The sequence below is a fragment of the Denticeps clupeoides genome, chromosome 9 (assembly GCF_900700375.1).
Source record: "Denticeps clupeoides chromosome 9, fDenClu1.1, whole genome shotgun sequence".
Lineage (NCBI taxonomy): Eukaryota > Metazoa > Chordata > Actinopteri > Clupeiformes > Denticipitidae > Denticeps > Denticeps clupeoides.
In genome coordinates, this window is record NC_041715.1 from 14867639 (window position 1) to 15150535 (window position 282897).

The following is a 282897-nucleotide window of genomic DNA, read 5'->3' on the forward strand; positions in this document are numbered from 1 at the left end:
TGGACACCTTGAGTGTCCCCAAGGGACTGTCCCTGTAACTGGTTGTAAGTCGCTCTGGATAATGGACGTCTGATAAATGCCAAAAGTCGAATGTAAGAGCTTGCATTAATGTTAATGTGATGTCTGAAAATTATGACGTTAACATGGTTTATTACCACGAGCCTGATAAATCTTCACCACAAACGGGTCTTCATATGTCAATAGTACAATACTCATTCAATGGTTAGTGGCGAACTAACCAAATATCTTTCTTCTTTACACTCAACAGTGGGGGAGCTCGAAAGCCTTAAAACAGGCCTGCAAGAAATAAAAAGATCTTTTCGCCGCTCACACAATGCATAATGGAGTGGTGGGCTATATGGAGAGCTAAATGGTCATGAAAATAAAGAAAACACCTTGAATGAGAAGGTGCGTCCAAGCTTTTTTCGCCTGTACTGTATGTATTAATACTAAATGTGTAAGACGCATCAAGGACGAGTGAGTGGTTGTCTTGCAATTCCCACAAAGCGACGCGGGGAGGAGACGCAGGCGCGTCGGATGGGCGTGTTCTCGGCGCCGCGTGTGTGTGTGTGTGTGTGTGTGAGTGTGTGTGTGTGAGTGTGTGTGTGTGTGTGAGTGAGGAGGTGATTATCGCCGCCAGGACATTTAGCTCCCCGAATCACTGCTGGCCACTCCCCGCGGCCACGCAAGCCCGCACTCCCCGCGCCGCCCCGCCGCTCCATTCATTGCCCCGCCAGGCGCCGCCGGTGCTTCCTGCTCGGATACCGGGAGACCCGCGAGCCTCCCCGAAGGAACGCTGGATCCCGCCGCTCACTGCCGCAGAGGACCGAGAACAGCGGCGTCCGTCTCCGCTTCACTTTGACCGTGTACTTCTCGGCTCTGGCCGAGTTTCCGACTCCCGACGGACCGGCGGACGGATCCATTGTTCCCAAAACCCCGACAAAGATTATTAATCACGTAAAAAAAGGGCTGCAGTTTATTACAAACGTACACGTGGTGAGTAAAATCTGCGTTTTTTTTTTTACTCCCGCCTGCAGCTCAAACTTGTCGTCAGACGTAAAGTTTGCGGCGTTTTATTCTTGTGACGGTCGGTTTACGTGTACTTATTATTTTTATGCTTTTTTTTTTTTTTTGCTTTTCGTGCTCCTCTCGGCCCAGTTATCTTTCTTTTAAAGCCGCGGACTTTTTTCTTGGTGGCCGTGCGACATCCCGTCTCTCTGTTTCTTCCCCCTTTTTAAGGTTAATTTGTTCCTGCGGGGTGGGGTCGCATCTGCTCCCTGGGTGGGTGGGTGGGTGGGTGAATTAGCGGCTCCACGCCCCGCGATGGTTCCTTGGAGAACCGTGAAGTTTCCATAAAGAGAGAGGGAGATGGAAGGGGGGGGTCACCTCACCAGCTGGGGATTTGGTGCCACTTTTAAGCCATTGTAGTGTCCCCATCTTTCTGGTATTGGGTGACGATAGGAGGTTTGCTCTCTGCAGCTCCCACATTATCTGCTGAATGTTCTTCAACGTCGTGATCTGCTGGTTAGGCGGTCAGATCAACCAAATCTCATGAAACAAGCAAAAGTTCGAGAATTCAGTCCGGTCTCGGCTGTTGAGCCCTCCCGAGGTTTAAGCCTTCTAAAGGATATTGTTGAATGGGGCTTATAAACGTTGATATTTTTTAGGTTAGTCTAGCGGTATATTATTTTATTGAAGAGTGCATGTCGTGCAAATCGGTTATTCCTCGTGTACTAGTGACCTGTCACAGATAAATTCACTCAGTCTGGGTACGTACCTGTATAAAATATTTCCCCGTCCAAAAGAACAATTATGTTATGAACTGGATCAAGTTTTTTTTTTTTTTTAATAGGGAATATTTTTCCAATGTAGTCCTGCAGTACAGCACCGCCATTCAAACAAACTGGGTTAGGTTTACATATTTCATGTGTTTCATATGTCTAGACAGCAGTGTCTAGGTACGTTGGGGACGTGGAGGTTTTTTTAAGGGCTTTAAAAAAAAAAAAAAAAAAAAAGATTCTGGTGGGGTCAGCACAAGTTCAGTCAGAGGTCCTTGGGACGTGTTTAAGTCCGCTCCCTCACGAACTGCTTTCGTTTACACGTTTCTGGGGCTTGAGAGAGCCGTAGCCTGTCTGTTTGCAGGCACCATTTTTGGGGGAAAGTCCAGAGCTTCGTGCACACTGTCATCAGACCCCCGCGCTCTCTAATCAGCATGCGCACCATAAAACCCACCAAACGTCGTGTTGCATTAGTTCTGAAAATGCCTGAGCGTGCAACCCGTAACTGTTGTTCTTCAGCGCCTGTGTGCATTCACTCCGCAAGCTAGACACCCTGGTTTCTCCCATTCCAACCAGCATTACTGCCTTGTGGTTGGTTTCCCCCCTTCTTGTTATGGTTGGTTATGGTTAAATTGCACATTTATTGCCCTCTCGTATCGTGGTGATTTTTAAATTGCACCGCGGTTACTGTCTATCTGAATTGCAAAAGTGAACTTTTACTTATGGAACGTGTGCGGCCTTCATACCCCACGTACCGCCATCGGTTTACACAACCCGGCGCGTAAAGTGCAGGTTGGTTTGCGGCGAGCGCTTGCAGATTTCACTTCGCCTGATGTGTGGCCAGCAATACGTTCCTGTGGAAGGTAGAACTAATGGGAGTTGCAGACAGGCATTACGTAGACGGTACGCTCGCCACCTGCTTGAGCGCGGAATTAAGGAGTTTTAAGCAGTGGGAACCTGAAACGCCTTGTTCATATCAGCTTTTAATAAAATATGCACATATTCAGATGGAAATTTGGTTTCGACTTTTGTCGTAACCACCGAATGAAATGCAGGGCAGCTCCATATTCCGGTCAAACCCCATTCAAAGCGTTTATTCGGTGTTGCCGGTGTTTGTTGAGGGCGGGGTGGGGGAGGGAAGCATCATGGTAGCGTGTCGCGGAGCCGGCAGGCTTGGTGCTGTAGTCATGGCTTGCTCTCCACCGTGGAGAGAGAGAGAGAAGTGCATCAGCAAGGTGGGACGCTGGACATCATGGACCACCTCCATCCCACAATTCACAGCTTACCAAACAGCTGCCTGTCAGTTGGCCAAATAGTGCGGTTCTACTTTTTATGGACCTAAACAAGCAGCTTGGCTGGAACCTTTTGAAGTGACACTTTTTTTTTTTTTTTTTTTTTTTTTTTTTTCTTTTCAGCTTGCGACTGGTGACATTTCCAGTCTTTCCATCACTCCACCAAGCCTGTAGTGTGGTGGGTAGAAGGGGCCCATTTGTCAGAGGGTTTATAGACCAAAGCTCAGAATCCAGGAGCTTTTAGGAAGGTGGCTTTTACCCCTTGTGTGTGTGTCTGTGTGTGTGTCTGTGTCTGTGTTTTTTTTTTTTTTTTTTTTCAACCGGGTCCCAGAGAGCGAGGGATCGAAACGAGGGCGTACGGAAACGTTTGCACACTGGTTGCCCCACGCTGATGGGTGTGACTTCAGACCCGGAGCTTTGCATATCGGCCCTGTGGTGATGTTACGAGCACGTTCCGTCCGTGTCCCAGGGCCAAATCCAGAGATTACCGGTGGTTTGTGGACGTGAGGCAGAAAGACATGACGCTCGTGTAATGAGAAACAGGACGAGGGTTCCGTTCTGTAGTTTCAGATGGAAACCTTTTTTTATTTTTTATTTTTTTTATTATATATAAGTGTGCATTTTTTTTTTATCTTGTTTTTGTACCTTAAAGAACAGAGAAGGACATTTTTCAATATATTGGGTATGTCCTGGAAATCAATTGGAAACCAAAGCCATTCTGAACGTCAGACACTTACCTTGATGACGGTGGAAAGGATTTCCATAAAAAGTGCATTAACGTCCTTCGACCAATGAACTGGTTTATCGAACATCTCCCATCCGGCACTGCCGAAAGAGCGGCAAGCATTTTCCAGCGGCCGACCGAGTCGCTGGGAGTGCCTGGAAAGTTTCCCTTCATTTTGGCTCGCCGAGACCCACCGCAGCTCCCACCATCCCACCGCTCCGTTTTCAGAATCGCTTTAACCAGTGTGACTGCCGGCGGCCCACGATCTTGTCGCTCGGTGGCGCATTGGGCGCTTGGCCTTCCGCACTGGGACTCAATTATGCGCTCATAATGCACTCTGCATAATGCAGTGCAACCAGCATGCCACAAGATCATAAGGATGCTTTTTTTATTATTTTTATTTTTGATCAATCCATCCTAATTCCAAGGCTCTCGGGGAAATGTTAAAGATGAGTCTGTTTTTGTGCAAAAAGGTGACACCCCCCCAAGTTTAATCCCTGACGGGATAAGCGAGCTTTGTTTGTAGGGCAGTGCGGGTTCTAAAAATAGTCCGTCTGCGTTTTAATTGATGAATAAGATTATTTGGGTTAAAACACAACATGGGTTTAAGGCATACATAATATGATTTTACTAATTGATGAATAATTGGTTTTGGCAATGATGTGCTGTGCAGGTGCTCGGCCTGTTCCCCTCCCTGTGGCAACGCACATTTTTACACTAGTGCAGTAAAAGAAATAGTATTTTGCACTTTTGTGCAAATGCACGGTGGAACTTTTAAATTTTTATTTTTATTTTTTTTTATTATTATTAGCTTTTAGTAAAGTGTGCACCCAGCGTCTCTAAATAAAGCCACCGCTGGCTCCTCTTCCAGGTCAGGCTGGATAATCCGTCATGATTTTATCTGTGGATATGAACTCATCTCCCTCTAATGGATTTGATATGACAGTCCCGGGGCTTAATGCTGCTGCTAGCAGAGATGAATCTAGGCTATGAATTTGTCAAGCAAGTGACTTTTCAACACTAAATTCTTGTCTGTTCTGTGCAGCGATGATCTCGTGGGCTTCTTTGCCGTCCCTTGGGGGTCCGAATGTGGCGAAATGCATTGTAAAGAGTAAAGAAGAGCATGCTGTTATTAGATAGTGGATGTGCTGGAGGAGCTGATCTCTTAACAGAGCCGTCTATTGTCAGAGCGGGAGAAAGGGTCAGTGGAGGCAGGGAGTGGTGCCGGGACTTTGAAGCGTCTGTCGTGCCCACAGAGAACCCGATTTACTTGCTCGTGATCTAGGGCCCTCTGGGAGACCTGAGGCAGGAGAGACGGTGAAGATGGCAAATGTGCGTAAAAATTACCAAATTACATATATACTGTGGACATCTAGCATGTATACAACAGTATAGTGTCTTGAAATGCTGGTTCACACAGACCACCCATAGTGCAATTAAAATATCTATATAATATCTATAAAAGATATTTAGAGTGGTAGTAGCCTAGTATGTAACACGCTCGCCTATGAACCAGGAGACCCAGGTTCAAATCCCACTTACTACCATTGTGTCCCTGAGCAAGACACTTAACCCTAAGTTGATCCAGGGGGGGACTGTCCCTGTAACTACTGACTGTAAGTCGCTCTGGATAAGGATGTCTGGTAAATGCTGTAAATGTAGAGGCAAATGTAGTGACTGTGAGGCAGTGGTGGCCTAGCGGTTAAGGAAGCGGCCCCGTAATCAGAAGGTTGCCGAGGTGCCACTGAGCAAAGCACCGTCCCCACACACTGCTCCCCGGTCGCCTGTCATGGCTGCCCACTGTTCACTCAGGGTGATGGGTTAAATGCAGAGGACAAATTTCACTGTGTGCACCGTGTGCTGTGCTGCTGTGTATCACAAATAACAATCACTTCACTTTTTGGTGTAATCATGACCCTTCAGCATTGATCTACGTGCAAGAAGCCTTCACACCTGAGCCAGCAAGGAGCTGCTGCTGCTGCTCCTGCTGCGTTAAAGCAGTGTCGGCGGGCCAGAGGAGGTGGAGCTTCTTTGCCGTGCAGCTGTTCACCGCCCGGCACTGCCGGTTCCGTGATAACTCCAGTCCCGACCTACAGATAACACCGTTCGTTCCCCCCCCCCCTGCTGATCCGCCCACTTAATCCCACGTTTACAGGCTTGTGGCAGGCCTGGGAAGGTTTCGTTCTTGAATGCTCGGCAGAAGAGGGTTTAGCCGGATGTGTTTGGTGGTGTTTGCCCGGCGGCCCGGTTGCCATGGAAGCTACGCTTTTCATTTTCATGTTCCTGTTGCGCCATTAAAACGCTTTTCAAATGATTCTGTTGTCTCATTATGGAAAGTAAGTTTAATTTTCTGCTGATTCCGGAGAACTCGCCCCAATGTTTGAACGGGGCAGCGGTGCACCGGGTTCGGTAAAGCCGGGTATCAGGGCTGTGAATGTGGCAGAGGCCTCTTGTTTTTATCCAGAGCTTTAGCGCCAGGATTAGTGGCCACAGGAGGCTGGTGAAGAGGGGGAAAAATTGCCACCCGCAGCAGTGTCTTTATGCCCTCCTGTCTGTCATGTCTGCAGCGCTGACGTTCTGTGTTGTTTAAAGCTCATCGCTGTCCTGTGTTTTTTTTTTTTTTTTTTTTATTATTCCACTCTTCCTTTTTAACAGGTCGAGGTCCCCCGCTACATGAGTTGGACATGCCCGTCCAATCGTGGTGATCTCTGCACGTTTCAGCCACTACAAAGCAAATAGTTTTGCCATTTTTCTTTGGCCCTGCCCACTGAAGGCTGACTGATCTTGCGAGTCTCCATCAGATTGACCTGCTGTGATAGGTCGAGTCGGTATTGCTTCGTTGTAAGACTGATTTTTGTGGTCGGGGGGGAAAAGTCATTTGCCGCAACCAGACATCCAGCATGCTGATTTTGTGTTTGGACTGCTGACCAGCTACTGCCAGTGAGCGCACAGGACTCAGGATGACATAAAGGGGTGGGGACGTCCAACTCTGTTGCTGCCCACACACTGTGCCAGCCAAACTGTGCTAATTTTACAGTCCTCCTGGGGACAATCCAGGTTAAGTGACTTGCTCAGGGACACAATGGTAGTAAGTGGGTTTTGAACCGGTCAGTCGGTGACTGTCTTTCCCACTAGGCAACCCAAAAGGCCAGATCATTCCTTACAACCCAATCACAGGTCATTTTTTTTTTGTAGTGTGAACTTTTATAACTGGGACAGATTGTCTATTGCAATTTCTTTAATCCAATGTTCTTCTTTTCTTGAGCCCAATGATGTCTTCATACCTGCTACTGTGTGACTACTGTTTTTTTTTTTTTTTTTTTCTCTATGCAGGGGGGAATATGTCCAAAATGGAGGTGAAGACGTCACTTCTCGACAACATGATAGGGGTGGGCGACATGGTCCTGCTGGAACCCCTTACGGAGGAGTCTTTCATCGACAACCTGAGGAAACGTTTTGACCACAGTGAGATCTATGTAAGTGTCACTGGGTTTTCCCCAAAGTGTCGTCATCTGCACCCCGAGGGTCAGAGGTCAGAAGTAACTTGTTTGTTTCCTTGTGGCCTTGTTTGTGTTGCACTGTAAGAATGGACTCTGAGGGGAAAGGCATAAATCAGCAAATCTCCTATTGTCCTTTCGCTTTCCTCGCTGTTTTGATTCATTCATCCGAGCCTAGTCTCTGAGCAGCAGCGTGCAGAGGAAGGCGCGGCGAAAACCCGCTCAATAAATCATATCGGCCAGGAATGCAGGAGATGTTTAAAAATGAGCCAGAACATCCAGAGCTCTCAGTGGTGCGAGAAGATGCTGACTCGCTGCCGCCAGACCCGCTCCACTCCTCTCCTACCACCACTGAGTTCTCAGGAAGAACATGACAGCCCTGACTTTGTTTTTGGCACTGGAGCGCAGAGTGTGTTCTTTCTGATTTAGTAGGTAGCTGCCAAATACTGGTCTTCAGAGTGGTGGCTCTGGATCTGCTGTGCTTAGCAGAACAGACTGGAGGGTGATGTCATCACAGAAAGCCACTCCATGCTTTCGTTCTTCGGGTTACAAGCTCTGGATCTTGACCAGCAATTCACACGTTTTCATGAATGGGTGCCGTCATAGGATCTTCTTTCATGCAGCATGGTTTAAGGAAAGCGTTTTTTTTTTTTTTTTTTTTTTTGGTTGAGTTTTAAGATGCTTGCTGAATTTAAAGCTTGAATCTTACACCCAGCCACCCTTCAGCCTTCATCCCTACTCTCATTTTTTGCATGTTTTATTTAGGCAGAAGACATGGCCTAATAAAATCCATTTCATTTCATATCTCATACTTTTATAATAGACAGCCTAATATTTCCATGGATGAATGCATGCTTAATATATGCAGAAGCGGGCTAAATCCGTTTATAAGTTTAAAAACAAATCTGAAATGTACCCTTCAGAAGCTACCATTAACTGGGCGTGACACACAATTATTAGGTCCATGGACCATCTTAGGAAAAACTTGCCCTGAGTGATTTTTTTTTACATTTTTTTTTATATACATATATATATATATATATATATGTGGCCCTCCCATTTGCAACCTGTCATTTATTTGGTGTGGCACTTGATTGTCAGGAGGGTTAAACCTGCTGCTGGTTGTAGGAAAGCAGGTGAAGTTTACATCTGGTCTGTTATTAGGGCCACAGAGATGGCAATTCACGATGCAAACCTTGGGGCTGCAGTTTTCCTGAACTAATTCCAGTACGCTGTTATTATAAGAAATGGTTTTAATAACTGTGATTTGGAACTCATCTACAGGGACTATAGTATGTGCATATGCTACACAATATTTAGAATAGGGTTAGCAGCAGTTTGTAGATAAATTTGTGACAAATTAGTAAAGTTTCAGGTTTCATAATTGTCTTAAATTTGAATGGCACTGAGTAGGACATGGAAATGTTGTGGCTGATGGTTTTTTTCCCTTGGCTTCCATTTTGCTGTCACTGCATCACCAAAAATGCGACAAAAGCAACTCTTCCCTACTTAGATATTGACACTGAAGAATCCAATGGAAGCCTGTCCCTACTGTACCACATTAATATTTTCACACTCCAATGTTAAATGAACCTTAGCTTACTGTACCGTGGTTGGTCACTTATTCCAGCTTGTGTGAGGGAGAGTGATCTCCTGCTCTGCTTTGCACTTTATTTTCTGTATTTAAAAGCCCTTTATTACTGCACCCCCTGCGCAGTTCTGTCGGTGGGATGTGGGCAGTAAAGTGTTGCCACGAAGTGACTGCTGCTTCAGTCGAGAGGCTTATGCAACCGCACACAATAATGGATGATTGAGAGGGTCAGAGACTTATTCTTTTGAAATGTATTAAAATTATTTTAACATGTTTGCTATCTGATCCTGCAACAAAATGAACAAACTCTGTGCAAGGATTTAAAAAAATATTACAAAGAAGATTTAGTTTTATGTGGTTAGTTTAATATCACTTATTTTTATTCAGTTCCTTCCCCAGAGCCCTCCGTTCAGGTCTTTTATTGAAATGCCCGTAGCCAGTTATGTACGTTTTATGAAACGTCGCTTTCATGGCCTGTCTGGATTCTGCACATTTTTCCTTTTGTTTACGTGTCTCCTGATGCTCTCTGGCCCCCGCAAGCCTGAACAAAGCCCCAGGAATGCCCAGCTGGGGAGTACAGAGGGAGCCGGAACATCAGTGGGATCTGTCGCTCGACCACAATTTACAGCTACAGACTCAAAAAGTGATTTGATTAGAGGAATACCAAGCACTTGTATGGAAGATGCCCAACCCTGATCCTGCTTATCTACTACCCCGCTAATCCCACTAATATAACGTAGTTTACGGCCATCATGATTGGTGGCATCATGGGTGTGCTACATCTGCAATATGGAAGTAAGTTAAGTTAGTGAAAGTTTTTGATGAAATATTTTCATTTATCTATCATCATAGCTCTAGGTCTATACTACAAAGCCACCTCATTTTCTAACCAGTGACCTTTTTTTAACCATCATTTCACCAATGTTCAAGGTAAAGTCAAACCAATATGGTCAACAGTGTTTGATGCCACAATCATAGCTACTGAATTTGAACAAATTCCTGCCAGCATCACAACCTTTCATTGTTTGCAACCACACCCTATAAACTGCAAGCGGTAAGTTTTATTTCTTAGCAACCAAGGTTGTCCAGTTCCCATTAAAATGGATCCTTGCACATACCAAAGAGGGAAATTCAGACAACCCAGTCGATGTGGGTGTAACCCTGGTGGGACTTTGGTTTCAAAGGTGTTTGAGACATTTTTTTTTTTTTTTTTTTAACCTTTTCTCTGTCTTCTCCCAACAGACGTACATTGGGAGTGTGGTGATCTCTCTGAACCCTTACAAGTCCCTGCCCATCTTCACAGCAGACAAGGTGGAGGAGTACCGCAACAGGAACTTTTACGAGCTCAGCCCACATATGTGAGTCCCCGGCCTTTGTTTTTGCATTTGGAGCGTAGGGCTTCGTCGTCTCTTTACAGTATTGACTTACCGGGAACAATGACCTCCTGTTTTTGTTCTGTGGATTTGTTGGCTCACAAAACAATTCAGATGAAATGTCCTTGTTGCGCTGGGCCAGTGACACTCATCGGGTTTCTACTGAGAGTTGCCATAACCCACAGGAGAACGCTTAATCTTGCACTGAATTAGTGTTTGAGCTCCTCGCCAAGCAAAAATGACTCTAGGCAACAATCATTGCGTGCGTCTTATGAATACAAGTTTGTCTTTTGACATAGATAAGAGCACGGGTTGTTTCATGGGGCAAACATATGCACTGACACGACCCTCTTCTGGTAAAGGTCACTGCTGACCGTCACGTTGGTTCTAAGGTCTGTATTTGATAAACTCCTCCCACTTAGCCTCCAGGCCTCAAAAGCATCAGGTCCAGCAAAAGTGGGGGAGGGGCTGGGCTCTGAGTGCCCCACTCCAGTAAATGACCATCTGTCTCCCTTCAATGTTGCCAGTGCAAAACACAAAGAGGTCTGCGTTGTTCCAATTAGCCGGCATTCGCCACGGCGATCGCCAGACACTGGCCCTGTGACACCCCAGTGGCCCCGCATAGACGAGGGTTTCATTTCCACAGCCAAGGCCTGCCCTGCTGCTTTTTCTTTTCTTTTCATCACTTAGCATGTATATATTTTGTGCATCTTTAACAACTTTGGTTAAATAATTTCACCAAAGTTTTTTTTTTTTATTTTTTTTTTTTATATGTACTTTGTTCATTACACAAAGTTACATGCTTTAGGCTTACAAAAATGAGAATATTACCTATAATCAATCGAATCAGATTGCACTGCATACTCTTATGTTGCATTTTAATTGTGAAAACGGGGCCTGTCTATTTTCAGCATCTCTATCTTGTTCTCCTCACTGTTGTGCTGATGTCAGGGTCAAGGACCCCCTTCCCCCCCCCGATTCAGGGCCAGATCTGGGCCTAGTCCAGCGCAGCTGCTTTGGCCATCATGCCTGGGAAGTTGAGCATTCGAATGGGGCCGGAATGATAACCAAAGTCCAGGATTTACACGTCTCCTGGGATCTTGCATTCCAGTTCACATGCAGCGTGAACCATCAGGACCCATTAACAGCAAAAGCAGCAGGCTTTATTAAAATCATCGTCTCCGTAAATCCTGTCCGGGCACGTTTGAGCCGAGTGCCTGAGCTCAAAGTATTTGGATATTACAGGACATCAAGTTGTCTCCCCTCTCCTATTTAATGTACCCCATGGCCCCCCTGCGGTCGTATACATCCTTGGAACTGAGTGTCATCGCATAATCGGCTCAGAGTTGTAGAAAGATGGACATCTGTTTAAGGTTTTAATATGGCCTCAACCTAAAACTCTTATTAATTTCTAACTTATGCCAATAATCTGCTGCTGAACGATTATCCTGCTTGTTGTTACAGAGGATTGTGTGGCTCTGTGACTGACGCCATTTCTTAGTCACCAAGAAACTGGGAGATTAGGACCCCTCTTAATTTGTTCCTCTTCCAGAGGTCACAGGATGCTGGGCAATTCAGACCTTCATAAATTATACTTGATTCTTCTGTCACCATCTGGTTGTGCTTTGTCATTTGAATGGTTCGTATGTAAGACTAAACCATTCAAATCGGCAGAACTATATCTGACCGGTCATTACTCATGCTATATTACCCTTCATAAACACACATCAGCACTGTAGGCTCTAGAACCATAGAGTGTGGTAGCCGTTTGGTTTACCTCAGATGTTCCTGATTTGCTGAGGGACTTAAGTGACATTTAACAATAACATTGAGTCCAGAATCCCACCCGGCATCCATGTACATTTAGGAGAAAACTACTCATTATTTGAATGAGTAGCTTGTGAGTTACAACATTTAAGGCATTTATCAGATGCCCTTATCCAAAGCAACTTCCAATCAGTAGTTGCAGAGACAGTCCCCCTCTGCAGACACTTTGGGTTAAGTGTCTTGCTCAGGGACACAATGGGTCTTCTGGTTCATAGCCACTTACCCACAATGCTACTATCAAGAAAGTGCTCCATTTTATTGTTCACCTTGAGAAGATTAGTAGACGTCCAGGTTTTGATTTTAACAAACAGTTCACACAAGTTTGGGTAGGGAGTGGAGTGGAGTGGAGGGCTTGGTACTAAGGTACATCTCTCCTTGGTCAGGTGCATGTAGATAGTAAAAATGTCTAGCAACACCTTTTTCCTGCTGTATCTAACACACTGTCCCTACATAGTCTACTGCATGGAATCAATGTAGTGTGGAAAGAACCTAAAGTAAGAACCCGTTCTGTTTTGACTCCAGGTCCTGTTCATGTGTTTGTATGTATTGATGAGCGAAGACCATTGAACCCAAAATCCATAATCAACGTGATTTTGGGCTAAATAAGAAATAAATGAGTAAAAACATGAACATCCATTCCGGGCTTGCTGTTGCTCTTCACTTGAACCATATGCAAAGATTTGCCTACATGTGTCCAGAATGAAGGACAGAGATGTGCTTTTTTTTCTGACCACCAAATTTTACTTCACATGAAAAATTCAGTCATTCATAATTGGTGATCTCATCCTATTAGATGTAATAAAAGCACCAGTCCTCCCTAAACTGTCCTCAAGACCTCCCCTGACAGAGGAGAGTGCCCGGGCTAGGCCACGTGTTGTAAGCAAAGGGGTGAGAATGTCCAAACAGGAAAAGAGGAAGGAATTAATATGGCTCGCAGGAGATGTGAGTAGAAGGAAAAGCGCTGTTGACCGGGAGTCTTCAGGAATTAAGCGTCTCCTCCGCGCCGGGCTGTTTATTTTACCGCACAAAACTCTGCTTTCAGAGGTCGCCCATGCAGTAAAATGGCCAGATTAAATGAAAGATAAATGTTTACGTAGCTGAGCAAGATAAGTGCACGTGCAGTTTAACCTTCATCTCTCTGTTTAAAACAGATGGCTATAGTCTGGTTGAGTTTTGAGTTTTAAGCTGAACTCTTGATTTCAGCTTTTTTTTTTTCCCAAAATGCTTCTATATACAGAATGTCTTTAAGAGAATATATTATGGTGTAGATGGGGCGGGGCATGGGGAGGTTTAGAACCCCCCCCCCCCAAGACACTCCAGATATTGGTGACTGGGTTGCTGCAAAGAGATCTACCCTGAGCATTAATTAAAGTAACACCAGGGGTCCTCTTAGCTCGCTCGTTCTCCGAGCCTCATTACAGACTTAACACCCTAAAGCCACGCAGGAGGAAGAAAAGAAGAAGAAAAAAAACGCTACTCTTTGCGCTGGTGCAGACGTCAGATGGTTTTTCCTGTCTTCTTTGGATACCGCGCGTGTCCTTGGGACCCGAGAAACAGTTTGACAGCTGAGCCCCTGATGTAGTAAAAGCCAGAATGCTGATCAGAGGTGTAAGCTTCGGGAGGGACTGAGGTTGTCAGGAGTGGGGGCCAGCAGTGAGTCACGTCAGACCACCCCAGGAAAACCTCCTCCTCTGTTGTCTTGTAATGGTTTGGGAGTCGCAGGAGCCGCAACCTTCACTGAACATCTGCCTTTGCTGCACAAGTGGTTCCATAAATCAAGGGTGGTCCGACTGTTTAGTTATATAGATGCAAAGGTGACGGAAAAAACTATTGTTTCATGTTTTAACAATCTGATGTAACAGACAGAGCCATGTGGGTTTCTTGGTCAAGGTTTTAAGATCCTTAAAAATGTACACACGTGATTTTGTACATATAAATAATAGATGTTAGAGTAAATGTCACTTGAAGTAATACAGACTATGAACATACTAATGAATCCTAACGGTCTCATGGTGCAGTGAGCCTCTTAATGCAGAATGCTGCTGTAAGATGTTCTCCATATAGACTTCTCTATGTAGAAGCAGCAGTTCCGGTGTGATCCTCCAGTCTGAGCCCCCGGGGGGGCGGTGCTCCATAGCCTTGATTTACGTGAAACTCTCCAAAGGAGCAAGGACCAAGCAGAAGTTCAGGACTTTTCACTGCTGTGTGGGGTTTAAGGTCAGGAGAGGCAGGCCAAGGCACCACACCAGCGTTCCTCTGGGCAACCGCAGCAGCTGTGCTTTTCTTTTCCCCTCAGGTGGTTTGTTTTGCTTCTCATACGGAATCATGCTGTTGCTGAATAATCCCGTCCAATTCTGGGTATTTTGAAGCTGCTGCTGCTGTTTTTGCAGCAAGCAGAGATTGCAAGGAATGTCTTTCATTGGGTGACCTGGTCATGTATTTGCACCTCTTTGGGTGAAGACAAAATTCCCTGATGACCTTTCATTTGATCAGGAAATTGTACTACATCACTGCATGAGCAGTTCTTTTTCTGCTTTCCAGGAAAAAGTTGCATATTGACTTTCCATCAGTTAATTTCCCCCGGTGATAATTCTAGTTTTAGTGCCTTTTACAGGAACCCTCATTGAAAATGTTCCACTTACCTTCTCATTGAACCACAGGAATTTTTGGTCAATCATGGCGTTCAAACTCATTTTTATTGTAATTGCCCAGAATAATGATATAGGAATTTATTTTCTATTACTTTCTGGAACACTTTCCACTTTTGGAAAGATGTAAAAGGAAGTGCGACAGACTGGATGGCAGCTTTTTCTCTGAGCTCCTGTGTGGGTTGAGGTCACTGCAGCATCCTGGTGTGAATGAGATCACTCAGAGTGAACGCTGGCCCAATGGTGAGGATGGCTCTGCAGCAGGCTCGGCCCTAACAAATTTGGAGCCCTGGGCAAGAATTTAGGTGGCGACCCCAGAACACAGTCACCTTTAAATCTTGGAAATTATTGGCCCGTTTGGTTTGCCATAGTAGAGTGGGAAGGCCAGGTGTTGCGCCGTTACGTTTCATTATTATTATTATTATTATTATTATTACTTTAGTAAATGCATGTGGGCTTGTTCTTTTCTTATTAAGACACACTAATACCAATTTTTTTTTTTTTTTTTTTTTTTTTTTTTTCTTCCCCCGTTTGTAGCGCCCCCCTGGATGGCCATGCCACGCCACATGCTAGCCTTGCTCTCCAGACTGGTTTACCTGCTGCAAATGGGCATCAATAATGCAAACTGAGAATGGGAGTCTTATCGAAATTACTGTTTCTATAGGGACAGAGGCTCAGATTATTTTGTCATCAGGTTACTTTTATCTTTACTCCCATTGCTTCATTATCTCGGGTATTTTATGCACTGATGGTCATGTTAACAATAAATCTTGTTCGTTATTATACTGAAGAAATTGCAGACATTAAGCATAGGATGTCTGAAATAAAATGCTTAGTTTTGTTCTAATATCTAGTAAGACTTGTATGTTTCTTCACTGAAAAGTTGTTTCCAAGCTGACCGTACCTTGCTTAAGGGGACCTCAGTGGCACCTTGGCGGTTCGGAATTTGAACCCATAACCCTTTGGCTACGAGTTCCTGTGAGGAAGCAGACCACCACTGCCCACATTTATAAATGATAAATAATGCGTGTCTGTGTTCATGCTCATTAATGCAGTTAAGCAATGACATGAATGATCGAGTGAGGTTACAAACCCGTGTTCATTTGTCACCAATGTGTCATTGCCAGTGTGTCTTTTAGACCTGATCACACCTCCCGTCCAATACACCAAAGCCCAGAGAGAGGACTGTGAAGGGCTGCAGCTGAGCCCCTCACTATTAACCTAATTGTATGTGGTACAAACAGAGCCCAGTGACAGGCCATTATGAACTGGGTGGCTCTGTGCTCATCCTGTTAAAGTAAAACCCCTCGCCCTCGGTCCCCCCTCCCCTGTCTCATTAAAGTAAGCTTTATTGGCCCGACCAAACAGTAGCATTGCCAAACGTATGAATAAGCTTAGTCAATTCTCTAATTTGACAGTTGTGGCCATTACTGTCACGTGGTAGCTGTACAGATGGGACAGGGCCTTTGTGTGCGCTGGCGATTCGGACCCAGAATGTCCCAGTAGTGGAGGTCTGTTCTTCTCCGGAGGGCTCATGTTACGCCTCGGGGTAATGAGACCCATGTGCACTCTCGGCTCTGCGCTGTCTGCACACCCCCTAAGAGCACTGCGGGGACAGCGTCCACCATGCCGTGCCATCCGGCAGACAGTTGGGAGGAGGGGGACCGAGTGACTGCAGGAGGTGTTTATTTTCAGGATTGGGAGCTGAGGGGAAAAGGCAAGGGACTTCCGTTCCTGCGTTCACATGCTTAATGTGTTTTAGAAATGGGGTGAAACAATGAATTAAAAAAAAAAAAGTAAATAATTAGTCAGTTTGGTGTCAAAATGTTTACTGTAGAAAGTGTGGAATCTCAAGCATGCAGTCTATCTTTTTCTTCTTTCTTCTCTCTCTCTCTCCGCTGCTCCCACCCTCATAGTTTAGTCTCTGTTCCCTGGGCAGATCGACCCGGGAATCCTCTTTTCGCAGAGTTCATGATCTTGCTTTTTGCTGCAGGTTTGTGCTCTTCACCGTTCACTCGTACCCCAGCAGCCCTCTCAGGCAAAGAGCAGGTCCATCAGGCAGAGACATGACCGAGTTTAACATTTTCAGACTCAAGTCACTGTAAAATGTCCTTTTTGTGGGGCCACTTTTTTTTTTTTTTTTTTAAATCATCTTTATTACTGCAAAAAATACAAATGAAGTCGCCGAGCTTGAGCTTTTATTACAACTCATATTACGTGACCTTGCAAGCTCTATCAGTTCAGCGTTATCTATAAAAGACGTCAATGAAGCAGTCAGGGTCTAGGTAACATCTACTGTAGGCCAGAGATCATGTGCAGGGAGGTGAGCAGCTTGCGTGTGCGATTTGATGGATAACATTGTGAGGAATACCGGCTTTAATAATGATGAATGACGTAATGCAACGTACTTCCTCAAACAGGGCGATTTAAACCACCTCCTGTCAAGACAGCACACACACAAGTGAGGTGCAAGCCTCGCTTCTCCTTTTGGTTTGAGGCAGTTCTTTGATACAAACCACAGCTGATACCGGTGAAGTGCGTGAATGGGTCAATCGCTCCGGTATTTGCTTGGAGGCCCGTGGTCCAGATCTGCGTTGTGCATGGCCCAGTCTGCATTTGTCCTCAAAGGATTGGCCCTCCAGCACAGTTCAGCCTTTTTTATTTGTTTGCTGTGTATGAAATAAGGGAATTTGAATCCACCAGTTGTGTGGTCCTGCCCTGTAGGGAGCGCTCCGTAATATGAGCTGAATGTAAGGTATTTGATTTTGGAGTCTCTGTAACATCTCTCACATACGTGCGGTGAAGCCTCCAGCTTTATTTTGTCTGGGAGGCTGTGGGTTAGCTTAAACAAGCTTTTAAAAAAATATATATGGTTGTTTAGTAGGTTCGGTCCGACAACACAAATGCATGCTTTGTTGTTTTATAATTTGGGTTTAAGCTTCAGAAATGACACCCACAGTGGCCCTTTGCAGGCAGTATAAGCTCCATTTACTTTGTTTGTTTTAGCACCAGATGAGTTCAAACTTGGGTGTTGGGTTCCAAAGAGCAGTGTCCTGACTGCAGCCCTTCACACAAGTCACACATTCTTTTCCTCTCTTCGTTCATTCGTCAAGTGTTTTAAATGTATATCATTTTAGATTATATTGTCATTAGCGTGCAGGTTCCTTTTGCCCTCCTTCCCTGGCTGCACCTTGCACCCCGGTCACATTTGCATGCGATGTATGACTGCAGGTGTCCGGTGCATGATGGATTAGTGGCTATGAACAGGTGTGTCAACATCCAGCACATGGTCCTCTGGATTTATAGCCCTGACATGTTTACCTTCCATCAGGGTTTGGGACCAATCGCATTTTATAGAGGCTTTGTTCCCAATTGCACTTTTTTTTTTTTTTTTTTTTTTTTTTTCTCTCTCTCTACCTCTCTACTTCTCACTCAAAGTAAAAGTCAGGCGTCTCTCGTGCAGGTATCTCTCGGTAATGTCTGACTCATCTGGCTGATGGGCTGTGTGGGCTGTTAAAGCGCGGGGAGAAGCGGGAGCGAAGAGGTGCACTCTGGACCTTCTGCGTTGGCACATGTGTGGTGGGCGACCAGGCCAGGGCGGGTGGGGCCGTCCTCCGCCCACCCTCTGCGCACATCAGATGCAAATGAGACGGTCACTGTTCCCGTCAGAACAGCCTGTAATCAGCAGCTGCGCCTGAGTACTCAGGACACCGCCTCCCCTCTCCTGCCTTTTTTACGGGTTCTTATAGGAGCGATGGGAAATCCAGTCTGCAGGTTTTAATTTGCTTTCAATAAAGACTTGTCCCATCTGGACGTAGTCTGTAAAGCAAAACTGTTCCTAAAACGTCTAATTACGGGCTCTTTGTAAATTGCTCTTGAAATTATCTCTGCTGATTTGCTTGTACTCTGTTCTGTTTGCCTGGTGTAAAAACGTGTGTGTGTGTGTGATATATCAATAATTTTTTTTTTTTAATCTTTTTTGTTCTATCTGTGTTCTAGCATAACCATAATATGATCAAAGCATAGTAAGCCCAAACTAAAGACATGAGGAGGAAACTTTTTGTTTTTATCTATGGTAACATATGTTAAGATCATTCTTAATGCAACTTTTTGAGACTTCATTAAAAGCAGCAACAGTAATAGTTGCTGTCTTCATGGAAAGTGAAATGATTGATTTATGAAATGTGTCCTCTGCATTAAGCAATTTTCTTTCAGGATTAAAAAAGTTTTTTCTGATTTCTTATTTAACAATCACCTAGGTAAGCAGTGGGCAGCCATGACAGAGCAGTGTGTGGGGAGTGTATCTTGCTCTGTGGCACCTTGGGGAGTCCCACCTGCAACCTTCTGATTATGGGTCCACCCCCTTACCCGCTAGGTCACCAAAGGCCCAATTTTTATGGCATCTGTTTTCCCCTGTAATCATATCCCTGTTACCAAAGTATGACCAGTATTATCATCATTTATAACCATCACTGTACGGTACTCATTAACCTTAAGCACACTGACGTTTCTCTCTTTTGCATCAGCTTTCAGTTTTTAAAACCAAGACCACATAATGTGCAATAAACCACAGTGCCCTATAAACAATGGCTCTCTTTATCCAAATAGAATTACTTGTGTGGGATTTGGCTTTGTGCTGACAATAGGAATTAGACATGAAAAAAGGACTGGGATTTAGATTGAACAAATCAATCTTTTTTTTTTTTTTTTGTGACCAATGAGAGACCTTTTTATATGATCAGTTTTTTTTTTTTTTCAATAGGTTTACAGTGTCTATTGATAAATAAGATGAGCAGACAATTTTCATAAATTTTTTTTTTTTTTTTTTTTTTGACAGGGAGAACTAATTTACATTTAGAGATTTGCTGTATATGGGATTTCTCTGAAGACCTATTGGGTCTCCCCCGTTGGTCAAATTCTCAAAGTGGGCCTACTTAATCCCTTGAATCCCTTGAATCCCTTGAAAGATGATGTACGTTGTTGGTTTTGTAAAAGAGAGGTGGGACTTTGTGTAGAGCTGATTGGTTTTTCACCATGCAGAGTTACCAGAAACCTGCTTTACTGAAGCTCAGAAGACCCCCCCCCCATCCATCCTCTCATATTGTAGACAAAGCAGTGTACTTCTCTGACATGTCTCTGTGGTGTTTTTGGCTCAAAGATGTAGGGTGATATCCCCTGCACTCAACATAAAACCCAATTTAACCTCCCTCACTTCCTGAACTGGGATTTATATTAAACAGGCATTGCTTGGTCAGGATGAAAGTTGCTCACTTGGCTGCCAGTGTAGTTCAACAGGCCCAGTTACTGTCACTGTTTTTATACAGTTGTCAGAATACTGTTCGGAATTTTATCGTGTGTGTTTCGTGTGTTTTGTGAAAAACGCATCATGCACAGAATGGAAACATGAAGATGCCGCCCATGACCGTTTTAGTGTTATTCATCAGTACAGAGCATAATTTTTCTACAATGTGAGCCAGAGTTAAACAGAATTTTGAAAGGTTTTCTTTTGGGATGGATGAGTGAATGGAAGCGGATGTACTCACCACAGGATGTCAAAACGGGAGAACAGACAACGGCTTGTGCTTGTGCCCAACGCTGCATGGAGTATGAAGGGTTGTCTGTAATAAACAAGAGTCTGTGTGGGTGTTCATGTTATATTTCAATGATTTATTTTAATACCTTGATTCTCGTGAGCGTAGGACTCTCGTGTTGAAACAAAGCCATTTAATGGGGTGGTCCGTGTTACGCCGACGAAGCCCAGGAAAACCAGTAAAGGAGGGTGGGGTCCAGATCTTTTCTTTCTGGTTGTGTCTTTGCATTAAACACTAAATCAAAAATCATTTATGTATATGGTGCTTTGTTTAGTTTTCAGGAAGTATCCTAGCATGCCTTCACCCATCTGGCTTATCTGGGGTCAGAAAAGCTGAGTCAGTGCATAGACTGGAAGAAGTAGTAATGCCATAGGGACCAGCTAAAAACAGCTCGGTTTGGGACTTCTCTCTTCCTCTAAACGAGGTGTGTATTTAGTAGATGGGTATATGTCTAACTTTTTTTTTTATTTTTTTTATATGAATTCTAAAATCTATAATGCATAATAACATTGCAGCAAAACCTTTAAGCGATGCCAGTGCAGTGTCATTTGAATACGATCAGAACGGTTGCATTTGTCACTGCAGAATGCTGAAGGTGTTGCTCTCAGGCCTTGACGCGCTGGTCAATAATGGTCAGCGGTTTCCTGAGGTTGCCCCTTAGGGGGAAATGAAGAAATAAGCCCCTAGCCAGGATGCAGACTTCGCTAAAAGCTCTGACAAATCCGGAGAGTAGATCAATATAGCCCTGGACTGAGACACTTACTTTAGATACATGAGTGACTAATGAAGAGCCATTCTGTGGAATGGTTGTGCAGTTAGTGTACCAGAGATGACAAAATATATCTCACAACGTATAATCTCGCAAGCATGCATTTAAAATAAAAGTTCTACAATGCCAAAACAAAACGCACCATACGCAAAGGAAATTATTCGTAACTGGACCCCTTTGTTGGATTGTTCTTGTGTAATTATTCGCTCTGAGGACTAGAATCTTTCCATAACTGGTTTGTCAGGAGAGAATAATTGAGGATCTTGCAGAAGGCAGTGAAATTAAGCTAAATTTCCAGGATTTTTTTCCGTAAGTAGTATTAGCAGTAGAACCCTTCTTTGTGACTTTCTGCTCCAAAATTCTCAAATATTACAGAACTGTCATTGTATGCTAATATCTTTATGTCTGTCTCTGTTTTAGCGTCGAGCTGGGTTTATTTTCGTGTGACATTTCTCAAGGTCTCGTGACCCGTCATTGCACCCTGCGGCTATTTCCCATGTCTTTTCCGTTAGCATGGTTGCGTTTTTGTTCTTTACAGTAGCACTGCAGGAGCACGAGGCAACGGTTGCCGTTTCTTCTGTTCAGTCGGCTTCTGAGTACCTGCCATCAGGAAGCTCTCTTCCTGTCACATCTCCGACTCCATTGTCTGGTACCATGACGTTGCCGTCACATTGCCACCTGGGCCCAGTCTGCAGGAAGGCTCCATTTCCACTGTGGCTCAATTAGCACAACATGAGGATATCCTTGCGCTGCCAGCACTCTGGTCCGGGTGAGGTCACAGTTTGGCAGAGCTCGCGACGCCTGAGTACCAAACAATGGGCTCATTATTTTCGTATAAAGCAATATTACGGTATTCCCTCCTGCTGTGACCACGAACAGCTGGGCAGCGTTCATTATCTGGTGCACGTGGGAAGCCGTAACTCCCGCCTGGCTTGCCATTTTTAGGCCGTGCTGTGGTTGTGCTACTGTATGATCTCGTTCTGGCGCGATTTCTGTAAGTAGAGGATATAGGTACGCAGGAAGGCACCGGGCGGGCCCGTGTTACGGCGGTAGGTTGCTCCGGTTGGGGGAGGTGGATGTGCCGTCCTTGGTTCATGGCTCAGGCAGAAAATAACCTCCATTCCCTTCTTCTGGTCAATCGCATCATGCTGTGGCTGGGCGCCGCACCACTGCCACGAGGCGGCCGAAATTACAGCTGTGGTTGCCCTGAAGGCTGCCCAACCTGGAAGTGCCCAGCTGGCCACGCCCATCCCAGCCTGGGCCCCACCCCTATCGCAGGCTCCAGTCAGATGTGGTGGCCCCGGGACGTTGGCTCATTGCCTGCTTTGATGAGCTGGTTGTCCCCTTGTGATTTTGCTCTTCCCACTCTGGCATTGGCGGTGGGGTCATATAAATGGGATGTAGTAATTTTTTTTTTTCCTTCTCTTCTGCCCCCTTAATTGTTGCTCTGATTTACAAAGAGGTTTTAGCAGATGTTCCTGCTTTTAAAGGTTGTCTTCCCCCCCTTTGCTTCATGATCTGAAGGGAGAACATGGATTAAAAATGTCCTGGATGATTTTGTTCGCTGTTCAGAGAAGGGCCATAATGAATGCCAAACAGGAATAGTCCTGGGTGAAGATTGTCCCTTTTTGTGCATATGGTCTCACATTTTACTTGACCTAGGACCTCTTGCTAGATCAAGGCTATTCATATTGTGATTTTTCCTTTTCATCATTCATATTCATGGGTGGCACAAAGGAATCCCAGTGCATGCTGGGAGGGTCTGGTGCATCGTGTCGGACCAGCAATAATAATTTGGCAAATTGCCATGCAGCGGGCCACCCCATCCTTTCCCAACGTCGCCCCTCCCCTCTCTCAAAGGGCCTGATATCTTTTTTTTTTGGTCTTTTGTTGGGCTCATGTCGGGCAGCGAAGTTGTTTTCACAAAGAGAAGACATCTGTTCACAGGGTCCTACACATTTCTGCTGTGATGTAATGTCCCATGACACCCCGCCCCCCAACTCTCCCAGACCAACGCCCAGGACCCTGGACTGTCTTTAACATCAGGGGTTCATCTGGGATTTTCTCCTGTGCATTAGGAATTATTTAAATTTGCTGATCTAGACTTGGGGTTGAATCTTTTAATATATTTTTTTTATTTTGTATACTTCTTTATAATTCCTGTTCTGAAGAAATACGTTATGGTTCATTATGGTGAATTTCCGCATTCACCTTTTTTCAGCTTTTTTGTTCATCTGTGGTTTGCTCTTAAATATGACTTTACCCTGTTGGATTTCGTTTTATGAGGGTCTGTCTTTTTTTTTTATCAGTTAATAAAATTATACTCAGAATTGTTGACCCTTTTCTTGAAATGCAAGTTGTACCTTGGGCACATTATCTGTAACTTAATGCAGAATGTGTTTTGTTAAAGGCTTGAATAAAACCTAGTTTAAAAACTGATACAAACTCCCCACCCCCCCCAGTCCATCTACATCCACCTCAACCCCTGGGCAAACGCAAACACAACAGGGATCATTACCGTTACTTAAAGTGTGTATGAAGTTGGGGGGTTTTAGAAGAAGGGGAAACTACATGCAACATTTCCTCTACAATCAGAGCTATTATTAGTGGTGGTTCTGGAAAATTCCTATGTAATGAGTGTACAAAAGTACAGACAGAGAAAAACGGAGCACAAACCAGCCAATTTGCAGTCTCGTGGACTGTGCCGAGGGGCATTGAAAAGAGATCTGCTCATCATGGGAACGTTTTGGTCACATGATCCTGAACCGGGCCACACCTCGCTCCGAAAGGTGTCCATCTGCGACAGATTCTCACGTGCTAGAGATGCCCTTCTTCGTTTGTCCCTGACACAAACACATCACAGTCATGTCATTGTTGTAGAATCCAGACAGTCGGCCTTATCACATGAGCATGTGACCCACTTTTCTACTGTGTCGATGCGCAGGAATTTGTGTACAATGAGATTCATTTTAAAATGCAGGGATCGGGGTCAGTGGCTCCGCCTTGGGCCGCATCACGTTGTAATGGCTGGTTTTTGTAAAATCAGCTAATGCATGTTATAGTGTAGCCTATCTGTGTACTGGTGTAGTGCATTTGCTGTCATTGTTCATTCATCAGTCTCATTATTGGCAGGATGTTAATGCAGCAACAGTTACGAATACTGGACCATAAACAGAATGTTGACTCTCTAAACCTTTCACGATCCTGCCAACAGAAAGTCACCCAAAATGTGCCAAGTAACAAAGCCCCTCCAGCAGTGTAAAATGCAGACTCATGATGTTACCAGCACGCCGTCCAAATCGGATTTTCGAACAGATGCAACCTACTTTCTGTCGGAGGGGCGGGGGGGGGGGGGGGTGATCGGCAAACAAATCCACCATTCGTAGTGCGATTAGTGACCACTGGGAGCTACCCAGTAAAATGTAATGTATGATGCATGCAGAGGCGAAGAGTATTGTCTGCATTTATAATGTAAATTGACTACGTACAGCTACCTGATTTTTTGTCCGGCATCTTTTCCCCGCAGATATGCTCTGGCGGATGAGGCGTACCGCTCACTGAGGGACCAGGACAAAGACCAGTGCATTCTGATCACAGGAGAGAGTGGTGCGGGCAAGACCGGTGAGTGGGTCCCGCTGGGCTAATTTAGGCCATCAGGGTTCCGCCAGGCACATCTGCATCAGCTGCAACGTGGTCCCTGCAGTCACTGTGCTCAATGCTCCATCAGGTGCACCATGGTCCCCGCAGTCACTGTGTCACATGTCTGTGGCTCCATCAGGTGCACCATGGTGCATTTTGGGAGCACTCGATTTCCAGTCAATTTTTATAATTATTTCTTTATCAATATAAAAAAGATTTTAAATGGCACGCCTCCCCCATGCCATGTAAATTGCATTCTGTTGTACATGAAATGTAAAGTGTTTCTAACAGCGAAGATGATTATGATGATAGTAATAAAATAACCGAATCAGCAAGTCAATTCAATGCTTGCCTTTCTGAGACGCTCCCAGTGGGGTTTGAGGATGTGCAAGGATGGAACATAGCAGTCACAGACCCAACATGACGCAGCCACGCCCCGGTGAAATTCTGGGGTCCGGGAGACCTCGAAGCTAGTAAAGTGGGAAGGTCCAGGGTCACAGGAGATGAAATCTCTCATAACAAGATTACGCTGCGCAGTCAGAGAGATGGTTGTTTTGGCTCAGCACTCGAAACATGTTTTGTATATACAGACGTCTGAATGGAATAAAAGCAGCTGAAATTGCTTTTTTTTTTTTTTTTTTTTTTTTTACTTCCACTGTTATGTCCTGTTCCAGTTCTGTAAATGAGAAGTGCCTGCTCTGAATGCCACACGGTCCCTTAGTTTTGCGGTCAAGTTGAATGTGCTTTTTTTTGTGTGTTTGACTTCCCAGGTGATTGCCAGAAGCCCTCTTCAAACTTTTCTCTGGTTTACTGTAAACTGGAGAAAACGGCAGACAGTTGTTCGCTGTATATGTGGCACATGCTCCACTTACTTACCGGCTTCAATTTATTATTATTGCTTTTTTTTTTTTACATTTTTAGAAACAATGCCGCAAATGACTGATTTCTTTGATTATGCTGCCAATTGCACTATTTATTATTAACATCTGGAGAGCAGATCAGTAAAGGAATCGCATGTGTGTGCCATCTGAAATTTGTAGACGAGCAGTGTTAGGAGTTGCTCAGGTCAAGATGCTTTTCCCCTCTAAACAGAGTTTCTTTTGCATACACAATAAAGAAAAATCACATGAGGTTGTGATCGTTGTAATACACACTTCATCCTTGGTATTTGTCTAGGTTGTACATTGGTGTGAAAGTCACTAACAGACATATCAGAATGACGTATAATCAGAGGTGGGTAGTAATGAGTTACAATCACTCCATTACTTTTACTTGAGTAACTTTTTGAAAGAAGGAAAAAAGTTGGCCAACACTCGATTCATTCCATACATTAGATGTGCTTTATTTTTCAGACGTAGCAACAATAATCACATGGCACCGTTTCACCAATCAGACCTAGCCTTGCAGTCACATGGCATCACACAAACTGTGGCTGCATAGCGGCAGCAGAGTAACCTTAAAACTTTTGGCTACTCTACCCACCTCTATAATATGATGCTAATAAAAGAACAGTTTAACACTGAGCTGGACTGTTGTGTTGAGCCCTGTCACATCAACGAAAGGAGAGCCTGATGGCCCACCATTTCTAACAGCATGGAGCAGTGGAGCTCAAATCTAGATTGGAAATAGAGAATTCATTAGAACAGATTAAATTAGTTTATTGCATTTTTTTAAAGTATATTTTGTCTAACCAATACTAATAAGCAACATTTTCTGGTTTAGATGTTTTAATTCTCAAGCAATAGAGCAGTAGAGTATACTATAATTTTCTGTCCTCATTCTCTTGAAAAATATTGGTACTGATTTGTTATTAGTGTAATGTGCTGAAGTAATCTGAAATGAAAGTAATTCTAAACCCATTCATTTGTTTGCGTGTCCCAGCCACATCTAATCAATGAGGTCAAGCACGCAAACCCTGAGATTATTCAGATGATTGAAACACCAGCCAACCCCCCACCACCACTGCCATGCATGAGATACTGTAAAATTAAATCTGCATCTTTCAATCTGAATTTTAAGATTTATTTTTTTCTTTCTCAAAGCAGTTCAGTTAGGGGTCAAAGTTCTGCATTCGGTGTAATGGGGTTTCATGGAGGTGTCGCTTTCTGGAAGTAAACTTTTGTGTGTGTTTAGAGATTACAGCTTTAATTCTCTCGTAAAAGTGCGGTTTCATGTCCATATTAAATGACACTCGGGTCGAATTGTGTGTCGAGCCTTTGAAGCAGAGGTAGAATTGAGAACTTTACAAAAGGTGTTACTGGACACTACACAGGTGCTCCATCCCCCTTGGGGGCTTTGGGAGGGTCTGAGGGCTACTCTGACGTGGACCAAGCCTTTATGCTGCTTTTGGTTTATGTACTTCTTTGTTTTGCCTCATGCGTCACGGAAATTTTCACAACCCATCCCAGTCATCCATAACTAGCTGCTTTTCTTTTCCCCCCCACCTTGTTTCATGGGAAAACACAATACAACCATGGTGTAAGAATTAACCAATATGGATCAGTAATGGCATGATCAATGTCTGCAGCATTCTCTGTCATATTTTTTCCCATAAAGCAATTGCAAGACTGTTCACAGTGATGGTATGATTTGCAGTCTTCACGAGAGTGAAAGATGAACATGTTCCTATATGACAGGGGAATGAAGGTTTGGATACAAGAAAATAGGAATACTAGATAAAATATTTAAATAAATAAAAAAGCAGGACATGACATGAGGAAACATGAGGAGGAGGGGAAAAAAAACTTCCAACCAAAGCTTTGCCTTAACTCTGCCAGAGCCAACAAAATTGCCCCTTTTAATTTTTTAATAGCTCCATTAATTGTATAAGACCTGTGTAAGGTCATATAATTTGGATACTTTTGTGGCATAGAAAATCATATGGAATCAAACCAAATGGTTCCATATTGAAATGGATTCTCCCTGAATCATATTGTGCCACATTGGTGTAGATACGCAAGATATTGTCTTTGATTGTTCACTATACAATATAGGGAATTGTACTGTCATGTTCCTCCTTTTCCAGGAATGTTTTCTTTTTGTTCTTTTGAATGGGTTGGTCAAGGCAAAGACAGTAGACAAGTCCATAGACAACACTGAACTTGATGGTTGACCTTTTTGACCCCTTGTTCTAAAGGCAGCTACTTCATTCCTTCTTTATCAATGTTGAAATGCTCTTCCTCATATCTTCTGATTAGAGGCAAATTGAGGCTGGGATGGGCTTGTTCCTCATACCCATCATTAGTGTAAAACAGGATGATTTGAGTACTCCAGTTAATCCGGAAGGCTGGCGTAGGAAACGTTTCATTGTGCCGCCTCTGCAAGATCAGGGAAGCATTAGCCGTCCCCGGAGCGGACATGGAAAAGTAATTGAGTATCTGTGCAGGGTAAATCCTGCAGTCTGGCTTCATGAAGGTCTGCCCTTGGGCTTGGTTCTTTACCCGTATTCCCCAGTGTTTCAACCATGCAGTTCGGCTCTCACAATTTCAGAAGATGCTTTCATACAGTAACGAACACCATCTCAAAAACTAATTAGTGACATCAGTGAGGGATTGAGGGAGGGTTTGGGCTTTGTTTGGGGACGTCTGCAAACCAGGGTGGGGTGCAGCACTTGCTGGGCTGATGTAAAGGGGATTTTTGGTTGAAAGATTAGGTTGGGGGTGTGTTTTCCATGTTCAGTCTGGAGCTGTGTAACCCTTGACCCCATTTCCAATGTGTACCCTGTTTCAGAGGCCAGCAAGCTGGTGATGTCATACGTGGCGGCTGTGTGTGGCAAGGGCCAGGAGGTGAACAAGGTCAAAGAGCAGCTGCTGCAGTCCAACCCTGTGCTGGAGGGTGAGTCATTCATTCAAATCCAATCGAATTTCTCATGACATTTTCTGTACAGTTAACATTCACAGCCCAGACCACTTTTCAAGCAGGATTGCATGTACGTACCCTTATCTTCCCAAGTTCTTTCAAAAAAAAAAAAAATCCTCATTGGCCCATCGACAGCCGTGTTTCGGGCATGAGGCTTTAGACAGGAAATGGCCATGAGCGGCGAGGTGAAGCAGCGCCCGCTTCTGCTGCTCGGCAGCGCTACGCCCACATCTGTAAGAGTTTAGTCGCTCTCTCTAATGACCCGTACATTTGAGGTAGCGCAGACTTCCTGCCTTGCCCCCCCCCCCCCCCCCCCCCCCAGGCTGCATGTGCACCATGCTAATAGTGCAAAAGTATGCTTAAGTAATTAAATTGAAACCACAAATTATATTTTATATATATATATATTTTTTTTTTTAATTAATTCTAATAATTATTTTATTATTCTTGCCAGTAAAAGAAAATGAAGTGATAAGATTAATTGCAGCATGTCTTTCCCTCACTTTGTTTGCCATACATGTCCAAAAATGTCCAAAAAGCAAGACACGAACGCTTCTGGAATCACCCATTAATCTGCAGCCATCGTGGAATCATTTGTTAAATTTGCGGCGAGTAATCATCCTAAAAGCCATTATGACAAAGGTGTGGTTTGTGTATTTGGACAGCTGAGGCAGATTTGTAGTTCTTATGCGATTGTCGCTTGTTCAGAGGGGAGCAGGTCAGGCAGGGTTTTACACCAACGTTAAGCCTGTTTGCACATCCAGAGGATTCCGAGTTGGTACTTTTTCCCAGCATAGGGATCTCAAACATATTACAATAAAAGAACTGCTGAATATCGTAGTTATTTAAGAGGGATCACAACGCAAAAGTTGGACATTCTCTAGCATAGCTTAAAAAGAAGATTTAAAAAAAAAAAAAAAAAGATTATTTTTAACCCATTTAAAGTTAACCCAGTTCCATTTCTAGAAACTACCCAGGAAGTGAGAACTACAAAAGATCTGCCCAATACCGTTAGGACATCAGAATTGTCTTTTGATCGTTATCTAATGAAGTTTATATGAGTCACATATAAATGAATATATTAGTACATGACAAGTAAAGTTTAACCTGCTATACATTTTCAACGTGTGTTGTGCAATGCTCTTTACAAATTATTGTGGTGAAAAATTACAACCAAATAATTTTTTTTTTTTTTTTTAAATTGCCTCTGAAACTGTGGTACGCTAGTAGTCTCTGAGATTATTCTTATTATTCACAGCTGCTATGTGTTTAAATGCAGTGTAGTTATTATTCTCAGTGTCCTCGCTGATGTTAGTCTGCCTGCATTGTTGACAGTGGGTGATAGTCAATAATAAATAATAATTCACCCAGTAGAAATTAAATCTCTGAAGTTCTGTTCTGACACTTCATTTTTTTTATTTTTTGTTTTCATTTGTCTGTATTTGTTGGTAAGATGGTCTGGTTTTTTATTTTTTTATTTTTTCTCTCCCTCATTTGCAGCATTCGGAAATGCCAAAACTGTGAGGAATGACAACTCATCTCGATTTGTGAGTATCATCTGCTTTCTTTTTTTTTCTACCTCCAACAGTGATGTTTTATGACCATCTCCATATCAACTCTGCCCCAACTGGGCTTTGTTTGCTTAAGATTAAGTGCACATGGACCTTTGATCCAAAGTGTAACGCAGGCAAATGTCAAACGCTGCTCTCTCCCGCCCCCCCGGCCTCTTCCCTTACGCAACGTGGGCTCCTGCTTGGAAAATGTGGCTGAATGAGGCAGTACCAGCATGGAGTCGTTTCAGATTGGTTGTCAGCATCCACCTCTCTCCTTTTTGTCCTGTGTCTTCAACACCGTGCGTTCCCCACTGCACGCTCCCCGACACTGCAGCAGCGGCAATTACCGTTTTCAACACGGATCAGAATTCGCCGCATGCCAGAAGCTGTGCCTTTCTAAGGTGGCTTGTGTCCTCTTGTCCTGTCACGGAAAGACGTAGTGCGCCCATCCGTCCACATGTCAGCACAGACTGAGCTCGTGCACAGAGATACTAGTGAAGTTAAAGGTTACAACAAATGAAAAGCATCCCTGATATCATACAGTGATGAAGCTTCCCGCATTCCACACCCCCTCGGACTTCTGCCCTGTCTAATGCGTACACTGTTTTGGGTGGAGCCCACTCCATAAATGTATTGTTATTACATTGTTAAGCCTGAAAAAGTTATTAAATTATAGAATCTGGTCATGTACATGTATAAATGTATATTAAATAAACTGCCTATTATGTTTTTTATGGTTTTAGATGGTTTTTATGGTTTTCTTTCTTTCATCTCTGTCTAAATGTAAAAATTTGATTTTAAACATATTTATTATGCTCCTAGTATTTGCATAATATATGAGAATTCTTCATATTCATTGTTCATCTAATAAGATATCTCCAAAACAACAAAAAAAATAGATTTATCAAATATTTAAGTGTTTGTTTCTGAGTGTTGATTGAACCATATGGCCAATGAAAAAACTTTTTTTTAACTAGACTCTTACTGTATTTCAGTGCTTTAGGTGCATTTAAGTATTTTTATTGGGAGCATAGGCCAGTAACAGTTATGGCAACTGTGTACAATGTCAACATTTTATTACTGAACTCTCCAGTGATGCATCATTTTAATGATCAGTGTCTGTGACCCCACCCTGTTGATGTAGCTACAGTACAGTCTGCTTCATGAACATGTGAGAACACTGCATTCGCAGCCTGTGCAGATAAGGAGGTGGGGTACTGCTGTGGGCCGGACCTCTCTGCGCTTTCTCACACTCGCTGCATTTTTCTGGGGAGCCAGGGCCCGTTGGCAAAGGCAGCTGGTTCAGATTCCTCCCTGATGTCATCGTGTTACCGCACACTGCTTCATTTAGGTCCAAGACTTCATGTTCAGAGCTGGCACCAAACCCACCAACGCCACTGGATTTGTCTATTTTCTAATTATAATTATGGGTTGAGATTACAATGTAGTACATAAGATTAGCTAAATTAATCTCAAGAAATGTAGTCATAAGACCGTTCCTTCCTTTATGGGGGAGATGCTGTTGAATTTGGAATTTGTGCTTCCAAAAGCCAGCAATTTTGATTATTTTATGACCATGAGTAACATGGGGGTGGGGGGGGGTTCAGACTTTTAGACAGTAAGCCTACTGTGTGTCTCCAAAACTTGAAACAAGGTTAGTGAGAGAAGTATTGCTTTTACTGCCGCACATAGTTGAGGAGGCGTGGAGGGGGACTCGTTTCCTGCACGGTCGCCCATTACTCTCTCGCGAATCTAAGTGCGACTGCCTGCCAGAACTATGACTAGTGCCTGGAAATGGAAACGGGATTTTCTCACTCATCTTCTCTCACGTAAGGCTTGTGTTTTGTTCCACAAGGGCTTTCCCCCTTTCAGAAGCCACCCAAAGAGTTATATATAAAGAATGCTTCTTAGGGACATGCTATTGACATGCTATTCAGAGTCCTAAGGGAGGACACCTATTCATGGGCCTTGTGTTATTCTGAAAGTGCTGCAAAAGAGTTTTTGGTTGGAAAAATGTCCTAAATACTCATTGTTTGACCAGTCTTTGATTCTGTATCGGTTTTGTGTTCTGCAGGGGAAATATATGGACATTGAGTTTGACTTCAAAGGAGACCCCATGGGAGGAGTTATCAGTAACTGTGAGTAGCCTGAGATTTGCTTCGGTCATTCACAGCCAGCGACGAGGGTGACCTCCCTGCCAGACGCAGGTCATCTGCGGAGCGTCGGCCTCTTCAGAGGGACGCCGTGTCCTGGTGTTCCAGCAGTTTGGGTTCAACGGGAGATTTGTCTGCAGTTCTCAAACAGCAGTTAATCACCCACTCCGCACACACTGTAACCAAGAGCCAACGTGGGTTCTGTGAAAGTAGCCGGAGTTGAATCATCCCTGCATCCTTGATTTATGATGACTGAATAATCTTTTATCTGTCACCAGAGTGCAGGGTTCGTAATTTTTTATGTTCAGTGCAGAAACCTGCTGACAAGTAATTGAGGATAAAGCTTTTAGCTTTGGCCTTTTAAAGAAACCTGAATATTTCGTTTTATCAGAACATCCACAATGTATGTATCCGGGCTCTGGGAAGTTGTGTTCAGCTAGGCTGTATTCATTGTGCCCAGAAACCTTATGTATAATATTCCACATGCATGAGCCACATAATCAGTAGTTATGCATGGAGAAATGGGTGGCAATTCTTTTTATATTCCTATCAATATTCTACAGGCCAGAGTTTTTGGGCCACAATATTTCATTTAATTATTTACATATGAATAATGAAGTTCACTAAACATTAGAAACCAATGTAACTGCCTGTTTTTCCATATTTTGTAGTAACATATTAGTAAAAGATTGGTTGTTGAACAAGACTTAGTGCTTAATAAGGTATGTGCTTAGTGCATTGCCGTTCACTTTGCAGGCTTCAAAAGGTGCTGGGTGGGTTACGTCCAAAAATTGCTGGAAATAATACAGTGAATCTGCTGTGATTGCAGTGGTGGCCTATTGGGTGAGGAAACAGACCCGTAATCGGAAGGTTGCGGGTTTGAAATCCGAGCCGCCAAGGTGCCACTGAACTCCACTTGAGCAAGGTATTGTCCCCACACACTGCTCCCCAGGTGCCTGTCATGGCTGCCCACTGCTCATTAAGGATGATGGGTTAAATACAGAGGGAACATTTCGGTATTTCACAATGACAATCACCTTTATAATAGACTGGTTGTTTTATGAAAATTCACAAATTCCATCCATTCAGTTACACTTACAGCGCATGTTACATTGTATAATATTTTATTTTTAAAACATTACAAATTTTGAAACAGTGCTATTTAATGAGCCCCATGCAGAGCCATGCCATGCCCCTGCCATTATTCCACTCGACTGTGGCCATTGTCCTTTTAAGTCAGCCTAATAACGGCGTCCCAGCACTCTCTGATGTAGTGCTGATGCAGAGAGATTGATTTATCTAGTTACCACCACACACGTGTGGCATGTCAGCCTGCTGGAGAGGGACCTGATCAATGGCGGTCCCTCTGATGGAGTTCGTTGACACACTTCTGCACCTCCCTACCACCTTACTACCCACCCACTGTAGACTCTTTTTACCACAGTGCATCTGTAATAACATACAAGATTTAGAAAAAGAGAACCCTGAAAGTCAGCATAGTCATGTCAACAGCATCATCCCTTATTCCAGAAACTTGACAGGAAATGACAAAAACAGTTGTCTGGTTGTCCCTGGAAACTCCTGCATGAGGCAGGATTAAGGAGTTGGGGTTTGCTTTTCCCAAACTTCACCGTTAGGGTTAACATCCATTTTTTTTTTGTGGCAGCAGGGCTAAGGTGGCTCAATACTGAATTATGTCCTCTATCCAAACGTTTAAAGTAGGTTCGGTTCAGTTCAGCGGCTCCTTTAGACCTCCTGTGTTGTAGATGGTGTGTGTGTGTGCGCTCTGAGAGGACCTGCAGCTATAAATTGCAATGAAAATATACTGCAGATATTGTGTGCAGACCCTTAAAATAAACTTTGCGTAACCGCCACAAGCTTTGGGGGAAGTACGTTCACTCTCTCTTCTCCTTACTTCCAAGCGTTGGTAATGAAATGGATGCATCAGTCAGCGGACGCCGGGGGGCTGATATCGATCACAGGTTGATATCACGTGGCGCACGCTCTGCCCGCCATTAAATTTTTCCCCTTTATGGATATTTCCTGTGGGACGTCCTGTCCCAAAACACAACACAACATAACACAGCTTGAACACAATGGACAATGAGAGACCCTTGGCAGTCTTGTCAGATTGTACAGCCAAATACCTTTTACAATTCATTGTCGGAAAAGTGAACATGTAGTTGTAACCAAACTATTGTAACTAAAATATTAGGCCGCTCTGACTTTATTATTTCCTTCTAATTAAACATAGTTATGAAGCATGTTTAATTTATATGACACACTCTGGGTTTTGCTTTTAATTATTTATTTATTGCCCCTCCCCGAGCAACATTGTGCTCCTGAGCAAGATCTTTCAGTGATATAATCAGCTATTGTAATGGCAGTGCCTGAAGTTCCTTGCTTCTTTTTACAACCCAAAGGCTGTGACCGGTCTGTCCTATTTCATGTACAGAGTTTGTAAGATTTTGAGTTGTTGTTCAGAAAATCCCGTACCTGCTTTCACAGACCTGCTGGAGAAGTCCCGTGTTGTTAAGCAGCCCAGAGGAGAGAGAAACTTCCACATATTCTACCAGCTCTTGTCTGGGGCATCAGAAGACCTGCTCAGTAAGTCATAACACAATGTTGTTATTAAATGACTGACCTGTTCCTGGTGCCTTTATTTCATTTATTTAAGGTTCTGTTATCCACCTTACTACACAGTTTAATACCATGTGCCTTTGTGATCCCCATAGAAAAGCTAAAGCTGGACAGAGACTTCAGTAAATACAACTACCTGAGTTTGGACTCGGCAACGGTGAATGGACTGGATGATGCAGCAAATTTCAGGACAGTCAGGGTGAGTTTCACGCTCATAACAACTGTAGTTGAATGAACGAATGAATGAAATTGGCACATTTCCACACTTTTTTTACTATTGTAAGACGCTTGTCTCCTCATGTTCTATCTCCACTTTCTCCAAAAATGAATTTTGTCAGTGTAGAGCATTAAACATAAAAGAACATTGGAAAATTTACTCTTGGTTTTAATGTCAAAGATTTCAGACCTGCGCGCCCCTTCTGTTATGCGTATGCAATGTCCACTTGAGAGGACTCATGAATGAGAACAAGACAAAACTGAACCTATACATACAGCTTCAAGCAGAATGCACAGCTTAGTAATGGGCCTTTCTAATTCGTTTGTGTCTTAACTTGACTTTTGCACACAAACCCTTTTGGCATCTGCCACTGCATGTGTAATGTGCCCTAATGGACATGAGTTTTGTGGGGATGTTACGTCAGTTTAAAGGGAGTGTTTTGGCTGGGAGTTTTTTTTTTTTTTTTTTTTTTTTTTTTTTTTATGCTGTTGCATTATGGGTAGGTATTCTTTTGCCCATCTTATCACTCATGTAATTAACTTGTTTCCAGGGCCTTCCATAAATTTCTTGCCGAGGAGATACAATAAGCTTACCTTTTAACCATAAAAGATGGTTTGCCTCAAGATCATTTGGGTCAGCACTGTACTGAGAGCCTCATCATCATCAACATGTTACTTGGCCAAGCAGAGAATCCTTTTAATTTGCTGTACCAAACATTCCCTGATGTTACCCTGGTGGGCTCCACGGTTTCAAATGGTGAAATGGCCATTTTGACGATGGTGAATGGAGGGAGGTCTACTGCAAGTCTTTCATGCATGAGGTTGGACCTTTTCTGTTCCCTGGACAGGTGGCGGCAGGTCATGCATTTTCTGATGGTCTTTCTGGCAAGCGCATTGGCATGAGTGACTCAAAACCACCCACGAAGCGAGGAGAGAATGTGATTTCTTCCACCATGCCCAACTTTCACATGTACAATGCTGAGAATGAGCTTTGAGATGTTGCTTCTCTTTGGCAATGCAGCTTTGCTTGACCACCTACTCTCAGGATGCCATCAAGCATTTCTGGATCCAGCTTGTTATATATATTTTCAACAATTTTCCCCTTGGTCAGGCTTGAGATTTCTTTGGGAGAGTGTTGCCTTTGCACAAAACCGATGATTGTCTTTTCTTCTTTTTGGAGATCCTCCAATGTGAGAAGTCAAATATTTCTTTTCAACCTTTGGTTTTATTTCTTTCTTTGTCTTTCCATCACACCTTTGCTTAAATGTGTCTTTGATCTTTAAGATCCATGCAACTGGTCTTTTCATGTCCATCCGGTTTCAAAAGTAAGACAGAAGCTTGCTGACTGGACAGGATTCTTCCATGGACTCAGTGGTGCCATAGACTGAAAACTCCCGTTTTACCTCAGGATGATCATCTAGAATCACATCCACATTCTCGGCCACCAAGTGAAACCTTTTAAACCAAGACTGGAACTGGAGAAAAGCTGTGGCAGATAAACACTGTTCTCCTGTGAACAAATGTGCCTCCATTGCTCCACCTTGGACAGAGTTTGAATGATGGAGATGCAATTGGCAACATATGGCAAAATAGATTTGTCTTCTGTCTTGCTCTCTCGGTGTTCCTCTTATCTTTTCCTCACACCGACAACTTTTTGCAAGCGACCAGAGGATGTTTGTTACATTTAAGTTCTTATCCTCCTCTTTTATTTTGTTTTTTTCTGTTTATCCAGTAGAATAAAGGCATTTTTACCTGTGGGTGACACATGTACGGCGATAAATGAAAGGATCGGTTTCAAAATCTCCATCAGCCACCCTCAGAAGAAAAACACGTTTACTCCTGCTGAATCCTTACTATAATTTAAACCTGAGCCCAGTGTAGTTAATGGCTGGCAGCAGTATCAAGGTTATGGGGCAATAGCTACGTGAGGCACTCTCATCAGAGCCCTTCACAAGTCTTCACTTGAACATTTTCCTGCAGCTGTCAGGTTTCTGCAATATCTAATATCCATTTTCTCTTCCATTAAATTTTTCTTATTTTTGCAGACCTTCTGTTTTACAATGTTATGCCATGTTTTGTGAACGATACAGTAATTTGAAATATGGATTCAGCTCAGTATAATGGAGGTGTAATCAAGGATCTCACTAGCGAGTAATATTTATCCCCTCTACAGAATGCCATGCAGATTGTGGGCTTCATGGAAGATGAGGTCCAGTCAGTACTGGAACTGGTAGCCGCTGTACTGAAGTTGGGCAACATAGAGTTCAAGCCCGAGTCCCGAGTTAATGGGTTTGACGAGAGCAGAGTAAAGGACAAGAACGGTACGATGTGATTTTATTTATTTACTTACTTATTTACTTATTTATTTATTGTAAAATGTTTGTATTTCAGACTGTTAGTTCCATTTTGAGTCCTTAGTGTGATTTTTTTTTTTTTTTTTTTTTTTTTCTCTCATTCCAAAGAGATTAACAGAGATTTTAGGGGTTCACTACTGCCACCTATTGACATCTCTAATAAGAATGCCTTTTGACTCCCAACGCTGTAATGGGAGGTTTTTAGTAATTGTAGACAATATCAGATCACTCACTGCTGACTGAATCTATCTGCTGTAAACAGCTTGTTGACATAAATGTGTCGCATAAGCATAACAATGAGACAAAGCTGTCTTTAAACAAATATTTAATCGAGTTATATCGGCGTATAAAAGTCCACATTGAAGCCTAGCGAGATTACGCTGAATCTGTACTGTAAATTAGAAACTTTTTGTTTCCATTGACTTAGACCTGAAAGAGATGTGTGAGCTGTTGGGGATTGAGCAGTCTGTGCTGGAAAGGGCCTTCAGCTTCCGGACTGTTGAGGCCAAGATGGAGAAGGTGTCCACCACTTTGAATGTGGCCCAGGTAAGGCAGAAATTAATGATGATGCTGAAGCATGTACTTGACTCCAAATATGAAAATCACATTTTAAGGATGGCTGAAATGACACTGTTGTCCTAATCAGGAGGTCTGCCGTGTCAGAAGACACATTCTCGCAGTAGCAAACATGGAATACGGGGGGAAAAAAAGGCTGGACTGGTTAATTTTGTGACCATATATGTTTTAATTAACTTTGCCATGGATCTCTTCTGCTTGTAAAACCAAATCAAAGCTCTTGGGGCCAGGACCTAGTCGCAAACATCCGGCAAAATAAAAGAAACAACATGACGAAGACAGACAGAAATCTCAAGACCAATCCCTAAAATGTGGAAAGATTATAACTATATTTGTAACAGCTTTCCTCTTTATAGGCTCTTCATTTTCATTGCAATCAGACATGCGTTTTGCCACCTTTACTCTCGATCATCCTTTATGCCTGTTGACAGTGACGCGCTTGCTGACCATTTATATGATTGAACATGTCAACATATCCGAGAAAATATGACTGAAGTATGTGTTTATTACAGAAGTTCCAGGTTAAGTGACTACTTCACATGACATTTTTTTATTATTATTATAAAGGCCTACTATGCACGAGATGCCCTCGCCAAAAATCTGTACAGCCGACTTTTTAGCTGGCTTGTAAACCGGATCAACGAAAGCATCAAGGTAGAATGGGGTTTATTTATTTGTGTTTGTTAAATTGGTTTGATCAAAGTCAGAGATTGTGTTCAGATCTCACCTTGCTCCTCTCTTGCGCCCTTTCTAGGCCCAGAGCAAAACACGGAAGAAAGTGATGGGTGTGTTGGACATTTATGGTTTCGAGATCTTTGAGGTGAGGAAACATACTGCTGCAGATCACAGTGACCTTTTGGTCATTTTTACCCAAGGATACCTTCTATTTGACTGATTCATAGCTGCCACCTTCCAGTCATAAGCCTTCTGCCTTATTGCTTGGCTGCCATTAAAGTGTCACATAATTCCCACACCATTATGTTCCTGAAAATAAAACTACTAATTATTAAGTGGATGGCTATTATTATTAGTTAATTGTCTAACAATTAACATTGTGTATTTAGTTGCATAAAATGCTTACTTACATATTTAAGATTGAAATTATTAATCCTTTGTGCCGTGCAGTATACACATTTACTACCAAAAGTCTATGGCCATTTAGAAATAATTATTGCTATTATATTTCTATTTTGGATAAAAATAATGGAAAATTAATGCCTAGTTAATTTTGTAAATATTAACTTTAGTCAAAGAATACTGTATTTTGGGCATTCTAGCTATGAATTATAATTACTTATAAAGTGACGGACTTGCATTAGTGAGCACTGCGTTATACTGGAATACTATTTGTTGCAGATAATGGGCGCCTCTACGTTTATCCAGATATTTAATTAGTCTAGTCATTTCCAGGTACCGTAGTCATTTATAGCCTTAACAATGTCTGGACAGGATTTCATATAAACATTTATATGAAAGTATATGTTAATGAGCGAGAAGTTTTGTATGGTTCCAGGTTTAGTTATGAATGAGAAGCCCCAGTATGGCTGTGTTCAGTATTTCCATCCCTTTGGCCGCTAATTTGTAACAGTTAGACCTTAAAGGGAGTCCAGGCCTTCTGGATATCTTAATTGTCAGTGATTCTGATCTCCAACACTATAATGGATAGAATGCGGACAGCATCAGGCCTGTTTAAAACCGGCTCCATGGTGTCTACCCGCGGTGTCTGACTGCTGACGGTGGCTGGTCTGGGGATGCTGGCGCTAGAGGAAGACAGTATGTGCCAGTGAGACTGGCTGCTATTAAGTTAACGTTGAAGCCAGTATGTAGTCTCTCACGCACTTTGCGGAGGTTATGAAAATGCATTGGTACCCTGCTATTAGCACAAATGTCCCGGGGAATTTTTGGTTTGCATTTTGGGGTCTGAGTGACGCCGGTGAGGTAAGTGATTATCCATACCGAAGCGGCCTCTGTGCTCCTGTCTGACTGCTTTCCTCTCTCCTGAATGTTGTTCTGTGTCTGTGTGTTTGTGGCAACAGGATGGAGTAAGTACCTGCCGGAGACGTGGCGTGGCAGAGTGCATGCTACGATTCTAGTTTTTTAATCCTAGTCCTAATTCTGATGTTTATCTCAGCCACATAAGCCGCCAGAGGGATGGCATGCCAGCAGCCCACCCGCTGTAGGTGCAGCGTTGCAGCATTGGCTGCGGTAGCGCTGTAGCTCGGCCGGAAGCCTGCCAGCTTTGCTGAAACAGATGTAGTGCTTTCTGGCATGTGAGGTGCAGAGAGCGGGCCAGTCATTCACCAGTTTACGAGCTGGAATCGGTTTCAGGTGAATTGTCTTTGCCCTCTCTCTCTCGCTCGCTCGCTCATTTGTCCCAAAGTCGTGCAGCTGTTCATGCAGGACTGCCCTCTTAAGTTATGCCAGGAGAAAGCTGGCGTTGTCAGGGAGGAGAAAAGAGAAGGTCTGTTCACTTTCATTGTGGCATGCTCTGCCCCTGTGGAAGTAATTCCTCCTTTATTTTTTAACAGTGGCTTTCATGAGGTTCAGCTGCACACAGAAATCCTCTAGAGAAAGGAAGGACTCAACCAAAACTGCCCTGGTTGTACTGTGACCACTTTTCCACCAACAGAGAACCAGTTCCATGCTGGTTCATGAACCAGTTTAGTGTGGGGAAAAACATGCCAGTGAGGAACTGGACTGCCAGTCTGTTTCAGTACCAACTTTCAAACTATCAAAACCATTAACGAAAAACAGATGGATAGGCCGAAGTTCACCTGGAACTTCAGATAACCGGTTGTCTGTTGGTGGAAAAACCTATCTTCTCATCCTTCCCCCTTACCCCAGATGTGTGGATAGCCCTTAGTGTTTGCCTCTTTTCTCACGCTTTTATAGCTCACCAGCAATCCTAACCTGTGTATCATAAGCCAATGAGTGAGTAACCAGCGCTGTCAATAAAAATGACCAGCCCACAGTCTTCATCCCCATTTAAACCGGGGACGACCTTCACATACCGCCCTGATAAGGAACAGCTGGAAACGTAACAGGGAATTGTGGGGGATAATGCTCTAGATAACACAGCAAGATAAGATTTTATAATCTGATTGTTCTGCAGTACAAGCTTGTGAGCAACCCTTTTCCTACTTTGCTTTTTAATTTATTCATTTAAAAAATATTCCCACAGTTCTAAGTACATGTGTAAAAATCCCCTTGTGTGTAAATGTGACATAACAGGCCATGATTTAGTGGGTAAATAAATTGTTGGTTCAAATGTTCCTCGGAGCAGCACAGGGGAATAGAGACAGCCGAACACAATGGTGACTAACCTCTAAAAGGAAAAAAGAGGGGTGTTGAGAGAAAGAAACAAGACTTTTATCATCAAGATTTACAAGCGTGGTCAGTGAGAGAGCCGACAGGAGTCCATCAGTGACACCAGGGTTGTGTTGTGTTGCTGTGTTTGCAGTGCCATGTGGTGTTTTGCGGTGCTGTGCTCTGCTCCGTGATGCAGCAGGACACAAGCCATACAAATGTACAAATCTGTCTCTGCAGGACAACAGTTTCGAGCAGTTCATCATCAACTACTGCAACGAGAAGCTGCAGCAGATCTTCATCGAGCTCACCTTGCGCGAAGAACAGGAGGAGTACATCCGCGAGGTCAGAGGATCTGTGCCACAAGGACGTTTCATGGCAAATCTCAAAGCAGGGGTCTCTCGTCCAGAAAGTACCAGTGTGTAGGTGGCTAAATTATGGGATCAATTTGCTGAAGTCTTGAAACGTGGATTTGAGCATCTGACCTCGAGTCAGCCCAAAAAACTGGCACACACACTGGCATTTTGTAGACAAGAAATATTGTTACTTAATATCCCCTTAATACACCTTAAGATAGTCATCTCATGTGTTTATGCATTAATGAAAGTGAAGTGATTGTCATTGTGACAGCACACTGTGCACACAACGAAATGTGTCCCCCATCACTGGGGAGCGGTGTATGGGAACGACTCAAGGGGACCTCAGTGGCACCTTGGTGGCTTGGGATTCAAACCCACAAACTTCTGATCATTGGTCTGTTTCCTTACTGCATAATCTTAATAAGAACCGATTCTCTATAGATAAAATATCTGTGTTATCTAAATCTATATAGATGTATCTAGCTTTCTTTCAATGTCCCCCTATCTCCCCCTTTGTTACCGCTGTGTACATTTTTTTGGGGGGGGGGGTCGGGCGGAAGTGATCCCTCACTCCAGTAAGGGTAAACAGTCTTGTCCCCCAGGGTTTGGGAGCCCTGTTTGCTTTCAGAGCTCTGAGTACGAATGTGCGCTGCGGCTCCCTTGACCTCCCATCAGTGATATTCCACTCCCTGGCCCCCATCCAGGAGGGTGCATGGGAAAATACCACGGCTCTGGAGACCTGGGACGGGGAGGCGCAATCCAAAGTCCTTGAACCCTCCTGCTCATGTCGGTCCCACCTTCTCCAGCTGCTCACATCTCTAAATCAGCCAGCAGCGCTTTCCCAGACCCACTCCTGGGCAGCATTCTGATTGGTTCCCATTTGTCACCAAGGCATTTTTTTTGCTCGTGTGTTCTTTTTGTTAATCCTATTCTAAAGGCACTTTCATATTCTATAACTTGAGTCGGTGGGACTTGGGAATGAGGAGAAGCAGCAGTTGTGGGTCTTTTGCAGACAAATGGACCAAACAGTGATGAATACCAACGGCAGCATTGGCCAGAGTTTTGCTAGACCCCTCCCACCTCCCCAAGTACCTTTTTTGTGTCCATTTCTTTACTAAGTCTATACAGATACTATCTAGACCTGAGGGGGATATTTGGTACTGAACCTGTCAAAATGTGTTAGACAGTCAGCAACACAAAAAAAGGAAAGAAATAGTGACGTTCTGGCGTCTATAAGGCTCATCATTTTAAACACTTTGACATTTGCCTGGATGCATTTTGAATGACACACCAGGTATGGAGGAAGCAAGATATTCTGTCTCTTGTGGTGTGGTGATCACATCGCAGGAAGTGGACTCGGGACTAGATCTGGAAAGACGACTGGAAAAAGCAGCCCTCTGACCCTCAGTGTTGTTTATTGCAGGGTATTGAATGGACCAACATTGAATATTTCAACAATGCCATAATCTGTGACCTTATTGAGAATGTGAGTACACACCATTGTTAAACTCCCTCTTCCTTATTCTGGCAGGTTAATGGTTCACTAACAAACACACAGAACATTTCAAAAGATGCAATTACCTATGACAATGTCAACTTTGCCTTAGTTCGGTCTTACTTTGTTTTGGGGATGCTGTCTTGGTCTCAGAACCAAAACGGTATCTTGGCCATGTTGGACGAGGAGTGTCTGAGGCCAGGCAACGTGACCGATGAGACCTTCCTGGAAAAACTGAACACTGTGTGTGCCTATCACCAACACTTTGAGAGCCGGCGCAGCAAGAACTCCAAGTTCCTGACCGACCACAGCCTGCCGCACAACTGCTTCCGCATCCAGCATTACGCCGGCAAGGTGAACCATTCTAACCTTTTGCTAAATGCAAATAATGTTCAATACACTCTATCAAAATAATAAGGTCCTGAGGTTATATGATTGGAGAGAGACCAATCCTTTGTGTTTGAACACTGTAGTGCATTATTTAAAAAAAAAAAAAACTATAACATGTTGTAGGCCCACTCCTTCTTATTGATCTGTTGGTCTTATAAAGCTCAGTATTTAACGCCTTTCAAATCTTATCAAGCATGGGATATTCGTCTTAAAACGTATTGCCTCATGATTAAATACAAGTTTAACCTTCCCATGTGCAGGTACTGTACAGGGTGGAGGGTTTTGTGGACAAAAACAATGACCTGCTGTACCGAGACCTCTCCCAGGCCATGTACAAGGCCAACCACAGCCTCATGAAGCTTCTGTTCCCTGAGGGAAACCCAGCCAAAGTCAACCTGAAGAGGCCGCCCACTGCTGGCTTCCAATTCAAGGCCTCAGTTGGTACCCTCATGAAGAACCTTCAGACCAAGAACCCAAACTACATCAGGTAAGATGTCTGAATGTTCATGCTGATACTACATTACCGCCTTGTCTCCAGTTTTAATGGTACTTATTTCTTCCTTGTGCCTCCTCAGGTGCATCAAGCCCAACGATAAAAAGGCTCCTCACATCTTTACCGAGTCGCTGGTCTGCCACCAGGTCCGGTACCTGGGCCTAATGGAGAACGTGCGAGTCCGGAGAGCTGGCTACGCATTTCGCCAGCCTTATGAGCCATGCTTGGAGAGGTACAAGATGCTCTGCAAGCAAACCTGGCCCCACTGGAAGGGTCCAGCCAGGTAATGTGCTGAGCTTTTCAGTTGAAGTTGTATAACATCTAATGAATGTCTTACTGAATGTCAGCCCGATATTTCAATTCCTTATACATTATATCCAAATACGATTTCTAAAATAAGTGATTCTGATTTTACCAGGGCAACACTCTTTCTTGCTTTTAGTCTATAGTTGGAGTTGACAGGGAAACTTTTTTTTTTTTTTTTTTTTTTTTTTTTTGAAAACACGTTTGAGGAACTGCGTCATTGTCCAGCATATCCAGCTATATAGGACATGTTGGGACATCATGATAAGTCAACATACCTGTGCCTTGAGCAATCTGCTTTTATTTCCCCCTCGTCCATATCTGGTTTATCTGAGCTAAGCCAGTCTTGGCTATTGTTGCATTCATCCACATCTCTTGTTTGTGATTCGTGCCAAGCCGCTGCCTTTTGTGATCTCTGTTTCGTGTTATTGATGCCTATCGCTAGAAAAACTGTGTTCTCCTTTGAAGTCTCTTTATAGGATTTCGATCTAGACACTTATCTTACACTGTGCTGCCAACACGAGACACAACCGGTGCTACTAATGTGCCCAATAACAATTTCTCCTGTGCAGAGAGGGAGTGGAGGTGCTGCTGACAGAACTGCAGGTGTCTCCAGAGGAATTCTCTTATGGCCGCTCCAAGATCTTCATCAGGAACCCCAGAACAGTGAGTAAGCGCTTCCCAGACCTCACATGCGATTAAAAGCCTAATCTGCTTTGGTTATCACACTCAGGATCAGCATCACTCCCTTATCCACCTTTAACCAGCTGAAGCACGAACACCGGCTTCCTTAGCCTTCCAGAAAGCAAAAAAAAAAATCTGATGGCCACGTTAACCAAATACAAACATATTTTCAATTCCATGTCCATTTATTTCTCGAATTTCAACACTAACACTCCTCCTTTGACATTATGAGCAGCTGATTAGATGATCAACCAAAAAGAAAAGGGTTGAGCTTTACAGCTGTAATTTTTGACCAATTTCAGGTAATATTTCTTCCCAGAAAAACGCTCTATGCTTCTAACCCTGTCTTATAATTATCGGAAATTATCAGGGGGGGTGGACTGAGCTGTGCAGAACACATGGTTCCACTTGTGCTTGTGTTGCTCGGTTAGCATGTTAAATGGGCTTTAAGCTAAGCAGTTCCAGAATCCAAGCCGAACACATTTACAGGGCCTCTCCTCTGTCCCGGAGCCTAAACAGCTGGGAAAAACGGCAGCGTTTCATCCTCTCGGCGCGCACATTCCTGAAGGATAATCTGTGTCGATCGGCACAGTATCTGCTCCCGTCTGTCCCGGTTGCTCGCTCTTTGCACGCTGACTTCTCCCGGAGGAAAATGGCTTTTCGAAGCGGAGGATCCATAGGGTGTAGACATGGCAAGAGCAATCAGAGCCATGTGACCCGCCTGAATGTCTACTCTCTGTCTTGTGGTAAAGCATGTGCATTTAGTTATTCGTACACTGCCAGGAGGGATCTTTAGATATAATTCACTTACGACTTAACGTTTACAACGCAGCCGAGGGATTTTCTTTTTGAGATCCACGTTGACCCGCCCCCATTTCTCCCGGCAGTTGTTCTTCTTGGAAGAAAAGAGGAGACAGTGCCTGGAAGACTTGGCAACTCTCATCCAAAAGATCTACCGTGGCTGGAAGTGCCGCACCCATTTCCTCCTGTTGAAGAAGAGCCAGGTGGTGGTGGCTGCCTGGTACCGGAGATATGCGGTAGGCGTCGCTTCCTCAGACCTGACAAAAACCAGATGCTCTTTTAATTTCGTCTTCAAGAACTTTAGGGTGACTCCTCCATCTGAATTTATGGCTTAGTTTTATTTTTGGGGGGGGGGGGGGGGCGTGTCTCTACAGCAACAAAAGAAGTACCAGAAGATCAGAAGCTCCACCATAGTGGTCCAGTCATACATTAGAGGATGGAAGGTAGGGGCCTATTAATCAGTTCACAGCAACGGGTTGCTGAACAGTGAAGATGGGCCATGAAGCCTGAGGATTTTCCACTTTTACTTTCCAGTCCCGGAAGATCCTGCGTGAGCTGAAGTACCAGAAACGATGTGAAGAGGCGGTGACCACCATTTCCGCCTTCTGGCATGGAACACAGGTAAACACTCGGCATTAAAAGCCTGTGGCCTAAGCGGTAGTCACCACCAGGCACTTTCTTGTGTATAATTTGACCAAAAAAAAAAAAAAAGAAACCTGCAGATGATTGGCATCAAGGTTGCGTTAGATTTTCTCTGAGGAGATGCCCAAAGCGTCTAAAGAACATTTTAAGGGGTACTCTTCGATTCCCACGAAAGCAACTCGTGGGCTGTTCCACCTTCTCTTTTTTTTCCATGCCCGTCCTGACTGCTCACTGCTTTTATTTATCTCACCGGCTCTCCCTTCCTCCGCTGTCCCTCCCGTTCATTTTAATCTTGCTCTTTCACCCTCCTTACTGCTTGGACCACATTCGCTAACTCCCCTCAGGCCCGGAGAGAACTGCGACAACTGAAGGAGGAGGCACGGAATAAGCGTGCCGTCACTGTCATTTGGGCGGCCTGGCAGGGAACAAAGGTATTTAACAAGTGTGCCATCTTGTGGTTCCCATCCAGTCATCCATGTTCAACCCTGCCCTGGCATCAGAACAGTGATTGAACCACAAGCCTCTTTTTGATAAATCATCCACTAACCATTTACCACACTGAGACCAAAAAGCATCCCGTAGGTGTCCATACTGGCATAAATTTTGTGGATCTTTCCTTATTAACCCATGCTAACCCAAAGGTGGCGGTGGTGGGGGTTTTGTTGTCATTATTATTGTTGTTGTTGCATGATCATGAACCTGCAATATTCACAGTTCTATGTTGCATATGTATTATGTGGATGAATTGGAAATTGGAAATTGACCATATATTTCCAGTATGTTCTCTGAGCACATCTGAGAAATTATTTAAAGCCCACAACATCCCACTTTAAAGTTCCTGCGACCCCAGTGGCATCTTCTGTTGTCTTTATCTGGAATTTTGAAGGTGCCCTTTGGCTCCTTGCAGCAACATTTTTTATCTGAAGAGTCAGTGACTACTTTCACAAGCTCATTTATGACTCTACTTATCTGAAGGCTGTCAATGGCTTTTGCTCTCCTGCATGTAAGAGCTGTCAGAATTTAAGGAAGCATGTTCTTATGCTGCAATGTAATAAAAATGCTCAGCATATCTGCACTTGATAATAAAGTTTCAAAAGCTGATAAAAGGATGAAAACTATCTGATTTGCTCACCTCTGTTTCAGCAGATTCTCATATCTGCACTTGTCTTCTTTTAAACCCTGTTAATGGTCCAAGGATCTGTAATAATGCTGCCTCTTTCTTTTTTGCTTCACCACGGCTTTTCCTCTAACTGCTGTTCTTCATGCTTCTTTACCTGTTGCTCCCCCTACCCTCCAAAAAAAAAAAAAAAAAAATTCCTACATGAAACAATAAAATGAAACAGGCACGGAGAGAACTGAGGCGTTTAAAGGAGGAGGCACGGAATAAACATGCCGTGTCCGTCATTTGGGCCAGCTGGCAAGGGACAAAGGTATTCACGCTGTTTACGTGCCACATCTCTGAGCCAATCGTGGCTCCTACCCCTGTTTTACTGTAACAGTCTTTTCTGCATGCAAGATAATTCACACTAACACCCATAATCACCGGCTGCATGAAATACAACGAGGGACTGTAGGGTCAACAAAGCAATGGATTTAGGCCTATTGGCACCGATGGGTGATTATAATGCTGAAGTTACACATGGGTGTAGGTGCGTAGAGATCTAGACACTGAAACCTGTTTACCACTGAAGGGTTAAATGTAGTCCATAGTGGGGACCCTAACCAGTGGTAGGCAGTGGTTTACTGCGCTACCTGTAGTTTCACTCTCCATTCTAAAATCTACTTACCCAGTGCACCTTCTCATCCTCCATTTGGGCAGATCATCTCTGGAAAATGAGGGGTGTTCTGCTTTTTTTCCTCTCTCCTTTCCCCATGCATGCCATTTTATTTGTTGAATTGCTGTGGATTTATTTTATTATTAGTCATTTTTTATTATTATTTGTTTTTAATAGATTAAACTGCTCTTACTGACATGACTAAAGCCAAGTTTCAAGTGAATTGTAAACCCTTTTAGTACCGATCTGTACCATGGAATTTTGCTCTAACAGGTTACCAGCAATCAGTTCTTTCTGACAAGTAGCTTGGCTTTCAGTCTCTTGCAGGATGTTTGTTTTCTATCAGGTATCTTAATTAGTTTGATGCGTGACATCCGTGCCACCTCCTCCGTGCTCTTCTTGATATTTCTGCTCTTTTCATTCTCTTTCCTGCTCTCTTTTTTTTTTTTTTTTTCCCTTCCCTCCTTTCCTCACAGGCACGCAGAGAGCTGAGGCGGCTGAAGGAGGAGGCCAGGCGTAAGCACGCCGTTGCGGTCATTTGGGCCTACTGGTTGGGACTCAAGGTACCTGCCAGACACCGCTTTCCAGCCTCCTCTACACACGACTTCGTACGCCAGTCGGTGTGAGAGGGGCGGGAGGAAAGTGTTAGCATGCAACCAGCCTCGCTGTGCCACAGTCGGGGACTCAGAACGCAGCATGCTAATCGGGCAGACCTGTGAGCCACAAACCAGCCATTCAAACCGTACTTCCCGCCATCATTGATAGTGACGCACATTTTGACCTATTCACAGACCGATTGTTTTGAGTAAAGCAGAATCAAAAACTGCTTTTTTTTCCTTCTTCTTCTCTTAATCTTTACAATACCTGGAGAAGTTTCTTTTCAATGGAAAGTGACCCTGACTGACACAGCAAAGGCTGCCTGAATGTCTGTCTGTCTCTCCCTGTATCTGTCAGTCTGTCCTGCCTGCCTGTTCCCACCAGCGCATGCCGAGCAGCATAACCCTCCATGCTTCTTCGTGCCGTCTGTACTGTTTCAGTGCTGAACTGCGTTGCCAGGCGTTCCTGTGAAACGTCCAGCTTTAGTGTCATTTTGTCATATCGGCTGATCCAGGTTTGGGAGGCTTTGCCCTGCTCAGAAATGTTGACCCTACAGTTACTGCAATCACAATTCAGGCTCAGTTCAGTATTACGTTTGGCGCCTAAAAGTTTTTATTTTTTGAACAGTACAGCACTCCATCAGTAAAGTATCGTCCATCTTCCGTATGTGTGTTGTCCATTATGCAAGAGGTCTGTGCTACTAACCACATGTTTGCTTTTTTTTTTTAGTCGGTGTGTAGTTGCCATCGCTACCATCAGCTCATTTGTTTTTCTGTCCCCAATGTCCATGTAGTGATGTTGAGTCCTGCATCGCTAAACTCTTTTTGTTGGTTGGCAGGTTCGGCGGGAGTACAGGAAATTCTTCAGGGCCAATGCCGGCAAAAAGATCTACAACTTTACAATCCAGCGAATCGTAAGATCCTCTTCTTCTGTCCTGTATGCAGTCATGTAAAAGCTTAATTAAGTTGTAATACGAAAAATACAAAGCTACACATTCATTTTCAAATACATTTTTAGCAAATATTCAGCAGTCCGCAAGCTTTTATTCCAAGTACCAGTCGCAGTAGAGATGAGAAATGAACAGTTATTAACCAAAAGTAATTTTCTCTCAGGTGCAGAAGTACTTCCTGGGGTTGAAGAAAACGCTGCCCTCCATGTCACCCATAGATAAAACGTGGCCTGTTAGGCCTTACCTCTTCCTGGACAATACTCACAAGCAACTGCAGCGGATCTTTCATCTCTGGAGGGTACGTTCGAAGATGTCCTCATCGCTTGCTGAAGTGAAGTGATTGCCATTGTGACACACACCACACGGTGCACAAAGTGTCCTCTGCTTTTAACCATCACCCTGAGTGAGCAGTGTGCAGCCATGACAGGCGCCCGGGGAGCAGTGTGTGGGGACGGTGCTTTGCTCAGTTACACCGTGGCGGCTCGGGATTCGAACCAGCAACCTTCTGATTATGGGTCCATTTTATATATTGTAATTGTCACATTTATAGTAAAATGACTTCTTATTATTATATTATTTTTTTAAATTACCCTTCAGTAATTCCTCTGCCCCCTAGGGTGTGTGCCCTCCATTGTGGGTACCTCTGTGCTGCGCTACCATATGAAAATACAGTCTTCTGTAGTGCCTGATGGATGGTCACAGAGATTTACTGTTCTTGTAGTGCAAGAAATACAGGAGCCAGTTCACGGATGAGAAGAAGTCTGTCTATGAAGAGAAACTCGAAGCCAGTCAGCTCTTCAAAGACAAGAAAACCCTGTACCCTAGCAGGTATTGAACCTATTCCACAAAGCACTGTGTTTGGCCCTCGACACCATTTCAGTGTTCTATTAACAGCCATTAAAACAAATCAAATTCCAAAATCATGTAATCATTAACATTTCATGGACCAACGCTAATGACCTTTATTCCTTTAAAGTGTGAGCCAACCTTTCAAAGGTGATTACCTTGACATCAACAAGAACCCCAAGTACCAGAAGCTCAGTAGCGCGGTAGAGGAAAAGGTTCTTCTGGCCGATGTAGTCAACAAGATTAACCGAGCCAACGGCAAGGTTTGTAAGATTCGGAATATCCTGCCTGAGGGAAAAGTTGAAATCACGCTTTTGTAACGTCTGTTCATGCCAACTGTTCATTGATGTAGGGGGCTCCACGGGTCTTCCTGCTGACAAAGAGTAACTTTGTGCTGGCCGACCAGAAGACTGGCCAGGTGAAGGCCAGCGTGCCTCTGCCGGATCTCAGCAGTGTGTCTGTCAGCACACAGAGCGATGGCTTCTTTGCCCTCAAACTCAAAGAGGTAAGATGGGAGGGAGGGGGTCAGTCTCTCAGTCCTGAGAGTATGACCGTATCAACCACGATCCTTCATTAATCTCCAGGAATAGCGTTGAGAAACACTTCAGTATTGCCAGTGGTCTAGGGTCCAGTTTGCGGATTGGGATTTGCAGGAAGGTCTGATCAACTCAGGGTTAATCTAATTGAAGAAGCAACACCATTTACAATGATATTTGGTTTTGGTGTTCACCACCCTGAAGACTAGGAGGATTTTTGTACTGCCATAGTTTAGGCCCATGTGTCCATCACTAACAAAAACAAGATTAGTATCTTGTTTAATCAAGATTAAACATACAGTCCAGGCCAAAATGTTTGGGGACACATTCTCATTCAACGTGTTTTCTTTATTTTCATGACCATTTACGTTGGTAGATTCTCACTGAAGGCATCAAAACTATGAATGAACACATGTGGAGTTATGTACTTAACAAAAAAAGGTGAACTGAAAACATGTTTTATATTCTAGTTTCTTTGCTCTGATTACTGCTTTGCACACTCTTGGCATTCTCTCGATGAGCTTCAAGAGGTCGTCACCTGAAATGGTTCTCCAACAGTCTTGAAGGAGTTCCCAGAGGTGTTTAGCACTTGTTGGCCCCCTTTGCCTTCACTCTATGGTCTATGGTCTTTTTTTTTTTTTTTTTTTTTTTTTTAATGATCTTTACAAGTTGACACATGGGCCTAAACTATGGCAGCATAATTTAAAAATCCTCCTAGTATTTACAGACTGGTTTCTGATTCTGCTACATCACATCAGTTCTGGAGAATTTCCTCCTATGTCCTGTCTTATGTCTGAATGCATTACTAGTATACGATATAACATATGTAGGAAATGGTAATGAACCTCTTGGCATGCAGATCTCTAGTCTCTCAAATTTTCTAGTTATGATCTATGTTCAACCCATCAGCCAGTCAGGTTTTTTTTTTTTTTTTTTTTTTAAACTCACGTGGATGTGCCTCATACTGTAGGGTTCAGCTTCAGCTGCCAAAGGTGACTTCCTGCTAAGCAGCGATCATCTGATCGAGATCATCACCAAACTTCACCGGACAGGAGCGGCCACAACCGATCAGATTGGTGTTGACATCTCCGATGAGTAAGTGTCTAGTCCCCAGTGTTCCAGCAGTGGCCTGCTCTCTGTATAACAGCTTAACTATGAAACGTTTGTTTCTGGCAGGTTCCTGGTTCAGTTCAAGCAAGACAAGGTGTGTGTGAAGTTCGTCCAGGGAACCCTCAAAAACGGTGGCACCGCAGCCTGCAAGCGTAAAAACAACAAGCTGCTGGAAGTTTCCGTGCCATCACCCTAGTGCACATACCCTCCAAGTGCCAGTTCTACCATCAAGCCCCTAAAAGCTCTACCCTTTAATTATTGTGCAATTGTAATTTTTTGTAATATTATTCTATTGTTATTGTGCAAAAATGTTCACTTTGGGTTTTTTTGTTCCCTCTGCGCTGCCACAACAGCAGAGGAAGCTGCAAGCTGTTGTACATGCCGGTGTTGTAATCAGAACCAATGAAAGGACTCAGTTTTACCCCTATAACCCACCCCACTCCTTGTGGGGGGTGTGAGTCAAATGGGTCTAAGGATGGATTCAAGGAATCCATCTCGTACCTCGGAACACTGTGACATGGTCCTCTGTCACAGAAAGCTGGACCAGTGAAGAACTGGCATTGGTACAACAAGCTAATGAGGTCCTGAAGAAAAATAGGCTCTTGTATTAGTTGAAATGCTAATAGGCATTTTTCTTTTTAAAATGATTTGCTGTGAATTCAGCGCCTCCTTTGTGATTATTTAAAACATTTAAATCAAAGAAACCGCATCCCAAAACAATTTTAAACGCAAGCCTTTATGTCCCTGGCAGGAGAAGACCTGTCTTTCCTGGTGTCTTTAGCAGGTTCAGGCAAAAAATTAAATGGGGTTTCATAGGGCCATTTGACAGCACACTCCATGTGTGATCTAATTCTAGCTTCCGTTATTGTTGCACATTATTCACGTCAAATGTTTCCCCACTTTTTTTTTTTTTTTTTTTGACTCTTCCTGCAACGGTTCTGGAAATAACGTAGTCACGTGGACAGGCAGCAGTGTCCAACGACAGGACAACCCTAGGCCCTGTCTTTCCTCTACTCTCCTTGACAACATCCCCATATGCTGCTCCAGCACGGGCTGACGTGGTCAGCAGTCTCTCGGCCACGGGAGAAGGAAATAAGTCTCGCTGTGTCAAAACGTACATCCGCACTTCCGCGGCCTCCTGTACAGAAGAGGCTTCACAGTGTGCAGAACATGCTCTGTATCATACACACTGGCTGTACATACACAATCCATACATGCTGTGTGTGGAGGAAGTGAGTTAAGGGTTCATTATAAGGCTTTTGTTAGTGCTGCAACAAGAAGACAAGGAAACTTTTTTTTTTTCTTTGCCAGTGGAATGTGGAACTTTTGCTCTTGTTCTGTTTTATAAATAAAATAAATTAGCAGTACCATACTATTATACAATATGCACACAATTATAGCATCATGTCTTTGTGAAGCAAACATTCTGACACAATCACTCTGTCTGGCACTTGCAGTAAGTGGTTTCATTGTCCGCTTTCACTGCATGATTTGGTAGATTCATGTTTAAGCACTGTGGTGACAGATCAAGCATTTTCCCATTTAAAAAAAATTAGTATTTTCTTTTCTCTCAAGAAAACACAGAGTGCATTTCAGGGACTGCATGGGGAAGTAGTGCTGGTATTAAAATGCATTTTAGGGGATTTATTTTGTACAGTTTCCATATACAATGCAGTATGCTACAGTTAATCCTCTCTTTCTTGCTCTGTTATGTTCATTTGAGGGCAGGAGAAGATGGAATTGATGTATACATTCTTGTCATGTGCCTAATGTAACCTGTACTCAAAGCCATGGAACATGGAACTGTTTGAATAGTACAAAGTGTAACAAATTTCAGTTAATCTTTTTTTTTTTTTTTTTTTTTTAATTAAAATTAGAAATTTAATTACTTTGGCTCCAGTAATATCCTATTGATCCATAGTCAAATGTAATACAAATGTCATAACATATACACTATTTTTCAAAAGAACACATTTTGAAATGTCCATGATAATTAAAACATGAAATTATTTAGAAGGTATAAAGGATGTCACAAAATGATTACAGAATCACCATTGATAAAGTTACAAATAATGATGAGATCCCATATTTACTGATGCACCAACTTGTTTGAATTTGTCCATTTTTTTCTTCTTTAATCAGCGTTACTGTTCACAACCATATTAAGATCATTGAATATTTTAAAGTGACAGACCTTCTCCATTAGTGAACATAGCATTCCATTGGAATGAAAGACTAATTGTTGCCAGTCTATTTTTGTTCAGACAATCCAACAACCATGTCACATGAAAATGTCTGGTCAATGTCTGATTTTCTTATCGAAAATATTTTTTATTATATCCCTTGTAGCCACCTTGGTCATATTTCTGGTGCGCCTACTTATTTCTGTCCAAAAATGCTGGTCTGTATCAAAAGTCTTCAGGAACTGTTTTGATTCAGCAAAAGTTTTCAATCGAAGCACAGTAACCATGGCACAAGTGTGCTTTTGAAACATGATGTTTAATAGATACTACAATTAGTACTGCTGTCCACAATGGGTGTGTATCATATCCTGTCCATTATTCAGGCAGTTCAGTGAAGTAGAGGCTAATTTCGAAAGGCAGGGTGCCTTTGGCAGCTCCATCCAGATGTTTTCCATCACATCTGGAGAGTTGTCTAGGGTTAAATTCCGCAGCCCGGGGAGGCTGTTGGCGGCGGTTCCCTGGGGATCAGCCCTTGACAGATTGTCCGTGTCAAGTTAAAAATAGTGCCCAATTACAGCCCGGCCTGCACAGATTTCCCACCATCCCGCAGGCTGGGAAAGGAGGGAGGGCCTGACCTCCTGCAGAGAGACTGCCCACCGAGGGAGTGCCAGGGGAGGAGAAGGCCTTTCTCCGCCCCGGTAATTAACACATTGTGTTTGAGACAAAATTCTTAAATCATTTCCAAAGCATCAGCTTCAATACAAAAAAAAATAATCTACTCATAAAGCTGACATGCCATCCTCGTAGTGCATTGTGAAGTGAGGCCAAAGCATCCAGTCCTAAACCAAACCAGCAGAATTTTTGTTAAATGACTCTTAATGGAGAACTAGTATAAGAATCTAGAGAACATTCCCCATCCACTGCACCACAAAAATATCCACAGCCTGTTTTTCACCTTGAGCACACTTTTGTTATTTCACGGGTCCCTCTATTTAATTTCCATTCTCGCACTGTACATGATTATTTTATACGTGTTTTGGCCCCCATCTTCGGTCAAAACTGAAGCACTTGTTGCCAGTGTGACGAAATTTGAGTTTTGTCTCCACCTAGTGGTGAATGAACCCACTGCTTTTACTGCTGACCGTAATACAGCATAACGTGAAATGTCCAGCCATGATGTTCTTATATTAGTTAAATATAACATTTTACCTCTTGTCACATTTTATAACACGCCCTTATCCAGAGTGACTTATAATCAGTAGTGACAGGGACAGTCCCCCTCAGGGTTAAGTGTCCTGCTCAGGGACAACAATGGTAGTAAGTGGGGTTTGAACCTGTGACTCATAGCCAGGTGTGTTACCCACTAGGCTACTACCACCGTCTTCAACGTCATCTGTATCATTTACATTCAAATTTACAGCAGTACCTAAATAGCATTTACATTTACAGCATTTATCAGACGCCCTTATTCAGAGCGACTTACAATCAGTAGTTACAGGGACAGTCCCCCCTGGAGACACTCAGGGTTAAGTGTCTTGCTCAGGGACACAATGGTAATGGTAGCGGGATTTGAACCTGGGTCTTCTGGTTCACTACCTCCCCTAGCGACTTGCAGTCTGTGGTTATGTGCACCAGGCAGTTTCTGAGACACGCCCAACCACAGTCTGGCATTTCATTAAGGGACGTCATTTTTGATACCAATGAGTCACAGCCGCGCAAGTGCTCTGCTCAGCAGAACATGGACCTCGTGACCTCCTTCCTTCTCAGCAAGCGTTCAGTTGCGTAACCTTACACATCACACATTGATGCCTGAAGTAATGATACTTCCAGCCCAGCCGGGGCAAGCAAGGGCAATGCCATGTGAGGTGTGGCAAAACAAAGGTTGCCAACGTATTCCTTTTTCCAGACATTAGAATAGGATGTTCTGTCTTCATTCTCAGTGCATATGAATATCATTCTTTCAATAAATTTTAGTGAGTCAAGTCTCAAGTCCTTTTATTGTCATTGTGCAGTTTCCTGGACAACAACATTTATTTCCGTTTTCCTATGAAGCAATAGGAATAATATGATACACACAAAGTACAAGAAGTAACATGCTGTGATTGTCACAAAAGAACTTGTATTACGATATCACAGGCTCATCCTGCTATTATCATTAGAGGGATCTGATGACAATATTATTTACTTCATTTTCGTCCTTTTGTGAGCTCAGTCGGCCATAATAATCATTTCTACATTTCTTCCTCATCTCCTTCCTTCGGCCTCTCCCTTCCTGACGCAACCTGCCCCATTTACCCGGGCCTGGGACCGACACCAAGAAACACACTGTGGCTGGGTTATTTGTACACTGGCACTAACGTCACTAAACTAAATAAAAGTCAATTCGAGTCAGGCTGATTACCATTTTATTGGTGGAAAGTGCAGATGCTTTCATTAACGTAATGTAATATGAATATGCAATGAACATAACTTAACTGGGGCAGTGGTTGCCTAGGGGGGAAGGAAACAAATCTGTAAAGGTTCGAATCCCGAGCCACCAAAGTGCCACTGAGCAAAGCACCGTCCCCACTCACTGTTCCCCGGGCGCCTGTCATGGCTGCCCACTGCTCACTCAGGGTGATGGTTAAAAGCAGAGGACACATTTACATTTACATTTAAGGCATTTGGCAGACACCTTTATCCAGAGCAACTTACAACATGCTTTCATGTTACCATCGATGAAGTGATAAATTCTGGTTCCCTAGGACCCCCAACTATGAATACAATCTTTTTATTTACTATGTTGTATATTCTATACATAAATCAGACAATATGAAGGTTACAAGTTCATCTAAATATTCTTTAAAGAGGAAGGTCTTGAGCTGTCATTTGAAAATACTCAGTGACTGAGCTGTTCTGACCTCGAGGGGAAGTTCATTCCACCATCGAGGGGCCAAGACGGAGAAGAGTCTAGATGAATGTCTTCTTTTTACCTTCAGAGATGGAGGGACCAGGCGAGCAGTACTGGAGGCTCGGAGTATACGAGGTGCAGTGCGAGGTGTAATAAGGGCTGTGAGGTAGGATGGTGCTACTCCATGTTTGGCTTTGTAGACCAGCATCAGTATTTTGAACCTGATGCGTGCAGCTACTGGGAGCCAGTGGAGGGAACGTAGCAGAGGGGCGGTGTGGGAGAATTTGTGAAGGTTAGAGATCAGTCATGCTGCATTTTGTAAGAGTTGTAGAGGTCGGATGGTACATAGTGGTAGACCAGCTAGAAGGGAGTTACAGTAGTCCAGTCGTGAGATTACTAAGGACTGAACCAGGATCTGGGTGGCCTGTGTGGACAGATAAGGACGGATTCGTCTGATATTGTAGAGAAGGAGTCTACATGAGCGGGAAAGATTGCTGATGTGAGTTGAGAAGGAGAGTTGGTTGTCTATTGTTACAGGTTGCGGGCTGTTATAGAAGGAGAGAGCTGTGAGTTGTCCAGGTAAAAAACAAGATCCTGATGTGGTGAAGAATCTGCTGGAATGAATATTAGTTCAATTTTAGTGGGATTGAGTTTGAGGTGATGCGTTGCCATCCAAGATGAAATGTAATTTACACATGTAGAGATTTTGTAAGCAGCATGTAGATCTGAGTGAGGAAAAGAGAAGATGAGTTGTGTGTTGTCCACATAGCAGTGGTAGGATAATCAAGGTGAGGAAATGACCTCACCAAGTGATCTCGTGTCGAAGGAGAAAAGGAGAGAACCTAGTACTGAGCCTTGAGGGACACCGGTGGAGAGTCTACGTGAGGCAGAGGTGGATCCTTTCCAAGTCACTTGGTAAGATTGCTTATCAAAATAGAAAGAAAACCACTGCCAAACCACTACACATTTCGTTGTGTCACCATGTGCTGAGCTGCAGCTACAATGACAATCACTTCACTTTCACTTTTTCACTTTCAATAACCTTCAATATCAGCGTGGGGACAAAAAAATTCAACAAAGCTGTTAACATGACTTAAAAAGAGGTAAGGAACTTCGGAGCCAATTTGGCAACATGGATTAAAGTGATTCTGCAGTCAGAACCAGGCATTACAGCCAGTGAGAATGAACTGTAAACTTAAAAAAGTAAAATATACATAGTGGCACGTCTGTGTGGTTCTTAAAGACTTTTAACATAAACAACAACCGTTTTTAGCAATCCCAACCAATTATTTTTGGTCAGACATTAACACAGTAGCTGTAACATAGTAAAGGGAACCTTCAAAGTCAACATCAACATTATAATTAACATTTGCCCTTTTAAAAAAAATGCTATTTAACAGTATTATGATTCATACTTAACAATATTACACATGAATAAAGCGGCACTATCATTTATTTCGGGCAAAAGTGAATCAGATGATTGTGGACCACGTTCGTCATAGAGTGTCCCGGTGACGTTTAAATACGTTACGTCATTCGGATGGAACTACCGCATAAGCAAATAAGGGGGTTAATCGAAATAAATTCGTTAACAGAAAGCAGATTTGAAATATAATTTATCTGTCGATATTTTTAAAAACCTATTTCGACATGTGAAATGATTCGTAGTTTTTACAGTTTAGTTTTTTAAAAAATAAGTAAATGCTGCCCCCCCCCCGAAACACGTGGTGTAATCCGAGGTGCGGAACTGTATAAATACCACCTCGAGAAGCCCGTTAGGTACTTCTCACTGTACGCGTGGTTTTATCGTCTGGACGTCCACTTTCAGCAACAGTTTTATTTCGGTGAGTCCATTTACGTTTAGATTCCATGATATGAACATGTCCAGTTTTTCTATGTAACTCGGTGTGTTAGAACGTGGGTCTTTACCGACCACTGAGCGATCTTTGGTGCCGAATCACAAAACTTTTACTCTGTGTGGTCGTGAGTAGCAGAGCTGGTCGCCGTAATGAAGTACGTCTTCACCTTCCAACCCCCTGGCTGAAGTTGTGAAAATGCAGCCTGGTCTGGTCACGTGATGCGTAAATAGCAAGGGAGTTTTCCAGTTGACTCCTCCTAAAACTGGGCCACCAAACTTTTACACATCGTGCTGGTTCTACTACTCGAGAACGATGTGTACTGTCCAGCTAGATAAGAGCCCCGCTGGTCAAACTCCCAGCTTCAGGCTGGCGTGACGTCATTTTCACACTTGCGTAATTGTGCACGGTCCTCCTGTGGTGTAAGTGCAGTGGTTTTTGGAATTTTTTTTTTTTGTAAATGGCCTTAGTCCAGCTGATGTGCTCCTTTTCTTTTCAGTGTCTTTTTATGAATAATCAAAAGCAACAGAAGCCTACGCTTACAGGCCAGCGTTTTAAAACCAGGAAAAGAGGTAATTTATATATATAATATATATATATATATATATATATATATATATATATATAGTGTGTGTGTGTAATTTGTGGAAGTTCATATGATTACTCTCTTATCTGTTCTCTCCTAGATGAGAAGGAGCGCTTCGACCCTACCCAGTTTCAAGAGTGTATCGTCCAAGGCCTGAATCAGAGTGGGACTGACTTGGAAGCCGTCGCTAAGTTCCTAGATTCCTCTGGTGCCAAGCTTAACTACCGTCGCTATGCGGAGACGCTGTTCGACATCCTGGTGGCTGGCGGAATGCTGGGTGAGCTTTTCAAAGTCTTGTCGTTGCATGTGTGGTGTCTTAAGCAGATTGAAGACTGACTTGCCTTCGTTTCAGCCCCAGGAGGGACCTTGTCTGAGGACATGACCCCCACAAAGTTTTGTCTCTTTACTGCCAAAGAAGATTTGGAGACCATGCAAGCACATGCTCAGGTACAAATCATTCCAAGAGTTTAAAAAAAAATTAACTTTTTGTTCTTGGGAGGGAAATAAATTCTTATTTGTTTGTGCAGGTTTTTAACAAGCTTACAAGGCGTTACAAGTACCTGGAAAAAAGTTTAGAAGAGGAGATTAAGAAGGTAGGATGTCTGGATCAGAACGGTTGGAGAATCAGTCCAGCACCAGGGCATGTCAATTGATGTAGGAAGAGAATGGTTTAATTATTAAGGTTTTGTCTGATACATATTTTTATTTATTTTTTTGGTGGGGGCACAGTTGTTGCTGTTCCTAAAGGGCTTTACAGAGTCAGAACGCAACAAGCTGGCCATGCTTACTGGCATCCTTCTTGCCAATGGGAACGTGTCTGCCTCGGTCCTGAGCAGTCTCTTCAATGAGAACCTGGTCAAAGAAGGTGGGTGCACTGCAGCTGTGGTCCTAATTTTAGGGTTGAGCCTTTTGACTGTGAAACTGACCCCGATCCCTTTTTTTTTTTTTTTTTTTTTTTTATTATTTAAAAATTTTTTTATTATTATTTATTTATTTATTTTCCCCTCCTCCTTCTTTCCTCCTCCAGGTGTTTCTGCATCCTTTGCTGTAAAGCTGTTCAGAGCCTGGATTAATGAGAAGGACCTCAACTCGGTGGCTGGCAGCATGCGGAAGGTTGGCATGGACAACCGGTTACTGGTGAGAGTCAGGACGTAGGCCCCTTTTTATCATATGATTGGAGTAGGTGACCGCCTCTCACCCGTTTCTCCTCTTTTCAGGAGTTGTTTCCAGCCAATAAGAGGAGCTGCGAGCACTTCGGCAAGTATTTCACTGATGCCGGCCTGAAGGAGCTGTCCGAATTTGTCCGTAATCAGCAGACTATTGGGGCCCGCAAGGAGATCCAAAAAGAACTTCAGGAGAAGATGTCCCATGCAGAGCCCATCAAAGATGTAAGTGAACATAGATGTTTTGTGGATTGCATACAGCTGGTCTGAGTTTATTTGGTAGAAAAATGTGATTTACTTGTGGGGGGGGAGCATATTTTAAAACCTCCATGTTTTTACTCCCAGATCACTGCTTATGCCCAGGAGGAGATGAGGAGGACCAACATATCTGAGCAGGCTATGATCAGCATGTTGTGGAGCAGTGTGATGAGCTCAGTGGAGTGGAATAAAAAGGAGGAGCTTGTAACTGAACAAGCAATCAAACACTTGAAGGTATCCAGTTTTTATTTTTTAATTTTATTTATTTATTTTTGTTCCCTTCCCATGCAAAAGTTTGCTCTTGCTTTAGCCCTCATTTGCATATTTTCATATCTGTACTGTTAAGTAACATGGCGCATATCTTGTCTCCTAGCAATACAGCCACCTCCTGAAGGCTTTTACTTGCCAGGGCCTGTCTCAGCTCACCCTGCTGCTGAAGATCCAGGAGTATTGCTATGACAACATACACTTCATGAAAACCTTTCAGAAGATTGTGGTGCTTTTCTATAAATGTAGGCTTTCTTTTATTTTTCCTTGTTCTCCCCCACATACTCGTGCGGAAGACTCTTATTTATGTTTTGTGTTCCACAGTGGACGTTCTGAGCGAGGATGCTATTCTAAAGTGGTACAACCAGGCTCACCTTGCCAAAGGGAAGAGCGTGTTCCTTGAACAGATGAAGAAATTTGTTGACTGGCTTAAACATGCAGAAGAAGGTAAAAGTTTAACAGTCTTCTAATTGATATTAGTGTACCGTTTATAGTCTTGATAAGTGGACCCAGTTGAATAACTTTCCAAAACTGGTCAAGGTGTGGCTTTTTATTATGCTGCTATCCACAACCTTTTATAGTGCAAGTTCTCCTCTAGACTTGCACAGTACTGCAGTATATTTGAAGGCTGGTTAATTATGCTGGACGTGACCTGCTTTAAACTGCCTGTTAAGTTGCAGGGTTGTGTGTCACTTTCTTTTTACACCAATTATTATTTTTTATTTTTTTCTTTAAATCTCCAATATGTAAATTGTTTAATTCCTCTAAGTGTTTAACTTATCTCCTTGCAGAGTCTGAAGATGAGGCTGACTGACTGAAGGATGTTTTGTTTACAAATCTGTGGCCCAAAGCTTTTTTTTTTTTTTTTTTTTTTTTTCCCAAAAATGTAGCATAACATTTTAAAGATTTCTATATTTGCCTGTACAGTAATGGTTTTGCTTCGGTTTTAATCGTGCACTATTTTAAAGTCTGCTGCATTCCTCTGAAGCAGAACAGGCTTTAAGCAGTTTTCCCCTCCCCATTTTCTTAAATAAAACACTTTTTGTATAATCATCTGGGTGCAGTTTAGTTTTTCCTTGCTTCTCCTGCTGAGTGAACATGTCACTCCAACCATATGTTCTGAGTGCTGGAAAAGAGCGCTAGATGCAACAGTTATGGAGGGGTGCAGCCTGATTAGGGTTGTGGTTGCTGGAGCCCATCCCAGTATGTGGGGTGCCAGCCCACTGCAGCGAACACACCCCATCCATTCCACTAGGGTACATACCTTAATGAAACCTACTCACACACAAACACCACCTCACAAAGCCAGAGCCCATAGTTGAGCTCATAACCTTGATGTGGGGCCTGCTGATCGTAAACCTTAATTAACTGATCTTTTTCAAAATTATGTCTTGTGAACGCCTCTATGTATATTAAAGAATTTTATTAAAACGATGCAAAAAGAACCATAAAAATTGTTTTTATATACACCAGTGGCTTGATCAGGTTCACATTGTGACTCTCTCCAGGATTTTTATTTCTTCTCCAACTAAACTGAGCTGTCTGGGTCTTTGTGCAGTGTGGGCTTCTCTGAATCTTCAGATTCTGTGCTTAGGTCCTGCATTTCTGGGTTCTGAATCACTATGGCTGCTTGTTTAGATTTAAAATGTTCCTTTTGCATCCACGCCTGTGTTCTCTTTGTTGTCCAGATCCAAGATTGGTTCACGCTCCCCTTTTGCTTTAATGTGATCCTGCGTCAGATCTTGTTCATCACTGTCCTTTTTCTCTGCTGACTGGAAAAAAAAAGTGAGGTTCACCTAATCCAAAGTCCTCTTTATGGTCTTCGTCAGGCTGATTCACATTTATGTTCTCGGTCCTCTGATATTCAGGCAGACCACCTTCTTTCTCTGTGTCGTTATCATGCATTTCCTTCTGTTCAACTTCACCTTTTCCTTCCTGCTCTTCATTGCATTCCTGTTTCTCTTCCAAGTGATCCTCAGCGTTTATCATTTGCTTCAGTTCTTCCTTCAAGTCCCTGTTGTCCGTAACCTGTTTTTCTTTTTGTGATTCCAATTGGTTGTCAGCTCCATCCTGTTCCTCTTTCTCTGCATTTTCATCTGCTGATTTGTCAGTGTTGGCCTTACATTTCACACCCAGGTTACACTCCGTTTTCTGGTCTTTCATCACTTCAGATGATTCACCGGCCTCTACAGTCTGGCCCTGGGACAACTCAGCCATCTGTACCAAGTCTTCCTGCTCACATTCCTTTTCTAGATGTTCCTCATGCCCTCCTTGTGTGTCAGCTGATCCGTTATCGTGGTCATTTTGTCCTTTTAAATGCTTTTCGTTCCCATCTGATGACTGAACCTCTTTGCCATTTTCTTCCTTGGAGTCTTTGTTTTCCTCTGTTGGTTTAAGATTGTTTTTGAATTCTGCAAATTTCTCAGTATCTCCATTTTCCTCTTTCTGGCTTGCTTCAGAGGTTTCCAGGTTCATTCCTGTCACAATGCCCTCGGACTCTTCCTTTTCTTCCACATTGTCACCTGGGTCCATCTGAGCGTTTCGTTCCTGTAGCGTATCTGTCTCTGGATTCTGTAGGTCACTCATCTCTTTTCCCCCAAGATGTTCTCCAACAGCAGTTTCCTCCTGAAGAGTTTCATCCTCGTTCCATCCTTCCTCCTCACCGGGGCTGGTCTGTGGACTGGATGGGTGCCGACATGTATCAACATCTTGCCGTTCCTCGGTCTCAGTTTGCTCCAGTTCCTCTGGGCCCGTATCTTTGTGGGATACAAGTTCTAGAGCATCTGTACATTTCAATGTAGGGGTATCCTCCCTGATAACATTGGATTTGTGGTCTTCACACACTTTGGGCATCACAATTGCACCCTCGTTCACATTCTCCTGACAATGAGCAAAAGATTGTCCTCCCTTGTCTTCTTGGAGAGGAACGCATTTGATGCGTTCTTCAACTAGCGTGCTACCATCTTCCTCCTTTTCTTTAAAATCTTCATCCAAGTCAACGCCATCTGAATTTTCCTCCTCACTGTTTTCTTTTAAGGTCTCAGTTGGGGACTGGGATGGTCCTGTAATATCTTCAGGTCCATCTCTTTGTTGCTGCTCATTGTCTTTTGATTCCACACCCACAAGCTGTTCAGGATCTGTTTCACTGAGATCCTTCTTGTTTACAGGCACTTCAGGTACATCAGTCATCGGTGCCTGGAGTTCAGATGTATCACGACTCGCCACGGTCACTTTGCAGGTCTTTGCTGCTTCTTCTGGACTTCCCTCCTTTTCTGGATCATTTTCGGTCACGTCCGTTTTTGCCTCTGTCTGCTGTCCTGCTTCCTGTGCGCCATTGTCTTGAACACCTGTCTCACTGCAGCCGGTGTCCTCTTCTTTATTCATGCGGACCTGAACACCATCTGTCTTCATTTCCTCAGCATTCCCCTCTAATGAACGTTCTTCATTTTTCACCAGGATATCTCCTCTCTCCTGTCCTGCTCCCACATGCCTCTCACCAATTTCACGCCCATGAACGTGTTCCACATCCTTCTCTTGATTCTCTCCGAGGTCATCAGGCCCGCTTCTGATTCCTGTCTCCTCCTCCACTTCATGCCCCTTGCTGGGTACGGGGGTGACCAGAATCTCCTTGTGCTCACGTGGTGTGATTTCCTCCTCTGCATGATCATGTGACGCATGCTCGACTCCACGTGACCTCGTCTGTAGTAGCTCTTCCTCAGCTGTGTGGTGTTCTCCATCCAGGTGTCCATCTTCTTCTGCTTCCACCACTTGACTCGGGTTTGTCCCCCTGTCCTTTTCGTTCATCGGGACGTGTAATCTTGCATTGCTTGGCAGCGTTGCACGTGTGGAGAACAGCGTGCTCTCATCAGTCGACCTTTTCTGGCGGTCAGACCAGCCCTTCCAGTTCAGACAATCTGTTTGAACGGACAGAGAAAGTTATGCCCCGAAGAGCTAGAGCGGTAAACTGAGGGTGAAGCTGCTTGTGTGAACCGTGCTTAAACACGAGGACACTACAGGTCCCCTCTGCTCACCATGAAACAGCCGACCAGGGTTCATCCTCGTTCTCCCTTCATTTTCAGCTCTTGGTGTCTTCTCGTACTCCGTACTCTGGTTCGCTGTGTAGAATGTCAGATAAAACATCATTTAATGCTTTAATGTCAAAAACTGGTCCTGGTACACGCATCATGTATAAATATATGTCTGGTTTATATTTAAAATCTGAAAGGGATGCCAAATAAAACCAAAATGCTGCCAGATTGTTTGGTTTGTGAAATGACTCCCTGTTTAAAGCACAGATTTTCGTTCTCCACAAATACTCCACTTTTTCTTCACATACACGGCAGCAGCGTTAGTTCAGATCTCTCCCGAGTCACATGACCTTTCTGGCTTGATCTTTTGCCCATAGAGGGCCTGAAGAATGTTGACAGAATTCCTCCTAAATGTCAGCGCAGGAAATGGCGCACGGGTCTTCGGATGTGCGCCTCAACAACGCAGCGCTGTTTTCCCCTCCCTTTCATTTATGAACACAGCTAGTCTAGCAATCATCGACTAGCTCGAGAACTGAGGCTCTGGACCTCCACCAACTGCCCCCGACACGCCTGATGTATGGTCATAGTAGCCTTGCTCATTAAAGATTAATAGGAAGATAAATGAAAGCCCTCCTTCGATTACTCACCCGGATCAAATTCATTTTCAGGCGGCTTTTCAAACAAAAGCTTTTTGTTTTCACCTTTAAGACACAACCAATAGACAAAGCAACATTAGAAATAGAGATTAAAGGCTTTATTGTCATTGCACAATCATACTTAGTACAACAGTACCGTATAAAGATGTAAAGATAATAAAAAGCAAAGCCGTGTATCGCCCGTACCTTTCTCTATGTTGCCCACTTCACTTCTATTAAGGGATTCTGAAAAACACGCGAGCATAAATGAACACGTTTGCATCAAAAAGCATTCGCAACATGATATAACCGGACATGAAGCTGGATCTTATTGGCATCTTATGTCCAAACAGGCCTAAAACCATGCTGTAACATGCGGCGCGTCTTCCTCTCCCAGCTACAGCAGTTTATTTGCCTGCCACTTAAAAAAAAATTCAATATGAACGCTAATAAATGCGCGTTTCCCTGGTATTACCTTTCCTGCGTCTCCGTTTGTAGAGCAACACGGAAATGACGACAAGGATGCACGTAGCCGCCAAGAGAAACAGGACGACCAGGGCGAGAATGCCAGGAGACACCCCACCTGCACAGGGGACGGAAATATTCATTATATTCAACACAACAAGTATTAATGCACAATGCGCAGAGAAGGGCGGAGCGTTGTCCATGCTGTACGTGCATCCGGCGTGAACCCTGAAGGCTACTGACCCTGCCGGCAGTCTTTAGGCGTGAACTGTGCGCTCTTCGCGCTGACCGCGTTCCGCACGTCGCAGGTGAAAACCGACTCCGGATTCTCGTCTTTGCTGATCTGCAGCTCGGACCCGGGCTGGCTGTGGATCTTGGGCCCGGTCCACTGGTACTCGGCGGGGGCGTCGTTGCCTATGGAACAGCGCAGCGCGAAATGCGCGTCGTCTGTGAGTTCGCAGGTCACCGTCGGCTGCGTGACCGCCTCTGCGCAGAAACACACCAGGAATGAACGTGAGGGTTCTGCGGCTGAAGGTTGCATTTCAGCGTACAGAAAGCAGCCTGACGGCCTGGGAGGGGCGAGGCAGCTGATAAGATTATGAATAATGCGGCCGAGCCTGCGGAATGGCGGGATATGTGTCGCTGCACGTTTACCGAGAACCTTGATGTTGTGCATGGACTGCGCTTTCCCGTTAATCTGGGACTCGTACACGCCATCGTCCCCGCTGCTCAGCTGCCGGATGGTGAGCTCTCCCGAGTGGAAGTTGAGGATGGCCCGTTTCTTGAACGGCTCGGACACGATGGTCTGGCTCTGGTCGTACTCCAGCACCTTCACGCCGTTGTGCTTCCAGACGATGTCGTGGATCTCGCCCATGGTTTTGGGGTTCAGCGTTATGTTGCCGCCCCGCTCGCCGTGGGCCACGCCGCTGGCGTCACGTGGAAGCGCTTGGAGTGACAGCAGCGGATCTGCAATTCATGGAGACAGTAGGACATTTAAACCCCACCTGTCCCACGTGGAGCAGGCAAGACGTCACGTGGTGCTTCCTACACGACACACAGCAAGTTTACACGCTGCCCCGTGAAACAGCAGCCAGTAATGTTCGCGGTTTGATTTGAGATTTCACCGTAAAAAAAAAAAAAAAAAAAAAACGACTTACCGAAAGCTCGCATCACGATCGTAAACAACAACACCGCGCCTGAACGCGCCCTCGTCATTGTCTCCCCCGACTTGTTCTGTCGACTTTAAACTTTTTTTTTTCCAAAAGCACGAACGTCAAACGAGGCTCCTCCGGCGCCGTGGGCCTCGAACTCGACGGAACTCGGCCTCACATCGTCGTGTAAGCCGCCGGGGCGACGAAACGCGGCAGAGACGCGTCGTTCCGCCGCTGAATGAGAAGCGGACGGACGGGTTCCGCGCACGGGGGGTGGGGGCGGAGCCTAGCGGCCAGCGCAGCAGCCAATCAGAGGAGGGTCCGAATTCACGCAGTTGTGTCACTCCCTGCAAATGGCGTTTTCATCACATTGGTCAAATGTGTGTTTGAGGTCTTGTTAGCTTCAGCCGCGGTTGAGGTTGTCTATCCCCTTAATGTCAGAGGTGGATATTTCAGGATAAGAGCATAGAAATTCACGACTTTTGTATAAGTTCAAACATGGACCCACAGACGCCTGCTGGTTGGTGGAAAATAAATCTCGGTCTGTATTAAACACTGCTTAACACGTGTATGAAGTACAAAGGGTTTTTCATTATCAAATACATTTCAAGTGGACACTTTTACAGACGTTATGAAAAAGAATAAATACAATTCTCTGTGCAACACACTAATAACACATAATGAAACACATAATAATAAAACAAATACTTGAATGTTTTTTCTTTCTGTATTTACAAGACTTTTTTCATCATTTAGTTATTTTCAGTAGTCCTGCAAAATATATGAAAAAAATTCGAAGTAGAAACTGTCACTTTCACTCACCACTTTCTCCACAAGGTGGCGCATGACTGGACTTCGCGTGAGACCCTAAACCGGTTAGTGCCCCTTGTTAATGTTCAACAGTTTTTTGTCAAAGACAATTATGAATCTCAGAAATGTATAGAACAACAGGGACCGAAAACATACACAACATGTGTCAAAGTAAAACATGTCATCTTGCTGAAACCTTTTTAAAATGGTTGAATTGTAGTAAATAGCAATTAGTGTCTCCTAAACAGCGAATAACCAGTGTCATTGAGATTATATACACCAACACACACAGATTTTATATATATTTACAGTTATTTAAATTATATACTCTTTATCAGTAGGTGAATGGGGGCACGATGCTGTTTCACTTGTGCAAAGGCAGACCCACAGTGTCATGAAACCAAAAACCACAAGTACACAACCCTCCATTCTACAGCTCAAAAACATCATTTTCAAACAGTTTTCGTCAGAGAACAAAGATGACGCATGAAATGATCTTTCCACTCCTTTTCTGCATTTTATTCATCACCATGTGTGTTGCAGGTGAGTGTTCTTTTATGCTTTGTTTTGCCAGTTATTGCTAGCTGTGACTGGAAATTAGACGTTTGCAAAATTCCGGACATAATCTACAGATGCACATTTAAAGGAGAATAATAAATAATCACTGGCAAATTCTGAAATAATGATGTAGTTGAGTCCATATGCACTTGATACTGTATCTGGTCAGTTCTATTGCTTCTTTAATCAGTGCGACTGTTTTAAGTTCTACTGAGATCATTGAAATGGTTTAAGAATCATCAACGGATGTGTTACACGAACACAGGATAATAGTTGCTGATAAAGTTCCTCTCTGCATGTATGCAGAAATTCCATTCTACCAGAGTCAATTACAACATTAATAAATCTCTGTTTTTACCCATTTGATAACTTTTTTTCTATGATAATGTTTATTCCACACTGAGTTATTGAATGTACATAGTTCTTGCTTTTGAGTTTGCAGAAAACTCTGAGGAACTGTCATTTGCCAATCAAGCATATGCCACAATCATTACTATTACTATAATATACTATTATTATTGGTTTTAGTAGTATCAAATTCAAATTTTACTTGTCACATACATAGTCATACACGGTATGATATGCAGTGAAATACTTAAGCAACTGAAACAGACCACAGTATTGCAAATATTGCAAGTATACAATGAACCAATATGCAAATATTGCAAACATAACCAAACATTTTAACATAAAACATAAAATATGTGTAACAGGTAGGGTGAAGGTGTGCAAATGAGTGAAGTCAAAGTAACAAGTAAAAAATGTGTGCAAGAGTAAAAAAGTTTGTGCAAAGATTCTGGGGAGAATGAGTACAGAAGTGATTGAAAGTGAAAGTGCTGGAGTGTATTGGAGTTCTTTGAAGTGTTGTAATTGTTGAGAGCTTGTATAGCCTGCTGGAAGAAGCTCCTCCTCATCCTCTCTGTGTTGGACTTCCCTGATAGCAGCAGAGAGAAGAGTCCATTGTTGGGGTTGGCTGAGGTCCTTCACTATCTTCCTGGCCCTGGTCCAGCACCACTTATTGTAGGTTGATTGAAGGTCAGGGAGCTTGGTACAGATGATGCGTTCAACTGATCGAACCACCCTCTGTAGGGCTCGCCTGTCCTGCATGGTGCTGTTTCCGAACCAGGTTGAGATGTTTCCAGTCAGGATTCTCTCTGCAGGAGTAGGAGTAGAAATTCCTGAGCACCTTGAGGTTGAGGTTGAAGTTTATTGTCATATGTACAAAGTACAGCGTACAGAGCACAACGAAATTCTTACTTGAAAACCTGTTCCACGTAGACAGAACATAGAACATGATATATAGAAGACATAGAAGACAAAGTGCAGCAGCAATAAATAATAAGTCACAGTCTAAGCGTCTAGGCGCAGTCTAGGCGTCTGAGGTATTAGAGAAGCTGCCGGGCCTTTTTCACCACAGTGTTGATGTGACAGGACCATGACAGGTCCTGCGTGATGTAGACTCCGAGGTATCGGAAGCTGTCCACTCTCTCCACTGGGTTCCACAGTGGTAGTCATAGTAAGTGGTAGTCATAGTAAATATGAACTTTACAGATCAGGTCAATAGATTATTTTTCTGCAATGTTACAATAATTATACATTCGAAGAGGAGAACCAACTGTAGCCAACAATTTCTCTACCTATGGTCCATTCTTTAAACTTGGATAACTTTAAATGTCAAATTTGCCATTGGAATGCTTCAGGATATTCATGTTTAACATTTTATTCATTAGAACTGAATCGCATGTTCACCACAGAGAACTTTTCTGTGTACTTCGCTTTTGTAGTTCACACTTGACATAGTTTGAAAATGAGATTTTGCCTTCTGACCCATTTTTTTGCGGTTTTCAACTGCATTGAAATACTTTAAACATCTGCCCATGCAGGTGGTAGAAGTACCATGGAATAGCTTGCTGTTCTCTCACTAGCTTTTATAGATATGCAATCAACTGAAATTACACTATTTGGAAATTATAGAGACTTCTCATCAATGTCAATGTTGTATTTGAGTGTTGAATTTTTCATTCTGTTCACCCTCCAGACCGATGTGACTTGTGGAAGGCGGTGGGAGAGCAGGTAATTGTTCCCCTGAAGAAGAGCGTGCAGGCCACTGACCACATTACCTGGATACACGGCAGTTCGAGAGTGTTCCACAGGAGAGGTGCAAACGTGAAGGAGGAGAGATTTAAAGTGACCAAAAACAGCTCACTCCTGCTGGAAAACATTCAGGCGTCCCTGGCTGGAGACTACACAGTTAAAATATATGATGATGAAGGAAATTTAGTTTTTCACAACAGCCAAAAGCTGTGTGTGATTGGTAAGTCACGCAGCAGAGGTTTATAGGGGACGAGTCCAAGTTATTTTACCTACATTGGTGAGTTTTGCCCATTCCAGAGGCCGTGAGTAATACGTGTGAGGCGGTGTGGCCCACCCTGGGATGCACTGTTGGTGGCCCTGCTGCTGATGCTGCTGATGCTGCCGTGTCTTGGCACCGCAATGGCATTTTATTGCCTGGATTCGAATCCAAAACTCTGCCTTTAAAGCCAAGGATGTTCAACCACGGAGACTGGTACACCTGCACTGTGGAAAATGTCATCAGTAATAAAGTTCAGCCACAACAATGCTCAGGTGCGTGTCAACCATGTGTTGCATAATGTGGTAAACGATGAGGAAAAATGTAGCGTTAAACCCACATATTTCATCACGCACTGCATGTTGCCTGTAAATTGGTGAAAGGAAGTTAGAGTAGATTCAAGATGTTCTATTTTATTACAGGTTAACATTGGATCTGATGAGTACCTTTGAGTCATGTATTATATATTTATCTTTAAGCCTTTTGTTCTAGTACCAATTCAGCCCCTTAATCATGATTTGAATCTGTTTGTAGCTGGTCCTCCTACGACAAACCCGAAGAAGCAGGAGCTGGAGTTGTGGGGCTTGAACAAGTGGCTTATGGTGGGACTTTTATCAGGAGGAGGAGCCCTGGTGCTGGTTTTAATCATCGTCTGCATTATTTGCATCTGTAGCCATTGCAGACGCCGGAAAGAAAGAGACAGCGGTAGGAACCCGGCATAATGCTGTTGTCATGTGTCACGTTCACTGATTACAACATATATAAGGGGGCAGTGCGTTTAAGGAAGAGGCCCCGTAATAAGTAGAAGCTTATCCATGCGTCTTGCTAAAGGACATTGGGTGTATGCACATTTGAGCCAGTGTGTATAATGCTGGCCCTGAGTAGATGCTGCAAAATCCAGAATAATGGTGCATAGATTTTAATGCATTCTGGATTTTCCAAAATCTACACAGGGCCAGCATTATACACAATGGCTCAAATGTATACTTTCTCACTCACAGAACTCTGGGTACGGTGAGCCAGCCCTCAAATATATGCACCCAATGTCCTTTAGCAAGATGCATGGATAATCTTCTACTGGCCTTATCCTGGCTGGATATTTGACTGTTCTTCCTGGCAGAACTGATAGAGTTCATTAAAAATGTGTTTCCTGGCACGAGCCCGGCATGTAAACAGACAAAAAAATGTTCAGTAGGGTTGTGTTCAGGCCTTTCTGGGAGGTTGTTACAAAAACCACTACCACTTTTGGTATGTTTGGTATGTGTGTTTGGGATCATTGTATCGTTGCAACAGCCAACTTGCAACTCTCTCAAGCTGTTGATTTTATTGGAAGTTTGAGGATTTGGAGGTAGTCCTGCTTCATAATTATTCCATCCCCTTTGTGGAAGTACCACTGGCAGCAAAACATGTTTGACAGTTGGTACATTGGTCCTGAGCTTTAAAACCTCTCCTTCACTTCAGTGGTCAACTCAGTCTTAGTCTCATTTGACTATAGACCATTTCTACAGAAGGCAAATGTGGGGAATCTTGACTTTCATTTGAGGTTGAATGTGTAAATTCTGAAACAGCCAGCATCCTCACATTCCATAATGATGGATACCTCACTTGACTATAAACAATAACAGGCCTCAGCCTCTATGTATATATTTGGGTCTGCGTGTGTAAATCCAGTGTAGATTTTAGAAAATCCTTTAAATTCAAATTTCCTTTTTCAAAACTATAAACATTTTTTGTTGTACAATCATCCTGACAGTTCAAATGTATCTCTGACAGCCATAAATTAGTATGACATTCATCAATGAGTGTAGGCAAACTTCTGATCATAACTGTCTTAACTGTTACTTTGTGGATGCTTGTAAGTATTTTACCAACTTAGCAAAACTGATACTCAACACTTCCTTCCATTTCTTATTCTTTTTCTCCGTAGATGAGGAGGAACTGAGACTGGCCAACCTCACACAACCAGACAGTCACACCGGACAGCAAAGACCTCAAATCAAGATACAAAATCTACCCCAGAACCAATTCCAGACTCAAACCCAGAGCCAAACCCAGCCTAGACGCCCTCGCAGAGAAAGAGGTCCACTCCCAGAAATACCCACCCAGAGAGGCCCGGCCCAAGTGAAGCCTTCTCCTAAGCCTGCGAAAGTCAAGCAGATAGAACTGTATGCCCACTTAAAATAAAGAAATACACTTCATCATCACCAGACACCAAAAACATACAAATGGACTCTGGAAGTATTGATATAAGCAGAAAAAAATAATGAAAAAATACTGTACACTATGAATGCTGAGTTCAGATGAGACAGAAATTATGTTGGATGAAGTCTGGCTTTCCAGGTGGGTTTTAAATGTGTGGATTTATGCTTTCTGTGTCATGGTCCCTTAATTGCAATCAGTTTTATTATTGCACACTGACCTTAAACTTACTTAAGAAACACATTTGCATTTATTAATGCAACTTTAAACCAATGTACAACCATATAGTCCTCTATATCAGGAAAAATCATAGAGCGGTAACAAGAAAAAAGCCATTTTTTACAAAGGTTTGTAATTTAATGTCTGGAAAAAAACATTTTCTCTACTTTTATCACTTAAATTAATACATATTTACACTACACTGATTCCCAGCAGTTTTCCTAGCTGCCCACTGCTCACCAAGGGTGATGGTTAAAAGCAGAGGACACATTTCGTTGTGTCACCCTGTGCTGTGCTGCAGTGTTTCACAATGACAATCACTTCACCTTCCTTTGCAAACATTCTGTTATGTTGCCTGCCTCATTCATTTTTGCTGTGCACACAAGGGCATAACTGTTTTCCTGTTTTAGCTAAACCACCAGTAAACCTAAGGTTTGTGGCTTTGAAAGCTGCACTCACCACATGGCAATTGTGAAGACAATGCATGCACCAGATGAAGAGAAAAGAAAATAAATACATCTTCAAATGGATAAAGCATGAGCAAATATGATTAAAACATATATAAAAAGAAAATTAAATTAAGTATAATTTCTAAATTAGAAGAAGAACATACATAAAATCCAATGCATAATTATCTATAAAAAATATATATTTTTTGGAATACCAATTTGTATTAAACTGTTAATAGTGGCATTGCTATTCCCTTTGCTACACATGCTCTTTCTGATCGGCGGTATTGTTGTTGTAACATTTAACCACATTGATTTTTACCTCATATTTAACCAATTTTACCTCATATTTCTCATCTTGGAAACCATCAAAGAATGTGGCAAATTCGAGTCGGTTTGAAGGTTTGGAGGTGTGACATGCTAGGAATGTCTGAAGAGCTGCAATAGCTGGGTTCAGATTAGATGTCATGTGGCAGGCAGTCCTGAGGACAAGCAACATTTTAAACTGACTGAAATTTTTGACAATATTCCTCTTCTTAAACCATAATTCTGGCATCTTCTCTCCATGAGAGGAATTCCAGATGAGTTGCACAAAACGATGGAAGTGGTCCTTATGTTGCATGCTGCTGTACAGGGCTACAATCTCTGGACTATGTGAAAATTTGGAGTGCACAAAGTTATTGCACTCTGGAAACCGGCCGAAAAAAAACCAAAAACCAGCTTGAGATAATGACCATTTTGTTGAATGGTCTGCCTGCATGACGGTGTGTACATGGTTAGTATTAAAACTAGTAATGAGTGTCAAAAAGCATTACCAGCCACCTCCACAATTCCGATTTCTGAGGTGCCTTCCAGCAAATAAACGAGATTCGTCATTTGACACATGATCGCACGCCCACTGTAGCCTTGTTTTTCTGTTCCTAGCATCAAAGTTTGACATACTGTGTGGTCAGAGGTGAATCTTCTGCATGCCTCTGCTCTGAAATGTGGTCACAGCAAGTTTCAATCAGATGCCCTCATTTTTATTTATTTTTTTACTGTACAACAGATGGCTTCATGACTTTTACACCTAAAACAAATGTGGGAGAACACATGACTGCATGGTGAACAGTGTGGGGTGGCAGTAACCTAGTGAATAACCCACTCGACTAAGGACCAGAAGACCACAAAGTCACAGATTCAAACCCCACTTTCTACCGCTGCAAGAAACTTAACCCTGAGTGTCTCCAGGGGGACTGTCCCTTTCACTACTGGTTGTCAGTCACTCTGGACAAGCAACTTACTGCTAAATGCCATAAATGTAATATAAATCTAATGGTGAATGAGGAGATGACTGTGAGTAATTTCTGAAGCATTTCTGATGTATTTCAGAGCTCTATGATGATTGCAGTAAACTCAGTTGAAGTTGAACTTTATTGTCATTTCAGCTACATACACGTTCGACAGAACATATTAACACAAAACAACAATTAAAACAAAGTTACATACTGACATAAAGTGCACATGTGCGAAACAGACAACTGGGGTACGTAAAGTGCAAACAGAGGACACAGGCAGTAACATTTACCAAAAAACATGTAGACAACAATGAGCCAGACAGCGCTAAACAAGTCAAATGAATAATAAATGTGAAAAATAAAAATAGTGCAAATACTCCTGTGCAATGATAGAAAATATTAATCAGTATAACAGAGGTAGTGTGTGTGCGTGTGTGTGTGTGTGTGTGTGTGTGTGTGTGTGTGTTTATGTGTCAGTCCTAAGGTGAAAGTCCCTGAGTGTTCAGTTGTCTGATAGCATTTTAGGGGTGTGTAGTCCTTCAGAATGCTGCATGCTTCCTGTAATAGCGCCCCCTTTTGTTTGTTTGTGAGTATTGTTTTTTTGTATCCATTTTCTAAACAGTTTTTTTTCTAAATAAATAAAGGTGTATTATAAAATGTTGCTATACTATTGCATTTAATACAATTATTTAGTTTATTTATAACTAAAAATACAGTTTTGCTGGTCTATAAACAGAAAAAATTATTTGCATTGTTCAACGACATTATACAGTTTAGAAATTATACAATTTTATTTTGGAATATGTTTGTATATGACTTTCTATTTTTTTCAAATATGTCTCTGTAATGTTTCTTTACCGTCAGTGTCATGGCGCCTGCGCAGTTTGTGCCTTTCGGCTTGCCGTAGTTCAGCCTGCGTTTAGTGGGAAGGGGCGACGAGCCGAGCCGCGTTACTAAACAGCGATAAATACAGAAATCCTCCAGGTTGGTTATTTGCGGCGTCATTTCACTTTTAGCTCCCCAACGTTTGATTATTATGGCGTCATTTCTGCTCCCCTGCCATCAGTTTGGTTTTAAAGCTTTAGTCAACTAGCTGCCCGGCTTCTGAAATCCACCCGGCACCTGCCTGCTAAGCTAACTTCATAATGTTCACGTTCCATTTCTATTACATGAATTTAACTTCTGGGTCGGTGGTTCGACAGGCCAGCTAGCGGTGGCGGTTTAAAATGAGCGCTGATGAGGAGCCGGCACCGAATATTCTACGATCCTCCGTCGTCAGCGAGACGTCGTTCAGACTGTATCCGAGCGTCCGTATTTATTTCCCACGGAGGAACCGCTCGACTGTCATTTAGCTCCGTGGTTCTTGTAACCTGCTGACTGCAGTTTTCTGCGCGTCCCCTGCTGCCGCTGCGGAGGAGGGAACTTCGCGGTGCTAAACTCGGTCCGTCCGAACCGCCGACTGGTAGCGGTGACGGGGTGCATCGCCACGCGTGACTGCACCTTCGTGGACATTATTAGCTGCGTTTTGTGTGCTGGGCAGCTGGAATGCTGAAATTGTGCGTTGGTTAGCGTATCACCCAGAAGCAAATATTCTTCATTAACTGGGGTGGTAGTAGCCTAGTGGGGGAAACACTCGCCTATGAACCAGAAGTCCCAGGTTCAAACCCCACTTACTACCATTGTGTCCCTGAGCAAGACACTAAACCCTGAGTGTCTCCAGGGGGTGACTGTCCCTGGATAAGGGCGTCTGATAAATGCAAATCAACACAATGGTAGTATGTGGGGTCTGAACCTGTGACTTCTGGCCGATGTATAACCCACTAGGCTATATTCTTACTATTTTATCTTATTTTCAATCTTGTGCATTTTTTCTTTTTGGTGTTTAATAGTTCAGTGTGTTAAAATGCAAAGATAATAGAGTAAAAATTCAGTTCTGAGTTGTGTTGTTACTGTAATATGATCCACACAGATCGCAGAGAGTCTTGTTTTTACATTATCAGGGAACTGTAGATATTTCAATATGTACAGTATCACAATATATCACAATATAATCATATCTTGACCCATGTATCATGATGCGTATCGTATTGTGAGTACACACGCCTAGCTACTACCAGCCGTCATTATTTATTGTCTTTGTTAAAAATAATTTCCATGAAAATAACCATTTGCATTTTAAAAACAAAGCTGTTGTTTTAGCAAATATTGTTTTAGTGAAGTGAACAATCTGTAAATTCCAGATGCTCAGACGGGCACCCGGGCGATTTGTCGTTAATTAACAGCTAACAAGGCTGCCCAGCTGTCACTGCTTTCCGCAGGTTATCCCGCGCGAACCCGAATCTGTCGCTTCCTGACACCCTCACAGCTTGACACGCCGTTAAAAATGGTCCGCTTGGTCTCCCCAAATCTCCTCAGCTGACATGTTTATAATGTTTGTACCAACAAGTATAGGTACTGACATTTCTGTGCTTTGAGGTCAAATATTGTCCAAATATATGCTTTTTTTTTTTTTTTTTTTTTTTTCCTCCCCACACACTGTATTAAAAGTTTTCATTTATATATTTTACGTTGTGCGTTGAAAAAGAAATCCAAACCTTATTGAAAATTATAACACATCATAGCATCCAGCTGCCACTAAATGGCATTATGCTGGACTTGAACTGTGCCGAAATATCGTTGATTTGATTTTAGGTCTAAATGATGGGTTTTAGGAACGTCAGATCTTTAAAAAAAACTGATTTGTTTAAAGAAAGTTTTTTTTTTTTTTTTTTTAAGTATTGATGTAAGTATCCAGATACGTATCGTGCAGTCGATGGTGTCGACTATTATCACGTAACGTCTTGTTTTTGCACTTATGGACACTGCAGTTAACCAACCAGATTTATGCATATACTCAGATTTATTTCTATCTGTATAGTCTGTTGTGCTGTACTGTGTTTAAATCTGTAAAATAACCTCTGAGTAATCACTGCATTAGGAGTGCTCTAAATATTGTCCCGCCGAAGAAAAGACTCTGAGACACTTATTAACCTCGGAGACATCAATTGGTGATTCTTAAGTAGTGCAATTAAGACCAATGTCTTGAAGTGGCCCCCTTTTGGCGCTGAAAGGGTCAGGTGCTGTGGGCTGATAGAGGGCAGATTAATTCTGTACGCAGGCGGACAAAAGTGACTCTCGAAATTATCCACCTAATCTCTTGAAGAGCGCACTGTAGAGTCAGCGGCTGAGCCGGACAAAGGAGGGCTGAATGGCACCTTTTGGCCAGGAGAGGGCTCTTCAGACCAGGTGGTCAGGACCCATCTAATGGGAAGGGGGGGGGGGGACCCCACCTCTCTCCATCCAAACATTAGAATGTGCCTGCGAGTGGGCCCGCGCGACCCCTGTGTCAACTTTTAACAAGTCTCCTGCGGAAGCGAGTCCACTCGCCGCCTTAGCGCGTGTACTGCAGGAAATTCAGATGCAAAATGTTTCCCCTGCGAGAGGTCAGATTAATTACACAGTGTGAGGCGCTGCATTTTAAACCGAGGCAGAGTGCGTTGCTTGATCCAGAGAGAAATATTAAATGAACGCCCTTCCAGGCAGGTCAGTGTGAGCGCCTGTCATCACGATGTCCGATAAAAGTGAACTAAAAGCCGAGCTGGAGAGGAAGAAGCAGCGCCTCGCCCAGATCAGAGAGGAGAAGAAAAGGAAGGAGGAGGAGCGCAAGAAGAAAGAGGTAAATCCAGAATCCACCCCTGTTGTCCTTGTTTGAAATGTGAATTGCGAGCGTTCCCTTAATTCCCTGGTACCCCACTCGCTCTCTCTTTCTCAGGCAGAGCAGAAGAAAGATGCCCCTCCTCCTCAGGACGATTCCGACCTGGAGAAGAAGAGGCGGGATGCTGAGGTGCTTTTACAGAGCATGGGCATCACCTCCGATGTTTCTGCTGGTAAGAGTGTGAACGTTTTACCACGGCAGTCCCTTCTGTAGGTCATTAACACCCACCTCCTCGCTCCATTCACTAGTAATGCCAGAAATGATCTGTAGTACTCCAGTACTTTTTAAAAAAATGTATTTATATTTATATACTTTAAATTTTCGAACTGGGGTAGTGGTGCCCTAGCAGGTAAGGAATCGGGTTTTAAATCCCGAACTGTCAAGGTGCCAATGAGCAAAGCACCGTCCCCACACCCTGCTGCCCACTGCTCACCAAGGGCGATGGATAAAAGCAGAGGACACATTTTGCTGTGTCACCGTGCGCTGTGCTGTGGGTATCCCAATGACAAAAACAATCACATTCACTCTCACTTCCTGGCAGTAACAGAAGGGGGCAGAAGTGATCCACGTGAAAAATCCGACGAGTCAGTGTTTTCACACTTACACCCTGAAGAAGAGGTCTTGAAGCACATAATGAGATCCCTCCAGCTTTTTTCTGATGTAACTCGCCCCCCGAAACTTGTTAGTCCACTATGTCAGTAATGTTGTACAGTAGGATGTCATTTTAAGTTCTTAATATCCCATTAAAAAAAAGAAATGGTTTGTATTGCATGTTAATGATCTTTTCTGTAACGGTTATTTATTAGTCACTAGAACACAGTGTCATATTTGAATTCCTGCCACGCTGTATTGCGCTCGCTACCACCCACAGCCGCGTTGCTTTACGGCATTGTGGGGCGTCTGGCCCTTGTGCGCTCTAACATATGATACTTATGTGTCTCGATATCCAGTCCCTCCGCCCATGTCTCCAACTGCCAAGTCTGCGGGCACGCCAAGCGAGACCGGGAGCCAAGACTCGGGCGATGGCGCCGTGGGACCCAGGTATAATGCCGGCGCAGTAACATTTTAATGATAAAATCCAGTCATTTCTCGCGAGGGAGCGCCTCACTGCAGCGCAGCGCTGCAATCGTGGCTGTACTGAGCGGGTTATTGGGTCCAGGGGACCATTTAGGTACATTTGTGCCCCTAAAATGTAGTTTTATGGGCCTTTAGGAAACTTGCAAGTTTAAATTTGAGCCTTATCTCGAGAAATACATGAGACATCTTGCCTCTGGATTACAAAAGCAAGTGCAAACTTGCTTGTGAAAAATCTCAGAAACAAACTTTGCGAGAAATAGTCTCAGAAATAGTCCGTCTTAATATAGTCCGTCTTAATTCTACGTCCAAAATTCCCTCGTCTCCCGCTGCTTATGTGGGCCGTAATGTCAACAGCACTTATTATATTGGTTGCAGTCTCTCGCGGTGACAGCCTAATGTTGCCGCGCTGCACCGTAACGCGAACCTTTAAAAACAGCTCAAGCTGTTTCGCTGTGCGCGTGTGTGCGGCATTAGCAGAGATGTAAATAAATCCTCCGGCGGCGGGGGCGCTGCGTGCCTGGGGGACTGCTTAACCCCTAATTACTCCAGCGTCCCCCCGGTGGAAACTCGAGCCCCCCCATCCCCAGCATCCCGGCAGGGCCAGCAGGCTCTTCCACCAGCCTCAGGCCTTACGTGTTGACTCATTTCCCCCCACCAACATGCCTGCTTCCTACACACATGGAGGTCATGCCTCTTCTTCCTCCTCCTCCTCCTCTTCTTCGTCGTCCAAGACCTGCTTCTTTCAAATGTGTGAGTCATCTTCATCAGAGATGCTCGTGTCCAGGGCATTATGTCTGAGAGGTCAGGCCTGGTCAGCTCCATACAGCCGTTCCTCTTTTTCTCTCCTTATTGGCCACGGTTCGTTTGTCCCTCGTCGCTTGAAATAACACCCTGGTCAATGCTCAGCTCAGCAGGGTTAACCTCATCGGCGTAGGGAGCCTGTGGCATCGGTACATCGATCTCATTGATTGAATGAGCATTTGACGCCTCTCACTGATTGTGTTGTTAACTGTGTGTTAAGCTCCGACAAGTGTGTAAATGTGTGTGTGTGTGTGTGTGTGTGTGTGTGTGTGTGTGTGTGTGTGTGTGTGTGTGTGTGTGTGTGTCTGTCTGTGTCTGACTCACTTGTGTGTCTGCCTGCTCTTTTTTCACCAATGCTGCCTTGCTGGTGTGACACTAAACAGGACTCTGCATTGGGACTCTGACCCTTCTGCTCTACAGCTTCACTCTGATTCTGATCTGGGGTACAAAACACACCTCATCTGCTCTTTGCTCTCCTGTACCATTAATAAAATTGGGGGGCTTTCTATCTATATCTATCTATCTATCTATCTATCTATCTATCTATCTATCTATCTATCTATCTATCTATCTACTCCATATATATGTATATATATATAAATGTGTGTGTAGTTTTTACAGCAATAACGGCAGGGGTTTACATTTTATGTTCACTACCTCATCTGCTCATTATTTTAATGGAACTGGCTTTTACAATTATGGCAATCAGTAGTTTTCTATATATTCAATACTTTGTAATATTAGTCACATTTTCCTTTTTTAATGCTATATTGTGCCCTCAGACGTGGACTTATTAAGCTGGCCATGGCCAAGGTGACCCATGTGGACTTTCCTCCCCGTGAGATGGTGTCCTACTCCAAGGAGACCCAGACCCCTGTGATGACAGAGCAGAAAGAAGGTGAGAATTTGCACCGAAAAGCCATTTTGTACCAGACAGAGTTTTAAGCACTGGTACAAAAAAAAAAAAAAACACTAAATAGCGATGTTGTATAATTCTTTACAGTTGTAATATTAAAAACAGTAAATATGTTCTGAAGACCACTGTAGCATTTGCTGCATATATTTATTCATTTATTATTATTCAGGTACATGCAATTACAATCTTTTATAACACAAGGACCGCAGCACTACCCCATGTTTTAGTGTGAACAGAGCTGACCCCAACCAAGCGCATCCTAGTCTCTGCTTCCCCCCCGCCTTTTTCCTCCCTTTCGTGTTGTTGCGGGCGGCCAGCCTCTATGATCATACGAGTAGGAGCCGGAAGGGGACATGGATTGGAAGTGATCTGGGCTTACCGAGTGCGGAGATGAAAGCCCGGGAAAATTGCAGGGGCCCGAGAAACATAAGAAGGCAAAGCAAGATTAAATTCGCAGACGCTCACACAGGCCTGTACCTCTTAGCCTCCCATTCTCAAACCAATAGGGTCCTGCTACCCAATTAGTTTGCTGTATTAGAGGAGGGTGGGAGAGCCGCAGCAGCAGGAGGAGGAGGCTGAGGGGTATTATAAAAGTGTGCCCGGGCGCTGCCAGGGCTTCTAAGGCATGTCAATATGCGTGTAATTGCCGCACATTGGCTTTTATGTGGTTGTCCATCCGCATCTTCAGAGAGCCCATTGAATAGCTAACTTACTGCAGGCTTTTAAATTGTATTAGGTGCTTACATGCAGTATATGGGCCACAAAATCACGATTTTCCGCCCATTTCTCTGGTCTTTTGATGCGCCGCTTGGGCTTGTGACCTTTAGCAGGGATTTGCATTGCTCCATCAGACGGTTTTTCGTTGTTACTTTTTCGGTTTACTTTTTTGCTTTGGTAAAGAAAAAATCCCGGTTTTACGAGCTGGAGGCTGCTGGACGTGGGTTTCCAGAACCCAGCTGTCTGTCGGAAGTCTCCGGTGGACGGCGGCCAGGTGATTTGCGGCGGTTGTGCGGCGCTGGAATGCAGGGATCGGCTGCAGTTCTGGCAGTCCCCTCGCAAAAAAGAAAGCGTGTTAAACAAGGACGGTTCCTGCAGAACGTCAGACCCCCCCCACCATCACCACCACCATCACCACCCCCCCACTCCCTTCCACTCTGTAATCATTTCATCAACTCGCTCGCCTTCCCGTCTTCTCCCTTCACCGAACAGGCGCGTAACAAAAACGCATTCAGTGACATTGCAGGCTTTCACGCCTTCACTCCTGGCACTCGGCGAGATGGCGTCCCCTTCCCGCCACCCCACCCACCCAGCCCTCACCGCGCATATTTGATACCGGGGTGGCGTCTGGCGCGTGTGCGCTGATTGAGCGATTCATCATATTGTCAAGAGGAAGCAGCGGGGCGGCGCTCTCAAGGTCAGCGGGCGACGCCACGAGAGGGGAGTCCGGCGCGCCGAGCCTTGCCGAGCGAGCCTCCCTCCCTCCCTCCGCAGCCGCCAGCGCCGCCGGATCGCTGATTGTCGGCCAAAACCGGAGCGGCCCGTGCGCCACTGGTGCAAGATGCACCGAAACTCACTCTTACCACCGTTTTTCTCTTCTGGCAAACGCCGGCAACGTTCACGCTACAATCCACGTCCCTAAATCCATTCATCCTCCTCCACACCTTGAGCTTTGCAGATGAAGACCAGACACGCGCTGTGTAGGACGCAGGGACGTTTATACACCCTGACGGCAGGCGTCATATTATGCAACGTGCCGTGTAAGTGCAGTGTTGCATGAGGCCATAATTACAGTAAAAAAAAAAATAAAAAAATTATAATAATAATAAAAAGATTTGAAAGCTGAGAGCTTTGTCTGGATGTGAGTGGGAGAAAAAAAGCTGGGTGCTACGAGACGTTTAGAGCAAATGGGATATTTAATTAAATGTGATTGTTTTAATCAACCTCAATTCAGCAGAACCGCTTTTGTGGGGTTTTTTTATAATTACATTTTTTTTTTAAATCACGTGTAGAACTCTTGTGGTTTGGAGTGCTTCACTTTTTAACACATCCCATTCCCATACACTTCACAGCTAGCACCACTAACAGCCTCGTCGCTTCAGGCTTATAATCCATGCCGAGATCCCTCGCCACGAGGGTAGAATAAAAGGTTTCGGCGCGCCACGTCTCTGGGCGAGGCAGGCAGCTCTGTGGCTGCGTGAAGTGTCTTAACACAAGTCTCCCATTTCACAGATGACTTCATACCGATTAACCTGCTGCTGAGCTGTGGTCCACTCACACTGCTGATCCGCTCGGCTCTGCGAAGTCCCCGTTATAAGATTAGCTTCTGACTAACACTGTCGTTTGAATCTATAGGTTGGTAGTAATAGCAATAGATCGTCCAAACGTTTAGGTTTTAACCAAACTGAACATTTGCATCTGCAATGCCAGATTGAAAGCTAGACTAAATCAATAAGCACAAGATAAAAGTACAGTGTTGAGGTGTGAAAATCTATAATGTTGGCTTTGTATTGCGCTGTATTTGATGTATGCGAGTTCATGAACGTTACCAGGCTGTCCATGGCTCTGCGAAAAATTCACATTTTTACGATTGATCACAAAGCATTCGACAAAACATCCTATGAATAGGCTGAGGCTGAGAAGCAACATTTATTATTGTTTTTCCTTGTGTTTACACCAACTTACCATAATCCCCATCTGATGCTGAAGCGGCCGCATAATCAGAAGGTTGCCGGTTCGAATCCCGAGCCGCCAAGCTACCACTGAGCAAAACACCGTCCCCACACACTGTCATGGCTGCCCACTGCTCACCAAGGGTGACGGTTAAAAGCAGAGGACACATTTCACTGTGTTCACCGTGTGCTGTGCTGCAGTGTTTCACAATGACATTCACTTCACTTTCACATGATGCACAGATGACGTATGTTACAGGACCAGACTGCTGCTAGTGCTTGTTGGAAGTTTAAGCTACAGTGCAGATCAGCATGTGACTATTATATCTTCGCATGGCCCTCGTTCCTCAGCCGTATAAGAGCTGGCGAAGCCTGAAGTAGAACCCAGGAAGTAGAACCCAGGAAGTAGAACCCAGGAAGTAGAACCCAGGAAGTAGAACCCAGGAAGTAGAGCCTGAAGTAGAACCCAGGAAGTGCCACTTGAGGTAATGCGGGTCTCTTTGGAATGTAAGAAATAGGCCGCTTAAGTGAAGCATACATCTAAATGTGCAAAAGTTGACGTGTGTCCTTTCCCCAAAATGCGATTTTACAGCTGAAGTGTACGTTGGTGCGCGGGTCACGACCAGAAGAGCGATGGCACGGGCACCTGGAGGGGACGAGGACGGCGCGCACGCACGCACGCACGCGTCTCTGTAGTTACGGCTAAAAGGCCGCGTTGCCTTTGTAACGTATTTGACTGGAGAAACGTTCGCCGTGAGTGCTCTCCCGACGCTCCGCTTTGTCCTAACGTCCTACCGGGGGCCGGCGGTTGTGTGGTCCCCTCAATGGAGACGTGGAAGTCCAACTTACAAAGAGCGAGGCGGCGGCCGAAGTTCGATTCGTGGCCCGAATCTAAAAAGGCGGCGCGAAAGTCAGATATTCGCGTCCCATTCTGCACCTGCGGCGGGGAGAGTAAAAGTCATTAGTTTTGTACTCAAACAACACTGGACCCACGTAGCGTCCGCATTAATATATTGTCCTCCGACAAAGGCCTGTGATTACTGCCCCCCCCCCTCCTCCCCACTGCCCAAAAAGCTTTTATTTCTTAAGTGATGCAAAGGCCATAATTGGGCCCGCTTTGAGGGGAGGTGTCAGCGCGCAGGAGACCGCGGAACCCGGCGAATTCGGCTGAACGTTTCTTCCGCCCCGCGCGGCGCGCCCTCCCCCCAGCGGGGTCACCAGGATCACTAGCTTTTCTCCAAATGGCCATTTTGGCTGGCAGGTGCATTATACCCTTTATTTTCAGATTGTCTTTTCTCGCCTAATGCCTGGCAGGTTGATTGCCGCGGCGGCCGAGACGGGGAGAGGGCTGACGAGCCGGGCCGAGGCGGCCTGAAAGACGGTGATTACTATTTTCCTTTAAGCCTGATTGAAGGCCCTTGAAGGGAAAGATTTTAACCTTGTCCTTTTGGTCCCAGAGGAGGGCCGCCGGTTCTGTAAACGCGCAAGAGCGCGGTTCCGCAGCCGCATCCGGGAGAAAGAAACGCACTTTCTCATACGGGGGAGAGGGACCGACGGCATTGTCATTTTGATCATGTGAAACGGGGACATGTAAAGAAGTTTTTTCGTTTTCATGTCGTTCATCTTGCATAAACTCCAGTTTGGAGGTTATTTTTATATATTTTTTTCCGTTTTGTGTTTTAATAGAACGGCATAAAAGAAACGGATCAAGACGCGACGAGATAAAAACGGCAGCGTGTGTGGCTCGCCAGCTGGTCAGGGCTGCAAGCTGTATTTTGTTGTACGTCCTCGGAGGTTGAATAGCTGTCGTACGGCCCCCCGGCGGGGCGGTAATTGCACAGGCTCGCCGTTCCGGGGGAGCGGCTTGACTAGGAGCAGTCAGGCAGAAAACCTCTGTGCCATCCCCATGCCACCTCCGAGCCGCCGAGCACAATCCCACCAGCGCCATCTGCTCCGCACCGTCCTGTCAGCTGGCCGGGCCAATGGGAGCCGGCCGGAGCAGCTGCTCCACGCCCTCTGCCCCGCCACCCGCTTCCACATGGAAGGCGACTTGTTAGCGGCCGGCGGAGGACGTGGCTGCGTCTAACAAGTGTACTCCCTGTTGAATGGCTAGGGTCTCATTAGCAAGGCGAAGAAGGGTGGGGGTGGGAGAGGGGGACATTAAGGCAGGGACCCCCGCTGTGTCCTGTCTCTCTCTCTCTCTTGCTCTCGCCCTGTATCTGTCCCACCCCCACAACCTCAGACCCATCCGGAGACTAAATGAAAACCTTCAATGCTCACCAAGCGCGGGCCCTTTCAGGGAGGTGACATTGTGTTGGCAAGCCAAACAAGTGTGAGGCGCGGAGACACACAATCATCCCATTCCCATACCCATGCAGTGGGGACCCTGAAAGGAAAAGACGGATTTTTCGTCTCATTTGCGCAAGGGCTCTACTGCTTGTTATTCACACCGCAACCATTTGGGCAGATCAGGTATTAAAAAGCATTGCAAGTAATGTTTTAATTTACGTGAATTTTATACAATAGCGGTCTAGACCCTCTCGAAATACACCCAAAGCGCACAGTGTACTTTCTTTGAGTAACAGTCTCTTGATTCTTTGAGATTCTTGAGTCTTTGAGATGCTTTGTCTTGTCAAGATTGACCCAGCTGACCCTCACTCTTAACAGTGAATTCATTCACAATGTTGTACGCAGTCATTTTGGCAGGTCTAGGGTGTGACTAACAGGGATTAAAAACTATTTGTAGAAAGTGGAAAAGGATCAAGTGTCAGGATAAGATAACCAGAAAGTAACATTTATCTTTACGTTACCTTGGTGGGCCCAGGCTGCGTAAAAAAAAAAAAAAAAAAAAAGCATCATTAACCCTTTGTTCATGTTGTTTAAACTGGTCCATAATTAAATGAAAAATATTCATTTAAAATGAGTTACGATGTGTTTTCTACATGCTCGCTTGTTCCTGATGCTTCAGTACCCTCTGAAATGCTGTATAAAGAAGAGGCGGGTCTGTTCTATGTATGGATATGAGGTGTAAGAATCAGTGTGGTTGGAAACATCTGTACAACACTAACCCTCACCAAATTAAAGAAGCATCTTTTTTTTTTTTCCTGATGTACACTGGCTTCACAGCACACGATGACTACCCTGAGAATGCACCGGCTTGGTATGTCTTACAAGCCTGGCTCTGTCTTGTGAAACATAAAATTGCGTTGAATCTGCCCATTGTGTGAAAGCCCAGGCCGTGGGTGCGCTGCAGGTCCGTGAACAACGCTCCGTATTGTGTTTTGTTGTATTGTTTGCTTTTGATAATCTGGGCTATTGCAGCGAAGGGGAGTTATTGTTCGTAGTGTGTTAGACGTGTGGCTCAACTGAGAGTTTTTTTCCTTTTTTTTTCTTTCTCTCTCTCTCTCTCTCTCTCTCTCGTAGAGGATGAAGAGGAGGAGGAGATGGCTCCAACAGAGCCTGTGCCCGAGACTGAGAAGGAGAAACCAGCCCAGAAGACGGATGAGGAGGAGGAAGAGGGTATGCCATCCTCAACGTTTTCTCCACCTGACTCGCCGCAAGACGCTTACGTAGCGTCTCTGCTGTTATTTCTGATATGGCAAAAACAATCACTATCTTTCAAGTAGTTGATTCCCAGCGGACCGTGAACTTGTTTGTTTTTCATTATCACTTTTATAACTTTAGTCACTATGGTTGTACTACCACGCTTTGAACCCTCTTTCATTCCAGTTGCATTGTAGCTATTCGAGGTTCCTACACATAATGGAGAAGAATTAATTTCCCAGTAAGGATAAGACTGTAAAAACAAAACAGAGCATGGAAAACCATTTTTAAATAATGCTGCATTTTAATAGTACGCTCTGTAGAGAGAGAGAGAGATACCTGTAAATGAAGTCTTGCAAAGCAGAGGCAGCTCAAGAGCGGCACAGACTGTCTGAATGTTTTTAATGTTTTTTTTTCCTTTATAAAAAAGCATATACATGTAAGGGTAGAATTGATTTTGTATAATTTATTGAATAGGTTAGGAGTTATCTGCACTCCAGTGTCTAATCATATGTGAAAGTTCCGAACGAAGCCTGTCATTTTAAAATGGTAAAAATAAAGTAAATTTGTGGTTCCCACAGTGGAATATCTTTTTTTTTTTCTGGGTAACAGCAACCACTTCTGTAATTAATGAAAATATGTAATTAATAAAAATTAATACAAAATCTACATGTCCTATGTGATTTAGCACCTCCACATGAGCTCACCGAGGAGGAAAAACTGCAGATTCTCCACTCCGAGGAGTTCATGAACTTCTTCGACCACAACTCCCGCATCATCGAGCGTGCCCTCTCTGAGCACGTGGACGTCTTCTTCGACTACAGCGGACGGGACCTTGAAGAAAAGGAGGGGTATGTTGATGAGCGAGTTTCTGCTCGGTAACCACGGTTCAACAGACTTCATTCTTTCTAATGTTTGATGTTCCAGTGAAATCCAGGCAGGAGCCAAGCTGTCCCTAAACCGCCAGTTCAGTGACGAACGCTGGTCTAAGCACCGGGTGGTCACCTGCCTTGACTGGTCCCCTCAGGTACACAAGCCAAAATGAATGTCATCTTCTAGCTCTTCACAGCAGTTTTAATGGGGGGGTGGGCGATATATATATCGAATATACTCGATGTCGCGCGATTTGTTCCTTGCACTGTCGAGTTTTAATCGTAACATTACCGTTAAACAGACAGCATGTAATTCACTTTCGAGATTCACTTCTCTGGCCCGTCAAAGCAGACGCTCGCTCCCTCCCCCAACCAGAAAACTCTCCTGGCACATGCACGTTTTGTAACGGAGTAGAGGAGAATTCGCAGAGATCTAGGCAGCTCCAAAAAATGATCATTTTCAGGTCTCAAAAAGAGGACATCTGGTCCATTGCAGTCCATTTTGGGCAGTGGTGGCCTAGCGGATAAGGAAGCGGCCCCGTAATCAGAAGGTTGCCGGTTCGAATCCCGATCCGCCAAGGTGCCACTGAGGTGCCACTGAGCAAAGCACCGTCCCCACACACTGCTCCCCGGGCGCCGGTCATGGCTGCCCACTGCTCACTCAGGGTGACGGGTTAAATGCAGAGGACAAATTTCACTGTGTGCACCGTGTACTGTGCTGCTGTGTATCACATGTGACAATCACTTCACTTTATTGTTGCCACAAAATGTAGTTTTACCTTCTTACTTGTTTAAGCCACAAGAAAACGAAGAATGCCGTAGAACTTTGGTTAAACCTTGGTGTTGTTTTATGCAATAAAGGAGAGAATTTAGCATTTATACAGCGATTTATAGGAAATTTAAAGATATCGAGATGCATTTTGTGTATCGTGATCGAGTTAAAAAATATCACGATATGATTTTTATGGCGTATCTTACAGCCGTAGTTCTAATGCACGTCGACATAGCCCGCCCTGGAGGGGAGCTGCGTTTCATATCGTGAGCAAAAAATTTGTCACCAAGTCGGAGGGCCTAACGATTTGTTTCTGTTTGCGCCGCGCTCAATTCCGACTCAAAGCGGCGAAATGGCTTTTGGCACTGATTGCACGGCGGATCATCGTTCGCTCGACTACTTGACCTGCTTGTTTCCTTGTGCTAAATTTGCGCTCACAAACTGTAAGCTTTCGTTTTCCACAATATGAGAAGCGGCAGAGGTTAATGGCCTGTTTACATTTGGCCGAGCGATTCTTTCTGCCGCGGTCCGCCCGTGTGCTCGGGCCCCGGGCCCCGAAAGTTTGAGATTCATGCGGCCTCAGCAACCTGTGGTCGGAACACCCCCCCCCTCACTGTCAAGAAGCCCTTACATGCTAACCCTATTTACCACAGACTGCTAATGGGGAAAAGTTTCCCGGCAATAAATCTTGTTGAAGCGAGGGAGGGGGGGGGGGGGGGGTGGTTGCGCATTCTGCTAGACGTTCACCGGCACCGCAGAGCACAGGGCGGAGCTAACGGGGATCTGAGCCTGAGGGCAGCCTGCTTCCTTTTTACATTCATTTGCGCTGATTTGTCTGTCACCAGTATCCTGAGCTGCTGGTTGCCTCATACAACAACAACGAGGACGCCCCCCACGAGCCGGACGGGGTGGCGCTGGTCTGGAACATGAAGTACAAGAAGAGCACGCCGGAGTACGTCTTCCACTGCCAGGTATCAGCGTCAGCCGGCCGCCGTGCCACTTGGGTGGCTCGAATCCCTGACACGCATGGCGCTCTGCCAGTCGTCCCTCCATCCCTTTACTCTGGCCCCGCCCCCTCCCCAACCGGCCCTCCCCACTGTGACTTCACCAGGCTGGCATTCGCCTCAACCACATCTAGCCCGAAACACATGTTGGTGAGGCGCCGGGGGAAGAGCGGCGGCGGCCCAATGCGTCCCAGCCGAGGCCGTTCGTCCCCTGGCTGGGGGGCTGACAAACAAGGCGGATAATTCATATCAGGACGAACACGTGTAATTCATGTGTTAAAAATAAAAGTAACACCGTGGTTTTACCGTGGAGTAACATTCATAGCGCATCCTAGCCAGAGAGTAGGCCGATTCAGATGACCGAGATGGTCTAGCGGTGTGTCCATGGCGCGCCTTTAGATGTGCATTATGAAAGCCGAAACGCGGTGTCTTCTGCTTTGGGCATGGTTTTTACCTCGACCACACGGTGTTATCTGACAGGGGAAAATTCATCATCATCAACATTTTCCGAGAGGGAGGCCGAGTTAAAGAAGGAGCGGAACCTAGAGAAGGGCTCCAGCGCCGCCGGGCCCGCCAGCCTGCCGAACTGAGTAGAACCACATGTGCCACGGAGGCAGTCGGAGGCTCGGCTCGGCAGAAGTGTGAACTCATTTTTCTCCGTGCCTCTCAGCCCCAAACAGAGGGGTGGAAATGAGACTTTCCTTCCCAAGTGTCAAATTTAGGGAAAATTACATGGCTGAATTAAACCCAACATATGATTTGACAGTGAAGGATGACCCGGGATGCTGAGGTTTATTAAACGGCTACCGGCCTGGCTGAGGCGTAACAGGATGCATCCATAATTGGAATTAGCGGGAATACCACGGACACGATCCACACAACACCTCCCGCTGTGAGTGTGAGGAGTTCGGCGTGAGTCATGGAAAACGGCGGGATTGTTAAAGCCCACATAAAAATCCGCAGCGCACTTGGTGGCGCGCTGAAATAATGCCGTGCTGCTCTCTCCGCGTGTTGTTCCTAGCAGGCCTGAGAACAGGCGTGGGAATGCACGACACTCGCCCGCGATGAGGCACATTTCATAGACTTTTCAACAAGCAGAAAGGATCGGGGCTTATTATTAATGTTTGCAAATGTTTCCAAAATGCTGCATTTTAATGAAAACATTTAGAAAATAATGTATTAGAACATAATATTAGAACAATGTTCCTGGTCAACTTCTGGATTTGCTACACCACTTTTCACATGCTGCAACACCATAAACCTTTCAAAGTCCTCTAACATAATCATGGTAATAATATAATAATCTTGGGGTTTTTTTATTAATGTAGGAAATTCATTTCCTATGAGAGCAGCACTAAGATGTGCTATATTTGAATGATCTTTATAAATATATATTTAATCCATCTTAAGAAATGGGAAGCATGTATTTTTAATTTGTTGATCGCTTCTGCACTGATTGATTAATGGTGAAAAATATATATATATATATATAAATGTATATATATATATATGTGTGTGTGTGTGTGTGTGTGTGTGTGTGTGTGTGTGTGTGTGTGTGTGTGTGTGTGTGTGTGTATATATATATATATATATATATATATACACACATATACACATATATATAAATGTATGTATATGTATGTTTTTACATCCTTTCTTCCAAAACTCACATTATCTGGTACAGAAACCTGAAATATATTTCCAAATGCTGCATAGTTCTAACACAATCCTATCTCCTTTTGTTCAGTCTGCAGTTATGTCCGTAGCTTTCGCGAAGTTCCATCCCAACATGGTTGTAGGGGGCACGTACTCGGGCCAGATTGTGCTGTGGGACAACCGGAGCAACAAGAGGACCCCAGTGCAGAGGACGCCGCTGTCCGCTGCTGCACACACGGTAACGTAACGCTCCGCCATTGCTGCCGTAAAGGGGACGTATGCATGAATCTAGAATGCACTGCCATTGCTTTCTCTGTGCAGCACCCTGTATACTGCGTGAACGTGGTGGGCACCCAGAACGCCCACAACCTGATCAGCATCTCCACCGACGGGAAGATGTGCTCCTGGAGTCTGGACATGCTGTCCCAGCCACAGGTACATGAGGCAGCGCCAGCACACACGGGGCTTTTAAATGAATTTCCAAGCCTAAATGACACCAGCGCCGCTGCCAAAACCCTCAATGTCAAATGTTAATCTGTTATGAAGCGTTGGCGGAATGTCAATCATGCGTTAATAATCCATCGAGATAATTTACTGGCTGTGGTTTTCTGAGTGAAATTTCCTTGTTTAATTCAGGACAGCCTGGAGCTGACTTTTAAGCAGACTAAGGCTGCAGCGGTCACCTCCATGTCGTTCCCCCTCGGAGACGTCAACAACTTTGTGGTTGGGAGCGAGGACGGCTCTGTCTACACGGCGTGTCGTCACGGAAGGTACAGGAGCCGCAGCCCCCCCTCCCCTCTCTGGCTGTGCCAGGCGTCTGGGGAGAACTGTGGAGACTTGTTACCCGCGGCCAAAAAATACAGCTTCCAATAAATACAACAACATCCCCCCTTGTCACTTCCCAGAGCAATATGAATTCAACACTCGATCCCCTGCTGTTTGGGGGGGTCTCGCCGCGGCCCAGCCATCCTGTTTTCGTTTTACCTGTCAGCTGTGCTTTCAGAGGACGCTCGGGGTAAAACGCCGCGCGCATGAAATGGAAACGGGCCGTCTCCCCGCCACCAGATCCCCCCAGACTCAATCCCTTGTTGTAGTTTGGAGGACCTCGCTCCGCTTGGTGCCTCCATTGAAGCGGGCATGTTTGTTTTTATTAAAACGCACAAAGAGAGACCCCAGGTCGCTGTATTTTTGTTGGCTTTTGGACGAGTTTGTAAGGCGGGGGACGAGTCGGTGTCCGTGGCCGCGGCAGATTAATCGCCTCTCCTGAGGAAGATGCGCTAATGCCCCGGATCATGCCCAGACGTGGCGCGTTGCGGGAGGTTGAAGAGGTTTAGCGTTTCAGGGCCACCTCGCTAATTGAGCCAATGATTTTTCCACTTCATTTACAGTGGTATGATACCCTCATCTCGCCTAATAAGGCATAAGCATCACTCATGCTGGGTATTTACCTCTCTGCATAATTACCGGCGCAACAGTTCACTGATAGAAGAGACACGTGGCTCTCAAGCCAGTTCCGTCACTGTGGAATTTCTGCCGTTACTGTCCTGCCTGCCTTCTTGTACAGTACGGTACTGCGTTAATTAGCGGTTGTGAGTAACCTGCAGGAGTGCAGCTATCCGTTTCCTGTTTGAACGACCATTTTCAAATATACAACATAAAGGAAAAACTGTATAGAAGGAAACAATGGACATGATTCCTTTTATGGAACATTCAATTCTGATTATTGAAAATTGCATTGTCAGTTGTGTTGCTTTTTGACTTAAATTAAACGATTCAAGAGTAAATAACTTTTCTAATTGGTACTGAAAACCAGGAAAGGTAACAATGAAAACACCAAAGCTGTTGCATACAGGATTCAAATTAAAGGAGATGCAAAATAACTGCTTTGAATGGTGAAAAAAAAATTCTTATCAAATTAATATAGCATATTTGATGTCTAATTATATAGGCTAAAGTGGTCAGTTATTTAATGAAGGTCTTTCTGTCCAGCGAATATTAACATTTGTCAAGTTGATGTAAGAGTCTCTGTCTCCCTCATGAGCAGCAAGGCAGGGATCACTGAGATATTCGAGGGCCACCATGGACCAGTCACGGGGATCCACTGCCACACCGCGCCAGGCCCTATCGACTTCTCCCACCTCTTTGTCACATCCTCATTTGACTGGACTGTTAAACTGTGGAGTAACAAGGTGCAGCTCACACTACCTAGATTTGTTTTCATACAGTAATAAAATATAAAATAGATTTTTCTTGACATTATCTTTCACAGAACAATAAGCCGCTGTATTCGTTTGAGGACAATTCCGACTACGTCTACGATGTCATGTGGTCACCCATTCACCCTGCCCTGTTTGCGTGTGTGGATGGAGTTGGTCATCTGGACCTGTGGAACCTCAACAATGACACTGAGGTAAATTAGACTCATTTGTACACCATCTTACCTACTTTACAGTCACATCGTTTGCAGATCTGGATCGTTTTTTTTTTTTTTTTTTTTTTTTTTTAAAACCAACGTCATGTTTTCCAGGTGCCCACTGCCAGCATCACTGTAGATGGAAACCCAGCCCTGAACAGGGTACGCTGGGCCCAGTCAGGAAGGGAAATTGCAGTGGGCGACTCTGACGGTGAAGTCTTAGTCTACGAGGTCGGAGAGGTACGTTTAGTTTTTCCAAGAGCCGTGAGTATTTACAATGAATGGGTGAGTGCCAACTGGCCAGCTCCAATACGGATTATGGAGCAGGAGCCAGTATGTCAACTGATTGTCTCAAGACACATTTACTGGCAGGCAACAGTCAGGGTAATATAGACATTTGTACACGTGTACTAATTTATGAGCCTTTCCTTTTCTGATAGTTTTTTTTTTTTTTTTTACATAAGCTGATGTTATATGTTTGAAATATTCTGTTTTTTGTTTTTTTTTAAGCAGTGCTATGATGATAGCATTTCACATTCTAGGCTTCTGACCTTAAGTTTGACTATGTGGATGGTTCTCCAGTCCTCCAGAGCAACACAGTGATTGTTTTTTTCGAAAGTGATACACATTGTCATTGTGATACACAGCATAGCACAGCACATGGTGCACCCAGTGAAATGTGTCCTCTGCACTTAACCCAGCACCAGTGGGCAGCCATGAAAGGAGCCCGGGGAGCAGTGTGTGGGGACGGCGCTTTGCTCGAGGGAACCTCAGTGGCACCTTGGTGGTTCGGTCCGCATCCTTACCACTGCCACTTCACGTTAATGATTATCTCATGATTTATTTCACTGCAACATACTTTCTAAACGTGTTTCCTGTACTAAAATCTTCAAAATAGCCCCTGTGGTAGTCTCCATAGCAACAATTGAGTAGGTGTGTCAAAACTTGACTGGTAGTGCACTGCTCATGTCATCAGCTCAGCAAAACATCATTACCATACTTCATCAGAGAAATTTGATTAGCGACATGTTCTACGCTCCTTGCTCCTTTTGTCAAAGAAGGTGTCAAATCACATGTCTGATTATTGTGATAAAGCCCATGCACATCCAACAATTACCCCCTTGTCAAGTCCTCACCGGCCCGTCCCCTCAGGGGACTCCCGAGAGAGCCTGTCGCGTTGCTGACATTTGAGTGGTCAGAGGGAGAGAATGGCGCTGTGGCTCCCGGTGTGCCCCCACAGGAGGTCAAGTCTCTGTGACAGTTACAAAATGACTGCTGATCTCCTGACCCTGCCCAAAAAGAACCCGGCGCAGGTTTTAAACCGAGCCTGACAGAGGAGGGGGGGGGGTTGGAATTATATCAATGTGCTTTTGTTTGGTGCTGATCGCCTTGTTTTTTTCCTCTTCTCTCTCCCTTCTTCTTCTTCTTCAACAGCAGATTGCCGTCCCTCGGAACGACGAGTGGACCCGTTTTATTCGCACTTTAGCAGAGATAAACGAAAACCGTGACGACGCAGAGGAGCTGGCGGCTCAACGTCTGGCTGCCTGATCACCATGGAAACGCTGTTACAAGGACCAGGAACAGGTTTCCCTACCTCAGAGAAAGGCAGGGTAGCAACAGAGCCATATATGCACTTCTCTGTGGGCTAGTTAGCGGGTTGCTGATGAAAAACAAACTGGACTAGGGCTGATCAACCTCAGACACGGCAAAAAATAAAGATGAAAAGATATTTATGCTGCAATAAATAACCTCAATTGTCTAGGAACTCTTGGACCTGAAGCCTTAAATATCTCAAATCTTATAGAGTGAAGCCAGTGAGATTCGATTTTTCTACTCTCTACAGAATTAAGTGCACATAAGCGGACGCCATGTTTGTTTCTCGTTGAGACTACCAATGATAATTATGTATGTATGTCACCTGTATCTATGGTTCCAGCATTTATTACTTGTATGGAGTTATGACAGATTTACAAGCTGCATTCTACAACCAGGCTGAAATCTTATTAGCCAATCAGAACTGGAATGTACTTCTGAACTGTGTAAATAGGCTGATTTCGCTTTTCCCTGACGCGATCTGAATGTCTTTTCTTAAATTTTTTTTTTTTTTTCAAAACCATATACAGTTCAAATTTGCTTGCGAATTCAAACAATCATAGGCATGCTCCGTAACATCTGGTTATAGCCAAGCAAGAACCATGACAGATGTTTCCTCTCACCACACTGTAAAGAAAACCTTACATTAAACTACTATGATTTATTTGAATACAACAATGAAATGTGTTTTTTTTTTTTTAATTGTCTGGTTTAATAAATAACATCTGTACACGCCACTAAAATAAGACATCCTCAACAGCATACCATCGCTGAGGACAAATACAATAACTTTTTCTTTGAACACCATAAAATATCTGCACAAAGATGTACAATATGTACAGTAACATTTGTGCAAGCTATGCAAATGGGGGAGGAAAATAAAAACAAAGCACAATTCATGCAGCAGTCATTAGAAATCACCCCATTGAAATGAGAAGGAAGCAGGAGCAGAAGCTCAGTTTAGACCAGGCCATCAGGGCGCAGAACGAGTGGCGGCCAGGAGGTGACGCGGGATGCGAGCAGCATGCAGCCAATCGGTGCTGGAGGCTTATGAGCTCTGTGGCTCCTGTTTGGGCTGGCCTGGCGCCATGGCCACCGCCCCGGAGGACTTGAACTTGGGCAGGTGCAGACCAAACTTGTTCTCCACCCCGGCGAACGTGGCCGCGGCCAACCGGTAACCCCCCACGTGATCCGGGCTGGGAGGGGGAAGCTCTGAGATGCGGGACTTGGGTGTTGGCTCAGAGCCCGCAGGACGACTGGATGAAAATAAAACGAGATTGAAGAAGATATGAAACGGCATTCGTGAAGTGATTGTCATTGTGAAACACTGCAGCGCAGCACATGGTGACACAACGAAATGTGTCCTCTAATCATCACCCTTGGTGAGGAGTGTGTGGGGACAGTGCTTTGCTTCCATAACCTCTAGGCCACCACTGCCCCATTCATGTCACAAGGGGCACTTTATTTGGCGATACAATAAGCGACACTCACTGTCCTCCAAAATCGACGTAGAACCACCGCTGCAGGAGCTCGTATGTCACCAGCGTCACGCCAAATTGAGGAGAGGACCTGAACACCCGGGCTGAAAAGGACAAGTTTGACGTTACAGCGCTGGCCTGCCCCCTTGATCTGACCCCCGCAGTAAGCGGCCAATGTCAGTTTCAGCTGCCAGCGTGGGCCAAGAAATGCACGCCTACCTCCCGCTCCCTTCCACAAAGCCCGAAAGCCCTCCTCCTGCATGATCTTCCTGAAGCAGTCGGTGACGCCGTTGTACGTGGTCTGGCCGGCGCGCGCCGCCACCTGGAGCCTGGTCTTGATTACATCAGCAGGGGTCACCAGCGAAGCGGCGGGGATGCCTGCCGAGGTGTTTTGCAACCCACACAACAGTGATGCAAATGCAGTTGTTTCGCGATGGCGCCACAATAGAAGTCAAAAGAAGACAACAGCCGCTCACCAGCGATCGCGCCGGCAGTCAGCAGCTGCAGAGCTCCCAGCCGGCCCTGCTCATCCACCAGCGCGGCTTTGGTGTGGGCGTACACGGGAAAGTAGATCGCCGAGAAGGGGATGTCACGTAAAAAGCAGGCCTTGGCTCCCTACGGCAGGAAAACACACACACACACACACACACACACAAAATTGTTCTGATTATCCTTTTCATCTTTTAGTTCTTTTCCTCCAACCGTAATTCTTTAACCCTTTATATAATTGTGCACGAGGAAGCAAACAATAGCATCATAACTGGGGTGGTAGTAGCCTAGTGGGTAACACACTCGCCTGTGAACCAGAAGACCCAGGTTCAAATCCCACTTACTACCATTGTGTCCCTGAGCAAGACACTTAACCCTGAGTGTCTCCAGGGGGGGACTGTCCCTGTCACTACTGATTGTAAGTCGCTCTGGATAAGATGCTGTAAATGTAAATGCATCAGAAGGCCATGACCTCCAGTAGGGATATTTCAGAAATGCTATATAAGATGTTGAGGTTCAGAAATGTTCCATTTACTAGTCTGAATGACTTTAGCTGATCTGTCTACGAGTTTGGTGTAGAAGTGGGTGTGATCCCGAGATGATTATAGCACCTCTGTGATGTCTGCAAAGCAAACACTATAACACTGAGAAGATGGGACCTTGACATATCATCCAGCATGAGGACGCAGCGTGCATGAGAGACGTCAAGATGTCCCTTTTAAAAAGTGATTAAAAAAAGCATAATTTAAGATCATCTTCTCTTATACTCCAAAAAACAGATAACTCGAAAGCAGTTGTGATGTTCGTACTCGATGTTACTTTCCATTGGTTAGAAGACCACAGAAATTGGGCCCTGAAGCTCATGCATGATTTACCAATTCACGTCTGTTCAGGATTCTCCACAAGGTTCTTAGCAACCGGTGGTGGAAAAAGCTGCCAGTGCCTCTGCTAATGCCACGGCGGAGAGCGTGGGGCAGAGAGCGCGGGGCACGGATCGAGGCACGTATTGTGGCTCTGAGATCATGTGATTACGGAACCTCTGGGAGCGCGGTGCAGCGGGGCCAGCGCTTTGCCAAACCGCAGCTCGGCGAGCGGCCGCTGTGACAGAGTAATAACACAGACTCCTTCTCTGATGGGTACATCCACTCAAGAGAGGAAATCAGCTCCACATTGTCTGCCCCCCATTAAAATATGGAGCATGAGCACATTAGGCAAGACGTGCGCAAAGCCGCAAGGACTTGGACGGGAGCGGTAGCCGAGCGTAATTTGCTGTTGGTGGTCGGCAGCCAAGGTCTCTGAGTGTCAAGTGCCGTTTCAGTAACGCCGGTTCTACCGACTGCAGACTCGAGCCACTAGACCCCCGAGTACAAGTCCAGCGGATGGTCTGTAGTATCTGTAGGTTTTTTTTTTTTTTCTTCTTCACCTTGTAGAGGCCGAAGAATCCCAGGTCACGCACCACGTTGAGGGCACTGACCCGTGGCCCTGTGGTGATCTCCCCAGCTACCTGCAGACGGATCTTCACGATCTCCAGGGGGTTTGTGAAGATGACTTGCGAGCCTCCTGCCTACAACAACAACAGCCCACAGATACACATCCTTAAATAACACAACAAAAATAGTAATAATTAATTATGGAGCTATAAGCATAAACGCCTAAAGAACTGAAGTCACAAAGTCTCATGTCTGCATAATAATTTTTAAATTATTTGATATTTAAATTCGCTCAACCACTTTTTCACAGTCTTTTCGATTTATTTCGAATTATCATTGATAAGATTTTAGTGAACTGTTGTGAGTGTTCTGAAAGGCATTGTTCTAAAACGTTTTCAGCCCTAAAAAAAACCAATGACGTTATTTGTATTAAGCTACACATAATGGCTGTTCATAAAAAGGCAGCAGTTGGATTAAAAAAAATCGTACGCCCTGTGTAAATGTGATTTATACGAGACCAGCTTGTTTACTCTATAATGATTTTCTACGGCAACACATTTTCAAATTAGCTGTGTAAACCCAAAACCAAGGCACCTCTTCAAATTCTGACATTACTCACTCAAAGAAAAAAAAAAAAAAAGTTGGAACAAACAGCCATTGAGAGCACAAGCGTCAGGGTCAGGCTGGAACAGGCCTGGTGTGACAAGGCGCTCTGACCCCTAGCACCAGCCCTCTACCCCTCTCGCCTTCCCCCGAGGCACCTCCTGTGGACGGCGGGGTGGCTCCGCCCCGGCTTCACCCTGCACACTTCCCCAATCTCTCCCTCGCTCCCAGGGGACGGGCCTGTCTGCAGCCAGACCGAGCCGGGGATGGCCCAGGGGCGCTGCCCCCACCCCGCATTTATCACCCGGCCCGAGTCTAATCGGGACCATCGAGGTCTGCCGGTGACATAGAGGGTCGCGCCTGTCTCCATAAACATCCGAGCGGCGTGCTAAAAAAAAAAAAACGCTGAGGATGAAGTCATTAACCTCAACATTTGCTCCTCTTGTCTCCTCTTAGTTTATCCATCGATGTAGCAGTGCTCATCAGCGGCGACTTTGTGAGTGCGCGATCTTTAACACGACAAGTCACCTAATAAACAGAGTGAGCGGAGCGGGGTCACACAGAGCACTTTTCCCCGCATACTGAACAAAAACAGGAACTAGAAGGAAGTTAGAACTGATATATGGTTCTTTTTCTGGCCATCTGTGGAGATTTTTAGAACAGTTAGCCACAGTGGCAGTGTCAATTTCTGTAGTATTTTTATGTTACTATTACATTTCAGGTTGGACGTTTCAGACCCAAATCACTGACTATTAAGAAAAGTGTTAATACATCAGATCTCTCCAACTCCTGGCCATGGAGGGCACCAGCCCATAAGTTACTGAGGACACCTGATTCAACTCAGTAGCTGGGTAGAAATAGGCAGAATCGGGTGAGTTAAATGAGTTAAATGGTAAACCCAAAAAAGAGCAGGGACTACGCACAATAACCTGTGCTACAATAGACAGTCTTCAGTATTCAGTGTCATATAAGGAAGCCCCTCTATATGGAGAGCATGGTATGGTGATCATGTTCACTACTCCAGGCCTAAGAATTTCTTGCCATGCCACTGTAGAAACAACAACAGTTCCAGACTATGGTGAGTCAATTAAATGACCTGAGCAAATAGGGTCACTTTAGATGGGACCATTTCCCTGAGCAGCCTTGGGACATTCTGATCACTGCCTGGTTCATCTTATTCAAGTCTACTGAGAGTAAAAAGTTATGAAATTGTAAAGAAAGACTACACAAGACTATAGTGACTGGTGTTGTCTTGTTAATAATATGTATATTCTGTGTATCTGTAAATAAGAGCCTAATTGTATATTGAGTCTTTTTTTCTATGTTATAATATTGTACAGTGTTCTTTGTGTGTGTTAACATACTTCGCCAATAAACATGATCCTGATTCTGATTAACACCTCAGTGCCCACAAAACCAATGGAACAACCACAGATCTATTTTTGTCCTCCTGCATCACCATCCTTGTTGTTGCTCCATCCAGGACCTCCACATGGGCTCATGTTAGATGAAACCTCAGGTACATTCACCGCTGTCAAACTCAATCATACTGAGGTATGGCCGGCCCCGTCCATGGCCCTCCAGGGCTTCTTCATTCAATTATGGCCTGACAGGGGTCACAACCCTGAAGACCCTACTCTACATAGTCTTCCCCATCCGGCCTGTCTGTTTCATTTCACTCTGACTTATTTAACGCGGAAGCATCGAGGGGGGGCATTAACGCTGCTTAATACACCAGAAGGCACCAGCTAAATGGTACCAAATTAGCAGGGGTAAAAATAGCCCACTGTCAGGTGTGACTTGATTTAGTTTCTCATTTTCCCCCGATTTGCTGGTTCGTAGACCAAAGAGCACCTTTATGTCCAAATATCAGTCTGTTGGACAGAACTTAGTCTTTCAACAGTGGGTGCAGCGGGAGCACAACACTCATTCAAAATAATTGAGAAAGTGCTTCTTATTTAAGATTTTAATATGCTGTATAATTGCTAATTCATATCCGCCAGGAGGGCCTACTTAAACTATAAAGGATAAATAGACCTCCTAACATCAGTTCATTTTTGGGCTTTTATTCGTAGTAATTTATAAATCTATCCAGGGGAATATTCATTAAAATGAAAAAGGGAACATTTTCGAGGGAATGAAACGCTCACATCATCCGGCATCAAAATCAATTAAGAGTTAAACAGTGTGTGCACAACACACAACAGCTGCCGGAGTCAGCTTTCCCTGCTTCTGCAGCGTCGAGCGTTTCAGCCCTGGATCTGGCAGATGTGGAACCCCCTGCACGCCCCACCCCGCCGGTACTTACACATCCACCCGCCAGCACCTCAGCAAGGAACGGAATGGTGTCATCTTTTGTAGTGAATTTGTCTCTCATGAAGTCATTCACCTGAAAAACACAGACAGCCACTCTGTTTGAGCACAATGTGCAATTTCACAAACAGAAATCCTCAGGTTGGAGTGGCAAAGAACAAATGCGCTCATGTCCCGGCCACTTGTCGTTTGACTTTATCGAAAACAGCTACTCTGTATGTAAAACCCTAACAAATGTGTATACAGAACCATTCAAAAGTTCAGGGTCATTTAGTGCTCAGACAGACCAAATATCAACTAAATTAGTCTGGAGTTCCAAGGGAATGCTGTGTTCACAATTGCAAGTTTGCCACTATAAAATATGCGTTGGTTATTATAAAATACTTCTGCAATGATCTTCGTAGCGCTGAAAACAGTAGCACAGATTAAGCAATAAAAGCAATATAACCCACCTCCAGACAAGCGGACTTTCTCTTGCATGAGCGTCCGTGGGTTCAGCTGTATCATAATTTCTAACTTTGACAATGACCTATTCAATAATATTATTCATTTTTTAATGGAAAACAAGAAAACCTTTGAAGTGTAAATGTACAATTTCATTCCACCATTAAACAGTGGTAGCTCCTACATGAAGTTGCCACCCATCACATCAACACGTCACCAAATTGAAATATATAATGAGAAGGACTTGCCGTAAGTTTGATGGCTTTTTCAGGAGCCACGCCAATGAGCTGAGGCAGGAGACCTGCAAAGACATTCATGCAAACGTTTAGGCCGCCTCAGAGGCAGGGTACTTTAAAATATGCCGGCCCATCACCGTGACCAACATCAATGCACCGCCACTCTTCAGCTTAAAATCGATCTGTAAATGTTTACCGATGAGCTCAATGATCGACAATGCAGCCTTTCAAGGGAACGAATCTTAAAAAGGGGAAAAAGAAACGTGATGGGATTCCCATTGTCCGGGCCCTGATCCCACTGTGTCGGGGAACAGAGAGAGCTGTGTGGCCCGGGAAGGCCCGGCTGCTTCGGCAGCGATAACCGCCGCGCCGCTTCAGCCGCCGTCACTCAGCGGCCCAGATAAACTTCTGAAGGGCCCGCTGAGTGAGCGGCCGAGGTATGCGGCCAGCCCGCCCGTCTCTCTGTCCCTCGCGCCCCCGTTGGCGCAGGGAGGGGAAGGGGGAGGCTGAGTGAGTGAGGACAAAGCACCGCAGTCGCCGAGGAGGCAGTAGATGGCAGTCTTGACTTCCCTGGTCGTGGGTTCCCGCGTCTGGGGAATTCTCCTCGAGTCTCGCGCCTCATAAAGGGCCTCAGTGTGACTCCTGCGTTGCACACATCCCCAGCTCTCCTTTCAACGCTGAAAGGGTCTAAAACATTTCGTCTGAGCAGAAATGACCTTGCGCGCCCTGGAGGGCCGTTATCGGGGCCACACATTCACAAACGAATCAGCAACTGAACCGCTTACCTCTGTAGAACCCAAAGACGCCCTCGTATCGCAGCACCTTCTTGGCACAGTCAAAGCTGTTCTTGTACATGAGCTCCCCAACGAAGGAGCCGGTGGAGCGCTGGTTCTGCATTCGCGTCTTCACCAGGTCAATGGGGTACACCGCCGTCGCCCCAGTGGCTGCAAGCCGACAAGACCAATAGGGACCGTGGGTTCCTTTACGTACACTTGTGACGAGGACATTCATTTACAAGAAGCGGTAATAACCCCCCGCCTTAAACATGCTTCCCAGGGCACACAGTGAAAGCTGTAAATGGCGGCCATCGGCTCCGCGCGTGTGCGGCGGGACGCCGTAAAGCGGCGCTCGTACGCACTCCTGCCTGTCGCGTCTTGTCTGACATCAAAGCGCTCGGTGATGACTCCGGCACTCGAACACGCAGAGCCGCCTCGCTCTCATCCTGCCTCGGCTCAACGCCTGAAAGCTTGAAGGCTCTCCGGCGGGGCCCGAAGAGAAGCAACGGAGCCGACAAAGACAGCGAGATTCCTGTTTTTTTTTTTTTATTTTATTTTATTTCTTTATAGAGAGCCTGGAGTGTAGCTGTGTATTTATGTGTTGTGTGTGTGTGTGTGTGTGTGGCTTTTTTTCGTCTCGATTCGGCTGTAAAGCTGTGACTATGCCAGGGTCCTCCGAGCGTAATTAGTCAGAGATTCCAGCATGGTTTCCGGAAGATTTGTGTCATTCCGGCCTCCGAAGACAGCCTGGAGCCAGCAGTGGCACAGCAGCACAATGCGGGAGCCTCAGATCAGAGGCGCTGTCCCCCGCAGCACAATAGCCAGCCCCAGGGCCCCAGTGCACCAGTCTGCCCGGCTCGGGTTACCCCTCGACGGGCCTCGGCCCCGACACAGACATGTCACTCACCTCCCGCGATTGAGCCCAGAGTGAACCTGTAAGCAGACTCTGCGGCCTGGAGCCATACAGGCCGGGACGTTTCCCCGTGTGCTTGCTGCGGGCGGAGAAAAGAAGACACGGCGGAGCGTCAGACGGAGCTGGAGACAGCAGAGCACCGAGCGCGATGAATCGACTTCTGTAAAACTACGCTCGACCAGATACAGTGCGGACAGGAGCATGTCGCGAAGTAGTCATCGGGGAAGGACATGGGTGATGATGATGGAAAAGGTTCAATTCAAGCAGCTATTTTTGGAAAAACAAAGACGGTGCAATCATTTCATTGGTTCAGTCGCATTCCGTACAAAACAAATTACATATTGCAAATGAATGTAGACAATATTCTTTGTAGACAAGGGGAACTATATAAGACATGGGGACCCACAACTGTCATATTTTATAGTTCACCAATCAGAATTCTTGATTTGTAATCTGACTTGTTTGGTAAGGTAGTCCACACGGTCTTGAGGTTATATCCTGTAAATACAATAAGACACGAAGGAAATTGTACGTGTGACAGGTGGGGCTTTCAGTCTTCCACAATGAAGAAATAGGGTGTGCGAGACCTGTCAATCAACCCAATAGGCTCCTCCCATTTTCTCCCCATACGTCAGAATCAATTACACACAAACAAATGTGGATACTATTATATTAGGGTTATAAGAGCGTTGCTATTCTTTGTAGCGCCACAAACATCACACCCTAAAGATAACCACTGGGTACTGGTACGCTACATTAAAATTCTCGAGGCTGAGATACAATTAGTTCATCAGCTAACAACGAAAGCACAGACTCGTAAACTAAGGCGTAAGGTTCCAAAATTGTGTCAGCTAGCTGATGATAGGTACCAAGGTACCAACAGCAGGGCCACGTGACAAACTAGTGACTAATTGGGCTTTTCGGGGGAAGCGTAGTGCAGATTTGTGCAGTGCAGCTTTGGTCTGAAAATCCCACTAAACCCACTCGTTGGTATTGACTGGCAGGTGATGACACAATCATGAAAAGGGGACTAAAAATCACTGAAATCAGTGAATAATAGAGCAGTAGGGGCTCCAAGAGTAATGTGCTCCTTCGCAATGAATCATTGAAAGTTAACTGTATAATTTAACTATATAACTGTGAAAAATAATATTAATACAGCTTTTTGTTTGCATGTTTATTTATTATTTGTCTATATACATATATATATATATATATATACATATATGCATATATATATATATATATACATACACTGGAATCCCACTGCAAAAGTGGTATTCCACATGGATTTAGGCAAGAATATTATTTTCTATTTCCAACACACAGCCATTGACAATTCTATCGAGTTTATCAAATTTAATTGAAAAGTACTAGTAGTTTCTGGAAAACAGACCAGCCTTTTCCGTGTCCAGGTAAGTATCTACAAGTATTATAGTACCACCTGATTATGAGTTTCTGTCCTGTACTGCCCCCCCCCCCCCCCTCATAAAAAAAGAAAAATGATAAATAAATAAACAAATAAACAGGCCCTTCCTCCATCACAGCTGCTTTCACTGAAGGCAGAACGCTAACGAGATTGTGGCCGTGATCAAAGGGTTCAGGCAATTACTCCACTTCCACAAAAGCAGCCCTGAGAATTCCCGAACGGTTTGCGTCCCCCCCCCAAGTCTTTCCCAAGTCGCATTCCAGACCTCCACGCTTCGGTCCCAGGAGAAGTGAGAGGAGCCCAAGGCCTAAACCGCCGCCTGATCATCGGGAGGACCGTCCCTGAGCGAGACGGAGGCACCCTCGCTCTCCCAGGCCCACCTCAACCCACCAGACCCTCACTGTGCTCTTACACAAAACAGACTTTGCCAAAGGCACTTTGCACAATAAGACTTCAGAAAAGCCTCGCTGATAAAAGCCCCCTATTAAAGCCCCTCAGATGTGTGATTGTGTCTGATGTATACATCCACGGCACATAAAGGTGACAGCCCTTTTAAAGATGGAAATTGGGGACATTTTCTTTTCCTTGGGGGGGGGGGTGTCGAAATTACTGTTAATTTAGTTGTTGAAAATCCTTACGTAAGTTTTATTTTAATGAGCAGCTCCTTAGGGGACGAAGGACAAAGGGGAGACCCTGGGTGCATCTGCACTCGGGCAGACATTTTCCTCGGAAAGTTCTGGTTAGTCACACACCGCGCCTGTTTCCGTCGTCTCATACCTGCCTCTGGACCTCAGCCAGATGGTAGGGCAAGGCGCCCTCCTCCAGCGGCGCTATCCTGTCGATGTCGGCCAGGTTTATCCGCCTGCGTGGTGATGGAGGAACAGGGAAAGGTGGGTCACGAAATCACTGGAAAACCGAGCGCCATTCCGAAGGAGTCGTGTGTGTGTGATGTAATATTTTCCACTGAAATTTTATAGCCTTGTAACATGAAGTTACTGCGCCTTTAATGTGCGTTTTGCGTACACGACAGGTAAACAAAGCTGGACAAGGGCCAACGGCACAAGCAGTAACTTCTGCGGTTTTTTCGCGCCAGGCTGGGAGCGGCGGAATATTCCCGTTTGGGCCCACAGGCGTTGTAAAGTCTGCCTCGTGCATTTTGTTTTCCCATTAAATCAGGCCGTGGAGCCACTGTTGTTAGAGCGAATGAGCAATAACGGGGGCTTTATAGCCTATAAAAGGAACAGTTCTGGTTTTTTATCCCATTTATAGATTCAATAAGAAAAACTGTTTTTGGGTAAACGTGTTAATGCATTGGATGCATTGGATGAAGGTGGCGGCCACAAAATATAACACCCGAGGGAGGGTGATGGGGGGGGGGGTGCCAGGGTTAGTGGAAAGAGGCGTTCAGGTAATGGGGAGGAAGCAGTGAGGTACTGCGGAAATAGGACAGCGCATTTAGCCACTGCAGAGGTAGTTTTTTTTTTTACCCAGAATGAGAATGAAGGCCGGCGAGCTGGTACAGGATGTCAATCTCCATTGGGGTAATTTGACCAAACTTGTTGGCGGCGTGAACAAACTCCTCTGAAAGCGAAGGCCATAAAAAGCGGTTAGAAAATGGGATTTTACTTCACAAATACCCTTACCACACACCACCACTTAAGTATATCTCTAAATTGGACTAAAACAGATGAGACATGCCAAAAAAAAACGACATCTGTTCTGGTGTCAGCTGTCATAAGAATTTAAGGTTACTGAATTTTACCAGAAGCTTTATCAGAACCCTGGTCTTTATTTACACCATGCTAATAATAATAATAAAGTGAAGTGATTGTCACATGTGATACACAGTGCACACAGTGAAACTTGTCCTCTGCATTTAACCCATCACCCTTGGTGAGCAGTGGGCAGCCATGACAGTGTGTGGGGACGTTGCTTTGCTCAGTGGCACCTCAGTGGCACCTTGGCGGATCGGGATTCGAACCGGCAACCTTCTGATCACGGGGCCGCTTCCTTAACCGCTAGGCCACCACTGCCCCAGTAAAGCATGCATTTTCATGCATACATTTTCCAATAACCCTAACTTATCCATGTTCAGTGTCATATGAGGAAACGCCATTAGATGAAGCTTCTGAACAGGCAGGGCCTACATAGTTTATATCATTTATCCCGAATATATATATATGATATACTGAATAAACTACACATCATTTTTAATGCAATATTGTAATAAGTAATAAACTGATCAGTAATCAATTTGTTGATATGACATTCTACCTAATCACACTCTTTTTTTTTTTTTTTTTTTAAAGGACCACTGCTATCACTAGATAGTGAGCCTTAAATCAGCCTTAATCCAGAGGCTGACCACTGCAGATGATGCTAAAAAGAGTCCATAAAATCTCTACATATACAAGGTGTATCAATAAAGTGGCTATTGGGTGTCCCTGCATAGTCATTTTTCTACTCTAGTGTGTTTGTGTTCATGATTCTTTGCGCTGAGCACCTTTGGTGACCTCTGTGTCCTTGCGCGATCCTGCGAGCGTGCTATAGATCTTGCGGATGAGCTCCATGTTGTTCAGCAGAGAGTTGAAGGCATTGAAGATGGAGAAGCTGACCACGTGAGAGGTGCCGCCCCCTACGGCCTGAGCGATAATAAAGATGTCAGCATCAGAGCACTTTCCGCACCGGCCGGCAGGGGACCAGAAACATGTGCCTGCTGTGTCTCTGGCTCTCACCGAGACAAGGTTCTCCTCCACGAACGGGGTGAGCATGTGATGGCGGATGGTGGACATGATGTCGCTGAAGTCTAATGCAGAAATGGCGCCGCTCTTGGCCTTGTCCTTCTGTGCGAAGGCCTGCCGGGCATGTTCCAGCTGCAGTTCCTGCGGAAGGGAAAGAAAGGGAGTGCGTGAGAGCAGAGAGGGAGGGAACATGTGCTGCTCTGAAACATGAAAGCAGCACGTTACCTCCATTAAAAGAACCAAAAAAAAAAAACCTGTATAATATGCGCTAAAGTGGAAGACGGCATCGGGTTTAGGACATCAGCTTTGCACACTTAGGGACTGCAGATGTGACATTGCACAGTGCAGAAACCTCCTGAAAAGGAGTTTCGGGGAGGGGTGCCTCGTGTCTAATGAAAACCATATCAGGTGAAGTCTGATCCCAGGGCTGCGGGCCGGGGAGGAAGCAGGTGTGTCCGGAGGAAAGGGGAGATGACTCAACCTGACAGCCCCAGCAATCAGAAAGCGAGCTGGGGGCGGGGGGTGGGCGTCCCAGCCGGGAGTCACCGCCGCTGTCAGACCCGATCGGGTACAACCAGAGCGCCTCTCTGATCTGTCCAGCTCATCACAGCATCACGCGGCCGTCTGCGGTTATGTCTGGTCTGATAGAGGCCTGGCCTCCGCAGTTCCGCGGACTTCCTAAAGTCTCCCCAGTTCCACAAGGTGGCAGAAGGAATATGGCTGGGTTTTGCGGCTCAATTTAAACCATCTGTTTGGATAAAGTTTTTTTAATTTATTTATTTATTGCTGCAACTAACTGCAAATGACAGTGCTTTACCAACAAAGTCCATTCACTGCACACTTGAGGATCCGGGCAGGATGGTTCAATGCAATCACATCTGACACTGAAAATATTTTAAACATAAACCACAGCAAATGTTTTGAATTATAATGCAATACCATAATATGACCGGTTATATAGTTGTTTGTAAAACAACTGAAATGAAATATGACATGAAAGTGGGTGTACCCCATTTGGTCTTTTTGAACAAGGTTGTCCAATAGCGAGCATTACTGGTGCTAAGCACAGCTCTGGGGTGGTAGCAGCCTAGTGGGTAACACACTCGCCTATGAACCAGAAGACCCAGGTTCAAACCCCACATACTACCATTGTGTCCCTGAGCAAGACACTTAACCCTAATCACCCAAATCTTTCATTTTCATTCACGCCCTTATCCAGAGCAACTTACTATCAGTAGTCACAGTCCCCCTGGAGACAATCGGTGTTAAGTGTCTTGCTTAGGGACACAATGGTAATAAGTGGGGTTTGATCGTGACATTGGGGTCGTCTTGTTTATAGGCGAGTTTGTTACCCACTATCCTACTACCACCTTTAATGATGGTTTTATAATATAACAGTTTAAATTAGGAGGAGCCTGATGACTGCCATGATTTAATTCCCACTTCCACTTTAATATGCACAAAAATTGTTATGGATTGTGTTTCTTTCTAGTTTTATTCATTGATTCATGCAAATTCCGAGGACCTCTTTGACACTAGCAAACAAGCTCCACACCCGGTTTGAAAATAGTGTCCCAAATCTGCAAAAGGACATGCATTGTTCAGCAATTCTTCAGCAAATCACTCCTCTAGTAACACTGCAAGATTAAAATACAACAATTGGCATAATGTTTGATTAAATACAATCCTCACTTGCAGAAACTGAGTGAACTCAAGGTAGGTGAGGTGCTTCTTCCGATCATGGCCAAAGTGCAGCCTGATGAACTCACAGTCCCAGTTGAAAGGGATGTGGTGATGGACCGTGGTTTGGCTGAAGATGTCTTTGACATTTTCTGCAAAACATTTTTTATTTTTTTTACTGAAACTGCAGACAGGCAATAAAACTCCCTGAATTCCCTATGTTCAGAACGCAGACTCTGCATTATGAGTATGTTTTTTCATGTTAAAGATGATGATTACTGTCAGAACTAAAGAAAATATCTATATTAAAAATATATTTATTATTAAAACTCTGTATCTGCAAAGTGTGAAACTGTTCATGAATGGGGTTTAAAAGATGTTAATATAGTTAAAAATATAAATGACATACAGTTATACATTTGATTGATAAGCATTAATAAAAATGATATATAAACTACTGCCTGTTTGGTAGATAAAATCATCAGTTCCCAAATAGTTTTATATTTAACATGACATTTTAGAACTAACTTCCAAGTTGTCAACTTCTACCTATTCCTCCATGCCTGCTTTTTCACCCCCAACCCATAATCTATACGTACCAAATGAGATGTCCCCTGTCCCTGTCTTGTCAAACAACTGAAAGGCAACTATAAAAAGTGCATCTGGGACACACAGAACGGACTCAAATGCCAGAAACTCCTGGAAAGAGATCAGTCTGTATTGGGCAAGAAAGAAAGAAGTACCATCTGAAAAAACATATTTAAAAAAAATCTGGTAAACAGTCATTCCTTTTAAACACATTTAACCACCAGCTGCACAGATTCAAGGGACCAACTCACTGATACTTCATTATTTTCATTAAAATTAATTATGAAACCTGTGACTGCAAATGGACTCCATGATCAGGCAACTAAGTGAATGGTTTTACGAATGAATTGGACAGATTAGCAATTAAAAAAAAAAGTCATACATTCAACCCGACACTTTCATATCTATGGCTCAGAAAAGACTCATTCAAACATTTAACATGATATGTGAAATTAATCTAAACGAGAATAAATGCTCTCCTATTGGTAAAACGCATTACGTTGTGCCCAACTTACCCATCTTTGGTGGTGTCAGCCACTCCGGCAATGAGTTGCACAGTCTTGGGGTTGTGGTGAGGCTGTGTGTGCAGACCCAGGTACTTCTGCACAAAGTCACTCGGGGTCATGTAACGCTCCCCTTCCGCATCTGTGGCACTTGCATGCTATGGACATAAAGAGGAGGTTATTCGACGGGTTTCTTACAATGGCGCCTGGTAAATACATCTTAATACAGCCAACTTTCTGCCCACTAATTACATTAGCAATCTGGTTTTTGTGTGTATGTGTCTGTGTGTGTGTGTGTACAAATCCCAATTTTCTATAAAATTCTTGCACCAGTCTTTCAAGCTTGGAAGAAATTAGCATTTTTTTTCCCCTCCTTCCAAGCCATAAATATATTTCTCATAAATGTTACCATTTTGTTGCAGCTCTCTCTCATTCGAGTTTATTGATTTTTCCTTCTTGTCTCCCCACACCTCCCTTACTTACTCTGAAGTACAGTACAGCAATATATTTTCTCTCCGTTTAGACTGACAGCCAGAACAAAGACGAGGCTCAGACTGGTGTTTCTTTTTTATATTTAGATTTCTTTTTCTTTTATTTTTCTCTTCATTCTTCCTTTAAAACATTACTTTGCCAACGTGCTGGAATGGGTTGTTCGTATGGCATAAAAAAAATTCCGTCTTTACTTAAATGACAAAGCACATGGTTTACTTGGAGAGCTGCTCATTGACTTAAAAGACTAATTATTTAAAAAGGAATCTATAGAGCTCTGGTAAACTTCCTATTTCTCTTGCAGCTATTCTATTTCAACGCCAACACGATATTAGATGATAATATCAAGTTAAAGTGAAGTGATTGTCACATGTGATACACAGCAGCACAGCACACAGTGCACACAGTGAAATTTGTCCTCTGCATTTAAGTCATCAGCCTGATTGAGCAGAGGGCAGCCATGACAGGTGCCCAGGGAGCAGTGTGTGGGGACGGTGCTTTGCTCAGGGGCACCTTAGTGGCACCTTGGCGGATGGGGATTCGAACCAGCAACCTTCTAATTATGGGGCCGCTTCCTTAACCGCTAGGCCACCACTGACCCTTATGGCTTTCAAAGTGGCTATAAACAAAACTAACACTATTTTGATTGAGAATCGATTGAGAAATATGCACATGTACATACTGCAAAATAACATTACAGTATTTGCATTATTAGTATCATGAATAAAACGGGGAAATAAATTGTCCTTTATGTCAAAACGTCATAAAAGTAAAGCGCAGGGTGTGTCGGCAGTGACGTTAGGGCAGGCAGTACAGGGACTTGAGCGCCAGTGTATAGCGGGAAAAGGTGCTCATGTTGTGCTGGAGTAAAACGGGGCAGAAAGTCCTGCTTCTCACCGCTCACCAAGCTTTCATCAACTGTGTGATGTCACCTCACAGCCCAGTTACTGCCATGTTGGAATAACAAAGATGTTGTTACTGGTGGGAGTCCAGGCATTACGGTCAGGACACACAGTACACGGATTAAACCATGGCCGTTTCAATTACCAGGGGCAGAAATATGCATGGAATGATATGCAAAAGTCAGTCCATGGAGATTAATGGGCTGCTGCAGAGTTAATGATGCCAAATGAACACTCAAACCCCACGACATAAAAATTTCATTTGCACCACACATTTATATTCATATTTAAACCCCCCCCCAAAAAAAAACACATTTTCAAACCAATGCTTGCATGCTTTTAATTATTATTGCTCAGTTTTATAGCAAATGTATATCACTCAACTGCTTTTATTCAACATTTTATATGCACACTTCAAAAACACTGCTAACATACACTGTGTAGTATCTGTACGTATATCATAGTGACAATGACTAATAATATGAATTGATCTTTTAATCATTATTATTTCCCTGACTAATTAAGCAGATCAGTGGCAGGATTAGACCTTGAAAACAAGGCTTAAAACACTACAAAGTTCAGAAAAGCTCCTCTGTTTCCCCTCAAACAACTACAGCTAAGCCTCTTACAGCTAAAGCTCCAGAACACAGATAGTGTTTCGCTCAGCATTCTCCGTTCAAAATACGCACATGTCCTTGTTCAGACAACAAACGGCCAAGGCAAATATCAAACCCTAAAAGAAGTCACGCAAGGAGAAATGCCTGGGTGAAGGGTGTCCCGAATTAGTCCCAAGCATGTGTGTGACCTTTAGTAGCGTGCACAGGACACCGGCTCGCAGGCGGCGCTCGGAGTGGACTTCTTATATTCCTCAGCTGCCCGCGACAGGCGAACAGGCCCGACCGCAAGCGGACGAGGGACTAACGTCGGCTCGACGCGCTCAACACGCCCGCTTGGTTCCCACTGCCCACCCGATGCAAGAAATAAAGAAAGTCTACTGCTGGGGGGGGGGGGGGCACATTCTGGGTGGCACAAACACACGATTGCATGCACCAGAAATCCACCGGTTAGTGAGGGCAGAGCAAGAAATTAAATCATTTATTTACTTATTTAACTAGTCTAATAGGCCAGCAAGTCACCGGTTGCTGATAACACACTGACACTAGCAGCAGAGACCATGACAGATTAGAGATGCTGCTGCTATTCTGCTCTGCACAGTTTACCTTCAGGAATATTTCCTTCAATTCATGAGGATCGGCTCTTTTAGTGGACTGCACCTGTTGAAACAAATTAAAACGTTAATAATAAAAAAAAAGGTCCCAATAAGCGCACAACGCACGGGGAGGACGTCTAACAAGAAGGTTCTTCATTCATGCATATACAAGCGTGGCCGCTCCTCTTTTTTTTTAATAGAAGGAGCATTTTAATAGCAGCGCGCATCCCGGCATCGTCACGGTAAACGCTTCGCGGCTCCACGGCGAGACTCTGCTCGGGATCTCGGTCCCGGGGACGCCGGGGGACAACGCGCGTCGCGCAATTGCGATGCCTTCCAAAAACACGCCGACGGGCAAAGGGAAAAACGGAGCCGAGAGCGACCGCAGTATGAACAGAGTCACCTTGGCCGCCATGCTGGCTGTGACGTCACTGCGCCGGCGCACGCCGCAGGTTCAAACCCGGGACCTTTTCCGGTTTTAAATATAGAGCCGCGTTCTGTCACGTGACAACGACGTGCCACACCCCCCCACACACACCCCGAGACAAAAATAAAGCCCACTTCCACAATTTTGAAACGTGAACATTCCCAAACTAATGATTTTCTCGGTTAATAAAATGCATAATTGTGCACATTCACGTTAGTTACGATTTAAGTCACGAGGCAAAAGGGAATTAAAGAATAAAGCGGACTTCGCTGCTGCTTCGGCGGGGTCTGAATCATCTGAATTACCCGCGGGGCCGAAGATCAGACCGCACATTCCCTTCACGCTGATACACGACTGGCATTTCGAGGGAGGACGGCATTGTAATCCGAAAAAGGGATAATCTAGTGCTGTCAAAGGAGAACGGAGCGGGGGGGGGGTGGGACGTTGCCACAAGTTGGCCTTGCCTGGTTCTGGGGGGTAAAATCACCATGGCGGGGATAATAACACGGTATTACCACAGTTCGGTGTGTTCAGCCATGGTACTCTCCATCGGAAAGGTCACTTGCTTTGTTGAACCTCTCGGTCTACTGTATTCCACCATTTTGGGGGTTAAGATTTGTTGGTGTGGGTGTTTTTTTAGGGGGGTTCTTCAGTGAAATGACATAATGAACAAAAAAGGCCCAATTTTGTGTTTGACAACAGATCGCATCAGAGTTTGGGGCAGTGGTGGCCTAGCGGTTAAGGAAGTGGCCCCGTAATCAGAAGGATGCAGCTTCAAATACCGATCCGCCAAGGTGCTACTGAGGTGCCACTGAGCAAAGCACCGTCCCCACACACTGCTCCCCGGGCGCCTGTCATGGCTGCCCACTGCTCACCAAGGGTGATGGGTTAAAAGCAGAGGACACATTTCATTGTGTGTGCTGTGCTGCTGTGTATCACAATGACAATCACTTCACTTTGTCTTGAGTACTTTATGGCTTTCAGAGCCATAAAGTACTTTCAGATGGTTCTTATTATGTGTCAGCACAGATTTCGCAGTATCTTTTTAGTAAATATTTCTTTCAGCAGGTGAATTATAAATTTAACCATGTGTGTGTTTAAAAGAACCAACTGGTCATATTTTCACATTTTCAGAACTGCTCCGAAGAGACCACTGCGAGGATCTGACGTCGGTGAGGTAACCGGTGGCACAATCCGTCGAGAAAAACAACAACGTTTACGCGCACGTCACTCGCGCCGGAAGCACGTGGGTGGAAAACAGGAAGTTCCCCGGTTTTCGCGGGCACGGTGGTGGGAAACGAGCCTCCGCAGCAGCGTCGGAAATGGCGGGTGAGCGGAGAACGCGCTATTAAACCCGCGCTTGGCGTGACAGCTTGCCCCCAGTACGCTTGCCTGGTCCGGCCGGGATTTGCGGTTGAACTTTGTGACCGGCGTTGTTGCGGAAACTGTTAGCTGCGTAGCATGCTAACTGGCTAGCGTTGTCAACAGGCTAACTGTTACTGTGGTCCGCTACGAAGCTGCAGGGGTCCAGTGTGATATTCATACACACCGTGGTTTTTAATAGCTGGAAACGTTGTGGGGTTCAGTTTATATGGCACGATTTTATTCTTTTATTCTATTTGATCTTTGCATTGCAGTAAAGTTTTTCTTTTTCAAGTAGGCTTTCAGAATTATGATTTTACGCCATGGATGGTTCTGCTCCTCTTAGGTTCAAATACTCATATTATTCATGTGCAGACGCCTGCCAAGGTCAATAAATATTTCCAGTCACTAGTCAGAAATAAAGCACGTCCGTATTTCTTGGTCCCCTCCTTAAATAGACCTGGTTAACATTGATCCTATAGATATTAATTTATATTATTAATAGACAGACTGATGAATCATGAACATTTCTCTGATCAAATTTTGGCCTGTTTGAATTTCTCTCTTCCCCAGGTTTGAACTCTATGGAGAAGAAGCTTGCAGAATATAAATGCGACACGAACGAGGCCATATGTTTAAAGCTGGGTGCGTCTGTGCTAATCAAATGTCTCTTTTTGACGTTTTTTCAATGTCTTTTTAATTTTATTTAAATGATATATACATGTATAATCACCATCTTTATTGAGGCATCGTGTTTTTTTTTTTGTGCAGTTCGTTATCCTGAGGATATTGATGATGAAAGCACAACATTTCACCCCGAGTACAGCCACCAGCTCTATGGCGATGAGTGAGTATTGGTCTGCAGCTCGTGGTTCGAAAAGCAGCAGAATTCTGCATACCGCACCCTCTGGTCGCCGCTGGGTGTCGTGCATTTAGTTTTTTTTTTTTAAATGCATATTTTCACTTCCTGCCCAGAGCACGACTCGGCGTCGTGGTTGCGCAGAGGACCCGTTTCTCGTGAATGCACGGGGTTTGCTCTATTTTCCCCGATTTATTACATGAATCCCTTTTGTCCCTACAGTGAAGTGGCTTTCGGATACAAGGGCCTTCAGATTCAGCTGTACTACACCGCTGGCAACCTGAGCACCCTGTTCAGGATGACGTATTCTGCCAAAGTCAAAGACAGTTTTGACTTTGTTGAGGTAATTAGCCCTATTATCTATGTTTCCACTCACTCAATCAATCAACAGGAGAGTTTAGTGTTTGCCACGTGGCAACTAACAGGGCTCCTACGGTCATTAAAAACCTGGAAAAGTCATGAAATTTGAAAAGATTAATTAAAAAACTAAACATATAAAGTTATGGACTGTGCGGGAAACGTTTAAACAACGTTTAAAACTCGTGCAGGTCTAAAATATGCCAGTGGTGGCCTAGCGGGGAAGCGGCCCCATAATCAGAAGGTTGCCGGATCGAATCCCGAACCCCTGAGGTGCCGCTGAGAAAAGCACCGTCCCCACACACTGCTCCCCGGGCGCCTGTCATGGCTGCCCACTGCTCACCAAGGGTTATGGTTAAAAGCAGAGGACACATTTCATTGTGTCACCGTGTGCTGTGCTGCAGTGTTTCACAATGACAATCACTTTCACTAGTATCTTTGCTAGCTTTATGTAGTGAACCACGTCACGTGGTGGTACGTGCGTTGCTTCCATATTTCAGCACCTTCACATCCGCATGTCTCTTTTTAAAAGTCACGTGAATTACAGCTGATTATCCACGGCAAAACATGATGGGATGTTTCTGGCGGCACAATCTTTGAGGAAGGAACTCTTTTATTCATGTTAAGCTCATACTAACATAAATCCAGCCATTCCCTCTGCACAACTATGGTTTGTCCCAACACAACAAGCGTTCCATGAATTTGGCCAGTACTTGTCATTTCTAGAGAGTTTTACTACTCCACACCAATCAAACTGGAAGGATGGAATTAGGTTGTAGTTTATTTTCATTCCCATAAGTAAAACGTTAGATAAAAACTTTATTGAAACATGTTGTGTTATATGAAATGATCTTAGATAAATGATTTAAATTCCCCAAATTAACGGAACGGCACTATTCCGTTTCACTTTATCCCACAAACTAAATGCATGCAATGCATTTTTAAAGAAAATTTGCCACACAATTAGCACTCCTGGGTCATCCGGTTTCTCTCTGGATAACATTTTTTTTTCTATGCTCTTTTCTTTTGATCCTAATTTTTTTTTTTTTATAAGTTTTGGTGCATGATTTTGCTACTAGGGAGGATGTTGCTGTGGGCCATGACAGTGTAATGTTCAGTAAGTGGGACCTTGACCGTGGATGTGTGCGGTAGAGGCCTGTGGTTATGTAGATTTGAATGGTAATTGGGAATGCTGCGGGAGTGTGTGTGTGTGTGTGTGTGTGTGTGTGTGTGTGTGTGTGTGTGTGTGTGTGTGTGTGTGTGTGTGTGTGTGTGTGTGTGGTGTGTGTGTGTGTGGGGATGCTGCTGGCTGCGTTGCCTGGCTGTAGCACAGCTGGTGAGAGGCGGTGCATCGAGGCGGGCGGGTCGAGCTGCTGGCCAGGGTTCACTCTGCAGCTGCTGCTCTAATGGGAACCTCCTGCCAGAGATCATCGTCTCTCATACTCGGCGAAAATATTCGGCCGAGGCCCGGCGGTCAGGCTCCTGCCCGGTGATCCTCTGAAGCAGACTAAATACTACAGTCTGACAGAAGAGGGCATCAGACTGGTGGAGATTAAACAAAGTCTTCAGAGCTTCTTCATGGTTTTTAATTTTGGGATTTGTAAGTCAGTGTGTGCTTCCAAACGCCTTTTATTTAAAAAAAAAAAAAAAAAAAAGCATTTTATTATAACTACAGTCTTAATACAAGGATTAGCTAAATATGCCCCCCCCCGTCCAGAACATTTCTGCATTCTAATAATAAAATCTAATGTTTGTGTTTTAAACTTTGCCTTGATTTCACGAAGTGAATGTGCTATGAATAATTTATTAAGAGCAGTTGCTGATTTGTGAAAAGAATTAGAATTGCTATATGCACATTTCTTGTTTCATATCTGCGCTCAGTAATAGCCTACTTTTTGTGCAAGATCGTGCAATTTGACTGCGGTGTATTGAACAGAGCATGGCCAATATGACTTGTTTGTCCTCAGCCTTTTATGTCCGTCCCTTATCCTTCAGAAATGCAGTTGAACAATAACAATGATGAAGTGGCATTCAGCTGCAGGTGCATTACTTCCAGTTGGATATTAGCTGATGTCTGAAAAGGAGGGGAATTAGCAGCGTGTTGCATTAGCCTTTTGTAGCACATTTTGTTCGGGCCTTCTTCATTTCCCTGTTTTGAATGCAGAGCAGCAAGGGTCTCCGCACCGAACTAATGCCCATCACGCATGTAAATGGTGTGAAAGGGCTGCTTAGCAAGTTAATACAAAGTGTTCTCATGTCAATCCTTGTGGAAATGGATACAATGCAAACATTACAGCTGAAGTAACCGCGCATTCTGCTGGGTAAAAATCCGGGGGGGGGGAGGGCCCGCCGCCATTGTCCGCGCGACTCTTTGAATCGCGGGGGCAAATTCATTTGATTGAGTTCGCTCGCCAGGATTAGAGGAGAGGAGGCTATTATTGATGCCCGGGTTTTGTTAAGTCGAGATCAATTCATTAAATTTTATTGCCCGGTGAGAAGCAGAAATGTGTTATTGTGGGGGGACTTCATCAAATATTCATGGTTTAAGATAAGTAGTAAATGTATTCAATTAAGTGGCCTTTCACCAAGGGGTGGACCCCCCCTCCCCCCCATTCATCTCTGGTCGGCTGACAGTCTTAATTGCCTAATGGGTTTTCCTTTCTGTTCCACAAAAATATGTATTCTTTCTCCTGAAGTCCACGTGCTCTGTCAGTCAGACATGAAGTAAGCACTAATGACTAAACAACGGTTACTTGTGTCTAGTTACCCACAGTAGGGCTCAGACGGGTGTGGACACCCCTCCCTTCAGATGTATTCATCTTTCTAAATTCTGGTAGATAAATAGCTTTTTTTTTTTTTTTTTTTTTCCCCTAGACAAATTTGGATAAAAATAATTTTTTTTAAATCTTTATTTTTTCCACTATCGCATGGTTCTGGTTTGTTAGCATTTTACGGTGATATCAAGACTGCCTTTATATTTATCAATGTATCAAAATGCTGTATACTGTGGTAATATAAATCGTCTGCACTGTCTTGTTCAGTGATATTTGAATATTATTAATGACAGGCTGAACGCTGGAAATACTTTTCTTTTTAAATAGCTGTTGGAATATTTCGATTTTCTTTTAATGCTAATGTTTCTTTTTCTCTCAATCACTCTCTTCAATAAAAATGTCAAATCCTCATACATGGTCTTAGAAAAAAAGGAAAGGAAGAAGGAAAGAAAAGGCCGTCCTCAGACATGATTACCACCTTCATTCTCTGTCTTGGCAAGAACACACAGGACCTTGCGGTGATTTGAAATTCATCGTGTTGTCTCGCTGCAACTTTGCACAAATGCCTCATCACTAATTGCACAGTGCAACTGAAGCAGATTTCCTCATTTTTCTTTTCTTTTTTTTTCCTCCTCTCTCTCACGTCTCTTTCAGCCCGATGACGTGGAGGGAAAGATCCGAGAAATAATTCCCCCTGGATTTTGCTGCGGCACCGACGACTTCGTCTCCCTGCTGGAGAAGGAGGCCAATTTCCGGCCCTTCGGCTCCCTCCTTCACACGTACACCGTGCACAATGTGGAAGAGGGCGACGACTTCACTTTTCAGATCTACAAGGTGCACGAGCAGCTCAGCCTTTTATACAAAAGAGACAAAAGGAGCTCAGGATGAGTAGAGTGTAAACAGAGAACAAGAATACTCAAGGGGAAAGGTGTGACTCTCTACACAGCCATTTTTTCCCCTTAAGTGTTCTTAAGTTCGTCTTTTTAAAGCCTGCAGTTGTCCATTATCTATCAGTTTACAATGGGAGTGTCAAGTTCGTACGAGATGCTCAATTGCAACATTGCTCTAACGTCGGCAATGCATTTGTAACGTAGGCGGATATGTCCTGTGCCGGATTCCGTGAGTACCACGAGCGCCTGCAGACCTTCCTCATGTTTTTTATCGAGACCGCTAGCTTCATCGACGTGGACGATGACCGCTGGGACTACTTCATTGTGTGAGTGCCACCTATGCGCTGCGTCGCTGCCAGCGTCCCCCTCCCATCTACATGTTGTCTGGACGCAACCCAGCACCTCTCTTTGTGGTGCTTGCGACCAATTACCAGGCCAGTTTAATTATATTTTCCCTGCATAGAGGTGAATTGTTGATCTGGCAAGAGTTGCCTTTGTGTTAGGGCCTCTTTTTCATTCTTTTTTTTTTTCCCCCTCCTCTCTCCCCCCAATACGAGAGCTGTATTGAATACTATTGTCTTTTGAAACACTGAATGGAATCTCAAACAGTAAAAAGAGCCTCTGCCAGTGTTTTCTTTAGCTTGGCACCTATTAAACCTGACAATGGGAAAATGGACTGAAGTGATTTGGAGAGGCTAGACACCCTCTCTCGCCTTCTCTAAGTTGCAGTGCTCCAATTAAGTGCATAATGCATTCATCCCGTAGCAGGTGTACCAATTGGGTCCGCTAGCTAGCAGCGTGCTGACACTGGAAACCGGCGCGGGGGAAAGGGAAAAGGGACTAAAATGGACTCGGCATGGGAGTGTGCCTGTAATTGACCTGCTTGCCTTTGTGTTTTATCTGCAGATTTGAGAAGTACAATAAGGATGGGGAGACTCTCTTCGCAACTGTTGGCTACATGACAGTTTATAATTACTATGTGTACCCAGACAAAACCCGACCACGTGTAAGGTAATTGCCAGGGTAGCATGTGCCTTCTCTTTTCTTTTGTACTAAAAAGGGAAAAGAAAATTATACATTTCTGTCTTCCTTGTCCTAAATGTCTCAAATTGCTGGCTTATATGTCCAATAAACCAGCCCCATTTTGTTATCGTAAAGATGCTGCAGTAATCAACATCCTCCAAAAAAAAAAAAGAGAGAGAGAGAGAAAATCTCTTTGGACGTGGATGTGATGTATTGATAGACGTGGCATTGTAACATTTCATTATGTCTGCCGCAATCAAGTGAATGACGTCTTTGGCCTTTTGATGATAATTAAATAGCTCTATTCCACTTTGTGTGTGAGTGAAGAAAGTGAACTGGTCATCAGCGAGTGAGCGAAGACAAAAATATTTTCATATCTGTATCGACTTACTGTTCTAGCTATTTACATACTCAGAATTGGGAGTATTACCCCCATTTTGTTGAATCTGTGCGCCTTCTGCAGCATCACCTGGGTGTTTCTGTGGCCCTGTGGACGGTGCTTAATTGAAGAACGTCCTGTAATTGGCCTGTTGCTGAAGAGCAGAGGTCAGGAAGGCCGCCCTTTTATCTTTTTGTGTGTGTGTGCTTTCCAGCCAAATGCTGATCCTGCCCACGTACCAGGGTGAGGGGCACGGGGCCCAGCTGCTGGAGGCAGTGCACAGGTTCTACTGCACCTCCCCGAAGGTGCAGGACATCACAGGTGTGTGTGTGTGTACATGTCCGGCCACCTCTCACCATAGACCACTGAATGGTGGTAATCTTCGCAAAATACTATGTAGTTGTGGTGTGTGTTGGCTAGGATCTCACGATACGATACATATCACAACACACGGGTCACTGTACGCTTATATTATGATATTGTACATATTGCAATATTCTATAGTTCACTGAAAATGTAAAAACAGAACTGATATTCTCTGTGGAATATATTACATTAATATTTCAGCCAAAACAGAATTGTGGACTTAATGTGTATACAAAAATATTGATTTTTGATGTGCTGAATCGATAGAGTATAACTACGTTAAACTATGTAGGGTCATTCAGTACAGTCTATTGTTATTATTTGTCAAACAATTTTGTTTTCCTCTCCCAAATGCTTTAGATTTGCATAATGACATTGGCTGTATTGTATTTGAAAAAAGCTTCACATTTGAAATTGCATGAATATGAACTATTTTACTGATATTGGCATGTTGCGCTCTTATAATTTCCAGTAACATTGTATAAAAATCTGTATTCATGGCTTATATCATATAAATTTAAAGAACTAGATCAGTTTAATTTAAACCAACTTACAGTTGTCATTTTGTCAAGTGTAGTTATTCAGTTGTAATGCCCTGGTTATGATTTTTTTTTTTCTTTTAAATTAATCCATCAGTGGCAATTCAAACGCAAGTATAAATGCAGCAATTTAGTGCAAGTCGCTTTCAGGATGTTACTTTGTGCAGACGCACAAGTAACCGCACCGTCCTCCCGACAGCAAATGGGCTGCCGGTGGCATCTTGGAAAATGTTTGTCTTATAGCCGCCTTTTCTTTTTTTTTTTTAAATTGGACCACAGGGAGGGATGACAGGTTCCTGCTGGAGAGCAGTTGTTGACCGTGGAATTAAATCCTCCTCTGCCTCTGCTCAACACTGCACTCTCAGGCGAAGCCCAAGTGGAGGTCGGATGTATGTAAATTGCGAGCAGTTTGAGCTGAAATGTGCTTGCCACATGCTGCCACAATCATACGGCCAACAATGGCGTAATTATTTTCCTGTGTCAGGAACTAGTGGAACATGGATTAGCTTTCAGCGCGAGTGAAACGCTGAATGGTTCTGTTGCTTGAGATTTGCCACTCGTAACGGGGGAGGCTTTCAAGCTCCTTTCAAACATCCTCTTTATCTCTTCCAAAACTGCTTTTAGGACACTAATGTTCTGTGTAGCATCAGGAGTTGGGCTGGCTTTAATTGGGGGACTCTGTTTTTATTTCATTTATTTTAGCGGAGGACCCGTCTGAGAACTATGTGAAACTCAGAGATTTTGTCTTGGCCAAGTTCTGCCAGGGCCTGCCAGCCTTCTCCACAGACAAGCTGCTGCAGGGATTCAGTGAAGACATGGCCACTGAGGCCCGGGAGAACTTGAAGATCAACAAGGTAGAACCGTCATCAAAAAATACAGGAATCTTATTGTTTAAAATGCACACACACACACACACGTGCATAATCTGAATGGTCATAATTCTCAGGATCTCTGTCAGAGTGAACCCTGGCCATTAGAGCCGAACGGGTGGGAGTTCACCACATGCACTGACCTCAAAGTGGCCTCTGCATGATTTCTTTCTGTGCACTTAGAGCATTTAGCCGGGCCAATTATATCACAGGTTTCCTGAGTCCCTCTTGTTTGTTGGTGATTATCACAGCCTGATGTCCATAGCATGGGAGGGCAAATGTGTTTTTTTTTGCGGCCGCTTTTCTCCACCTTCTGTAGCCCAAATTGTGAAGATTAAAGTGTTGCGTTTATGCTACATTCTTTTATAAAGTTGTGCATTAAAGAGTCCTACTTTGTTTTTATGCAGAAACATGCAAGACGAGTGTACGAAATCCTGCGCTTGAGGGCAACAGATATGAGCGATGATGAGCAAGTGAGAGAGTATCGATTAGAAGTCAAAAGAAGACTGTTTGGACCTTACAAGGTTTGTGTTCCAGTCCTTTGGTTTAAATTCAGGCATGCCATGTATAATCTCTCACGTGGCTATAAGTTATATCAAAACACCGCCCCCCTGGTGCCTTTCATGGCTCACCAAGGGTGATGGGTTAAATGCAGAGGACACATTTTGGTTTGTGTGCAGCGTGTGCTGTGCTATGTAACAGAATGACAATCACTTCACTTTCACAACACACTCATGGTGCAATGAAAAGACATCAAAAAACAATACAAGACTATTGACATGCTACACAGATGAGCCAGCAGGATAATATGGGCCAAAAAAAGGCTGTTTGTCTTATCATTTAATGGATTCATTACGGTGGTGTTTAAATTACATGTAATATATTTAAATTAAGTCCGATATGGTTATTTACTCAAAGGTTCGTTTACCAATGCAATCTGCAATTCTCAGTATTGTATTTTCTGTAATGCTGTGATTATTACCCATAACCAGTTGTTTCCGTTTAAAACAATCCTCTTCAAGTTTTAGCTACTTTTTTTATACTTCAACTAAATATGTTTTTGTGGAAAAGGTTGTAACAACCGGAGCTGAAAAAAAGAATGCTGTTTACAATATGTTATAGGACCAAACAAAGTTGCAGGGAGGCCATGCAGTTTCCCGGCATGTTGCTCTCTACGTCAGAGGCTCTCAGCTGTCGGAATGATGGCGTGGTGCAGCGGTGCATTCAGAACGCGTCTCTCCATAACGTTGCCTCATTAAGGAAGAACATTTTTCATCACTTTCGTTTAAAGGGTTAGATGGGAGAAGAGAAAATGACGAAGAGATATTGAAAAAAAGTTGAAACGGTATTATTTGCGAACACAATGGGTCACTCCAGGAGCCTGTAGTTGCTACTAGGGGACCCGTTTCCATTCAGGCTGCGGCCATTATTTCGGATTTGCATCTCATTTAGCTGAGTAATTTGCTGAGAGGAATGTGCCTGCCAGCGCACGGTCATGTGTTCGCAGTTAGAAGACCTGTGGAGAAAGTCCCTGGAGTTTGGTCCCGGTGTTGCCGTTGTGCTTTTTGAAGTTGCAATTTGCATTTCCACATAATTCTGGGGGGGGGTTTCTTTTAAAAACCCATTTCATCTCTCGTCTCTGTTGTTGATCCTTCCCATGAGCTGTTCACTGGACAACAACCTTTCTTTATCTTTCATGTTCCTGTGGTTTCTCATTACAATTGCAGAGTAATTCCCCTTACCTGGCTTTGCCTTAATTATTAAATATGCAGTGAAGAGTCGTTTCTGCAGTACACGGAACGTGTGTGTGTGTGTGTGTGTGTGTGTGTGGTCCTGATTAACCCTCTCGTTATTTAAGGACTGAATGATGGCGGTGAGAGAGCGAGAGAGAGAGACAGTAACCAGTGTGACTGTATTTAAAACGTAGTGCACAGTCCGGAGGAGGAGGAGGAGGTGGGGAACCGGGTCTGGCCGCCAGATGCGGACTGCTTCTCTCAGGGAGGTTTGGCCGGTAGTTGGGAAGGTAGAGCTCCCCTTTCATGAATGTGTTGGCGATTACATGTTTCCGCCAAGGTCTGTGTTTTCTCATTCAGTCGGAGTGTGTGTGTGTGTGTGTGTGTGTTTGGCCTTTTTTCGCATGTTCTGCCCTTGGGACATGCGAGTGAGGAATCTTGGTTTAAGGCCAGATGTTTTCAGCGCCTACAGACTCAATTACGCCGCTCCTAACGTCACTGTTCTCGCAGAGACTGCCGATGTTCAAACCTGGAACCAAGTGCGGCGCTGCATGGGAACAGCGCATGATGTTGGTTTTATTTGTTTCACAACTGCTGACAAGGGCAGCCACACTGCGGTACGCCTTTATTCCCCCCTTCTTAAAAAGAACACATGTATATGAATATTTGTTTTACAAAACCTCCTGACAGTCTCTAACCTCGGTGCAGTGGCTCGTTCTCCACACGTTCCTCTAAATATGTAACTAAGAAAACCGGAATTATTCTGCACTTTCAAGGAAGGTCCAGACAATTGCAAACCAAACCTAATGTGCACTCTATAACTGATGGCACAGAGTCTTTAGAAAAGTGATAAATGGTGTTTTGTCCGATGATTCCAGTGGGGGGGGGGTTTATGGGAAAACATGCATTTGAGGCTGGATCTTCTCGTTGATCTAAATCATGGAGTCTGTATGGTTGCATGTAGGCTTCAGTGGAAATAGTTGAGGTCGTAGTTGAATTCCTTTCAGTGCTTTAGTGAATGTGGTGTATTGACTGCGTTTTACAATTTCCGGGAACGTCACTGTCTCATGCTTGGTCTGACCTTAACTGCAAGGTTTCCTTCAATAAAACTATTTTTTTTTTTCCCCCCATCAGAAGCTCTTCTTGTTGATTTTGGCAAGTAAAACCCATCACAGAATGGAGTCTTTAGAAATGCTTAATTAGTTTGTGGTGATTTTCCTGGATTTGTTTATGTTAAATAGTCAAAATAGAACAATTTATTTTCATGGTTTGTTACAAAAAGATCAAGATCAATGTCAGAAAAATCTTTTCATGTTAATTTGTTTTTCCAGCAATGTAATCGTTTTTTAATCCTTGTTTTTTTTTTTTTTTCCCCGCATTTTGATATTTTGAATCTCTTATATCTTCTGAAATATGTGTGTTTGCAGAAAAACCAGAGGGAGCTGACTAAGATGCGCAAGTATCTTCGGCCAGAGGAGTTGGCCTCTCACGTCAGCCAGATGGACACCCAGGTGCAGCACGAGGAGCTGGAGAGGAGCTACCAGCAGGTGCTGGGCGACTACAGGAGGGTCATTGAGCGACTAGCCCAGGCCTGAGGGGCGGCCATGAGCACCCAGACCAGTCCCACGGAACATGACTTCGGACGTGCTACAAGCAAAGAGACCCTGTCCCACTCCAACCCACTCTACCAGCCACTGGACCACCTCAGTGGCCATTGTGTGTAGTCACTCAGTGTTTTCAGGTGCTGTGGTTATTTGGTTATTATTCACAGTTTGTAGTCATAAACACACTCTGCTTTGGGAGAAACAACATGAACATGGAAGTCTGTTATTCAGGTTTGTTTTGCTAAAGATATGTAGATTTTGATTCACTTCAGATGAAAAAAATAATAAAATGCTCTTGTTTTTTTTGTTTTTTTTTTGTACAAAAGTCTTTTTTTTTTTTTTTGCTCCTCCCCAACTTTCAATGACTCATAGATATAATTATCAATCTTTTTGGATTATGTATTCTTACTCCTAATCTATTTTTGAAATAAAGAATTTGTATTCATTTCACAGCCTATGATAAGAGTAAATTAAATATTAATCTACAGAAAAAATGTCCTCTTAAATAGACACTATGCTGTATACATACATTCACTCTCAATCACTTTCCGTTATTGCTTCGTTCTTTTCGGTGCAAACTCCGCCCACACAAGGACCGAGCCGGGATTCAAACTCACAACCTTGGAGGTGCGACATCACAAGTGACCTGCTCTGGTCAACAGGTGTGATAACTCACATTGCATCAGCAAAGGAGCAATGTTACTTTAGCTTTTATTGTAAGTGTTAGGGGCGGGATCATGGTGCATGATTGATCCATGATTTATGCCCCACCCAAAATATTATCCAAAAAGTGAAACTTTTATTTATGTGTGTGTATATATATATTATATGTTTTATTATCATTTTTATTTTATTTTTTTTATCTCTGTCAGTCTTTCCACAAATTCAGCAATAATAAGGAGCTTAGGAAAACATTTAAAACACTATTAAGAATAAATTTAATGATGTTGCCAGAGGCAGATTATTCACATGCTTGCAGTTTCCTGCCCTTTACCCTTGCATTAATTCATTTTTCCCGAATGATCATTTACTTTCCTCACTTCTCTTCAACCCCGGCAAAGTTCAACTGGACAGGTTGGGTCAGGTGCCTGCCCGTCTTCAGAGTATCAATCTGAATGCGCCAACCAAAGCACACTTTGCTGAGCAATAGGCATCAGGCACAAAAAAAAAAAAAATCACACATATCAAGAAATTTTATTAAGTGGAATGGATAATCATTCATTTTATGGTTTAGTAAGCCATATTTAGCTAAATCAATTTCCATAAGAATTATTTTTTTTTTTTGCGCACACCCTCTTGTGACTAATGTAACTTCTGATTGCGCCGGGCGTTGAGTGTTTCGCTAATGACCGTTATGCCTTTCAATTTAAAACCTCTTTGCCATTGCAGAGTCCACTTACGCCGGCCATTGTCATGAATAACCATCTCTACTGGTACTTTTCCCATCGTGCAGTTTAAAAAATTAAGGTCTCTGGGTTAATTTTCATTTTTCCCCCTCTTCAGATGTAACAAGTAAAATCCCAGAGTGCTTGACCACATCTGATATTAATTAAATTCACCACGTACCTTTGACCTTTCACAGGCTTCACTCTGCAGTTGCGAACCGCCTCTTTTGAACGAATTGCGGAGTGCGAAACGTGGGAGACGTCCAGCATTTTGGCTACTGTTGTTTTTTAGGCCGCACCCTAGAAAACTTCATTTCACCAGGTTCACCTGACCCGTTCCCATGAGTAATCGTTCCCCGAACCCGAGAGAAAATTGCTGCTTTTATTGGAAAGCCGTCTCCCATTGTCCCGTTTAATTCTTGGTTTGTTCACACTCACCTACGAGCGGAGGTAGCGCTCATTTCTGCACCGTTAATTAGCGCTTATTATGCAATAACGTCCCCTCCTCACGTACACAATTCGCCCACTTCGGAAATTATATGTCCAGTTAGCCCTCCGATAATAAGCCATTGTTTTCCCATTTACTCCCGAGTGAACGTTGCACACAATGCGGATTTGTGTACACTGAGCGGCGAAAGGCCCATTGTGCTACGAACCATCGTTTTTTGGACGTGACTTTCACTCGTGAAGTGTGTTAAAACAGTCCTCAGGCAGCGCCCGCGATGGCAAATAACCATGTTCGGGGACGAATCGCTCACTTTCGTAAACTATAATATTGTGGGGTTCTCTCCGACGGCAGTCACTCAGCCATTCAGGTGGCGGGTCGGGATCGCGAGGGGGAGCCAGGCCGGTTGGAAGCTCCGCTCGTCCCCGCGGCCGCCGGCCTTTTGTGTTCGGCTCTTTAAAGCGGGGTCGTCCTGTCCATCACGGTAGGTCAGGGCCAAGCGGGGGAGGAACGAGAGGTTGAGTTACAGCGCAGCCCGACTTGGAGCGCTTTCCGTGGCCTTTCGGCGTATTTTCATCCCGCCATCAAACATGCATTGTTTTTTTTTTTTTTCCGCCGTTTTTCCTCCAGCCGCTCCTGGCTGATTTGATTGTAAATAGCCGTGTCTTTTGCAGCTCTCTGCGCCGAGCCCCTGAGACCCTGGACTACATCACAGGGAGATTAAAACTAAATTGGGTCTCATCATCGCTTGTCTCGTACTCGTGACGGGTTTTGAAGCTTTAGTCTGGACTCAAATCTCTGGTTTCACTCGCTGGCACGGCCCTCATCTGCTACTGTTACCTGATGGCGCCTTTGGATCTCGCGGCTCAGACGGGCCGGGGGCCTGGACCCCGGCCCGAGCCGCGCTGGAGGAGCCCGCGAACACGATACCCGAGTCAAGGAATCCTCGCATCTCGGTTCCCGGATTCCCAGGAGAGCAAAAGCCCGCCCCCCCTCCTCCGTCCCTATCACGTTCCCGGCCCATTGTGCGGCTCCTGGTCCCTCGCATACCTCGGGGACATCGGGCCACTCGCTGTCATTGAAGCGGACCGTTCTTCTTTCTGCTCTAAATGAGCGCTCCTTTAGATAATGTTTGACTTGCTGACAAGCCCGACCAAAACACTCTTAAAGGAACCACGTTTGACATCTTTTAATTGCGGTCGCCGGGCTGGCGCAGATCCCGGGGCCCGATGCGGCGCGGGCGGTGTCAGGGTCCCGAGGCCCGATGCGCCGGGTGCGGTGTCAGGGTCCCGGGGCCCTATGCGGCAGGGGCGGTGTCAGGGTCCTGGGGCCCGATGCGCTGGGTGCGGTGTCAGGGTCCTGGGGCCCGATGCGGCGCGGCTGGTGTCAGGATGCGTCACGTGCGGTGTCAGGGTCCCGGGGCCCTATGCGGCAGGGGCGGTGTCAGGGTCCCGGGGCCCTATGCGGCAGGGGCGGTGTCAGGGTCCCGGGGCCCGATGCGCCGGGTGCGGTGTCAGGGTCCCGGGGCCCGATGCGGCACGGGCGGTGTCAGGACCCCGGGGCCCGTTGCGGCGCGGCCGGTGTCAGGGTCCCGGGGCCCGATGCGCCGGGTGCGTTGTCAGGGTCCCGGGGCCAGATGCGCCGGGTGCGGTGTCAGGGTCCCGGGGCCCGATGCGGCGCGGCCGGTGTCAGGGTCCCGGGGCCCGATGCGGCAGGGGCGGTGTCAGGGTCCTGGGGCCCGATGCGCTGGGTGCGGTGTCAGGGTCCTGGGGCCCGATGCGGCGCGGCTGGTGTCAGGATGCGTCACGTGCGGTGTCAGGGTCCCGGGGCCCGATGCGCCGGGTGCGGTGTCAGGGTCCCGGGGCCCGATGCAGCGCGGGCGGTGTCAGGACCCCGGGGCCCGTTGCGGCGCGGCCGGTGTCAGGGTCCCGGGGCCCGATGCAGCGCGGGCGGTGTCAGGACCCCGGGGCCCGTTGCGGCGCGGCCGGTGTCAGGGTCCCGGGGCCCTATGCGGCAGGGGCGGTGTCAGGGTCCTGGGGCCCGATGCGCTGGGTGCGGTGTCAGGGTCCTGGGGCCCGATGCGGCGCGGCTGGTGTCAGGATGCGTCACGTGCGGTGTCAGGGTCCCGGGGCCCTATGCGGCAGGGGCGGTGTCAGGGTCCCGGGGCCCTATGCGGCAGGGGCGGTGTCAGGGTCCCGGGGCCCGATGCGCCGGGTGCGGTGTCAGGGTCCCGGGGCCCGATGCGGCACGGGCGGTGTCAGGGTCCCGGGGCCCGATGCGCCGGGTGCGTTGTCAGGGTCCCGGGGCCAGATGCGCCGGGTGCGGTGTCAGGGTCCCGGGGCCCGATGCGGCGCGGCTGGTGTCAGGGTCCCGGGGCCCGATGCGGCAGGGGCGGTGTCAGGGTCCTGGGGCCCGATGCGCTGGGTGCGGTGTCAGGGTCCTGGGGCCCGATGCGGCGCGGCTGGTGTCAGGATGCGTCACGTGCGGTGTCAGGGTCCCGGGGCCCGATGCGCCGGGTGCGGTGTCAGGGTCCCGGGGCCCGATGCAGCGCGGGCGGTGTCAGGACCCCGGGGCCCGTTGCGGCGCGGCCGGTGTCAGGGTCCCGGGGCCCGATGCGCCGGGTGCGGTGTCAGGGTCCCGGGGCCAGATGCGGCGCGGCTGGTGTCAGGGTCCCGGGGCCAGATGCGGCGCGGCTGGTGTCAGGGTCCCGGGGCCCCAGCCGTGACAGGTGTCCAGCGCCTGAATTGACCTGAACTTGCGTATCGTGGCGGTTTAAATGTGGCTGTAAATGCAACATAATAAAGTCTCTGACAAAATCCGTCCCTGCCGACCGTTTCTTGGGACGGTGGAAAGGGCCGGTCCACCGGCAGAGGAGGAGATGGTCGCTTCAGGAGAGCGGGCCCCTGAAGTGATTGACGGTGACTGAACTGAGGTGGCGCATGTACGTAAACGCTGCTTTCCTGTATCGCAGCTCGGTGAAGATCCGGTTTGGAATGAAACCGTCTGGTTTTCCACCTCGTCCTCGTCAGACGTGCTCGTTTGTAGCCGCCCCTCTGCACCTCGTCCCCGCTTCTCGGCGTCCGTCTCTTTAAATGGACTTGAACTAATGGATGACGGCCAGATGCTGCTGCTTCTGTTTACCTTACAGGGGTTATGTGCCTCTACGAAGCATTATAAACAGTCGGGGAAATTAGAAATGATATTTTCCTCCAAGCTGCAAGGGGCTCCTTGACATGCGGTGATCCATCAGGACACGCGGTTCCAGACCGGACCATTAATCCCGCGGCGGAGTTGGACGGGCGCGTCGTCCAGCCAATTTGGTTTTCTAATTAAAAAAAGCCACATTAGGCCATAATTTGTGCAGGACCGTCAGGGTTGGGATTGGAGGCATATGGGGGGTGTTGGGCGAGTCGGACTCCGATCGTATCGGCCCAGTGAGACAGGAAGGCGCTCTGTAATCTTGTCAGCTGGACGATCTGTGCAGATGGCCTGCAGACCTCTGCGAGCAGCATGGCGGCGCTTTTTACAAGAGAGCACGTTCTGCAATCACTGCAAAGATGAAAACTTTCTTTATTTATGCTTTTTTTTTTTTTTCAAAATCATATAGGCATGAATTGGCTTCAACATTTAAATTAAAAGTGTCTGATTAAAACCTTAATATCACAACCTTAAAGGGACAATCAGTCATAAATGAATGGATGGTTAACCTAAAGGCCTCAAAATGTGTTATATTATAAACTTTTCATGTATTTACACTTGACCCATAAACACATATTAGCTTAACGTTTTTAAGACCTTTTAAGACCTTAAGTTATAATGATAATTTGCACTGATGTCTGCATGAAGGTCACCAGGAAGGGAGGGGAGACGCGTGAAATCAGTGTTGGCGTGTGTAAAAAGCACCTGCTGGGAAGAAGAAGCGTTGATCCGTCCGCCATACGAATAATCCTCAGGCCGAGAAGTGCGACGTCATGTTTGCGAGACGTTCTGAAATATGTTCCCGAAGTGCGTGGGGCTTTCCAGGCCAAACCCAAGCTGGGCAAGTAAACAGGAACGCTGCCGATGCCGCGGGTGGGGCGGGGCGGAGCGGGGTGGGCTGGATGCCGTGAAGTTTGCCAGATGCTGGCTGCTAATTAGGGCCAAGTATTCCCCTGGTGCCGAGTGTGTGAGAACCCATAATGCGCCGCTCCTCAGCGCCTCGGACCCGGCTTCAGGCCGAAGGCCGGCGTGTTTATACTCCAAACACTGCGCTATAACAAACACTCCGGTCTTATTTGCTTTATAACCAGAAGATTGTTGTTCTAAAGGAAGAATCTGTCATTTTCTCCTGTAGAGGGTCCCCTGCCTCGGGGCTCTTCGTTGTTCATCTCACACCCGGCCTTGCACCGGGTCACACGCCCTGGATTTCTGATGGAGGGGTGTGGCCGACTAGGAGGTTGGAGAGCGGATCTGTCGGGTGCTGATGCAGCTCTGCCACTTTCGGTCGTAGCGGGAAGCCTCCAACCAGCGGGGAGCCTCCAACGCCCTCCAGAACCTCACTGAGCCGCGGTGGCCCGGGGGGGTGTTCCATCAACCCCACATTTACGTCCAGCACTCAGCACATCTAAGGGATGTTTGTGTATATTTACTCCCGAGTGAACAACCTGCTTTTGGAGCTTTGAATATGCCAGAAGGGCCATTTCCAACAATGGCCGGAGAGGATGCAGGGAATCTGCTGTTCATAAAGGCAAGGGCAGGATGTTCCGAGGAAACTCGTAAATATTCACTTGCGGTTCCAATTTTTACATTGCACTTTAGCAGCAAGTCACTTTCTGAAGTTTTCTCATACTAAAAGTGATCAAGCTTAACATTTTTTATCAAAGGATGGGCCCAAACCTATAGCCTGTACAGTACAGCAGCCCAATCTGACCCCAAAAATATCATTTTGATCTGAAATATCTGTCATTCTGAAAAAAAGACCTTTTTCTTACACAATAGTAAGAGCAATGATCTCCGAATCCGCAGATGAGGACCTCAAGAATTGATCAACACCTCCACCCTGCACGACTGCACCGGCGCTTTACAGGTGTGGCAGAATTCCCGCTTTCTGGGGCTCCCGGGCCATCTGTGAGGGTGGCAGAGATCGATCTCAGGCCCCGTGGGCTGAGGGAAGCGGCGCGGGGCGGCAGGAAGTGAAAGGAGACCCGTGAGCCTCAGCCACCCACGGTCCCCCCCCTCCGGGGGTTCCTCTCCTGTGCCGCGGTGCGGGGCTCTGGCCTGGCTCCCGTCCAGGCTCCGGCGCAGTGATGGGGCGGGTCACGCCGCGCCTGACCTCGGGCCCGCTTTCTGAATGTTGTTATTATTAGCGGGCCGTGCCCCCCCCGGGCGCTGCGGCCCCGGTGCGAGAGGAAGCTCTGGCTTTCTGGTCTCGCTCTGTAGCTGGGGAACAGCTGTGCTGGGTTCCCGTGGGTGGACCCCCGCACACATGCAGACAGGGGGTAGCGTTCTCAGGGCTATTTATATTCCCTGCGAATCCAGCGGTGCGGCATGGCTGGAGGCGCCAGTGTGCGCGTTCACGGGTGCTTGACTTGCAGAGCGGCGCTCGGGTGGATGTGTGTGGATGAATTAACAGGCCAAGCACCTGCAGGACTCACAAGCGCTTTCAGATGAACTTCCAGATACCAGGAAGGCGGGGCCTTTCGGGAAGGATAAGACTTTCGATCGCAAAATCTGATATGTGTAAAGTTATAAAGGAGACCACTGAGCTGCGCTGATGATTGAACATGCGGACCACCTTTATCGTATCATCTAGATTCCGTCTATGAAGGCCGTTCTGGGGGTGGGTGGGGGGGGGTCTCAACTGTGTAAATAGGCCTGGAAATTGCGCATGCCCTTTGACTGTCTCCGCAATTATGTGCCTCTTGGAGCATTTTGCTTGGCAGTCAGAGCGGTTAACCCCTGAAGGCTGGAGCCGTGGGGCTTCTGCAGTCAGGCTGGTGGAGGTCCCTTCAATGCTCCTCTTGTTTTCCTTGCCTGGCCATGGAGCTGTCGGCCCTGGCGCTGCTCCTCTGTAGATCGTTGCTCGGCGGTAGGGATGGTGTTCCATCCTCAACCCTACCCAGATGAAGAGATGTAGCTTCAAAGTAGTGCATTGTGGGTGTTACATTCATTAATTCACTTATCACAATGCTTGAATGAAAGTTCTGATCATCTGGACAGGATTGGATTTGATGTGTGTAGTGCTGTGTAATCAACTGTATGCATTTGTTGAATTTGTTTTGGTTACCCATCAGCATGGTGAGAATATGGAGCCCAATGTGTCAAAAGGTGTCAAATAAGGAGATGTGAGGGCATAAAATTACATTATTGTCATGATTAACAGGGGTAACATGTTGTGTAACATTAATGTAATGTAACATCTAGAAAACGCTTCCCCCGGCATCAATTTAATATCCCATTTAATGTCCTCAGGGATAACTACACAGTAACATTTACAGAGCGTTCAGATAGGACCTTATGGGGACATTATTTTGGTTGCATTGCGAGCAAGGGATAATAACTGAGTAGCGAACGGAGGGTAAAGGAAAGGGAGGAATGGAGATACACTTAATACTCCCATTTGGCTCCTCCCATTTTTCTTTATGAAAGCATCATCAAAGTTCATCTTCTGAATGTCAGAAATAATTATTGGGTATGAATGTGCTTCCAGTGATTTGGTCATTTCTTCACTACTGGTCTGGAAAAGCGATTTTAGAGTGTGAGAATGTTTAGAGATCAAGACCAGTGTTTCTGACAGAGATCACGCCACCGGGGCAGTGGTGTATTCACCACGAGTGAAGTGGCTCACCATTTCACTATTTTGCTTAAAGTTTTGTAACGTCTATGAACACAACTTGTTTGTGTACATCATTGTCCCATAAGAGTTTCTGAGGTCAAATGGACGATGTGAAGTAAAGGGCTGGGGGAAAAGGTGCAGTCTGGCCTGTCTACCATGATTGATGATGTTTCTGTGTGAAATGGCCTGTGAAGATACAACTTTTTTTCTGGAATCGCTGCAGAAACGGAGAAAAAAAAAGACGGAGAGTCAGGGAACATGTGTGGTTTCCCGTCTGTATTCCCACATTGTTCTTCCAGCCTACGCTCCAATGGGCATGAGAACCCTGGTCCAAGTGCACACGAAGGGGATTTTTATTTGTGAACATACAGGCCCTTCCATCAAGGATCAAGCTGTGACCAAAACTGCTCTTTTAACAACGAAAATTGCCATTTCACTTTTTAATTTTGAATATGTGTGTGTGTGTGTGTGTGTGTGTGTGTCCTAGGATGAGGCCTCTGTGCTGGACCAGGCAGCTGTGTAATCAGTGCCTGGCTTTGACCCCACCCTGGAGGAAGAGGCTCCCCGCTCTTCATCACGTCCTTCTGTCACCCATCATGTCAGACAAGCCCTGATGAACCGGGCGCGTGCTGCCTGCTGCCAGATTTACTGGGGTCATGGGTGCCAAAAGTCCTGTCTAGAAGTCCAGACTACACACACACACAGACACACACACGCACACTTCGTGGAAAAGCAAGGTGAATTGCAAGGATACATTCACAAAACCAACCAATTTATTAGAAACATATACATGGAGGCTACAATCCTTGGCCAATTTATTAGGGACTCACAGTTACACATTATAAGTGTAGGGTTTCATTTGACAGTCACCCACTACACGGTTCATCAATGGTCATCAATGAGCAATGCCTACCCCTTATTATGATAAAGTGATAAAGTGAATGATTGTGATACACTGCAGCACAGCACACAGTGCACACAACGAAATGTGTCCTCTGCATTTAACCATCACCCTTGGTGAGCAGTGGGCAGCCATGACAGGCGCCCGGGGAGCAGAGTGTGGGGACGGCGTCTTGCTCAGTAGCACCTCGGCGGCTCTGGATTATAACTGGCAACCTTCTAATTAGGGGACCGCTTCCTTAACCACTAGGCCACCACTGCAATGGTGACCTAGTCTATGCCTATGCTTTGGTGTGGAGTGCGTTCTTAGCCCTGCAGTGACGCTGATGTGGCCGTGGGATTTTTTACAGAAGTGAATCAGACACAGCAGCACTTGTGGGATTTTTAGCCACACCAGTACTACTGCTGGGTAAATAGTGCTCCCGCTTCCCAAAACCGTCCTGTCAGCGGCTGTCCTGTGGACAGAAACTGACCACTGAGGTGTTAGAGGATGCAGAGTGCACACTGGTTATGATTTATGGTTCTGTTCAGTTTTTAAAACAATGTTTTAGATGTTAAGAGTGGTGTGTGTGAATTTCCCAGGAACCATGTTTGCTGTCACAGCCTGACTGAGGGCCCAGCAGGGCGGCTCTGTGTGTGTGTGTGTGTGTGTGTGCGTTTGGATGTGTGTATGGATGAGTGTAAGTGTGATAAGGCCAGGCCTGTGCCTGCTGTGAGTGCTGAGCTTCATATTTGCTCTCCTCGGGCAGACAGTTGAAGGCTCTCCAGCCTGTAGTGAGAGAGGAGCTCCCCACTGCTGTTTCCTCGCAGGCTGATTGGGCGCTGATGAGGCGTAGAGGGGCGTGCGACTGACTCCCCTTCGAAAGGGTTAAGCCACAGAGGAAGAAAGAGAGGGAGCCGACAGGGGGGACCTGCTCTGTGTCCAACATGTTGAGAAACCGAGCGCGGTTGCTGCGCTGCAGGGCTGCTGGGGGCCTGGCGGGCTGCACTCCGGGTCTGATTGGGCATGTAAGATCACAGACCCCCTGTTCGCCGCCCGAGGGCTTCTCTCCCCACATCTTCCCTGCTGATTATCCGCCGCCAGGGCCAGGCCGGCCCCGTGCTTTCCAGCTGCAGCCGGCGTCTCCCTCTGTGGCCTGGTCTCGATTCCAACAGGCCACATAGACAGATCTGACTTTCTCACCGCCGCACCGAACTCATACGGCGTTCAGCATGGGTGACCGTCACACTGCGTCAACTCTGCAAAAGGACAATACTAGTGCATGGAAGCCCTTTTTTTCAAAGGTACACTTGGAAATCTGCCACATTTTAGGGCCGTTAGAAAATATGATATTTTACATGGTGATTTTGTATCGATACAGGGACAAATTACAAATTACAAATTAAGTCCAAAATTCAGTTCTGACTATGTTGTTTGGCTCAATAATTAATATAACGTGATCAACACAGATTGCACACATCATCTTCTATATCAGCTCTGTTTTTACATGTATCACAATAAATCGTGATAATCGTATCATGACCCATGTATCTTGATACGTATCATATCGTGAGATCCTAGCCACTACACACTCCTATTTTATTTGTTATGTTATGTTATGTGAAATCTAATATCTATTAATTATTTTTCATTATTTTCAGATGTGCGAATGTGAAATTTTCAAATTTTTTATGTTTATTTTTTTCAAGCACAGAGAACTTGTTTTAATGGTAAATGCCCAAATGCCTTTCTTGGAGTTTGGTACTGTATTTTGATTCAGGCATATGGAGTTTTTGGAAGCAGTAACCATATTTTTTTGTATGTACTGAAGAACTGTCAGGTTGCCAAATGTGATATTATGTGATATTTATGTGACACACACAGAACAGTGCAAAATGCATAGTGACACCCCCCTACATGACCACAACACAACTGTAGTGATAGCCGATATTTACTCTGTTTTTAACACCCCTGTGTAGAAGCTGCGTGTGGCACGTTCCCCTGGAACAATCTCAACGCTTGAATTCTGCTCCTCGAGGTTCACTTGCGTGCCGTCGTCACTTGATGAGTGTTCTCTGCCTTTGCCTGCTTTGTGTGGGCTGCGGTGGTGGGTGGTGATGTCACCCCATGGTGAATGTCAACAGGCTCCCCCTTCAAAAGCCCGTCTTCGTGTAGTGCCTGTCAACAGCTGCCAAGCTACACCCTGCCCTCATGCTAACAGGTACAAGTCAACGCCGCCCAGCCAGGGGATTAAAATGGCACTAATAACCCTGAGTGGTTTTTGGGCTGATAATTCCATAAAATTAGTTCCATAAAATGGGTCTATTTTTACAACGGAACTCCATGCTTATATATTTTCATAAAACATTGATGCTGTTCTGGGTAAGAAAAATGACCTGTGGGATGCATGGTGCAAGATGATAAACTTTACGGTCCAGCAGCATTTCCGGCCTGATTGGCAGGAAATGACTTTTCTTTTGTCAGATCCTCAGAAATCACATTTTCTTCATGCATCAAGACACACCCAGACAGATCAGACTTTGATATGTTCCTGTTTCTCAGATAAAGCAGGGCACCCTCTATTTGCACCTTCAAATTAATTGTTCATTTTTTCGTTTCATTTGGTCTCTCTTGATCTACTTGTCAGACTTCTGATGCTGGTTCAAGTCACATTTATGCATAAATATATTTAAATATATGCTTATACAAATATAAACATATATAGAGGAATAAATGAAAGATGGTACTTATTATGCGTACTAACTACTCAGTAGTCGGTCCCTGCTGACCAGTCGCTGAGCCTCTGAGGACGGTCTGTGGGGGAGCCCCCTGACCCCCGGCTCACTAAATGACGCCATTGTCGCTGCGGACCTGCTCTCATCTTCATGTACACTCTCCCTTTTCCCCCCTCTCTCAGCACATGATGAAGCCAGACTACGTGACGACAGCCATTGTATCCGACCGGGTACTGAAATTAGGGATGAAGATTACATTCAGACGCTGCTGCAGCAGTTTAGTCGGCCTGCCCGCCCCATAATGCGAGACGTCCTGCAAGAGTTGTCCTGTTTTTCCCAGCATTTCTCCTTTCAAGCGGTACAGTGATGTACTGTATCTGTGCACTTTACCAGCAATGTTTAAAATATTGCCTTTTATTCACGCCACCGCACTTTGAAATGTTAACATCACGTCGCTGTGGAGCAGATCACACATGCATGGACGGGTCTAATTGTGCCAGGCGATGGATTATAGCTCGGCCGTGGTCTTAATGCACATTTCTGTCCTCATGCAAGATTTATGATGCGTTTTAAATTAAAAAAAAAAAAAATCCACCCACAGTAAGCGGAACGTCTCTGGGACCCAATTCTCCCTCTTACTCTCTCTTTCCCTCCAAGTTGGCATGACAACTGATGAAACAGGCCTTATTGTTCTCCAAGAAGCAATCAGACACAATGCCCATCCGTCTCCTCCGCTCTGCAGTGGCTTCACAAATTCAATGTGTACCCCGACGAACAATATGGCATGTCACAGAATACCTGACAGGCATTCACCTGTCTTTAGGCCGTACAATCCGGCTCCGGCTGGGAATTCCCTCTCTCAATTATAGCCGCGCAATTCAGGAATCAAAACCATGAGCGCTGATGGTCTGCCAGTGTGGATTATGAGAGGATTTTTTTTTATGAAGCAACCTCGGTGCTGGAACAGTAGAGAGCACTGTGCTCTGTGTTGGCCCGAAACACAGATATGTATTAGGTCGCTCTCCCATTGATCCCAGATTGAGTTGGCCTTTATAAAAGGCCGCGGTTCTTGGACAAAGCCCATTGGTGCGGCGTCCCACAAATGCATGGGGGACAAATTGCGTGGTGCTTCGTGGGATCATCTTTTTAGCAGAAGCAAATGGTTGATTATATTTCCGTCATGTAAAAATACAGCTGTTATTGTGCAGTAAATCTTCGCAGGTGGAAACAATAACCCATTCATAACAGTTGTTTTGTGAACATGATGATCCTGCATTTGGAATCACAAAGGCAATGCCGGTTTTCCTTCTCTACCTCTTTTATCAGTAATACTGAAACCTTTTATACCTCAGTTAGGTCTGACATGGCATTTAGAGTGAAAATATTGCACCACAACGTCACTCTGATCTAAATATAATTTTGCATTATTACATAATTGTATGGACAAAGCTGTTGAATAACATTGCTTTGGAAAAACTGGGTGAAAAATCTTTAAAAAAAAAATTGTGGATGAAATTGTAAAAAGAAAACAGTACTTCTAAAAAACTGAATTAACAAGCTTATATCTACTATGAAATAATAAAATAATAAAGCAAGGGGGATAAGTTCCATGGCAGTGGTTCTCAAACATTTCGTCTAGTCAGCAGCTCACCATGTTGAACGTGTTGGTGCTGAAACGTGACGAAAATAGAAATGGAACGTATTGGTACTAATGGACAGAATATCAAACCATCGCAGTAATGCCCTCTGCGTCACCCGCTCACATGACAGGTCGCTTAACTAAATCCCTCGAAGAACTAGGTCCCAACTGAGAATCAGACTTTCTTATGTCCATGTTAGGCCTCATTTGCCCAGCCTGTTAAAATGTATATGTTTTTCTATAATGAGCCTGATGTGAAATATTGATTTTTAAAAAATACCAATTTGCTATGCTAAAGGAATCAGACGGATGGCTTAAAGAGAGGATCGACAAAAACAGTTCTGTGTTTCCCCTCCTGTGTTTTTTGTACACGGCTGGAATTGATCTGAAGATAAACTCACATCCCAAAGGACGATTCAAGCGAAATTTCCTTCAATTGCTGCTAATTTTATGTTGTCCTCTGTTTTTTTCTTCCCTTCCCCTCCCGCTTGTGTTTATCTTTGGCCAGTTTCTCAGAAACTCCCCCTTTTTTTGCAGTAATTGCCCTCCGGGTCTTCAGTGGTCCACTTCAGGAGGGAGATGTTATCGTTTTCTGCATATCACGCCGTATACGGCGCCGTATGCATGGCTGTATGCATGCATTGTGGGTGCGTGGTCTCCTTTGATCCGCATTTTTTTGTCCCAGGAACGCCAGTAGATTGAGAATTAGGAATGTGCTGGGGGGGGGTGCTGTTTACTTGTGTGCCGGCAGCTGGTAAGTTACCCCTCCGCCCCACCCCTGTCCCTTTTTTTTTTTTACTATTCCGGCCGGACCCCAGGCCGCTTTGCGCAGGCCGGGCAGGGGGAACATTGTGCAGCGGGATCAATGCGGGCCTGAGTGGGATGTCAGCCGCGACCCCGCGATGTGTCAGGCTGTGGAGGAGCTGTAATGGCTATTGATCTGCCGGGCCGCTTAACGCAGAGCCGCCTCGCCGCCTCACCGCTGCATGGCCCAGCTGCAGCAGATAGATGTGTATGAGACCAGCTAGCATGGAGCGAGGACGTGAAAGAAAGAGCACCCCCCCCCCCCCCCCACCTCTTCTTCTTTTCTTTTTTTTTTTTTTTCTTTCTTCTTCCCGCGCTCCTCCTTCCATCCCTCCCTCCCTCGCTGCAGATTGATCTTCCTCTTCCTGCTGATTCTGACTGGGGCCTGTCATTATCTTACTCTGTCATTAGGGGCTCCATTGACAGTCTTGGCCTGTCTGTGTCACTCTATTGAGACAGCAACACTTTTCGCTTGCAGTGTTCCCTACATTTATTAAAAGCCCTGACAGCCTTGCTGTCTTCTGGACACATTAGAGGACACCTTAACCCATTGTGGCTGAACAGGTTTTTCCTTTTTTTCTCTCTCTCTCTCTTTGTTTCTTTTTTTAGTTGTTTGTGCCCGATCCTGGGAAAATTGAAGAATAACCGGCCCAGTCGTTGATCTGTGAATCAGGTTTTTTTCTGATTGGAAAAACAATAGTTTTGTGCTGGTGTGCTGTGTCCACCATAAACGCACATCCCACATGGTGGGTAGGAACCAGCAGGGTCACGGCTGGCCTGACCATGGCCAATATGGAACAAAGTGGACCCTGTTATCTTTGCCGTTTGAATAAGAATACGTTGTCACTGTTGGCCAGATGATCATTGGTTTTAATTTGTTGGTATGTACCATGTCAAATGAATTGGACAGCTTTTCATACACGCTTGATGCTTTACATGTTTACAAATGATCCCATGTGATTGTGATGTTATCTGAAAGCAGGACACCACCATGGTTCAATAACTATATTTTTTTCTAACATTGAAACATTTCTAACATTAATGTAGACCTTACCAGTTACAATAAACCGGGACAATGCATTACGTGGCTGGTGTCTGCTGTCACGGTTTAATATGACATCCTCTGACACAGTGGACATCAGACCATGCCCAGGACACGTCCATATTGTCAAAATGACATCTGAACCATTCATACCTGACCACCACTGTTAATGCCAGGTCCAACCAGCATGAATGCATATGTACTGAACAGGGTTGAAAAAAACATCTTCAGTAGGATGTTTAGTTAGGTGATTTTTTTTTGGTACCCCCTGTGTATTTGTTAAGGGTAGGGTAGTTGCAACGTTTCCACATGTCACCATGGCAACCAGAAAAAAGACCAAACCTCTCTGGAGGGCGTTATGGCTGAGCGCAGCAGGGGGGCTGCTGGAAATGCACGGCATCGCAATGCTATTGGCATCTGCACCTATGCATTGCCATCGGACTCCCAATCAGTCGTGGGCTAGGGGGCTCCGGCAGACTGGCCGAGTTGTGTCCCCGCTGCCCAATGGGACAGAAGATATCGGGGGTTTGGGATGAGGCTGATGACATGGTGGATGATGGAGACTCGTCATTTTGAGGCTGATACAACCATTTGAAGAGCCGGCATGTAATGTCGCACTCGATGCCTGGAAAGATTTGGCCCAGATTGCGACACCTTTGGGGTCAGTAGTCATGTGTGTGGAAGACACCCACCCCTCACCCACACCAAAAACAGGATTTAGCACATCATGACAAATCCTCAGAGTTGCTATATCAGATAGATAGATAGATAGATAGATAGATAGATAGATAGATAGATAGATAGATAGATAGATAGATAGATAGATAGATAGATAGATAGATAGATAGATAGATAGATAGATAGATAGATAGATAGATAGATAGATAGATAGATAGATGGTTCAGTGAATTCTGAAAAAGGGGATTTTGGGATGTGAATACATGTATGCGGAGCAATTACTCAAGCAAAAGAAATGTCATTTTTCCACTGAGACTGAAATTATAGGATAGCTCTTGCTGGCCAAGAGGAATGCCTTTTTCTGTTGTGAGGAAATGTTTAATCTGACCCCCGCTGGGGAAAAAAAAAAAAACTAATGCATATCTCAGTGTCTGGCCTACCTGCCAGCATAATAGAATCGAAATTTTAATGCATTTAAGAGGTTTTTTTTCGAAAGGCAAGAGTTGACAGAGAGAGGGAGCTATATATGCGCGAGCACCTAGAATTTAATGCACTCCAGAGCCGCCTGCGTTCTCATGTTCCATCGAACAAAACAGCACCGAAAAGAAAAGCCAGAAGCGCAAGAAAAAAAATAATTCTTCCACGCTTTCTATCAAACTCCTCGCATTCACGACTAAGTCTAAAGGGCATGTCAGTCCTGCTGCCTCTCTCGGAGAGGTAATTATCCTCTTCCTGTCACAGAACAACAAATGATCTCTAACTACTGGGGTGCATTTGCAGGAGCAGAAATTTGTCAATAGGAAGGAGAAAAGGCTTAATTTTCAGACAGCTGCATATCTGCTTTCATCATGCCATTATTATTATTCCCCCCTCGTTGGTCATTTATCTGCATGGGTGTGTTTCCAGACATGTGTGTGATGTTGATATATTGTATCCTGTGTGTGTGTGTGTGTGTGTGTGTGTGTGTGTGTGCTTACACTGTGTATTTGTTTGTGATTTTTTTTTTTTTTTTTTTTGAGGCGGGGGGGGGGGGGGGGTGTATTTATATGGCCCACATTAACATATTTATTTATAGTCTTACACTTTCTTACAGTCGTTTTTGTGTAACCATTTCACACTCAGCATTGTCCACGTAATTTCCCTTTCAGCATCTCAGCCTTTTTTTCTCTTTCAGAAAGAGCCGTGAATGGAAGGAAAATTATCACAATTACTCATATAATTGAGTCGTCTTTGTAGCAGGAGCAGCTTCTGTAGCCCTTTTCCATCAGCCAAAATGGTTTCATTATAGGGGTTTTTCATATTCCCTGACACAGGGCTGCAGTGAGGGCCTGGCGCGTGGATGAGATGCAGTGGAACAGTGCGGATCATTAAGGTCACAGTGGGAATAATTATCCCAGCTATGGAAAGAGCATCTAAACCCTTTTCTCTTCCCCCCAGCACAAATGCACTGTCCATGGCTTTTAGTCACAAAGAACTTTGTAATAAATGGAGCTTCCACCTACTACTTATACAAAAAGAGAGGTGGGGGCTGAGAGAGAGAGAGAGAGAGAGAGAGAGAGGGTGGGACAGATAGAGAGAGAGAGGGAGACAGAGGGGGACAGAGAGAGGGAGCCTTGTATCAACATGACAATTTTCCATCATTAAAACTAATGACAGGCACGGACTGTGCGGATCAAGGGGAGCACAAAAAAGGGAGCGCATTCAGGTGTTGGCTGAGTGCTGACCTCCTTCCCGTCTTTGTTGGCGACTTAACTCTTAACAGCAAAAAAAAGAAGCTAAAAATGGGCCGGGGGGACGGGGGGTCTGAAGGCGCAGCGGCAGCTGAACTCCACCACCTCGCCAGGCCACGGCAAATTGTTTAATTGGGAGATTTGCATGTTTCCTTGTTTGTGCTTTCTGCCATGTAATTCAGGTTATTGATTCCACGTTCAATTGGGATGATAACTGTTTTGATTTTGTGGTTAAATTCAAATTAAAATGACTTTTTTTTACTTTTGAAAACTATCCACTGAGTCAGCGTCGGACCAATGGAACATTTCATCAACATTGTCTCAACGTCTTCCAACGTTGACTGAACGTAAAACTTCAACGGTTCTTTCTGATGACAATTCGGTGCAATTTGGGTTTTATTCTGTAGATTCCGTGGGACACTGTCACCAAAGCAGCTCATTACAAAAAAAAAAGTCTTATTTTTCTCCATGGACTTAAATCTGTATTACAGGCCCGGACGGGCCACTGTTTACCAACGGATTCTTCATTTCTCGCCAGCGTGTTAAGTTTTTTTTCTTACTGTCTCTCAGGTAATTGGTCATTTCGTGGCCAATTTCAGACAGGTGGGAGGTCCTACCCTGCGCTTTGACCCCTGTTGCGGGCGTAATGACGGAACCCTTCTCCCTCCTCAGCAGCCGGTGGCCATCGGCGCTGAGGCTCAGGTGAGAGATACCTGTAGATCAGGGGACAAAATAAGTACCACTCTGTCACCTTTCATTTTTGATGCCCCACTCCCAAAATAGTACAAAAGCAGGAGAGATTATAGTTTTTTTTTTTATCCTGTGCCGCGGGGCAGGCTGCTCTCGGAAAATTAGTTTTTATCTGAAAAAATGTTGATATAGTGATAATGATATTGATATAATGCGATACTGTAGTGATCATGGCCACTGATCATAATTTTATGTGTTTTAAAATGAGAACTGGATAATCAGTGCAACCCAATGCAACGTGATTTTTTTTTTTTTTTTATTCATGCAGTGTTGTAAAATCCTGGATTGAAAGTTCTGTGAGGTCAACTTGAACACATTTATAATTGTAGCTTCCTCCAGACTGCATCCACTGATGCTCTCATGGTGCCTGACATGCTTTATGTCCTCCAAATTTAGGTATTTGCTGAAAAAAAAGGAATAGAATAGTAGAAAAATCCATATTTTCTCCTTATGTGACAGTGACAGGATCCTTCTTATGCTGGAAGTCAGCGCTGGGGGACGGTGGCTCCAGACCGGATTGGTCTGACAGGAAACCCTTCAGACAGATGGCATTTCGGATGCGTGATGTCAGAGCCGAGTGGAAAACTCGGCGTGACCCGTGGTGGGGCTGCCGGGCTTGAACCCACACGAGAGCGCCGGGTGCGGGCCAGGCTTCCTCCCTGGTGCCGTTTCGGGGAAGTCAGGCTCCCCCCTCAGCAGTTCAGCAGCTGCTCCTTTTAGAAAAAAAATTAAAAAGGGGGGTGGGTTCAGCATGAATGAAGCTAATTATGTTTCATTACTGTACATATAATGCACGCTGGCCTGAGACAGGCTGTCAAAACTTCCTAGACCTTTTTGTGGAGATTACAGTATCTTTCCGATCAGTGCAAAAATATTTTTTTCGTCAGAAACGACCAAGAACAAACAGGACCCCCCCCCACACCCCCAATTAATTGGCAGCATTTTCCCGACACATCAATAGACTTCTGTACGCGGCTCAATAGGCTGCTTCCCAAAATCAGCCTTCCCATCACCCAGACCCCCCACCCACATGCCAATTATGTATCCATGCTTGCATCTCTGTCTGTGTGTGTGTGTGTGTGTGTGTGTGTGTGTGTGTGTGTTTCCAATACAAATACACCTTCTGTTTTATCATTTGCACCAATAAATTATTTTATGACTTATGTAAATATTTAAACAGAACACTTTCAGTTCTTCATGGTATTATTATGCAAATAAACTGCACATGCACATGCGATACGGGGCTGCTTCTCCATTCAAATCGACCTGCCATCATCAGTAACGCAATCACGCTCTACATAACATTATTCAAGCGTTCAACTTTTATTTCCATCCGCAGCATCTGAATTGTTTTTTTTGTTTTTTTTTTTGTGCAGGGAAAGTCAGTGTGGGGAAATGTCGGTGGCGGAGTGGGCTTCACTCTGACGATGTCTTTTTAATCGCCGGTGAGGCCCGCGGGCCGTCGCCCCGCTGAGAATATAGTTTTTATTTCCTAATAACTCATCACTTTCAACCACTCTTAGAAATAAGGACTCTACCCACAGACCGTAGTTCTGCAGTGACTGAGTTGACAGATTCTCTGGACCAGTTTCACCAGTTTAATGTTCAGTGATGTGGCGGATTTTAGGACGATATATAATCAACGCAGTTTACCAGCCAGAAACCCCGATCAGTGTCCTTCATTCATCTATCGAATATCTCGTGGGTTGCAGAAAATATCACAGTGTTAATTCAAAAGAAAATGTTGAATAAACGATATTTATGTTGGAGAAAATAACCACGTGATTGTGGTTTATAATGAGATTTCTGTTTAATTGTGTAATGGACCTGGTTCTGCAGAATCGGCATCATTGTGATCTGAAACGTGCTTTGCTCATGCTCGGGTTGGAGGGGGGGGGGGGGGGGGGGGGTGGTCTCCCACCCGGTCTCCTCCTGTACTCCACCTTTACTCACTCTGCCGACGCCCTCACCCTCACCCGGTTCTTAATAAGGCCTCTTCCCTCAGACGTGTCCCCCAAAAAAGAAGGATAAAACAAGTGAAATGACGTACGTTTTAATGTCGTTGACGCACCGACCGTCCGACCCCTGATCGTCTTTCTGTTAATGAGGACCCGGCGCCGCTCATCTCCATCCCCTGTCAGCGCCACGATCTCCTTCATCCGTTCGTTTTTATAGATATATATATAATCGAAGTTGCAGATCCGCGATGTCCCCCTCTCACGGTCCCCGAGTTCCGAGCTGGAACTATAATGACGGTGATCAGCGCGGACTCGTGATAATTATTGCTTGTAATACTGTTATTATTTTCGCCAGTGATAAAGAATCTCTTGAGCTGTTTTTTTTGTGTGTTGGAGGGGGGGGCGTTTGAACGTAATTTCACAACAAATTGCTTTAAATTGGACAATTTCAAGCACCATTTTCCTTATAAAAATGCACAGTTTGTCAAACGTGATCCGGCGCCGGTGGACCAGTACCGGGCTGGTGGCACCGAACCTTCGTCCGCCGACTGTGACCTCCGGGTGACGGAATTTCCTTTTAATCGTGGAGGAGACCCCCTTCACGCCGACAGGAGGGAATAAGATGGAATGAAAAGAAAATGAAAATGAAGACGACTGAGGCTGAGGAATGGTAAGGCCTTCGTTTATTTATTACTAGCGTTCATTTATTATTATTATTATTATTACTATTGTTATTGTTGCTAAAAATATGAATAATAATTCCTGAGCAATAGCTTTGCAGAAATGCTCGGAAGAATACGCGTAACTGCAGCCCGTATATTGCTGACGAATAAAGAACGAAAACATTGGCGGTCGAACGTTGCAAACATATCATAAATGTAAAATTAATATCCGTCGTTACTTTAAGGGAGGACATTTGGAATAATGTAATCATACTGTATTTTAAAAATCGTCTTACCTTGCGATTTATGAAAATTATGAGATTTTAAAAAAATAGGTGTGTGTGAGAGAGAGAGAGAGAGAGAGAGAGAGAGAGATTAGAAAATCAATCAGCACCATTAGCCGCATTTGAATGCATTAGGACGCATTTACCCACCGCTGCGGTAACGAGGCGTCTGTGGGGTAAATTACGTCACGTCACCGCGTCCCCTGCGTCCGGCCACCGTGCCACGTGACTGTCACACGCTCCCGCGTAAACAGGCATAAAACGAGGTGAAAACAGCGAACACTGCTGACTAGACAAAGTGCTCAACCAATTAATCAATTAACCAACGTCCGTTTGTCTCTGGCTTTTTATTGGTCCATAATATTTCATTATGCGTGTGTTTGTAATATGTGAATAATACGTCGAGATTACGGGGTGTGAGTGTGAGGATGAGGGTTCGACTCTGGCCAGGCTCCTGCAGTCATCTCCGCCACGCCCCCCAGAATCCACTCGGGCGCGCGCCCGTGGACGTGTTAAATGCACGGCCTAATTACGCGAGTGAAAATGAGACCGCGGCGTCACGCCAGCGCGGATCACGTGGATCCGTCAGCGTGGACAAACTATTTATTTACCCCGAGAGCGCCAGTGTCACGCCTCACCGATGTTTATTTCTTTTTATTACTATAATAAATAAATATTACTATATATTTTACTTTAAAAAAAACTGTCCTCGCGTGGTTCTGATTTTTTTTTTAAATTGCAGGGAAAAAATCGTCATATTTCCAAAAATGTTGATGCCAGTGCGGGCGTCGCAGCCGTGATGCTGAGTTCAGGTTATTGTACATAATTATAAATGATTCATTATTAGCGCCATTACATTTACAGCAGGCTACCCCTGTGCTGTTTGTAATATTAAAATACTGCGTGGAACGGCATCTTCGTACATCGACCAAAAAAAATCCGATAATTCGTGTTTTTTTTTTGTTTTTTTTTTACAATTTCTTTAAACCGTCGCCCGCGGCTCCTCGGCGCGTCCCCGTTGACATCGCACGTCTCGATTTTTGTCTTATTTCCCGAGTTCATCAGGTCCCCCGGACCCAACCCCGGAATTACCAATCAGCGTCGCTCTCGGAGGAAGCGGACCAATCAGCGGCCGCCGCCGATAAATATTCATGATCCCGCGATTCAAACCTCCGAGCGAGTTAGCGTGGACCCGCCGCATCGCACCCAGGCGTCTCGCCGCCGAGGCTCGAGTCCATTTTCTTATGAATGGAACGTGAAAAAAGCGGCCGCGCTTAAATTTGGGGCGCCGTCGCCGGAAGGGGAAAAAAGCGGGCGGCGACGGAGGGGACGCAGCGAGCGATGACAATGACCGCCATGCCGGAGGGTCTGAGCAGCCCGGCCTCGGGCAAGGGCGTCTTCATGGAGTTCGGGCCGCCGGGCCAGCAAATGTCGCCCGTGTCCTCCGCGTCCCACGGCCACTACTCCATGCACTGCCTCCACGCGCAGCACGAGGGCGCGTACAGCCCGGCGCCGCCCTTCCCGCGCTCGCTGGGCTACGCGTACGGCGGCCACGCGTCCGGCCCGTACGTCGGCGCCGTGCAGACGTACCCGCAGACGCGGATAGAGGACTCGGGTGAGAACACTTTGTTGTTGTTGGTGGTGGTTTTTTTTTTTCTTCTTATTGCTGCTTTTTGGGGTGCGCGGGTGGAGAGAGAGAGAGAGAGAGAGAGAGAGGGGGTACCCGGGCTCGCTCATTATTTATTGCGTAACGCCGTAAACAATGTATGCAATTAAGGGTAATTATAGCCGAATCTGCTCGTCCTCGATCCCAGCGCCCGAGACGGAGAAGAACGCGGTGGTGGAGGGGGGCGAGGTGCGCTTCAACGGCAAAGGCAAGAAGATCCGCAAGCCGCGCACCATCTACTCCAGCCTGCAGCTGCAGGCGCTCAACAGGCGCTTCCAGCAGACCCAGTACCTGGCCCTGCCCGAGAGAGCCGAGCTGGCCGCGTCGCTGGGGCTCACCCAGACCCAGGTACCCCGTCTTACTCCAAAACGTGGCCTGGCTGGCGGGGTGCAGTCTGTATGTAGCCGAAGGTTTGGTGTTGCGGGTACTGTGTGTTCGCGTGATATGGGGTTTAGAGGGTACTGTGTGTTTGGGGTGATGTTTGGTGTTGCGGGTACTGTGTGTTTAGGTTGATATGGGGTTTAAAGGGTACTGTGTGTTTAGAGTAATGTTTGGTGTTGCGGGTACTGTGTATTTAGGTTGATATGGGGTTTAGAGGGTACTGTGTATTTAGGGTGATTTTTGGTGTTGCGGGTACTGTGTGTTAGCGTGATATGGGGTTTAGAGGGTACTGTGTGTTCGCGTGATATGGGGTTTAGAGGGTACTGTGTGTTTAGGGTGATTTTTGGTGTTGTGGGTACTGTGTGTTTAGGTTTATATTGGGTTTAAAGGGTACTGTGTGTTTAGGGTGATTTTTGGTGTTGCGGGTACTGTGTGTTTAGGTTTATATTGGGTTTAAAGGGTACTGTGTGTTTAGGGTGATTTTTGGTGTTGCGGGTACTGTGTGTTTAGGTTGATATGGGGTTTAGAGGGTACTGTGTGTTTAGGTTTATATTGGGTTTAAAGGGTACTGTGTGTTTAGGGTGATTTTTGGTGTTGCGGGTACTGTGTGTTTAGGTTGATATGGGGTTTAGAGGGTACTGTGTGTTTAGGGTGATTTTTGGTGTTGCAGGTACTGTGTGTTTAGGTTGATATGGGGTTTAGAGGGTACTGTGTACTTATGGGGATTTTTGGTGTTGCAGGTACTGTGTGTTTAGGTTTATATTGGGTTTAGAGGGTACTATGTGTTTAGGTTGATATGGGGTTTAAAGGGGACTGTGTATTTAGGGTAATGTTTGTTGTTGCGGGTACTGTGTGTTTAGGTTGATATGGGGTTTAAAGGGTACTGTGCATTTAGGGTAATGTTTGGTGTTGTTGGTACTGTGTGTTTAGGTTTATATTGGGTTTAGAGGGTACTGTGTGTTTAGGTTGATATAGGGTTTAAAGGGTACTGTGTATTTAGGGTAATGTTTGGTGTTGCGGTTACAGTGTATTTAGGGTGATATGGGGTTTAAAGGGTACTGTGTATTTAGGGTAATGTTTGTTGTTGCGGGTTCAGTGTATTTAGGGTGATATGGGGTTTAAAGGGTACTGTATCTTTAGGTTAATGTTTGGTGTTGCGGGTACTGTGTGTTTAGGGTGATTTTTTTGTGTGGTAGGTACAGTGTGTTTAGGGTGATATGGGGTTTAAAGGGTACTGTATCTTTAGGTTAATGTTTGGTGTTGAGGGTACTGTGTATTTAGGGTGATTTTTGGTGTTGCACATATAGTGGATTTAGAGTGATATGGGGTTTAGAGGGTACTGTGTGTTTAGGGTGATATGGGGTTTAGAGGGTACTGTGTGTTTAGGGTGATATGGGGTTTAGAGGGTACGGTGTGTTTAGGATGATGTTTGGGTTTGTGTTTAGAGTAATATGGGGTTTTGAGGGTACACTCTGTATTGACACAGTTGTCTTCTTTCAGGTGAAAATTTGGTTTCAAAACAAGAGGTCCAAGTTCAAGAAACTGATGAAGCAGGGTGGTGGGACGATAGACACTAACGCACTGGCCAATGGACGTGGACTTTCAGCAGGATCTCCATCAGTTGCCCCTGTCTGGAACTCGACTGCGACCGTGAAAACGTCAGTGGGCACGCCGGGCTCTTACATCCCCAGTTACACCTCGTGGTACCCCACGGCGCACCAGGACTCTATGCAGCAGCCTCAGCTCATGTGAGCCCGGACTGGAAGACTCTCTATCACAGACCCCCACCCCCAACCCCACCACCGCCCTTGTTTTTTCATGGATCAGCCCAGATCCGGAGGCCTGGGGTCGGTCACCTGGCTCTGCCTTGCTCTCTGGCCCGAGCGCTGACGTATTTCCAGAGCATAGATCCAAAGATCCCAGTTGACCATTGACCTTTCCGGTGGTCAGAGAGCCGCCTGGATGTTCCGAGACTGTCTCTAGGCACCGCCGGCCACGCCGGGGAGGCAGGACGTCTCACGTCCGGAAACACAGGAGGTCGCCGTGAATGTGGGACCTTCATGTTGCTGCTCATGTTTGTGTGACATTTTGATGTGCGTAAAAGTAATTCTATTCAGCTGTAACGCGTCAGAGCAGCATATTTATGTAGATTTGTAATTGTTTTTTTTTTTTTTTATTTCAATTATTGGTTCATTTTTGCTAATTGCCCTTGATGCTTAAGAAAAAAACAATTGTCTTAAAATTGAGTTCCCACTTAAAATTTTTAGTCTTGAATTTGTGAGCCCAGACAGCACAGAGCAGAGCAGCAGGCTACCTTCTCAGAAATTATTACTGTATTCAACGCATACATTTGTCAAGCAAACTATATTTTTGGATCAGAAAGGATAAATGACTCAGGGTTCTGACTGAGGTTTTCCTATAAATCCAAAGAACAGACATGGACCACTTCTGCCAGCCTCGATTAGTTGTACGTTTTGTGTGTTAATTTAAACTAATTTATTGTTTGTTTTTTGAAGTCGGCCAGAATTGTTTTTTTTTTTTTTTTTATTATTATTATTTAATATGAATGTGTTTTTAAGTTATGACATGACAGCAAAGTGACCATACAAATCTGCACTCGGATGAACACGGTAACCAAACACTTTCCGACGATCTGGAGGAACGAACGCGATCGACCTGTCTGTACAGAAATAGAAAAATAATCGACTGGCTTTTTTTTGTTTGTTCGGTTGGTTTGTGCTGTATTCGATGCATTGTGTATTAGGATTTTTTTTTTCTATTTGTTCTATGTTCGTTCAACTTCAAGTGTCTACAAGTCATAGGAGAATAGTTTTATATCGAACCGAATAATTTATTGTCCTTTTTGTTTCTCTGTACATAATGTGTAAACTTAAAGTAAAACTGATTTAAAACAAAACGCTGTCGATAAAAAAACACCTTGTCGCGCCTGTATATCAAATTTGTTTATTATTATTATTATTATTATTATCCGAATGGGATCCTTCTAATTAACTGAATGAAGAACTTCTCAGGGAGAATTCAAGTTTTTTATATAAATTTGATGATGTATCAGTGTATGAGAATTCGCAGCCGTCGCTCGTCTGTCGGTCCCTGGTTTCGGGGTGCGTGGGGAGCGTGGTGGTGGGTGGGTGGTGGGTGTTAAGTGAATAATTGGAGGAGAAGCAGGTGCGCTTGGTCCAGGCGGGGGGGGGGGGGCAGTTCAGACTTTTAGATGGAGATAAGTAAAAGTGAGAAGTTCAAAGGGGCTCTTGTTCAGGATTGATGGTTTAACTGCGCTTTTAAACCCCCCCAAAAGGAAAAAAAAAGAAATTGTTTTAAAAAAATAGTTAATACAATTCCTCGAGTGCGCCATATGTAACAGAAAAAATGGTTAGAAATATCAGAGGATCCCTTCAGCATTTTATAGTTCGTGGTTTATGATGGGATACAATAAATGATTTGAAGGTGGCGTAATCGTTTTAGATATTAAACAACGTTCGTTAGCCACTTTATAAAGCACTATCGCGTTTGACTCGCCGCAGCTGGAATATTCCAGATGTGTGTGTCCGCGCAGTCCCGTGCTCGGGAATTATCACGACTAATTCTGACATTGTTGTTGTGTGGTCCTCAGAGATGTCCTTATCGTTTTTATCATTATTATTATTATTACAAACGTCACGACGTGCGCTGGTGGGAAACTGAGGCCGTAAACTACCCGCACACTTCATGTTCGTAAAACGCCGTTTCATAATTTTTTTTAACAAAAAATAAAGAAATCAACAATTACCGACGTAATGCAAACAAAAGAATAATTTCTTAATTTCTTGGCTGGTATTTTTTTAATTTGTAGTTTTGTAACAACGATATGGACCACCAACACCAATATTACTATAATTTAGATGATTAATGTTGCTCTGCTACTTTGATGGTGTTTTTACTCTTTTTGTTGTTGGAGAGGTTCCGACGTTTCATTTCAACGTATTATCATTTCTACAGTGTTCATGACACTTTATTTCGCCTTTTATACCAAAAAAATCATCCGAAAAACAATTATTTGTCTCGTCGTGTTCCTTTAAGCGTTTGATTAGAGACACATGATTTAAAAAAATCTGTGTTCACGCTTTAAACCTAAATTCGTCACGACGGGAGAGATGCATGTTTTTTTTTTAATCAAATAAATAAGTAGATAAAAAAAATCGATTCCTCGGTCTCTCCACAAGACTCCGAAATGCAGCTGCACGCCCAAGAGGGTCAGCGTTATTTCGCGCCATTCTCCTCTTGATTACGAGACGAACCCATCAAACCCGGCATAATTACAGTCATTTCGCCCTTATTTATTCTAATGCAGTTTCCCATCTCGGGGATAATTATGAGCGGCTTTTTTTTTTTCCTCGCACGTGGAATCTTTTGTTAACAAAAGAGATTTCGCTGCTGCTGAAAGGGGCTGCATGAGGGTGGGGGAGAGAGAGGAGTGAAATAGGTGAGCTGCCATCCCCACGCTCGTCCCGTTACACGGAAGCCGGCAAATTGCTCGCAGGTGTAAAGCGAGGGAGAAGAAATTAGCCGAAGGCGACAATGGCGCGTGATGAAGGCGCGCGCCAAACGTTACCGAGCGCCGAGTGCCGCGGATCGGGCTTTAATCGCCGCAGACGATCGCGCTCCGCGTTAACGGAGCCTCGACGCGCCGCTCACACGCGTCACACGTGACAGAAAGTCACAATCGATAAAACACATAACCGGAGCATCATGCCGATCGAGTCCAGAAGCATTCGCAGTCATCTCACCGAATTTTTTAGAATAGAATAAAATGCCCTTTATTGTCACCACGCGCATGTACAGTGAGATTAATAAACGACGTAATAAACGATCTTCTATAAACCGCCCCGGGCACAAACTACCTCCCTGAACCCCAATCCGGGGGTGTCAGGAATAAATATTCTGTGAAAGATGAGCCGTGACACGCTCAGATATCCCCGCTCCTTTATGACGCGTGGCGCACATTGCAGTGGACCCGTGGATAAAGGTCGCGTTTTTGGTACCGCTCCCCTTCCATAGTACCCCGAACCAGCCCCCAGTTTAGAAGAAGGTCCTCTTACCTCGGCGCCCTGCGCGGTGGACAGGTGGCCCCCCGAGGTGTCCCGACCTTCACGGTCCTCGGGGTCCCCCCCCACCCCGAGTTTCTCCATACACGAGCAGGGCCGAGCGCCGGAACAGCCACCGTTCCGAAAATGACTGAAAAATTCCAGCTTTATTTCCCCCTCTTTATAGCTGATGGGGGGGAAAAATTGCCGATTATTAGCATAAATGTTTACTCCTCATTACGCTGATGACATTGTGCACTCGAGATCTTGGTAATCTTTGGGAAAATTATGAGTAATTTTTAAAAAATTTTAAGCAGCAGTTTGCCACGCAATTCAGGCTAATTCCGCGTAGGCTCCGAACGGATATAATTATCGAGGAGTCAAGATGTTATGCTAAAAACTATGCATTGATATTCCCATTTATTATGTACATACAACTTTGACAATGTTGACGCTCGAAATAGCTGGAAATTGTCTTGCGCAAAAATTACAGTCCATATTAGGACATGCAAAATTGCGAAGAATTATGGAGTAATTGCAGGCTTTCAGATCGGAAAGCCAGAATGCTGAAACCGGAGCAATTGTGGATGAAATTACAGATCAGAGTATGAATTAGGGGAAGGGCTGTGGCATTATTTGTTCAAGTTGTCTGCAGGATTCCGGAAGTCGCCGCCAGCCTGCGGACCGCGGAGCGCCTTTTTTATTTTATTTTTTTTATTTTATTGCGTTATGATTTAGCGTCGTCGCTTTCATTGCTCGGTTTTGTTTTTTTTTTTAAATCGGTGTTCACATGGTGAGAAACAGACTTTTTTTGAAGCATCTGGCGGGCAGATGCTGGCACTTGTCCACGCGTGTGCTTTTTTTTATTATATTATCGCTTTTATATTATCGGTATTTTGCCGCCGTTGTACGCGGCTCGGAACCGGGCGTTCAGAGTCTCGCGGGAATAATGGAAAGTGTATTTTTCTAATATAAATCTAATTTATTTTTCACGTATTTTTCCGTCGGACCCGGAACCGACGCCTCTCCACCTTGTGCAGAAATGTTCAGACAGGAACGTGTTATGAAGTGTGTGTCGGTGTGTGTTTTAACTCCATTGCGTTAAATAAGCATTTAAACACAATCCAAATCACACTACGAAACTACACTTTAATAATCTGTTTAATCATAATTAATAAAATTAATAATGTAATTGTATGCCAGCCTATGTTAACGGAATAATAAGGAATAGTCAGGAATAATAACCGAGTGGATCGCGAGTGGCCGGGAACGATGCGCCGCGACTCCAGAGAGTCTGTGGGGGCCCGACCGGGTTCGGCCGGCATGCCGGGGCGCGCTGCGCGCCTCCGCCCCCGCTGCTCTCCAGCGCCGTGCCCGCGGCGACTGCGCGCAACCCGAACTGGCTGCATTCTTTTTTTTTTATATTTATATATATTTATATTTTAGTTCATTGTTTGAGAGAGACGGTTTCGGTGCGCTGTGCATGACTGGTGTTTGTTTCTGGCATGAAATATGAAATGATAATAATGCGGTTTTATACATTCTCAAGCAGGCGAGAAAAAATGCAAAATACAGACGGCAGGTTACACAGGAAAAAAACAGCTTTATTTAAATAACGTTTGAATCATAATGAATGCAGCACTGCTTAATATAAGATTCCGAAATAATAAATAGGAAATGAAAAATATAGTAAATCACCCCGAATTTCCATGGGCCTACAGCTGATTTGGGGGCGTGGGAGGGGAGTGTCAGTAGCTTACAGGTGATGTTCAGTATGAGTTCGTCCCAAATACAACAGAGAGAAAAAAAAAGTTCAAATAAAAAAAAAAAAAACAACAACAACGATAATCGCATTTTTTTTCAGAAGACGCCATGAAAAAATGTCTTTATAGCTACACACGTAGAAAAATAACCAGGGTCCCCCTTTATGTACATATGCAAACGAAACCACTATCGACTGCGAAACAAATCTGACGACAAGGTAGCGATGGCGAGAAAAACGAGGTCGTTTCTTTTTTTTTTAAAGGCACGATACAGTTTCCGATGTGTGCTACATTTCTCAGACTTTTATATTATCTATAGAATCATCGCTTTGGGTTTTAGTGGTTTAATAATCAAATGGTGTTCGTCCAATATATCCAAACAAAATTAATGATAACAATAATAATAAAAAAAGAGTTGTAATAATAAAATAAATAAATACAAAAATTATCGCAGGAGGGTTTTTTTTTTTACCGTCATCCAGTTCGGCAACATATCATTAAAAAAAAGGCGATAAAGTAAAACCAGTGTGATGTGCGGTAAGAAAGTGGCACCTAAACGTAACGTGGCCGCGGGTTGGTCCGCACGGAGAGTCACTTTCTCGGCCTTTTTGTTAGAATATCGTCCCCGCGCTGACGGCGGAATGGTGGTGATGGTGGAGGTGGAGATGCTGCTGCTGCTGCTGGAGGTGCGAGGGCGAGGTTGGGGACGAGTACCAGGGGGGGTAGTTAGCCAGGAAGGTGGGCGCGGTCGTGTTGGGGGGGCTCTGGCTCGCCGGAAAGTCCCACGCTGCGGGGACGGGGGGAGAGTGGCAGGGGGGGGACTCGCTGGAGGTCACGTGCTGCTCAGGGGGAATTTCTCCGTTTTTCCACAACTTCTTGAACTTGGAGCGGCGGTTCTGGAACCAGATTTTCACCTAAAACGAGACAAATAAAAATTGACATTATTATCATAATTACTGTTGCGTCATAAAATCTAGCACAATCAAGTACTGTATATAATACATGTTACAACTTCCCCCGGGACCATGGGAGTACAAAAAAAAATTATACAATAAAATCTACGTAAAAAAAAAAAAATCTGCAAAATGTGTATTAAATTATAATTTAATTAACATAGCATGCTTGATTTACCAGGGGAATTATTAGAGTATTAATTATTATTAGTGCGACAGTTATTCTGTGGCTATATCAAGGTCGTACACTAAAATAGCTAGATCACTCTTAATTTGTTATATATATGTAATATATTACTCTCTCTATACACACACATACACATACACACACACACACACACCACACACACATATATATAAATATATATACACACACATACATACACACACACCATTTTTTTAATTTGTGCTAATGTAATTTTATCTACTGTAAATCTGAGCCGGATTAGGTGTACGGTAGCAGTAGTGGAATAATGGAAATCTAGAGTAGTACTAGAGTAGTAGAGTAGTTAGAGTAGTAGAGTATGAGTAGTAGTGCAGTAGTAGAGTAGTTAGAGTAGTAGAGTATGAGTAGTAGTGCAGTAGTAAAGTATTAAGATTAGTGAAGTAGTAGAGTAGTTGGAGTAATAGAGTAGTAGAGTAGTAGTAGTAGTAGAGTATTAAGCGAGGAAGCGTCACCTGCGTCTGCGTCAGGCCCAGGGACGCCGCCAGCTCGGCGCGCTCGGGCAGCGCCAGGTACTGGGTCTTCTGGAACCTTCTCTGCAGCGCGGCGAGCTGGAAGCTGGAGTAGATGGTCCGGGGCTTCCTCACCTTCTTCGGCTTCCCGTTCACCATCCTGATCTCGGGCTCGCTTTCCTCTTTTTCTGAAGAAAAAAAAAATAAAACACTTCAGAACTTTATCGAATTCTAACAATAAGAGTTGGGCTCCGGACCGTGAAACGGACGTTTACCCGCGTCCGTGGGAGTGGGTGACGAGCCCGGGCCGTAGGACGCGTACGCGGGGAAGCCGGAGTTGAAGCCGAGCTCGTACGGCGTCTTGTGGCCGTACTGCGCGCCGCCGTGGAACGCGTACGCCTGGCATAGTCCGGCGGGCGGCTCGCCGTCGTTGGTGTAGTAGCTGCTGTCCGTGGCCGTGGACACCGGCAGCGTGGGGGACTCCTGCGGCTTGTGCAGGCCGCGGTAGCCGCTGGAGGTAATCTGGTTGGAATGCATATCTGCGCCGAGGCTGTCGAAGACCCCGGTCATCGTGCGTGGGGACGGGCGGCGGCGCGCGGCGTGGATCTCATGCCCCGCGCGAGCCTCCGTGATTGTCTGCCGCCGGGGACGCGGGCGCGCGCGCATTTATTCGGCGTCACGTGAGCGGCCGAGCCGGTCCTGCGCGCCGCGGCCAATCAGGGTCCGACCCGGCGGCGCGGGGTGTCGGGTTTTGCGCGCTGTGCGTGGGACCGCGTGGAGTCGAGCCGCGGGACTCCCACGGAGCGGCTACAAGTTACGAGTTCGGTTCAACTTGTTTCATTGTCGCGTTTTAGAGCGATAAAGAACAGACAGGAGTAGCGGCGACGTATAAAATGCTCCCAGTGTTCGGGAAACGCTGCTCAACTGCGACCCCTGTCGGCAACTGGATGTAAAGCATAAACATTCTCTATATTCTTCAATGTTTTCTTGATAAGTAAAGTAATATTACTAGCCTGATTGACAAGAATAAGCAGAATAGGACAGGGCCGAATAAGAAATGTGAAAGATTTTAACTTCATAGCCTTAATACACCACCCTAAAAAGTGAATTGATTGTGAAACACTGCAGCACAGCACACAGTGACACAACGAAATGTGTCCTCTGCTTTTAATCATCACCCATGACAGGCACCCGGGGAGCAGTGTGTGGGGACGGTGCTTTGCTCAGTGGCACCTTGACGGATCAGGATTCGAACCAACAACCTTCTGATTACGGGGTTACTTCCTTAACCGCTAGATCACCACTGCCCTAAAGAGCTCTAATGGGTCTAACCATCACACACTGTATTTTCCATCTAATTAATAATTGCATTAATAAGAACGTAGTTACTAAATTATAAAGAAGATATGTCCATGGTGTTCATATGTCCATGGTTCTCTGGGTTTTAACAGGAAAAGTACAAGCCAGATAGCGTTTTTATTGTATTTCTACATTTACATTTACAGCATTCACCAGACGCCCTTATCCAGAGCGACTTACAATCAGTAGTTACAGGGACAGTCCCCCCCAGGAGACACAGTGTCTTGCTCAGGGACACAATGGTAGTAAGTGGGATTTGAACCTGGGTCTTCTGGTGCATAGGCAAGTGTGTTACCCACTAGGCTACTACCACCCCTATTTCTATTATAATATAAATTAAAAATTCTGAAGGATGGTGGTTAAGACACTCTTCTAATAAACCAGAAGACCACAATGTGACAGGTTCAAATCCCACTTACTCATGTCCCTGAGCAAGACACTTAACCCTGAGTGTTTCCAGGAGGGGGGGGGGTGTCCCTGTCACTACTGATTGTAAATCGCTCTGGATAAGGGCGTCTGGTAAATGCCATAAATTAATGAAGAGAATATAAATAATCTAATTAGCAGGACCAATCTCCACTCTTCCATGGAAAGAAGTGTGTTTATAGATTTTTCATGTCAACCATAATTACATATACTTACAGTATGAAAATACATAATAATCATAATACTATTCAGCTATTTCCACAATTTAGAATATACAATATTACATTATTTTATATCAGTGATATTATGTCATGGGCCAGTTGCTTGGCCTCACACCTCCAAGGTTGTGATTCTGAATCCTTGCTTGAACTTTAAGTTTGTGGAGTTTAAATGCTCTCCTCTTGTTGCTGTAGGTTTCCTCCAGGTTCTCTGGTCTCCTCCTGCTGTCCAAAGGCATGAAAGCCAGGAGCATTGGTGAGAGTGTGACTGAATGGTGTGTGGTGGGCTGGCGCCCCTCTCTGGATGGACCCGTGTCCTGCGCCCAGTGTCCCAGGATGGGCTCCGAAACGGGACGAGGGGTTCAGGACTGTGAATGAGCATATTAAATAATACACAAAATGTGTGAACATTGTTTAAATGACATATTAAGCCACATGTATAGTCTGTAACACATATGAATGTTCAAAGTATTATACCATAATTATCATTAAAAACAGGGGCATGTGGATATTTTGCAAATGTTTTGTAACTATTGAAATGTGAAAGAGCCATGCATAAAGAAAAAAAGGATTTTAAAATTTGTTGCACAGCACAACTCTTTGAACCATCACCCTGAGTGAGCAGTGGGCAGCCATGACAGGCGCCCGGGGAGCAGCGTGTGGGGACGGTGCTTTGCTCGGTGACACCTCAGTGGCACCTTGGTGGCTTGGTATTCGAACCGTCCGATTACAGGTCCGCTTCCTTACCCGCCAGGCCAACACTGCCCCTATAAACAATATATATATATTCTAATTATATTTTCTTTATTATATAATTCATATTTAATAAGGAAATTACCTCACAGATAAAAAAAGCAAAAACAAAAAAGAAATAAAGTACAAGATTTTCTTAGTATGGCCAGCAGGGGTCAGTATATGGCTGGAAGTCTTCTCCAGTGGCCTAAATAGTTGGGTTAATCTTCAGAATGTTTATGTTTCCAAAACTTGAGCTGAGAATAATTTCATTGTCATCACAGACAAATGCTAATGAAGCATAATGACTTGCTGGCAGCCTCACTCTCTCAAGCAGTCGAATTTTTAACATTTATTCTTACCTTTGAATTTATTATATTATATATTATGTTTATAGTTTTTTTGTCACATGACTGCTGCGTGAGAAGCTTTGCACAGATTCATTTCACTCATATTAACTGTACCCATGTATTGGTGTCATGTGATGAGACAATAAAAGCAATTTGATTTGAATGTCCAGGTGTTTCCCCAGTCTCCCTGTCCGTCACAGAAGTCTCAACCTGATTTCCTGGACAGACCCGACCTCTGTGCTCTGCCTCTTTCATTTTTTCGGTGGGGGGACATATCAGCCCATTGTTCTCGGGCTCGGTTCCCGGGCCGGGCCGGGTCGGGGGAGGCAGGCTGTCACAGCTCATTAAGGTTCGCTGCAGTTTGGCATTCGTTCAGGAAAGAATCTGTGGTTCCTGGCCAATAGCAGCATTTACAGGGAAAGTTAAAGAGTACCTGACCTCCTGTTCAGCTCCAGGGGTCTGCGAACGCGGCTGGCACCGCAGTACGGACTACATCTGACATGTAATGCATGTTTGTAATTATCTACATGTTTGCTCAGATTTCACGGCCTATTAAGAGCCTGATTATAAATTACGGCCCATCATTTCACTGCTCTCTTCTTGTTTTTAAAGCGGTATTTGGAAAAGAAGGTAAAGCGATATATAAAGTAGGGCCCTGGCCGAGTGCGAGTGTGACGAGCAAATGTGCAAACAGACTGGCGGAGGTGGGCTTTCACGTGCCAGTGTGATGCTCACAGTTTGCTCTTGCTGTCCATTTCCTCACACCTCTTGTTTACGCGCCGTCTTGAGCGGAGGAAATGGAAACACGCCGCGCTCCCCCTGGCACGTCTGAAGGCCACACAGCAGCGTACACGTCACTTGTTCGTTATGATCATTCATGAATTGGGTGGAGCTGAACGTGAGTCTGCAGAACACTGCACGGCGCTCTGATGCTCGATGGATCCAGACCCCTCCCTGCTCGAGGGTCTCCGCTCAGCGTTCGGCGAAACGGAGATGGCGGCTGGAGACACGCAGCAGGGGTCCGACGAGTGGGCCGCGCCTTCCTCGGCTTCTCAGCCTTGCTGCTTGGTCTTGAGGTGGGTGCTGCACCAAAACAGCCGGTTGAAGGACATTTGATGACGCAGATTGCACACAAGCGCATGATATCGAGTTCATATTAAATCCAAATGACAGAAGTAGGCATATTTCAGAATTATTATTATCATGGCATATTTGACAACTGTGTATCCTTTTAAAATACGACTACTAATCATTCAGAATATTTAACATTATTTATGCTCTGCAGCCATGTCTGTAGACACAACACAAGGTTCCACAAGATTGACTGGGTTTGTTGCCCAAAATGTTCTAGGCCACGGTGATAATATGTTCCCACACTCAAACATGCACACACACACACACACACACACACACACAGAGAGAGAGAGAGAGAACGAGAGTATGACTACAGCTAAGTAAGCCGCTAAGATTTATTGAAAAAATAAAAAAAATTGAAATAATGTAGTGGAAAAAGACAAAATTGTAATGAATCCTTTTTCACAAACAAGCCATTCTGCAATTCAATGAAATGGTTCATGAATTAATTGTACATTAAACTGTCCAAAGTTGGCAAAAATGACTTTGTAATATGAATTGAAGAAAATACAGACAATTCCTGACTGGACTGGAACATTGGACATGGTGCAGAGTGGAGGTCGTTTTTCTGCATCAGCGTTCCCACATGCAGTCATCAGAGCAGGGGGAGAAACGCGCAGCGGCCTGTACGTGGACGGGCTAACGGGCGGCACTTTATACCGCATTATAACGACGCAGTGGGCACTGTTTTTGAACTGGCACTGAGTACCGCACTGAGCAATAAGCGTGTTTGCTAGTTTAAGATGAGGAGTCCTCAGGCTGTATACTGCCAGAGGAAAAATTGAATGCAACAAAATTGAAGTAACACAGGAAATAACACACATGTGGTGATGTATTAACCAACAAAAACATCCCTCCAAGTCAGCCTTTGCTGTGATGGCAGCATTTCACACTCTCGGCTTCTCTCCACCACCTTAAGTTCCACGACGGGGATGGTTTTCCAACAGTGCTGAAGGTTTATGCTAAACACCTTCTTATCATTCACTCATGTTAATCAGCATCTCAGTAGTGAACAAAGAAGCCATGAGTGTAAAAAAAAATCAAACACACTTCATTTTCTCATGCTAAACCTGTTTCTTGCATTTTTGTTTCTGGTTCTGGTTCTCCATAACCACCACAGGGTAGTGTAATACGTTGAGAAAACACAAGAAAGAACCCCATCATAGTGACCTTGAAGAAGAGGAAGTAAGTACTCTTTTTGTTGGTGTGTAATTATTCTGGACACCCAGAACATGAACTTTAATTATGTTTTTGTCACGAGAGAGAGTAAAATATGAGGAGGCCAATGATTACTTTCACTCGACATATTTGAATCTTGATGACCCAGAATAACTCCTTTCACACTCGTGTAAAGAAATTATTGATGTTTAATCAATATACGTCCCTTGGGATACATAAAGGTCAGCTGGGAAGTCGTCCAATTGATCAGAACCAGTTCGCAAGTCAGTTGCATTGCAGGTTTTATTGGAACAGTAGGGAGTGAACAGTAGGGGAATACACTTCTCTTCCCAGTGTCTTCTTTGCCCTGTCCTCTGTGGGCCAATCACGTTCAGAGGACCTCCTGGACATGGCCTGCATGCTTCTGTTCTCTGGCGCACGCTCTATGGACCAGTTACTGGCACTTTGTCAGATTTTTTTGAACACTTCCTTCAGCATTATGCCTGAACCGACCTGCTGCCAAGCGGGTGTGCAGGAAAATAGCAGATCAGTGGATCAGATTGCGCCATGACGAGGTGCTGGCAAGGTCATGAATATAAAGGCACTTTGATGCAAATAAAATGATTAATCGAATAGGAGAAATGATGTTTTCGTCTCTGCCTGCTGCGGAAATTGAGAAATGCTGCATGTGGAACCGAAAGTGCAATACATGGAAAGTAGACAGCTCTGATTCTTAACAACAAAGTGTTGCTTGGAGATGTATGGATCAATACGTGAAATCAATGGAACGTGGCTTGAATTTCTATGGGATTTGTCTTTTTCAACAGAACACTCCAACGTCCGTCAGCATACTGACAGGGTTGGGCACAATTGCCGTACACGTACATCTCATTCAGAGAGCTCTGCCGAGATAATAATCACTACTTTTATTAGGAGCCGACGGGGTAAAAAAAAGATAAATATTCAAAGGGGATCAAGTCCCATGTGAAATGGAGAAAGACCTGGACGCTGCCGGCTGAACTACGTGAACTACGTGACACAGGAAGCTTTTGTTCTACGAAAGTAACCAAACTCACTCTCATTTGATTAAGTCTTAAACAACTGACCGATTCATGTTATAAGGAGCCGTTTTGGACCATTTTTTTTTTAGTCCCTGGTCATTGTATGAAAGTGTTGACCTCAGTGGTCTTATTACGGCAGCTTCTTTTTTTTTTCTACGGGAGAAATTGTTAAAGCTTAAAATAGCCGGAGTTCGCGGCACTTCAGAAACCATCTATTCAGCGAGGAGGAAGAGAAAGTGGAGGATATTACTCCCATTATAGCGCTAATCAACTGTGAGCAACCCCACAGGGCCGACTCAGCGCCCCGCTGCCCCAAACACTCTCATAAGAATAGGGGGTGTAGCGGTGCAAAAAAAGAGCTTTGAGAACTTCAAGAAGCTGCAGGGTTCCGCTGTTCGCTCCCCCTCCACCAGTGGGGCTTTAGCGGGGCTACAGATCTATTAAGGATTCGGGGGTGCTCCGGGTGCCCCTACACGGAACCTGAGAGCAAATACAGTAGCGGCGTGCGTGAATGCTGAATGGCCGGTGCTGAGACGTGTCAGTGATTTGGCCGGGGCAGGGATTCTCTCGGCTGATCTCCTGCGGAGAAGGGCGCCCTGAGCCGGGCCATTCATCGCCCTGGCAACCAGCTCCGCACCACAAAGCCCCCTCAGCGAAATTCCACCGGGTTAGCCAAACAAGTTGACCCGCAGTGGACTGTGGCGAATTATAAAGTGCATAATTAGTTAATGTTTGTTCGACTCCCCTTCAGGGTTGCCAGAAGTATGTATGGATGCCGGAAAAGGGGGTTTGGACTTTAACTATTCATCATGGGGGCGCGCGTGCCCGCGGTTGCTCTTAGTTCTCATGCTAAGGCGTTAAAAAAAGACAAATCCCGGCCGCATTTCTGCACGTTATTACCTGGGGAGCTGTGCTAATGAGATTTGCGGCTCTTGTTCTTCACACTAATCATGGCGGCGGGCCAGAAAAGCGGCCGTTCGCCCGTCGGGCCCAGATGCGGCGATGAGCCGGGAGCCGCAGGCACGCTGCCAATCATTAGGCACATTTTAAATGCAAATCTCGAGGGCCGAGGGCCGCACAGAGGAGGGACACGTGTTCTCGGAGATGTAAGCCCATTGTTTGTCTACGTGTTTTTGGCGGGGGCGATCCACCTCATTGCGAGATTATTTTTAACAGCGGTTTTCACTGCATTTCGAACCAAGTCGAAGCATTTCTCCTGCAGTAAATAAAAGTATCTTCTTTTTTAAAAAGTTTCCAGGGTTTTCATTGTAGCAGATAGCTTCGTCCTACATTAGACACCATTTACCCTAATCTCAGGAAACACATTCCAGGACTTCTAAAGGCAACGGAGGGAAATGTCCCAGAATCCCCAGCGCCATGAGCCGGGGCTGACAGAAAGAAGAATGCAGCGCCGTCTGTGAGGTCCAGCACTCTCATTGTTAATTCAGAAGCACACCCACCCCCCTTCGCCAGAGCCGTAAATGGAGGCAGGCCTTTGTTAGAGAAGAGCCGAGCAGATTTACAGCGGGGACCGGCGGCACAAAGGGGAATGCGCTGTCACAACAGAGGGAGCTCCTCCGCCTGACGCAGCGTGATTTAACACACCGCATTCGTACACGCCTGCAGGACGAGCCCCGAACACGTCTGCAACACAGCATAGTTCTTACTTCACATGGTCCATGGACATTCCGAAAAATGCTCTTTGCCTTCTGCTCATCTGCATTCTTCATCTTTTGTGCTCTTTGACCGGAGTGGGTGGGAGGAAGCAGTCAAACGTCCTCTCGTCGGTCTGAAAACCCAACATGTTGACACCTTAGAGGCCTCGACCTCTGAAGAACCACGGTGGTGCCCTTCCCATGTCTCAAATTACTCAGAAGCTCAACTTAAAAGTAAACCCTCCAACCTGTCCGGTTGTCGGTCCACCCACGTTAACAAGCTCATCCGCAGATCTCCAACGCACAGATAAGGCTGGTTAACATCTGATATGCTACAGAAGAAGGCGGACAGATGGAGCGGTGTTGGTTATCGGCTGCGAATGCTCCCGGGAACATCTGTCGGTCATCCGGCATGAATAGCTGTGGTCTGCATTGGGAGACTGTGGCCCACTGACTGGCTTTATAGCCGGTGGCTCTGCTGGCTCGTGGATATCTTCAGCTCCATCTTGTAACCCAAGGGCACGGCAGCAAAATCAATCCATATTAGGTTTCTCCAGTCAAAATGAAATAGATCCAGATCAGCCCAACTTGTTTGCCTTATTAGCAGAACACAATAGCTGGTGATAATTCTCAGCCATTGATCGTACAAGTGTTGATTATGCCTTCAATTGGAAGCTTTTTGAAGTATTTTTTGAAGGCAGAACTGTTAAATCAAAGGCCATAAAAACATTTGTTTGACTCAAAAATAATTAAAAATAATGAACATAATACATACATTACATATATACTAAATAAACTAGCATGTTACTTACTTACGAGTTGCCAGTATTAAAAAAGCTTCCTACAAAGAGTCTGCATGAAGAATATCTGCCATTGTACTTGTTAAATTGTGCTAGGAACTTCATTTTTATTCCTTTTTTTGTGCCAAATCAATTGTCAAGCGGTGCAGCAAAGCTTGGAAAAAGAAAATCTACCTGCAGGTGGATTTCTACCTGCGCCCGGCTTTATTCTGCCTCGCTCTCAGGTTTCCTCGCGTCATTGACTGGGAAAGTCTGGGGCAGATTCGGGTGACTTCCGCAGTTTACTCATGTTACCAAAACCTCCCAAGGAGCGTGAACCATTAACAAGGAAAACTGTTGGCGGTTGCAGAGATTTCTTGTTCACTTTCGTGCTGGTTAATCTTCTGATGGAGATACTCTTTTATAAAAAGCAGATGTCAAAAGTTCAAGTCCCTTGTTGCACAGCATGGGTACATGACTTCGACTGCTGTATTCAACATTCGATCATTATTATTGCTAGAATAAACTCTAGGATGACAGTTATGTTGCATTTATTAATGCAATATGCGGCTAAGGTCATGTCTGACTGTTGTTCCAATGGATTAAAAATAGTATAGTACATATAGTATATTGGGTGGTCTTATATTTGGGGCAAGATGGTAATTTACCAGCTCGTTCCACTCACAGATGTCACTGGGGTCAATACTATTTCATTTTTGAGCGAGTGTGTGTCACATGTTCATGGTATGAAAGGAATTTGAGATCCGGTTTATTTATTAGCCTGTTCACAGGATTAGACTGACTCAAATCTTCGTAGGCGGTGTACAGTATGCATTCTTTGGCTGTTTTCATCCCTAATTTAGCTGTTGTTTAAGAGGAAAATTACATTTGGTAATGAACTTATATGCCTGTGGTAATGGTATAAAAATGTGATTTGTAATTTAATTTGGAATTATTTACGTTGTGGATAACAAGATGCATGTGTTGTCCATATATATATTAAATTTGAAATTCCAGTCCCACAAGTAGTTGGAAAGACTGGTAAAGACCAGGGAAAACGTCAAATAATGAATACGAAGCCATGCTTCATAACCAAATTGCCCTGCACACTTACAAATGCAACTCTGCTACTAAGATATGATGATATAATTTAACATCCAAATATTGATAATCTGTGTTCCTGTAAATGTTTCGTCTGCGTCCTCAGCCTTTATAAGGTATCGTTTGCTGTCTAACACAAAAACCCCATTTCCCTGAGGTGTCATAGATCTGAGATGATTGGTAGATAAGAGAGCCCGCCACTTCTTTAAACTCTCCCTAAACTGCGGCGATCGTGGTGCTACAACACTTTAGGGAACCGGGGCTGTGGTCTAATTCAGGGCCGGGCTGTTAACTCTCCATTGACCAGACCATCTGCTGAGGTGTAAGAGGCAGTAAAACTCACAACGGTCTCCAAAGGAGGACCTCAGCCGTAGTTGTCTCAGCTCGTTTGTATTTAGATGAACATCATCTGCCTTTGCTGCACTGTTTCAGCTCAGAAACTTGTTGCTCTTTGAAGAATTCATCTTCAAATAACAAAAAGCCCTCTTCATAAGCAGAGGACGGTCGATAAAAAATACGTACAATGCCGGCTGAACTGCGGTCGGCCCTTTGTGCTGCTGAGAGGATGGCCGTGCCACACTTGGGCGTCGGCAGATTAACAACAAGCGTGGCATTCACTGCGGAGACCTTTAGTCCAGTTGACGATGGCGTGGGCAAGCGGAGATATTCGCACCGACGATACGGAGTTAAATGGCCCTGGCTGCTTCCTGAGGTGACTCATTCGCTTGTTCTCTGTGGTTAGTCATTCCCTGGCTTCTTCCTGGTGTGTTTTCGGAGACACTGGCACACGGCGATCCTATTGTAAGGTTATGCCAAGGAGCTGCACTGTTTCCTCACAGGAAGGATGATGGACGGTCCCCGGCTCTTGCTGCGACCGTCACACGATGTGCAAACTCCCAAATAAGGTAGTCACGCGACTGTGAGTGCCTGTGAGTTCCTTCACAAAACAACTGGCATCCATGAATAAGAGAGTCGGGAATAAGTGGTGGCCTAGCAGGTAAGGACTCATAACCAAAGGGTTCAAATCCCAAACCGCCAGGGTGACGCTGAGAAGAGCACCGTCCCCACACACTGCTGGCCGGGCGCCTGTCATGGCTGTCCACTGGATATCTTTCTCAAACCGAGAGATTTACATTTACGTTTACAGCATTTGTCCCTTATCCAGAATGACTTACAATCAGGAGTTAGAGGGACAGTCCCCCTGGCGCAACTTAGGGTTAAGTGTCTTGCTCTTGGACACAAGTGGGTCGTAAGTGGGATTTGAACCTGGGTCTTCTGGTTCATAGGTGAGTGTTTTAACCACTAGGCTACTACCTCCCACTGCTCACTAAGGGTGATGGTTAACAACAAACAATCACATTTCGTTATGTTCACCGTGTGCACAGCTCTGCTGAGTATCCCAAAGACAAAAAAACAACCACTTTCACTTCCCGTTCTCAATGCAGATGTCTGCACAGGACTCGCTCATTCGTATTTCACTTGCTGCATATCTGCAAGCAGGCGCCCAGCTGAATTTCACTGCTCAGAGCAAAATCCCAACATGATGAACATTTAAAACTGTGACAGAGTCAAAGTGCGGGAAAGAGGCTCAGACGAGGAGAGGCAGGGACATGATCAGGTCATTTAAGAGTGGATTTGGACTGTGAATAAAACCGGAAATAAAATTTAAAATCAAATTTCTTCGTGCAACTTTTTGTCTTTGAAATTTACACATAACATTTACATTTACAGCATTTATCAGACGTCCTTATCCAGAGCGACTGACAATCAGTAGTTACAGGGACAGTCCCCCTGGAGTAGTAGCCTAGTGGGTAACACACTCGCTTATGAACCAGAAGACCCGGGTTCAAATCCCACTTACTACCATTGTGTCCCTAAGGAAGACACTTAACCCTAAGACTGTAAATACTGATTGTAAGTCGCTCTGGATAAGGGCGTCTGATAAATTCTGTAAATGTAAATGTAAAATGCAAGCAACTCAGGGTTAAGTGTCTTGCTCAGGGACACAATGGTAGTAAGTGGGGTTTGAACCTGGGTCTTCTGGTTCATAGGCGAGTGTGTTACCCATAAGGGATGATTCAGATGATGCACCCACATATTGAATATTTTTTTCTCTCAAATGTGTGAAAATCCGGCGTTTTATTCTCGTAATTGTTACAACTTAAATCTCTGTTTTTTATTCTTGCTTTAAGCAGCAGCACGTCTCTGTGTCTTCAGTGAATGTAATGGTCGTTGGTGCGTTTTTGTCCTGCTGTGAACTGGTGAACCGACCTGACATCGTGAAGGGTGCGGGGTCAGAGGGAGGACCGTGACGTAGCCTGAGGGGGGCGGGGCAAAGCCACTGCCTGACCCCGCCCACCCCCAACCTGTGCGCTTTATCCCGAACCAACTTCTGATCAGCGCTCCTGCGGCGGCGTTGCGCGCTCGTTTCCCCGCCGGGACCGGGTTCTGCGGGTTCCACGATTCCTCCGGGCTCCGCGATGGGCTGCAGCGGGACCGGGCGGACGCTCCTGCTCGCTTCGTGCGCGGTCCACTGGATGCTGGCGGCCGCCTTCAACCTGGAGACCGGCGACGTGGTGCGCAAGGCCGGGGAGCCCGGCAGCCTGTTCGGCTTCTCGCTCGCCATGCACCGCCAGCTGAGTCCCGCGGAGCGGAGAATGTAGGTGGCGACGTGGGACGGAGGGGACATGGGGGGGACATGGAGGGGACGCACCTGCTGCGGTGACTTTATTCACCGCCACGAAAAAGTTGGCTGATAATGAAAGATAATTTATTTTGGTGGTAAATTTCGGGTTGGGCTCAGTGGTGAAATAGATGTGATAGTAAGTGCGGCATGAAAGGCTGTTTGTATCATTATCATCATTAATATTATTAATATCAATATTATTATTCAGAAGGCTTTGGTGGATGAATAGAGGTGTTTCAGACCCTGGGTGTGGATGAATAGATACGTTGTGCCTTTTGGAAGTTTTTCTATGTGATGTAAGTAATGTAGGAGAAATGTGTGTGTGTGTATGTGTGTGTGTGTGTGTGTGTGTGTGATTTTCATGAATACCCCCCCCCCACACACACACACACACCACATTAATATGTGTTTTGACAGTAACGGTGGTGAATTGGTGTGAATTTTGTTGTGTGTGTGTGTGTGTGTGTGCACTGTTGGGGTGAACACTGTGACTGTTGTTTCTCACACAACTGCGTCAAAACTGCGCCCGGCGACAGCTTCCCGCGTCCACTAATAACCATTTTTAAACGATTTGTACGAAACAAGAGTCAATTAAGGATTTCCTTCGGATATAGTTGGTCAGGCTCTTCACCTCAGTTCGGTTAACCTTATTCTGTTTTTTCGTATTTTAGTCTCTCATGCTCACTACGTTTCATTTCTTTTAGTTATTTTTTTGTTCAGTCCTTAAGTTAGACATCTAATTACATCTGTGCAAACTTGCAATTCTGGCCATGCTTGGTTTGCTTGATGAATCAAAATGATCAGTTTTTACGAATCATGACACAATATTCTAAAATGAGTATTATCATTGTTTAACTACACAGCAGTTACAGGATTACGGTTGCGCTGCCAGACGAAGCGTCTACTTCAATGTGAAGTTAAATACATCGCTCACTGATGAAATGCAGAGGCTCATTAGAGTATAAAAAGTGATTTATTGTCACTTGTGTCATTCCCCCGGGGGGGCGGCTTCCTTGTGTGTGTGTGTTTATGTGTGTGTGTGTATGCGCATGCATAATGGAGCTCGAAAAAGTGTGTGAAGCAGCAAGTGTGATGAACACTATAAGCCTCACTTCCGCTCCAGATGAACTGATAAGAGTTTCGGACGTTACCAGGCGACCTTCACCGCAGGGCCCAGCGCCTCCTAAAGTTGGACTTTTATCTCAACTATACAGATATTTTCGCATTTGTTTTTCGCCCACGACTGCCTGCCAGCTGAACGGAGCAGATTTTTTTCTTTTCTGTGAAAGTTTAGCTGGTCAATGGGTAACAGAATCTTTGACCCAGATGGCCGCGGCAATAGCACAGCCCAGATTTCAGGCAGAGCTACCTATTCTGAGGCCCTTCCTTCCTTCCATTCATATAGCTTCCTGTGGAGCGCACAGTGGGGATCCACCTTTGGGCATTATCACCAAAAAAATCTTCTCAAGTCACCCTGAATCTTCTGGTGAAACCCCCCAAAACAAGACAGCCGTCGGGTAGAACATTTAAGCCCATCTGTGCATGTGTAATATGATAGAAGACAGTTGCAGTCCTGTTATAAACAGTAAATGAGAATTAGTGCTTGATGCATGACTTACACGAGACTGTACTTACACTTACGTCGAAATAAGCGCAACATTGGGTGCATTTATTGGTTGGTTTTGCCTTGGTTTTGGAAGATGTACTTGCTCAGGATTTGTAAAATCTGAAGTAAAGTCACAAGTTTTGAGCAGGTGCTGAGCCCAGCACTCTTGTTTGCTAGTGTAAGTGTAGTGTAATGGTGGCCTAGCAGATAAGGGAACGCAAATGGAAGGTTGCCGGTTCTAACCCCGAACCACTGAGGTGCCACCGAGCAAAGCGCCGTACCCACACACTGCTCCCCGGGCGCCTGTCATGGCTGCCAACTGCTCACCAAGGGTGATGGTTAAAAGCAGAGGACACATTTCGCTGTGTCACCGTGTGCTGCGCTGCAGTGTCTCACAATGACAATCACTTCACTTTCACTTTGAAATGTGTTGCCGTGTTATTATTTCCGCCACCCAGAACACAATTAATGAGTTTATAATGGGAGGAGGGAGACTATTGACCGATCTCACACTCACTACTTCCTCATTCTGGATGATTTAAACGAGCACCCACTAATACATCATTTACGCCAATATCGTTAAAGATTGCGTTTCTTCCAATTTGCACCAGCTTGAAAGGTCTGATTACTGCTGTACTGGCTGCCCACTGCTCACTCAGGGTGATGGGTTAAATGCAGAGGACAAATTTCACTGTGTGCACTGTGTGCTGTGCTGCTGTGTATCACATGTGACAATCACTTCACTTTATTTTTTCCATCTGTTGAAGTGAGATGGTTCCTTGTTGGAATAGCACAGTGGGAATGGACCTTGTGGCGATGAAGCTCCCACTGTGGACGAACCGAGCGTCGCCACGGTTGCCGAGGCTCATCTGGCGGCGAGTACACAGCTGTGTTGGTGGGGCAGGCGGTCGGTAAACACTTTGCGCGCTTTTTAACCCCTTCGCTCTGAACCACCCGGCAGCCGAAAAGCAGGTCCAGCTTGAGATCCCACAGCTGTGCTTTGGTTGTTCCCGCTGCTGTCAGTATTGTAACCATATGCCTGAAACATGAATGTGGGCTTTTTTTTCTCTATTTCCTTATTGAAGTTATGATTTTGTGGTGGAAGGGTTTGGGAATGCCTATTGGGAATGCTTCATTTAACAGAATCTACCTCTGAATACCATCCAATCTCTACAACTAATACAGAATGCAGCAACACGACTGGTGTCAACCCCCCAAACTCCTGGAAGACACTCGTCTAGACCCGAGGTGGTGAAATGAACTTCCCCTCGAGGTCAGAACAGCACAGTCGCTGAGTATTTTCAAACGGCCGCTTAAGACCTTCCTCTTTTGAGAATATATAGACTAACTTGTAACTTTCTTCTAGTCTGAACAGAGTAGATAGAATGATTGTATTCATAGTTGGGGTCCTACTGAACCAGAACTGATTACCTCACTGGTGGGAAGTCGCTCCATATACGGGCGTCTGCAAATGCCACAAATGTAAATTTCAGTGTTCTTGAAATTAGGCTTTCCTCTCGATCCTGTTAATGTTTAAATTAAGGCTACCCTTTTGTATGCATATTTATATGTATATTTTTTGTATCTGAGCAGCAAAGGGAAGTTCAGCATCAGCCAAGATTGTTTTTTTGTGTTCTACAGATATGGCAGGCAAATGTCATAGTTTCCTCACAGCCACTTGCTAAATTGTGCAACCACCGTGAAAAAGAATCACCATCAGACAAGTGGGAATGCACTCCATTTCTTTTTAAAAATGTGATGTGAGCACGTTTCAAACTGGTCCAGGCCAGTTTTTTTATAGATTAGGCATCTTCCTGCTCAGCGGGGTGGTTTTGCGTACTATAGGGGGGGAAATGGTATGGGTTTGAGATTATAAAGTTTGTCCCTTTGAAGCAGCAGTCTGTAAGTTCTGAAAAAGAATATGCTGGGGCTAACTGTATAACTTTTTCTTACTGGCTGCAATGTTTGATGTTATATAACCGCTAGGCCACCACTGCCCCGACTAGACCACCACTGCCCCATAAGATGCTGCAAAGAGCAACACCATGATTAGATTTATATAGGCTATGTACTGCTTCCGTCTGCACTGGGTTAATAATGTAGGCTGCTAAAATGATCTTGGGCAGTAGTGTGTGTTGGTGTTTTGTGTTTTTTTCTTGTCAGGTATTTTGTTATATATCTGGCAACCCGGCCCACCACTGATTTATATATCTGGCAACCCGGCCCACCACTGATTGACTGATTGCAATTTCAGTGTGCAGTTTTGGACCGAGCACAGCATGACTTCACATTATGTTAATCGTGGGAAAAACAGGGCATTTTTTTTGCTCAGAGGAGAGTTGTGTTTTGCCCCCAGAGCACAAGGAACATGGGCTGGGTGTGTTAACTAGCCAGGCTGGAAAATGTGACCCAGTATTTTTTTTTCCTGTCCAACAATAAGCTGCCTGTTCCCACTGTTAGCCCAACAGGGCTGGATTTTCGTTACTGAAGTGCCCGGTGCGTTTCATTCATAAAAGCCTTTTCAAAGTGGTTACAGGAGAGGAGTCGTCACAATAGCGGCATGCGCTCCTGAAGAGCGGTGTGTCAAAACAGCGAGAGAGCCTCGGTCCGCTCACGAGCGAGACAAGTTCATTCCGTTGACTGTCGGTAATTTCACGTGCAGAGAACGGGCCCGTTAGAAGCGAACAGACAGGCCCAGTGGAGCGGTGGACCCTGCATGGCACTACGTGGAAGCCCTTTTGATTTTATCATTTTGATTGTCCTCTGAGAAATGGGTGCATTGCAGACGGGAGCAGCGTCACAGCACAGAGACGGCCCTCTGTGCCCCCGTCCCCCGTCCACAAAAGAGGTCCTCTTCAGCACTCTGCTGAAGCAGCTACTAGTAACATAAGAAAGGCTTCTTTCATTCTGATGAATCAAGTGTGAATTGAATGAATATCTGAGATCAGAAGAGGACAATGCTCTGCAGTCTTTTTTTATTCAGCGTGTGGGAAGTGTTTTAATGGTCCAGGGATGGGGGGGGGTTGGGTGGTAACAAAGAGGGACATCGGGTCCCACGACTGTTTCTCATCTGGCGGACAGCTCTGATTCCGCATGTTGTTGCTTTAAATTATTAAGGCGTCAGAGCCGCTCGGACATCTGTCGTCTGGGAGACATGCCACTCCACTGAACATGTCACATGGGCGAGCAGTAATGGTTTGTGGTTTTAGGTAATCAGTGTGTGTGTGTGTGTGTGTGTGTGTGTGTGTGTGTGTGTGTGTGTGAAGTTCAGTGAGAGGCTGTCATAAGGCTATTTACTCATATTGACATTTCTTATAAAATAGAAACAGATAATACCAAATAATCCCTAGTTCATGTTGACTTTCCAAACACTGTCTCATTTATGGGTCTTTCTTTTTCTGACTTAAAACTATGAAATTATACATGCAAATTTATGTAGTAAAAAAATAAATAATCAAAGCAGTTTTACTGTGATGACAGCATTTCATACTTTTGACTTCTCTCTGTTTTTGACTGCTTTTCATTTAACATCCATTTCATGGAGCTGGTTATGAGCCATCATAATGATGTGGTTATGATGATGTACATGATGTGGTTATGATGTTGCTAGTAGTGTGCACAGCAGTCATAAAGGTAATAGATTCTTCAAGATGGACTCTGTGTTGCAGGTGTATTAAAATGTTGAAAATGATGTGCCTTGCATCTGTCAATTTTTATGTGGAACGGCTTGCCGGTGCTTGTTGTAGTTTATTGTTGCAGTGGTTGTATTGGCTCTTCTACACCTTCATGGTTGGTCTGATTCTGTCTACTGGGGTGGGGTATTTTAAATAAAGTGTGGTCCACTGTGGTAAAGAGGGCAATTGGTTGACTGGCCTACAGGCCTATAGAATGTAGATTATAACAAAATCAACGAAAGCCACTCGACATGCGTCCACGTGAATTTATGTATCGTCCTTTATCATTTCAGGGTGCTAATTGGGGCTCCTAGAGCCAAGGCCCTCAACAAGCAGAGAGCCAATGTCACAGGAGGTCTGTATAGCTGTGAGCTCACCTCCCAGCATGATGACTGCACACGCATTGACTTTGACAATGAGGGTAAGTTTTTTTCTCTTTGACATTGTCCTCCAAAATAGTATGTTGGTTCTAACACACGGTCACTTTACACAGTTGATCCAAAACTCGAGAACAAGGAGAACCAGTGGATGGGTGTGTCTGTGCAAAGTCAAGGCCCTGGAGGAAAGATTGTGGTACGTCTAAATCGAGGGAATCAATTGATCGGAGTTCAAACAAAAATGATAACAGAGACAATAGATCTGGGAAGAATAACGCAGTACAGAATATTGTCCTATAAAACATGCATCATAGGCCAATTGAGCTAGTTTACACGGGAGGAGGTTATTTTATTCCTAATATGAATAAAATATATTATGAACTGTCATCCAGTGTCAATACTGCAAACACGCAGCAAGTGAGGATATTAACAGTGCTACACTGAGGATATTAATAAACCGTGTTTATTAATAAAGTCTCCTGATGCACCACACAAGGGAGCACGAGTACCACCAGTTTGAGAACCAAGGCAGTAGAGAGTTATATAAACAATGCAATACCTGTATGGATTAGAAAGTAATGCTGAAGACCTGACATTGTGTAATGGCAGTGGTAGTTAATGCTAGATATCTCAGCTAGTTTGGAGATCCAAGTACAGCGCAAGGCCTCTGTCTTTGTATATCATATAGTATATCAAAAATCGAATACTATGGAGTGTAATGTCCCAGAGGTTACGATGACTTGATTGTGTGAAGGCGATCCGTCAAATTCATGTCATGTTTGACAGACGTGTGCACATCGGTACCAGAGGCGGCGATTTGGGAACACCCCTCAGGAGTCTCGCGACATCATCGGACGCTGTTACGTCCTGAGTCAGGACCTCACCGTCGATCTCCAGTCAGATGAGGATGGGGGAAACTGGAAGTTCTGTGAGGGCCGAGCGAGAGGCCACGAGAGATTTGGATCCTGCCAGCAGGGCCTTGCTGCCACTTTCACTAAAGATTACCATTATGTGGTGTTTGGAGCTCCGGGAGCGTACAACTGGAAAGGTAGCATTGTGCCTGTAAATTGCCACTGTCACGATCACCTGAATGTCACTGTGCAGCTGAATGATATGTCTCTGTGTTGCTAGATGTTTGCTGTTCTGTTTATGAGTCCTGTATTTGTCCTGCGGTGGATAGGATTGTGTTTTTATTGTGTTTTTTTTTTTTATTTCATTTGATTCGGGGAACGACAGTGACACCTACTGCTGAGAGATTGTTTTTATTATTATAATAATCAGTTTTGTGTTGATTACTGATATTCTTTTCTTGTGCCTGATTTTAAATTGCATTTTTTTTTTGTTGACGTGCTTTTTTTATCTGGCCCTTCACTCTCCACCTGCGTAGGCATTGTGAGAGTCGAACAAAAGAACAACACTTTGCTGGAAATGGGCTTGTATGACGATGGGCCCTACGAAGTCGGGGATGAGCACAGTTTGGATCCGGTGCTTGTACCAGTGCCTGCTAACAGTTACTTGGGTAGGTTTTTATGCTTCCTTTTATGTGTGGATTTTTATTGTAAAGGCACACTTGGGAAGCAAAATGTGTTTGTAATTTAGTCTGTCTAATGACATAAACCATATGTCACCGCATTAGTGACAAGTGTGTTTGTGGAAAACCCTGATTAGTTTAGTAAGTGGGTCAGTGTGGTAAATGGATGTGACAGACACTGTGCAGTGTAATCGCAGCAATCACAATAAAAGTCCCCATAACTGGGAGATAAATTGACTTACATACCACAATGACAAAAAAAAATATTGTTGCTTAGCAGTGTTACTCAATAAGTTGTCATGAACATTTCATATTCACATAATGTGACACTGGGCCTATTAAAATGGCTCTTTAACCATTAAAATGGTTAAAATGGCTCTCAGCCAACCAAAGTGCAAGGTCACAATTGACTGTGGCAGATTGTTTGTGGGGAGATAATACAGCACTTTTTAAAATTTACTTGCATCTGTATCATATCTTAATTTTTGCAGGCTTCTCCCTTGATTCTGGTCACAACATCACCAAAAAAGGTCAGCTGACGATCGTTTCTGGAGCCCCGAGAACCAATCACAGCGGAGCAGTAGTCTTGCTGAAGAAAGCGGGCGCTATCTCAACCCTGCTCGCCCCCGAGTACATCCTAGAAGGGCCCGGCCTGGCCTCCTCCTTCGGCTACGACGTCGCTGTGGTCGATCTCAACAGAGATGGGTGTGTGAGGCTTAGACAGCACAAGTCAAGCAGCCTACATATAGTGTGCACAGTGAAACCAAGACCGGGGTGCTACAACAACAGAGTAAAAAGGACAGAATAGACTGCAAGTGGGAATAATTTCAAGTGGGTTTTCTGACTGCCGTTGTTTCATTCATCTTCCAGCTGGCAGGATATTGTGGTCGGAGCGCCGCAGTTCTTCTTGAAGGACGGCGAGGTTGGGGGGGCCGTGTATATTTACATCAATGAGGCCGGGAAGTGGGACAGCATCACCCCCGTCCGCCTCGACGGAGCCAAGGACTCCATGTTCGGACTGGCGGTGGAAAACGTTGGGGACATCAATCAGGACTCGTATGAAGGTGGGGCATGTTTGCTCCTTTGGCGTTTGGGTATTTTTGACAGCCTGTAATCCCGTATCACTACGTCTTCTCGTGGCAGACATAGCGGTCGGGGCTCCCTACGATGATGCCGGGGCGGGAAAGGTGTACATTTACCACGGCTCTGCTAATGGAATCATCACCAAGCCTGCACAGGTCAGTGTGTTTCCATATAATGTGCTGTCTCTCGTAAGGTAAGAGCCACGGCTTCGGGAGCAACAGTCCATTAGTCCAGCAGAAAAACCATTATATGTGGTCTTTACCTCAGCCTCTAAACTATTCTGGACGTGAAGAGGCTTTTGCAAAAAAATGTTTTCTTGTAGAATCCTGAAACAGGATTAATTTTTCTTATCGTTATTATTTTTAAGAGCCTGGAAGGGAAACAACATGATATAAAATTATTTGGATATTCCCTTGCTGGGAATATGGACCTTGATCACAATTCCTATCCAGATATTGCAGTCGGGTCTCTTTCAGACGCAGTGTTCATCTACAGGTATGTGTGTATGCATATATTCTGATAATAACTATTATTAGTATTGCACCACTATTTGATGCTAACTACAAAATGAACGTTCTGTCTCTCCAGGGCGAGACCAGTAATTAGCATCAAGAAAGATGTCAAAGTTAATCCAAAGCAAATAGACTTATCTAAGAAAACCTGCGGCAACAACATTTGGTGAGATCATCGATTTGATTTTGACCAGACTACCTGCAGTCATTTCAGAATATGTGTTGCTGATTTTATTCTTTTTTTTTGGTTCACAGTTTGACAGTAGAAGCCTGTTTTACCTACAAAGCCAACCCTGCATCTTTCAGCCCGAAGCTCAGTAAGATTATTGGACTATTAAGATTATTATCTGTCTTGTTTGTGTTAATAAAGCATATTTCATACCCCCGTGGACTTATAAAGACAAGCGTTTTTACATAAATAAAATTAATAAATCTGCATTTACAGTTGGCATCTATATAAGATTAGTTAACAAAGTGATAACAATCAAAAGGCGTGCAAGTTTTGTGCAAGTGCCATTTTAGATGACCTTTAACCAGGATATGGACAACAAAAGTCAAAATTAGTTCATTATTACTGATTATTTATGAATTATATAGATATTAATGTCACCTGATCCTTACATTCCCATCTCTAATCCACCTGGCAGCCATTGCTTTCTTGTTTGAGGCCGAGTCGGAACGGCGGAAGCAGGGACTGCCTTCCAGGGTGACGTTCCTTGATAAGAAACCTACAGATCAAGACTTCCAGTCCACCGGCACCCTGGATCTAAGAGGACAGAACAAGAGAGCATGCGTCAAGGCCAAGCTTAAGCTCCAGGTACAAAATCCCACTATGGTTGGCTCATACATAAGTAGTGTGTGTGTTTGTGTGTGACTGCTACTGTCCTTGTAGGAAAATATTAAGGATAAGCTGAGAGGAATCCCTGTTGAGGTGTCGGTGGCCATCCAGAGCACAGTGCGGGGCAAAAGGCAGAGTTCCTTACCTCAGCTGGTGCCCATCCTGGACTCAGCAGATTCAAGCAAAGTCGTCACCGAGGTAAATTAACAATTATCAAGCGAATTCAGCACTCCAGGGTCTGGAGACCCACAGTACACCGCAATTTAGTGCTTGTCTGATCATGCTCATGAGGGTCTTCATGATTGAATGGATGGTATATTTCACATGGGATAAAATAGAGAAAACAGAAGGACAGCGTTACTCAGCACCATTACTGCGATCTCCCCTGAAGGTTCACTTCTTGAAGGAGGGCTGTGGAACCGACAACATCTGCCAGAGTAATCTGCAGCTTCAGTACCAGTTCTGCTACCGGGAGAGCAACCAGGACATCTTCACTCCCCTGCCTTTGTTAGTATTGCCAAAGTCTTTTTAATAATGACAGCATTTTTAGGACTGTATGCAGGACTATACTGACATCTAATGTTTATGCAGGGAATGGACACTGAAAATCTCTAAAACCTACTGATTTCATAGCATTCTTTTCCCCCGGGCCAAAGGAAGGCACTTTGTTGGCCTAGTGGTTAAGGAAGCAGCCCCGTAATCAGAAGGTTGCCGCCAGGGTGCCACTGAGGTGCCACTGAGCAAAAGCACCGTCCCCACACACTACTCCCTGGGCCCCTGTCATGGCTGCCCACTGCTCACTCAGGGTGATGGGATAAATGCAGAGGACAAATTTCACTGTGTGCACCGTGTGCTGTGCTGCTGTGTATCACATGTGACAATCACTTCCCTTCACTTTGTTAGGAGTCCCTCGTGTCTTCTGATCTACAGATTTTCATATTTTAAAAGACATTTTATTTGGAGATTAAAAATCCTTTTAGCTGGTTGTTCAATGATAGTAGGTCACAAAGACATAGGGACAATTCAGGGGAAACAGGGACAGGCATTTAACACACATTCCTTTCCAGGGAGAACGGCATGGCAGTGATATCCCTCAGTGACCAGAAGGACATTGCTATAGAAGTGAAAGTGAACAACAGGAACGGTGACGATGCCCATGAAGCCAGACTGGTGGGGATGTTCCCCGACTCGCTCTCGTACTCTGCCTTCCGCTCTCACAGAACCCAGGTGAACCAGTCTGTGCTCAACAGCGCAGTTTCCGTCAGTACTTACCTCTGCATGTACCTCTCGGTAAACCAACAACTCCTGTTTTAGGATAAACAGGTGATCTGTGTCGCAAACCAAAATGGTTCCCAGGCGGACTGTGAACTGGGGAACCCGTTTAAGAGAGATGCTGAGGTATGATAAAAATCACCAAGAATTTCATAAACATAGCATAATAATAGCTGTTTTATGTTATGATAGGGATGTAGCAGTACCTACAATTCACAGTACAATTAGTTGAATTACATGAATGTAACAATAGTGCCCAGGTAAGCGAAATCTGGAGCAGAATAAGAATGAATGTGCATTGAAATAAACAAATCCATGTTGGCAGGTCAAATTCTACATAATCCTGAGCACAGCGGGTATTTCTCTCAGCACCACCGAGATTGAAGTCGACCTTCTGCTTGAAACGTAAGCAGCGGCTTACGTTCACCTGGAACATGGTTTTAAATACGGCTCATTTTTTTAGTTTTAATCAGTATTACTGATTATTTTTCTTCTTTCAGGACCAGTCAGCAGGAGACACTTGGCAGAATAAAGGCCAAAGCTAAGGTTGTGATTGAGCTGCTACTCTCTGTTTCAGGGTAATGTTCATTTTAAACATGAATTTTAAAATAACAAACACATGACAAAAAAAAAACAAAGCATGAAATTGAATAAAAATCCCACACATTTTTAATCTCTACTAAAAAGCTTTTAAAGAGACAGACTTGCCTGAACAGAGAATTCCATGGAAATTCAAGACTAACTCTTTCTGCTAAAGGTTCATTCTACATGTATGCAGACAGTCCATTTACTACGTGAACAATGTCTGAACATTTCCACTTGGATCTTAACGTTTGAATGGTAGCGTACAGAGCAGAAATATAACCCCACCTGAACCCCAGAAGCTCGGCTAGCATGCAGGCCAGCTTGTCTAATTGTTTATCATGTTAACAGGGTGGCCAAGCCGTCCCAGGTCTACTTCGGTGGGGCTGTAAAGGGAGAGAGCGCCATGAAATCTGTGGAGGAAATTGGAAGTTTTATTGAGTATGAGTTCAGGGTAAGCATCATCATCATCGTCAAATGACATCATTCTTTTGGCTAAAATATTTTATATAAAACCTGGTCAAGCCAGTCGTTTGTTTTTTCAAGTTGTTCTTACTTCATTTCACGTGGTTGTGTTTCCAGATAATAAATTTGGGAAAGCCATTAAAGTCTTTTGGCACAGCGTTCCTTAACATCCAGTGGCCTAAGGAGAACGCTGTAGGGAAATGGATGTTATATCTAGTGAACATTAAGACCAGCGGCCTGGAGGAAATGGCTTGTTCTCCTGAGAGTGAAATCAACCCTCTCAAGCTTATCGAGGTACTCACAAATTCAGCATGCTAGTTTTATTCACTTAAAGGGAAAAAAAAAACATCAGGAAAGAAACAAGTGAAAAACATGTTTAGGATATAAAAGAAATTGCTTTCAGGACTCGAAGCTATTAAGGAAAAAGCGAGAGACCCAGGACAGGAAATCTGAGGACGGAGGTCTGAAGGCACTGTTCTCTGAAAAAAGGAAACACAAAACACTGGTGAGTTGGCTGCAGCTTATGCCGCTAGTTTTACGCGGATGTAATCGGGCTTCTTGATGGGCACTGTGTCTGTTTTGGTTGAAAGACTTGCTCTGGTGAAGTGAAATGTGTGGAGATCAAGTGCCCCCTGCAGGGCCTGGACAGTAGTGCCACCGTCCTGCTGCGATCTCGCCTCTGGAACGCCACTTTTCTCGAAGTAAGTGCACAGTTCGCTGCGAGAACTGTAATTCATTGTGACTATTAATTTCTTTGTTCATACGTTTTTTTGTTTTTTTTTTAAACAGGATTATGCCCTGTTAAACTATCTGGATCTAATTGTCAAAGCATCACTCAGCCTTGACGTTACTGCAAAGAATATTGTTCTGAAAAATGCAGATACTCAGGTAAACTGTCGTTATTGTTCAGTCAGACTTACAGAAAGATTAGTAATATAATTTATTACAACTTATTTTAACTTATGTGATTTGTTTAACCCAATGTCGCATTGATGATTCATTAACAAAATGTATTATCATATGAAAATTATCTACCCTCTAAAACGTACAGGCAACAGCTAATAAAATTCTAAATAAAAAGATGACAGTTGACAAAGATGACAAAGATTTGACATTTTTTCCTTAGACATCCCGGCGCCATGCACCCAGCCGGGACTTTTGTCTGTAAGACAATATGAGCAGTCCTGGTCATTGGTTCCCTGCATTTCATTGTCCTTGTGTTTATGTGTGTGCAAGCTGCACTGAATCTTTATTCTGTTTGCATAGTGTTCCACATAACAGGATTTATCAGGTGCTCTAATAGATAAGCAAAAATTCATTAGGGAGGAGATAATAGTAATAATAGTAATAATACAGTAATATGTGAGGTGTGAGGTTTGCAGTGCATTTGTAAGAAATGTATTTTCTTTACTCCCAGGTGAGGCTTACTGTGTTTCCAGAGAACACGGTAGCCCAATTCGTTGGCGTGCCCTGGTGGATCATCCTTGTGGCCATACTGGCTGGCATTTTGATGTTGGCACTGTTGGTAATTTTGCTATGGAAGGTAAGCATGAACTAAATTGGAGCTGACGTTCAGCAACGTTTCTGGAACGTTCAGGAGATTAGAGGCTGTTTGCTATGATTCACTACCTTGCTCCCTTTTAGTGTGGTTTCTTCAAGAGAGCCCAAAAAGACCAGTACGATGCGGCATATCACAAGGCTGAGATCCATGCTCAGCCCTCTGACAAAGAGAAAGTCACAACTGATGCCTAGTGGCTGAACACTGGGTAACAAGTCTACCAGGCTCTAAATCAGCATGGAGTGTTGGCTTAACTCTTGACTAACTTCCTTTTGCTCTAAGGAAGACGCTTCCTTGCAAAGGTTTCGCTGGCTTACACAATGCTGAGAATGATGTCTGTGAGATGTCTTAAACAACATTTAAAGAACTTTTTGTTGTAGAGAACTCTTGGTCGAAGAGCTGCTCATCTCTTAGCTATGTCTGCATAATTTCTTGAAATGAGATCATTTTTATGTTTGGAATGGTATACTTGTGTACTTGTATAGTGCATCAGAGAAAGGTGAACGTTACTTGTTAGCATCCACGGTAAACTGAATCGAGCATAATGGTATAACAGTAGTTTAGCTACATAGTTGGCTACGGTTTGGAATGGTCAATGCATTGTAATGCATTGAAAATATGACCAGAAACCCACTACCATTTGTGACACACTGGAAGAGAAATTAGAGAAAAGTGAAAATGTGACGATTTAAACCCCCTCCTTACTCCCTGGTTTAATTTTAAAGCATTCTGATTGGTGGACGAACACTCCCACATCATCTAGTGGCTCACCGCCTTTCCCCCAAGAATACCATTCCGAACACAGCCGTGGTCTAGTAGGCCTGACCCTCCCTGAGGCAGGAGGTGATGGTAGCCCTTGCAGTCTTGGCCCCGTTTTTAATTTTTTATTTTTTAATTGTGATCTTCTGTGGCCCTCAGCGTTTCTGTTCCACTCAAGGCTTCTTCTGTATGTTTCCAGGTCTCTGCTTAGCCAGAGCGACCATGTGGACATGTCTGCCTTGAATGCGTTCTTTGTTGTCTCCGGCATGCACTTTCCGAAAAATGTCTTTGGCTTTATTTAAAGCAGTCTTTATTTTGCCTGTCGTCATTTGAAATGCTCCATATTCACTCTGTGCTCTTTTTTTTAAATCAGTGTGGATTTTTCAAGCGCTCCAAATACGAGGACAGCGTTCCAAAATACCACGCTGTGCGGATAAAGAAAGACGCCAGAGAGTACAAAGATGGAAATGTCCACCTCGACCCGTTTGAAAAGAAGCAGTGGATGACGGTGTGGAATGACAACGAGAGCTACTCGTAACATCACTTTTTTACTTTATTTGCTGCTGACAGAGCCTGTCTCTGTCTTCGGCTTTTATTCTGATCTAGAGTCATGTTTTTATGACCAGGTTTAATGTTCTTCTGGTTGACTGGAACAGTCAACAAAGCAGATTTTCAAAAGGTGTCACCCAAAGATGTTGGGTCCTCAGGCTCAACATTTTGCATTGCTAATAATACTTTCTACCAATGTCCTGCTTTATTTAATTCAAATGTCTTACTGATATTTGAATGGCCCATTCTTTTGAGTATTAATTGACTGGAATGTTTTGTATATATTTAAATATAGCACACTGTATATTTATTTTTTACACTATTTGTGTAAATCATGTTATTGACCAAAGATACTTCTGATTGTGCTGGAGCAAGTGTTAATATAGTGAGCAAAATTTGCTGTTGCTGCAGAAAAGAAATGAACTCAGTCACAGGAAATGGGTCTGGTCCAGAATATTATTTTCCTTGCACTTTTGTTCAGAAAAACCATATTACAATTGATTAAAACCCCCCAATTTACTGGACCCGTAAAGTTGTCCAGTGCTTGCATGTTTTATTGATCGCAGGACATAAAGCGTTTTTAAAATAAAACTTATTTTAAGGTTGAATTAATCTTAAACCTGTCACGTGACCTTGTTTTTAAGTGCTATATTGTTAAATAAGATTCTGGGCTCTATTTTTCTGAAACTTACAATGGCATAATCTAGTTGGTGCTATTTTGTGCTTTAATACACTGGAAAAAAAATTATTTCTAAAGACATAAAATAGTGTATGTGATTTATGATCAAATGTGACTGTAGTGTTTATTCCATCAGTTGTCTTGAGTCTGCTCTGCTGATCAGGTACAATACAGGTTATGTTTACAGCGGGAAAGTGGAATCACTGTGTGATTTTAGAATGGTTACACGTGTCGAGGCAAACGGTGCTAGTTGTATTTTTAATCTATGCACGGATAAAGGGAAGCACTGTTTCATTAGAGACTAAATGCAACCCCCCTACCCAACCCATTCCAGATAATAAAAAGGAAGCTTTTATGTCTGACCCACCACCCATTTCCCGACTGTCTGTGGAACTGTGAAAATTTACAATAAAGACAGGAAAAAAAAAAACTTTGTTGTGTACATCAGTCTTATTCTTAATTCTCACTATCTGTGTGTTTTACTGTATTGGCAATGGTTCGCAGTCAATAATAAATAAGATTTGTATTAGTAATGATGGCACACAGCTTTAATGCCACAGACACAACCCCATCTTCATCATCACCATGTCAACTCACCATCTGCCTGCAACCAATCTTGGTGCAAAACTCACCTTTGAATCTCACATCAACTCATCTCCAAACTACGCTCCATTCTCTGCCTATCGGACGCTGAGAAGCTGGTCCATGCCTTCACCTCCTCCAGGCTGGACTACTGTAATGCACTTCTCTCCGGGATCCCTAGCAAGAGTCTGTAGAAGCTCCACTCCATGCAAAGCTCTGCAGCAAGGTTACCGATGAGCGTGCACAGGTGTGTGATGAGAATCACTCCCACTAGGGGCAGTGGTGGCCTAGCGGTTAAGAATCAGAAGGTTGCCGGTTCGAATCCCGATCTGCCAAGGTGCCACTGAGGTGCCACCGTCTGGTGTGCTGCAGTGTATCATAACGACAATCACTTCACTGGCTTCTCGTTGCCGCCAGGATTAAGGTTTTCCCTTCTAACTCACATCCATGTGCATGCCCTTCTGATCCCACAACCAATGACACGCCCCCTTTGCTCTTCGCCCTCAAACCTCCTCCACAGGCCCAGAACCGGGATTTCAGTGCTACTGCCCCACGCCGGTGGAATTCCCTCCCTGACATCTTGAGGGCTCCACAAACCTTTTCTTTTTAGTAAAGCCTTTCACCCCCGCAGATATTTAATTAATCTTTCTATTTTAATGTTTTTTAAAACCTGTAGCCCTTTGAGATCTTGTAAGGAAAAAGGCAATATAACTAAATGCATTATTATATATCAATCAGTAATAAAAAAGTGGCCTGAGTATTTGAGTTTGTATTTGTGTAAGTCTTTATTTCCACCTAAAGAGGCCGCTTAGGTACTGCACTGAAGAGATCCATAATGTAAACAGCAATGTAAGGCAAATTCCCATAACCTCGTAAGAGAGGCAGTCTCTCCCCGGATATATAATCTCTGTCTTTATCTGGGCCTTGTTTTGTTCTTGCTTTGAGAAATTATGCTAACATGAACTTTTCATGGATTAAGTGGTTCAGTTCTATCAGGCACTTGCTCCATCCTACTAACATTACGTCGTGACGCCATTTATCAAGTCAGCGTTAAGGACCCAAACGAGGAAGCGGTTTTTTTTTTTTTTTAAACTGACCCAGGACCAGGCGGCCTTGTTCTAACCCCCGTTTCGGCGCTACGCGACAAATTGCGAAGCTGATCTCAGGTCGGTCTGTAAAATATTCTGCCCCCGCGTAGCCTGGACTGGAATTACAAACAAGCCGATGTAATGGGTGGCCACGTGAGAAGATGCGCCGTAAGCACGTCGGCCTTCGCTTTTTAACTCTACGCGAATTGAGGGTTTTTGTATCTGTTTCTTTTCAACAGAAACACCGGCTGGCGGCGAACTACTGAGCCGTCGACATGCCGCCAGGCGCCGACGAGGGAAGCCATAAATGATCGATAATCGAACAGTCCAGACAACGACCATGTTTACTACGCGACTCGCCGGCCGACGCCATTCGGCTGCTAGTTCTGTGCTCCCCGCCGGAACGCGCAGCGGCTAAAGCTCCGCAGCTAGCACGGCCGCGCCATGAGGGTCCTGAGAGCCCTGCTGAGCAGCGCTTCCGTCGGGAAGCAGGTCGACTTCTACTCCAGGTTCTCCCCGTCGCCGCTCTCCATGAAGCAGTTCCTGGATTTTGGTGAGGGAGCGTCTCCCGCGTTCCCGGCGAGTCGAGCTCTGTTGTTCTAATGTCTTTTTTCCTCTTTAACACGACCTCGCAGGGTCGGAGAACGCGTGTGAGAAGACGTCGTTCATGTTCCTGAGGCACGAACTGCCCGTGAGGCTGGCGAACATCATGAAAGAAATCAACTTGCTGCCAGATAACCTGCTTTCCACCCCGTCTGTGCGCTTGGTACAAAGCTGGTAAATTCTGCTCACACGTCGTCTGTAACAAACTCCCAGAATACGACTAGAATACATCTGCGCAATTTCAGGTACATGCAGAGTCTGGAGGAGATCCTGGACTTCAAGGAGAAAGACGCTGAGAACGAAAAGGCAAACTCCGAGTAAGTGTACATCCGCTCCACGCCATCGCTTCTGCCGTCACATCACACGTCGAAATTCTGGACATTTTCTCTGCCACAGCTTCACCGACGCGGTTATAAAAGTCCGCAATCGGCACAACGACGTGGTGCCCACCATGGCCCAGGGGGTGGTGGAGTACAAAGAGGCGTACGGCACGGACCCGGTCACCAGCCAGAACATTCAGTACTTTCTGGACCGCTTCTACATGAGCCGGATATCCATCAGGATGCTGCTGAACCAGCACAGTGAGCGGCGCCCCCGAAAAGCACACCCCACAATGCAGGTGCCACCGGGCCACACGGGCGAGGAAATGGACCCAAACGATCCAATCAAAGACGAAAATGACCAAGTTTTATCAATTCAATTCAGCTCAAAGAACTGGGCAATTTAAAAGGCGCAGCGCACACGTATAACAGTTGTTACGTTACACACGCGTGTGGCACACAATACGAACAGTGATAATAACTACATGACAGAAGCAGTAAGGTGTAGACTTATAATGGCACACGCTGACGGCGTTCTGTGGCCGGTTATCAAGTTTCGGGGTTCTTGCGGTCATTTCAAAACCCGGGGGAAGTCGTGGAATTTCAAAGGAGAATTTTCCGGGTCTTGAAAAGTTTCGGGAAAACGACACGAACATATAAAGTTATGGAGAAGTCGTTGAAATCTGACACATGAATGTATGACGAAGCACATAGTTCCCGTTTGTCTACGTTTACAACTACAAGGGTTAAAACCAGCGCAGGCCTGTAGTATCTTTGCTGGATTGACGTAGTGAACCACGTCACATTGTAACATCGCATTGTAACGGGATGTTTATGTGACAATAAAGACATTGTCCAGGTGTCCTTGGGGTCTGGGGAGAGGAACGCATTAGCCTCACTGCTTTGCTCTTCCAGGGGAGAACGCTGTTAATTCAGCAGCGTTCTTGGCCGAGTCCAGTGCTGAGTAGGGGGGGGCCATAAGCAGATGGGATCAGCGGAAAGCTGTAACCCCACAGTTCTTCTACTGCCCACGGTGGTCTCCACCACCCAAAATCCTCAGCTTCTCCGTGATGTTATCCATTCTGCAATCAAAAGTCTAATAACAGTCTGGTATTTCAGTAAATTTGACTTGTTTTGACTTTTTTTTTTTTTTTTTTCCAAATTTGCCCAGAATTTCAGAGAACATGTGGTCATGATGTGTTGAAACAGTTTTAGCTTCATTTTAGCTTCAGGACCAACATGTAACGAACAAACACAACTGACAACTCGGTGAGCACGTAATGTTATGCATGTACGTGCATTATACTGTTATAGCCGCATGGTGAGTTGCACTTTGTTATGTTCGTGTTGTACTTGGTTTAAATGTTGCACCACTCCCGCATTTATGTTGTAGCTCTGCTGTTTGGGGGGAAAGTAAAGATAAATCCTGCGCATCCCAAACAGATCGGCAGCATCGATCCCTGTTGCAGTGTCACTGAAGTCATCAAGGGTGAGTTCTCTAAAGCTCTGCTTTCTCGAGTCTTTCTGAAAGTGCCTGAGTATTAGACTCGAACAGCTATTTCTTCTCAATGTTTTATCTGTCATAACTGTGCATTTGGTCTCTGCATAATAATTTGCACCTAGTTTGATTTATCATCTTAATTTATCAACTTTGATTTCAGACGCATATATAAATGCAAGAAATCTGTGTGATCGGTACTACATGAACTCACCCGAATTGATCCTGGATGAATTCAACGGTATTGTTCATCCTTTCGCCCAATATCACACAACCTAACGCAGAGAACGTTGTTTAATGGCTGTATGAATCCTTCATTCTCAGTTAAAGAAAAGGGGAAGCCCATAACTGTGGTGTACGTCCCTTCGCATTTATACCACATGGTATTTGAACTCTTCAAGGTGAGTGCAGTTAGTCTTACTTGAGTCTGTGATTGTAATAATAATAATAAGTCGAAGTATCAGTCGATTGGGGTGGGGGGAATCTATTTAAAAACAGTTCTGAAAATCAAGAAACTCTTCACAGTCTGGTCTGTGGGGAATGGTTTTGAACAGTGGCGTCTCTGGCGCTCATCTAATCTACCTTGTGAATTAGATTGCAAGCGCACGTTAACTTAACTGTGACTGTGCTGACTGTGATCGTCCCAGAATGCCATGCGGGCCACTATGGAGCTGTATGGAGATGCTCTTGATTATCCCCCAGTTCACGTGCAGATTGCTCTTGGAAACGAAGATCTGACTGTCAAGGTAAAAAATTGTGACTGTTTAAAAACTGCTGGGGATGAGAGGGTTGGTTTACTTTCTGAAAGTTATTTTGGTCTCTTTGGACCAATCAGCAATCAGTTTTACTGCTTTCAGTTCAGTGATCTCCTAACGGAATGGTACGCAGTCTGTGTCCTGTGCCTGTGGTCGGGGTTTCAGAGGGCCACCATACTGTGGTATTTTGTGTCCGTCAGGTCAGTGACCGTGGTGGAGGGGTGCCATTGAGGAAGATCGAAAGGTTGTTCACCTACACCTACTCAACTGCTCCTCGACCCCGGATGGAGACCTCTAGTGGCACGCCTCTGGTGAGAGACCACCGATGAACCCATAAATAGTGCGATTGCAATGATATTTGTGGTGACCTAATAACAAGGTTTAAAAAAAAAAAAAAAAAAAAAAGCATATTTTATTTAACATTCTTGCTCCGTCTGTTTAGGCTGGTTATGGTTACGGTCTCCCTATTTCAAGATTATATGCAAGATACTTCCAAGGTGATCTGAAGTTATACTCCCTGGAAGGCTATGGCACAGATGCCATAATTTACATCCGAGTAAGTAGCGCAATGCAGTGTTTGCGTGCAAATTCTTGCTGTAGTGAATTTTGGAAGTGTGGAAAAGATGGGGAGTTGAAGGGGAGATGAGCGGTTGGGGCAGTGGTGGCCTAGTGGTTAAGGAAGCGGCCCCGTAATCAGAAGGTTGCTGGTTCGAATCCCCGAACCACCAAGGTGCTACTGAGCAAAGCACCGTCCCCACACACTGCTCCAAGGATGATGGTTAAAATCAGAGGACACATTTTGCTGTGTCACCATGTGCTGTGCTGCAGTGTATCACAATGACCATCACTTCACTTTCTATTTTTAAAGTAAATAAAATAGTAAAATAGTGCATGTTTAGTAGAGCAACTTATTTAAAAGTTGCATTTTTTCTCCTTTATGTAGGGATTGTATGAATTTTGCATCTGTCTTGCTCAGGGACACAATGGTAGTAAGTGGGATTTGAACCTGGGTCTTCTGGTTCACAGGCGAGTGTGTTACCCACTAGGCTACTAACACCCTCATAGGTCACTGGAAGTAAATGAAACGCAGTTGCATAATAAATAATAATGTCTGTTTCTTTCTTGGTGGTGTACTGTAGGCTTTATCTACGGAGTCCATCGAGAGGCTGCCAGTCTACAACAAGTCAGCCTGGAAGCACTACAGAACCATTCACGAGGCTGACGACTGGTGTGTGCCAAGCAAAGAACCCAAGGACATGACCACGTACCGTAGCTTCTAGACCGAGATGACTGGTTTACGTGGTAGTGTGGGAGGCTTTGGTGTAGTGTTTTTTTTTTTTTTTTAAAAACCAAAGAGCAGAAGGCTGCATGTGAGGTCGCCGGTTGAAAGGTTAATATCCAGCTCATATTCAGCGGTATTAAAATAGCCTGTTTAGTGCCATACACTTTCCAATACAGCGTGTTCATCACATGGTGTGCAGACTCTTTTGAGTCATGCATTCATGAAAAGGTGGGCCAGTTATTCCCCCCCCCCCGCGTTGTCATTTACTGAAAATGTGAAACCACGTCTGCTGGTTTGATCGGCGGCGGGGAGACGAGACGACAGTGTTTACCTTTCATGCAGTTGTTTATGCTAATTTCCTCTGTAGATTAGGGAAGCTTAACCCTGATTTCGTGTTTCCCCTGAACCCCTATTGCACTTTAAATGTTTGGATAATTAATGCAATGAAGGTTAAAAAGTAACTGCATTTTCAGGAAATACTGAATCTCGTCATTTCTGATCGATAATTGTGGCAACCATGCAGCAGTCCACTTGTTCTGTTTGACTTGCTTGCTGTGGCTTTGGTTCAGTAATTACATGCAGAAAACATTATAGAGACTGAAATATTGTAATTTAATGTTGGCACATTCCCTTTCAAGCCTCATGGAAAATGGAAAAAATGTGTGATTTGTAAAATTAAAACAATATGAATGGAAGCACATTTAAAATGTTTTGACTTCTAATAATTCAGTGTTAAATGATGTTGTACCTTGTGAAAAATACAATTCTCTGACTTAACAGAAGATTTCACATGGATCCTTTGTCTTGTGTGAGGTGCTCAGGCGCGGTTGAGCAGTGATTAGCCTGCTGGTGTAATAAGTCTAATAGTCACTGAAAAAACAGAAATTACATGCATGCAGGCCCACAGCAAGAGCCCCATTCCATTGAACAGTAATTATAAATACGGCACTGTTCAGAGCAGCATGAATAAAATATGACATTTATTGTAATGGGAAAGTGGAATATTGTAGAGATTACAACAAATGAACTAAAATGCAGGAATATATCATTTTCCTGTGTTTAAATAGGAATTTCCACTTTGTTGCAATTTATTAATAACTTTTTTTTTTTTACGAAATGTTAATGCAGCTCAGTGTTGCCAACCATTTTATTACACAATCATGACCCTCGAGTTCAAGCATTGCAGTAATTTTGCAGCACTTGCATTCCCTTCATGTGCACTTCCAATGAAATCACACGCATGCACACACCTGCGGGAAACTCTTTAGAGGTCAAAGGCCAACTGAGAATGAAAGATGAGACTAGCAGGGCCCAGCAAGGCCTAATAAATGATGGGGAGGCTCGAGATGCCACTGAGAACGGTTCCTGCAGTCACAGCCGAGATGCCAGGACTGTTCGAGCCAGCTCATAAACATTGCCAATAATGGCTGGGCATTCACAGCCAGAAAACTATTTATGATGACTACTGGGTGGTAGTAGCCTAGTGGGTAACACACTCGCCTATGAACCAGAAGACCCAGGTTCAAATCCCACTTACTACTCCCTGAGCACTTAACCCGGAGTGTCTCCAGGGGGGGACTGTCCCTGTCACTACTGATTGTAAGTCGCTCTGGTAAAAGGGCGTCTGATAAAAATGTAAAATGTAACAAGGTGTAAAATGTAAGAACTGGGACGATCACACACACTTAAACGTAGTTTTTTATATGGATCTGACTATAGGAACACCGATAAATAAAATATTTGTCGGGTACAAATATAATGAGCTCTATATAGTGTTTTAAGCATGATTCTATAATTTACACACTGTAGACATTAAGAAAGAAAAAAAGTGGAACTCGAGCACAGCACGCTGTGACACAACGCAATGTGTCCTCTGCTTTTAACCATCACCCTTGGTGAGCAGTGGGCAGCCATGACAGGTGCCCGGGGAGCAGTGTGTGGGGATGGTGTTTTGCTCAGTGGGACCTCAGTGATTACTGATTACGGGGTCGCTTCCTTAACCGCTAAGCCACCACCGCCCCATTATTATGAATTGATCATTGTCGTATTCCTCTGAACACCTAAGAACACACTCCCACACGGATGAGATGGGGCCTGCCTAAAGCATTTCCATTTCTTATATCTTGCCTTTTTGGGAGAAGGCACGTCCACTCCCTAGCACTTAGATATTTGGGACGTTAAGGTTAACATACATTTTGGGACAAGTGTCAAGCGCATTTAAATTAACCATATATGCAGAAGGACATAGTATACACACACACTCAATGCAGGCAACTTGAGGCAGGACGAAAGAAACACACACACATTTGCCACTACCTTTGGGTGCAGATGTGTTGATGATGCAAGACCAAAGATGAGAACAACGCATAAAAAAAAAAAAGGCAGGACCCGATACGGCTGTTGTAATAAACTACTGCCTGCTATAATTTCCTTTTATGTAAATTCTCTGACCAAAACACCTTAAAAAAATTCACAGCCACTTAAGCCTACTGTTTTAATAACTGAATCTATTCATTACAAAAAAAGGACAATGAAGACAGAGAAAATCTGAAAATAAGCATTTATTGGCATAGCTTACACAGTTTGTACCAAAGAAATAACTGGGTACCTGCATTTCTTGGCACCAGCTGGAGGGGGACCCCATTGTCACATGTTTACAGTCAATGTCATTACAGACGTACTACTGGGCCAACTCTGTGACAGTGAAACATTCCAACCGCAACCCCCATCCTCCGATGAAAAGTGGCAAAGAGACAATCACGCCATGAGGAGTCAGATCATGGAAACAATGACGCTCAGCATTATTTGGTAGGATGAAGGTTGTGAGTGGAAACAACAGTAAAGTTGAACGTGTCAAATTCAGCCTTCAGGAACAATGGGCGCTTTTCTCTCCCGCACGGCACGGCAGAGATGGTAACATTTCCTGTGCCTCAAGAAAAACCAGCCCATAGTGGCAATCATCAGGCATCAAAGTACATAGAAATAGACAGATGTTTAAAAAAAACAAAACAAAAAAAGCAGAGCCGGAAGGGGGCAGAATATTAAAAATAAAAAAAGACATTTGAAAAATGTTGTTTACAGGTTTCATTCCTATGACCTTTAATAACCCGATAAGGTCAATGACCCCCAAAATGGCGTTTCTTTTTTTTTGTGGAACAAGGCCTCATAGTGTTAAAGATCTGGATGTTGACACCACATGGCATGGTCTTAATCTACATTATATGAGAAATTTGAAGGCTTTTGCAGGGTTTGTAAATGACTGTGCTGTACTCCGATACTCCTCCAGGAATATAGCTAGGCCAGGCTGTACAAAAGCTCATTAAAAGACTACGGGCTATTCTACTTAGTAGAAAAATGCATTTTAAAAAATTAATTTGTAAGTAAAGATGTTAGGCACATTGGGGGGGAAAAAAGCTTTTGTTTTTTTTTACATTTGAAACCACATCACCCATAAAATATAGTGCTTATGCTCACAAACTGTACAACGTGCTAGCAAAGACTGTACATGGCCACAGGTGAGTGGAACTAAAAATATATATATAAAAAAAACAACCTAAAAACACGTACAAGGCGCCCTCATGTTCAACAGGTTGGTCTCTCTTACAGTGGTTCGATTTTTGGTCCACAGATCACCGGTTTTCCCACACCTACAGAAGCACAGACAGCTTTATAGCCGTGACATGGGTGTCTGGTGAGGAAGTCTCCTCAATCTCTTTAAGACATTAATGCAATTTCTGCCCTCATCGGTGTGATGGTAGATGTGTTAAGTACAGGTCAGGAGGTAACGCTTTAGATAATTTAGTGTTGTGTTTTTAAATAATTACGAAGTTAAAAAGCAGGTTAAGATGACAAAAACAAAGTACATTTACATTGCATGTGCCCAAGTGATTCATTGTTAAAAGACCTAAACCAGCCTCCTCCTACATGGAGGCGGGGACGTCAGGAGCTCCTGTACGGGTGGAGCAGTTCAGATTAGCGTCAGGTAACCTTAACAGACAGAGTCGGTGTTGGCAGGCAGCTTCCCACTCCGCCGTGCTTCCTTCCCCCGGCGCTCGCGCTGCTTTTCCAGCTTCTCCTGGGCCTTGCGCATGTCCTTCAGCTTCTTCTTGATCACGGCACGATCACTCTGACTAGAAACGCCCAGAGCCTGGAGTCACAAGTTCATAGAAATAAAACCCACGTTATTCCAATTCAAAACCACAATGATATCTGAAGGACGAGGTCATTCAAATAAATTAATTTCCTTAAAGCACAAATTCACATTAATTTTTGGTCTGCAGATTAATGTCTTTCCCTATTATGAATAATAAGAAGCGATAGCACACTATTTTTAAAATGACAATTTTGTATGCATTGTGGTAACAACATTGGTTATGCATGTCCAGACAGAATATCATGAGTAACATGGTAAATTTTATAATATATTTTGACTATAAGTGTGTCTGTAGACTGTAATCATGCATTTTGACCACAAGGTGGCAGTGAGACCTGACTGAAGTGGTGCTGCAGTGGCGGTGACACTGTAAGGTGAAACCAAAGCCTTTTTTTCCAGCACCTTGAGCTTGTCGCTGTCCAGGTTGATCAGCTGGTGGCCGTCCACAGCCTTGGTGGTGAACTCTGGCGTGTACTGGTCCATGTTCATTCCCATCAGCCAGTGGCAGACCTGCTGGGTGGTCCACTCAGACACCGGCCTGTTCTGCCACTGGTAGTCCTTTCCCACAGGGCAGCTGTCGTCGTCCAGGGTCTGCAGGACGACACGAGGGGAGTCAAGGTCTTTTTACAATAACTAGTCCTCGCTTCAGTAATCAATGTCCTGGATCAGGACCTTGTGACAGAACATTCCAGCTCTGGCCACTCACCTCATCACCAGCACTGTAATAATAACAAGAAAGGGCATTCCTGGCAGGGTAACATGAGGAGCATGCTTCAAAAACCCATCATTACACAGAGTCCAACTGCAAGAACAGCTGTGTGCAGCGAACAACAACTTTTCAGCATGCAACGTCATTCCGAGATGCAAAACCGGTCCACCACTCAGCAACATGAGACAAAGAGGTCAGTGCAGCACCGAGAGCCACTCACCTCGTTGGAAGAGAAGGTTAAAGTGTGCGCGCGCCCAGAAAGTTTGGGCTCGGCAACTAACCCTGTCAAGTCAGAAACGGGACTGCCAGGGTTTGAATCGTCTACGACAGACAAACTCTGGAACAAGTGGAGACAAGGACTTTAGTAAGCAAACGGCGACATCTCTTCTAAAAGCGCTAACATGCAAGAAGCCAAGGCGCCTTCAAGACAACGTCTAGACTATGCCATTTTATAATGAACTGGGAACCCAAAAAAAAAAAAAAAAAAAAGCACTCCTAATAGGACTTAATTAGAAAACACTCCAAAAAATGCTATGATTTTTCTTTTATTCGGAATGTTAGAATCTAGGTAGATTTCCTAGGGCTTCTGAAGTCTCCTTTAAAATACACACAAAACACAACGCACAAAAAAATAAAAAAAGACAACACGTCAAAGACGGCAACACCAAAAAATGCAACTACGGTTTCTACAGCTTCGCCTGTAAACCATCCTGCATACTGAATGGTTCATGAACAGCAAGTGAGGTCAGACATGGAGAAGCATAAACTCGAACTAGGGGGGCATGATCTGAAAATCTGACATGATCTTCTCATAAAGAAATCGTGTGATCTTTTATATCATTTTATTTATTTATTTATTTATTTTTAAACAGTGCTGATGAGCAGAAATAACGAAGACACATGCAAAACCCCCAGTTGTGATTGGCCAAATTCTATCATGTGCACTAGAAAAACGGGAGATGAGGAAAATTGGGGGTCATGATCATTTCACCGTAGTCTGTTGTTTAAATAGTCAATGTGGTAACATGATCTTTACAAGAACAATCAGGTAAAACTCCAGTAAAGGTGGTGAAATGTTCAAGGAACACAATCCCAATCTGCATCAGACAGCACGACTTCATAAAAATGTATTATTATTAATGATCTATTGCTCTGAATGCAGTAGCTGTGTTTAATGGGTATTTCAGTTGGTTTAATATTTAAAATACCATTTATCTCTGGGTCCCGATAGTACAAAATTGGAATAATACAAGTGTATGCTCCTTCCAGTTTTGCCAAACTCTGCCACACATACAAGCACAGTGATGACCAATGCAGTCTGCACTAGTAACTACACGGGATTAAATCACTACTCTACACAACGTGACACATTAGCCAAAAAATGTCTACCAATCAAGAGTTGTAAAAAATAAAAATTTATACTGTACCAAATCTAATGATCGACTGAATAAAGACGACCAGGAGAGATTTGTCTGTTTGGGAGAGGGAGTGTGTTAGTGGTTACAAGATCATACAATATGATTGCTCTCGCTGAATTAGTCAAGGGGGGTATCTGAGCTGATGTATTTATTGTAGATAATACCCTGCTAGCTAAGTCACTTCTTTTCAGATTAATGAGAAGCTCCATATGGTCCCAGCCGCCAGACGCTCGGCCCGGACCCTCCTCTGAAATACACACAGAAAGTCGAGGCCAGCGGCCAGCCCGACTTTTATTGGCTTAGCCCTCACGATCAACAAACCTCTTTAACTGTAGATGTCTGAACAATTATTCACGTCCTTCCTAGCCCACTCATGGTCGTGGCAAGCAGAAGTGCCACAGAGGTCAGGTCAGTTAATCAGGACAAACCAGTGCTGATTCCTGTCTGGGTTTAATCCAGTCTGGGTTTTCTCTAAAGCTGCCAGGCCAGCATTTCGGTTGCAGAAGACACGTGCCGGTTTTAAAGACCTCTTCAGATGCTCCTTAAAAAGTGCTTTTCGTGTGGGCGGAGCTTCCGGCCCTGTGGCTCTCACCTTGTTCTTGCGGTCCTGGCTCTGCTCGCCACTAGTTTCGGTCATGGTGTAGGGCAGGCTGCAGCTGGAGGAAGAAGGATCCTTTTCTCTGTCGCGCTCCCTGTCCCCAAACCAGGAGAAGGGCATGCAGGTGGGGATGGACGTCATGGATTCAGAAGGAGAGACGTTCCCCCCGGACTCCTCCAGCAGGTCTGCTGAACCCCTGCAATTGAAAAAGAAAACAGGACCCCCAGTTTCAGTAGCATGATGTCACGTGACCCATTCCCAACACTGCAGGGAATCGGGCATGATTGGTGATGATGCATCTTCACTGCAATTGTATTTCAGGGATGTGTCACTATTCGTTTTAATTAAAATTTTAATTAGTACAAAAATACGAAACCACATTTTAAAAATGATCAGGTGATGCTGTGAGTGTGTGCATGCGGCTCTGCTTTGGCTTCCACCGGTTCAGAGGTTTTGATTTTGGGTTCAGAATTGTGCACGTGCGTAAATTAAATACTGAATTAAGAATTTCTTCCGACGGTGTTCATGAAGACCAAGTTATGTGTATTTGTTCCAGGTTTATTATGTTAGTTTAAATAGCTGAACTGCTGAATTACTGGGTAGAAAAGAAGAAAAAGAAAAGCTGCAGACCTGCTGTCCAGTGACGCTCTCATTGCCTCCTTGTCCTGCTTCTTTCCCTTGCCACCAGACTTGCGCAGGCCACTATTGGTGGGACATCCGCTGCTGTTATATATTCTGCTCGCAACATTATAAAAACGTTTCTGTGTGAAACCCACTCACCCAAAGTCAGGAAAGCGTCTTTTTGATTTCCCTGCCGATGATGTGTCATTGTTCTCCTCTGCAATAAATGAACTATAATGACTGGTCAAGACTGAGCCTGTGTATTGGCGAGAAGCTGTTTAGATGATGCTTATAATCATAGAGCCCCTTTGACTCAAAATATTTTCTGATACTGTATACTAATACTACAATATTACTTTAGGGAAATAAAATCTGAAACTATCACCACAGAAGTATATTTTATAAGTATATATTATATACTGTCACCACAGTATATTTGGGATCCTGCTTTTATTAAACCAGTGAATTACAAAAGAATTCCTCACGAAACAGTCATTTATGTTCCGACAAGCTCCCACCTTTATTATCAGGCTGATTAACGTCGGGCTTTGCTGAAAACCTTCTGGAAAGTGGTACCTCATATGTGTGTTTTGACATCAATGCTGCATTTATTAAAGCAGGAAGCAAATCACATGATAATGTTCTAAGTAAGAAGCAGGAAAACTGGTTCTTCAGGCCGCACGTTACCTTTAGGCTCTTTGCTCTTGCCTTTGGACTCCCGCTTCTTAGCGTTTCGTAGGAAGCCAGAGGGCGAGTCTTTGGGCGGGGACAGGCTGTCTCCGCTCTCCAAGCTCTCTCTCTGAGGGCTGGGCGAGCTGGAGAGCCCTGCTGTACTAGCACTGCTGGCCATGATCTCTGTGCTGCCATTCTTCTGCCCGTTCCCAGGCGGCAGGACGGGCAGGGATAGACTTTCCTGGATGGACCGCCTCCTCGCCCGGGAAGAATCCGGACTGTGCAGCTCGCCCTCCTCATTGTCCTGTTGAGAATGACTTATTGAGGCCACAGTGGAGAGGGTTGACAGTAGCCCTGGAAGATCTGGCCCAGAAAAAAAAAAAAAAAAAAAAAATCTAAGAACCCAAACCAGACCAATGCGGTCCACTCACCTGTGCTCGGCACGGCGAACCCACACTGGCCTCCCTCAGCTTGCTGCGAGACGGACGCTGCCGCTTGGCCTTCTGGGCCAGCTGGCCTTTGGCACGGTGGGCACTTGTGTCCAGGCGTTCTGTTTCGGGCACCACCTCGCTCCAGTCAGTGTCTGTCACAAATTAAACAGAGGAAGTATGGATCTGCAAACAGAATTTTTGATGCACATGCTGCCAACAGATTTGCAGTAAAAAGTGACACGTAATACTACAAAACCATAATTGAGTGAATGTAATGAATTGAAAACAGGAAAATGTATACTGATTACTGCAGCAGCGAGGTCAGGCCCGTCTCAGGCTCATCAGATTACAGGCATTCAAATTCAACACACCCTCTATTCACACACGAAGCCACCCGCAGGAAGGCAGAGAGGAACACGGCTCTTACCCAACAGCGAGTCCACAGAGTGCGAGTTACTGATGGACTCGACCGTCTCCTGCCTGGCCAGACGTCCCTCTGACAGCGAATCCTGGGTGTGAGAGCCCTCCCTGCGTTCACCGTTCTGCCTTTTAGAGTCTAAGACTGAGAGCTAGAGAGAGCAAAAGAGGGAGAAAAGTTCAGTCAGTCAACACTTCCTTTACATTCCTTAACATTTTAAGTGACGTCGCTATGTGTCTGTTTAATGGACAAGGAATCAGGCAACTAGGCGCTGTTGACTATATTCTAGGTTCTATAGTGAACGAGTGAACGCTTCAGACACAGCCATGATTGTTAAATAAAAAATGGAAGCCAGTATCTGAAGACTCTGGACCCTCCTCCTTACCCGCTCCTGCAGGTTCTCCAGCTGCTCTTTATACCAGGACTCCTTTCCTTCTAAAGTCCGCTTCAGCTCCTCCTCCCTCTTCACGAAGTCGATCTCTCTGGAAGAAGAGAAGCGCGTTTAACTCTGTCCGCTTTAAGATTAAACAGACATACCAAATGGAGCTCACTTCTGCTGGTAGTCCTTCAGCAGTTTCTTGGCCTTGTTGTACTTCTTATCCAGGGCCTCGTACTGACTCTGCGTCTCGCTCAGATGCTCGTTGACGCTCTTGCAGACAGCCTGCGCCTCCAGCCAGTATTTCTCCAGCTTCTGGATCTTCTCACTGTTTTCTTTGATGCTCTGCTCCAGTGTGGCCTCTCTGCCTTCCCACAAGGCCTTTTGCTCCTCAGCTTCTCTCAGCTACAGTAGAAGCACAGAAAAAAGGATGTAAACACGAAATATGGATTATTGACAAGTTCTGGAAACATTATATGTGGATATTGTTTCTTCACCAACATACCTTCTCCTGCAGCTCGCTCAGCTCAACTGCTGCTATGCTGTGTTTTATCTGAAGCTGAAGTACAGTTCAGGTTATTATATGATTCAACAAGCATTTCTATTTAAATGTTAAGCCTTAATTTATTAATTAAATAAGGCTGATGGATCAGAATATAGTTTCTTCCATTAGGTGCATGCAGCATAATGCCAGTCCTCATCTTCAGATGTACAGTGGGTACGGAAAGTATTCAGAACCCCTTAGATTTTTCACTCTTTCTTATATTGCAGCCATTCGCTAAAATCATTTATTTTTTTCTACTCATTAATGCACACACAGCACCCCATACTGACAGAAAACATCAAATTGTTGACATTTATTAACAAAGAAAAACTGAAATATCACATGGTCCTAAGTATTCAGACCCTTTGCTCAGTTTTTAGTAGAAGCTCATTTTTGAAAGTGAAGTGCTTGTCATTATGAAACACTGCAGCACAGCAAACAGTGACAACGAAATGTGTCCTCTGCTTTTAACCATCACCCTTGGTGAGCAGTGGGCAGCCATGACAGGCGCCCGGTGAGCAGTGCCCACTCTCCCCCAATTGCTCAGGTTGGCAAGACGAACAGCTCTAGGAAGGGTTCTGGTCATCCCAAACATCTTCCATTTAAGGATTGTGGAGGCCACTGTGCTCTTAGGAACCTTAAGTGCAGCAGATTTTTTTTGTAACCTTGGCCAGATCGGTGCTTTGCCACAATTCTTTCTCTAAGCTCTTCAGGCAGTTCCTTTGACCTCATGAATCTCATTCGCTCTCACGTGCATTGTGAGGTCTTATATAGACAGGGGTGTGGCTTTCTTAAACAAGTCCAGTCAGTATAATCAAACACAGCTAGACTTAAATGAAGGTGTAGAACCATCTCAAAGACGATCATAAGAAATGGACAGTCCCTGAGTTAAAGGGTCTGAATACTTTTTCTTTGTTAATAAATCTAGAAAATGTCAATAATTCTGTATTTTTCTGTCAATATGGTGTGCTGTGTGCACTTTATGTGAATCTATATATTGTACAAATTAAATGTAAATTTTAAGGAGCCTTACCAATATACATTTTATAACTTGCACCAAAGGACTATAGTTAAAATAAAACATGGTCTAATAATGAAAGCTCAAAAAATGTATGAGGGCACCCTTGGATGTTGATATTCAATAACAACAAATTGTTGTTATTGAATATTTAGACTGAAAATACCTCTTTGAACTTAAAGCTCAACTGTGCAGCATCCATGTTGGAAGGCAAGAACATTCCCTCGTTCTCAGGCAGGTCAAATACTTCCACCGTCCGTCCTCCAAAGCTGGACCTCAAGATGTCTTCCTCTCCATCCTCGTCCTCATAGTGGTCGTCCTGTAAGCAGATAGACGTGTTGGGTGTGGCATTTCCAGTAGACCTTGCAGGAATCATCATCTATCGACTCAGACAAACCCCACCACAATGCCCTGCCGCCTTCCACCACCCAGCCAAATGGAACCTTGACAGCTTATCACCGCGTTCAAATGCCACCAACCTGAACATGGTGCTGGAAAAATGAGTCCAGTCACCTTCCCTTGTTTTGCATTGACCCCACAATGAAACATCCACCCCCACGCTGCTATTTTTACAGAGTTGCAAATGAAGTAAAAGTTATACAAATGACTCAAGGACACAACATCTGCTGCAACTGCTGAACCATATTAAAAAAAAAATATATATATATATATATACACACACACACACACCAGGGAGAAAAGTCAATGGCCACATTGCCTCAGACGGGAAAACTAAAAATCAAGTGTAGAGTGACTGGGACGGGCGTGGCCAGCCGAGCCCATCTTACTCACCTCCTCTGTGGACTGCTCATACGGATCCTCCAGCTGCTGCTCCTGCTGTTTCTTCTCCTGCTCCAGCGTCTCGCTGATCAGCCTCGCCACCTCACTCTGGGTGCCTGGTTTTTCCCGGCCAATTAGGAAGCTGCATCGGGTGTGAACATGTTGGGCAACTTATTAAAAAATGTATTTAATTACTACATATTCTTGAACACTCTACCAACAAAGACTATTGCCGTTATGATGATTTTGTGCTTTCCACACAAAACATGGTGCCTATTGAGTTTTACTTACTTTTATTATAATTAAGAAAGAACTAGAAAAAAAGGATTTTTAAAATGATTGTTTTGTAGCAAAGGCATAACTCCACTGAGAATTCAGGGCAGTATACAGCACCAGAGTGATAATTTGCCTGTAGTAAACCATTAACATGGCAGCAGGCGCACACTGTGAATTAACCATCATACAAAGCTTATGTGCCGTGGCTGAAAACCACAGGCGATATCTGATTGGCCAACTCGTATCGCGGGTCCACGTAAGCTAATGTTAATTACATAGGACAGTCAAATGTTTGACTTCCCCCATGCTATTAGGGGTACAAATCCCACACTCAGCAGTGTTCCAGAAGGCCAGACTCTGGGCTCACCTGACGGTGCCTTTGGTGTTCTTCAGGACTGTGGCTGCAAACAGCTGCGTGACCCCGACCAGACTGATGCCGTCCACCTCCACTATCTGGTCGTTCACCTGAATTCTGCAGGGCAAATAGCAGCCTGTCATCACAAGGGCAGTACATGATATACTTCATGTTCTTTCTTTTTTTTTGTGGTGAGGAGTGTACAGGAGCCGAATGCTTTCCACAGCTTGGCGCTCCAACAGAGAAAGTGATTCCCTGGGAAGAGGAAGCAGATATTTTCTTTTCTGCTGCCTCTGAAGGTTATAAATACAGCTGCCTGCTCAGAAACTTGCGTCTGCGGACCCCCCAGGGAGATGAGGCATGTGTAAGTCCACCCTGACATCCAAACTACTCGGCCCTTAGTGAGGATGGGGCGATGATATGTGCCACAACGTTCCTCTCCCAGTCGCTCTGTAGGCCGTAACTCACCGCCCATCACGTTCAGCCGCTCCCCCCTCTGTGATGGTCTTGACAAATATTCCCAGTTTCTCCAGGCCCTGGTCCGCTCCCACTCCCATGCCTATGATGCTGATGCCAAGTCCATTGTCTCCTATTAATAACAGGGAGAGGAGAGCCGCCCCCACAGATTAGAAGGGAGTGGAAGGCCACCGCCTGACCGAAACTTCTTTTGAAGAGAGGCCTTCTACCTTTCTCCATCTCCACAGGGAACACGTCCATCTTCTCCACCCTCTTCTCCAGCTCGTACTCAGCAGAGGCCGCCACTGGGTCCACGTCATCGTTGCGCCGGTCATAGTCTTCGTTTGAGTATGTGCTGAAAACCTGTTGAGCAGCAGGAACTGTTAACCACTGAACATTACCCTTGGTGAAATATGATGAACCCACAATCATCCAAAAGACTTACGAGGACAACAAACACACCTCAAATAATTACGTGATTGTCAGAGTTATACGTCGTTCTAACACTTATTAAATAACTGGAGAAGAAAGACACGAAGCATTTGAATTCTTTTTACTTGCAAGGAGAGCAATCAGAGAGCCACATTACAGCATGCCTCCAACAGCTCTGTGGTTTCTGACGTGCCTCCTCCTTTTATTCAATACTGGGTGGTATATTCAGACGTCAGCTGGGTTTGTTCCGAACATAGAAATTCGTAGAACTTCACTGTTGTTTATCTCATGTTTAATGGTCTCCTGCTTTCTCCATCTGCAAGATGGGTGGTGGATGCCTAGTGTGTCCCTGAGCAAGACACTTTACCCCGAGTTACTCCAGGGGGACTGTCCCTGTAACTACTGATTTCAAGTCGCTCTGGATAATGGCGCATGATGTCATACATTTAAATACAAGACCCCGAATAAATTTGCCAGAAATTGAAGCGGGCATTACATCTATAGAATACTGTACCAAGAGATGACTGTAAATGAAATATTATGAATATAATACACACAGGGATGTGTGATACCCGTTAAAGGAAAACCTGTGTTTTCTATTTTCAGAATTGAAAAGGTTTGGACACCCCAGTCTTAAACCATGTTTTCAAGGGCGGTCCAGTAGATGGAATTCCTGAGATATAACACACACAAATACGCCCTCAATATTCACTCAGCCTATGATTAGAGCTGTTCATACTAATAAGATTTAATTAGAGACCGTCTGTAAGCTTCTGTCCATTTTGCCCTTTGAAGAGACAGGGCGGCCCATGTTTGTTTGGGTTAGGTTGGAACCATCCACAACCAATTTGAAACTTGAACAATGAACCACTGATGCAGCAGTTTCAATATTAAAAAAAAAAAAACAAAAAAAAAAAAACAATTCCCGCTGCAAACGAGAACTCTGCTCTGGTTCAGATGCACTTTTGGGAAAGACAGAGGAGTCTCCTGGCCTGGATCACGAAGGCTTTCTTTGGCAGCCAGAGCAGCTATGTAGGCCACAGCTGGGGAAAGGAGCGTCATGTGGAAGTGGAAGATGAATGCTCTAAGGCAACAGGTGCCTGTTCCTGTTCCCCAAATAGAACAGCGGGATTAAGGGTCATTCTGTGAATTTTAAACAGCATTTGCACACTGCAGATGATGGCTGCATGCAGAAAAAGCACATACAGGAAAACAGGGTATGATTAGGTTGCAAAACATACACGTTTTTGTGAGTGTTTAGAATAAAGTGTCCAGATTTGCGTAGGTTTAAATACAACGGGGATATATCTGTGGCACAATACATGCTTAAATATGTAATATCATATTTGCTAGTTTGACAATCGAAATGCTTGAACTAAATCGAACTGTTCAGTGGTTGTTTATGAGGAGAGCTGTCAATCAGTGCCATTGGCTCCACCCATTTTTAACATCTTTTGAAATAATGAACTCCTCTCCAAGATGCAGATCACTAACCCTTTGCTATTTAGGCCCTTTGCTATGTTATGTGTTTTGTTGCTTTAAATCCTGTAGCAGACAGTCCATTTGAAAAGCGTTGTAAAAATGTGGTATTAGCGAGCTCCTGGCATGGACGACATGCTGGCCTCCCTTCAGCTGTGAACAGTTCCTCCCGAGTAAATAAATAGGCGTTGACGCAATACAGTAACAGCAGTAAGGCACATTGTGAAAATATATTTAATGTTTGTAGGGTCTAAACCAAACCCTAACTTGAACTTTTTTCTTTTTTTGCCTGAAATTCCCAGGATTGCAACTCTGTCACAAGTGTCTTGCAGGACACAAAGCTTGACGTAAAACAAAAGTGTCGGCTAAACGCCAAGGTCTTGAATAATGGTATGACAATCATAACACAATAGGTCCAAAAACTCCAGTGACGTTTACGTAGCTCCGTCTGTTTCAGGACGCTGGAGGTCAGCGGGAAGAGGCACTAAAAATAACCACCACACCACATCCGTGCACTACGCCAAATACGAGGTTATGACCCCAGCAAAGGCACATCCCTGTCCACAAGCATCTTCACTACTTAATAATTAATATGGAAAAGAAAAAGAATTATGGAGAATATGGAAAGAAAAGAATAAAACATATTTCATAGGGCCATACATTACTGAGCACCACCCTGACGAACTCACTAGGCTTGTAGAACTCACTAGGGTGGTATTAGCCTAGTGGTAACACACTTGCCTATGGGCAGTGGTGGCCTAGCGGTTAAGGAAGCGGCCCCGTAATCAGAAGGTTGCCGGTTCGAATCCCGATCCGCCAAGGTGCCACTGAGGTGCCACTGAGCAAAGCACCGTCCCCACACACTGCTCCCCGGGCGCCTGTCATGGCTGCCCACTGCTCACTCAGGGTGATTGGTTAAATGCAGAGGACAAATTTCACTGTGTGCATCGTGTGCTGTGCTGCTGTGTATCACATGTGACAATCACTTCACTTTATTATTATGAACCAGAAGACCCAGGTTCAAATCCCATCTACTACCATTGTGTCCCTGAGCAAGACACTTAACCCGGAGTTGCTCCTGGGGGGGGACTGTCCCTGTAAATACTGATTATAAGTCGCTCTGGATAAGGGCGTCTGGTAAATGCTGTAAATGTAAATGTAGGCTTATCATGATGCTAGAAGTCCAAACTTGATGCTAATGATAGTACTCCATACTATTTTCAATACTACATGGGGAGAAAACCAATAAATAAATGAATGAATTGACCTAAAAATATATATTTTAATGTTTGTGAGCCAAAAACATGTGAAAAAAAGTTATCTATATGCGCAATGTGCGATTAGATAACTACAAAACAGAGACGCGGCGATACAGCCATTCTTATAGTTAATTTATTTCAACAGTTTTGCTTAACAGTGGCAATTTAAATACTCATGTTACACTTGAACAACAACTTCGCCCCTCTCTCAAAGTTCCACGTATAATTTGGAGTTATGTGGTTTCAAACGCTTGTACAAGACCTTAACGCTTGTATTTGAAAACATCATGTGATCATGTAGAAAATGGCTTGCATTGTGATTAGTGCTGCACGATTAATCACAATCGTAATCGCGATGTCAGTCTGTGCGATTACATGAACGCAAAAAACTGTGATTTAAATTATTAGTACATGGATTGAATCGGCAACATATCACTCATTCTCTCAAAGTTTGCGAGCTGACTGAAGTCTCACTTCAGTCGGATGTGACGTGTTTGGTCACATGACTTTCGATTCTGAGACATATGGTTAGACGCCGCATGACGCGCTGCATCGTATGTCAACGTCGCCGCCATATTGCGATAGGCTCTGCCGTGGCGTGAAGCATATACATGTCTATGGAGAGAAGTGCATAGAAATGCCTCACTCTTGTGCTGCTTGGGGCTGTACAAACCGCTGTACGCTCCAAACCAGATCCCGGGGGACTACATTTCATAGGTTGGACAATTGTTTTGAATATATTTGGCTATTATAAAATCCCGTTTTATAAGTCTTAACCTTAGCTAAGCTAAGCTAGCGAAGCTATACATTCCTGTGTTCAAGTCAGCCTCCAAACATTTTGGCTAAACGTAGGCATTAACTATTTAGACTGTTCTTAGCTGTTTAGTTAACTTCTCAAACTTTGAAGGTTTCCTAAAGAAATTCACCTCAGTTTACAAATCTTAACCTGAGCTAAGCTAGCAAACCTATGCATCCCTGTGTTCAAGTCAGCCTCCAAACAACATTTTGGTTAAACGTAAGAACTATAATACGGGATTTTATAATGGCCAAATATAATCAAAACAGTTTGTCGTTCGACAGTAATGAGTTTTTTGTGATTTATTTAATTTTGCATTTTGAAAGCACTGGGCATTTCAGGTTGTTATAAGTAGTTTGTATGTTTCACTTTGAAATTAAACATTTCATTATTAGTATGTGACTTTTCATTGATATACAAGCAAGTGTCCTTTATCATATCGCAATCGCATATCGCAATATTGATCTCAATAATCACAATATGTCTTTTTCCCCAAATCGTGCAGCCCTAGTAGGTATCACGTGATATTTCTACATTGCCAACCAACAACGTTCAGTCAAACACACCTGGCAGACCTAAAACAATGGGATTCAGAGCACAGTGGTGCGCTGGACACGTTTGGTCTGTTGAGGACTTGAATGCACCCAGTTGACCAAAATCAGGCCACAGATATGAGAGAGAGGTGTTTGACGTGGAATTGGCCTTTATGCAAGACTCTGGACACGAGACCCCACCATTAGACTCACCGCACTGACAGGACACGACATTCAAAACACAAGCAAACCCAGAGGCTTACATTATTGTCAATCGCCACTGGGCCACCGTCTACAAACGAGACTAGCAATGGCGGTGAAGACTGCAGACCTACTGCTCTTAAACTTCTCAGCCCAAAGCAAGTACATAAAAAACCCACCACAGTGTCTTCTGCGTGTGTGCGACAGCCAATGTGCAAATAAAAAGAAAGCAACTGTGTGCGTGTATGTGTGTGTGTGTGTGTTAGAGAGAAGCAGAAAGAGTATAATAGTAGAGTAAAGGGCTGTCCTGAAGCACTGTGATGTAATTCATCAAACATTTCCACTCTGGGCAGCAGATATTGAAGTTTGGGTGCTGGAGCGTGTTGGGACTTGACAAACCAACAAAACCAAGACACACACACACACACACACACACACCCTCAAGTCCTCACAGCCTCCACACACAGCCCGGTAAAGAGCAGAAATTAGACCCCCGTGGCGAGAACACAGGATGTGTGTGCGTTTCTGTGACAGGAACAACGGTTTGCAGCTTTCAACCTTCTCTATGGTCACCACACCGCCGAAAACCCAACCATCCGCCCGCCCAGCGGCATTTTCAAGGCCTCCTTAGGGACTGACTATACAACAAAAATCACAGAGGTAGTACGGGAGGTGTAGGTCACACAGCAGAAGCCATCCCGGATGACAAAACAAGTCCCCAAAAAACAAAAAAAGCTCTCTTTGCACATTTGATTTGGCCAAGTTAAACTGTGAAACCAAGCTGAAGTGAACATTATGAGACCACTCACTCGTTTCAGCAATGACAACTAAACAAAGAGCAGGGGGAAAACGAGCTAAATGAGGCTCGTTGGGACGCTGAGTTAATTGACAGAAGGAAATGTAACTCTTGGGCCCATAAAGGCGTCCCAGACCTTAGCAAAAAGTAACACAGTGGTTACACTTGGCTTCTCGGTTCACCGTTTCTCTTTTATTCTTTTTTTTTCCTCTGTCACCATGGAACACTCCGGCAATTCCGAACAATGTTCCCTTTCTTTGCAGAAACCTAATCGCTCAGCCAGTGTCTTCATCACAAAAAAAAAAAAAAAAAAAAAAAGAGACTGAGAAATGAATCTCTTCGTTGGGCAGAAACACGGTGCTGTTATCACAATCTCCAGTTGCGACACTGAACACCCAGCGTCCCCTATCTGAATCTGCAGCCCTGGTTTTAACAGGCAGGTGACGTCATGTGACATGCAGACCTCACGGGGGGGGGAACAAAAAAAACTAAATCACGACAGTTCCACAAGTCAGAAATCTTCTCATCTGAATACCATATAAAAATGTGCCAATATAACTTGTAATGATAGTACTAGAAATGTGAAGTAATTCCGCTAAATCAAACAAATATGTAAGATTTGATTTGGCTTTTTAAAACGTAAAAAAAGAAGAAAAATATAATTATAATCAATCTCTCAGTTCCTGTCAAAAGAACTATAGAACCTGGAGAACTGTTCTGCTTGCCTTTTTCTCTATCTCTCCAGAACGTCCATCCACTCTGCTCTAATTTTTATCTCGAACCTTTCCAAGTTTTTCTCTAAAACGGGAACATTTTCATCCGATATGAATGGTTCTTTTCTGAAATGGGTTCCAGAGTGAATTTCTCTTTTCCACGTCTTTGTGTGGAAGACAAAGCGGCTTTTTTTGTGTGAAAGTGCTGATGTATTAGCCCAACCTCCAACTTGACCTATAACCCCAAATGCATCATACACACAACAATGGAGGATAACCCGTTCGTGGTTACCTCATAAAGCAGCTATGGTGCACATTTCTAATGAAAATACGAGGCTAGAAAACAATGACGTGTTAAACTCACCTCAGAGAAGAACTAGATACAAAACACCAGGGAGTTACAGCGCCACTTACAGGTGTGGAGGGGGGTTACAACCAAGTTCAGGCCATTCGCTGCGTCTCCGTGTGGATGACAACATTCCAGTCACAGCAGTTTTTGAGAAAAGCATGTGTGGATGGGGCCCTATATCTTTAGTAAACTATATTTTCTAATATGAGCTCAAAAATAATGATGGTCTTATGAAAGTCTGTCAAGAGAGGGTCTATAAGGGTCTATATACTCCCACTGAATGCTACATTTTCAGCCGTGCCCTGTGATGAGGGCAGGAAAACCACAGCCCAATCTGCATCTGCTTCATTTTCTGACTATTCCTCACCCACCACCAGTCATTACAAAACCGCGGTCGTCCTCTGCGCACACAACTCAGCCAACACACACACACACACATTCCATGAGGACGCGCATCAACAAAGTACAAACTCTTCTGCACACAAACACACCTCTGTCTCCCTCTCCCAGTCCGCCCCAGAAAAAGCCCCATGGTGGGAAATGAGTCAGCAACTGGGAGTCCCGCGCCAGGAAAGTCGAGCCAGGGCAGAGCTGCAGAGCGTAATGTAAGCAGCGCCGCGCAGGCGACAAATCCCATGTGAGCAGAAGACGAGTGGGGCCTGATCGTGAACCCCAGTCCTGACCCCATCTAACTCAGGCCTAAATAAACAAAGGAGGAGCGAGGAACACAAGCCCAGAATCTTTTTGTTTCAACTCACTACGAGTGACTCCAAAATGTTGTGGACTGCAGTGTTACTCAATCTGGTCTCAGGTCTGTCTCTCAAATGAGCCTGGAAGTATAATAATGGGGATCAGGTATAAATAGACTAACATGCATTTCTAAGGATGATTGTAAGAAGAGGGTGGGACCACCAACCCTGAGCCTCACTGGCCAATGACTAAGTAGGACTGAGTAATGTCCAGCTGTGGCTTCAATAGAAAGTCATGTGTTGTAATGTAAAAAAAGGGGTATCAGCAAGAATCATTATAATGTTATAATATATAACATTATATAATATTGCGATATTCTACAGTTCACTGAAAATGTAAAAACAGAGCTGAAATACAAGATGCTGTGATAGTCATGTTTTGCAATTTCACTCGAAAAAATGCCAAGCAGCAAGTCAAAGTACCCAGCTGTACGGCGCCATCTACAGGAGTGGAGGTTGATTCTCATCTCTGCTGACCTAATTTAAGAAAATGCTCGGCAGCACTTGTATACAAATTTAGTGGACTAAATTTGTATACAAAATATCGATATTTTATGTCCCGTCTTGATAAAACATTAAAATATATTGCTGTATTGACATTTTTAACACCCCTAATGTCTAATGTGTGTTTGTCTGCATCTACACTGTCACACTGATGTGATCTAAAGAGGGCTTTATATCACATGCAGGCCCACGTGGCCAATTATCGGACTTAAGAAATTGGCAAGAAATGTCAGGTTACACATTACATGGCAGTGAGGGAAACATGAGGTAGGGCATGAGTGCCAAGAGGAGCCAATTATTAACACGCCGTTGGCAAGTAACAGTAACAGCAATGCCTAATGGTAATGTCATGAAAAAGAAACCTACTAACAAAGAAGATGAACAATGGATCCCACTATGTTCTATCACCATATTTTTGGAGTTTTGGATTGATGTTATGAATGCATGAATCAAAGGTGGCAAGTGAATAGAAGACTCCCAGACCCTGGTAGAGCCTCTCCCACCGGTATTGAAGGAGGAGAGGTGGAGGGAGTCGGACACATTCCTCTGGCCCCAGTAACAGAGAGCACAGATGGGAACTGGAAAGCATAACAGCAGAGCAGAAGTGGTGCTGGTCTGACCCAGCAAGGGTAGACGGAGACAGACCTCCGGTTTCCACGCTTCACAGGAAACGTAAAAAGGAGGAGACTGACCAGAAAGACAGAGTGGCAAAGACGAAAGAAATAAAGGGACACAGGCAGAAATATTAGTTAGCTTTTACAATATACTGGAACCCAAATGTTAATATAAACTTAATATAACTATAAACTTCCACTTGGTACATGGTTTAAGTGAGTGCTTTAAAACAGTAGAGTTAAAGGAAGTTTCTCACACAGACTTTATGAAATTACATTAAACATTTAAAATAGGAGACCCGTTTGCTCTTTATTTTCTTCTCCTCTGTCAATCCATCCTGCAATAGCTCTTCATTAGATTATTATAAGTACTACCACATTAGTTAGAAATTCCATTCCAGCGATCACCAGAGAAAGCAACTTATATGGTCATGTGAGATGTCAATCACATTTTATTAGAAAGATTATCAAAACAAAACCATTTTAGGTTTTGATACTCATCTTTGGCCGTAATACATAAACCTATCTTAATTCTGATCTATTTGGTATTATAGAAGCAATGTCGAACTTGGCATTAAGAATCTTACCTCAGTTTAGGCAATCCTAAATATTCAATCAATCGTTGGTTATCAAAGGTCATGAAGTTTCCTGATTTATTTTTTGCATACAGGCTCATTTATCACAGTCGACCATATTGCCCTGGAGAGGAGCCTGTGTACAGTGTGTAGTATGTGTAGAGTGAGGGGGTCAGGGCTTTACCAAAGACCCGTGTTATAAGACACAAAAAAATACATTATACATTTTTGTACATTTATCCCCGCAAATGAATAGCAGTGCCCCGGATAGGATATTTTTCCCATGACTACCATCTACATAAGTTCTGAATCAGCACAGCATGCTGTTGGCAGTGATAAGTCTAGACCTGAGTGACGTCATTGGTTTAAAACCTGGCATCGAGGAGTCATATGGAAATGCAAATCCAAGCAGGGCTGATGGGTTCAAATGACCGTTATTCATGTAATATTCATGTAAAAAGCATAGAATCACTCACTACATCTAGCCTACATGGTGTCATGGTGAAGGTGCAGGGTGCACATTTCTAATAAAGTGGCCAGCGAACGTGTATATACCGACATCCTGAGGACCAGGGGCTTATAGTGCAGGGGCTCAAATAAGGTTGTCCAGAGAGGGGCTATTATCAGTCTCCCACACCGCTAATGCACTCAGCAGAGAAAAGCGGATTAGACTCTTCTTACACTCCTCATAATAATGTTCCCGCCCGACTAGAGGGCCTTCGCTTCGGCTGACTCTTCATCGCAAAAAGTCACATCGCAACCTAAAGCCAATAATTGCTCTGCCCTTTCAAACGTCGAACACCCCACCCTCTGTGTACATGCATGCAAATCGGACTCTTTTGTGTTCCTGAACTTTCCGGTGCAGGGGAGGAGGGGGCGGGTCCAAGCAGCAGGTGCAGATCTGGCTGCTGCATTTTTAGTCTCCGGTAGACTGTTGCTGACAAAACCATCCCTGGTGGTGGCTTCAGCAGACTTCTGTAGACAGTACATTAATTAGCCAAAGTGTTGTCGTGCACACGCCTCACAGTGTTGTTTGCTGCTTAATACAATATCTGGTGTGAAAATTGTATCAAGGTGAACTGGAATTCAAGCCCACTCAGACGATCTGGCAAGTCTGTGGTAATTTGAGGATTAAGCCTATTCCCGTGGATGCGTCACACATCACCTCAGAACACACCTAGGAAAAACATTGCAGTCTCCACCAAACAATATTTAACCCCTTAGTGTGTCTCCTATGTATATTTCAATGTTCTAATGCGGCTTTGCTGAGGTCTTGCTGGAAAAAGAACAAAAGACCACACGTACGTGTCAACAATATACATATTCATAACATGCATCAGGTCAGTGTCAGCAGTGTTCCTGAAAATGTATATTATATACATTTTTTTTGTATTTATTATAAAAGCACTTTTAAAACAAGACTGAGCACAGTGCTGTACAATACCACTAGACATAAAAACATGATGACACACAAGCCGCTGAATAAAAGAGACACAAGAATAAATTGTAAAAAAGAAATTGGTAGTAATACAATAAAATAAATGTAACATAATAAAGATCATACAAAAAACAAGCCAAGTACAAAAAGCACACAAGTCAGCACCTAGAAACCGGGTCGAAGGCCAGGGAGGAAGAGTGTTTTTTAGATGAGATTTGAACTCTGTGAATGCCTACCAAACTTGGCAGCTCATTCCGTAGTCGTGGAGCTGCAACTGCAAAAGCACCTCTGAGTTTGTAATGTGATTTTGGTAAATATATACTGGAAGCCAGTGAAACGAAGCCAACGTCAGAGTAATATGCTCTCGTCTGCTTACACCAGTTAAAAATCCAGCTGTGGGATTGTGCACCAATTGTAGGTGGGTCACGGAGGCCTGGCTGATTCCAAAGAAAAGAGAAAGACTTTACAACAGTGTTTACCTGGCTATCCAATTTTAGTGTTGCGTCCATTCTAGCACCTAGAAAATAGGAATTTCTCAAAACGGGCCACAGATGCAGGGAGGTCTGCTAACACTAAACCGCATGACTTCAGTCTTCTTCTCATTAAAATGGCAAAAATGTAATGCCATCCATTTTTTGATATCAATAAAGCAATCAAGGAGAAACTGGACAGAACACACCCCACCGTGCTTTAGAGGATGATAAATCTGACAGTCATCTGCTTAACAATGTAAGGAAATATTATGTTTCTGAAAGATAGCTCCAAGAGGCAGCAGGTACAAAGAAAGGGGACAAAGAATGGAGCCTTGTGGAACCCCACAAGTAAGTGCAGCTGAGGTGGAAGTAGAAAAACTTTTATCTGAAAAATAAAACCTAAACCATTGGCGAGCTGAACCTGTAATACCCACCCATTGCTCCAGCCTAGAAATGAGAATATCATGGTTGGTGTCAAAAGCAGTTTTTGAATCCAAAAGTAGTACAGAATTGCCAGTCATTTGCTAAAAGAATATCATTAAAACTCTTAACAGGGCAGATTCTGTGCTGTGCTGAGTTTCAAACCTGATTGGAATACTTCCAAACGTGTTCATTCAGAAAGTTTAGAAAAGAGTTTAGAAAAGAAAGTGAAATTTTAGTGGTTGTCATTATGATACACTGCAGCACAGCACACGGTGCACGCAACAAAATGGGTCCACCTCAGTGGCACCTTGGTGGATCGGGATTCGAACTGGCAACCTTCTGATTACGGGGCCCCTTCCTTAACCGCAAGGCCACAACTTCCCCATTATATAAAAATATATTTCAGTAATATATAGTTTGTATATATATATTAGAGATTCTATATTACTGAAATATATATTTATATCAAAGGTAAACATTAGTGCTCCTGGAGTGTAATAATGAAAGGGACATCACTAAATCCATCAGCCTAACCCCCTCTCTCCCACTAAACAAAGTAGGTATTTGAACAGTAATTTAATGCGCCGCATCATATTACATTTTTGGGGTCAAGTGGGGGTGGCGAGAAGAGTGTACAATTATTTTTTATTCTTTCTATTTGAGATGATTGAATTGAGGGGTCAGGAATCTATCAGAAAGTCCATTTGGTAAGGTTCTTAACACTGATGGTGGAAGTGAGTATCCAGGGATGGTGATAAGCTGATAAACCGTGAGATAAACGGGTGAGTAACGCAGCATGTCACTGTTTTATTTGATCAAACCATCCCAGTGTGATGAATTGAACATGGTTGGATGTAAGCAAAAGGCCTCGGGTGTCCCAGATCCCAAGCTTCGCACAAAGAGGTGCTTTCTTTCCAGTCAGATAGGTCCTTTCCTGCTGTAAAACGCTCAGGTTACTCTGAGACCTAATCCTGCAGGAGTCAGCCATGTGACCTGTAGCACAAAGCAGGTTCTCAGTGATACAGGGGTCGCCGTGCCGCTCTCTGGCAGAACGGGGCGCACAGTGTGTGCACCACCCAGCATACTCAATGCAAACAGCCAGAATCCCACAATCTGTTGCTCTATCGATATGTGGCACGAGATGACAATGGGCACTATTTTCAAACTGTGGGAGGAGTCTGGTGACGGGCTGCTCTCGTGCAAGCAACGTCCTCATTCTGGACTGTTTTCAATTGTGATGCGTCACAAGATCGTGTTTCTTTCTTGTTTGATCAAATTATTTATCTGGACGCCTTGTGGACAAGGTCCAGTGTTTCCAAGCGCTCAACATTAATAAATCTACAGGGTGGGCTATTTTTATGGATACACCTTAATAAAATGGGAATGGTTGGTGATATTAACGTCCTGTTTGTGGCACATTAGTATATGTGAGGGGGCAAACTTTTCAAGATGGTTGGTGACCATAGTGGCCATTTTGAAGTCGGCCATCTTGGATCAAACTGTTGGTTTTCAATAGGAAGAGGGTCACGTGACATCAAATTTATTCGTAATTTCACAAGAAAAACCATGGTGTGCTTGGTTTTAATGTAACTTTATTCTTTCATGTGTTACTTCCAAGTTTCTGACCACTTATAAAATGTGTTCAATGTCTCCAACCATTCCCATTTTATTAAGGTGTATCCATATAAATGGCCCACCACCCTGTACGCTGATGTCAGTCTAACAAAAGCATCATCAAAGAATCCCAGCAAGAAGCTGAATTATGTTGCCGTCAGTAAGCAGTTGCATTCTATCTGACTGAAGGAACATGGCCTGGTGGACGTTGAGAAAGGACCCTGCCAGTGCTCAGGACCCCCCTGCGTTCATCCTGTTTACCTTCAGGTAGGAACGCTCGTGCTCGGTAGCAACGAGGAAGCGGGACAAAACTCGCAGGCGCTTGCCGAGACACGAGCGCGCTGTTTACTTTCAAGTTTCACAACCGCACAGGAACGGAGAACAACAGATGAGTTAAATCATGCCAAGCGAGTGTTCCGGAATGTTCCGACACGAAGAGTCAGACTGAAGCCTCCCGCCCAACGGCTTGCGAGAATCTTTTACGGCGAAACGTCAGAAAACGACGCCGAGCGCGACCAAACACTTCCAAACGGTCCAGAAAGATTACACGCCCGCTGCCAGGAGGTCACCGGGGCACGGTGTGCCTGAGCTGCAGTGCGAGGGAGCGCCGGACACGCGGTGGGCCTGGGTAAACAGGCGACCACCCCCCCAGTCGCTGTGTCCTGTAGTGGGTTCAGGCGCCACCCTCTTCCTGCACTCCCTGTACTAGTCTGGCACAAAGGAAAAACGTACAGGCGTAAGAATTGAATAAATTTACACCTAACGGTGGTAGTGGCCTAGTGGGTAACACACTCGCCTACGAACCAGAAGACCGCGGTTCAAATCCCACTTACTACCATCGTGCACCTGAGTGTCCCGAATGTGACGCTGGTGACGTGAAACTAGATCCACGGCGAGGAAAGAAAAACAATCAGCTGACTACAATGCAGCAGCACGACGTGACAAAAACGCCAAAGAACTTCAGCGCTTTACATTTACCGCCCATTAAAAAGAGGGACTTTAACGCGCTCACGTACACACCAAATAAAGATGTTTTTAGAAAAGCACAGAGCAGGCCACGGTTAAAGATCACGGTTAAAGAACCTGGGCAGCGCTGACCTAGCGGATAAGGAAGCGGCCCCGTAATATGAAGGTTGCCCGATCCACCAAGGTGCCACTGAGCAAAGCACCGTCCCCACACACCGCTCCCCGGGCGCCCGTCATGGCTGCCCACTGCTCACCGAGGGCGATGGTTAAAAGCAGAGGACACATTTCACTGTGTCACCGTGCGCTGTGCACTTCACTTTATTAGATCCAGAGCCATGACTTCGCCACGTTTCCAATGAAGAGATTATAAGAACGGTGTAATTGAGGAGTGAAGGGGGATGATCTGGACCACCCTGGACACACTGCGGTTAAACTCCTCCCCTCTGGCGGAACACCATAAAAGACGGTTTCTTCAGCTTCTACTCGCAGAACGTGCAGCGCACGCCACGTCACGTCTAAGCGGTCACTTGCTAAACCTGCGTCCGTGCTGACTGAGCAGTAACGTGCTAATAAGACTCGTACATAGAAAGAAGCGAAGTGATGGACACACAGCAGGACGGGACCTCAGTGGCACCTCGGCGGCAACCTTCCACCACACTGCCCCCGTTACTTCACAAACTGTCCAGCATAGCGGACAGGGATTCATTCGGAATGAATTTCTAAGGCCTTAAATTCAGCAGAAGGTGCCGTACGTTGTTTCAGTCGGTAAATCTCGCGTAACCGCAGTAAGACGGTGACGACGAGGATTTACCTCATCTTCACTCACACCATAAAGAATTTCCTTAATCTTACCCGGATCGGCGCCGTGGAGAAGCGGATCTTCCTCCGTGGGCCGAGTTCCTCTTCGTCAGAGAGCCCAGGAGCCTCGTCGTACTCCTCGTCCTCCTCCTCGTCCGGCTCGTACTCCTTCCGCCCGCATTCCGTATCCTTATCGTCTACAAACGCCGCGTTCTCGATGCCACAGACCGGCGAGGCCTGATCCAAGCCACGTTCCTCCAAATCACTCTCGTCATCATCAACCTCTTCACCGCGATCCTGCAGGCCGGGCCTGGAGGCCTGAAGGTCCTCGGCCACCTTCTCTCCTCCGCACGCCCGCACCCCACAGCCCCTCCTGGCCGCGGGTTCCTCCACCGCCTGGTCCTCCACCGCCTGGTCCCTCACCGCCTGGTCCCTCACCGCCTGGTCCCTCACCGCCTGGTCCCTCACCGCCTGGTCCCTCACCGCCTGGTCCCCCACCGCCTGGTCCCCCACCGCCTGGTCCCCCACCGCCTGGTCCCGCGGCACCTCGGCGTGGACCTCCTGCTGGTGGAAAACCTCGTTCTCCAGCTTCTCCTCGTCGTTTTCATCGCTCTCCGACCAATCGTTCTGCACCACCACCAGCTCGGCGCGGACCACGCCCGCCGGCGCCGGTTCGAGCCCCGCGTCCGGCGTCCCGGTGCGGTGGGAGCTGTAGAGGTCGGGGCGCGGCGGGCCGGCTGGCGTGGTTTTGGTAAAGAAGTCGCCTGTTGACGACGAGCGGCGGTACGAGTTGTGGCCGTCGGGGGAGGCGGAGTCCGGCGCGCCGCTCAGAGGCAGGGCGAAGGATGAAGAGGGTTTGATCGGCGTGCTGCTGGTGAGCGGCGAACCGGGCTTCGGACCCGCGTCGCCCACTGGGGAGGCGGGATGGGAAGATTTGTCCCTTGCCGAGGGCAACGGCGTCGGGGACTGAACGGGACCTCGCGCTTTTTCCGAAGCCCCCGCCGCGTCCTCGCCGTCACTGTCGGCCATGAAGTTCTCCAGCTTCCGGGACATCGGGCCGGCGTTTAAAGACAACCGGTGTCCCTGCTTGGCTTCCACCCCGTCCCCCTGCTCATCCGGGCCTCTCCTGGGGGGCTGCTCGGCTTTCACGCCGCCACCGGCCGACCTCCTGCTCCCCCTGCCATCCTCGGGGACGGATCCCGGGGACGCGCGGCCGGCAACAACCGAGGGCTCCTTGATGCCCCTCTCAAAGAGCTTTCTGGTCACGGAGAACTTCTCCGCCAAGGCCACTTTGTCGATCTCGACGTCCTCCCCCTTCGGGGTTCTGTCCGAGCCGTGAGACTCCGGGCTGGACGCGCCGCTCAGGCTGGCCCGGGGCGCACCGGCCTGGGACGGGTCCGGCCTGGTGGGGCTTTTGACCTCCGGGGTCTCCTGCTGCTGGCCGTCCATCTGGAGGAAAATGTTCTTGATTTTGGTGACCCGGTTGCCGAAGGGTCTCCCCCTCGCGTCCTCCCGGGGGTCGCTGCCCCCATTCGCGTACGACTTGGGGGGGCTGTCGGACTTCGTCCCATCGAAGGAGCACTTGATCGCGTGGAAGTCCGCCTTGTACGCGTTCCGGTGCGGGGACGCGCTCCGCAGCGTCCTCTCCCCTTTGCTTTCTGCCTTGATCATTTTTTTTTTTTTTTTTTGAAAGATACCCTGCCGGGTCAAAGAGCGGGGGGACAAATGAATGGGACTCAATGGCGTCGGGCCATTCAGCGCCACGAGAAGCGGAAAAGGGGTTCAAAGCAAAAAGGCGCTCATCTGCGAAGGAAAAGAGACGAAACGCACGTCAGCGCGACAGAAAAAAGCAACACGTCACACAATAAACCGGGACAGAAGCGACTTTCGTCGCGGTGGCGAGTTAAGGGACCGAGTTGCACCGTCCCGCGCTGGGCTTTTTGTTCTCCGGTGGAGGATAAAATTCCGGTTCGGAACGGTTCTAGACCTAGAACAGCCCAGGAACTCGAAAGGAGTTTGTGAAGTCGAACGAAGACACGTTTTCGCCAAACTTTAGCCGAAGCGGAAAACGCGAGAAAGTGCCGAGAAAGTATTTTTATTTATTTTTTTTTACCTCCGCTCGACGTTCATTGTCCAACGGAGTCGCGCCTCTCGCCCGCTCCAAACTTGTCACTCGACCGCCGCCATCGCCGAGCGTCCCTTCTCCCCCGCTCGCACCCCGGACTGCGGCGGGCGCGGGACCTGTCGCTCCGCGGCGCGTCCCCGCCTCCCGCGGGAGCGCGCACGCATTCCAGCGGCGGGGCCCCTCCCCCTCTCCCCCTCTCCACGCCGCGATCTGGGAAGAGGCGTGGGAAAGGCAGACCGGATCGATGTACGGCTTCGGGGATCCGGACGGAACAGAAAAAGAAGCGACGAAGCAATTAGGCGCCATTAATTGATCACAGACGCGGAAAATCTCCTTGTTTTTTGCAATGAATGAGAAATAATCTCTGTGAATTTACATTTACAGCATTTATCAGACACCTTATCCAGAGCGACTTATAATCAGTAGTTACAGGGACAGTCCCCCCCTGGAGACATTCAGGGTTAAGTGTCCTGCTCATGGACACAATGGTAGTAAGTGGGGTTTGAACCTGGGTCTTCTGCTTCACAGGCGATTGTGATAACCACTAGGCTACTACCACCTGTGCGTTTGTAACAACATATTGCGTGTCTGACATATTGCATGTTTATGGTGGTAGCACTTAAACAAACCTGTTCAAAGATACGCTGCATATGCAACCTTGGATCAAGCCTGAAATTCCTGATCCACCCCCACACTTATTCTGATTTATTTTGACCAAACACCCCTTTTTCATGCGCCTCCTGTACGCCGTGGTGGTGGTAACATCTACACAGAGAAAGCACGCAGCTCTGCAGTCGCCACCACTTGGTGAGCAGATGAGGGGTGTAAGCGCTGTGGCATTGACTGCAGGGCGCACACATGTGGCCTGTTCTGTTCAAATGGCTGATAGGAAAACCAACAAGGGCCTAACAGCGTTTGCGCCCACCCTAAATATCAACCTGAGGCAACTTGTTGCTTCTCACAACGGTCTGTTTTAAGACAAGACACGTTTTTCGATGCTGTATGGCATTTCCCTATTCTCTGTTTACAGCTGCAGAATTTGTACTTCTTCTAAATAATGAGTTTATACTGTATGGTGTCTTAACCAGTTCCGGGCATTGCATTCGGCCTTGGCCGGACCTAGATGAATCCACACCTTGATAAATAAAACTTTGTATGCTGGAGGGATGGATTTATGGCAAGGCTTCATTTATTTGGACATAGAGAACAACAGCATGTTTTAAGAGCGTAACCATGTATCACCAAGCCCACATTTGGTATGCTGAAAGGGTATCATTTCCCTTTTTCTTTTTTTGCTTGTGGAATGTGGTTATAACTGCTTTAAAGTGCGTAATGATAGTTTAGAGAGCAGACGAGCATGTTTTAATACAGGTTTACCACAGGCAGGGCAGACGTAGTCCTGGACGTCAATAGAAAATTGCTCCCATAAGTCCGCCATATGAAGCGTAGAAGTGATATTTTATCATATATGGTTTCTGTTATGGCAGACAGTTCAGTAGGGAAGATACCGCCCAGACAGATGGCGAGCTACTTCATATTCCCTGTAGCCTTTTCGGTAGCTTTAGGGACTGACCACTATCCATAATTAAATACACGACGCATGAAAAATGAACCTCCATTGACAGAAAAAGTCTTTTTTGTTCAGTGCCTTGTGTTATAGTTGGGAAATGGTCCCTCCTGAAAGACTCGGCGAGGAAGTGGAAATGATTTGTGAGATCAGATATTCCATCAGAAGCTGTGGTCCACAGGCATTTCCTGGACTTATCTGCTCAGGCATGCCTCGTGAAGCTTGGATTCATCTCTGTTGGAATAAAGACATTTCGCTTTTGTTCGGTTAAATGGGAAAGTTCCAGTCTGCTCGCCACATCCTTAAAAAAATCGCCCTGCAAGCACCAAACGTTAATCATCGGCCACATGAATGAATGACACGCATGCCAGAGGTGGCTCTGCGAGTTAAATTTTGATCCAAAAATAAAGTATTTTTACAGTGAGAAAAATAAAAGGGAACTTAAAAAAAAAAAAAAACGTTGTTACTCACTCAGGGTGATGGGTTAAATGCAGAGGACAAATTTCACTGTGTGCACCGTGGGCTGTGCTGCTGTGTATCACATCCCTTCACTTTCTTTCTTGTTAGAAGCCCGGGATGCTTTCAGTGGTGCTGCGCTTGCACATGAGCCCATGCGTGTTTGCGTTTGCGCGAGTTGACTGTTGCAAGCTTGCCGGATTATCGCCTAGCAACCACAGCAGGGCGCTGAAATGCAGGCGGGCAGGCCGTCACTGGGCCAACGCTCCTCTCCCTGGAGTAAAGAGGCATTGTCAAGATCACCGTTCCCATAACAACCCATCCCCCACCTCCATCAAACCCACATCCTTCTACCCCGTCCTAGATGGTATCACCTTAACCCTTTATTTCAACTTGTGAAATTCATTCAGGTGATGGAGGAAATTTAATGCACAAGGTTTCAAATGCAAACAGCATCGTGTGCAACTTTCAGCTGCGTAGCTGAACAGTGTACAGTACGCGTTGCACTGCTGTTTGTCTCCCTTCCTCGCGCGTGGAACATGGATTCCATTCATTTGTTTAGTTTTCTGCCGCAGGAGAAGATAAAATCTCACGCTCACTTCCAACAATACACCTCGCAAGGTAGGTCACGTGTCAGCACGTTCTTTCAGACTAAACGCTTCACGCCATCTTTTCTCAATCTTACATATTATCATGGAGTAGTGTGTGGAATAAACAAATTCATGATTCTGCGCAGATTATCTGGAGTTGCTTTTTAACAGAGTCTACAGTCTGAGTGAAATCACCCATCAAATGATGTAATTGGTAGTAGCCTAGTGGGTAACACACTCGCCTATGAACCAGAAGACCCAGGTTCAAATCCCACCATTGTGTCCCTGAGCAAGACACTTAACCCTGAGTGTCTCCAGGGGGGGACTGTCCCTGTAACTACTGATTGTAAGTCGCTCTGGATAAGAGCGTCTGATAAATGTTGTAAATGTAAAATGTTAATGTAATTATTCCGCCTTTCAAAGTCTTGTTGATAGAGCATTATGGCATTCACCTAAATCCTCACCGACCACACACACAAATTCCGCTCCTGGGCTGGAAACCTATCTGTTTTTTTACATTTTTGTTCTCCTAAACCCCAGAGAGCAAAATCCCAGGGTCTTTAAAGTCCCAGTACAACCACGCCGACTCTGGCACTCATTGCCGGGATATTACTGAGGGAGAGATTTACATTAGGGCTGAGTAAATAATGAAGGCCAGATTCCGCAGCGGCGCTGCAGACGCCGTCTGAAGCAGTTCCGAAGCAGGGCGTGGCGTGTGCTGGTGGCCACAGCAGCTGTGCTGCGTCAACCCAACGCGTGGACAGGGTCCTTAAACAGCATGTAAACGCCTGGTCCCGGGGGGACCCCTACAGACTCTGGATTTTTCTGTGTGGATCAAGATCAACACACAGGTTCTAATTTAAATTTAAAGCCTTCGCTGGTAGATGGACACCGGTATACCGCCACCCTCTGGCTGCGTCTTGTCACGCCATAGATGTCACGGCTTTAAATGCAGACAGGCAGAAAAGTGGCTGACAACTGATGTGTTATGGTTTCTATTCTCCGGTTTAAGGATAAGTGTGTATTGAAAATGATCGAAGACAGTAGGCTGCTTTGTGAAAATCAGCTAATGGGGCAAACTGTACACTGTGTTTATGTAGAGAATGTTGCCAAGGAAACTGCCAAAGGAATAAAGATAATGCTGCCGAATCTGTTGTGTTGTTGTACTGTTCGCTTTTTCATATGACAGAATCATTTGAATTGAATATCATGTCCTATGTCGGTGTCTTCATAGAAAGGAAGCGCACAAACAGCTCTGGTACCAGCACGTTCCAGCACAGTCTGCAGACAGCGTCTCGCCACACTAAGTTTTAAGAGCCTGGAGACAGCAGTCCGCCAGCCCGCTGGCCCCATATGCTAATATCCTGCAGCACTCTGAGGTCCTCTGAGGTGCTGAGTGGACATTTTAATTATGGGACCCGACACATCTGTTCCCCAACACTTGAGATTTCCCACATGCTGCTGTGGGACGAGATTAAAAAAAGTGACTACCGTGATCATCACAACTAATGCAGAAACAGGCTTACTTTACATTTTACATTTACAGCATTTACCAGATGCCCATATCCAATCAGTAGTTACAGGGACAGCCCCCCCCCCTGGAGACACTCAGGGTTAAGTGACCTGCTCAGGGACACAATGGTAGTATGTGGGGTTTGAACCTGCGACTTTGTGGCAAGTGTCGTACCCAGCAGGCTACTAACACCCTCGGTTAAATTTCAGCTTTACGGCAGTAAGTAGGGGTAGTGGTGGCAGTGGTGGCCTAGCGGTTAAGGATGCGGCCCCGTTATCAGAAGCGGCCCCGTAATCAGAAGGTTGCCGGTTCGAATCCCCGATCACTGAGGTGTCACCGAGCAAAGCACCGCCCCCACACACTGCTCCCCGGGCGCCTGTCATGGCTGCCCAATGTTCACTCAGGGTGATGGTTAAATGCAGAGGACAAATTTCACTGTGTGCACCGTGTGCTGTGCTGCTGTGTATCACATGTGACAATCACTTCACTTTACTTGTAAGTAGCCAACATGTTCCCTTCACCCCCATCCTCCCGTCAGAAAGCGTTTTGCCTACTCTGTCCCCCGTGCCGTGAGAAAGTGATGGACGCCGCAGCATTTTGTGGCTACAGTGGCGAGGAAGGCGCGGCTTCGTTTCCTCACACGCTCATTAGTCACCGTTGAAGCCACAGGATCCTTATTTACTACCTCCTTCTACCGCCTGGCAGGTCCCCACAGCTCTGGAGACGTTCATTTGTCTCTTCACTTGTTCGACCAGCATGACTTACCTTCCTCATTATTCCCTCAGCTACAGCATGTTAACTATTAACTAGACTTTTTACATTTTCTCTGCATCTTACATTTTCAAACATGCGGACAAGAACAGCTTTGATATTGAAAGCTTTATGGCTTTGATAGTTCCACCCTCTTCTCCTCCTTATCATGCTTCTCATCATACTGACTACTGATACATAGACAGAACATAGACAGGAATATCGCACTTCCCTACATTCTCAATTGTAACTCAACTCACTTCTGTCACGCTGCTACAAGGACAAATTATGTTTAATAAGGTGAACAAAAAGAGGATGTTGTCCCTAAATAATAATAAATAAATGACGTTTAAATCAAACATAAAATGTGCAAACCAAACACGGTCAGAGGTGAAGGGAATCAGTATAAAGTTTGAGGGCAACGAGGCAAACAGGTGAGACCCATGACACCCAGTCAACTCAAATAAGTCCAGAAACAGTCAATGTCCAATGGCGACCCCTAGTGGCTGAGGCTGGGACACCGCAACATTTTGCAAGTGACCAAGCAGTGTCATAAACATGCACGGCAGCAAGCTCAGCCAAAATATGAATGTGCCATGCTGCACAAACAAGACAAGCGTAGGGTGAAAATCTATGCTGATTAACACGAATCAGGCAGATTGCTAGGATGTGCAGGTTCTCTTACACAGGGAGATATAGACCATGTATGTAAATGTGAGTAAAATTCTAGGTGGTGATGCCTTCTAGTGGTATAGAAGGTATAGGATGGCAACAAGAACTCTATTGGCAGTCCATCAACAATAATTAATTTTTCTAGAAAAAACCCCAAAACGATCATTCCTATGGGTGCCCTTCCTGTGGATGTGCTCTAAATGGATGAGCTATCATCCACAATCGACACACAAACACATAAGAAGTCAGGATATGAACCATAATATCACAAATGTAAATTAGACAAGTTTGAAATGTGAGAATATTAACAATAATTTGTTAAATACGTTGCATTGGATTGAAAAGAACTCACTCAGTTAACAACTTAATAACACAAAAAGAGCACAATAGACAGTCAATCCTATTATTCAGTAAATTCAGTTTGTTGTGGCACTAAATACAGGGAGTGCAGAATTATTAGGTAAATGAGTATTTTGTCTACATCATCCTCTTCATGCATGTTGTCTTACTCCAAGCTGTATAGGCTCGAAAGCCTACTACCAATTAAGTAATGAGAAGGGGTGTGGTCTAATGACATCAACACCCTATATCAGGTGTGCATAATTATTAGGCAACTTCCTTTCCTTTGGCAAAATGGGTCAAAAGAAGGACTTGACAGGCTCAGAAAAGTCAAAAATAGTGAGATATCTTGCAGAGGGATGCAGCACTCCTAAAATTGCAATGCTTCTGAAGCGTGATCATCGAACAATCAAGCGTTTCATTCAAAATAGTCAACAGGGTCGCAAGAAGCGTGTGGAAAAACCAAGGCGCAAAATAACTGCCCATGAACTGAGAAAAGTCAAGCGTGCAGCTGCCAAGATGCCACTTGCCACCAGTTTGGCCATATTTCACAGCTGCAACATCACTGGAGTGCCCAAAAGCACAAGGTGTGCAATACTCAGAGACATGGCCAAGGTAAGAAAGGCTGAAAGACGACCACCACTGAACAAGATACACAAGCTGAAACGTCAAGACTGGGCCAAGAAATATCTCGAGACTGATTTTTCTAAGGTTTTATGGACTGATGAAATGAGAGTGAGTCTTGATGGGCCAGATGGATGGCCTCCTTGTTCACCTGATCTGAACCCCATTGAGAACCTGTGGTCCATCATCAAATGTGAGATTTACAAGGAGGGAAAACAGTACACCTCTCTGAACAGTGTCTGGGAGGCTGTGGTTGCTGCTGCACGCAATGTTGATGGTGAACAGATCAAAACACTGACAATCCATGGATTGGCAGGCTTTTGAGTGTCCTTGCAAAGAAAGGTGGCTATATTGGTCGCTGATTTGTTTTTGAATATCAGAAATGTATATTTGTGAATGTGGAGATGTTATATTGGTTTCACTGGTAAAAACAAATAATTGAAATGGGTATATATTTGTTTTTTGTTAAGTTGCCTAATAATTATGCACAGTAATAGTCACCTGCACACACAGATATCCCCCTAAAATAGCTAAAAATAAATACAAACTAAAAACTACTTCCAAAAACATTCAGCTTTGATATTAATGAGTTTTTTAGGTTAATTGAGAACATGGTTGTTGTTCAATAATAAAATTATTCCTCAAAAATACAACTTGCCTAATAATTCTGCACTCCCTGTACAGTAAAGTAGATCATCCTGAATGCAAAAAAAGCTTTCAAGATATGCATCCGTGAAAGTGCCCAAGCCCATGAACCAAATGCTATGCCATGATGTGCCTTAATGAGATCTTCCAGAGAATCTAAATCGATGTGCAACATACGGAGGAGTTAAATAAATGGTTTCATCTTGTGTTTTTTTTCCCCATTATTTAACCCCTGAGCCTCAAACTGCCACTGACGTTGCATGGAAACTCCACCTCACAACCCACAAGGCACCAGAAACCACAGGACATCTTCTGAGGTCTGGTGGAGTCCATGTCTCCAAGGTCAGAGCTTTTTAGCTCAGCAGGAGACAGACCTGCATTTCCATAGAACAATACCAGGTCCACTAATAATTGCTTTTCACGTCTAGATTTATAATTCACATGCAAATATGTAACTTCGCGCGTCTTGGAGCACATTAAGAGCGACTGGTGGACTTTTCTACTAGAGTGAGGAGTCAGGACGGGGACAGGGAGTCTCTGGTCTGCTTCTGCTTCTGCTGCTGATCCCTCCATGATCTCCACGAAGATGGTCGCGGCGCACACTTCTGCTCACTCTCCCGCTTCTGCGGAATGGATCGTGTGTCTCGACAAAAGGTGGGTGGCTTTAGAAGAAAAACCAAAAAAAAAAAAGATCATTATTTCCCAGCCCCGATCGGCGGGTGGTCGGTCCCCCCCGTTCTCGGCTGTCCGGTTCCAGACCCGCGTCGCCGCGTCGCCGCGTCCTCGTCCCTCCGCATCGCTGCAAAAAGTGAGCGTGTCCGTGTTTTTCAAGGTGCAGACGCGTCGCCGGAGGTGACATTCCGATCCTGGACATGGGGACGGGGGCTGATGTCGCCTGGAGGAGAAAATCTCACACGTTTTCACGATCGCACGCGCTGATTTATTGATAGATGCTATTGCGACATATAATAAGGAATAATGACATTTTTGTGTATTTGTCCTTAATAAGCACGGCTGCAGTTTACCTGCTATCCTGCGGGGATTAAAATGCTTTTACAGCCATGCAGCAGTTTACTGTCTACTTCATGATGTATTAATGACACTTCCAGGTTCGCCACGATGCCTTAATGGGCCTTACAGATGTGTGTCTTGGACACCCTGTAAGTGGGCTCATGGTTCAGGGCATCAGTGGCGTTGAGCTGTTATTACGGCTCTTTATGCTCCAGGGGGGACGGTCCCGGTAACTACTGATTGTAAGTCGCTCTGGATAAGGGCGTCTGGTAAATGCTGTAAATGTTGGACGTGGGACGCGCTCAGTGTTAATGCAGTTAGGTGTAACTACAGGGGAATGTTGCTGAGATCGTCGCATAAGCCGGTCGATAATCCACTCAGAGTGGAAATTGTCTGGGACGCATCCATCCTGCTGTCAGCGGGGTTTCATGAATTTGTGCTTTTCGTCCGATCAGGACATCGTAATTGGAACCTTGATGTCGTAGATCATGCAGGTGGCTGTGGCGCTGTTTTATCGCCGCTGGCTCCCTGGCATTAAGCCGTCAGTGCCGGCTCAGCAGCTATGCGCCTCTCCTGTTGGCGAAGTTTTAAATTTGGGGACAGGACAGCAGGGTTCTCTATGGAAGATACAGTCAGGCCCATAAATCTGAGGGATTTAATCTAATTACACGCAAATCAGATGAACGGTGTGGGAATTACACCAGTTTGTATATGTGCCTACGCCTTTTTAAGTAACCGGACAGATTAACAATCCTAAATCAAACTTTTTAATACTTGGTTGCAACTCCTTTGCAATTGTTTTATGGGGCAGTGGTGACCTAGCGGGTAAGGAAGTGGACCCGTAAATCCCGGAACACCAAGGTGCTACTGATCAAGGTAGCGTCCCCACACACTGATCCCCGGGCACCTCTAAATGCTGCCCACTGCTCGCCAAGGGTGACGGGTGTGCTGTGTTTCACCGTGACAATCGCTTTTACTTTCGGCCGGGCCTCTGCCGCAACTCAATCCGATTCTGATGATTCAATCGGATTCCGGTCACTTGGCCACTGCATAAGGCAGCATTTTTTTGCCTTACCTGACCGAACCTTTTGCAGTCGGCTGTAAAAGAGACAGGCGGACAGCGAGGCCGCTGTGACAACAGGTTCAAAGGGCGAAGCGCGCACTGTGCTGAACACGGGAGAACCAGCAGATGTGTTTGCACAGTCTCCTCGGATCCGCTGTTTACCCTACAGCCAGAGATGAGTTGACTCTGGTGTGGTTCTGTACCTCCTTTCAGCAAGTGAATACTTCCTTCAGGAGTCTATGGTCAACTGACTTAACCGTACCGAACGTTTTGTCCAGGCCAGAGCAGACTGTCTTGTTGCTATGTTTGTATGTTGCATACATAACCAAAGGTTTGGATGCATCTACTCATTTTATTTAGTTGAATATTTGTGTCTCTCCAAAGCTGAAAGACTATTGATGATGACAGTGTATGTTTGAGGACACATGTTTGTTTGTTTGCTGTATAATGTGTTGTTAGTGAAGAATTCATATTATAATTCATAATACATTCAAATCAGCACCATACACCATACAGATGGTTCCGTCTGATTATTGGCTTGTTGTGGCAGTTGTTCTGGTAGTTCTATCTTTCCACGACTCATTATACTGCTAGTGTTGATTCTGGCAACTCTGAATTGTACAATTTCATATTTCAGATGAAAATAAAAAAATGAAATGACCCAATTTTCGAACTTTATCTTTTGTCTATGTAAATACAGTACAATATAAATATAAATATTATTTCCATTACATGCATGTTTTTGTGGTGTGCATTGGAATCCCTATGAAAACAAGCTCATACTTATTAATATAATATATATCCAAGAGTGTATTCACTTAATAAAGTAATGTTTATGTGATGCTAAAATGAAATACTAATAGAAAGACTAATATTTCTAATACTAATAGGGGTGGTAGTAGCCTAGTGGGTAACACACTCGCCTATGAACCAGAAGACCCAGGTTCAAATCCCACTTACTACCATTGTGTCCCTGAGCAAGACACTTAACCCTAAGTTGCTCCAGGGGGACTGTCCCTGTAACTACTGATTGTAAGTCGCTCTGGATAAGGGTATCTGATAAATGCTGTAAATGTAAATATGAAATACATTTATATTATACAATTACATTGAGGCCAGTTGGGCTGATGAATTATAAAATATGCACAGACTAGCCGTCCCCTCTATTTTCGCATTATAACAGACAGCAGTAAGTTATCTGAAGTCGTAGATCACAAAAGACACGTCTGGATCTATATAACACAAGGAACAGGAAGGACATGGGACGCAGCCCCTAGAATTTTCTTCCCTGTTGAGAGCCGGCAGATGAAATGATGTGTTCCTTTAGCTCAGACTACTGCAGCGACTTTGATCTACAGCTACACCAACTCATTATCAGCGCTGTCCTTGTACACTTGCCACGTTCAGAACTGATATCTGGACGGTTTGTCATTATCGGCTAGTCAACAATGTCCAGCATTTGTTACTGTAGCAACGCGTTTCTAGTCACCAACCGAGGAAGAAAGTGACTGTCTGTCTTTAGACTGAGCCACAGCGTTTAACCGCTTCTGAAGGATGTGTTTCTCTTGTCCAGGCCCACAGAACGTTCCAGGGAAGATGTGGACATTATCCTTGCGCGGCTGAAGAACGTGAAGGCGTTTGAGAAGTTCGGTCCAAACCTACTACAGCAGATCTGCCTGTGTGGATTTTACGAATGTCTGGAGAAGGGAATAACCTGTAGGTCACACACTTTGAAACACAATAAGCTAATGAGGCATTAAGATGTTGTAGAATATTCCAGAAGTGTATACAGCCGGTGCTGAAGCCGAATATGGGGGTTGCCTGTTAAACAGAAGACCAGTCGCAGGTTCAAACCCCACTTATTAATATTGTGTCCCTGAGCAAGACTCTTAACCCTGAGTGTCTCCAGGGGGCGACTGTCCCTGTAACTACTGATTGTAAGTCACTCTGGATAAGGGTGTCTGGTAAATACTTTACTTTACTTTACTTTATTTTGCAGACACTTTTATCCAAAGCGACTTACAGGAGGAAGACACCAGCAATTCTCGTTCGATTTCTATAGATTTTGAGTTTACAAAAACTAAGAGCCCTGAGGCTCTGTAAATGTAAAAGTTGTTCATCTGAATACAATTAGCCGCTTGGCAGCTGTAAATGTCTCAGTGTCGGGCATTTATTCTGAGTTAGTAGAAGGGGTTTGGTGGCTGTACATGTCCATGCCTCTGACTGCCGTGTTCTGGCCCAGTGTACAGGCAGGGCGATATCGGGACCAGCTGGTACGCTGTGCTCTCAGGCTCGCTGGACGTCAAAGTGTCGGAAACTGCAAATCATCAGGTACACCTAACGTCACAGAAGGTTTTATGAACAGACTTCATGAAACGTACCACATTGTTTAAGAAAAAAACCCCGCTCGTCATAGTGTGAGGATGCAGAAAATGTTGTGCATACGAGAAAATCCGTATTTTCTCCACTGGCAGATGCCCTGTAATGGCTTCTGTAACTCAGCACCAAAATGGTCATTTAGTTTAAACTGCTAATCCAGATGAGGACATGAGCGTACATCAATTCGTTTTTCTGAGGCTTTACATTCATTTAATTCAGAGCAAGGTTTACATTTCACGTTACACATTTTATTATAAGGTTTTATTAGGTGTTTTTCCCCTAGTTACATGCAGGCCTGATGACAAAAACATGCCCACTTGTGATAATGTAGACATGTGAATGATAATGTAGGCGGGTGTAATGAAAATATAGATTCAACTAAAAAATACTTGTATTTAGAATACTTGTATTTAGATTACTTCAGATTTATTCTAAATACTTCTTTTTTTTACAATGGATTTTGGCCCAAAAAGTGAGACATAGTGTTCAAAAAGCCACAGTGAACAACCAAAGATGTGGGGCTAAGTGTGTGTTGAGGTATTGATGGAAATCACAGGTTCAAATCCCACTTACTACCACTGTGTCCCTGAACTTGTCTCCATGGGGTCGCTTTGGATAAGAATGTCTAATAAATTCCATAAATTAAATTAAATAAATAAAATTATATAAATTTGTTGAATTATACTCAGAGGGCATCTAAATCTTGGGCATTTAGAAATGGGTCCAGTCTCACCGTCCAGCCTCACCATCTTCCAACCCTCAGAAGTTCAGGCTGCTCTGTGTCTCTTGTCTCCGAAGGATGCAGTCACAATCTGTACTCTTGGCGTGGGCACCGCTTTCGGAGAGTCGATCCTGGACAACACCCCGCGGCACGCCACCATTGTCACGCGGGAGATCAGCGAGCTGCTGCGCATCGAGCAGCGGGAGTTCAGGTCTATGTGGGAGGTGAGTGGAGCAACTGTGTCTCAGTCTGCAGGAGTCGGCTTTGGCTTGAGTTGCCAGTTTAATCAATATTCTTTACCTCATTGTATATTGGAAATGAGCAAGAAGTTGATAGTTAAATCGGATTCAATTGAATTTTCTGAAAATGTCTGTAGGGTTTTGAAAATAAAAATATAAATATTTTATTGTACATATATTGCCTATATTGATAAAGCGGCTTCATATATTATAAACCATGGCTTCATATATTATATAAAAACATAATGTTTTAATACATGATGGATCTGTATTTTCTTATTATTTTATTATGAAAGGGACAGATTTTAATTTTTTTATTTTATAAGAATAACAAAAAGAATATCAGATTAATGGCATGTGGCAGCTTTAGCTATTTGTGATTAAAATCACAATATATACATTACACATACATTTACATATGTATATAGGTGCAGGACCGTGTGCCAGTGATGTGCCAATGACAGTATTTTTGTCATTGCTTTATCATTGGATTTTATACCATTCTTTTGATTAGACACATCCATGCATCCTTCTGTTTCAAAAAGATGCCCAGATTCTCACCGTAACAAGAGGAAACATTGACAGAATGGCACAGCCATACTGGAATGGATCCCGCCACAAACACCCCTTTGATTTTACAACAACATAAAAAAAAATTTGTTCTGAAATTGTAAATTATTGGAGACAGAAATCCCCACTGTAACTTTTTTCTTCTAATAATGAAAAATTGCAGAAAATATTAACAGCTTCAATATAAATTTCTGAGATCTGATGAGCTCTGACCACCAGGGGGAACCATTTTCTCAATCAGAACTTAACAGTAATTTGCTGGCGTAGTTTTTCATGGATATGTTTTAAATGACAGTATTAGTATTTCATGACACTTTGTTCTATATAAAACTTTGGCTGGTTAGGGTCTATAGAGCAATGACGAACCATAACCATATTATTTAATACATGCATATTAAAAAAAGTGAGAAGCCCATTGACGACTCTCGAACTTCCTCTTTCTGGGTGGTTGTGACCCCATGCTGTTAACACACTTCCTGTGGACACATCCAAAAGTCATGAAGCATTCAATGTCCTGCTCCATTTTCTATGTTCGCAAGACCACTTGTCAGCATATATCACAAATGCTACGGGATTGTTATGACACAACATCTAATGTGTCAAACATATGAATTCTGATAGGAATTGGTGAATATGCACATATTTAGTCTTATTTAGAGCCAGAGAAAAATACTGCCAAGTCTTGAATATTTGATGAGTTATTGTTGGGTAGGTTGAGACTGTTTAGTGTGTGTGTGCACCATAGATGGGCTTAAAGGGGGTCTGGGGTCAACAGCTACATCATGGTTGTAGCAATTGGGGCTTTCCTGAAGGAGACGCTCTACCGGAAAGGACTGGCCAGTAGGCCGGTAGAGCGTCTCCTTCAGGAAAGCCCCAATTGCGTAGAGGATCCTGCTGTCCTGGTGCAGACCCAGCATTCGTTTCCTGACTGAAAGGATCCATTTCCTCTGGGGCGGGGAGGTGGCGACCTTAAACGTTTGGGGCCGAGCATCCGTTCTGTTTGTCGGTTAACTACTAACTACTGACTACTGATGGTTTTTGTGCCAAGGGCCAACACATGGACACATCTAACAGAGAGGTGAATTTCCCCAAACTGCATTTTATGTTTAAGTATATGTGGCTATATTTGGTTTAAATTCATTAAATCTGTGAGGGCATTTTATACTTTCTAACAGTAAATAATTCTCTTGTGTTCTAAATGATTAATTTCAATATTTGTGCCTTGTTTTACATGAGCTTTTGGACCTTGCTTTAATTGCAGCTTAATCTCAGGCTCTAAAGATGTTTGGTGTCATAATTGACGTCCTAATGATGGAGAAGCCTCTCTTAAGCCTATTACATCAGGGACCATGCTGTTATCTGCTAAATTGCACTTAACAGCATCTGTCCAATGCCCATGATTTACATTTACATTTACAGCATTTATCAGACGCCCTTATCCAGAGCGACTTACAGTCAGTAGAGGGACAGTCCCTCTGGAGCAACTTAGTGTGGTTTGAACCTGGGTCTTCTGGTTCATAGGCGAGTGTGTTACCCACTAGGCTACTGCTGCCCTACGATGATGAACTTTTGGATTTATTGCTGTTGCCGAGCTGCAACACAGATCAAAAAATTACATGGATAATATTTTTGATTTACTGCAATACAATCTGTATTAATGTAATTCTGTATTAATCCATTATACATCTCAAGGCCAAAACTATATGGAACATCCCATGCTACCATCCCACACTCTTGCTTTCCACTTCTCTGGTTAGACTCTGGTTGGATTTATCGTATTAATTTAGTACCTTTATTGTCATGAATTTGTAAATGTAATGAATAATATAGCAGAACCCTGGAGATTTTCACTGGTGTAGTAGTATTATTACTTTATTACAGTACAGATTTTACACAATGTGTCCCAACTGTGACGTATCCTTGTCACTTGCCAAGCTGCTATGTTTCCGAGTTCCACTCTTACATCCAGACCAATTTTTGCATGTGTTGGCGGGTAAGGGTCACATGGGGGGGTTACGCTGGCATATTCATGTACCATTCTGAGTGGGAAACTTATGGAGTCCCTGAAACAGGCGGCCAGTGCATTTTACTGCTCTGCAGAAAGCCTTCACTCGGCACTCAGAGCGTAAGAACTGGATCGCTGGCTGAATGGACCGAAAGGCATTATTCTTTATTCATGGCCGCTCTGTTAGTTATTCAGGACACATAGAAGGCATGGCAGGGCTTTTGTGTGAGTGTGTGTGTGTGTTTTCCAGCCTGGCCTTTTATCTGGTCTGAGTGCTTTTACATCAAAAACGTGTCTGTAAGAAGGTGTTCAGCTGTTCAGCTGCATTTCCATTCATGTCACAGTATTTCAGTCGGCAACTTACAGTTGGGCAAAAAAAGTATTTGGCAGCCACTGAAAAGATGAGACAGGTCTGTCATTTTCATCATAGTTACACTGCAACTGTGAGAGACAGAATGTAAAATTTTTTATTATTTTTAAAGAATTTATTTGTATAATGGTGCAGAAAATAAGATCTTAGCACCTACAAACAAGCAAGAATTCTGGCCTTCACAGACCTGTTACTTCTTCTTTAAGAAGCTTGTCTATCCTTTATATGATCTTTTACCTGTATTGATGACATCTGTTTGAACTGGTTTTCTGTATAAAAGCCACATGTTCACACCTTCAAATAGTCAGACTCCAACCTCCACCATGTCGAAGACCAGAGAGCTGTTTAAGGCCACCATGGACAATATTGTCACTTGCACAAGACTGGGATGAACCAATCTACAATAGGCAAGCAGCTTGGTGAGAAGAGATCAACTGTTGGAGAAATTATAAAATGGAATCACTGACAATCTCCCTCGACCTGGGGCTCCATGCAAGACCTAACCTTGTGGGGTACAAATGACAGTGAGGAAACAGGCCAGAACTACACAGAGGGAACTGGTCACTGACCTGAAGAGAGCTGGGACCCACAGTAGCAAAGTTTACTATTAGTAACACATTCAAAAGGTTCCCCTGCTTAAGACAGCACATGTCCAGGCCCATCTACAGTTTGCCAGAGACCATCTGGACAATCCAGAAAAGGATTGGGAGAATCCCATGTGGTCAGATGAGACCAAAGTAGAACTCGTGTTTGGAGGGGGATGAAGGCTGAGTTGCATCCCAAGAAAACCATACCCACTTTGAAGCATGAGGGTGAAAACATTATGCTTTGGGGCTGCTTTTCTGCAAAGGGGACATGATGACTGATCCCAAACACAACTGGGCAATGATGGAGTAGCTATGTCGAAATCATTACAAGGCTCTGGAGTGACCTATCCAGTCTCGAGAGAATCTGGAATAGAGAATCTGCAACAGCCCTAAAACATCACAGCTCTTGAAAAGATCTTCATGGAAGATTGGGCCAGAATACCAGCTACGTTGTGTACAAATCTGGTAAAAACCTACAGGAAACGTTTGACCTCTGTCATTGCCAACCAAGGTTACATTAGAAAGTATTGAGGTGAACTTTTGCTATTGACCAAATACTTATTTTCTGCACCATTATACAAATGCATTCTTTATGCAAAATCTTTATGTAATATATGTATACATAATGGCTAGTAAGTACATTTTCATTTTGTACATACAATGTCAGCACCGATGACAGTCCCAAAAAACACCAAATGCTGCCTTCGCATTATAATTCTGCTGGCTGGCTCCTGTTCCGGGTCAGGCAGAGACCTGGTAATTAACCATCTCACCCAAACACAGGTATTTGGTCAAAAGTCTGATTCACACCAGGCTCGGGGGAAAGGCTGATGGTCTGCGGCGTCAGCAGGGACGGCTGAGGGGTAAAGGTGACGGGTGGGGTTGAGTGTGTTTGGCTCTTTCTTTAGCATAGTCCCTCAAGATGAGGCAGACCCCACCCAGAGTAGTTCGGATTTCCACGGCAGTGAAAAGATTTACAATTGCAATTCCCTACTCATGCTGTCTGTCATCTGGACTACAGTATTATTTAGAAGAACTAGTTGTTTGGTGGCAGTGGTGGTAAGGAAACAGACCAAGGGTAGAGCAGTGGGCACATTTTGTTGTGTCAACTGTGTGCTGTGCTGCAGTGTTTCACAATGACAATCACTTCACATTCACTTCACTTTTGGTCATCTTCTAGGGAAAATGATTTTTTTATACATTATTATTTGGGCCTCTCAGTATGAGTGCTGGCAAAAGCATCAGCATTTACACACCATCATTTCCTCATTTTACTTTTCAAATGTTTTAATTATCATGCATTTATCAGCTTAAACCAGTGTATGGAACAGCTGGGGACACTTAATCTGGGTGGCACCTTAGCACATGTACAATCAATATGTACCACATACAGTATGTGACAGCACAAAGCTCAGGCCCCTACTTTCTTGTTCTTTTTTATGTCCTTTTAGATTGGCTGGTGTGGTGTTGTATTCCCTGTACTCCGAGTCGACCGTGTTTCAGCAGCAGTTATGTAATGAAGTAAATGCCCCTCCGGTCCGTTGTCCGCTCTGTGACACTGATTGATTGACTTTTTTTTATTACAGCATGAGCTTGCCATATCAGATGAGAAGGGAATACTCTACAGATGACATGACGGGACAGGAAGCCGTGTCTGCGTATGGATTTGATGTTAGGCACTCTGAGCCGAGCGCTTAGGAAGTGTCTCATTTCTATTTCAAAGCGCTCCCCCTCTGGACCGCTGTTATAATTTTGGTTTCAATTAAGACCGTTCCTTTTGATATGCTTCACATCTGGTGGTGGTAAAGCTGTGCAAAAAAGGTGTTCTAAGCTTTAATCAGCTGAAATTCTGAAATAAAAGTGGACAAAAAAATTGAGATGAACATGATCGCAGCATGTTTATATTTATTTAGACCTCAAGAGATTTTGTAATACTGTTTTCCTTTTTGTTCCATTTCACATTTATTGACATGCATTTTTGTGCATATATGCTGTAAGTTATGACTGTAATAGTACATGGGGACTGAAATTGTGACTTTTTGTGGTCATAACTGGTTCAAATTTTCCATTTATTTCTGAATATTTGCAAGCATTGGTTTGGATTTTGTGAAAGATGTTGTGAAGTTAATGAATGACTCAGGCTCATGTATTATTCAGCATTAGCGGAAAACTGCTCAAAATGCACATCTGTGTGTTTGCTCTAAATACTACTTAATAGTTTAAATAATTGAGCTTGGTCTCTACTGTCCTCGTCTCCTGGGACCTGCTGAGTTTGTAGCATCTCCTGCTGTGCCTGTGTTGCGTATTAGCTCCACAACAGCACGAGAGAGAGAGAGAGAGAGAGAGAGAGAGATGCACTCATCAGTTCAGGATGATTGGAGTGGCGTAATTGCCTAGCAACCGTGAGGGAAGTGAGGCGCTGGTTGCCGCTCTGCTGGGCTGGGAGCGGACGCCCGGGCTGCAGTCTGCTCGCGGCGCTGGGAGAGAGAGGGCGAGAGGCCAGACGCTCGCACCAGACCCCTCAGAGCAGGGAGATGCTCGCCGTTTAAAGGAGCCTTTTATGTGAACTTCAAAGGTGGGGAAGCGGTAACATCTGGAGCCCGGGGACCCAACGGGGACTCTGATGCCAGTCCAGATGTAAGTCCCGCTTGGGACATCCACTTTTCTAGGTGAGTCTTGTTCAGTCATCCTGCTTTTTTTTACTTAGTATGTTGCCTGGATAAGAAGTTACACAACTTATAGCCTCCTGTTTAACATTTATCTGGCTAAAAAAGTCACGCTCCTGCTGTAGGAGCTGGAGATGGATGCAATAAAGCTGCGATTTATATTATGTAATCGTTGTTGAATAATTCAACACAAATGTGCCTTCATGCACGATAATGTATAGGATAAGTGTTGGGGCATGTCGTATATAGAGATAAATGACATTTTCAAGGCATGAATTTCAATTTTATAAACCCATTACAACTGGCGAGTGAACAGTTTTCTTTTCCTTTTCCCGTTTCCCTCAAGGAAGCATGGATCAGCGGACTTGTCAAGATTGACAAATCTCAAACCTCCAAATGAGGCTGTAACAGCGTGTAATGAAGTAGTTACTGCTGTCATGATACATGAGTGAAACTTGTCAGCTGCAGATTGCTCTGAGACAGATTGCTGTTCCCTTGGTTGTTTTTTGTTACCACTGCTGTGTTAAATATTGATTTTATGCTAAATTTTAGGCTTCTATACCGAACATGAAACCGCAGATTGTATTGGAAACGTGAAGTGAACACCACGTGGCATGTGTTGCCCTGTAACGCAAACAAAATCCACCCCGTTGGAGATGACAACCTCTTAATCCTACAGTAATGACGGGATTAAGATTTCATTATCCATTTTAAAACCAAGGACTCCAAGTGGAGCACTTTAATGAAATCATACACCGCGTTCTGCCGTCTCATGATCCCGTAGTCAAGTGGACATTTAGACGAAGTTCCCTTAGTTGTTGATGTGGATTACATAAAGTCAGGCCAGCAACTGTTGTTCTTTGAACAGGACACCAGGTGATCAACATCTGAACATTTTCCAGATCATGCTCACATGGTATGGCATGAAAGCACAAAAGCATGAAATCATGCATCATGTTGGATTAACATGATTAACACTTCACTGAAGCCATGTGTGTGTGTGTGTGTGTGTGTGTGTGTGTATACTGAGCATTTGTGGCAGATGTAGTTTGCAAGGTGGAGTCTTGTTAAGGTTTGGATCCAGCATCCTTGCTTGTGACCTGGGGTCCCTGACTCAATCTAATTTGGAGTAATGACTGCTTCAGAGCAGGCGGAGTGGCTGGTCCAACAGATCGTGATGAAGGGGCTTCACATGGTGGGTTTGCCTCCAGCTGTGTGTTTCCAAGTGGAACATTTTGAACATAAGGGTGGTAGCGGGTGGCTGGCCTATGAAGCAGACAACCACAAAGTCACAGGTTCAAGCCCCATGTACTACCATTGTTTCCCTGAGCAAGAAACTTAACCCTGAGAGTCTCCAGGGGGACTGCTGAATACTCTGCTGAATAAATATGCATAATATCCCAGACAATTATGCATTGAGGCTAATATCTTTACTGCACATCATTTGTAATTTTTGTAATTTTGTGTAATGTTATGGTGATTAATTGTTTCACCTAATATGCCGGCTTTCCAGGATTTTTAGCTGTACACTGGTGCGAGTAACGTTTTTGCCTAATGTCTTCTTAGTCAGTAGAGCCAATGAGACAGAGAATTGAAAGAAGCAGGCATTGCAGGAAACACAGTGCTACGTGAACAAGGCTAATTACTAAGAAACAGTGTTTCTTAAATTATTTTTTTAATAATGAGGTCAGCAGCTCAAACCGAAAGCAAAACAGATAAATGTTCCAAATTACAAAGCAGACATTCTTCGAGCAGCAGCTTCCAATGTTCTTCTAATTAGACTTTTGTGCCCATATTATGGTGTTGGGTAAAGCACAGTCACGAAATGTTATGGCTTTGAAAAAGATAAGTCCATCTGTCTCGTCACCTTCTGTTCTATTGACCAAACAGCTTAAAAACTGACTCTGTTTAGAAGACCCAGGTTCAAATCCCACTTACTACCATTGTGTCCCTGAGCAAGACACTTAAGTTGCTCCAGAGGGACTGTCCCCATAACTACTGACTGTTAGTTGCTCTGGATAAGGATGTCTGATAAATACTGTAAATGTAAATGTAAATGTAAATCTAAATGAAATGGAAGACAGAGGACAAATAGTCCCAACGTTTTCAGGAAGTAGCACATGACATCTCTTAGTTAGTTCAAATGGTATTGAACATGGTTTTAATGTTTGTTATGTTTTCAATCTTACTGTTTTGTTTATTGAAACAGAGATCAACTACATTTCCATCTTGCTTCATGGCCATCACAGTTAATATATTCATTTGATTATGACATAATACATCCATAGATCAGGAGTAAAGGAGTAATGCGTAATTGAAATGCTGAAGCATATAGATTAAATAAAAAGTATAATTGGGGACGAGTCCCTTAGGGGACTCCATAGGTTAAGGTCTCATAAACACATTTACTGCGATTTACTGTGCATCTCAAAACTCTCCTGGGAGCCTGTCTAAGCCTACTCTACAGGTGCTAACCTGGTTCGGTGCACAGATCCGGAGTACCCCAAACTCACCACCGTGATAGTTAAACTAGTCTCCGTTAAGCCTCAGATGCATGTATTGTGGTAGATGAGCCAAGATAACAACATTAAAATGTGGCCTAATACACCCCACCCTCTGGGGTCATGCAGAGGGATTTACCGTAACCCCACAGCCACTGACTGATTTTGGTGACTGTTTGGATTATGGATTGGTTTTACTCTAAGACCTGACCTCTGACCTTTTACTTGGCAGACCCCACCAACAAGCCCCTGACATCATTACTCTGTGTATCATTACTTCCATTACATTTTCAGAATCAATACAGTATCGTTTAATATTACATTAAATTGTGTTGGTGTTTTTAATCTACCAGTTTAATAGGTGCTTGGTTAACATTTAGGAACTATATTAGCTGTGTAATGTTTGTTTTGCCAGAATTAAGAGAAGTCAATGGGGAACAGAATCCATTAAAATAGTGTACAAACCACTAAATTGAACTAAAAAGCACTTTAAGGTCCTCTAAAGAAAATCAAAATTGATTAGGAAACTTTGTTCAATTTAATTCAATTTAGTGTCGGACCCCTGAGAGAAGGTTGGCCTCAGGTGTCAAATCACCACCCAGATTTTGTGGGTCCTGTGTCAGCAATAAACTATACAGCACAGACAGTAAGGTTCTCTGCTTGATGGCTATTAATGTGAAATGTTCCAGAGAACATATGACACAAGTTTAATACGTGGCTTTCCTTTATTTCATTCATTTGTAAAGGGAGGAACACACACTGCCGTAGACAAAGACATATTGTTTCGTGCTGTTGCATAAAGAACCATTCGTTGGTTGTGCTATTGTGATTCTCTGCATGTTTGTGTTGCTTGTACCTTTCATATTTACTTCACTTTACGGGCCAGCCGGATAAAATATTTGTATTCCTATAGCGACTGTATCAAGTCTGTCTGCAGTGGATCAAAGCTCCAGGATCTCTTGTCTGACATGCCTTTCCTGACCTATTTCTGTCCCTCTGGTATTTAACATGAACATCATCTAGGCTTTAACTGTAGGATCAGGGAAGATGTGTGTACACGTGTGTGCTTATGTGGAAGTGTAGACCTATAAGGGTCTCTCAGTCTACATGGTTCTGTGTGCATAATCCAGTGTAATTCCTTTTTATCTTTGGAGACTACAGATTGAAGGGATTTTATTGAGTGGGAGGGAAATGCCTTCTGCTACTACTGTGTGGTGCAGTTTCTCCCAACTCCCTAGGAATCAAGCATTGGTACCGGACCTTTTGGATGGTCAGTGTGGTCTGATGAATTGCAACTGTTCACTGCCCTCTATATATATGATTAGGACAAACATTTCAACACATTCATTTAACCTGAGATGAAAGGGTAGAGAATGCAGGTCTAGTCACAGTCCCGAGGAGGTCTGAGGACATCCTGAAGGCCACATTAGCATTATATACGTCAATGCTGTAAGTTTTGTTGAAATGTTAACTTTGAGTCAATCTGTTGTGTGATATTTCTTTTCACTCTGCAGAAATATCGTCAGTGCATGGCTGGTCTCCTCACACCACCCTATGGTGTTATGGAAAGTGGTCCCAGCAGTGACAGTGAGTTTTCTGCTCAAGCGGTCAGGCTTATATCAAATGTGCAGCTTTTAACCCCAGATAACCTCGATATTTTGCCTTTCAGCTGCTTAGACACAGAGTGTACAAGACAAGAATTATTAATTGAATGTGCTTGTTTGTTTTGTTGTTGAATGCAGACATGGAGGAAGCCGAACTGAATGTTATAATTCCAAAATAAAAAATGACATCACCTAATGATCTCTGAACATGTGAATCCTCATGCCTTAGTACCGATCATATTTTTCACTCCATATTTATCCTGAACATTTATGTAAACTGGAACTGATCCTCAATAAATAGAGGCTATGTATAAAAGAAGTAATTGCATGATAACAAATATACATTTTTCCAACACTTAATAATAGAAAAGAAAATGTATATGATTGCATTCTCTATGCTTCTTGAGGTGTATCCACTGTGTCTTTTTCCTTGCAGGAATGCCAGACAAAGAGATCCTAAGTAACAACCCACTGGGATCCATGTCGAAACATCTGAACAAGGTACAGAGATGTGCCAAAAAAATTATTTTAAAGACATTGCAATGCAGAAATATTCAAGTCTGAGGTTGATAATAGTTTAATATTGAATTAATATTAAACTATTACAGCTATACATTATACATTATAGCTATACATTAATAAAAAACACTGTTATGCATCGTCACTCTTTTAAGGGCCGTTTTAACACATGCACTCTTCGGCATCATGGTCATCATCTCACCCATTAAATCCATGATTCAGGAAGCTGTCAGCTACTTGCTTACGTGGGCACTGTCATAACGACATCCTCTTTACTCAGCAGTGGCCCTCGGAACAAGACGGGGCCGCGTTTATTTGAGGTCTAAATATAAACAGGGCTGCCGTCGTGACCCTTCTATCCACTTGGTGCGCACGTCCCCGCTAGTTCCTGTCCCGCCTCTGACACTTCCTAGCCTTTACACAGATAACGAGTCACTTCTCGGCAAGATATGCTTTATTTATTGCCATCTGTGGTTTGTTATCAAAAAGGGGCTGTGGTCTAAGGTCCAGTCATAATGTTTTGTCTAAAAATATTAACAATAGGGCTATTTTTTGTTGGAGCCATACTTGTTGGCAAAGAGTTTGAGGCCCTGACATAAATTTTTCTGGCAAAAAAAAAATTAACTTGGCAAAACTTCATAAATTACAGTGAGGTTTATTAATATGCTTTTGAGCATAGATATATGGCACATAGACTGACTCAAACTGATGTGAATTTATTTAAAATTCAGAGCTGAAAGTTGGCAAATCTCTCATGCGTCTGAAGAGACTGTTGCCAGGGACAAATCCTTCAGCCGATACCTCCCACTTAAAATGTTGAGCAGATTTAAATGCTGCTAAACTGTGGAGCTTTGCAGGCGTGCAGATTGTTAATAAATGATCAGCTTAGACATTAAATATGAATCAAATGCTGACAGTAAACAAACTTCCCGCAAGGGTGCTGACACTGAAGTCGCAATCATGGGCACACTGTATAATGTAGCAACTTTTACATTGTTTTTATATTTGAAAGGCTTTATTTTTTAAATTAAAGTAGTTTTAGGGTTCCATTGTTTTGTGAACGTAGACATGACTACATACATTTTACATGTGAGAACTGTATATATATTAAAGGTTTTTTTTTGTGACTTTCATGCATGTGAATCTGAAATGTAACAATCAAACATTGATGTGTAGAGAGATATTGTCAGACTGTTGAAATCAGGGCCATATCAGTGCTTCAGTGGATTCCTCTCAACCAATCGAATTGTGAGGTTGGTATAGTAAATCCAAAACAAGCAAAAAATGTCATGTGATATTTTACTTTCGGCCCAATGCTGAAACAAAGGGTTTTCATGAGGAAAATGTGGGGTGCCACAATTAGCCCCAACTCATCACATGTGTGTTGCTTGGAGTGGCTGGTAGCTATCTGTGACCTGAAGAAGATGCGCAGAAGAGACCTCGGTCCCCTTCACCCGCCTGATAGCCGGGGAGCAATGACTTGACTTCCCCATATAAAATTAGACATTCTAATTACAGTGTGTTCATGGTTTATAAAGAGTTCTTCATAGGTTCCTTTTCCTGTGTGTTCACTTGCATTCCCATTGTGTCCCTGCCATTGTCTCTTTACATTTTATTTTTCAGAGGCCATTTATTGAAAGTCAAGCCAAATGCTGTACCAAATTAGTTTCTCTGGTATAATGAAGCAAAGGCTGTTGTCATTATCCTCCCAGAAAGAATTTTAAAAGAGCCTTTTAAGGTGTCTAAATTTTGCCCCCAGGTTCCTTCAGAGAAGATCCTGCGGGCAGGAAGGATTCTTCGCAACGCGATAGTGACCAGATCTCCTAATATGATCAGAGACAGGAAGTACCATCTGAAGACATACAAGTGAGTAGAGCGCCGTGTAGAGCTGTGATCTAAAACATTTCCTGTACACGTGATGAAATGGGGGTGAATTTTAACATGATGAATGAAAGATTTCCACTGCACCAACACACTTTATTTCATAAGAAGGGCGTATGCTCCTACAACTCGGTGTGTTAGTTCACTGAATGGGTACATTATACTGTGAGAAAATGTTTGTAGGCGCATGTAATTTGATGTGCTTTCATTTGATTTAATTTGCTAGTACGGTGTTGTGTGTGTGGTGTGTGTCTGTCCACCTACAGGCAGTGCTGTGTGGGCACAGAGCTGGTAGACTGGCAGATGCAGCAGACCTTGTATGTCCACTCCCGTGTTCAGGCTGTGGGCATGTGGCAGGTTCTGCTGGAAGAGGGTGTTCTCAACCACGGTGAGTCCTGAGACAGACACACTACCACGGCAACACCGTTACTCACTCAAAATGAGCAGCGACAGAAGCACATGTAGGAAACCATCTTTTTGGTTCTAACACCATCTAGTTTATGAATCATGATAATTTATAGTCAGTCCATCCATGGACAAGAATATTGGGGTTGAAATCGAGAAATTCACTGATCTTACAGTGATATATCATCTTTTTCTTCATCTTTCTTATCTTTTCATGCTATTGTCTCTTGTAGAACAAATCTCAAAACCCTGAAACAACGTATGTGAGACTATATTCTGAACAAATAGAATTTGTGGTTCTTCAAACCAGCACCCTTTAGATGTGATAACAGTAACAACAACAACATTTATTTCTTATCACATACAGTATGTCTCAATGGGCCCTACAGTTGAAACCCCCCACACTTGACCCTTCTGCACAGGAAAAACTCCACACAAAAAAACTCTAGGAGAGAGAAAAAAGGAAGGAAGAAACCTTGGGAAGGAGTGATAGAGAGAGGGACGCCCTTCCAGGGTAGAGTGAGCCTGCAAGTTGTGTCAGAGCAGGATTTGTGATTGTCCAATAAGAGAAAAATACATGTCCATTATGATGCTACTGGTCCATTTGGAAATCCCTGAAGCTGTAGTTGTTACGGTGGTGGTGGCTATGGTGACCCTCTGGTTTGTTAAATGTCCCCGTTTAGCAGTTGCCAGGAACCAGGATTTATCTGCTGGTCTCTTCACTGAAGTCTGCCAGTAGTCTGTGCGCTTGATTCAGTGCCTCAAAGAGAACAAACAGGAGCTCCCAGCTGTGACCTTCTGTAGTGACCCCATTGATCGCAGGGGGCGTGGCGGGTTGTAAATAGGTAAAAGTTCACTCAGGTACTCATTGGAGCTTTATAGGTCAAAAGAAGATTTTGTAGTCAATCCTAAATTTCACCCTAAGTTTGCTCCTTTGTTTAGAACTTTCTGCTGCTTTTCCTTCAATAACAATGTTCATCTCAGCTTGTGATGATGTCAAAGAGTGTGAAAAGCAGTCATGGAGGTATAGAGCGGTGCCTCAAATATATCTTATTATTTTCTGCATTTGAAGCTTTGAAAGAGCCAACATCATATTCTTCTGATATCTTGATATCTAAATGATATCTTCTCCCTGCAGTGGACCAGGAGCTGAATTTCCAGGACAAGTACCTTTTCTATCGATTTCTGGACGATGAGCATGGTGACGCCCCCCTCCCGAATGAGGAAGAGAAGAAGGAGAGCGACGAGGAGCTTCAGGACACCCTCCTCCTCCTCTCACAGATGGGTCCCGACGCCCACATGCGCATGATCCTGACGAAAACGTAAGCAACTTTGGTCCCACCCCCGTTAGCCCGGCCTTGTAATATCATGATGGCGGATAGTGTTACCCTTTCAGAGTGAAACTTTCTTCCCAATAGCCTGATGATTAGATATTATCCCATGAAAAATGTCTTTCCAATCGGCACACACTTCCTCTTCCACAGGCCGGGTCAGAGGACAGTGGATGATTTGGAGATCATTTATGAAGAGCTGCTCCACATAAAAGCCTTATCTCACCTCTCCACGACAGTAAGTGCAGCCCCTGCTTATTAAAAAGGATTCAGGTCCATAATGGCCTTGATAATAAATTCCCTTATCCCTGACCTAGGTGAAAAGGGAATTAGCTGGCGTGCTCATTTTCGAGTCTCACGCCAAAGCTGGAACCGTGTGTGAGTACATGCCCCCGCTGGCCAAATCTGGTTTCTTTTCTTTTACAGTTGTGATTCCAAGCCCTTGAGTGACATGAAATAAACTCACGGATAAAGCTGATGTTTGTGGTTGTATGTGCGTCCTTTAGCTCGCAGTGGCATTTGTCACCCCCGTTTTTTCCATTTCCCTTGCAGTATTTAATCAAGGGGAAGAAGGGACTTCCTGGTACATTATCCTGAAGGGCTCTGTAAACGTGGTCATCTATGGGAAGGTAAGACATTGTTCGGCTTAATGACAGCTGAAGCAGTTAACTCAGCTGTGCATGAACCTTTTTTTGTGTGTTTTAGTTCATACTAAACTTTTTATTAAACCATACAGCGGAAATATTAACCTTGGCATGCAAATGACAGGCACCCTAATAAACCGACTTTGCTCCAAGTGGATGTTATTAGTCCATGCCATGTGGATGACAAGTGAAAATATGAATCAACATATGAAAAAAATAATTGTTTATTCATACAGTGACATTCTTGAGAGAAATGCGTCACCAGCATGTGTGTTTGGCGTTCGGCCCCTCATGCAGGGTGTAGTATGTACGCTCCATGAGGGAGACGACTTCGGGAAGCTTGCGCTGGTGAACGATGCCCCCCGGGCCGCCTCCATCGTCCTGCGCGAGGACAACTGTCACTTCCTGCGCGTGGACAAGGAGGACTTCAACCGGATCCTCAGGGTAGGTTATAAAAATAGTGGTGGGATAAAATTAGTAATGAAATACATTTTTGCATGAGTAAATTGAACAGTCGTGTGTTTTAGGCTTTCTAAACAGCAGTTTGATGCTGAAATCACAGTGTAGTCCAGACCTGGCCTGTCCGTGCAAGCCAGGGAATCTTCCCTTCATTGATCGCCGAGCATGCAGCGGTACAGGGCTTGATCCCAGTAAGCTGTGTAGGACTTGAATGTTGCCATATGGTGTGTTTGGTCTCCCTCTGCTGGCAGAAGTGCAACATTACAGCAGCCAATGCTAATCAGCTGGGGACAGAAACAGGACAGTTTTAATTTAATTTAATTTAATTAAATACGTACAGTACAGGCCAAAAGTGTGGACACACCTTCTCATTCAATGTGTTTTCTTTATTTTCGTGACCATTTATGTTGGTAGATTCTCACTGAAGGCATCAAAACTATGAATGAACACATGAGGAGTTATGTACTTAACAAAAAAAGGTGAAATAACTTAAAACATGTTTTATATTCTAGTTTCTTTGCTCTGATTACTGCTTTGCACACTCTTGGCATTCTCTCGATGAGCTTCAAGAGGTCGTCACCTGAAATGGTTCTCCAACAGTCTTGAAGGAGTTCCCAGAGGTGTTTAGCACCTGTTGGCCCCTTTGCCTTCACTCTGCGGTCCAGCTCACCCCAAACCATCTCGATTGGGTTCAGGTCCGGTGACTGTGGAGGTCTGGTCTCCACTTTTTGTTAATTACATAACTCCACATGTGTTCATTCATAGTTTCAATGCCTTCAGTGAGAATCTACCAACGTAAATGGTCATGAAAATAAAGAATGAGAAGATGTGTCTAAACCTTTGGCCGGTACTGTACGTTTGCCCTGGCTTGGTTTGACACCGTGATCTGGATGGTGTGGTGGAAGGTAGGCTGATGGTTAACTGAATGGCCTGCAGAGGCTGTGCAGAGGAGTCCAGTGAAAATAATCTCCCTTTGACACAGGGCTGGTCAGACTGCTGACCTCCAGTGTCTCTGTGTCCGTTTTACATGATGGCTAATCCTCAGTGCTTGGCATGCCTTCCCGCCTGTGTGTGCATATGAATCGCCACTGGCTGTTCTGTGGTACGTTTTCTCAGCGGGGAAAGACAGGCATGCCAGGCATGTTGTGTTGAAAAGTTTATAAGATGTTCCCGATGCTTTCATGGATGATTTCTTTATTTTCAGGGAAAAGCAGGCACAACTTTTGTTGTGTTTGCAAATTTTCAAGACACCCTTATCCAGAGCGACTGTTACAGGGACAGTCACCTTGGACACACTCATTGTGACTTGCTGAGGGACACATTGATAGAAAGTGGGGTTTGACTAGAACACTACCACACTTTGTGGTACTGAGGCAAAGATAAATGGATCCTAGCAGCTATTGCTCAACAGATTTTAATATTCTTCACCTTGGGTATGTGAAACCTCGGTGCCTCGATTCCTTCAAACTTCTTCAAATGAATTTATATAAGTATCAAACGTACACTTGGACTAAATTATGAATGAATTATATTTCATGGTGAGAAATGAAAGCTAAGGTCACTGTGACCTTATAATGTATTTATGAATTATGTAATACCGATTGATTTTATGTTGCCTGGAGCTAGATTGTTTTGAAGCATTTTGAAATGGTTCATACATTATTGTGCATATACTGTTAAAGAAGAAAATGCTGCATATACATACTGCTGTCAGCAGCACCAGATCCCGTTCTACCAAATATTGACTTGAGAGTCGCACATTTGGTACTGAATTGTGTGCACAAATTGGAAATACCATGATGTTTCATTTACTTAAATGGCAGCACTTGAGTAGTTTTTCATCATTTCTCTTGCAGGATGTGGAGGCTAATACTGTGCGTCTGAAGGAGCATGATCAGGATGTTCTGGTCCTCGAGAAAACTCCAACACGCACCTCCGGCCATGCTGCTTCGTCGCACTACAAGTATGTGTTCGATTCTTTTTTCTATGAATTGAAAATGAACTTCATAACAGTTAGCACTATAGCATTAGCTGGCGAAGACAGTGTGACAATGAGGTAACACATGAATCAATCATTTTTTTTATCAAAATTAACCACCAGTATGTTTTAAATAGCAAAAAACAAGTAATCTGTATGAACATTCTCCCTCAGAAACAGTGATCAAATACAAATACTAATCAACCAATGGCAAAGGTGTATGGAGAAGGTGTGTGTGTGTGTGTGTGTGTGTGTGTGTGGGTGAAAGAGAGATAGTGATGGAGAGCTACACCGTGGAGTGATGAGCTATAGCAGGGGGAAGCCCAGCCATGGCCACGGGCCCGCGGATGAGCGCAGCTCTTAATGGAGGCTGCTGCCAGTGACCTGAGGCTGGCGTAATGGAGAGAGACACATTAGTGGTAATGACAGCGAGGCTCCCTGGGAAAAGGCGGGTTGCCGGGGCGCAGACGCTCCGCCGGGGTCGTCCTCTAATCAACCGCAGCGCCGGCCGGCGGAGGGGAGAGTGCCATACCAGAGTCAAGCACCGCTCGTGCTATGGAGGGCCTGATCATAGATCTGTACTCTGTATTTGTGAGGCTGTCGACTAACCATTGACACACAGCCGCAGAACTGAAATGTCCTGGGAAAAGTGCACTTGCCCACTTGATGGAGTCAGCATGGTGTGTTGGCCTGACTCGATTAGTACATTCCAAGAGGGTGACTGATCTTTCTCTACAAATCGATTTCTGTCTTACATGAAGCTTGTAAATGGGTATATATCATATTTTACGGGTATATTAAATCAAAATATGCATTTCAAAGTAAACACGACATCTGTTAGCAATGTAATGAAAACTACTGATCTTGGGTCAGGAGATGTTTATGAAAAATGTCTGAATGCCTTGATGTGGCATGAGATAATATTTGCTGTTTCCAGATACACGGTTATGTCAGGGACGCCAGAAAAGATTCTCGAGCACTTCCTGGAGACAATGCGACTAGATTCACATCTCACTGAGCCAGGTAATATTTCACATTCTTTGCAAACTCGTTCCTTAGTCATGGAATCTAGAATCACAGACTGAGACATGTTGATGTTGATATGTTGAGGATGTTGGTGTTGATGTATAGAATATTTAAACTATTTTTCCCTGTCTTCCATATATAATAATATTACATAACGGTGATGAAATGGGATGTGCATGAAAATGAACAGATTTCTGCTGGGAATGAAGATCATATAGATTACGGGAAATCATTTATAACCTCTGAAATATAACAATCCACCAACAGGCCAGTTCATGGGGAAAAGTGGCTCATGAAGACAAGTTTGAGGATTTTAGAGATCCTGTATATCGCAGGTCATTCTGTCATTCATCATTCTTACAGTTGTAAATTTTTTAAACTAAACCATTAATTTTTATAACATTTCTTGCTTGCACTTTTAAACAGTACTATATGCTGTGCTAATTGTCATATGATTGATCATTTGAGGTGGATTATAGACATTAAACATAGAAAACCTTTCAATCTGAGTGATCAAGTCACGATAAGACATCCACATCTACCAAATCGAATATGATTCAGAAAATGTATTATACTAATGGCCGGGTCACAGTGTTTATGGGGAACCCAACTACAGTTTTGATGAGAAGCACAGGGGCTGGGAAGAATAATTTAATCTCTCCAATCTCTCTCTCATTCCAGCAGAAACAGAACTGGACGACTTTGTCCTTATGCACTGTGTTTTCCTGCCCAACAGTCAGCTCTGCCCTGTTCTTATGGCCCAATATCCTTTTGAGCTCATGCACTCATTTACATTTACATTTACAGCATTTTACAGCCCTTATCCAGAGCGACTTACAACGTGCTTAAGTTACCATCGATGAAGAGATCAAATCCGGTTCACTAGGACCCCAACTATGAATACAATCTTTTTATTCACTCTGTTGTAGATTCTGTACACAAGTTCGACAACAAGAAAATTACAATTTAATCTAAATATTCTTTAAAGAGGAAGGTCTTGAGCTGTCGTTTGAAGGTGCTCAGTGACTGAGCTGTTCTGACCTCGAGGGGAAGTTCATTCCACCACCGAGGGGCCAAGATGGAGAAGAGTCTAGATGAGAGTCTTCCTCGTACCTTCAGAGATGGAGGGACCAGGCGAGCAGTACTGGAGGCTCGGAGTAAACGAGGTGCAGTGCGAGGTGTAATAAGGGCTGTGAGGTAGGATGGTGCTACTCCATGTTTGGCTTTGTAGACCAGCATCAGTATTTTGAACCTGATGCGTGCAGCTACTGGGAGCCAGTGGAGGGAGCGTAGCTGAGGGGTGGTGTGGGAGAATTTGGGAAGGTTGAAGATCAGTCATGCTGCATTTTGTATTAGTTGTAGAGGTCGGATGGTACATAGTGGTAGACCAGCTAGAAGGGAGTTACAGTAGTCCAGTCGTGAGATTACTAAGGACTGAACCAGTAAAGTGAAGTGATTGTCACACGTGATACACAGCACACGGTGCACACAGTGAAATTTGTCCTCTGCATTTAACCCATCACCCTGAGTGAGCAGTGGGCAGCCATGACAAGCGCCCGGGGAGCAGTGTGTGGGGACGGTGCTTTGCTCAGTGGCACCTCAGTGGCACCTTTGCGGCTCGGGATTCAAACCGGCAACCTTCTGATTACGGGGCCGCTTCCTTAACCGCTAGGCCACCACTGCCCCAAGCCACCCAGTAGTTGGGTGGCTTGGGTTGACAGATAAGGGCGGATTCGTCTGATATTGTAGAGAACGAATCTACATGAGCGGGAAAGGTTGCTGATGTGAGTCGAGAAGGAGAGTTGGTTGTCTATTGTTACGCCAAGGTTGCGGGCTGTTGCAGAAGGAGAGAGCTGCGAGTTGTCCAGGTAAATAGCAAGATCCTGATGTGGTGAAGAATCTGCTGGAATGAATATTAGTTCAGCCTGTTCCATCATGTATTGGTGGATTCTGTGTTAGTTTGGCACCTCAAGGGAGCTTCTCCATAGTCACATACAGTTACAGTCTAGAGACTACTGCAGGGCTCTGATCGCAGGATGATTGTAATTTATCAAGGTCTTTTGTAATTCTGGTTCTTGGGACAGTAGATATGTTTTCCTGAACTTCCCTGAACATACCAGGCCCAGGCCTCCCAGGGCTCTGACCAGGAGAAGATGGATTATGCCCTCAACAACAAGAGGCGTGTGATCCGTTTAGTCATGCAGTGGGCCTCCATTCACGGTGACCAGCTACAGGAAGAGGAGGGTTCACTGGCCTTTCTGGAGGTCCGCCCCACCATCAATCTCCAGGTTCTCCGGTCCATAATTCCTGTTCAAGTCTGATTTTTAAATTGCGTGACAGGAGCTGTACGTGTCTGTGTCTGATGATGCACGAGTGATCCCTGCCCTGAAGGAGCAGCTCCCTGAACTGGAGAAAATTGTTAAACGCAAGTATGTACTAGAAGCTTCAAAAATGAAATATAAAAAAGTGTTGTTTTTTCAAATGAATAAGAATGTATGACTTAATTTTCAGCTCAGATGATGGCAAATACTCTCAAAAGAAGGTTCGAAAATATGCATATGCATAAAACTACTTATTACTTATTACTATTATTAATTACACAATACTTCTTATTATTCGTTTATGACTGTATTGATATTTTTGTACATTTCTACTGTTTTCATTTGTAGCACAAAGTCCTGCTGCGGCAATTCAGCGTGGGGGACGAAAAACTTCAGAAGCGGCAGCCAATCAAGAGTAATGATGAAAGTATGTTTCATATGAAATGGTTAATATAGATTTAGTCTATGATAAACAAATGACCAAGTAGGTGTTTATTGATAGGGGTTAACACGCAAACTTGAGACAAAGAACAACCTGACATGAAGTTTTCAGGACTATTCCTGAAGGCCGCTCACTTATTATTAGAGGATTGATTTTCAGCCATCTTTTTTTTGGTTTTTGTTCATATGGATCAAATGGGCTTTTCTGAACTCAGACATAGCACACGTTTAACATGTTTTGTTTTAAAGTTTTGTTTAAAGTGTACTGCTTTGACCACACCTACACCACCATCCGAGTGCCGGTAGCCGCTTCGGTGACGGAGGTCATCAGCGCCGTGGTTGATAAGCTGGGGTCGACAGAGGACCTTCTCCTGGTCAACCTCAGTTCAGCGGGAGGTGAGAACGGCCACAGCCACTCACTAATCAAACAACAGGAGGCAGCATGTTCTTTTTTTTCATCGTCTTTTCCAGAAAGTTAGGTCTGGAGAATTTAACGGCGACCTGTAAACAGTTGTTGACTGACATGTTGTTCAGTTGTTGGCTTTTGGTCCTTGATTTGACTGATTTTTAATTAGTGGTGTGTGTTGACGTTTGGAAGGCCGTCTCCTGGGGATCACAGCACATTATTACTGCATTTACCTCCACTTCGAAAATTCTACGCCTTCCTGCCGCTCTCTAAGACTCGTGTTTGTTGGCACGATGTTTGGCTCCCTGTGCCATTGCACATTCATCTTCTTCCCTCTGACCAGCGCATGGCCTGTGTTGTGTGTAAATGTGCCAGGAGTCCATTAGATTTACACACTTCACAGATCAAATCTTTCTTCAAATTATGAAGATGGCTGGCCCGGTCTCAAGTTATTATGAGCTTTTAATAGTAATCCGAGGATTGATTTGAAATACAGTACATCTGGAAATTGTTCACAGACCATCACTTTTTCCACATTTTGTTATGTTGCAGTCTTATTCCAAAATTAAATAATTTTCCCCCCTCAGAATTCTATACACAATATCCCATAATGACAATGTGAAAAAATTTTACTTGAGGTTTTGGCAAATTTATAAAAAATAAAAATACGTATTCACAGCCTTTGCTCAGTACTTTTTTCATGCACCTTTGGCAGTATTTGGCAAGTATTTTTGAATATGATGCCACAAGCTTGGTACACCTATCCTTGGCCCATTCATCTTTGCACCGCCTCTCAAGCTCCATCATGTTGGATGGGATGCGTCGGTGCAGCCATTTTTAAACCTCTCCAGAGATGATTCAGATTCAAGTCTGTGCTCTAGCCGGGCCACTCAAGGACATTTACAGAGTTTTCCTGAAGCCACTGCTTTGATATCTTGGCTGTGTGCTTAGGGTTGTTGTCCTGCTGAAAGATGAACCATCGCCCCAGTTTCAGTTCATGGCCACTGTGTTCATTGGGACCTTCAAAGCAGCAGAAATCTTTCTGTAATCTTCCCCAGATTTGTGCCTCGAGACAATCCTGTCTCGGAAGTCAACAGACAGTTCCTTTGGCTTCATGCTTGGTTTGTGCTCTGACATGAACTGTCAACCGTGGGACCTTATATAGACGGGCGAGTGCCTTTCCAAACATCTATAAGAAACAGAAACATTTCAAGGGTGATCAGGGGAAACAGATTATACCAAAGCACAATTTTGAGCTTCGTGGCAAAGGCATGAACATGTGCTTTCTAAATTTTTTGATTTTTAATAAATTTGCTAAAACCTCAAACCACACTTCTTTCACGTTGTCATTATGGGTAAATACATTGTGTGTAGAATTCTGAGGAAAAAAAATATTTTAATCCATTTTCGAATAAAGCTGTAACATAACGCAATGTGGAAAAATTTGATGCGTTGTGAATTCTTTCCGGATGCACTGTGAACATCTAATTTACATTTTAAATTACTTTTTTTTTTCATTTATTACATTTATCAGACACCCTTATCCAGAACTTACAATCAGTAGTTATGGGCACAGTCCCACTGGAGACACTCAGGGTTAAGTGTCTTGCTCAGGGACACAATGGTAGTAAGTGGGGTTTGAACCTGGGTCTTCTGGTTCATAGGAAAGTGTGTTACCCAGAAGGCTACTATCATAGTATATGTGTATAATATGTGCATACAGGGTGATTCTCTGGCCAATGTTCTCCCCTTTGACATGTACCACCTACCTAAACATTCTTGATGACCCCTTCATGGGCACTGCATTCGCTGAGGGCAGGATAATGTACCCTGCAATGTACCCTGTGGAGGACAACATTGAGTATGACTGGGTCTGATCCTTGGAGGCACCACCCATATGTTACTGAAGCCTTGATAGCATACCTTCAGAAGTCAGGCCTCAAGGGGTCAGGACTGTTTTGGTGGCAAAAGAGGAACCTTCTCAATATTAGCTGGTGTCACATCTGATCAGTGTATCTAGCTACATTTAGATTCACATTTTTCCTTAATAATCCTTTTGTTATTTACAGAAAAGGCTGTCCTGAAGCCTACTGACATCTCCATCTTCTCCACGCTCGGCATTAACGGCCGATTGTTCATCTGCCGTCGGGATCAGCTTGAATCGCTGGTATGAAATGTGTTCGATTTTTGTTCTTTTCTTGTTTTTGTTCATCAATGATTCGAGTTGCGCTCTGTTCAACTAGACTGCGCTGCCAGAGCAGGAAGGGCCCTCAGCAGGTTCCATGGCCACTTTTGAGTTAATGAGCTCGAAAGACCTGGCTTACCAGATGACCCTGTATGACTGGGAGCTCTTCAACAGTGTGCATGAGGTGAATGTGCATTTTATTCACACATGTCCTACAAAACTGTGATGCTTTATTTTCCAACGACTGCTTTGGTCAGACAGCATGGTTGATCACTCTTAAAATCTCAATAAATACAGCATGAGCTCATATACCACACGTTTGGAAGGCAACACTTCAAGAAAACCACGGCCAACCTGGACCTGTTTCTGAGAAGGTTCAACGAGATCCAGCTCTGGGTCATCACCGAGGTGTGCCTCTGTTCCCAGCTCAGCAAACGCGTTCAGCTCCTCAAGAAGTTCATCAAGATCGCCGCCCAGTAAGCAGAATGACTTGGCGCTCACAATTATTTATTAATACATTCAATTAACCACTTAATGCATGTAGATCTTACTCTTAAGATATAAAACATCTGAGGTTACATGCATCCATGTACCCTGCTTAAGATGTGGACTTGATGTTTGCCCTCAAATGATCAACCTGAAATTATGCCATAATTACCTACTTACCTGAAGTTATGCCATATGACCACCCATAGACTCTTAAAACTACTTACTGATTTCTTCTTAGGTAAAGGTCAGAGCATGGAATATTCATCAATGGGCTCGTCAACAGTCACATGAACCCCCATCATATCTGACTATTCTTTTGCTGATTGTCATACTTTGCCTTAAAAAAAGGAGCAATCCAGTGTTGGCAGGCATTCTAGAATGTTCTGGACATCATCTGTCAAAAACACTGTAGGCTAATATCAGTAAATGTGTTTGTTTTTGGTGGATTCTGTTTGAATGGTTACCAGGCATCTTCGGAACATCATCATAACTGGATATTGAAATGCATGGCGTGATAATTGTAAGCCGTGTTCTGTGTCAAGTTGCTATTGTATGATATTTTTGTTGTGCAGTAAACAGTCCATTAGTACATGAATGTGAGAATAGCCGCTTGCAGAAGGAGGATGAGATCATTCATGCTGAGCTGTTAGGTGCTGCTGGACTGTAACGCCTGTGCCCCGGTCACCCTTTCAGCTGTAAAGAGTACAAGAATCTCAACTCCTTCTTCGCCATCATCATGGGCATGAGCAATCCCGCCGTGAGCCGACTCAGCCAGACCTGGGAGGTGCGTTACACATGCATGGGGCCTTTATTTGCTGTCAGACCCTAACCGTGGCGCTTTGCATTGACAGAAACTTCCGAGCAAGTTCAAGAAATTTTATGGGGAGTTTGAAAATATAATGGTAAGTTTTTAAATGCTTCAGTGTGAGTCATTATTATGCTTTCATTTAGTTTGCACAGAATTTAAATAACGAAACACATTATAGGCTGGCTACATCATAACCTTTATTGCACTCTTGAGTCTGCTGGTTCTATTTTGTCCATAAGCACATGGTCACATATTCATAAAAAGTTCTGAATCAGCACCTTTAGCGAGAGTGCTGTAATTAGGGGTGACTGATGTGTTCATTGAGACTAATTGTGGCTCATTTAGTTGTCAGTGCGATGTATCTAACTGAGGAGTGCTATTGGCCCCAGCGGGGTATCACTCACGCCGAGGCTTTTCCCTTTCCCCAGGACCCATCCAGGAACCACAGAGCCTATCGACTCACCATGGCCAAGCTGGATCCACCCATCATTCCATTCATGCCTCTGCTGATCAAAGGTCAGGACATCTCCCTCCACAAACAAACTGTGGACAGTTCGGTCAATGAAGAAATCAGACCTGCATTAAAAAAAAAAAAATCTGATTTGTGCCACTCTGTATTATGAAGCTATCAATAACTTTTATTTCTATACAGCTGTAGATCATGGTTCGGTTTATGATAGAACAAAGATCTATGTTTGCTTGTTATGGTACTATTTTCATGACCATGGTCCTGGGTTGTGTTTCGATATGTCTGAGTTCTGTGTGGAGCCCACTTGGATTTTTTTTTTTTTTTACATTGAATGATTCATATGGGACCTATCCAGGTAACCTACATACACGACCCTGACTTTTAAAACATGTAGGTCACATTTGAATTGTTCACGTTGCCAGATAGACTCTCCAAGCATCACAGTTCAAATACGGATGGCTAAATACTAATTTTATATTGTTTATTATTTTACCAGATATGACTTTTACTCATGAGGGCAACAAGACTTTCATTGACAGCTTGGTCAATTTTGAGAAAATGGTAATTATTTCCTACAGATGTTAGAATAACATCTTTTTTTTTTTTACTGTCATCATGGTAATGATATTAATGTTTTTATCTTTCGTTCCTTCAGCGCATGATTGCCAACACAATAAAAACAGTGAGATTCTGCAGAAGTCAGCCCTTCAGTAAGTCCGCCGAATCTCTTTTAAACGTTGATGTCTAGCACATTGAATGAGCTGTTGTCTCCAAACAAGTCCTCATTTTCTTGTGTTATCACCTTTAATGATGCACTTTAACCAGATTCCCTCAAGGTGTTAGTCTGGCATCATTTATTCTCCGTGGCCATTGAATGGTGTGATTTTTGGGGCATAACGGCTCATAATTAGAGGGATAATTTCTTGTGAGGTATTGGATTTGTAGCCATTACATCAGAGCTTCATCGCTTCAATTTACCTGTGATTAAATGCAGACACGTCACCAGCCAACAAGAACCAGCAGGACGTGCGCGGCTATGTGAGACAGCTGAACGTGATGGACAATCAGAGGACGCTGTCCCAGCTCTCCCACAGACTGGAGCCCCGGCGGACCTGAGCACCACCAAAATATGCTGCGTTTTCTACTGCCTCATAATAAGCTAGCATCGCCTGACCAAGACCCCTGAGACCCCAACGTCACATATGATGTTTCGCACAGTGCAGAGATGTCAGCTGTTGAGTTCGTCACTGAACACTGGGACCGTTTGGAGCTTGTTTACATCATTGTTGTCATTTTCTTCTGCAGCTGTAGCTACTGTCACATGACTGATATTTGTTAAAACCTGGACCTTTCATACATGAAGAGAACGGACTGCATATTATGATATGAAAACCCCTTTTAATCACCAGAACCGATTTTCTATTTGCATACAGTACAGGCCAAAGGTTTGGACACACCTTCTCATTCGATGTGTTTTCTTTATTTTCATGACCATTTACGTTGGTAGATTCTCACTGAAGGCATCAAAACTATGAATGAGCACATGTGGAGTTATGTACTTAACAAAAAGTGCAGACCTGGCCTCCACAGTCACCGGACCTGGACCGCAGAGAATAGTCAAAGGGTGCTAAACACCTCTGGGAACTCCTTCAAGACTGTTGGAAAACCATTTCAGGTGACGACCTCTTGAAGCTCATTGAGAGAATGCCAAGAGTGTGCAAAGCAGTAATCAGAGCAAAGAAACTAGAATATAAAACATGTTTTCACTTATTTCACCTTTTTTTGTTAAGTACATAACTCCACATGTGTTCATTCATAGTTCTGATGCCTTCAGTGAGAATCTACCAACGTAAATGGTCACGAAAAGAAAGAAAACACATTGAATGAGAAGGTTTGTCCAAACGTTTGGCCTGTACTGTACATCTCGGCATGCCACTAATTTTACTCTGGAGCCGAATGCTGAAATATGTGCTATCGGCTTTGCTACGTTTTGTGTACTATGTAAATAATTAAAGACTGGATCGGCTGATTAATTAACAACGAACAGGTTATTAATCATATGAAGAATTTCAGCGTGCACACCGTGATGTTTCGCCGTGATGTTACCGCCAACCGTCCGCGGGGCGGCGCTGTTGCCACGAGAACTTCGGAAAGGTCCCTGGTCGTCGCCGTTGCGCAACGCGGAACCTCCGGCGTCAGCCCCGTCGCGCGGCCGGGATCGTCCGCACCGGCAGCCCCCGCGCCAGGCGACACCGGGTACGTACCGCGCCGCTCGCGATCGTCCCGACAGGAGCGGCGACGGGACGCGTGGCCGCTGCACCCCGGTGCGTCCCGGTCCACGCCGCTTCTCGGTTCATAGGTCGCTCGGGGTGTCTCGGGTTCCCACAATTCCGGCGAGCGAAATCTACGGTTATCATCATCATCATCATCATCTTCCCTCCGGCTGCACCGCTTCCTGTCGCGCTGAAATATTATTATTATTAATAATAATAATAATATTAAATAAATAAATAACCAGAAACGTGACACGCGCGTGGGCGCGCGACCCCGTCGGCGATAATTATGAACGCGCAGGTTGTTTTGCGCGAAGGAGGAGGAAGAGGAGGAGGAGGAGGAGGAAGGGGGCTGTAATTGGCCATTCAGATATTATTAAATGCAGCAGGGGTAAAAGTTTCGCGACTGGGGGCTGAATGTCGGCGCATGTGCGCCTTTCACTCTTCGCCGAGAGCGACTGGCGGATGAATGAACGAGGAAATTAGGGGGAGAACATAAAAAAACATTTTTACTTTTGCGTTTCTTAAGTTTCCGTGTGCAGTTTGTTTTGAAATATATACATATATATATATATATAAATTTTAAATCACCAAATAGTGCCCCTCAAGTCGGTTTAATTGCTTTATGCCCGCGCCTGCGCCATAATGAATGTTTATGGGGGTCCTTTGTTGCGCGCGCACAATGCGCACAATGCAATATCACAGCAATAAAATTAGACGGGCTTCCGTCTCCCCATCAAAGACAAGCATTTCAGATGAAACAACTTTTCATGTGTGTGTGTGTGTGTGTGTGGATCTGACAGAAGCCCCTGCTGCAGCACAACTGCAGGCTGAGTGGGAGCCGGAGTTCTTCCCACATCAGGCAACCCCGGTGCCCTGGACGCCTTTGCACAAGTGTGTGTGAGCGGTCGGTGCACCGAGCGGGCTGGTGTGAGGCTAAATATAGCCTGAATGGCAGTAAATCACTGGAGAGCATTGGCTCCCCTCTGCGACAATGGAGGCATTTCCTGCTGGGCTGGATAGCAATCCCAATTCCGGCCCAAGTAACAGCCTCTTAAAAGCCATAATTGCTTCACAGTAAATGTGAAACTCATGAACAATAACCGAGCTGCAATTTCCTGTAATGCCGGGATTATTATTTATTTATTTATTTATTTATTTGGTACAATATGCATTCAGCTTCTTTTTTTTATGTACAGTAAAACAAAAGGACATGCTTATTATTGCTGTTTTCACTCTAATACCAGCGGCGTGTTTTAATTGGTGGCATTATCCCTCTAATTATGCCGCTCTGTATTATATGCTTCATCTTGTCATACCAGCAGAAAGTGGGTGTTGGGGTTAGGGAGTAAGAGGACTTGTTTTTTTTTTTGTTTTTTTTGCAACTAAATAGCAGGTTGCATCATTACGGCGATGGAAACTGTTCTCGGTTCAGCTCTCGGCCAGATAGCTCTGCGTTAGGCCTCGTGACCGCCGATCTGGGCAGCGGCATAGCTCAGATGCCACAGGCCCTGTGGACCAGGTGCCGGCGAGTCCTTGGCGGCCAGCTGCTTTGCTGGACGCGGTGAGTCAGCGGCGTGGGTCTCGCAGAGGGGTATGGAATGACCCATAAATCACCGGTGTCACAGGGTCACGCTGGGCCGGGGCAGCCAATGGTGTGGAAGGCTGTGTGGGTAGCGCGAGCGCCGGGGCTTGTCAGTCTCGCGGGCGGCGTGTCCTACTTCGCTCCTTTGCTCTCATTTCTTTCTCTCCCCCCTTATTTGTTTTCGGTTTGGTCCTCCAGAAGCAGCCGTTTTTGTCATTATGAGATGTCGTCTCTCAGCGCCTCCTTCGTGCAAATCAAATTTGATGACATCCACTTCTACGAGAACTGCGGTGGCGGCAGCTTCGGCAGTGTGTACCGAGCCAGGTGGATCTCGCAGGACAAAGAGGTGGCAGTGAAAAAGCTCCTCAAGATTGAAAATGAGGTGGGAGTCATAATTGCCGGCGCCTTTTCATATACTTTTTTTTTCTCGTTTTTTTTTTTCTTTTTTAATTGTCAGTATGATAATCATTTTAATTGCTCTCCCTATTTAGTGGGTTGTGGTGACTTTTGTACCCATCAGTCACAGTCATTATACTCCCCCTCACGGGAAGGAGGGCGAGAGCTCGTCTCCGAGAGTCGCCTCTTTGTGCACAGACATCCATATACTGTTCCTTTCAGGGAAAATTAGTGCCAAATGAGATCATATTAGTCTCAATTAAGTCACTGGTTTGCCTTTAAAGTCTGTACGTGACTTTAAAAGTGGTGGTGGCTTGTTTTTTTTTTTTTTTTTTAGTTAAACAACATTTATGTCACACTTACCCTTTCCTGGCATGAAGTTAAGTTGTGAAAGCAGGTGACAGAACGCTTCGGTACGTCCGCGTTCCACGTACATATATATGTATAGAAGGTAATCTGAAACGATTTGCTATCATCTCCCCTTCATAAGCTCGGGTGTGTGTTTCAGGCTGAAATCCTGAGTGTCCTCAGCCACAGGAACATCATTCAGTTCTATGGCGCGGTCCTGGAGGCGCCCAACTACGGTATAGTCACCGGTAAGCACGTCCACGCCGGAGCTTTTTCATCCCTCTTCGGCATTCTGGACAGCCGACGTTATCGCGCTCGCATGTGACCGGCTGTATGCTTTCAGTTAATAACAAACCACCAGGATCCTGCATGTCACTATGGAATTGTTTGCTCAACTTAATTATTGTAAGTACAGCAGTTGAATATCAGAAGCTGATTAAAAACAGTCGTATGTTGTAATATTTTACAACATGTAGCTGAAAGGTTTAAACGAGCATTGTACTTGAATGCTTGAATTTTATTCGAAAATTCATTATTCCCCATCACGCTGGAAGGGAGTTCCTCTGTGATTATCTCCCCGTCCACAAAGTTTCCACAGACATGGCTTCGTTGCGCCATTGTTTGGACACACGGCGGCGGCCTTTGTTGCGCGCTGCTTTGAAGATGCGTACGAACCACTTGGTGGTTCACAGCTGGTCACCACTAACTAGCTGGTTGTCGTCCCTCCACTATACATTCACCTCCAATTATCTGGCCCGGGCTCAGGAGCTAAGACAATGTGCGGTCGACAAATCTCCTTCCGACTTCATTAACAATGTTTGTGTCGGCGGGAAAGAGGAATTTGAGAAATAAACAGCATTTGTTATGGTTCTGGGGAAGGAAGCCGATGTTCCTTTGACGTCCGTGTATGCCGTGCTTACGTTTGGGGATAAAAATGTCTTTTTTTGCTGGTAGCTTCTGCACTGTTGAGAAAGTAATAAAAAAAAAAAAGTTAACAAATTATGATGCTGTTCCAGCATTGTTGGATGTATCTGGTCTCTGGGCCAATCATATTATTATCAACAAATTGGAATTTGGCAAAGGGAATACTTTTAGCATTGGATTTTTATACAAATAGTTGCAGCAGACAAAGATGTTTCAATCACCTGCACCATAAATATGTCTTACTTCCATAATGGTGCTTTCAATGAACTTGGTGGGAAAGTTGCTATAGCTATATGAATGCATGATATATTAATAAGAATTAATAACTCAACTCAGTTTTTCATCTTAGTCATCAAATTCCAACTATATTTAACCCCTTTGTATTCTTCAGTTCACAATATAGTGGCCATCATGAGGAAAATGTTAGAAGCTCTGCTTTTGACAAACAGTTGCCTATATTTGCAGTTTCATATTGGAAAATGATCATCATATTGATGATAATGTTATATTTTAACTATTGTAAACCACTTGTAAACGATTTTTGTAACACGATCCCATTCATTCTTTAGCCCCTTTTCAAGGGCAGATCAATGACAGGTCAACCCTGAAAACCAAAACATAATCCTAAAGTCATTAACCTAATTTTTTACCCTTGTCACATTGATTGATTAGAGGCTTTTCACAATACAGGAGGAACGTGTTGGTGATTATTTTTGTTTTCTGTAGAGTATGCCAGCGGGGGCTCGCTTTATGAGTACCTGTCCAGTCCTGAAAGTGAAGGTATGGACATGAAGCAGATTTTGACCTGGGCCTTGGACATAGCAAAGGGTAAGGTCATAACTGATAAAAATTCACTCAATATCAAAATATATATAAATGTAGTAAGATATGCTGAATAGTACGTCACTTTGTTAATCTTGAATCTCCTTGTAGGGATGCACTATTTACACTCAGAAGCCCCTGTCAAGGTGATCCACCGGGACCTGAAATCCAGGAATGGTGGGTATTGTCTCACTGGCAGAGTGTAAATGGTGATAAGAATATATGTATATTCTGAATATGTATAAGAATGTGTTTTTTAAACACATTTGCTAGGAAAAAGGAACTTCCTCCCATATAATCCTTGATGTGGGAGGAAGTACGTAGTCTAGAGTATCAGGTATGCTATGGTGTCTTGGTGGATAGAGAAGCACTCAAGCATTTGTGGGAAGAAGCATTATGTAGAGACCAAAGTCAAGAATATGAAACTGAGCTCAATTAGGATAAACAGGGCAGTCAAACAGGGTAAAGAGTGTAAAAGAATATATAGAGCTAAGGTATGGACCCTCAAAGCAGCAGAAGACATGTCTAGAATATGAAAATATTAGGAATAACAAAGAAGATAGACAGGGCAAGATGATTAGAGGTTGTTAGAAACATAAAAAAGAAAGGTTTATTGAAAAAGTGTTTCAAGACTACGAATATTGAATGGGCTTGCCAGATAAAGAGATCAGGGTAAAGTTGAGGGTAAACTTCCAGTAAGACAAAACCACTAAACTAAATGGCAGAAACTGAATAGGCATATATTTTCCATAATTATATATTTCTGCTGATGTTTATGTTTATTTATTTGCAGTGGTTTTGACTGCTGATAAAGCACTAAAGGTATGCCGTTGATCCCGAAATCTAGTAATTTCCTGAATGACAGTGTGACAAAATACAGACATTTTCTTTCGCATTTCCAGATCTGTGACTTTGGGGCTTCTAAGTTCCACTCCCACACTACCCATATGTCCTTGGTGGGAACATTCCCATGGATGGCTCCAGAAGTGATCCAGAGCCTCCCCGTCTCGGAATCGTGTGACACGTACTCCTATGGCGTGGTGAATTGAGTACACACATTCCTGCTTCATCTATCATTATTATCTTATTATCAATGAAATTGAGCTGAGTTGAGGAGTGTTAGTCACCTAGTGACTAAGTCTATGAGCCAGAAGATCATAAAGTCACAGGTTCAAACCCCACTTACTACCATTGTGTCCCTGAGCAAGAATTGTATCGTATGCATATGGTATGTGAATTGTATGCATATTATTATTATATGGTAGGGTGCGATGTCACTATAATATTGAATTGTGAAGCTTTACTACCTTCACTACCACTACTGTGCAAGATACATGTGTTCTTGCATTATTAATGGCTATGATGAGCCAATTTTCCATCAATTTGTTTGTGTTGTTGGTCTAATTCATCATTAAACCTGTAACCATGATCAAAAATAAAAACAAACCCCACTTATTTTAGAGCATGAATTTCCAAACGCAGCACTATGAGTGGGGCTTCTTTGCTTGTGTAATGTCTAGAGTTTTGTCACCTATCTTTAAAGTTTAAAAAAAGTCAAAGTGAAGTGATGGTCACTTGTGATACACAGCAGCACAGCACACGGTGCACACAGTGAAATTTGTCCTCTGTATTTAACCATCACCCTGAGTGAGCAGTGGGCAGCCATGACAGGCACCCGGGGAGCAGTGTGTGGGGCCGCTTTACAGGGCCGCTGTACAGGGCCGCTTCCTTAACCGCTAGGCCACCACTGCACCTTTAAAAGCATGGCACTGCCCTCTTTGTAATGGGCTTGTCCGGGATTTGAACCCGGGACCTTAATGATGTTTTATAAGAGTTTAAAGTGGGAGGGGCATGATGATTGACAGCTCTCACACATGCATTTTTCTCATTCTGGCTCCCTTTCCCTCTTTGCCTGGCCAGCACCTTTTAAACGGATTTAAGGATTTCGAGTTTAACTTTAATGATACAGGGCATTGTCTCGGATAATACTGATACTGTTTTTTGTACTTCCTGTTTCTGTGTAAGGTTTTATGGGAGATGCTCACTCGGGAGATTCCCTTTAAAGGTCTGGAAGGCTTGCAGGTGGCTTGGCTGGTTGTGGAGAAGAATGAGGTAATGAAATAAAACCACATCATGCATTTATCAGAATGCATCAGCATGCCATTTTTCAGCCCCTCTTCTTACTGTCACAAAATAGAGTATTTTTCTCTGCTGAGCTCCAGATGCCGTGGAGCTTGGATCATTACACACAACACGGAGTCACCTTTTGGAGATGGAAGAATAATGTTTGATTTAATTAGCAATCTGGTGCAGGCGACAGTCACGTCACGACTCAGCTGCTTTGCCACTGTGTCTTTTGCGCTTGACAGTTTTAACCTTTGTGTTCCAGAGATTAACCATTCCCAGCAGCTGTCCTGACAGTTTTGCTGTGATGATGAGGAGCTGTTGGGTAACAGATCCAAAGGTAAGAGAATAATGTGCAGAATTATACATTATACACTACGTATTAAACGGGAATGCCAAACACGAAGACCCTGGTCATAATAGTTCTGATTGGACCAAACATGGTCCGCTAGGTCATTATAGGTGAATTTTGCTGGGCCAAACAGTTGAGTTATAACCTGCTTAATTTCAGCCATTCATTCTCTGTGGCAACTTCTAACAGAATAGATGTCATAGTTTTGACCGATTTTGTTCTATAAAACGCTGGTTATTTCAGTCTAGCCATTTCCTTATTGAGTAGCTGTCATATTTTTTATATTGACAATTTGACTTGATGGCAATATAAAACAAGCACAGCTAAGAACAGACATGAACTAAAGCATTAAATGTAATGGGTTAATGTTCAACAAGGCTGACATGCTGTTGCTCATAATATTATTTACTGTTCCTGCTACTGACATAGTCCAGTGTTCATCAGTGTACGGGATATGTCATCTTGGCCTTTGACCTCTGTAATGTAATATATATGTAATATATTAAACGTTTAGTCCAAGTGTACAAACTTACAGAAATTTGTCGTAAGTTGGACAAAGATTTCTTGTTCAGACAAACACGGGATGGACATATAGATAGATGGACAGCTTAAAATACTGACGCTGATCCCGGTTCTGTCTTTTCTGCAGGAAAGACCCCTGTTTAAACAGATTCTGGTGGCCCTGGAGTCCATGTGGAATGACAGGCAGCTCCCAGACCAGTGCAATTCCTTTCTGCACAACAAGGCAGAGTGGAGGTACTCGCTGACACCACTGTACAGTCAGAGTTAGTTCCGTCTTAAGGATGCACCTCTGTCCATGTCGGCTGCTCTCTCTCAAGAAGCGTGTCAGGAGCTATTTACAGCGCATCTGTTTAAAAGTTTAGAACATGTGGGCTCCTGCTGTGACATTACTTGTTCCTCAGTGGTCCTCTCGTGTTTTAATTTTTACCTTCTCAGAGAAAATTAGATCGCAAGCGTTAGAAATTACATCCTCACTCAGGCCAGTGGGACATCGAGTCTCAGCTCACCCCCGTCTGGTCACCTGCAGTAAACAGGTGCTGCAGACAGGAGACGTTGTGCTTCCTCATTACGGCAGTCAGTAGGGAGCCAGATGCTGGGAGCTGGCTGAGCCGCCGCCGCCGCCGCCGCCACCGCTGCTTCGGTCACTGATGAGCAGACAGCTAGGAGGACTGAGCGCAACTGCACCGCAGCTAATTGGGATTCATGGGACCAGAGCGTCTGGCCCTCAGCAGCTGGGCTGCATGCTGATGAACCGCTAACCCTCCCACACTTTCCCATCGCGGTCAGCTGTTTCGCCAAATTTGCCAGATTTAAGACGATTCTTACAACGCTGTCACGCTTTGCAAATGTTACAAAGGTGTCTCCTTCCAGAAGCCAGAGCCCTTCCATTTTAATTACCATACCCATTAAACGATACTGAAGTATATGATGTAGGGTGGTAGTAGCCTAGTGGGTAACACACTCGCCTATGAACCAGAAGACCCGGGTTCAAATCCCACTTACTACCATCGTGTCCCTGAGCAAGACACGTAACCCTAAGTTGCTCCAGGGGGGGACTGTCCCTGTAACTACTGATTGTAAGTCGCTCTGGATAAGGGCGTCTGATAAATGCTGTAAATGTAAATATGATGTGTATTGATCACACACGCATATATATATATTTATATAGCATATAGCATATATATATTCACAATTTCTTTCAAAATTATTTCAGTAATAAATCAGTGAAACACTCAGCATTTTTATAACCAAACAACTGTCACATAACAATTTATATAACAAGTCTAACCAATGAACATTTTCGCCCCATTTGAGAGCAAGGGGTGTTTTGTACGGGTGAGGCAGTCCGGAGTGTTCCAGGAGAGCACGAAGGGGAAACTCCTTTCCGCATTTTTCTCTCCGCTATGAGAAAGGAAGGCATGGGGCTGAGTGGGAGGGAGGGGCTGAGGGCGGAGCTCGGTGCGAGAGAAGGAAGGAAGTAGAAAAGGCTGCTACGAAACACAGGGTGGGGCTTCAGTTCAAAGAAATCCAAAGAATGTTTGCTGGGAAATCACAGGGCAAGTTTAGAGTCCAAATCTTAGAGGAATGGGTGGGCGGGACATGCGGCATGCGTCACCAGCAGCTCAGTTATAAATAATAACCGGCAAGCGTGGCGCACTGGGCCCTTCTGAACCACACAGCGCACCCTGCTGGGTAACCGCCAGGGCACGCACTTAACCACAAACTCGAGTAACTCCACTAATCAGACATTTTCACATTGATGAGCGTTATCACGATGATAAGCATTTTGCAAATGTCAAAAACAAACATATCTTTTTATAATAATCATTTATTTGATCTAATTTGTTCAATACATCATGTAGAAAATCTGTTAATAGTGATCTCAAGTAATATTATATTTTTGTCATTATAATTTCTGAAACATGACACATTTTGTAGGGCTCTCCTTGTTTTCTGTTGGACTGCGGTCCTCAGCTCTGTTGTGCTCTACTGAATTGCAAGGTGTGAGATCGAGGCCACGCTGGAGAGGCTGAAAAAGTTGGAACGGGACCTGAGCTCCAAAGAGCAGGCGCTGAAGGAGCGTGAACGGAGGCTGAAGGTGTGGGAGCGGCAGCTGATGGAGCAGTCTAACACCCCGGTGAGTCGCCTGCGCGGCAGGACAGGTCACCGCGGACGGGTTATGCGTGGACCTGTCACGTGACCAAGATCAGCGTATGTGAAAATGTCATGGTGCTGCTTTGCATCCTAATCTGAAGAACAGTTAGATGCTACTAGTGAGTTCTGGGGACCCTTTTTTCTGTTAGAGAGAGACAAATGATTACAGGGTTGGTTGTGGCTCACAACAAAGCATGTTGTCACTCTGAAATGTGTGTCTTGGGTGCTCGGCGTGTGTGTGTGTGTGTGTGTGTGTGTGTGTGTGTATATCTCTGTGTGTGTGCGTTTTTTGTGTGTCACCTGGCTGGTGCCCACGCTCCTCAAAGAGACACCATCTGGGTTCTCGTGTGCTGGGAAAGGCTAATTATGCCCATTATTGTTTCTTTGGTTTGAGTGTGGATCATGTGCTATTTCCAACCACAACATTCCGTCATAATCTATCTGTGTCACATTTGGACCAAAATCATTCATCACTCCACTTGTAATGTAGATATGGTATTTGCATGCTGTAGGATAGGTGCACGGGCCGGGAAACCTATTTGCATTTATCTGCATTTGCATTTGTTTGGGTCTCACATTTTTAACACCCGTTGTAGTTTAAATTGTAGTAGCCACCATTTTTTTAATGTATTTTTTCTAAACTCGATTATTTCTGCTCTTTCGCTCTGTTTATCATCCTTCCTATTCAAAAGGAAATGCATTTGGCTATTTTTAAGTGGTAAAAGTGCCCCTAAATGAGTGAAAAATAGAGGAAATCATTCAAAGCATGGCAAGTGGCATTAGTGGGTCTGGCTGAAGTGAGTTTGCGGAAAGCTCAATGAACCCGTAGGTGCTGTCATCAATGATGACCCTCCCCCCTGTGCTTTGTCTTAGCTTAAATTCTACAAAAGGATGCATTTCTTCAACCTCATTTTCACTGTTTTATAGCTCTTTAGGTGAATTGTAACACTGAAGCTTGCTTTCCATTTCTGCAACCCCTTTCTTAAATCACATTTGACCTGAAAAAATCTAAAAAAAAAAGAAAAAGAAAAGTGTATTGTTTTCCTTTGATTACTGTGATTACTTAATTTAATATATTTTCTTCCTTCCTTCCTTGATTCCTTCCTTTCTTTTTCTTTCCCCTCTCAGCACTTCTTTCCTCTGGCCCAAAAGATTAGCGCTCAGTCGTTTTACGAGTCTAAGATGGAGGAGTCGAACAGCTCAGAGGTGTCGTGTCAGATCACGGCCTCCGCTAGCGACCAAGCGGACAGGCTGTGCCTGCAGACCATGATGAGAGGCTTTGGAGACATGTTTGCTCTCACCATGGGAGACCCCGTCCTGCACTCGGGGATGGAGATCAACATGCAGGCCAAGCAGAACACTTCCCGCTCCAGCACTATCAGGGAGGGCCACAAAATCAACAAGGCCATCGGCCTGGGCGGCTTCGACTGGTCCGATGACAGCGATTAGGGCCCCGGCTCTCTCTGGGGTGACATTGGCCACGTTGCCAATCAAGACGTTCATTGTGAGAGCTTCACTTCAATTGCTGCTAAGCTTTCAAAAGCAGAATGCTGAACACAAATTGCAATGATTTGATATTTCCTGGTGGCACTTTTTTATTTGTTTATTGATTGTCATTTTGTAATAGAACCATAATAACAAACGTAAGACGTTAAGCAGTGTGATGTGAGCAGAACCATATTCCGCTGCTAAGTATAGACTGTATTAGCCAACTGGCCACATTTTAACAGATGTCATTTGTGTCAAATGAACTGGATGTATAGCTGCACACTGGGTAGAAAGGGTTGGTGTGCACGTTGTGTTTGCGAATGCGCCGGCTTTATGATGAAGTGACATTTCGTTGACATTAAGATTGGCCAATTTGTGCTGTGCAGAGAGCAGCAGTTGTGATGGAGTCCCTCGCCGGCACTAGAGAACTAGATTTCCTCTGGCTGACCCGCACTCGCAGGCAGCTGGAGAAACTTTCCTCATCGACCTTGTGAGATTTTCCAGCCATTTGCCCCCCTTTGTAATCTGCCATTCACAGATCAGGAAAGTGCCGCGGCCTATAGACATGCAAGGGTTCTCAATGTCAGAGCCTCGGCCTATTTGCCGGAGTGATCGCCAAAAAGCTATCATCACGGGAATGCACGGTCAAGGTTATCACTGCATTGTTTGTGTGAAAGACGTCAACTTATTCTTATTCTTATCCTTGCTGTTTGTGAAAAGGTCGTGCCCAAGACGTCTCATTCCTTGTGTGCTGAAAGTTCTTCGTCATTTAAGTATTTCATCCAACGCTTATAACTGCAGATTGAATTTGAACAAAAAAAAGTTTCACTTTTTTTCACTTTTTTTTGGTGACATTTGTGACATTTGCCAAGATGAGTACTCTGCTACATCCATGTGTGACAATTATGTTGATTTATGGCGGCATGTACACAAGGTCTGTCTTGTGTTTTTGGACTTTCTTTATACTAAATCCTATTTGCAGATTCTCTTGTTCTCACAATTAAAACAGCCGGTTCTTTCACGTTGTGAAAAAGCTGGCTTGACGAAAAGACGGAAACATGATCCGTACGGTCATTTTTTGTGCATTTAGCTGTTATTGTGTGTTAGTGCAGAATGTCTGGCTCTGTATAACTAGCAGGTCAACACTTCAGTCAAAATGAGCAGGGTCATATTAAGGAACATGGTTCATTCTTTATTAGACTGTTTTTGGATTTAAAATTTTTTATGGCAGTGACATTTTTACTTCTTTGAATAAATGGTTGTGTTGAAAAAATATGAGATTTTTGTCATTTCTGCACTGTCCCAGTAGACCTCAGATTTATCATATTTGTACAATATGTAAAATAATTAGGCTAATATTTTACATCAGATGAGACGGTTTATCTTTTGTGCAAGTTGAAGTGCACTTTTAAAAATGACAGTGTGCCCACATGCCACTTGGGGGCAGCGTGATGTGAACTGATGAACTCTTCAGTGCTGTCAAAGGAATTTCAATTATTTCAATTAAGCAATTTTTGCTGACTTTTCCCTCACCCCCTGTCCATGTGACTCTGTTTTCCGTTGTCAACAGTGATGAGGATGGATTTTATTAATATGATGTAAGGCATTTGTGAAATACAATGTGGCTCCTCGAAATGCAATATAATGTCATTTGTAATTAGCCCATATCATGTAATGGAACTTTGGCAGCTTGCGGAATTTTCCCCCCTCTATGCATGGCATAGGAAAAGTTTTCGGACTGCAGCTGGGCTGGAGGGGTGCGTTACGGAGGAGAGCGATGCATACAAAGCTTACATTGATTACGAAAGGCTCGCTTTCAATGCAAGCCATCAAGATTGGCACGGGTCCTTGTGCTCGGTGCTCAGCGTCAGATGTGAAGCCAGCCAGGAATGAAAAGATGAAATATTCCTCACTGCGTCTCCCCCATCTTTTTACATTGCAGCATTGCTGTCGCCACATGTGGTAGCAGCCTCGTAGTCATAATGATGAAATTATTATTTTGTCTGGAAAGCTTTTTGCCCGATTACACTAAATGATCAGGGAGCAGGCTCGACAGCGCGTCCGACCAAGGAAACGCGCACGTACCCATTCTGCAGCTATTTTCAATTCCACATATGTCGGCTACAAATATGGTAAAAGATAGGTTGAAAATGACTCTTGTTTGCTGAAGAAGATCTGATCATGTTGTTGTATTAGACCCAATATTATCTGTTTTATCTCTTTTCACTGTGCAGCTCCTCCCTAACCTTGACATCTATGCGTGGACCGAGGAGCATGTGGTCAGTATCGCTGTAAAACCTACACACTGTATTAAGTGAAACATATAGGCATGTTTTTATGCTCATATCTCCTTGCCAACAGCACTTTTGGCTGAAGCAGATATGTGGGGCAGGTAGGTTTCATTCTTCTTACAGAATTATTATATTCATTTCCTCAACTGTAGCAACATGATATGTAAGATACTTGGTTATGGATTCTGTAGGTAAAAATGCACAGCTGTATGCAGACATGTTCAGGGCGAACCACATCACAGGCCAGAGGCTGCTGCTGCTCACTGAGGTTGACATGAAGGACATGGGAGTCACTTCCAAGGGCCACATCATGCACCTAAAGGTACCATGCCATGACGATACTTTTCCAGCTGCTGTCACGTTTATAGCACGGAAACAGTAGGCACATTGTGGTGTCCTGCACCAGCAAAGACTTGGGGACGTCTGTATTTGCGACGAAACACAACGCCTTCTGCCAATCACAGTCGTGGAAAGGTTGACATCACTTGACCTTTCCCACACCCAAACAATAGATTGTTTGTGCATGGTGTCGCTCGTTCTCAACTTGACCGCACCCGCACAATCCTGGCAAATTATTCGGATATTTTCGGCCTCTGGGTTGTGCTTGTTAGGTCATAGTACTTGGTGTAAAGACTGGTATAGTGATGTTCTTCTAGTGAAAAGTGAAATTAATGCGGCATTAAATGTATGTTGGGCAAATTATGTGCTTGTCTTCCTTTCTAGAATGAAATAGAAAAATTGGCTAATGATTACCTGGAGCTTCTGCACTTCCCACCTTTGATTAAGGTATGTTGTTACAGACGGAAATAAATAAATGAAATAAAATTACGTATTAAATCACTTTGCGTCCTTAACCTTCCATTTGAAGGATGAATGGGACCAGGAGGAACAGGAGGAGGCGATTAAGACAGTTTATCTAGAACTGGTGTTTGGTTACCACTGGAAAGCTGGGACAGGTCAGAAGGTGAGTATTAAAAATAGAATTGCATGTCATTACCACCGGAATGGTTTATCCTCCCATATTACCGTGCACTGCTTACATGCGGTGCACAAGGCGTTGACCATTTCACTGACCATGGAGGGTCGAGGCTGATTCTGCTGTTGGCAGAATCTATAGAATACATTGTCACTAGTTGCCTTGGGAATTTACATTTGTGCCAAACGGAAGTGATGTTCTGAAAATGGCAATAACAGTTATTCCAAGAACCACGGCTCTGAGATTTTGGCAGATGCCGCACCAGAACCTGCACTAACTATGATTACAATCATTATCATAGAATGCAGGTGTGTTATGTAAGATATGATATATGGAAGCTTTAATTTCCACAATGTATATTTTATTGTATATTCCATGTCATGTTTCGTGCAATGTTTTTTTTTTTTATCACTCAAAACACAACCTCGTGGGTTTGGGAGATTTGTAGAAATGTATGTATTTCCAACGGATGTGGTTCATCTTCCATTTTTCCCTTCAAGTCTAACACCCTGAGGGGTGCTCCATTGGTTTCACTGACCTTATCTTTCCCTTATTCACATGTGACCCAGAGTTATTTCCATGAGCACCCTTTACTGAAACCATTTCAGGTTTAAAACCTGCAGAATGACCATTCCCACTTTTTTCCATATCATCTATGCATGCATTTCCAAAACATTACCTTTTCATCGAATGACCGTGTGATAACTTGTCATTTCCATTGAATTGAGACCCTTTAGTCTGTCAAGAATGTGACGCTCCTTCACTTGAAGTTCCTATTTCCCTAAGCAAAGATGCCCATTATTATCTCCATTAAATATCGACCACTGTCATACTAAGCACATTTTCTGCTCACAAGGCAGTTCTCCTTAAAAACACACACACACGGATAAATAAATCTTTCATCTCAAGCGATGTATCACATCCACCCCCACTTGCTGGCAGTTCTTTGTTAGGGCCTCAAACGGTAGAGAAAGGCTGGTTCTCCACTTGCTGTGTGAATTTAATCAAAAATGGCCCATTTAGCCAGAAGTCATTTTCTTTTTAAAAGGCAAATGTTATTTAATCTTTCAGCTGTTCATTGTCCCATCATAAATAGTCCCCTTTCAGTGCGTTCGGCGGGGCTGAAACGAGCCTGCTAATTGCCTCCCATTTCTTCTGACATGTGGTGGTTTAGTGGGTAGAAAACACAGCAGGGAGAAGGAAACAGGAGGCTGAGAAAATGAGAGCTAATTATTTTCCCCTGCCTGGTGTCAGGTTCCGTGTCAGCCTTGTTTTTACAAACTGGAAGGTTTTTTGCACTAAATAAAACAAACCCGCTCTCCGATTTTTTTTTTTTTTTTTTTTTTCTCCTCTCCCCCCGTCCCTCTTTCCTGGCGGTGTCATGGAAGCAGCTGCACTTCTCAAAGACAAAATGAGGGCCCGCGATTGTGCGGCCACCATCTGACAACCACTGAGGGTCCCCTACTAATGAGGATATCACCGCGCAGCCAAGTGAAAGGTGCTGAATTATGTATGAGTTGTCATTAGACGCGCTCCGGCTCGGGGCATCATTACCAGACATTGTTTCTGCTGAAGTGATTAGACCGGGACGGACCCCGGGCCCCGGCGTGACTGGCCGGGCCGGCGCAGGGCCGCCGGCGGGCCACCGAGCCCGGGGGCTGCCCGACGCTCTCGGCTTTGAGCGGCGTCCGGCCCCCAGGGACTGAGCAGGAGTGGGCCGAGACTCCGCCGATGAGTGTGTTAGCGCCTCTCCTCTGATGTCTCCCCCTGTGATCCCTCTGCACAATAGATTGGCCCGCTACATGATCCCAGTGTGGTTAAGCTGTGACCTGTGGCTTTGTGGCTGCTTTGCGGGAATGGGAAAATCATTACTGCTTTGTCAGCAAGCATGGTGTCAGGAAGGGGGCAATGTTTGCCCCTCTGTTCATGTATCCATTTTTTTAGCTCCATGAGTGGGAAATAAAGTAAAAAAATTTTGACATCTACCAATGGAATATGTTTTAGAGTCTGTGCATATGTCCGTCGTACAGTTTAGGAAAAATTCTCATCACCCACCTGATGAAACACTGGACACTTCGATTTTCGGTCAAATTTAGTATTCAAACCCAGGCTACACGCACGCATTCAACCCCAAATTATTTTCAAGTCACTTGTAATTATGAAAATGTTTTTTTTTTTTTTGCTTTAATTAATCTGTTATAGGTTTAGCAGTACTCTCTGTGTGAGAGGCATTAAAATTACCTGTGTGCCACCTCTAGGCTGTGCTGTTGCTTAAGCTTATGGACCCAACAGAACTAGCTGAGTCCTCCCTATCTCAGACAGTTAATCTGTATGGCCTGTTTTACATTTACACAGGACTGCAAATGGAAAATGTACATCGAGTTGGACGGAGACGAAGTGGCGTTGACTTACATCAAGGAGGTCACTTTTAATTCCTACAGACATGACATGGACGTTCTGAAAATGACCAAGGTGTGTACTACGTGCTACATGACCCTGAGCACTCTATTTACTTGATTAACATTTAGTAAATATACTATAATTCAAATGATTCCTTAAAACAGTAATGCATGCAAACTGTTTTTCAGCCACCATTTGTGATGGACAAGTGGGTTGTAGGACTCTCAGATAACCAAATAGTTGACTGCACCATAAATTACGAGGTGAGCTGAATGCATTATTGTTCCTGCCGCGCCTCTGCATTATTGCAACACCATTAGCTTTGGCAGGTTATGAAAAGCTCTTGCACCTAAATCCCCGAAGGAAATCAATGCTAGTGGCTCTCGTTGAAAGAAGCCAACGCAAGAAAGTTTGCACATGCATAGCAATCCTCCACTTTACAGTAAAGGCCACAAACATGATTTTCATCCATTCCTCCAGAAAAGAAAGTGCTGTTTCAAGACAAGATAGTAATTTTTTGTTTCTTACTGACTGTCTTCAAGCATATGGCATTTTTCTGTCAGCAGCTCAGAACCATTATGCATGTGTACTTTCATATGACATTTCATGAGAGCTGAAATGTGCTAAAAGCACATTTGTTTTTAAAAGCTGACATAAGGCTGCAAGTAGTGGTAGGCCATGCCACAGTTGCCTGGAGTGTCATAACACAATTATGAAGCAGTGTGTGTTAATTTATAATCTCACGCGATTATTGATAGGAAAGTTGATTTTGATTTCTCAAGGCAATGTGTCTGAACTACAAAAGTTGTATATTCTAGAAAAGGGCAATTATGAATTATGATGAAAACAATACATCAAGATTTCTTGTGATCATTCTGTTCTTTTAGGGGTTAACTGTCCACTTTCTGCCATGACAATGTAAATTTCCCACTTGTGGGACCAATAAAGGATCATCTTATGTCATCTCTTATAGTATCTATTTATTTTCTTCAGAGTGATGTAAGATCACCTAAGCTCACCAAACACAGCCACGCAGTAAAGTGGAGTCCCACGAGTGGTACTGATTACATCAAAACCGTGGAACTTCTCATAGATACATCACAACAAGCTCCCGATGGATCCGCTAGAAGCAGATCCAATTCTGGTAAACCTCAGCCTTGTTTGTTTTAGTACTGCATTTGTCTCATGTATATCATGCATTTCTTTTATTAATGTGTCATCTCAGGTATTGATTCTAAATGGATCTACAGAGTAAGGCAGAAGCAGCAGAACAGTCCACAGCTGATGCCCGTAACTCCTCCTAGCCGCGAGGATGCCAGGACTCTACCCCAGTTCCTGTCTGCCTGTGGAAATCAGAGTTCGTATGCAGCAGCACTTAGGAGGTCACCTAGCAATGGTTTGCTCTCACCCTGGACTGACTCACGGAGCTCATCCCCGACATCTGGGCTCTCCACCAAACTTTCCTCCATCCACCTGGACTCGAAGGGCAGCAGCCCCTCCAGCACCACCTCGGAAAGTGCCTCGGACCGTGAGCGTCCACACAGAGGTGCTGTATTGCACAGGT

General features: G+C 44.4%; 15 protein-coding genes and 1 long non-coding RNA gene across 36 annotated transcripts in view; 11 read left to right on the top strand and 5 right to left on the bottom strand.

Annotated features, from left to right (window-relative positions):
* The first annotated feature begins 611 nt into the window (after positions 1 to 611).
* myo1b (myosin IB) lies at positions 612 to 53023 on the top strand. Of its 9 annotated transcripts, XM_028990616.1 has the most exons (33): positions 612 to 996; positions 7128 to 7270; positions 10125 to 10240; positions 24617 to 24711; positions 28459 to 28563; positions 30088 to 30134; positions 32215 to 32278; positions 34802 to 34900; positions 35029 to 35132; positions 37323 to 37470; positions 37931 to 38049; positions 38647 to 38733; positions 38834 to 38899; positions 40116 to 40121; positions 41626 to 41730; positions 43168 to 43230; positions 43393 to 43593; positions 43890 to 44116; positions 44205 to 44405; positions 44998 to 45091; positions 45997 to 46146; positions 46285 to 46353; positions 46445 to 46531; positions 46897 to 46983; positions 47896 to 47982; positions 48804 to 48890; positions 49763 to 49837; positions 50037 to 50171; positions 50595 to 50701; positions 50850 to 50982; positions 51072 to 51224; positions 52226 to 52350; positions 52432 to 53023. In XM_028990616.1, the coding sequence occupies exons 2-33, from the start codon at positions 7136 to 7138 to the stop codon at positions 52559 to 52561; spliced, it is 3507 nt and encodes a 1168-aa protein (XP_028846449.1). In that variant the 5' UTR covers positions 612 to 996; positions 7128 to 7135; the 3' UTR covers positions 52562 to 53023. The 9 variants fall into 9 exon arrangements, with proteins under 9 accessions (XP_028846449.1, XP_028846451.1, XP_028846452.1 ...); XM_028990618.1 differs by lacking the exon at positions 47896 to 47982; XM_028990619.1 differs by lacking the exon at positions 46897 to 46983.
* Positions 53024 to 59198: 6175 nt separating this feature from the next.
* LOC114797086 (basic leucine zipper and W2 domain-containing protein 1-A-like) lies at positions 59199 to 62618 on the top strand. The gene is made up of 12 exons (XM_028991716.1): positions 59199 to 59282; positions 59794 to 59866; positions 59981 to 60157; positions 60233 to 60327; positions 60408 to 60473; positions 60610 to 60745; positions 60908 to 61017; positions 61098 to 61268; positions 61389 to 61535; positions 61675 to 61813; positions 61893 to 62015; positions 62360 to 62618. Exons 2-12 carry the CDS (start codon positions 59803 to 59805, stop codon positions 62380 to 62382), a joined length of 1251 nt encoding a protein of 416 aa, XP_028847549.1. The 5' UTR covers positions 59199 to 59282; positions 59794 to 59802; the 3' UTR covers positions 62383 to 62618.
* A 356-nt stretch (positions 62619 to 62974) lies between these two features.
* On the bottom strand, positions 62975 to 68097 carry LOC114797085 (uncharacterized protein DDB_G0290685-like). Its single transcript, XM_028991715.1, has 8 exons — positions 67854 to 68097; positions 67351 to 67662; positions 66940 to 67182; positions 66707 to 66814; positions 66439 to 66477; positions 66244 to 66297; positions 65600 to 65683; positions 62975 to 65482 (listed from the first exon to the last, which is right to left on the bottom strand). The coding sequence occupies exons 1-8, from the start codon at positions 67909 to 67911 to the stop codon at positions 63318 to 63320; spliced, it is 3063 nt and encodes a 1020-aa protein (XP_028847548.1). The 5' UTR covers positions 67912 to 68097; the 3' UTR covers positions 62975 to 63317.
* A 962-nt stretch (positions 68098 to 69059) lies between these two features.
* LOC114797213 (uncharacterized) lies at positions 69060 to 75561 on the top strand. Of its 2 annotated transcripts, XR_003750821.1 has the most exons (6): positions 69060 to 69200; positions 71254 to 71529; positions 71607 to 71840; positions 72100 to 72270; positions 73493 to 73905; positions 75481 to 75561. XR_003750821.1 is itself a non-coding variant. In XM_028991945.1 (5 exons), the coding sequence occupies exons 1-5, from the start codon at positions 69137 to 69139 to the stop codon at positions 73747 to 73749; spliced, it is 1002 nt and encodes a 333-aa protein (XP_028847778.1). In that variant the 5' UTR covers positions 69060 to 69136; the 3' UTR covers positions 73750 to 73930. The 2 variants fall into 2 exon arrangements, 1 of the variants encoding a protein (XP_028847778.1); XM_028991945.1 differs by lacking the exon at positions 75481 to 75561 and having other exon boundaries at positions 73493 to 73930.
* A 1036-nt stretch (positions 75562 to 76597) lies between these two features.
* On the top strand, positions 76598 to 97454 carry dync1i2a (dynein, cytoplasmic 1, intermediate chain 2a). 5 transcript variants are annotated; one of them, XM_028990293.1, is made up of 17 exons: positions 76598 to 76693; positions 79288 to 79424; positions 79521 to 79635; positions 80414 to 80504; positions 81725 to 81784; positions 82124 to 82239; positions 88350 to 88445; positions 89158 to 89320; positions 89397 to 89496; positions 90959 to 91084; positions 92865 to 93011; positions 93095 to 93208; positions 93410 to 93543; positions 94818 to 94962; positions 95043 to 95183; positions 95301 to 95426; positions 96621 to 97454. In XM_028990293.1, the coding sequence occupies exons 2-17, from the start codon at positions 79317 to 79319 to the stop codon at positions 96732 to 96734; spliced, it is 1896 nt and encodes a 631-aa protein (XP_028846126.1). In that variant the 5' UTR covers positions 76598 to 76693; positions 79288 to 79316; the 3' UTR covers positions 96735 to 97454. The 5 variants fall into 5 exon arrangements, with proteins under 5 accessions (XP_028846126.1, XP_028846127.1, XP_028846128.1 ...); XM_028990294.1 differs by having other exon boundaries at positions 96624 to 97454; XM_028990295.1 differs by lacking the exon at positions 81725 to 81784.
* LOC114796386 (calcium-binding mitochondrial carrier protein Aralar1-like) lies at positions 97450 to 115481 on the bottom strand. Its single transcript, XM_028990292.1, has 18 exons — positions 115407 to 115481; positions 115014 to 115067; positions 112415 to 112560; positions 111911 to 112026; positions 111324 to 111463; positions 109626 to 109772; positions 109394 to 109532; positions 108378 to 108471; positions 107668 to 107752; positions 105456 to 105540; positions 104558 to 104716; positions 103785 to 103837; positions 103088 to 103168; positions 100170 to 100310; positions 98734 to 98872; positions 98477 to 98635; positions 98271 to 98361; positions 97450 to 98035 (listed from the first exon to the last, which is right to left on the bottom strand). Exons 1-18 carry the CDS (start codon positions 115416 to 115418, stop codon positions 97828 to 97830), a joined length of 2049 nt encoding a protein of 682 aa, XP_028846125.1. The 5' UTR covers positions 115419 to 115481; the 3' UTR covers positions 97450 to 97827.
* A 1189-nt stretch (positions 115482 to 116670) lies between these two features.
* On the top strand, positions 116671 to 128496 carry hat1 (histone acetyltransferase 1). Of its 2 annotated transcripts, XM_028992325.1 has the most exons (11): positions 116671 to 116759; positions 117366 to 117437; positions 117564 to 117639; positions 117874 to 117994; positions 121437 to 121616; positions 121877 to 121998; positions 122579 to 122683; positions 123289 to 123395; positions 124682 to 124833; positions 125256 to 125372; positions 128009 to 128496. In XM_028992325.1, exons 1-11 carry the CDS (start codon positions 116753 to 116755, stop codon positions 128174 to 128176), a joined length of 1227 nt encoding a protein of 408 aa, XP_028848158.1. In that variant the 5' UTR covers positions 116671 to 116752; the 3' UTR covers positions 128177 to 128496. The 2 variants fall into 2 exon arrangements, with proteins under 2 accessions (XP_028848158.1, XP_028848159.1); XM_028992326.1 differs by lacking the exons at positions 116671 to 116759; positions 117366 to 117437; positions 117564 to 117639; positions 117874 to 117994 and adding an exon at positions 120928 to 121300.
* A 2783-nt stretch (positions 128497 to 131279) lies between these two features.
* LOC114796864 (spidroin-2-like) lies at positions 131280 to 132740 on the top strand. Its single transcript, XM_028991375.1, has one exon. The coding sequence runs from the start codon at positions 131280 to 131282 to the stop codon at positions 132738 to 132740; it is 1461 nt and encodes a 486-aa protein (XP_028847208.1).
* Positions 132741 to 151206: 18466 nt separating this feature from the next.
* On the top strand, positions 151207 to 154879 carry dlx1a (distal-less homeobox 1a). Its single transcript, XM_028991439.1, has 3 exons — positions 151207 to 151606; positions 151806 to 152005; positions 153539 to 154879. Exons 1-3 carry the CDS (start codon positions 151333 to 151335, stop codon positions 153788 to 153790), a joined length of 726 nt encoding a protein of 241 aa, XP_028847272.1. The 5' UTR covers positions 151207 to 151332; the 3' UTR covers positions 153791 to 154879.
* A 3823-nt stretch (positions 154880 to 158702) lies between these two features.
* On the bottom strand, positions 158703 to 161346 carry dlx2a (distal-less homeobox 2a). 2 transcript variants are annotated; one of them, XM_028991536.1, is made up of 3 exons: positions 160786 to 161346; positions 160514 to 160698; positions 158703 to 159796 (listed from the first exon to the last, which is right to left on the bottom strand). In XM_028991536.1, the coding sequence occupies exons 1-3, from the start codon at positions 161174 to 161176 to the stop codon at positions 159494 to 159496; spliced, it is 879 nt and encodes a 292-aa protein (XP_028847369.1). In that variant the 5' UTR covers positions 161177 to 161346; the 3' UTR covers positions 158703 to 159493. The 2 variants fall into 2 exon arrangements, with proteins under 2 accessions (XP_028847369.1, XP_028847368.1); XM_028991535.1 differs by having other exon boundaries at positions 160780 to 161346.
* A 3915-nt stretch (positions 161347 to 165261) lies between these two features.
* On the bottom strand, positions 165262 to 169625 carry LOC114797099 (uncharacterized). Its single transcript, XR_003750805.1, has 3 exons — positions 169416 to 169625; positions 168852 to 169306; positions 165262 to 168737 (listed from the first exon to the last, which is right to left on the bottom strand). It is a non-coding gene; the product is annotated as an uncharacterized LOC114797099 (long non-coding RNA).
* Positions 169626 to 172872: 3247 nt separating this feature from the next.
* Positions 172873 to 189099, top strand: itga6a (integrin, alpha 6a). Of its 2 annotated transcripts, XM_028991367.1 has the most exons (26): positions 172873 to 173142; positions 178743 to 178870; positions 178943 to 179022; positions 179613 to 179874; positions 180214 to 180345; positions 180849 to 181062; positions 181228 to 181421; positions 181501 to 181595; positions 181808 to 181935; positions 182029 to 182118; positions 182208 to 182269; positions 182600 to 182769; positions 182845 to 182988; positions 183182 to 183297; positions 183858 to 184017; positions 184105 to 184188; positions 184388 to 184467; positions 184563 to 184640; positions 184996 to 185098; positions 185227 to 185403; positions 185513 to 185614; positions 185700 to 185810; positions 185899 to 185997; positions 186527 to 186652; positions 186754 to 186875; positions 187800 to 187936. In XM_028991367.1, the coding sequence occupies exons 1-25, from the start codon at positions 172964 to 172966 to the stop codon at positions 186859 to 186861; spliced, it is 3222 nt and encodes a 1073-aa protein (XP_028847200.1). In that variant the 5' UTR covers positions 172873 to 172963; the 3' UTR covers positions 186862 to 186875; positions 187800 to 187936. The 2 variants fall into 2 exon arrangements, with proteins under 2 accessions (XP_028847200.1, XP_028847199.1); XM_028991366.1 differs by lacking the exon at positions 186754 to 186875 and having other exon boundaries at positions 187800 to 189099.
* Positions 189100 to 190332: 1233 nt separating this feature from the next.
* On the top strand, positions 190333 to 195564 carry pdk1 (pyruvate dehydrogenase kinase, isozyme 1). The gene is made up of 11 exons (XM_028990692.1): positions 190333 to 190877; positions 190960 to 191101; positions 191173 to 191244; positions 191324 to 191508; positions 192641 to 192736; positions 192909 to 192986; positions 193070 to 193146; positions 193393 to 193491; positions 193701 to 193811; positions 193943 to 194056; positions 194640 to 195564. Exons 1-11 carry the CDS (start codon positions 190769 to 190771, stop codon positions 194778 to 194780), a joined length of 1224 nt encoding a protein of 407 aa, XP_028846525.1. The 5' UTR covers positions 190333 to 190768; the 3' UTR covers positions 194781 to 195564.
* A 1760-nt stretch (positions 195565 to 197324) lies between these two features.
* On the bottom strand, positions 197325 to 224568 carry ppp1r9ala (protein phosphatase 1 regulatory subunit 9A-like A). The gene is made up of 20 exons (XM_028991419.1): positions 224433 to 224568; positions 222374 to 224122; positions 207838 to 207970; positions 207620 to 207740; positions 207164 to 207268; positions 206533 to 206662; positions 205907 to 206059; positions 204684 to 204737; positions 204354 to 204583; positions 204188 to 204284; positions 203812 to 203953; positions 203385 to 203536; positions 202969 to 203257; positions 202441 to 202498; positions 202291 to 202362; positions 201655 to 201856; positions 201072 to 201116; positions 199865 to 199981; positions 199338 to 199526; positions 197325 to 198929 (listed from the first exon to the last, which is right to left on the bottom strand). Exons 2-20 carry the CDS (start codon positions 223988 to 223990, stop codon positions 198771 to 198773), a joined length of 4065 nt encoding a protein of 1354 aa, XP_028847252.1. The 5' UTR covers positions 223991 to 224122; positions 224433 to 224568; the 3' UTR covers positions 197325 to 198770.
* A 7373-nt stretch (positions 224569 to 231941) lies between these two features.
* Positions 231942 to 264189, top strand: rapgef4a (Rap guanine nucleotide exchange factor 4a). 3 transcript variants are annotated; one of them, XM_028990418.1, is made up of 30 exons: positions 231942 to 232254; positions 235248 to 235390; positions 235917 to 236005; positions 236852 to 236998; positions 247227 to 247299; positions 247753 to 247817; positions 249595 to 249701; positions 249983 to 250104; positions 251260 to 251443; positions 251606 to 251690; positions 251770 to 251830; positions 252005 to 252081; positions 252394 to 252540; positions 254412 to 254518; positions 255471 to 255556; positions 256241 to 256322; positions 257673 to 257823; positions 257900 to 257988; positions 258071 to 258101; positions 258229 to 258307; positions 258571 to 258717; positions 260797 to 260894; positions 260971 to 261096; positions 261210 to 261388; positions 262095 to 262185; positions 262253 to 262303; positions 262638 to 262725; positions 263175 to 263239; positions 263334 to 263388; positions 263673 to 264189. In XM_028990418.1, exons 1-30 carry the CDS (start codon positions 232172 to 232174, stop codon positions 263792 to 263794), a joined length of 3030 nt encoding a protein of 1009 aa, XP_028846251.1. In that variant the 5' UTR covers positions 231942 to 232171; the 3' UTR covers positions 263795 to 264189. The 3 variants fall into 3 exon arrangements, with proteins under 3 accessions (XP_028846251.1, XP_028846249.1, XP_028846250.1); XM_028990416.1 differs by lacking the exons at positions 231942 to 232254; positions 235248 to 235390; positions 235917 to 236005; positions 236852 to 236998 and adding an exon at positions 242958 to 243214; XM_028990417.1 differs by lacking the exons at positions 231942 to 232254; positions 235248 to 235390; positions 235917 to 236005; positions 236852 to 236998 and adding an exon at positions 242958 to 243214 and having other exon boundaries at positions 256244 to 256322.
* A 365-nt stretch (positions 264190 to 264554) lies between these two features.
* Positions 264555 to 282897, top strand: part of map3k20a (mitogen-activated protein kinase kinase kinase 20a) — an 18982-nt gene continuing 639 nt past the window's right edge. Inside the window, exons 1-20 of one of the 3 annotated variants that reach the window (XM_028990414.1) lie at positions 264555 to 264934; positions 266735 to 266918; positions 267441 to 267528; positions 268931 to 269032; positions 269138 to 269203; positions 269820 to 269848; positions 269929 to 270066; positions 271052 to 271138; positions 271416 to 271490; positions 272152 to 272258; positions 274026 to 274161; positions 277901 to 277945; positions 278028 to 278058; positions 278149 to 278279; positions 278681 to 278743; positions 278826 to 278921; positions 281289 to 281405; positions 281522 to 281596; positions 282327 to 282477; positions 282559 to 282897. The exon at positions 282559 to 282897 is cut by the window's right edge and continues 639 nt beyond it. In XM_028990414.1, the coding sequence (XP_028846247.1) occupies positions 264738 to 264934; positions 266735 to 266918; positions 267441 to 267528; positions 268931 to 269032; positions 269138 to 269203; positions 269820 to 269848; positions 269929 to 270066; positions 271052 to 271138; positions 271416 to 271490; positions 272152 to 272258; positions 274026 to 274161; positions 277901 to 277945; positions 278028 to 278058; positions 278149 to 278279; positions 278681 to 278743; positions 278826 to 278921; positions 281289 to 281405; positions 281522 to 281596; positions 282327 to 282477; positions 282559 to 282897 (2257 nt within the window). In that variant the 5' untranslated portion in view covers positions 264555 to 264737. Of the gene's footprint in view, positions 264935 to 266734; positions 266919 to 267440; positions 267529 to 268930; positions 269033 to 269137; positions 269204 to 269819; positions 269849 to 269928; positions 270067 to 271051; positions 271139 to 271415; positions 271491 to 272151; positions 272259 to 274025; positions 274162 to 275306; positions 276935 to 277900; positions 277946 to 278027; positions 278059 to 278148; positions 278280 to 278680; positions 278744 to 278825; positions 278922 to 280324; positions 280432 to 281288; positions 281406 to 281521; positions 281597 to 282326; positions 282478 to 282558 lie in introns of those variants that run through there. The other 2 variants (XR_003750728.1, XM_028990415.1) reach the window with 2 other exon arrangements.

Coding starts and splice junctions, on each gene's coding strand:
- itga6a (XM_028991366.1), top strand. CDS start 172,964: ATGGGCTGCAGCGGGACCGGGCGGACGCTCCTGCTCGCTTCGTGCGCG. Junction 179,023..179,612: donor GCCCTGGAGGAAAGATTGTG/GTACGTCTAAAT, acceptor CATGTTTGACAG/ACGTGTGCACATCGGTACCA. Junction 184,018..184,104: donor TCCGCTCTCACAGAACCCAG/GTGAACCAGTCT, acceptor CTCCTGTTTTAG/GATAAACAGGTGATCTGTGT.
- pdk1 (XM_028990692.1), top strand. CDS start 190,769: ATGAGGGTCCTGAGAGCCCTGCTGAGCAGCGCTTCCGTCGGGAAGCAG. Junction 191,245..191,323: donor AACGAAAAGGCAAACTCCGA/GTAAGTGTACAT, acceptor TCTCTGCCACAG/CTTCACCGACGCGGTTATAA. Junction 193,147..193,392: donor TGGTATTTGAACTCTTCAAG/GTGAGTGCAGTT, acceptor TGATCGTCCCAG/AATGCCATGCGGGCCACTAT.
- LOC114797086 (XM_028991716.1), top strand. CDS start 59,803: ATGAATAATCAAAAGCAACAGAAGCCTACGCTTACAGGCCAGCGTTTT. Junction 61,018..61,097: donor GCATGGACAACCGGTTACTG/GTGAGAGTCAGG, acceptor TCCTCTTTTCAG/GAGTTGTTTCCAGCCAATAA. Junction 61,536..61,674: donor AAGCAATCAAACACTTGAAG/GTATCCAGTTTT, acceptor CTTGTCTCCTAG/CAATACAGCCACCTCCTGAA.
- LOC114796386 (XM_028990292.1), bottom strand. Junction 108,472..109,393: donor GGACACAGAGGTCACCAAAG/GTGCTCAGCGCA, acceptor CTTCGCTTTCAG/AGGAGTTTGTTCACGCCGCC. Junction 103,838..104,557: donor CGTCTTTGGGTTCTACAGAG/GTAAGCGGTTCA, acceptor ATGTCTTTGCAG/GTCTCCTGCCTCAGCTCATT.
- dync1i2a (XM_028990293.1), top strand. CDS start 79,317: ATGTCCGATAAAAGTGAACTAAAAGCCGAGCTGGAGAGGAAGAAGCAG. Junction 79,425..79,520: donor AGGAGCGCAAGAAGAAAGAG/GTAAATCCAGAA, acceptor TCTCTTTCTCAG/GCAGAGCAGAAGAAAGATGC. Junction 89,497..90,958: donor GCCTTGACTGGTCCCCTCAG/GTACACAAGCCA, acceptor GTCTGTCACCAG/TATCCTGAGCTGCTGGTTGC.
- LOC114796864 (XM_028991375.1), top strand. CDS start 131,280: ATGCGCCGGGTGCGGTGTCAGGGTCCCGGGGCCCTATGCGGCAGGGGC.
- dlx1a (XM_028991439.1), top strand. CDS start 151,333: ATGACAATGACCGCCATGCCGGAGGGTCTGAGCAGCCCGGCCTCGGGC. Junction 151,607..151,805: donor GACGCGGATAGAGGACTCGG/GTGAGAACACTT, acceptor CCTCGATCCCAG/CGCCCGAGACGGAGAAGAAC. Junction 152,006..153,538: donor TGGGGCTCACCCAGACCCAG/GTACCCCGTCTT, acceptor GTCTTCTTTCAG/GTGAAAATTTGGTTTCAAAA.
- ppp1r9ala (XM_028991419.1), bottom strand. CDS start 223,990: ATGATCAAGGCAGAAAGCAAAGGGGAGAGGACGCTGCGGAGCGCGTCC. Junction 204,285..204,353: donor CTGAAGGACTACCAGCAGAA/GTGAGCTCCATT, acceptor CTCTTCTTCCAG/AGAGATCGACTTCGTGAAGA. Junction 201,117..201,654: donor GCCAGGACCGCAAGAACAAG/GTGAGAGCCACA, acceptor TCTCCCAAACAG/ACAAATCTCTCCTGGTCGTC.
- rapgef4a (XM_028990418.1), top strand. CDS start 232,172: ATGATCTCCACGAAGATGGTCGCGGCGCACACTTCTGCTCACTCTCCC. Junction 255,557..256,240: donor TTCACATCTCACTGAGCCAG/GTAATATTTCAC, acceptor CTCTCATTCCAG/CAGAAACAGAACTGGACGAC. Junction 262,726..263,174: donor CATGCCTCTGCTGATCAAAG/GTCAGGACATCT, acceptor TTATTTTACCAG/ATATGACTTTTACTCATGAG.
- myo1b (XM_028990616.1), top strand. CDS start 7,136: ATGTCCAAAATGGAGGTGAAGACGTCACTTCTCGACAACATGATAGGG. Junction 35,133..37,322: donor CAAATTTCAGGACAGTCAGG/GTGAGTTTCACG, acceptor TCCCCTCTACAG/AATGCCATGCAGATTGTGGG. Junction 38,050..38,646: donor CCACTTTGAATGTGGCCCAG/GTAAGGCAGAAA, acceptor ATTATTATAAAG/GCCTACTATGCACGAGATGC.
- LOC114797213 (XM_028991945.1), top strand. CDS start 69,137: ATGACGCATGAAATGATCTTTCCACTCCTTTTCTGCATTTTATTCATC. Junction 71,530..71,606: donor CCAAAAGCTGTGTGTGATTG/GTAAGTCACGCA, acceptor TGCCCATTCCAG/AGGCCGTGAGTAATACGTGT. Junction 71,841..72,099: donor TCAGCCACAACAATGCTCAG/GTGCGTGTCAAC, acceptor ATCTGTTTGTAG/CTGGTCCTCCTACGACAAAC.
- hat1 (XM_028992325.1), top strand. Junction 121,617..121,876: donor TCACTTTTCAGATCTACAAG/GTGCACGAGCAG, acceptor TTTGTAACGTAG/GCGGATATGTCCTGTGCCGG. Junction 123,396..124,681: donor GAAGGTGCAGGACATCACAG/GTGTGTGTGTGT, acceptor CATTTATTTTAG/CGGAGGACCCGTCTGAGAAC.
- LOC114797085 (XM_028991715.1), bottom strand. CDS start 67,911: ATGACGAGGGCGCGTTCAGGCGCGGTGTTGTTGTTTACGATCGTGATG. Junction 67,663..67,853: donor GATCGTGATGCGAGCTTTCG/GTAAGTCGTTTT, acceptor CATGAATTGCAG/ATCCGCTGCTGTCACTCCAA. Junction 66,815..66,939: donor GCCTAAAGACTGCCGGCAGG/GTCAGTAGCCTT, acceptor TCCCCTGTGCAG/GTGGGGTGTCTCCTGGCATT.
- dlx2a (XM_028991535.1), bottom strand. CDS start 161,176: ATGCGCGCGCGCCCGCGTCCCCGGCGGCAGACAATCACGGAGGCTCGC. Junction 160,699..160,779: donor TCCCACGGACGCGGGTAAAC/GTCCGTTTCACG, acceptor TTTTTTCTTCAG/AAAAAGAGGAAAGCGAGCCC. Junction 159,797..160,513: donor TGGGCCTGACGCAGACGCAG/GTGACGCTTCCT, acceptor GTCTCGTTTTAG/GTGAAAATCTGGTTCCAGAA.